The sequence below is a fragment of the Streptopelia decaocto genome, assembly GCF_964273445.1.
Source record: "Streptopelia decaocto genome assembly, chromosome: 5".
NCBI classification, from domain to species: Eukaryota; Metazoa; Chordata; class Aves; order Columbiformes; family Columbidae; genus Streptopelia; species Streptopelia decaocto.
The window spans coordinates 14,227,214-14,434,025 of NC_138659.1; the positions used below are offsets into that span (position 1 = coordinate 14,227,214).

Genomic DNA, 206,812 nt, shown 5'->3' on the forward strand with positions numbered 1-206,812 from the left:
TGATGTCTACACTAGAAAACATGTTTGAAGAGCTTAGATGTAGCTGCAGTACCTTACTGTAATTTCCTCGCAAATGAATTTAGTATGTTAAGGGGTTACAAAATTTAGAGAATTTTCTTTCCTTTCTCTTCAGTGCTGTTAGTCCTATGGGATTTTGGTTGGGGTTTTTTTGCTAGGAGACCTAAGATCTGAGGATGGTCATGGTGTCAGCTATGTTGGTGTGATGAAATGATCAGCTGATGGTGGGTGGTTGTATAGTAATAATTCTTAGGAGGCCTGTAAGGTTTGGGTAAAAGCAACTCCCAAACCTACAAGGAGACCTGCCCATTGCTTTCCTCAGGACAAAAGACACATAGTTTCCTTGTAACGTGGGCATTGCAAATGTTAGATGTGATAGCAGAAATTAGAACTTTATTGTTCCTTTTGCATTGAGGTGGCTTACAGCAAATGCCTTTCATTATATTTAAAGGTTAAGCACAAAGTCTTTTAAGTTTCCCCGGCTTAACTTCTACCAGAGGTTTGACTATTATGTCAAAGCCCCATGCCTGTCTGGCTTACTAAGTAACTTAATTTGGTTGTTTTCTGGTATTGCAATGTGCACCTGGAGTTAAAATGGTCCTTTAGCTGGTACCTTGGGTCTAACTGTCGGTGCAAATGCTTCAGCTGAAGTTCCAAATAATTTTTTCATGCATTTCAACAGGTGCAGAATATATATTTATTGCACTGGTATTTTCTGCAATGCTTCCACAACTATAAGCTGTAAGTTATAATAGTGTTATGGCTGTCAGCAGCAGGCATAAATGTACTTCTTTTTGATGCCAAAGTGCTTGAGGTCTGTCCTTGTGTTGCAGTGGAGATTTGCACGCGACATCTGCTCATGTGCCTGTGATTCACAGCATTCGCAGTGTATGACTGAAGACCTTTCAAAAGCTGATTGCTTTGTGATTTCTTTAAAAGCTCTAATTCTTTTTTAAACCTTTACTTAAAAATGCATCTTTAACAGTATCTCACACTTATGAATATAAGTGTACAAGAATATAAAGTGTACATTGGGTTCCTTCTGGAGATGCAGTAACTGGCTCACACAACTCAAACAGTGATAATATACTAGTTTGGGCTTTGGGAATAATTATATTCCTCTGGCAAACTGTGCTGGTGTTTCAAATCCTTTTATATACTTCTGTCTTAACATAAAAATAATCAGTCTGTGAAGCTTCTGTGAGGAATGGGAAGAGTCTCTCTCTTTCTTTTCTGCATTCTGGGTAGTAAGGAAAAAAATAAAGCCTTTTTACAGTTGGTTTCTATGTAACTGCAGTTCAATTGGATCCCTCAAGCCTGATAATATTTCTCATCTGTTTAATAATCTCAAAGCTGAGCTGTGTCTTGCTGGATTGCATAACAAATGCACAAGTGAAACCGATAGCATTTGGTTTGATGGCTGTTCTGGTAAACTCGTGAACTACCTGCCTCTCCCTCCAGGTTAGCTGTAGACAAGAGTATCTGAAATTATTTCCCCGGCAGCTGTGGAGAGAGTATGTAGTTGATTGTTCAGATATGTTTCCTGTTACAATGGAGTAATAAAATAGAGGCTTTAGCTCTTAAACAGCTCCTTATAAATCTGGAAAAAAGCCTGTCCTGCTATATGTTCTGCAATACAAATTTGGAAATTCAGACTGTAGGTGGACAAATGCAGTGGCCCTAGTCCTTGAAACGATTGTATGCTGCTGTCTCTGAGGGAGCTGGGCAGGACTTACTCACGCAACAGAAGCACTTTGCCTCTTTGGAGAATTGTCCCGATGCCAACTACAGCTCAGGGCCTGAATGCACCCTTGAAATGAAGTGGTTTCGATTCTGTTGCTGCTTGCTTTGAACAGAGGCTGTATTGTATGTGCTGTGCTCGGTGTCTTAAGGCCCTAAGCAGCCATCTTCCCACCTCCTGAGACACACGTGTGGCTCCGAGGACAAGGTGAGCACCCCTGTGGATCTGTCTGCCTGCAGCTATGGAAACATTGGTCCCTTCCTGATGAATTTGCTGTTTCCTGTTCACTTCCAGGCAAGTCATGCAGTCTGTGGGCTGTGTGCTCACCTGACCCCCTTCCAGCTGCTGGAACTGGCCATGAGCAGGATCTGCCTTGGGAGGGGAGAGGCGGGGGGGGTTGTGGTGTGTGTGAATCCCTATGAGGTAGCCCTAGGAGCACCCTCAGCTGTGGAGGTGCTTCTCGCCATGTACAGTGCTGTCCCCTTTCCACAGGGATGGATGGTGGCAGCTTGCGGGGCTTTGCATGTTCAGGCAGGTATTTGATAGCTGTGAGGCTTCACTGCTGAAGGCAGCCGTGCCCCCACCCCTCCCATCAGAACCCTGCCTCAAAGATGCAATAAGAAGATGAAGGTCTGGGTGGAATCATCACAGATGCTGCAAGTTAAGGACCCTCCATACTACTCACACACCATATTTCCCATCACTGGTACTGTGCTAACATATTTACTATGTGGATCAAATGCATTTGGGGGCTGGGGACATATCTGGAGTCTGGTTTGCCAAGCTCTTGAGTTGTAAGGGGATGTTCTTGCACCAGAATATTACTTCCCCTCGCTGCAGACTCATGGTAGAGATCTGCATGTGGCCTATCATCATTGGACAAACCTGTGGTACAAACAAACTGTACAGCTTTCTTGTGTCTGAGAAAACAGCCTGAGAGAGCAAAACCTACACTGTACTCTTGATTTCAGAAGACAAACAATAAACTACAGAGGATCTCACCTTTCTGCCCTTGCAAAAATGTTGATACTACAGTAGAGCTAGTCAGTCAGGAGATAAATGAACATGGTGTCTCTGGAGCCTGCTGTGAGATCAAAACCAAGTTCAGGGGGAGTAGTTCGCTGGGCGGCCTGATGGATATGCCAGATGATTCTTCTAATAGGTGGTGATGGCATAGGAGTTTCTCTTTTTTTTTTTTTTTTTTTTTTTTCCTTAATCCCTTTAAAGCGTCAGTTCCTGAAGTGGGAGGAATTTCAGAGAAATCTGTGGCCTAAGAAGCATGTGTACGTGCTCATGCAATCATCAAAGGAACCACGTGCTGAGCAAATAGTGAGCTCTTCTGCCTCCCCTGCCCAAAGCACATAAAAAATACAGACTTTGCCTTTTGCTTCTTGAATAACTCAACTTTTAAATCTGACTACTAAAACAACAATGCTGAGGAGGCTGTTGTATTTAACTGCATCTTGTCTGAAAAGGTACAGTGAGAGCCCTAGAGTGAATTTTGAGGGAATTGGGAGGGGGATTATATAGCTGCCTGTGAGTCAAGACTGATGAAGGTGATGTGTAAGCATCATTCTCCGCTCTCACTTAGCAAGTCCCAGTTGTGGGCTTAGTAATGTTAGGATGTTTCAGATCAAGAGACCGGTTGGGTGAATACCTTCAGGTCAAGCTTGAAGGAGCAGGTACATGGAGCACCAGTTTTGTAAACCGCTGGGTTCTCTGTGTGTTTACCAGCAGAGATCACTGTTCAAAGCAGGTTTGGGGAAGTGCCAGGCTCTGGACCTTCGGTGGTACAAAGTTCTGGGTTGAGCGCAGGGCCTGGGGAAGGATTTATCAGCTACCAGGAAGAGCGTTGTAGGAAGACAAAGCCCAGCCTCATTGTTAGTGCAAGCTGAACACTGCAGGGAGAAATGGTTTGTCCTTGCCTTTGTCACAGAGATCCTGTGCAGCACTTCAACTCTTCAGGGTGGCCACTCTTTGCAAAACTCCCAGTTTCCACATGCTCCGTTGGGGACGCCAAGGGTTGAATTCAACTCATGGAACTGGAAATGTGCTGTACCATATACAATGATGGGAAATGCTAAATAACCTAGAGCGAGGGGTGGGGGAAACAGTCAGTCTTTGTCACAAGCTTAGTACTCAAACTGAAGCTTTTGGCTTCTGGGCCTCTGTTGGTAAATGGGATTTAGTCTAACCTCATCCTCCTTCACCTCCAATGATGACGAGTAAATACTTGTTTGCAAATCAGTAGGCTGCTGCAGTGATGGACACCAAAGAAATGCCCTGGAGAAAATTAATAATTCTCTGTTCTGCACAGGGCTTGGCTGGTGTGCAGTAAATATAGTCAATGTGCGATCCAGACGCTCTGCCAATGAAGAGAGAAAAGTGACTGGCTGCTCATTCCACAATCCCTATCTTCAGTGCATTGAATATTTTGGTCCCCAGGCAAAACGACTGTGGGGCCGTGTTATGAAGCCAGTACTATAATTCATTTATAGCAGGCATGAACTGAGGTTTTACCAGTAATTCTAGTCCTGGCATGTCTCAATGCTGAGGACTGGATTTTACAAGCTGAACGTTCCTAACTTGTGCTGTCCTGGTTTTTTTGTTTGTTTGTTTATGACTTAAGTTTATTTTACTACCTGTGTTGTGTAGGCATGGAGTGAGAGATTAATCTATTTATAGATTTATGCAGAGAAACACTAGAGATGAATGAGGAAGCTAACTGCAGCTGTGAACAACCATGTCTGCAATGGAGGCTGGTCAAACCCTTCTTTACGGGTTTTTTTCCTCAAAGTCCTCTAGAATGATCTGCCAGGAACTGGGGAGGCAGGAAGGAGGGATATGTAGTGTTACAGTGGCTTTTGGAGATGCTGGTAATTTCTTGCAGTCTCTGTAAGACAAAGGTGGATTCAAGATTATGATTTTTCCCAAAATATGCTAGCTATTGAAGAGAGCCTTGTTTCTAAAAGATAAGTCACAGTGATCTCAGGAATTTCTTTTTTTCTAACTACAAGAGCTATAAACAAATCTGTAAGTTATGAGGCAATAGCTGAGTACATCGCTAGATAATGTGTGGTCAGTTTGACCCTGCTGTCTTCATTTAGGAGGTCACTTTAAAACCACTACAAAGAACGGTTTTGTGCTGCCTTAAAGGGATATGGGCAATCTCTAAGAAACGGGCATGCTTACAGAGACAACCCTTTTGGCTCAGTTTTTGTTTGGTTGTTTCTCTTTTACTATCTGTGGTGCAGTAAATTAAAACAAAAACAAGTATGGACTTGGCATGTCTTTGTAAATAAACTGCTGTGTGTGAATTGACAGCTCATTTACAACCAGGTTATTTATAACAAAGTTTGTTATTTCTCCCAACAGAGAGCTTGTTTTGCCCTATATTAACAGAATGCTTATGGTAACACCTCCCACCTCTGTCTACACTGCAGCAGTTACACAAAGGCCTCACAATTTCAATTGTGTCCTTTTGAAATTCAGTTTTGTTGCCTCCTGGATTAGAACCAGGGATTTCAGTACGTGAGCTAGAGATTAATACTTCAACTCTGCTTGTTTGCTCTGCGCAGCTCATGTTACCTGTATCTCTCCTGCTTTGTTCCTCTCCTCCCACAGAAGAACTGCTTGGGGAACTGGAGTTTTCAGCATCTGCAAGTTTCTCAAAGATCTGGTTTGTGATAAGCCATAGTGCCAAGGCTGGTTACAACCGTCTGCTCCTGACAAAGGTAAAGAGCACACTTCGAAGACTGATTATGATAAACTGGGGTCCCCTTCACATAATGTTCTTTTACCCCTCCTCTTTCCCTCACGTTTTACAGATGATCTCTCATTGTCGTCATATGTTCAGCTCTCAGGCAGCATCATCTCCAACTGAGACAGCTGTGCCTCTGCTTGTGCAGCTGTGGCCACAGGGGCTCATGCTGTCTGGAGCAAAGAGGCTGCAAGTCTCCAAAGCCACCTGTAGACCCTGAGAAAACCACTGTTGTGGCAATGACCTGATCTTGGCTGCTATCAGCGAGGAAAAAGCTCAAGTATCAAACATGTTTAAACTTTGTTTTTCTCCTCACTGCTCTGAGTAAGCTTTGAGTTGGGCCTGGTGTGATACAGCCTTGTGTGTGCTCAGGGCGTATTTACACTAAACTCTGCAGGGGTGGTGCAGGACTGCCTAGTTTCTGTGGCTAACATGGTCTGGGAGCTGGTGTTGGTGTCACAGCCTTGTCCTACCACCATCAATGCCCACAACCACAAAGGCAGGGAAGTTGTTGGTGTTTCAGTGCCGCCTGGCTACAAGGACACCAATCGGCACAACTAGCGCCATTGGTCCAGCAATTGTCTATGTCCTGGCTTTTTCTTAGTTGCTGTGAGGTACAATCTCACCCTAGCCTGAGCTAGCCTTAGACTGCTGTCTGTTTTCTCTTTCTTTGCTCACCAACTAGGAGTGAATGGGCAGATGGGCAAGTTTCTGGTTACTTATCACCGGTGTCCTATCTTGACTTAGGGAGAGGATATTAAGGCAAGCAGTTGGATTCCTCTGGACATTTTTTATCCAATATTGCAACCTCATGTTTCATACCTGACTTGAAATGAAGCCACTATCTTCAGGGACTGAAGACAGACTGTCTGCCTTAACTGGAAGGTCTGATTTGGTGATGCATGATGGCAACTTCATTAACAGAGGGAAGAGGCAACTGGGCTAGCTGTGGGTCATGCTATGACCCATGACCACAGCACTTGGCAACTAAGAAGGCTAATGTGGAGAAATCTCCTCCCTCCCTGTATCGGTGTCATGGGGGAAGAGGCCAATGACTGGTTTATGCAAGGACACAAGGAGAGGAGGCACCCATCTAACTCATGGATGTAGTGACAACATTGGGTGAATCAGTATTTGCTGTACAGCTTGTGCATACAGCGAAGTCATGGTGACCCAGGGCATAAAACAGTCTTAGCAGCTACGCTTGCACTTCCTTGGCCTTTGTTCCAGAACCAAAACATATGAAGCGTCTTCTGATTCAGCAGGGAGAGAAAGGGAACTACTTAACTCTTTCATTAGTATAATGATTCAAGGAGCACTTGTTCCTCCCAGCACTTGTTCCTCCCATGTCTGTGGACTTGCCAGAGGAGCCAAGTCGTTGCTTTGAAAGAGCTCTAGACATTAAGTCTCTCTTGGGCACAGCTGGGTCTGGAGGAGGATGTCTATCCACCACCTGCTTCCCTTGCTGAGGTCCAGGGATGGGCATCCCTAGCTGGATAGTCCCAGCAAAGACAGGGCAGCTGCCGAATGCCTCACTGGAAACTGGGGAAGTACTGTTGTGAGAGAAGGTTTGAGTCCATGTAGCCTCATTTCCTACTGGGCTGGAAGGAATGTGGGTAACTGCAACTTGAAGTATGCAGTCCATGAGAGATCATCTGCCACAGACATTTATCACGCTGTGAAGGCCTTAACCCTAGACGCTGGTTGATGCCTGGAGCTGGAATGTGCTTCAGTCCAAAACCTTATTGGCCAACCGTGTGTAAAAAGGCTTATTATTATTATTATTATATATTATTTTTTAAAAAATACTCTGAGGGTGCCCAGAGCACGGAGGAGGCTTCGTGCCCCCTCCTGCTGCAGAGCACAGAGCAGCCCAGCCCTGGACTATTGCTAAGCGAGTGGCGGCACCTGCCGGTATTTTGCTGAATATTTTGGATAACGGTGATGGTGAGGAAAAGAAATTGAATTAAAACAGCGGTTCAGAGCAGGACACGCATGGCCTGAGGTAGAGAATTCACAACGGTGTTGGTTAACGAGGTGAGAGCAGCCAAGTGTTGAAGTCTGTCCTTTTCTCGGCTTGCTGTGGGAAGATCCATAGCCATGAAAGAAAATCCCCCCAGGAAGTTATACAATGCAGCCACAACTACTTGTTTTCTAGGAAACTCCCTCTAGTTTAGATATTTAGACAGTGTGCATCAATGTAGGTGTAATAATTTGAACAAGCTGAGGCCATGTTCAGCATCCACCTAAACACTAGTTGTGCTGGAAGCAGAGGGATTACCCTGGTTATGCTATGCTCTGGGATAATATTTCCTCAGTAAATTTTACTGCCTCTTCACATCATGGGGGTTTAGATTGTTACCACAGTGTATTTGTGTCTTAAGTAATTGCTGTTTCTGGTGGCACTGCCAGGTGCTCTTAGCAATTCCAAATGGAAGAGAAGGAGCTGTTTGGTTCCGAGGGCCCTGCGGGCCAATGGGAGCAGGGCAGGGAGGTGGGTTCGCGGAGCACCGAGAGGGGATGTGGAGCTGCAGAGAACAGCCGTGCAGAGGGATAACTTACGCTGAGAATTTTTACTTTTCTTTTTATAAATCCCCAGGATATCACCTGTAAAATTAAGTGTTGATAATTAGGTTTGTTTCCTACAGAGGTATGGTGAGGATTTCTTCCTTTTCATAGCATCTTGCTTCCACTAGCATATTCTGAGGACGTTTAACCAGTTTTTTACCAAATTTGACAGAGAGCTATTAACTTCTAACAATTTAAGACATGGCCTTACACAAGAAAAAGACCCTATTACTGCCCTTGTTGAAGGGAAAGGCGTGCAGACTTCTTCTTTGGTAGACTTCAGGGCATCCATGCTGGGCAGGAAGAAGGAGAGGCACTGCAAATGGGACTTCATTAGTACTGCTGCTCCCAGAACTGCTTGTACCATCTCAAGATCTCATGTCTTTTATGGAGAGTCACCTCCCTCCCACCAAATCCACAACATTCATAGTATTTGCCAAGAAAAAGTCACATGCTCCTGTCTTGACCATTCCTTTATGTTATTAACGAGATGGATAAAACCGAGCAAGGCACTTTGTGCAGCATCTGTGCTCCAAGATCTCAGTAATCTAGCCGTGGGATGCTCCTTGGGAGGCGTGTAGCAAGACACCAGTTTGGTAGCTGTCCCTCCTCCTCGTTCTTAATTTCCCAAGCCTCTCCTTTAGGTTTGATGTGAACAGGCATTATTTTCAACCAGATGTCTGCCTGATTTACACCCATGTAAATCAGAGGTGACTCTGACTCACTCCTACCTTTGAACTGTCCTGGTGTAGTGACAGACCTGCCGCGCTGCACCTGTGCTGACAGCAGCAGGTGGTGCAGCAGGGTGCAGACATCTCCGAGCTGGCAAAGAGTGGGCTGGTAAATCTCGCTGGTGCAAAGCTGCACATCGTAACTCAGCCTGTGTTTGCCTGGAACCAGGCCCAAGCTACTAAACCCAGCTAGATTGCTTCCAGACTTGCACTGGCCCAGGAGGAGCCAGTGCAAATGTCACTGTTCTGTGCTGCTTGCACTGAGCTAGTTTAAGGTCACTACCAGAGTGGGCCAGCTCCAGGCACCTGTAGGAGAGGAAGAGAATGATGCGTGGCCACTGTATAAAGAGGAGCACTGAATGCATCTGAAGCTGTGTCATTGAGGAGATGTCTTGGCCAGGTTGTACCTGGTTCTAACACATCTCCTCCTTCCTGGGCCCAGGCTGTTGGCAGTGTGGCTGCTGGCAAGGTGCGGGCGCTCAGACGAGCTCAGGGCGCAGTGCGATGCCCGCGGAGCTCCCGGCTCCCTGCTCTCCTCCGGCGCGGCGAGGCTGCGGGAAGGGGGGCCGGACCCCACTGCCCGCCGCGCCGCTGTTAAAGCCCCGAGGGGCGGCCCCGGCGGCACAGCCCTCCCCCTGCCCGCCCCGACCGGCCCGAGCGAAGGGCTGGCCCCGCCGCCGCGCCAGGGTAATGGCCCGGGCCGCCTTCACTCAGGCAGCCGGCTGTGCGGCGGGGGAGCGGGGCTGAGCCCATGAGCCCGGCGCGGCGGCGGCGGGAGCCGGCGGGCAGCGCGTCTTCCCGGGCGGCCCCTCCCAGGTAGGAGCAGGGGGGCGCGGTTGTCACCGCCCCGCCGAGGTGCTGCCGTCCCTCCCGCACGGCCGGGGCCGGTGACCCAGGGGTCGCGGTGAGCCCGGCGTCAACGCCCGGCGTCGGCAAACACGCCCCGCGGCGCTGCGCGCGCTGCCGCCGCGTCTGCTGTTGCCTGGGTGTCCGCTGTTTGGATGCCTCAGCTGAAAGGCACCGGCCTCGAACACAACCCCGGCCGTGCCGTGCGCCGGGCTCCCCTCCCCTGCCGGCCGGTCTCGCCTTCCCCGCAGCGGTTACGAAAAGCCTGTCGGTGTTGCCTGGAGAGGGAGGAAAGCCGAGGCGCGGCGCCAGCCTCTCCGTGCTTTCCAGGCGGGACGCCGCCGAGGTCTGATCCCCCCCACCCCGTTTCTTCCCCGGGGTGCGTGCGAGCGCGAGCGGGGCTGCGGGTGCGTGGGGCTCCTCGCGGGCAGCCGTTAACGGCCGTTGGCGGCGCGCGCGGGGCTGAGGGGGCGGTCGGGCTGAGGAGGCGACCGGGCTGAAGCGGCCACGGGCGCTGACACCCCGTGTGCCCCTCGGTGCAGGAGAGCGGCGAGGGCCCTGGCAACCGCCGGACGCGGACATGCACTGTGAGCCCGTGGGGGGTCAGAAAGCCAACGCCGGTTCGGCTCGCTGCGAGGTGACCGATAAATGCCAGGGAGCGCCTGTGAAGGAAGTGTCGTGGGTGACTCGTCCCAGCGCTGGTAAAGCTCTTTTGAATCCTCAGATGTCCTTTAAAGTGACTGTCAGCAATAGCAGCGACCACACGGAGCCTCAGCAGAGCCCCCCTGAAATGTCAGCGCCTCTGCTAGATTTCGTCCCCAAAAGACCCAGCATATTCGAGAGGATCCCGATTCTGCCCAGGGCGCAGGAGCTGCGATGCGCTAGAGGCTCCAAAGAATATTTCCAGCAGCAGAAACATCAAAGCGTGAAGGGTGAGTTTAAAAATGCATGAACTGAACACTACTACCACAAAAAAAGTATATCCACAAACAAACAAACATGTGTATCAAGCTCCTTTTATGTTTGTTTGGGGCTTTTTTGCCTCCTTCTTTTGGTCTTAAGAATATTTTCTAACTTGTTTATTTATATGCAAGCTTTAAAACTTTTTTCTTTTCTTTTGATTTCTGTGCACCTAGGAGGTGCAGGATAAACTCGACTATTTTTTTGCCACGGGGCAGTAGAAATTTTTTCAATATTCTTTAAGAAATCGAGTGACCAGCATCTTCTTTAATTCTCCTGAGCGACTGCTGCTCGGTTTGGTCGCTTCTCAGCGGTGGTTGTTTTGAGGATGGTGCTGGACACAGGGTTCGTCTGTCCTGCGCCTCAGCCTGTGTGTGGGGTGTGTGTTTGTGAGTATGCCTGACTGACAAGAAGTGCCGGGTTCTTATTCAGCAGTTTCACTACGGTTGCTTGGATTTATAGTTTGTATTTCAAGGAGGTGCTACAAACGCTGGATTCAGGCAGTGAATCCTCAGAGTCAGGATTCCTGGTGCCTGAAAGGCATGGCGTGAGGTCAAATTCTGCTACTTAACAAATGCCCAATTTTCATCAATCCATCGTTAGGACATAGCATTGAAGTTAGGTTAGGAATTGCCCACTAAAATCTGCTAGTTACTCTTTTGAGCCAGAACTTGTTAACTGAGCTGGTATTTGTTAATCAAAACTTAGTTTTGAAATAATCCCTCTGAGGTATCACTGGGTGAATGCAGAGGGAGTTCAAACGTTCTTTTACAGTCCAAAGCAACTTACAGAGACACATGTGCACCTGAGGTTATTAATATGAAAGCAATGTTTTTTTTGTGAAGTTAAAAAGTTAATCCTGTTTTTCTCGGTCCTCTCCTGCTCTCTGCTTTAGAGATGTACGTGCTGTTTTCTTGTTGGTGTAAGACAGTTCCCACTAGGATTTTTCAGTGCATTTCTTTCTGTTCGTTCATCTGAAAAATAAAAGTAGACTGTGTGCCCTTGGACTACTAACATTTTTTTTTGTGAGCTCCTTACCTAGGGTGATGGCACCTTACATTGCCATTAAGTTATGTTAATGAGCACCTCAATCTGTGCTAGGTCTGTCCTGCAAACGGTAGGATGTATTTGTTCATCACTAGTGAATGCAGACAAGAGTGGAGCAACAGGTTATAAATTACCTTTTTTATTTTTCTGTTTGTTAATGCTGCAGTTCTCCTCTCCTGATTTAGAAAAAAAAAAAAAAAGAAGGTTGTTAATGTTTGGCAAGAATGAAATGAAGGTCTGTTACGCAGAATCAGGTTTGGAGGAGGGAGAAGGAGGGTTCACAAAGTATGAAGGGACAGCTGCGAGCTCTAGTACTGCTCTGCTGCTATGGCTACTGCTTGTAGAAGGGACTCGTGAGATGTTTAAGCTCGTATGAACCTGAGTCAAGTGGTATCAGCCTCACTCGTGGGACAACTAGGGTTCGTACCAGCTTAAAACATCTCATGAGTTGCCCTACTCAAGTGGACTGTCAAAGTGCTTTCCTTTTTTTTTTTTTCCTTTTCCTTTTTCCTTTACTTTGAGCTACTTACTCCTCTTGTCATGGTTATTTCTCTAGTGGATGCTGCAAATGTCAAGAATGTAGGGAAGGAAAGAACAAGTGTGAATTCCATTCACTTGGGACTTCTTATAGTAGGTGTAGATGGGCACTGGGAGAGGATGCTAATTTATCTTTCCTGATTGATAAATTTCCCCTTTTCACCACTGGGAAAAAAAAAAAAAACACATTTTAAGTTTTGTTCCTGTTTTTTGTTTAATGCATTTTCTGTCCAGGCTGTTACCTTGTGGTTGCTTCAGCATGTGGGTGACTTGAGTCATGGGAGTTAGTAGGAGGTATCCATGGTCAGGATAGGGTTCATTTACTGAGTGTGGTGATTTGATAGATAATGTTGGATTTTTCGACAGACAGCAGTACTGGGTTTTTTGGGGAACAGGGTTTTTTTTTTTCCCTTTTAAAAAATTATTTATTTTTTTTTTAACCTTGTGAAGGTATTTTTAGGAGAAGTTAGGGAAAGAAAAATTTTGGGCTAGAGCTGGATTTCAAATATGTGGGCTGTGATGCTTCTTCTGCTGTCATCAAGTGCCTTAGTGTCCGCTTGAGCATTTGGGAGTTCTCCCACCAAATACTGCGAGCTGCCAGTGCCTGCTCAGCACCCTATCCTTCTGCGTCAGTTTCACAGGAATAACAGAAGGCACTCAATTGCTCACTGGGATCTAATAGTAAAATCAGAGCTCTGTGTATCCAAAGGGAGCTATGCTGCAGATGGGAGAACTGCTGATCTTTCAAGGAGTGGTGTAAACTATCTTCCAACAACCCTGGTTCTCTCAAGAAGATAAGGGCTAAGGATGGCTGTATGTACAAATGATATAACAAGATACATCTAGAAAGTGTGAATGAGGGAAATATTAATATTTACCCAGTAAAAGGTTTTGAGAAGGAAACTGGTGACAGCTTGATTTCAGATCATCATGCTGTGTGTCTCCTGCTCTCCAGCCCCAGAGTACCATGTATCCAGTTAATTCCCTCTGCAATCTGGGTTAGATTACAAAATGTGCCTCCTGGTTTTGGTTTATCCACAGTTGAAAGCTGCATGTAGGGAGGGTAAAAGACCCTCTTTAACAAGAGCAAAATCAATTTTTATAGTTGCATGTAAAAAGACTTTTTTTTTTTTTCCTAAACATGCCTTTACTTTCTTTGTTTTTTGTTTTTTTTTTTTCAAAAAAGAAGAAATCAAAATGATACACTACCCTCCTAATAAAAAGGGCAGCTTTGAAGTAATCACAATGGGGAAAAAAGCATCCTGCTGTTATAATGTCTGTGTGGTGGTATTCTACTGCTTCACAGTACTTAAGTTATGATCCTGCAAAATGCTTCTGTCCCTGAGTAAGTCTTATTACATGAACAGCCAAAGAAAAACTTGAGGGGTGGTGGTGAGGATTACTTCTGGGAATCAGATCACTTGTGTCTAAACTTTCCAGGATGGAGCCGTTGTTTGTTCACTAAAAATATCAGTATTTTGGAACTGTGCTTCATGTTTTGTTCTGTTTGGGAGCTGTTTAAAATAAACACCCAGTTTTCACCCAGCCTCCCCCTTCTGGTATGATTGGCTGTGATACACACCACACTTTTCTTGATCATTGATTTTTCTGGCTGTCAGAAGGCAGAGTATTTGCACCCAGACGGTGCTTCCTACAGGCATTTGTAGTCTGCTCGGCATAGAATCAACTGTACCCTAAGGTATGATGTCCAGTTTACAGTGTTTTCCAGGGATTCTGTGGGTTTGGTTCTGTTTTATTGTATTTCATGCTACAGTATTACTATTATGAAAGTAACACAGGGCAAAATAATTGTTGTCACCTGGGAAGAAACTTTTGTCAAAGAAAGCTGTAGTGGTGGCAAAAAAAATAATCTATAAAGATGTCAGATATCTGAGTGTTTTTTAATTACATTGATTATGGTTGTTATCGGGAAACACTTATCCTTTTCATTCTTTTCCAGTTTTGTTTGGTGTACCTGATTCATGACTCAGTAGAAATGACAAGATTTATCCTGTTAGTTGTGCCACTGGGAAATCATCCAAATGGCACAGACCTTTGCAGTAACCACTTCAGATATTAACTTACAGTGGGCAAAACAATTAGCTGTTCTGGTTGCAGTGGCTGGATGTTTCTTTGTTGAGAGTATTTTTTATTCAGACAAGGAAAATGTTGATTGGGTTTCTTTTATTGTTGTTTGTGGGGTTTTTTGTTTTGTTTTGTTTTTTAGCTGTATCTCCTTTCAGCAGCATACGACTAACGTATTGAAATGTTTTAATTTTCTGCTGTTGAGAAGGAGAATTGAATCTTGCCATGTCAACCCCTTTGACTATTCCCTCAGTTAGCAGGACAGTCTTTGCATAAGAAACAGCTTAGACTGTTGGGATCTTAAGCAAAAGCATATGTTTTGGCTATATGACTTATTAGGTGTATTGACTGGTCTTGGACCTGATACTGCCGTTTCCTTTCATATACCTTGTCTGTATTCACCTGGATTATCCCACTGGAGCAAATGGGACTGCCTAGAACTGATAAATATTATATGGGTTGATAAGGAGACAGGGAATGGGCTCACTGGTACGGTGATCTCTAAACTCAATTTTATATAGACCTGTAGTTATATATATATATATATTTTTTTTTATTATTATTTTTTTTAATTTTCAGGACGTTTCTCTTGCTTGCTGTATTATGCATTGGAACTCTCCACCACAAAAAAGGAATTTAAAGCTTTATTGGAAACAAACTTGCAGTAACAGAACCCCTTTTTATTTCATGATCTCACAAACCCACTTTTTTTTGGTTGTTTTTTTGTAAGGGGAGAAAGGATAAGAAACTGCAGATTGAAAAATGTGTGCATAAAGTAATTTGGGATAAATTGTGACTGTCCCCTCCTCCCTTAAACTGGCTAAAATGCTCACTTGTCTTGAATAAGTAAATAACTTTCAGTTACTTGCTGCTGAAGGAAGTTCTAACGATTTATGTTGTAAAATCGAAGTCACTGAATTGAAGATGAACCTTTCATGGTTTTAATTTAAAAGAGGTTTAAGTGTATCTAATAATTAAAATATTTGTTATTTAGGGATCAGTGATAGAGAATATTTAGTAAATACAACCCAGAAGATCTAACAATCAACCTGTCATATAAAGGCATTTGGTACTTGTAAAATGAAAGCAAAATCCCCCTATTCTACTTCAGGAAAAACATTCAGCTGTTGGAACAAATTAAGAGAATAAATATTGTATCTGTCTTTATATTGTGTAGAAATATATGGAATAACAAGTAACGTCATATTACAGGAAATAAGTTTGATCTATGGAAGAGATTTTTTAACTTACTAAGATTTACTTGAGGGCAAAGAAGTGAAAAATAAGAAGTTACTTGTTCTGGCTTTAAAATGTTACATTAACACATGGAATGAAAATGGAGATTGTTATATACTCTGCTAAATGGAATGAGAAGGGAAGTATCTTTCCCTTTCTTATTTTACGTTAAGAAAAAGTTTAAAATATAAATCTTGCAAGTGCTAAAGTATGTGTATTACTGTGCTCCTGTCAGTTGTCTCAACTACTAATACTTTGGACCTGGAATTTTCTAAATTATGTAGTCAACTATATCTAAATGATTATTTGTATGTTAGACTTCAACTCTGTACACACATGAGCTGTCGAAGTGTACGCTGAGGATTTTTAGTAGATTTGAAATAATATTCTGGAAGTGCTTTAAGATTCTATTAAGTAAAACTACAACTTGTGAGTGTCTTCTTGGAGATAGTACTTCTTTATTGCAACAAAGCTGTGTTGTGGTTTTTTTTTTTTTTCTTTGCTTCCAGTGAGCAAAGATGCTCAGTATGTTGAATAGGAGGGACAAAATTTTACTCTAAATGATTAATATCAGCAGGAGTCTTGCCACTAAATTTAGCTGGGTCAGTATTTCAATCCTACTATTACGAAGTTCTTTATCCTGTGTACAGTGGAAAGCTTGTAGGACAAATAACAAGCTTGTATTAAGTCCATCTCTAAGCTGGGAAGAAGAATAATGTATGGACTAGGAAGGGAAATTTGTAGTACTTTGAATATAATTTCCATGTTCAGTACCATGATTATCATTATTCTAGAAATGTGAACCTCTGCTGTTTAGTGATGGTTGTTTTTTTTTTTTTTTTAGAATTGTTGAATATGTCGATGGCATTGTAATTGGAGAGGGAATATAGATGTAAACCACTCTATTCTGTACTGCAGGTTTCTGTCATTATATGTCAACAAGCTTGAACAAGGAATGTAATCTAGTAATCATTTTACAGTGCATGAAACTGCTTTTAATAGACTGTTGTTTTTGTTTGCTTCTTTTTTCTCAGCCATCAAATGTTGTTTCCCAGCACACTGGTGTAACTCAAAGAATATAGGGTTCCAAAGCAACGCCAGTGCTCACTAACTGTGGCACAGCATAATCTTGCCCTACAAATGTGCAAACAATAGCAAAAGTATGTGTTTCTGAATATGACACAGCTGTTACCTTCTCCCAAGAGCAGGGAGCGTTACAATGGCATAGACAGAACGACCAGTTAAAACCACTCATGCCATTTTATGGCATTTAAATGGGGCATGTAAAAAAAGCGAGGGCTGGTTCTTTCATTCAGATGGGTATCAGTTCAGACTGCTGCAGTGCTACCTTTCTCTGCAGGCTTTGAAGAACAGAGGCAAAGAATTCCCCCTTTTCTTTCCCCTCCTACTACATTTCTGGCACGTGAAATCTCAGTTGGAACCTGGAACTTTCTGTTCTCAGAATCCGTGCTTCACTAGTAACCTGGAACAAGGACTCTCTTTTTTTTTTTTTTTTTTAGATTTTATTACAGTCAATAGATTGCATATATTAAATTATTGTTAATGATTATTTGTAGAAAGGGAACTACTTGAAAAACAGATAAGACATTGCCAGAGCTGCAATAGTTTGAAACCAGTCTAATCATCGTAAAGTGCTTGAGTTATATCTCTAATTATGTCTGACTTTTCTGTCATTATGTCTGAATGTATATGTGATTATTTTGCGTGGTGCATTGGTAAGGAGCACTGTTATTGAATCTGCCCGATCAAATGTATTTGAACAGTTAAATGAATGCAAAACATCTTAAACTACATCTAATTCTGGCATTTAAGTGTGTGATAAGAAAAGGGCTTTATGAGAGCTATCAAGTTGTCAATTGTTTTAGAATGAGGGGAAAGCAAATGCATTCTTATGTGGTTTTATGCGTATTTAGCTAGAGGGGAAAATGACACTAAGGCGACATCATGAAATACTGTAAAACTAACTTTTTAATACAGATCTGCATTGTTGTTTTAAGTGCTTAAGGGGTTGGCGGTTTGGTTTGGTTTGGAACTCGCTGAACTATATGAAGTGTGTCTCTGGGGGCCTGGTATTTTAATACCTACTAGAAGGTTGTATAACAGTAGATGATGTATTTTGCCTGCCTTCCAATGCTGTAAATAAATTACACATGCTGCCTTGGGAAAACATATCCAAGGTGTAAATCAAAGGCTAATATAAGAGAAAAAAGCCCCAATTAGTGATATCTTGTAACTGATTAGAATTTGTTAATTTACCTACAATCAAGAGGTATGAGAGCAATAATATGTATAAAAATGTTAAGTTGAGGCACTTCCCAAGAAGAGGTAGAGGGTCTAGGATTATTTAAGGTAAGTTCTGTGATTCACTGCTTTTTCACAATTTGCTGTGGTTAAGTCACTTAAATACTGAAGTCAACATTCCCCTAGGCAAAGAAAGATAATATAATTTTAAGTGTACTGTAAAAATTGAAATTTGATAGCTTCCACTCTATAAACCTATCTAAGTCTTGGTTATATTAAAAGGAAGATAGATACATGTGTCAGTTTTGGAGCTTTTTCTTGTTTGTTTTGGTTTTTTGTTTTTAGATTAAAGAATTAAGAATGTGCTTCAAACAAGCAACAAAACAGTTTATTAATGTGAATGTTTTGCTAAATACTACATGCTTTATGCAACTCCCATTCCTTTATAATAAGTTTAAATATTAATTCTTTGGAATGCTAGATGCCTAAAGCTAGACAGAAATGCTGTGCAGTTTCAGATATCTAGGAGTGGGCTTGTGAAACAGGATATTTAACTAGGAGAGATGAGTAGCACATTTCAGAGTTATTAGGGCAGAACAAGAAGTCAAGAGGATGACTTTAAAAAAGTTACAAAATTGTTTTCTGGGCATGAGACTTAAATACCTTAGAGTTATTTGTTTGAAATACAAGAGTAGATTTCCCATGTATGTAGGTTCTAGAATGCATTGTTTTATTATTATTTTGTTTAACTTCTTTTTAGATGTCTGCCTCCCTCTGAAGCAGCTGGCTTTGATTTAGCCTGAATCCTTCACTGTGGGCAAATGATCAGTCACGATGACTGTATGTTGTGCTCTTTGATGGAACATCTCTGCAGTGGCAGATACTCGAGAGAGAAGACCAAATAGTAAAGGAAGGGTGCTCCAAGGAACCAGCATTTGGCATTCAGAAGGACTCATTTTATGCCAAGACAGCTTTCACTTATTGTTCCTTATATATTGTTCCTGCCTACCTCCCAGCCCCCATCTGTGCTGGACAGAAAAGAGTGTTAAAGTGAGAACAGATAAAAGAGGATATTTCTGTTTTATTTCTGAGTTTGTTTTTTTTTTTTTTTTAATCCCAGAAAGCATTTAACATGAGGTTTCATAACTTTTGCTCTGCCCTGCTGCTCCTGCTGAAATTGCAGGGAGTTGTAGCTTTGACTTCAGGAAGAGGCCAGTACTGAATGTTTCTTAAAATCCCATCCATGCTCTTTTGAGGCACAGAAGAGAAGGTCCAAGTGTTAAACTCTCTCCCAGAGAGAAAAGTGTGCAAGCAGAAGCAGCCCATTAGCTCAGATGCCATGGTCAGCACAGCATGTCCACCTTTGATTTTTCTTCCTGTTCAAGACCCTGCATAGGTCTAAAGCTGGTGTTATCTGCCATTGTACATGAAACAGGCAAAAATGGTGAAGAGTTGTGATAGCAGTTGACATGACCCAATATATAAATGTTTTGGATGAAAAGAGTTAGGGTGCTTGAACTCTGTTCTAGGCTGTACCACTTGTATCATTTTGGTGCAAGTATGTGTACTGTTTATGATATTTCTATTGCAAGAGTGTAATGGAGTATGGTGTGGTGAAAGAAACAGCAGTTGTTTCGGCACACCATCAGGGCCTGCTTAATTTTCTGTTCTGAGGAACAGAGTTGGTTAGTTCAGGTGCAGTGTTTGGGTAATGTGGCTGGCTGTGTTTGAGATCTGATGTAGTGGTGGTGTAGGATGCTACACTGTGATGTGTAGCTCTATCAGTCTGGGGTGGCACTTGCTTGAGCATGGCCATACCCCTCTATACAGTGTGCGAGTGGACCGGATTTCTCTCTTTGCTACATGAAGTACGTGGTGCTTGCCTTTGTTGGTAAGTCTCTTTAAGTGTTGGTGGTAAAAAAAATGCAAGATATGTATTTGTTACCTTTGGGGGAGCAAGGGTTTTAGTGGAACATTTTGGTTGGGCTTCCTTCTGCTTGGCATCTGCTTTAGGCTGCCAGTTGCAGAATTGTTGCTGAGGAACAAATATGTTTATTTTAGTGCTTGAGATGCTGAGGTGAGGGAAAGGAGGCTGCATTAAAGGAGCTGTGTTGGAAATAGCTAATGTAAGTACCTGTTGGGAAGAAAATCTTTCCACCCTGGTGTGCTGGAGGAAGCAACTTCAGGGTTGCCCTTGCCTTTCAGCAGATGGCTGTTGTTCTTGAGGCAGAAATCACCATATGGATTGTATGCCCTCTGGGATCGAAGTGCAGGTAGCTACTCCAAAGTTCCTGAGATCCTCGTTGCTCTGGCAGAACAGATTTTGCATGCAGCTGAGACTGTCTCCCAGGACTTGAAGAAGAAAAAGCAGCACTACATTCCTTCTTTCTGGATATCTGATTGTTGTAATGTTCAATTTCCTTGAAGTCATCAAAGCTGGTTTATGTTCAACTGAAACTGAGCTGGCCTGATTCCATTATTCCTAGCTCTAGTGCAAATCTGAAGTGATGCCATTTTTAAACCAAGAGTGAATAAAAAGGAGACAGACTTGGGCCCTGGAGGGCTAATGTGTGTAAGTTTGTTGTGTAAGTATGGACTCATTTCACTTGGCAAAAGAAAAAGATGTCTCACATTTTTAATCTGAACTGTTTTGTGTATTTTTTTCCTCTTGCCAACTTACCACAAATTGGCTTATATTCTTTTTCATGGAGTTTCTGAGCTATTCGATAAGGTTTGCTGACTTGTCATATTTTCATGTGGATAAGCTACAGCCTATGTGTGTGAATGGTTCTCTTTTCAAAACAAAGTTCCCCATGCATTTCAGCATTTCTCTGATTTGAATGGGTATGCGGGAAATTTAAGGGGATGTTTACCCCTAGAGCCCACTTGCTCTTTCCGTGCCCTTCAGTCTTAATAACTTATTCTTTCTACTCTGTTAGCCTCCTGGCCTCTGCCTTTTACTTTGTGCAACTTTGCTGTTGGCTTATTTTTAAATATGTATAAAGGGCTGCAACTTATTTGAATTGTGGGCTAAATATGTGGAAGTATGGCAACTGGTGTAAATAGCTTTTGGTCTGTTGAATGTGTAAATACTCAAAATCTGTCAGAGTGATTTAGCTAGCTTTTATTGGAAACATTATTCATATGAGATCCCCATTCTTTTACTGCATCCCGTCAGAAGCTGTTAGGCAGAGATTACTGGCATGAATACTTGGATTGCTTTGTCAAAATTTGCTTTTATGCCTATTTGGTTATAAGTTTACCACTTCCACAAATACTTTGACAAGTCTGTATATTTTGCACGATTAGTCACAGAAAGACAATGTAAAGGGAACCAAAATCTAGAAAGTCAGAGCAAACCATTGGAATTATTAATTATCAATAGTGTTTTGAGCCTGAATGCATGATGGCATTGGCTACAAGTACAGTTTATTTGGCCAATTTGTGTTAAGACACGGGTGTTTTGCAGAGGTTTGCTACGTCAGTGGTACCCAGGTTAAGTTTCTCAAAATGGGACTGACCTGCTTGGGGTTAGTGTTAATGCCAACAACAGTTTTTATTAGCTGCTGGAGAAGTTGTTGGGAGACTTAAAAATTAAGGACAGTAAACATTACCAGTGAGAAAGATGTTTTATGTGTGGGGTAGATGTTTCAGCAACAAGTGGTCACTCTGAAGTGACAGGGAGGCAGTTTCAGAACCTAGATAATAAGACTTCAGAAGAACCTTGGTGAAAAATAGCTTCTTAACCAACTAGCATTTAGGTAAAAATGAATTTTGATATTAGCTACCACTGGAGAAAACAACCTGGACGGTTGGATACAGCTTCCAGTGTGAAGGCTCCTGACTACAGCATTTACTAGTTAGATAAGTAACCCAGATGTAGAATATAAGCTGGATATGACAAGGACCTTCTAAACATGGAATCCACTGATTTATAGATCAGAGTTATAATTCATATGCATGGTGCCCACACATCCTTCAAAGGCACCAGTCTTGTTCTGCTTGTATGGAAGAAAATCTCCTATTGCATCCTTTCTGAACCTGTGTGTGGCTGTAGCATTTCCCTGTTGGTACTAAGTACTTTGTGAAATGCACCTGACATTGAGCACTTTCTGTCTCTTCTACATTGGTTTGTTCTTCCACAGAGAATATGTGGGCTTGACACTAGGAAAGATGTTAACTAGGAATATACTTAGGTTTTGATATATGGTTCCCAAGCAGGCTGTGAGTTGTTTGTCCCTGGAGTTTTTAAAGACAGGCTGGATGGAAATCCTATTGTGGGATGTACCTCTTGGGGCCCAACCGTCTTTCTGGTGCCATTTTTAATTCTCACACTCAACTGCTTACACATGATAAAGAGTTACAAGAGGTCCCTCAAACTGCAATACTCCAGGCTTCTATCCTCTCTGACTTAGTGAACAAAGTTCAAATCTCTCCATGTCAAATGTTGGTGTTTCTGGCCACTCGTTTGTCAAGAAAACACTGAGAAGGCATGCAATAGAAACCAGACTGAAGAAGGGCTCTAAGGGCAGCAGTTGGGAGAACCAGTGGTGGGACAACTGGGCATGGAAAATGATTGATTTTTATGTGCAAAGCAGTTGTGAAATGTTCTGTGGCATTCTGGGGACATGCCATTGCTAACAAACGATTGCCTGTTGGGGACAGAAAATGCCAGCCATTGTTCTGAAGAAGGAAATAGCCTTATTGATACTGAATTAGGCTCACATTGAATAATAATTATTATTCATTTGCAGTGCATCCTGTTTTCCAGATATATAAATTAAGTGGCTATACTGAAGTCCTTCAGCATTATTAGCCTTTAGTTGTCGGTCATTTCTACATCCTTATGGTCCAGGTGGAGTTTAGACTGTTTAGGACTAGGGATGTATTGTGGTGGAAAGGAAGCTGTTCTGCTGCTTAGAAGAGTTTGTCAAGCTTGTTCTTGTTTCATAACAAGCCTGGGAGCAAGGCTGGCAAAGGTAAATGTGTTGGTAGATTAGCCTGAAGCTTCTGGCATACATTTTGAATTGTTAGATGCAATACTGGTGGCATAAAAATAGTGGTATAGAAAACAATGTTGCCCTTTGAATTAAGTTAAAACTGATTTATCTATAGAAACTGAGATGTGTACCAGGCAACAATATTTTATACAGTGACAGTATTTTGTATACAACTCTGAAAGTTTGAGTTTTATTCCCTATGTTATCTAATAGTTACTACTGAAATCCTGACAGAAAATAGAAAACCACTGCCAGTAAAGTTTGTCTGTTATTTCAGATTAAGGGAATAATACATAAAAATGAGGATGGGACTGGCATGCAACGTGCATTTCTTAAACAATGATCAGGAACTGGACAATTAATATTTTCATACAGTCAAACACATGAGTCTGTATCTTGGCATGGAGGATATAAACTGTTTTTGTAGCTGTATGACCTGGAGACCAGTGACACTGAAAAGGATTGGGATGTCATATTCAATTGATATGAGAAGATACATTTCTAATGGAGTAAGAGGTGATGTGAAACATTATTAAAAAGCATACAGAAATGATGTTGTCTTTCTGTTAAGCATCACTCTAGTTTCAGGAAGATAGAGTAATGCTCAAACTTTCTTAAACGGCTTTGAAAAATCAAAGGATTTGGAGAAGAACTGGAAGATGCTAACACATATGTGGTATTGATGGACTAATGGAATATTAGAGGTGATCTGGTGTGTTCCAGAAATGCACCAAAGGAGAAAATATGTGATACTTGAGGGTTCTTTTGAGTGCAGGTAAATGCAGAAGGGCATCTCCTGGCTGGAAACTTGAGCTAAGGAATGTATCAAACGAGAAGGAAGACCCATGTTTTTGACTGCAAGAATGATTAACACAGCTTAGCAAAGGATGTGATAAATCCTCTGGTACGTGGAGTTGCCGAGCCAGTTTTAGATGTTCCTATGGAAGAAATGATTCATTTCAACCATGGATGATTGCATTAAGTGGTAGAATCACTAGACGAACAAACTGGACCATCCCAACAGCTTCCATCTGTAAAAGATCATGTCCCAGACCATCTCCTTCTGCCAGACCTGGTGCTGCTTTTCCTTCATGTGCCCTCTGCATTCCAGTCCTTGGGCCTAGCATCCATATTAGGTTCAAATTTAGGTACTCATTCTGGATTTTGACATAAAGAGTAGGGAGTGGGCTGGGGAAGCAGGAGCATTATGGCACCACAATCCCACAGTTTTAACAGAAATTACGGTAAGGCAATTGCTAACAACTAGTCTTTCCTCCAAACCACTTTTTCTTTCCTCTTGTTATGTCTCTCTCTCTCCAGCAAACAGCACCAGTCCTCTGTGACTAGACTAGTCTCTATTCAGAGATGTTGTGATGGAACCTGCTGTCTCTTAGGACCTGGGCTGAGACCAACTAAAACCAAGTGCTGGGTTTGAAACCTGGATGTGTAAGGAAAGGGTGACAGCTGTGTTCTCCCTCCTCTTACCAAGAACTAATGATTTCCAGCATTAATGTCTTCCCTTTCTTTGCTTTCTGAAATGAAAACAAAGGCTCTTAGCCTCCTTCCTAGCATAGCAATAGTGACATACTAACACAGTTATTACAGCAAATGTTGTGGTGCTCTCTGGTCGTGATGTTTTCTTTCTGTGGGGAGACTGAAATACTAACTCACAAATAATGTCTTTAGAAGTCATATTAGTCACACATTTTTAAGACATTCCAAAATCATACCAACCTCCTTCTGAGCTTGTCTGTTGCTACCAATGATTCAAAGTTTTGAAAACTCTCCTTTAGTTTTGATTTACATTTTGGTCTTGGGCACTTGTTATTTCTGGCAGATGCCAGCTCAGTTTCATTAAAGAAAAATCTGTTTTACAGCCACGCGGCTCAGATCTGCTGCGCTTCTAATAATTGATGGCTGGTTTCCTTATTTCCTGCATTGTAGAAAAATAAGGACCTTGTTAGACCCAAACAAGCCTGCATAAAGTCACAGTGTGAAACATCAGGTTGGGGGTGAGCAGAGCAGCTGTGGGCAGGTTTTACAACTTTGGGCCACGGTTGATTGAGGCAGCCAAGGGAAACTGAGAGATACCCACATGACTAAGACTCAGTTGAGTTCTTTGGCTCCCTGGCCTGAGATTTATATTTGTGACACCTTCCCCCTCTGTCAGTCCCTGGGCCAGACACAAGTCTGTGTCTGTGTCTGTACTTACGGCTCTGCACACCCTGCGGTGTGGCCGCTGTACCCATGGCTTGCCATGCCACTGTGGGACACATCTATTGCCAGTGTTGGCTGTCTTGCTCCAACAGCCCACAACAGTGCAAGTGTGTGCTTTGGAAGAAAGCAGCTGGCATGTGGTGGGGATGAAAAATCAAGAGCAAACACTTGCAGAATTTCGGCAAGTGGGCAAATTAATTTCAGTCTGAACTGTCATCACGAGGGCCTTTTTTTCCCTCTCCTTCCCTTTGGGTGGTATCTTTGATTTATATTTCTGAATGGTGCAAGCGATTGCCCTTTGGTGCCCACTAAGAGCATGTGCAGTTCATTTTTTTTTTTTTATAGATGATCAATCTTATCAGATACTTGGTTTATGTTTTTGTGAACAGTTTTATTTATTTATTTGTTGTTATTTTGTTTTAAGAGTCAGTGAAATCCATTGATGCCTACACTAATTGAAAACAAGTGTAAGTTTTAGCAAACAGCTAATGTCTGTCAGGTGTTCTTCCACAATGAAATAGCTGTCAGATGCCTCCTATCATATCGCCACTCTATAAGCCTGGCAGTAGAGAGAGAATTCTGTCTTAGAGATTCATGGAGTTAAATGGCTTCTAGGAAGCCAAGCAGTGACACCTGAACAATATCATAAAAGGCAGGGGTTTTTTGTTTGTGTAATGTTCCTATCAGTTCCAGTCTGTTTCCTTTAAGGACTGGATGGCTGTTTACAGGCAAGACAAATATGTGATGAGTCCCCTAGGCATTCCTTTGAAGGACTTGCTCTTCAAGGTGCTGAAGAGTTTGTAGGAACTGTAGAACCACTGAAAAATCAAGCCTTCAAGTTTCCTCTACTAAAGGTCTGATCCAGAGAGGTATTTCAGCACCTAACTCCCATTGACATCAGTGAAAATTCAGTGCCTAAATACCTCTCTGGATCTGGTCCTTAGTCTTCTGGCATTGAATATTCAGGTTTCTGTGACTCTCCTTTTATGGCATCTTCTGTGAGTGGTGCAGTTTAAATTCTTCCCATCATGAGTTTGAGCACATGGTGCAGACAGGTGCCTAGAAAGCTATGCCATCTGATAATCTACTGTTCTACCAAGGAGTTGAGGCCTCCTAGACAAGCAGTGGGGTGGGAGAACAACTCTGAGAAAATACACTGCTCTTTTGTTAATTTAGTGTTACTGAGTGAGGATGGGGATAACCTTCAGGCACTATATTGAGAGGGAAACTAAAATTCCGTATTCATTTGCTTGGATGAAAATCCAGGGAAAAGTGGGAGATTTTTATTGGCATTTCCTCCATTCAATGTTGATCTTATCATGCTGGTTTAGTGGCAGAGCTCCTTTGGCTCCTTGCCAGGTGGTACCATTGGAGTCCATCTGAGATGTGCAAGATAAAAGATCTCAGGGAATTATAAGTATTATGACTTCCCTGTCAAACTGTTCTGATGTATAGAGTGTTCTGACCCAGAAAATTAGCTTTCGTTTTAAAGTTTTGTTATTGAAAGAAAAGGAAACACAAAAGCTGGAAAGTGGAGCCTGATATTTATAGGCGTCCTGAGAGCAGCTGTAATTAGTGCAGGTTTTTGGAAGAGACTTGTTCCTCTGCCAGCAAAGGGCCCCGGTGTTCGGCCAGGTTAGATGTAGCCTGGGAGTAAGAACTTAAGCACTGCCTGCCGTACTCTGGTTCTGCGTCTGGCACTGAGAACATGAAGTGTCCTCTCACTTAACGTATAAAATAAAATACTTTGTCTGCTCCTGGTGTGTCCTGTGAGACACCCCAGAGGTGTTAGTCACTGCCCAGCCATTTGGGCCAGTTAGAGAACAAGTCTCAGACTTGTGAAGGGCTGCATGAGTGTGCTGTGAGGGTTACTCTGGTGGGTGCTGTGATGATGATCACCCTACTGGTGATATGGAGCTCCCATTTTCAAAGGTGAACATTTGAGAAAGGAGTGAAATCTAGAAGATGCTGTGTTCGGACTTACATAAAACTGACATTGATTTCAGCTGTTTCCCATAGAAGAAAGTGCTCCAACTGTAGAGTTGGACAGGGAGAGAAAATGTGTTGACCCATTTCCTTCTCAGAGGTGAATGATCGTCAGGGCACCCAGACCATCTGTGTCTCTGCACATCCTAGGCTGATCAGTTGGTGGCTGAAGGGTTGGGAGAAGTTGAAGTTGAGATTGGACATGGAAGGGGAGGAACACTGGGAAAAGATAGGAGGAAAAGGAAAAAACCAGAAACCAATGCAGATCAACTAATTTAGACATGAGTATGGGCCCATCTGCACAAAGTGGTCAAACCAGACCTGCAGGAAGAGTGTGTTTGATCAAAGTAGTCACTAAGGAAAAAAAAACAGATATTCTTTATTTTCTTTTTAAAGCTTCAAAATTGAACTACTGATTTGTGAGCTGCTTGTTCCTCAGATTTCACAATGCATGAGAGGAAAACATTTTTACTTCCTTTCTCAAGGACTATAGAGCTGTTGTAACTCCAATTTCCCTGGTTTTAGACAGGAATCAGAACTATTCCCCACTTCCAGATCCTACAGAAGTCAGTGGGACCTCAGAAAAAGAATATTGCTTCTGACAGAGCTAAATTGAGTGAGCCACATAGCAAGTTGGCCAGCTCTAGGACACAGTGGGCAGCATGCCACACAGAAAGGTGCTGGGGGATGAACAGGGACTCCAGTGAAAACCCTGGTCTTTCTCATCTGTCCTACTGTAGGGCGGAAGGCTGGGCAGGGAGGGTGTCTGATCCAAAGCCCACTGGCTTGGTAGGAGCAAAGGACTGGAAAGGACCACGCAGACAACTGAATCCAGTTTGTTGCTGTTGCAGGAAACCGATGCTCAGTCTGGGGAGCATCTGTCCCACACCACTCAGAAGCCACAAAGCACTGCCCAACAGCCTATAACAGAGATCATTAGTGGAAAATACCAAAAGCCACAGACTGCTGTGTACAGTAGAGAGCAGGAGAGGTTGAAAGCACTGACTGTGGCTTGCAATTCTGGAAAGGCTGGGAATTTCCTTAAATAAAAATCCCTACGTGATCCAAGCATCAAATTTGATCATTGGTTTAAGTACCAAAACCAAATACCTTGTGTTATTTGTGTACTTGGACAATCAGAGAACAGGTGACAAACTGGTGCCTACCAACCTATGAGTGGAGAGGCTGAGGAATGCTCACGGGGATCCTGTGCATGCTGTTTGAACTCAGAGGTGTTTACAGCAACCACATTTCCATACAGTGAACAAGAGAAGGTGCTTTTTTGTTTTGTTTTTCCCCTTCTTTTTCCTTTCTTTCCCTCTCTCTTTTAATCACTGAACCCAATGGCTCCTCTGAGTTATGAGGGATTTTTACAGCGGAGTTGCATGGTGGAGAGACCTGGTTTTCATTGTACAGTCCAGGATATCAGTTTTAACCCAGAGGCAGTGATGTTATTTAACAGGTGCCTTAAAGGCATAGTGCTTATTTAATCATCGTCTCCATATCAACATTATGTAAATTGAAATTGCTTAGGTACGCAATTAATTGTGAATGCTTTAGCCATTTTTAAAGGCATAAGACAATACCTGAAGTTCCATTTTAAGAATATCCAGGTCAAAGGACACACATGTTTTTATTTTCTTACTTGAGGTATAATGTGTTCAAGGCAGATTTATGGCACAACCTTTGTTTATTGACTTGTACTTTTCCACATGAAACTAATGGAACATGACAGATGATATTTATGAGGCATGTGTTCCTGATTAAATCATGTTAGACATTAAAACCTGATAAAAGAACGTATTTTAAAGGGTGGATTAATAGAAAAGGAGGCAGCATTGATTGGGGAGTTTACACGGAACAAGACACACTGGTCTTAGACTGAGTATTTATAGGTGAGATATGTAGTTATAAAACTCTAGAAACTGAACAGAAAAGATTAATAAGATTTTGCTTTTTGGAAAGTTTGAGTTTTGTTTTTCTCCCTTTGTGAGCCACTGCCCACCTCGTATTTCTGGTTTTTCAAGCGAATTTATTCAGTTCTACTTAAGAACTTGTGACCCTTAATGGCCTACTGCTTTTACTGTTGGTGGTACCTGCATTCTCTATGCTTCAGGATTCCCAGTCAGCAGATCTGTCCAAGCAGCTTTTGACACTGCTAAAAACTGCTCTATAAACATGCTCTAAGTTGTGCTTTATGCGGGTGCAAATTGGGTAAGTCGGTAAATCTGCAAGAGTGAGCTGGAGCTGCTTCTCCCCACCTTGATATCTGGGTCTTCGCATAGAGTTCTTAGCAATAGGTTAGTAGGGAATCACCCTATGTAATATTTTGCATGTCAGGTTAAGAGTGTCTTCTAAGTATTTCCTGTGGAGAGCAATTATAGGACTTTGATAAACACAAGAAGTCAGAAGAGTTAGAATTTGTTTTATTGTCTTACTTAATGTTAAGTCTAAAAGGAAATCAGATAACTGAAAGCAGAATTCAGGTACACAGGTGCAAACCTGCAATATTTCTGCTGATTTCAGTTACATGGGTGTAGCTAAGGGGTGCAGCATTTTTACTCCTGAATTTTAGCATTCTGTGGCTGAATTTGTGGTAGCCTGGATCTTCCTCAACTATGTATCTTCTCTAGAACAGACAAATTGTTGCATGAGAAGACGGCCTTGAGTTTGTAAGCTAGTTTATATTGCATTTTACCTCATATCAGCTCAGATTTTTAGAAGTACTTTTCACTGTAAGAAAATGTTAAGTGTACTTTTTATGACAACAAAGTAAAGTTGCGTATTGTTGTGCAATATTCACCTCCTTCCTATGACCTCTTCATCGTAACTGAAAGACTTGTGCCAAATTAGTAGTCATTTACTTTTAATCTAAAAACAATATATTTTCTGGATGAGATACAGTAAAAAAAAAAAAAAGTTAGAATTACAGGTTTCAAATATTTATCTGATAAAATGCTTCAATATCTTCTACAGGGATGGAATGCAAATTATAGGCACATTTATAATTTGCTTTTATTTGGACTTCTCAGGACAGATAACTGATATTTATAAAATAAGAAAGCTATATAAAAGAAATACAGCTTTCTGTGAATAGAATTGTTTCCATAAAGCGTTGTCTGATTCAATTTGAGGTAAAACAAGACTTTCCTCCCAGTGTCATCAGAATGAGTTGTATTTGAAAATCTGATAGCTAAAGTACATCTCTGCTTTCCAACAAATCCAGTGGAAATGATCTTTTTTTTTTTTTTTTTTTTTTCCTTTTTACAGATTGCTCACTGAAACATTCCTCTCTACCTGAGATTTTAGGATAAGCCATCTTTCACATTAGAAAGTGAAAATCTTCATGATGCAGATGTTTCCTTGTAGAGATTTCAGCCCTCCATCCCCAAGCATATGGCATATGCCAAACCAACAGATGTTAGAGAATAAAAAGAAGAGAATAAAAAAATAACACTGGAAGTAATTTAAGATTGTTATATTAACATTTTGCCTCCTAAAGGATTTAGCATAATTTTAAAAGGCTTCCAAGATGGATTGAATAATAGATCAGAGGCTTAAAAAAAAGTGTATTGAGATTGAAAAGAATTGGAATGATTTTGTTGTGAACTGATACAGATCAGAGATGCACAGTGTTTGTGCAAAAAAAAATGGGCAGGGCGGTAGAAAATGAATGGTATTGAAGAAGATGCATCTTAGGCCCTCAGTCATACAGAAAATGGAAAAAATTATCACTTTTAGTAAGATGGTATCTTCAAATGGGTAACTGGATGTTGAACGGGAAGGGCAGGTAGAAAACTATTTGTTGCATTTTGGTTTATACAAGTGATGGTACCCCTAAGCTTCATAAGGTCATTGCAACCCTATGCCCTCATAGCTGGGTTGTCAGGTTCTCCTGGAAAAATAGCACTTTTAATCACCAGTGAAAATGGCTGGTGATGATGGTCAGCACTCAATAGGTGACAGACAACCTCTTTCCCCAGCCAGGATCAAGTCTTCCTACACCGTTTCTGGTAGAACTTTGCCGAGTCTGTTCTTACATGCTGCCAAGAACAGAGATTCTCTGCTCCCCCATCATAATGCTTAGCTGTCTTTCACAACTCTCTCCTTGATGTTTAAACTCAGTGTCACTTGCTAAGCTTGACTTCTGTCAGCAAAATTCATTTGGAGCTTTATGTAGTAGTGCTAGCAATAGGACAGGAACTGGATCTAGAAATCTTCTTCCAGACTTAGATTTTTCTAAGTCTGTGTGAGCTGAAGGACACATGGATTCCTTTAGCTCCAACAGATACTGCTTCCCTTGGAAAATCAGTCATGCTATTAGTGATTTCCTGTCTCATAAAAGAATTGTCCTTGGAGTCAAAGTGTTGGTACCAGGCTGCCAGGGGGGAAGCCCTGCAGTTATAACATTCCTCACAATGTGGCTTTATACTGGAAAGGTTTTCATTGGCTCCAACAGTTTCTCTACTTCCTTTGCTCTGTCCTGCCATGCTTTCTGAGAATGGTTTTTCCTCCTCAGTGTGTTGCTTTTTCTTTGTGTGTTTTGGTTTGCTTTTTTTTCGCTTACTGCTGGTTTTTGTTTCTGCATCTCCTTGCTGTGAAGGATGCAGACTAATGGTGCCAGGACATTGCTGAAGGAAGCTAAACAGGCTGAGCAGGAGGACTTGGGGAGATGACTGTAACAGCTAAATTGCGCATCAGGATCTCCCTGGGTGCTGCTTGGGAAACAAGGATGACCTACTGGCCATGGTGTTGGGTCATTGTAAAAAGAAGACAACTCCAAGGAACCCCAGCTGGTATGCAGAGAGAGACAGTCTTGGGGAGCACTGTCTCCATGGGATAATTGAGTACTAGGTGTCACTGAGGTGAAGTCCATGTCTAACATGTGCCACTGTCTTTTGTGGTGCATTCTAGATGGTACCGAACAGCGATATTTAAGTCCTTATTGTCAAGCATGTTCAAAGCACTATGCTAGGTAACTATACATATAGCATGAGCATTATCCCAGCTCTCTGCGCTGCTGGGAGGCAGCAGTGCCCCATTTCCCGCCTTTAGAGCTTACTGGATCAAAGAGAAGAAGGGATGCAAATCAAATCCAAAGGTAGTAAGAAGTTTGTGTTTAATCTGCATTTCTAATATAAACAGAAAGAAAAATGCATATCAGCGAGTACTGATTAATTATATCCCTGTGCTGGTGGCCAAGAATGGAGAGCATAATGCCATATAGAGTATATACAACATGGTATTTTTATGAATCGGCCAGGGAAGGCATCCAGGCTCTTTCAGTAGGTTGGTAAAGGATTTGGCTAATTTTCAGATTTTTAAGCCATCTGGAAAAATTTAGCCAAAATTACCTGCCTCACAGACCCAAGATAAATAATTTTCCTACTTATACAATTGTCCCTCATTAAACTAGACAGGTTAGGGGTGATTAAACTGTGATATTATAATTCAGGCTTTTATAGAGCATTTTGTAGATACAGTTTTGATGGTGAAAGTGATAGCAGTATGAGCCCCAATTGAGAAGAATAGAAAAAATAGTTTAATGGAGTGGAATAAACACTCCATGAAACAGAAACAGTTAAGCAACTCTGTTCAGCTCTGTGCTGTTTAAGACATTGTCCTTTCTGACAAATGTTTTATCTAAATAGTTCAGTATGCACTGTAGTGCGTACGTTTATATACTTACATATTAATATGTACTAAATAGATATAATGTATAATATAAATAACCTCTTTTGTGAATCAAAGATACTAAAGTGTCCTATATGTTACTGCATCACTTACAATTTTGAAAAGCAGCAGTAAATAATTCTCTCTTAAAAACCAGCTTCATTTTGTTTATCTCTTCTCTGCATTCATAAACAAACTCTTGTAACTGAGAAGGGAAGGGTGAAAGAAGACGAAAAGTAAATATTGTTATTTTTTCAGTTTTAAGTGAAAAGAAGTTTATGAACCTGATGCTGTGTAAATGGAGACTTGGCTCATCATGACAATCTTGAACTAGCTGCGCAGCTTCTCTGTGCCTTGGGCTTGCTGCTTGCAGAATGAGGCTAGTGATACTTATCTGCTTTTGTAAAGTGCTTAGTGACTGAGGGGAGAATATGTGGTCCAAGAGCACTCTATGTAAGTAAATATTGTAACCCAGAAATCCTTAGAGCTCCACTTTTGAGAAGACTGGTAAAAAGTTGAGTTTCACTTAATGTGGAACTGATGAAGCTATTGAATGGAGCAGCTTGTCAGTGCAACCAAAACTATGTGCAGGGAGAAAGAAACTTCTGGTGCCCATTTCTGTTCATGCCAACCACTACCCCTCTTTTTTTTTCTCCTTTTTTTTTTTTTTTAAATAAACTTTGTTATTCTTCTCCTTTGGAATGAGGATTTTGAATGCTAAGAATTACTCAAGGCTCATAAAATGCAAGGCTTGGGACTACAAGAACTAGTATTTCCAGGACAAACATCATGATTGAAGATCGCAAGGGGGAGGGGCACATGTAATTGTAAAATACTAAGGACTTTTACCAGATGGAAGAGTTCTCTGAAGCAAAGCTAAGCTGGTTAACACAACACACACTCATTTCAGGCATATAGTGCCAACACTGAAAGATGACTTTTTTTTTTTTTTTTCTAAATTAAGTTGCTGTCTTAGGATCTGTATCCTAATGCAGTTCCTCTGAAATGGGAAGACAGACTCTCCTCAGTGCTGTTTATGCTGTCATAACTGTGATTTTTTCACACACTGAAGCAACGGTCATACGTTGGGTTAAAAAAAGAAACAGAACTGAGCCCTTTTTTCCCCATCTTATTTTAAATTGGAATGATGATCTTTTTTACAGTGTTGGGGAAATAACACTTATTTTGTTATAATTGATGTGTGATTTTTCTTTTTTTGAAAAATGGGTGATGCATCGAGCAGCTTCTGTGGATCTTCATGATGCAGGTTCTGTAACAACGTCAGGGTTACATTATGTAGGCGATCTGCAACCCAGGTGGCGTAAGAGGAACATTTCTCATTGAAATGTCTGTTCCTGGTGGGGACAGTAATTGAGATCAGGTATGCCTCCTGCCTAGGACAAATAGCTGCAGGTCCAAGGATGGACAGGCCACAGTGGCTGCTCGAAGAACTCTGAAGAAGCCCTGTGGTGAAAGCAGAATCCCCAGCTCTTCGGGTTCAACCTGGTGTCAGTTTATGAGCTAAGTCTCGAAGCTTAGAAAAGAAAAACAAACAACAGTAAAACCAAACCAACAAACACAAAACCCCCAACCAACAACAACAAAAACCAAACACAAAACAAAAGAAAAACACACCATAAACCCCAAACTTGTTTGAATTTGAGGGTTTCTCATCTGCTTTTAGTCCAGCAGACACTTTGATGCTTTCCCCCATGTTACCTTTTTAGTCCTACTTTGATTTCACTGCAAGGTATGGATTCCTTGTCTTGCTAGAGATCCCTGTGCAAGACTTCCTGTTGTGATGGTTGCATTTCCACTGCATGTTTTTGTGGTTTCCCTTTTGTTCTCTGTACATTGTCCAGTTCTTTCGCACAAGTACAATCTTGTAAATGCTTATAAATTACTTTGTAGACTTGAGAAGCTGCTACTTTACTCACAGAGCCATCTGATACCCATATGTAACTACCATCCAGACTGTAAAAAAACCAGTTAGAAGAAGGCTGCATCTGTTCATATAGCACCTAGCACTGAAAGACTGATCTTGACCAGACCATCTACAGCTTCCATAATAGTAGATCAAGTCGAGTCCCAGATTACATTGAAGCTGCAGTTTTGGGGTTGTTTCTTCAATTCTACATTGGTTATTTAGGGTCTGATTTGGAAATCAGACTCGGCTATTTTAATACTCGTCTAAATGCTTACTGAATCCTCCCTTGCTTCTAACATAATCCCTTTCTTGTCTGCTGTTAGTACTTCTTTGTTACAGTGAGCTGGGAAGTTATTTGCATTTGGAAGGGAATAAATAAAAATGAACTAACATTAAGGTCCGGTTGCAAAATGTTGTATGCCCTTTTAATGCTGGGTGTCTGCTTAATTTGGAGCTTTTGCTGGGCTAAACGTAACATGAATTTGTCTGTGGTGTGTCATAGACTTATCAAAGCCAAATTACTTGTTAAAACAATGCTGAATTGGAACCATAATGCAGTAAACTAACATATAAATGGAAAGTTAGCAGAAAGGTAACTTGATATATGAAACCATAAAAGAGATTTCAGAATTAATGAGGGAGACAATATTTCTCCTGTAGAGACTTTTAAGATTTGGTTGAAACAGTGTAACAGCAACACATTATTTATTTTTCATGTTGCCTTATTCTTAGGCCCATGGGACCAGACAGGAAGGAATTAGAGAGCCCTATATTACAATTTAATTGCTTGAAGGAAAAATATTATTTTTTATTGTTAACCATTAGCTGCTTCTAGTTTTATTAACGTCATAACAGCCATGCTGTAGCACCAATGTTTGCAGCATGCAGTCAGGGCTAAGAAAATAGTTCAATCACTATAAACTCAACTTCGTAGGGGAAAAAAGAAAAATACAAGATGGAGCATTGGGACTAGCCCAGTGGCTGTTCAGGTGTTATATGTCTAAGAGCTGCATTTTCTTCCATTGAGAGCAGAGCTGTGCAGAACTAGTCCTGATCTTTTACTGAAGAAGTGTTTACATATTACACCCTCTGTTTTCATTGAGGTGAGCCATTGAGAGCTGCTCATGCTCCTTGTATTTTTCTTTTCCTCTTCTTCCCTTTCTTGCTTTTTTTAATGACTTTTAATGCCCGAAGACATCTCTGTTTAATGGAGGGGTATATTTTTAGGCAGGTTTTGTTTTTTGTAATGGGGATAGGGGACAATTAAAGTCTCCTGCTTTTATAACTGTTGTCCATTTTTGTAAAATAAAAATTCTCATGTGCCAGCTACACTGTGATGACTGTCCCCTACTGTGCTCTTGGCCTGTGGCAAAGAGGAGAGAATGTGACTTAGTTTGTTTCACCATGGAAAAATATTTGAGATTTATGATCTCACACCTACTTCAGCCTAAAAATGTTTACTCCATGAACAGACAGAATGGCTCAGCTCTTAAGCTGTGGTGATTTGACCACACGGACAGACAAGCAAGGATGAGATGTCTAATGCACAAAGCAGTGTGGCAATGGCAGTACGGCAGTCCAGTCTTCCATGTGTCCACATGGAAGGTCTGACAGGTCGATACAGTAATCCACTGCCTTTTGATGTAGACTTGGAACTTTTGCTTTCCCTCATAGAAGCAGGAGAGCAGATTTCTTTGTATGAATCTTTCAATCCCTTGATCCCTTGCTTAGGCTCCCAACAGCAACATTGACTTTGCATGATGCAGAGAACTGGGTCCTTTCACAGACGTCACCAGCTAGGAAGGGACCATAGTATTTCACCAACTGATTCCTCTTAAAGGTCAGCTTTGTCTCCGAGATAGGTTTAGTTTTTCTGGTGACAGAAGTGTTCTGCCGTGTATAAATTCAGAAAATGGTTATCTTTCTTTTCTTTCACTGTTAAATTCACCCCCATTGAGAAGTATTTTTAGCATCTGTGGTTAAACCACAATGTGAATGGAGTTCCCTTGATTACTGAGATGATGGAGCTGTTGCAGCCCAGTGCTGGTGACTGTTGATATTACCTGCAGCTGGCTTGGGTTCCATTTTAACCCACGGAAATCTTCCAATCCAAGAGCATCTTGTATGCCCTCAAATACAAATCATTCCCTTGTTATTAACCATCAACAAGATGGAGACCATCTCAAGAGGTTTCAGTGCACTGTATATCTCCAGGTCAGTTGTGATAAGCCACTTCCTGCTGTTCCAGCAGAGAAACAGGGCTGTAGCATTTAGTGTCTCTTCAAGTTGGGTTTTGTGGGCTTTGGCTCGTGTTGGCAGCTCATTGCATGTATGCAGGTCTCCTGAAAGCCTTGAAAATGTATGCTAGGTATTTCTGTGTGTTATATACATGGATATCTATAAAACTCTCAGGGTTTCACTTCTCCTTAAAACAGCTTTTTGGAAGCCCTGTGAAGTTGTTTAGGAAACATGATCTGTCTGATCCTGTGAAGCATGGTTGAAATTTGAAATATATTGTGGACATTGTGACTGACTGTAGATTGTGGTTTTTTTCGAAGATAGAGTTAACCTATTGATACTAGGAGCAGCTCTGCTTTTCTGTGCTCTTGCACACATTCAGTGGGGAAGGTGTACTACTTCTGGTGAATACTTCCATTGTTTGCCATTGACTCTGGGCAGTAACTTTGGCCTTACTGGGAAAGATTCCCATTCTTTGATGCTCCGATTCTTCAGCCAACTTCATTCTGTTCAATATAATTTTTAATCAAGTTTTCCTTTTAACTTGTAATGTAACAAGTCCCTAAATGTGTTACTATCCACCAAAGAGGGTTTCTTGGCAGGATTTCCAAACAAAAACAAAACAAAAAAACCTCTATCCTGCCAAAATACTCTTTAATGGATGAAGCAACAATTACTTGTGGCTTTGTGAAAATATACTATATAGTGTACATATTGTGGAGCAAGAGACCACGATGTGTATAGTGATGAGTTGAGGTATCAGGAAATTAAGTGATCCATCAGTATTGATTCTTGGTGCCAAGTATTTGGTTCAGTGCTCCAGTTTGCTGTGCAATTGAAAGTGGGAGCAGGCTTTTAAGGAAGGAGGGTCTAGTGGTTAATGCACTTAGCTGGGCCTTGGGAATTCTGGCTTTAATTCCCAACTTTTTCCAGGCTTGCTGTACAACTGCAAACATGTTACTTGAGCTCTCTGTGCCTCAGTTTTCCCCTTTCCCTCCCTTGCCTGCTTATTTTTTAAATTCTGTGGGGTGTAACTGTCTATAAGCCTTGTGTATGCTATCTAGACAAAAGATACCTTGATCATAGAAATATTTGTGAGTGTTCTGGCAAATACAAAACTGTCATGTACATACGCATGTCAGGCAGGCTGAGTTATGTATGCAGTAACGGGAAAAATTAGCAAGCAGAAGTGGCAACCGATTACAACGGCATGTTTTCATTTGGACATCTTGATTATGTGAATATTTGGAGCAGTTGCTCCCATCCCTACCCTGGTGCCTAGCAGTACCATTCCGCTTTTGCACAAGTTTAGATGAAGATGGACTTCCTTAAGAACAAAATTATTTTACCCCTTCTCTACAGAAACTATTCTGGATAGTTCATAAGGCATTCTGAGGCATAACACAAGGACAAGCAGCTAAAGAGACTGTGAACTTGAGGGACAGCATTATTCTGAATACAGTCCTGCAACCTGTCCTGGACTTAGTAAATAAGTCTCCTTGCTTTCAGTCCCTCACCTGTAAAAGGCGGGAAGTCATAACTACCCTGATACTACCCTAGAGTCAGTGTGGATTCATTAATGTCTCTAGAGAATATTGAAGATGGTACTTGCCTTGAAGTCTGACTTAACATTAGCTGTTGTGTTCAGTGGAAGTTGGGGGTTTCAATAATAAAGGCCTCTGGTTGGGCCAGTACTGAAGTGCATTTGCAGAAGTTACTTCAGCCGAGTCACACCAGCCTAAGGACAGCAGGCCAGTCCCAGCATTCTTGAGCAAAGCTTGAAGCCTGGGACAGATTTCTCAGAGTCGCTGTCTGCTCTGCTGCTTTAAAGGTTTTGCTTTACTGTGAGCAGGGAGTAGTGACCTGACGGAAAGAGTGTCAATGCAAGTCACTGCCTTTCTTCCCATCTTACACGCACTTAAAAGTAGAAAACATTCTGTAATCTCGTAGTAGTTGTTTCTGAGGATGAACCCTGTAACATTTCCCAGTATGAGAACACCACTTCCGTGTCTTTGCTAGTTTTGGCCATTGGAATAGGTAAGGAAGCTGTTTCCTCTGAGTATCTGATTCAATATCACAGCCTAATAAAGACAAACATCCTGTCTGAACACAAGTGATGCAGCAGATGGATTAGCTAACTTCATTCAAGACAAGGATTAGCTTTTTGAATCAAGATACCATTTTGTCATCATTAAAATGGTGGGAATAGCTACCTCTTTGCAGTACAATATTTCACTCTTGGCCTATGGGAAGGCAGGTTTAAGTGTCATGTTTTGGTTTTATTAGGAGAATGTCTTGTCATTCGACCTAGGCCTGAACAAGGCAGTGATAGGAGAGTCCTTTATCTACAAGTAGGTTAGACGTGCATTGCTGGACATATGTAATTACTGAAGAATTTGGCAGTTGCTATAGATCTAGTTTTCACAGAATTGTTTGGCTGATGGAGTCTAGACCAAATTACATGTGCTTGGAAGACAGACCTTTAAGATCGCATTGGCAGACACCTGTGGAGCTGAGATTATACTGCCAACGTTTTCTTAAACTACAGAAGAGAGTTTCATTTTGTTTTTAATGGTGGGTAATAAGATCTCTTGTTGCGACTGCTGTTTCTGGAGATCTGAGTGAGTAGCACAAGAGTGACCTTTCATGAAGATTGTATGAAAGTATTAAAAAAAATAACCTGACAGTTTTAAACCAGACCTGCTATGTAAAAAGATTATGCAGTGCTGGAGTGAGCTTTATTGACCTATCAAGGAGGACCTTTCTGATCTACTGATAGATTTCTACTATAGATTATCAGCTCAGTCCTTGTCTCTGAAGCACAAAGAAATCTCCTCGTTAGACCCAATGAATGTTCTCCCTCCTATCTCTCTTGGTGGAGTTAAATGAAGTTTTGGCCCACAGGAAGGCACAGTAATATCACAAAGAAAGATAATGAAAGTGGTATTTCATTGGGCTTCTTGTAATTACAGGTGTTCCTAGTTAGCTATCACCTTTGTATTTTATTCAGATGTGTGAGAAAATTGGTACAAGCCCGAGAGTTTAAGGCGTACTAGGACTTCTTTCTAAAGGTAGAGTCCATGGAAGCCCTACTTTTCTACAAGGATATTGTATCAGTAGCCACAGTAATACATACGACCAGCTACCTGTATTTAAAAAAATAACAACTTGCAAATAAATACTTTAAATTACTGCTGACATACAGGAGATTTAAGGGTGGGAGTAGAGGAAATAGATACTTTGCAAATGAAACACTTGCAAGAGCTTTTTTTCAGATGCAAATGCAGAATCTGCTTTTTATGTATGTGTACTTTTTTGCCAACAAATGTCTGTAAGATTTTAGAATACTTTCCTTTATATTTTCTTTTTTCAAATCTCTTTGGGAGTTTTCTTGATTTCCAGCCAATAAGATCTGTCTGGTCCACAGACTCCTCCTGATGGGCAAGTGTGCTACTGTTTGCGTAGAGCTGCTGAAAGAATTGTGGAATTGGAAAAAATACTTAGTGATAGAACTTTCATCTGCTCTTGTTTGACACTTCTGTTAATGAATGTCTCATGTCTAGCTATCCAAAGGAGCGATATTCGAAAATCTAACCCAAATGCTGCGTAAGGTTTTTCACAATTAAGGCAAAAGCATTATCTCATGGAGGACTGAGTCTTCACATCTTGAAGGCCGAGTGTCAGGGCAGGACTGTAGCCAGTTTGCTTTTGTAAATACCCTAACTAGACTTTTACATCCGCAGGTATTCAGTTTTCACCTATATCAGATAAACACACAGACAGGTGTGTGAACATGTTGACACATTTTCTGTGTGGCCCCTGGTTTTGTCCTTTGAAAGCTTGGCTTTGAATCTGACCTTGTATGAGTGAGACTCAGACTGAAGCTTTTTGAATTTAAGATGCCTTTTAGTAGAGGAGTGGTGCCCCTATTGGAAAAGCCCTAGAGCGTTGGATATTACAAATTGGTCAGGTATCACAAACCAGGTGATATGAAATGTTTCCATTGTGCTGTAAAGCCAGCAGTATCGGCATGGCTACACTCAGTACAGACGTTTTTGGGTGGTTGAAAACACCTGATCTGTACCTTGGGTAATGCTGGATTTAAACACATTCCCAACTGCAGGTTATGGCACCAACTCAGTCTGTAGCTAGGGATGTATAGACTGGGTTTTTGGCAGGGACTGTCTAACTCTTGTCTGCAATATATAATAAGTCTTTATAGTCTTTAAGACGCATAAATCTTATCTCCCCCCAAGCTGTCTGTAGTTGATTTCCTTTGGGGTTGGGGGAAATCCAGGTAGATGGAAGGACAATTTGAAGAAGAGAGAGATCCTGTGAAATCATTTGAGCATGATATGTTGGATTTAAACAATGAAGTAGCTTCCTTTCCTATTCTATTTATCATTTTAATTGCTTAAAACATATTTCTTAGAATAGTCAAAATACAGACTCAGACATATTTATATTTTATGCATCCCTGCTGTTAACATTTTTTTGGATGTAAAATGGATCAGCAAAACCCATGGAGATGTTTATACAGAAAACATAATATAATGAAAGTCTTACTGTGAATTTTGTGTTGATAGCGTTTGTAATAAATCAGGAGAGTCAATTACTTTACTCTGCTATATGCATAGTAACTACTGTCACATTGCATGAAAACATTACTTATCTACTCACTGTAAAGATGCCAACTATCTCTGGATCAAACTGTGCTGAACTATGATGTCAGTCTTCTTATAAGGAAGGAAGACGTACAAATCATAGGAATATATGTGCTGCTGATAAAGGTTTCTGACAAACTGTTTTATGAGAATGTTTCTTATTTGTTGTTTTCTGTACTGAAATGGAGGAGGGAACGCAAATCAGTTCCTTAAGTTGTTGATGTTGAAGTAGTTCCTAGGGGAAGCAGAAGGATCAAGCATTATATATCTTAAGTATTTACTATTTGGCAAACGGAGTCAAGGCAGCAGTCTAGCAGGATGTCCTACAGGGAGAGAAATACTGAGTAGGTAATGGACACTCTTTGTTTCTAAAAGTCTAGCGTTTTCTCAAGGTTTCCTCTAGTGTCAGGCTGAGCAGGGAATGAGGGTCTCAAGACCAGTATTTTTAAACAAAAATACCTTGAAAGACATTCTGATTTCTACCTTTGAGTATTCACTGTGGCTTTAAGAAACAGTACTATATGGGCTATAGATCATGGTTTGCACCTCAATGCAAAATTTATGCTGTTAATAAGTGCAGCTTTTATGAGAATTGGGGAAATGTCCCTTTTGCAGTATGTGTGAACTTCAAATGCTTTAGCTCTAGGACCAGCATAGGCACGAATAATTTGAGGTTTTGGGACCTTTAATCCTTCCAAAAATAGGATTATAATTATAACCTAGGAAATGCTGACTTTGGAAGGAAAAACTGTCTTGTCTCTGTAAGTGGGAGACTAGCTCAAGCTAGGAGTTTGAGAGCCCATTAATTTAGTAAGGACACTTTTCCTCTCCCACTTATCGAGGGGCTAAATAGGGGTAGGTAAAGACAATACTTGGAGCCATTTTCTGGAAGAAGGGAAGGGGTAGGTAACCCACGTCCTCTTCCTGTAAGGTCTTGGGATGAGGCAAGGCTCCTGTCATACCCCTGAGAGGTGTTCAGAGGAAAGCCAACTTTTTCTCTGCTTTGGGCGATTGTTTTGAGTGCGTGAGGCTTTGGAGGAACAGGAGCCTTGTCTTACAGGTGCATGCTTGAAAAAGGTTATTTCTGAACAATGGAGGAAAAGATGAAGCAACTGCTCACAGGGCCACCTGAGCCTATGAGGAGGCACATCAGCATTGCTTTGTGAGAAGAGGACAAAAGATTGTTTTTTAAATGTGAATAAAATAAATTATATGCAGGTGCCCAGAAGTTCTAGTCACCCATATTTGCCCTCCATTTCATGGTATGAGTTCTTCCAAAACATCTGTAAGCTGTAAGTCATCAGTTCTGTTCTCATATTTAAAACCATATGAGACTGGAGAAATAACTGTCTCATCCTGGATTGAAGCTCTATTTTTAACGTGATAGAGAGTGTTGAAACTGTACTTGCTTATAGCACTGATGGCTGGTGACATCAAAATTATCTTTATCGACTGTGCTGTTCTGGAAGCCAGCCTTGGCTGAGCCAGCTAAGATACTTCTAAACTGACTACAAGGAACTTTGTGTGAGCTTACAGTTGGCTTACAACAGAAGAGGCTGAGTAATCAGGCAATTACAGCTGAAATCAGAATCAGCCACTTGAAGCACATGTTGTTTTTGCATTTCTGTTATGTTTGGAGTTGTTATGCGAGTTTAAAGATCCTGAATCATTTTCTAAGCCTGTGCATTCAAATTGATTGAATACTGGATGCTATCAAAACAATTACTTCAGCACAGATACACTTACACAACTCCCTTCTAATTTTTGGTAACTGCATTCAGGCACTCCAGTAATCTTTGGTGGAAAGCCATTGGATACAAACAAGTTGTAACTTTTATCTCTATTGGATGGTTGAAGGAAATGAATGTCTTTGTGTAAGAAAGTGGTCTTCTTTGTTAATACAGCCAGCTGCTGCAGGGCTGTGAAAAGATTGGTTGTTTACCATGTTTAGGATTCTCTTACTTGATTCAGTACCAAAGAGGATATTAATCTTTCGTGTCTGAGCTACTGTGCTATTAGTTCAGGATCTTTCACGGTATGCTTTACATGCTCCCAAGTTTCACATGTGCAAAGCAGTTCTCAGAACGTGAAGCTGTTCCTCTTGCTAGATTGACACACATGCTAAGTGGTATATGGAACACATCCTTGTTAATATGCTTCATCCCTTTTGAGTATTTTCAAAAAAGTTAAACATTTTCAGAAATGTCTGTGAGATAAAGGAAAATCTTTAGTAGTGAGTATTAATGGCTTGTAGTTCTTCCTTCTGTAGCCAGGCTGATGCAAAGCTTGCCATTTTAACAGCACTGTTGTAGCTTTATCTTTACCATTGGATGTCCCTTAGATCCACACACAACATTCTAATTATTGATATAACTTCACCACAAGTATAGAATGGATTGCAGAATCTGGCAAACTCTGTGTGAATGTTCATGTTGTCATCCACATACTGCAGACACAAAACCGCTAGCTGTCTTTTGGAGAAATCCATTGTTTCATCATTCATAATTGTAGAGCACTTTCCAGAAATTTTCTCAGAAGCATCCCTCATGAGTTTTAGAGCCATAATTTCCATTATCTCATGTTGAGTAACTGGATTTGTGAATTTGTCTTGAGTAATTTTCAGCTACTTTGAAATATGAGGATCAGATTCCGTTTGCAAACAAGACAGCTAAGATTGATTTCAACTTTAAACTTTGCTAAAGGGTATATTTTCAGTTTCTTTAGTTCAGTGGTCTTGCAGTGCAAGCCTTTGTCAGGCAAGATAATACCTCCTACTTAGTATTTTCATAAGGATCTTCCTGTTTTCTTTTTTTCTTTAGAGAACATTGAAAATTTAGCATTTCACCCACATTTTTGTGGGCTTTTGAACAGTATCAGCTGCTTTACAGTGATCTCAGATGGATTTTAAGATTGTTTTTTCTCCCAACTGGAAAACATGGATGGCATAACAGCTTCATCTGTGCAGTTAGTCAAAAGTTCAGGTTTTGGATGCAAGCTGCAACAGTAGAAACCATGTATGCTTTGACCACTTTGAGAATCTCAGAACTATTAAAAATCCTCAAGCTAGGGAGCTGAACACACAGTCAAATAAAGGAGTTACATTTTTCTTGATAAGCTGTAGTTGGATTTGACTGCAGACAACATCAGATACAGCTTTAGCCAGCAAAAGCTGAATTGCAGATTAGTGGAAGTTTGGTGGTTTTATATGTTTTTCTCCCTTTTTTCTTTTTTTTCCACAGCAATCAGAAAGCTTTAACTGATTTTCATTTTGACACCTTGAAGTTACACTAATTTTGTACTTTATTCACACACTACTGACACAGCGATATGGCACAATAGTAGGTTGTTTATCACTTAGGTAATCCTAAAAAGAGAAAGTTTTATGTAGCTACTGCAGTGTTTGTAGAAGGACACGAACAATCCTTATGATGTATCATTTACAAAAGAAAAACAAAACATAAGTGATGCACTGGTAGCTCTTTGGATTTTCCTCTGGCATAGAAAAACTGCATTTAAGAGGGGAGCAACCCTTTCACTTTATGGATGTGGGATTTCAAGCCGCAGAAAGTCCACTAAAAAGTCATGGTATCACTGCTGCCAAGCTGGCTGTTCCTGCTGCAAAGCTAATTGAAACTTGGAGACAAAAGAGAATAAAGTTAGCTGGACCTATACCATGCCTCCTTGTACAGTGAGTATCCTTGTGAACAGTGAAAGACAAGCCATTTTTGAGAGAAGCAGGACAATAGTGTAGAAGAAATGGGAGAAGTAGAGACAGGTAAACTGCAGCCAGGCTCAAATGGGAAGGCCATGGTAGGTCATTCTTCCAGTCAGGAAAAAGAGGAATCCAGACACTGTTGTAGAAAAGGCCCATCCATTCACAATGATTTTCCAAGAGCCACTTGACTCTGTGGGAGGAGCAGCAGCTGAGACCATTGAAGACCTGTGCATCTGAACTAAAGAGCAAACTGCATATCCAGGGGACTGATTCTGCTAACTGTAATTAATAGAAAAAATGGTTTGTCAGCTTTCCTATGCAAGCTGTCTCTCCCCTCTTCACTACCCCACTACTTCACATAGAAGCAAGTGTCTACACCCATGGCAAATGATACACCTTAAAAGAAACATGTCGGGGCCTCTTGCAGTGCTACTCATTCAAAGCAGAGAGATTCTGAGGGTCAGCTCTAAGAAAAATGCTTAGGCACCTAACATGCCTTTTTGTTAGAATTTAGGAGCTGATGCTAGAAGGCTTTGTTGGCTGACTGCTCAAGTGTTCAGAGCTTGGAATTAGAGAAAAGCCAGAAAGAAATGTGCTTTTGGAGTGCTTTCAGTGCACTTTGACTTTCTTGAGGTACATAGTATCAGTAGTGTAAGTTGCAGAGTTCTTACTCAGAACTGACTATTCTATTGTAGGAACTTTTTCATTCCTTGAAAGGGCACATGCTGATCCCAGATGTTAGAACTAATTGAAGCAATGCAACAGCTAGAAAACTCAGTATCAAAAGGCACAATCTAATCTGCATGTTAAGTACCTTTTGAAAAGGAAGAAAAGTTTTAAAAATACTGTGATGTCATTTCAAAAGGATAATTAAAACCAAGAAAAGTATAAAATTGTGAATAATAAAAAATAGAGATGGATTTGTTTTATGTAACATGCAAAAAATAGCGTAGTTTAGCTTGTATTAACTGTGTATTGGCTAAAACTGTTATCTTAAGATGACTCTGTCTGTACAGCTATGTGAGAAAAGTGTGTGGTCACTGAGGGGAAAATGACATAGGTGCCAGGCAATTTCAAGCAATATATAAGAAGGAAATGGGGAACGCGAGTTGCTGTCTACATTTTCAGTCAGACAATAATTACATGCTTGGTACTATATGGACATCGCGTTGTTCTGAGTTATCTCCCCTATTACAAATAGATGCAAGGGTGACAAGAGGAGTGTTGTCAGAGTGATATCCTTTTATGTATGCACATATGAGAGGATGAGAAGGTAGTTTCTCGCACCTGGTGTGCCACCCTTGTTGAGGGAGATCACAAGCAGAAAAAATGGAACAGTTGACAAAGAGGGAGAAGTCCTTCTCACCACTAACGCTAATGGCCACTGGTGTTCCTGAGGATGGAGTAATGGATCCAGCAGTGAGCATCATTTTAGAAACATGCAGCACATTCAACAACCCCATCTGGTAGTAAGCCTCAGAGTTATGGAAAAACACAAAATATCTGAGAACCAAAGGAAAAGAGCACATCCTTTGAGCAAAGGGCATGTTTGCTGCTAATATAACTTGCTGAAGTTGAGACACACAGCATGAGAGAATTTGTTCCATACACATTCAGTCCCCTGTAGGGGCACAGGTCTGCCACTGTCTGACATAAATAGCCCTGACTCCTTTTAAAGAAATATTCTTGGCTGTAGAGTAGAGGTCTGGGAGTCCGTGAGGAGCTGTGTCTAATGACCCTTTTACCAACAGAGAATCGCACGTGTCCTTACTAATTGTAATGTAATTTCATCAGCTGGGGATGATTATGTTTATGATGCAGGTAGTAAAAACTCAGTTTTAGCTAGTACATCTATCATGGCTTACAAAATTAATACCTTTGATCCTACGGCGATTGATCATATGGTGACATTGTTGAAGCTGAAAATAGAACTTGTTGATTGCAAACAAATAATACATATTTTTTTACCAGCTGTATTTCACAGGATTATTTTCCAGCAGAATATTTCAACTTGGTATTTTCTTTTTGCATTACATCATTCCTCAAATCTAGATTTATGGTATATCTAGGTAACACAGGGGTTTAGGTCTTTGTTTGAAAGAAGTCTGTAAAGACATTTGTATTGAAGCCCTGTTCTTTTTTTCTTGTAGATGTGTATCTCAAGAATACAGTTTTTAAAAAAACTCTGGAGTCTGGATTCAGAATTTTGTTTTTCTTGCTGTAATAAGCCTTACCTAAATTGTTGAGATGCTTTCAGGCTTCTGGAGAGTTGAGGTTTAGATCCCAGATTGATTTGAGGTTGATGCAAACCAAATCCTCTTGTTAGTCTTCCACAACACTGAGTGATTAGTAATGCTTTACTTCAAGATGAGGGCTTGAGATCACGTTAGTGTGGTTTAGAACTTACCACTTCCTTGGTGTGAGAGTTGGTACAGGACTGTGTGCCTCTGCCAGGTGTGTTACAGTGCAATATGAGGTGGGGTTTCAGAAACCCACAGCCTTGATATACAACCAACACAGCCATTTAATGCCAGTATGCTACAGTATTTCCCCTGAATTTGAAAGGTGAATACAAGGATGTTTCTGTCAGTAAACATGGCTTCTGCCCACAATTACTCTGAAGAATAAGAATTTTGAAATAATTTGGAGAGAGGGATTTTTCTTGATTTTTATGTAACAAGGCACAAGATTTGACCGCAGCTTTACCTGTTAAGATGTAGGAAGCAGTACCTAGATACTTAGTATGAGATGATAGGCATGGATTTACTTAAGGAGGGAAGACAGTAGAAAGTGTAGCTCTTAGCACTGTGACATGACATAGTTGTGCCTGATCCCACACATACACCTAGGTCAGCCCTTGTAGATCAAAATGAGACCTAGACCTGTTTAAGGGCAGAGAACTTGGGAAGTCATCACCTTTTCCATATTTAGGAACACATCTGTCAGGGAAGAGTTGGATATACAATTTATTCTGGTTTAAAAGAGAGTTGCATAGATAACATCTTGAGGAACCTTCTAATCTCCATTCCATGAGACTGATAATTTTCCTTGGTCCTGTTTGATGTATGACCACCCATATTGGATTAAAGCCCCAATATTCTGTATCTTGTTGGAGCTGGGAACAAATGCTGAAGGAAGAGCAGAAGAAGGGGTGCAGTCAAACTTCCTGAGTGTATTCTCCCAGCCACTAATAGTAGGTAGCCTAGGGACTTCTTTAATTAGTACTCATGCTGTTCTGTTTTATAGACGTTGACCAGTTTTACTATCCCAATTTTTTCTAATCACTTTTTGAACATATGCATTCACAACATCCTCTGATGTTAAGTTTTATGATGTAACTGTGTGTTAGTTAACCTCCCCATTAAAAGCTAACCCATTCTGATTACAAAGAAACTGCCATAGGATGTCTTCATTTGGCACCTTCCTGGCTTTGCACCTTACAGGAGAGTGAGTGGTGTGGTCCATAATCTATGTGCTGCTTAGTATTATTTTACTAGTTGGATTGCACAATGTTGAAAGATGTGTTAGGGAAGGAAACTTGTCACAGGATTGAACTCAGTTTGATCGGTGCAGACACACACTTGAGTTTTACAGCATGACCTTTAGGGTAAAATGAGATAATTTTAAAAGGCCGGCTTGCTTCAGGGGAGTCAAAATGAAGTGGTAAATGGGGGGAAATATTAAAAATATGAGTACTGAATTGTTTTTGCTTTGCATTAGGTTCAGATATTTGTTCTAACATCTGGTTTCTCCACCACTTTCATCTTAAATCTAAGCTGGATTTTCTTAGTAAACAAGCAGTAAATGTATCACTATGAGCTTTCTAAAAAGCATTATAAGTTATTTTAAATATTTTTTAGAGTTCTATTTTAGTTGTGCAGTAAGCTTCCATTCCTAACTAAAGGTGCCTGCTTCAGGCATCAACAACCATTTTTCTTTCCTGCATTTCAGCTGTATTCTGTGAAACTGGAAAAAAGAATCTATTAAATTAGATACGCCAATAGAAATTGATTTTGAAATGAAGAAAAACTAAATTATTATTCCTTCTGATATTCATACAGCTGTGAATACATCTTGATTCAATTTGTACCAAGTGGTGGGAAAGCTCCTTTTGACCAGTTTGAAAGTATTTAATAGTCCTGTGATGCACAGTTGATTTACAGCTGAGCTGTACTGGATTTCAGTGCCATGTGCCTGAAAGTTTGAAGGTATGATATGGAAAATTATTACCTTCCCTGTTATTCTGAGTAATTGTTCTCTAATGGACTCTTCCAGCTTTGAGACTGTTTTATTGCTTAAGGTAACCGTTAGCTGATGCCAGTTAATACAGCTATGATTACACCAGCTCCTGGAATGATATTGTCAGTTCCCTGGGTGACAGAAGCCCTGTACTTTCTACCCCTTTTAGCTTTGCAATTGTTTTCTGAAAACAATTATAAGACAACTTAGAAAATTAAAAAGAAAAGCCCTTTCCTTATAGGAGTGGTAACTTAGAACAGCAGGAACGAGGGGCTAGCCAAAGCAATTTGGACCATTGGTCCATGTAGTTCACAGTCTGTTTTTAGGGAGCAGTGAGTCCTGGATACTTCAGAGAAGGAGATCCTTCAGCAAGGTAGTTATGGGATGGCTTAGTGAAGTTTTGTTGAACATCCTATCCTTATGATATGAGGAGGTGAGAATTAACTATTCCATGGTTATTTTTATACTATTCATAATGTAGCTTAGTCACCTGCCATATATCTGTTTTTGAGATAAAGTTCTAGATCTCTGCAGGATCTCTTAATCTGAGGTGCATTTTCTGGTTTTGCTCATCATTACCACCTGTGTCTGACATTCCCACTCTTCCTACTGTCTCCTTTTTGCTTGAGTGTTAGCTATATTAATGATTAAAGGAAGCCATTGATACATTAAATAGACTATCTTGGCTTTTAGTTTGTTCACTACCCTCAAGTGCTCTTCCACTGAGTTTGTAGGATGGTGATGTGCCATCAGAGATTACTTGTATTTGCTAATAGGACTGTTTTAAGGTAGTTGTCAAAGCAAGGGGCTTGGGGGTCCCAGTTTTCTCCTGATTGGAATTGGAACCTGTTCACCAGCCACATATGTTAGAAAATCATGGGTGTGGCTTGTGGCACTGGCAGAGTTCATGGGAAGATTGTGGCTTGGATGAGCAAGTACTCATATGAGTAAGTACTATACTCAGTTAAGCATGCTGTTGTGTATGTATTCCATTCATACCTCATCTGCCCTGATCCTTATATTTTCTTTTAGTCTGAGCAAAGAACCAGATTGTTTCAGGTTGAAACTGCATGTGAAGAAAGAGGAAATATTTTAAATAACTGAGAAATAAGGTAGCTACAGCTAAGCTATGAATTACTGAATATGGTGTCAAGTGCTGAAAGAAAGTAGAATAAACTGAGACTTCTAAAATCACACAAGAGGAGGTTGATTTTTTTCATAAGATGTTGAGCAGCTGTGGAGGGCAGGTGGCATAGAAAATTTGTGGACATCAGCAACAAGATGAGTTCTGAAAATATTGTAATTTTCTGGATCTCTTGGAACTTAAATGGTTTTCAACTTGGCAAAAAGGAATCCAAAGTGGCTTAGCCATCAGCTCTAAAGACTGGTGACCACTGGTTTCTCGGCAAAGGAATTCAGTTCTGCTCTGTGCTCCCTAGCAGTCTTTCTTGAGCTGATGCAGAGGTTTCCAGACATTTGACGTATATCTTTCTCTTTTCTTATTTGTAAGCTGTTGTGGCAGGACATACTCCATCCTTACATAAATCACCTCAGCCCTTCTCTATGAAGCTGCTCTTTGGCAGCTCTTTGTAGTTCAGATGCAACTGGATTTTTCTTCAGGGAAGAGGTAAGTTTCTTACAAGATGGGGCCAAAGAAGAGAGAGGGTCTTTCAGTTATTAATGAACTACAAGCTTGATTTGCTTATGAGGTGATCACCTTCTCTCCAAAAATCTCTTCTGATTAATTTAAACAGACAGAATGGTTGTCTGAGAGTCTGGTCCTGGTACCACCTTCTTGTTTGCCTTTTTTTGTTCAGAACAGTTTAGTACAAAAGTAGTCCTGACCAAAACATCCCACGTAGAGCGTGCTGTGTGGGATGCAGTCAGACTGTGGATGTCTTCTCTGGTTTAGTAAGGATGCAGTTACTAGTAGGGCAGACCAGTTTGGGTTGGTGGTGCTGAGATGTGGCTGAGCAAGCTGCAGTGGAGGAAGATGCGGTCTCTCGGCTCTGCTACAGTCCTGCTGTGAAGGAGGGAACGTCATCTCTCAGCAGCAGTGAGCGAGGCCTCAGTTCTGCGTGTAACACATAGATTGAAAGCTAAGGAATGACAGTATTTGCATTGCTGGTTCACGGATGGGGATTTTTTAATTTGTTAATTTTTATTTATTTATTTTTAAGACTAATGGGCTGTTCTGTCTCAAACAATAGTTCTTGACCTGTGAGGCTGCTCTCAGTGCTGAGTGTGGAGATACAAATAAAGATCCAAGCACGCTTATTTAACTGTACTGGTGCTGTGATCAGGATGTAGCTTGCTGTAGACATTAAATAGGTAGAGATGTAACGTTCTAACATACATCAATGGCCAGTCATCAAAATGTTTCCTGTTGTGGTTGATGAGAAGAGAAGGAAAGGGGGCAGCTTTTTCTGCTTCAAAAGCAGTGCCTTTGGCAGTGGTGGTAGTGCATTCCCAGGTAGAAAGAAGGGAAGCTTGTCAGAGGATTTCTAGAATTCTGTTGGCTATTTAGGTGTCCTGGCCACCAGACATGCTCACAGAAGTACTACAGAGCAGAGGGTCACCTTGTCACACTCTGGACAAACTTACTGTGTGTGAGGGATTATGTGTGTGTATTCTCTAGCATGCAGGAGCAACATGGGGAGAATCAGAGGTACCCTTTTTCTGAACAAATGAAAGAGGAGCCAATGATTCTTCTATAGGGAAATATAAATATAAATGCCATGGGGCCTTTGTTCTGAGTTGTTAATGTCCTTTGCGTAAGACTTTGTCTCCTAGATAACTTCATCTGCCTCAAGGGAATTCAGTGTCTTTTCTGAGGGGAGATGCAAGTGGCATGCAGGTTGGGAAGCAAAGGAATTGGGCTGCAAGGAGGGAGCTGCATCATGCTAAAGGACAAAAAGAGAGAAAATAGCGATGTTTTGAACAGGGTGATACACATTTATAGGCTGATGCTGAGAACAGAGAAGAGTTGGGGGGGTGGGGGTGGCAGGGGCTGTCACTGAATGGTCCAAGCTACAGAAAACCTGTCTAGTCAAAAGAGCAGTAAATCTGAGCATTCCTGTGTGTGTTTATTTTTCACGTCACAATCTGTTTAAGCAAGAAAAGGACATTCTAATGGCACTCTAAACAAAGATTTCTCCTTCAGCATTTTACAGCTGTTTCTTGTATGCAGTGCCAAGCTGATCCTTGGTGAGATGTTCTAGTACAGCGTGGACATGAGTCCCGTGAGTGGATGTTTCCTTTGCTGCATTTTCATTCACTGTTTCAAGGGGCAGTTGGGAGACTGTTTTCCTCCTTCATAATGGTTTATAATTCATGAAGCCCATTACTGTATACAAAACTGTACATCTGGCTTAGAAGCACTCTGGTCACCCAAATAATGTGCTTAACAAGAAATAAGATGCTTTTGGAGTAGATGGCTGCAGTCTGACTGGAGTTATCTTCATTTAAGACTAAAGAGCAAAGATAATAGATAAGATAGTGGCTGCTGGAAAGGTGATACCTGGACCTGAGCTGAGTTACAATACCTGTGACATCTCAGAGCAAGGTGAAGTGCTTTTAGCTGTAAAGCTCTTGCATCTGGTTATAATATACATGTACAGTAGTAACCTCATGATTTTATTCTGCTTTTGTTGAAGCTGATAGGAGTTTGGCTAAGTAAAATGAGATTTTGGATAATAAGGACAATGTGAGCAGGAGAAGGGCTGTTACACACAGTAGAATTTTGTTAGGAAACTTGCCTTTCTGCACATTTTCTGTAGTTAGCTTTTGGGAGGTCTTTGTTTCTTAGATTCTGAATTCAGATGTTCAAAACAGAAGTCAAATCCAGTTTACTGAAGAGCTGACATTGTGTCCAAAAGAAACTTTCCCATCAGGCAGTGTTAAGTCTAGAAATAAGAAGAGACAGGAATTTGTCCTGTGAAAAGGAGCTGGATCCTGCAGTTGGATTACACAAGTTAAGAGCAATACCTGTGATGAGGATGCCACAGAGCCTGAGTATATGTGGCTGGAAAGCAGCTGTGCTGCACCCTTGGCAGCAATGCAGCCTGAGCAAGTCCAGCCTTGTGCTTGCTTTACAATTGCAATGTCACCCCACTAGAGGGATTTTTCACTTGCTGAGCTCAGTCCCACTGCTCTGCATTTGTGCACAGGCTGCTGGTAGCTACAGCTGAGGCACAGGAGGCTGCTTCTGTGGCATACAGTGAATCGCCTGCACTCGTCTAAAGCAACTTTTACCAGTGAGAAATCACTCTGGGGCTATCCGTTTCAAATTAAAATTCCATGAAGTTACATTCTTTGTCTTCATTCATGTACTTATATGAAAAGCCAGCTTCTTGGAAAGCAAAATTCTTTAGGTTCAGATGCTTGTAGGCGTCTGGTTGGAAAGTGTGCATTTGAAAACTGTAGTCTGTATTTATAAAGTAAAAGAATATGTATCGGTGATTCTGGAGATAAAAATATTCCTATTCCAGCTGAAGAATCAAATGTACCATAAGGTCCCTCTGGACTAAGGCATCTTACTAGTGGATCCCAGCTAAATTTAGGCTTTCGAATTAAAACAATCTCTGTTGAGAGGTCAAATCTGTAGACTTGTTCTGGGATTAATGAAAAGACAGAGATACTTCACAAAGGTTGATTCAGTCATCTAAGATCTGGAGTTGTGTGTGTGTCTCTTCTGACTCTCATGGAAGGGTCAGATGATTCCAAATGAAATCAGGTCTGGATTTAAGTGTGAAGTTTTGAGTAGGCTGTAGTGAATTGAGCCAACAGATTTTTATTAGCTTTCAAAAGAAAGTGGAGCCAGAGTGGTACTTTTTGACAATAAAAGGCCAGATATAGACTTGCGATGGACATGAAGAATCTCAATAAAGGCTGAGAGGAAGTCCACATTAATCAAAACTGGCTTCAAAAATTATTTTTCTAAAATGGAGTAGTACAAATCCCATGACTTTCAATGGAACTTATATTCAGCTTCCTTCTGTGATTTGTTGCCCATAGTATGGAGCAGTTTCTATACCTGTGTTTTCTGAAATGTCCTCTTGATCAGTATGATACTGCAGCCAGCATCATGGAGGCCCTTGCTGACTTAATAAGCAACTGTACAAAGCGGTGAATGAGAGCTCAGGGGGAGGGATGACAGACAAGAAGTCAGATGCTACATTTATCTTGGGAAGTGGCATCCCTGGAAGATTCACAGATTAGCTGCAGTGCTGACTACATTACAGTTTCCAGATCATAAAATATATGGAGTTCTGAAGTAAATAATATACGCATTATTAGGAAGAATAGGGATTCTTCTCAGAATAGTCTGACAGGAAATCCCTAATGGAAACTTTGGAGTATTCACTAAAGATAAATGAGAACAAAAATGAAACAATTACTTTAACAAGAAGTTTTCATCAAAACAGTGTCAGGTGCACTATCCTCTGCTAGTTCCATTGGAGGAGTTGTAAGAATCAGGCCCAAAGACAGGAAGGGAAAGAAAATACACTTCAGTAGAATCAATTATAATTCCACTTTATGGAAGCAAAACCCAGCCCATTTGCTAAACAATTATTCTCTTGCTTTGTCAATCTATTAGCTATACAAAATTTTAGGTGTGAAATTTCCTCCCATTCACTCTCATGGTATGCACTGTCTCTATTCTAGTTTCAGTTAGAATTAAAACAGAATGTGGCCACTTCATCGTGTAACAAATTAGTGTTGTCTGCTTCAGCCTACTAAGTACTTAGTTTGCTTTATTTAAATACTATAATTTTCTGGAGAAAGAAAGAAGTTCTTTTGAAATTTTGACTCACGCCCAAGGGCTTTGTAAAAATGGAATGTGCAATTAACATAAAACTAATTCTTCTTATCTGAAATTGTGGGGGAAAACACAGAATTGATTCTTGATGCCTCTCTTGTGCAACCCAGCATTCCCTCAGAGTAGGAAGATTCCAGTATTAGTGGAAAGCGTTTTTGCAAGACATTCTGGCTTGTGCCAGCACGGCATGTAATGCACACTAAACAGTCTAGCTCATCAAGAAAAACATGTTTACAGAAACTGAAATGACTTCTTTGTTGTTTACGCATGAAAAGGAGAACGGCGTCAGGAGTACTTCGAGAGAAAATCTAGCTTTTGAATTATGACTGAAACAGCGTTGCAGTGTGACTAGGCAGACATTTAATGATCTTGAGGCTGTTCCAGGAGCTGCTGAGCAAATGCCCCATCAAACAGTTGATCTGTTGGGCACAGAGAGAGGCATTGTCATCAAAACACAGGGCTGTACATACCACATTGCCCAGTCACCCCAGGGAAAGTGACTCACTGTTCATTAAAAGCAAATCCTGCTCCGTAACATCACCTACCTCGACAGCACTTCCAGAGTCTGCTGTCTTCTTTTGCTGATGATTCAGGCTCACTTGACTATTTCAGTGCTTCAGCATGTGCCCTAAATTGTGTGAAATTGTCAGGAATATGTGAGGGTTGACATGCAATGATGCTGCTTGTGCTGATGCACACTGGCCCTCTTACAGCACATTGTAGAATTCCTCTGGTAGAATTTCCTGTTCACTTTTATCTGCTCCTTTTCAGGGGTCTGTTATTGCTGTTGTTGTGTGTTTGTTGTTGTGTGTTTGTTGTTGTTGTTTTTCTTACTTCGGATAAATATGCATCATCAGTATTTAGTAAAGGATTCTAGATTCTAGGCTCTCTGTTTTGAGGTGTGTGGGTGTGGTTTGGTTTTTTTTTTGTTTTGTTTTGGTTTTGTCTTTTTTTTTTTTTTTTTAATTCTTTTCTCATTCTTTTGCTTTGTTTTGTTTTCCCTAAAGAGCAATTTGTAATTCATGCAATGGAAGTGTCTTTTGGCTCCAGGCTTTGCACGGTGTGCACAGGCACTGTTTCATCTCTGTTCACCAGGGTATGGAAGGTGTTTGAGTACTGCCCATGCAGTCAATCAACATATTTGTACCCTTCTTGTTCCAGTAATAGCTGAGTGTTTACCAGGATTATCAAGATCTTTGAGCATGCTGTGACAGTACCTGGGCAGGAAGCAGCTCAAGGCAAGAGAAGGAAAAAACCTTTCAAAATTAAAAATACTGACTGTAGAGGATGATTTTACCTTCACCTTTCCTGGTAGAATAGCTGCCCATCAGGGCTTCCAGCCATATGCCAAAGGAGAAGTTGTCACCATGAGCAACATGAGTAGAAAGTATTTGTGTTGTGAATGTCCAACCAGCACAGCTCTGAGTTAGTTATCTGAGCAAAGAACAGTACAGAAGCATGTGGGGTTTTTTTTTGTTTTGTTTTGTTTTGTTTTTTGTTTTTTTTTACAAAGAATAGGGAATGGGTATGGGGTGATTCACAGACCAGTTAGACATCACTTACTGTAAGTGTGTTTTTCTTAAAGAGCTTACTCAGACAATTCTGCAAAAACAGCAGTGCTGTTGTAGAGATTGTCACATGATTGTCCTCATCCTTTCATTTTCTCTCTTTCTCCTTGTCTTTGCTCCTCTAGATTTTCTCCCATTTTAACAAAAGCATTCTGTGCTTCTCACAGCATCTTCTATTACAGCTCTCCTGGTTCTTTTTAAAGTGTACATCACCCTTGTGGCATGAAGTTACCACTGTTTGCAAGTGGGGAAACAGAGGCATTGAGAATCAGTCTACAGACCTCTTGGCCTTTCTTGGTGTGCTTTATATACAAAGTTCTTGTATGATGTGCCCTATCCTAACTGCTGTTAAGTAGTGCATTTTCTGGAGAAAATTCTCTGTAGCTGAATAGATCTCCCTTATCAGGCTGTATTTTCTGCTTTCTGTCTTTAATTTCATTCCGTGCATTTGACTCTGCTTCCCTTACTAAACAACAAATACCAGCGTGTTGTGTAGGATCATTGCCGTCCACTTGCCTTTCTCCTTCAAATCTAGGATGCATCTCCGTTCTTTCTCCCCAGATTCAACTCTTCTTTTCCAAGTCAAATGTCAGCTTTTGCTTTCCAGGCCTTGCCTCCCCTTTCTTATTATTCCTCTGACTAGCTGGAGTGATCTCTTCCTGCTCCTGGCATCTGCTCTGAAAACAGGAGCTATCCTGGTGCTTTCCCTGCTTCAGCAGAGGGAGGTAGGTGACTGGATAACCATTGCCACATAACTGTCTTGTGCTGTCCTCAGCATGGCCAGGAGACAGAGAGACTGGGACAAAGAAATTGCAGGGCTAAGGTAGCTGGGTGCATGGGGAAACGTGAGGTTGAGTCACACGGAATCAGAAGTGTGACACAGAACGGTGTTGCAGCAGTGGCAACTGCTTCATCCTCAAAGGCTGATGGCTCTGTGGGAAGCAGATTGCATGTGACTCAGTTGGCTTTGCTGACTCCTGCACAAGTTTGAATGAAGCCCAGGCTGACCCCAGAGGTCTGCAGTGAGTTCATCCCATTGATGCACACAGCTGTGAGATGTCTGAATCCTGCATCCGGTTGTAGTACTGGCAGGAGTTTAGATTGCTACAGAATCAATGCTCAGAGCAGAGAAGAGCAGAGCATTGGAGAAAGAGTCTTTCAAGTCTCTGAAACAGAAATTAAAGGGTAATGGAGATCTCTCAGAGCTCTGCTTATCTTGTTAAAATAATTATACTAACAGCAACCACAGGACAGCTTTCCCAAGGTGTTTAATATCCATGATATATTCTGACAGCCCCAGCTGCTGCTGCAGTACATTCCCTGGATATAGAGCAGCTATTGACTGACTGTGGGCAAGGCACACCCTCCACTTGTTTTCCTTTCCTCCTCCTCACCCCATTTCACTTATCTTTCTGTTTGTTCGGTGTGTACAAAATCATTAGGTATTTGTCCCATTTCTGGCATAAAGAAGCCTTGACTTATGTGATTGCTGTTGGACACAGTTGCTAATACATTGCACCACTAGAGTCAGGTATTTGCCAGATGGCTTCACAGTGAGGTTACCAGACAGCACAGCAGCCTGGCTATTTTCCTTGTGCTTCAACCTTTTACTGACGACATTGCTGTGAAAGAGTAGCATGAAATGGGTGTTGAGCCAATATTAAAAAAAAACAAATAGGGTGACGGTGGGACAGTTAGTAGAACTTTGTATTTTGCAAAATCATGGTTTGAAGTATTGAAGAATAGGCATAAAGTGAGTTTGATGTGATTGTAAGGAAAGTGCATCTTGTCCAAGAAACTGACGTCAGATTTCCATGAGGTTATAAGGTTAATGGATTGAGGTTTTCTTAGAGAAAACCTCAAAAATCAAAACCCAAAAAACCCCTAATACACATTATGTGATATTGCTGAAACATCTATTAAACATTTTTAGGTACCATCTCAGAGTAGCTTCCAGGAGCAAGTAGAAATTAGGTAGATCCAGTAGGTTTGCATACTGAGTGGTTAGATTTTTTGATGCTTGAGGCTAGAACTTTAAAACCATTGCTGATAGAAATTCTGCATGATGTGAAGATTGGCCCAATACCAACTTGTGACAAGAGCAGAGTTGGGCAACAGGTAGCTGGTCAATCACTTGATAAGTTGGAGCCATCTGAGGAAAAAATGTTTTTATCACAGCTTGGTACTAGGTCCTGCAGCTGCTGGGGTAGCAAGGAGGACAGGCAGGCAGGATCTGCAGAAGGAGGAGCACCTTGTCCTAGGAAGCTTGGACTTAACAGGTGATTTTGCATTTGTGGGAGCAGTGGCGATATGTGCAGTGAGGTGTTGCATATTGTTATGCTGTGCCAGTAGAAATGATGACAAGTCAGAGGAAGTGCATTAAAGAGGAAGAAACCTTCCTGGACTTGAGGGCCTTAGCCTCTAGTGTATCAAAAAGGTTAAGTGACTTGATAACAAGAAAACTCTGTACATGAAAGGATTCTTAATGCAGGAGAGAAAAGCATAGCAAAAACAGGGGGCTGGAAACTGAGATCAGACAAATAAAATGAAAAAAGTCATAAATTCTTAATAAAAGATGTAAAGAATCTCTGGAACAAGTGAAGGCTCTTGGCCTCCTGAAATCAAGACTGGATGCTTTTTTGGCAGTTGTGTTCATCTATAACATGAGTTTATGGGATCGGAGGTAACTGAGAGAAATGTGGGGTCATGCAATGGGATTCAATGGGTCCAGCATTCTTATTAAAAAAAAAAAAGTATTGAAAATTTTTATCACCTAGAGCTTAGGGTCAGGCACAGAGCCAGTTCTCTCTCAGGGATGGTAAAGACAGATGTTAATCATATCACATTCCTGCTAACCTTCACCAGATTTTCTTTGTCATCCTTAAAAGGGTCTGATTTAGCTCAGCAGGAGGGCTTTCATTGGCTTCAGTGAAAATGAGTGAATCAAAATAGGATTATTTTTACTCCCAGATCAGCACTCTGATTTGGTAGTGTTCATGTCAGATATTAAATGCAAGAGATTCACTAATACATTCTCCTAGAGGCAGCCCTTTTGAGTGCAGTTTTAAAGCACTGGAATAAAGTTATTTGACTATCTTTCCAAGAGCTAACACAGAAATCAGAATTTGGATATTGCATTTTCCAATGTCATTTGGTAACAATTGCAGTAAATTTGATGTATTCCTACCCATACAAATTAACTGAAAGATCAGAATCAGACTTGTTTATATTTGCATGATTCAGTTGTAATTGCTTCCGTGTCTTCACTGTTCTTTCCATGGAGATCTCCTTGGACTTTTGAGTTTGAAGAATTATTTTGAAAAAGGATGAGCAGGGAGAAGGGCAAGGATAAAGGCAGAGAGAGAAAAAGCCTGTCTGCAAGGCAGATTTTTTCCAGGCTCTCACAGCTATATTAAAAGGTACCTGGAGACAAAAAAGAAAAAAGAGGTATTCCTAGGCCCAGCACAGAAGTTACTGTTGCTCATAAAATGGCATAGACAGTGGTGCCTAACAACATATTTGGGCAGCTCTTGTTTGAGCATTGCACCAGGTTATTGTATAATGGATTATCCATGCTGTGTATCTCTTTGTGCCTGGAGGAGACTGCCAATTCCTGACCATGGTCTAAACTGTTGCTTTTGCTACCTGTTTCCCAGTGACTGTGAGAAGATGGTATTTCATTTGAAAATAGGTTGTGTTTGTTTGTTTTGTATGCTATTAGACAAGTGTTCTTTGCAGGACTTAGCCAAGATCTCTGTTTTATGTTCGATGTGCATGCAAAATTCCCATGAAAGCTAATGGATACGCAGTGGAAGAGGCTGGGGGGGCTTTACGGGTCGGTGCAGCAAGCAAAAGGACTGCCAAGTTTCTGTGGGTTGCTGTGTGCACAACGCACGCTGCAGCCAGAGAACAGACATAGCGTGCTACAAAGGCCAGCGTGAAGTCTCTGCTGCCCTATCTTGTCCTAGCAGGGGGGATGTATTAGGAACTGAGGGGAGGGAGCTGTATGCCTCTAGCTGGGGAGAGAAAAGTTGTACTAGGGACAATGACAGGAGTGGTACCTAATGGGGACAATGCACCTGAGCCTCATGTGGTGCTGCTGCCAGGGAAGAGGAGCTGCAGGCCTGTGCTGGTGACCGTGAGATGCAGAAATTCTGTGCGGAGAGGGGATGCCGTGTAGTGCCCAGATGGCTTACTACAGCTCTGGGAGAGAGGGGAGCATTTACTGCTTGTTTCTCATTGTACTCCTTTTCCCCTAGAAGCCTCTACATTCAGACCAAACTTGAAGTTTGTCTGCCTCGATACTCTGAACTGAGAGGTGCCAGCAGACTGATGGAAAGGAAGGTGGGTTAGGTATGAGAACAGAGAAGGGAGAGAAGCTGTTTGTTTAAGAGAATACCAGGAAAGTTGTATTGGACTCCATGGGCTCAGGGAAGCACAATAGGCTTTGATGGATCATTGCAGGTGAATGTTTGTATTGGTTAGTTTAGCCCTTGGTGTGTGTTTGAACTACCTGGGACTAGAATTTATCCAGAAGTTCACATACATCACATGCAATCATATTTTAGTGTACAGGATCTACTCTGCACACTGTCTCTTCAGGGAGGTTTTCCCATATTTTCTAGTGTTGGTAAGCTGCTTGATAAGGTTTCTGTCTCTTGATTGCCTAACCAGAATCCTCATAACTGGAGGGCAAATAGTTCATATGAGTATTGACACAAATCATAATAATCCTGGAAATTTGGTAGAACAAAACAAAACCAGAAGGGGTAGCAGAAACATAATGTTATATGAATGCCACCCTTCAGAATTCCCTGGTCACCCGGACTTGAGGTAGAGTGAAAGGAAACAGGATGGCATTTCATCTCCTGTGATGCAGGTTGTTGGGATTTGTCTGATACCAGACTGTGCCTTTCTGTCCTCACATTGCAAGTTGAGTTTTACAGTAGACACAGAGCAAAGTATAAATTTGTCAAATTTCAGTGAATCAGGATTTAGCTTAGTCTAGCCAACATGTTGTTGGTCCCCTTAGCACAGAAGACTGCTTCAGCTTTATCCTCATCTGAGTCTGAGGCATCATGGTAGTTTGTCCAGGCTCCATTTCCATGTTGCCACCTTTTTTTCCTTGTTTTCTTTTTTTTTTTTTTTTTTTTTTTTCTGGAGGGCACATAAAGTTAGTTGATAAATCAGAAAAGACTGACATCCGTAGTTGAAAAAAATGAAAAGGAATTATAGGAGTAAAAATATTTCTCTGGTCTGGTTTTCTGATACAATGACAAAAATTTTGAGTCAGCCCTGTTAATTACCTTAAACAAATAAGTGCACAGTGGGGTCTAGTGCAAAATTAAACAAACTACAGTCTTATGGACAACCTAGAATTGCATTCCTCAGTGTCAGAGCCATCCACTGGTTCTTCCAACCTATTTTTCAACCACATAAGATTTAATTGTTGCAAATGGAATACTTGTTCTACAGAAGTCCAATAAATCTGCAGTCTGTCTTCCCAGTAATCAATCACAGATTGTGAATTGCATGAGGAAAAATCTATAAGATATGTTCTTCATGTCTAGTATGTTGGGTTATTTTCATGTCTTGTGGTTTGAATTTGGCCACTGTCATTTTAGAGGAATTTCCTGCCATCTGTGTTCAATTGAATTTTCTCACAGATTTGGGCTTGCTTGTAAATACTGGGATCTGGCAAAAAGAGTATCTTTGTTCTTCAGGGGCATATTCAAAAACCGTTAACATGGTGTTGGCAATGTGCTGGGTTAGGGAAGATGCAGGAGATGAAAAAGGTATAAATTCCCCCCTCCCCCTAACAGCTGATGATTTGTCTGGGAAGGAGAAAGAACGAGTGCATGAGTTTGTGGCAGAGTTTATCTTGAGCTATCGTGGTTTTTCGTATTTTGCTCATTAGTAGGGTGTTGGTCTTACAGTGTGCTTGTGACCACGTACACAGGCAACAGACTGAGCAGCCAAAATATGACAGCAAATTCCTGAGGGATTTCATTGCACGGTACCAAACAGATCAGGAATCGATTTGCCACCAGCTCTAATTTGTGTTTTGGCTGCTGGTTTTGCATTGCGAGTTAATATCCAAACAGTGAGCATTAGCATATGTAGATTCTTAGAAATCACACATTCCTCTGTTGTTGGGGCAAAGGGGCTACTCCATCCTCACTTTAAGGCATTGCTGCTGTGTTACAAAATTCAGGGTAATCTCATCATTCTAATTGAAAGCTGGAGAGAGCCCTCCGCATTCCTTTCTGACAAGAGTGCATATAATCAAATAAAAAAAATCTAAATGTTGAGGATCAAGTTTAAACCAACAAAATCAAAACAATTCAGAATGGAGTTTATTGCTGTCTTGAGCTTAACTTCACAATGAGGAATAGATAAAATGGATTTACATATGTACTCCACTGTGTTACTCACTCAAGATGGAAGAGGTGTCTCAACTTAGAAGGAACCTGCTTTAATTTATCTCCTTTTGCATATTTAATTTTGTAAGACTTTGTGTTGTTCAGACATAAATCAGGGTCACATCCAGCCTTGCTGTGAAAAGTAGGCCTATGAAAATAATGGCAAGGGCTTCTAGATTTATTATGTCTCTGATTGCTTAACAGTTTATTCTGTTTGTAGATAGAAAGATCTGTTTTTGACTGCCAGTTTCTCAAACTAACCTTGGTCTTTAAGAATGGGTTATTTCATCTTGCATGTCACTGAGCCAAGATTAGATCTTCCCCAGTTCCTTTAAACACGCATTGTGCACTTAAATATGTGCAACTGCCTGGAGTTCAATACAGTGGTCTGTTGATAATGTAGCAGAGGGAATCCTGCTTCTGCTCCCTTAGTTCTGTAGAAAGGGCAAAAACAAGCATTTTGGCAAGTGATGTCCTTACAATGTCTCCGTATTGTTTAGCTTTGGTTTCTGTAGCAAGCATTTTCCAAATTCTGTCAGTACCTGAAAGCAGTCCAGTCTAAGATGTTAAAACAACAGCTCTGCCCAGGGAGCCAGAGGGTGACATTTTTGCATAATTTATATTTTAGAGGAACTACAGGATGAAAACCAATGTGTTTGTTTTCAGTACTGCCTTTTCCGTGGTTTGGAAATAGTCAGTGCCTATGAGGAGGCTCCTTGCAATAGCTGCAGACCCACTTAAAACTAGCAGGCTTTCTTACTGCAACCTCTACTCTGCCTAGGGATGCTGAGATCTGGTGAGAACAAAGCAATTTGCTCTTACTGGCATGAGCAGCTGCACTTGCATTTAGATCTTTGGGAGCTTTCAGGACAGACAACTTTATTACCTAGGAATGGTGTACACCCTGGTTACACGGGAAGCTTACTGCATCAAATGAATCCTGGGGAATATTTGCACTTCTGCAATGAGCAGGCTTAGAGTGTGAGAAAATGGGCATAATTCAACTGAAGCAGGTTGATGTTGTGTGGTTCTGTCTTGTGTCTTTTGGGATGCCAACATGTAACCCTGGCTGGCGTGTTCATTGCCTGGGAGGAACCTCTCATGGAATATTCCCCCAGGATTCAGCATATGTCTTGCTCATCTTTCCTATGATTTCAAAAAACTTACTGAGGATTTGAAAGGATTATACAGTTCTTGCTGTGCATATTTTTCTTTCCTCTTGCCCTGTTTCCTTTTTTGTGTATCAGTCGTCCTACCATAACATTGGTGTCGATATTTGTCTTTTTTGAGGCTATTTCCAGTGATGTAACTGAATTTTAACTCATTTATAATACATTGGGCAGCACTGTTCTGGCCTGACCAAGAAGCTGAGCCACTGTTGCTTTATGAATAAATAGGAGTTTATTCACTACTTCTCTTTTTAATATGGCATGACTGTATTAGCAAAGGTTACCTATTTAATCTTGACAGCAAAGGAGGAAGGTGGAAACACACCTTCCAACGGGTTTTAAGCCATGACTCTCAGAGAGAGAGGCTCCTTTATTTAAGTGAAGTTTCCAAGATTCTCTGGATCACCAGTTTAATTTGCTTGTTTACCAAACAAAGGGTTGTGTTTTACACAAGCCAAATGAGCCTGGCACTGCAAATAAAAAACAGATTACATTCGTTGCCATTAGTCACTCAAACTAAAAGGGCAGCTCCTCCCTGAAAAGCAGCTCTAAAAACAGCATTGAAGATTTCCATGTTTTTTGTTCCTTAATATTTCCAAAGTATACGCACTAAAGCAATACTTCTATTTTCTTATGCCAGTCTTGTACGATTATAGTGCATGACTGCTGTGATGACACCTACCTTTATTTTCTCATTTTACCACCTACTAATATAGTGTTTTCACATCTGACAAGCCTGTCTCCTATTCACTTATGCAGTCCACTCTGCCTAGACTTTGATTATACTGAGGGAAATCTGTGTTCTGTTGTAGTCAAGAAGAGCTAAACCCTCTTTTTTTTTTAAGTGATTTTTTTTTTTTTAGTAGATAAGTGATGGATGGGATAAATTTTGAGCATTCCCTCCCGGTGATTAGATCACATCATGTCCCAAATGAATCCTTCTGTTTGATTCCAATGTTCCTCTGCTTTGGGTATAATACTTCTTGCTTTGTCTTCAGGAAAGTCAATAATTTGCTTTGTCCCTGATCATTTGTCTTAATCACTAATCCTATTATCCCCTTGTTCCCTCTATCATGCGTTCACACAGTAGATTATTTTCCTGTGTCTTGAGTAACTACCTCCCTCCCTTCTGAATGGATTTCCCAAACACATGCCAGGCCTTCACTGAGTTCATCTGCATGATGTTCTTCAGCTAAGTCTCTACTAGAGGCTGATGAAGCCAATAGGGAATTAGCTGACAAAGACAATTGTTATTGTTATTTCCTAAGAAAGCATGCTTGCATTTTCTTTTTCTTTCTGTGAATAGCTAAATGATCTTAACAATAGTTCTCTTGTTCTTTCTCCTCTATTCGCTTCTCTCTGCCATTTTTTTTTTCATGAAGTTAAGCTACTGATACATCTTGTGTGCTTAAGAGCATCTGTCCGGCTTGCCATAGTAACAAATATGTTATGGTGAGATTCTAGGTCATTTTGCATAAGTTTAACTCTGATCTGCAATCCATGTGGTTATTTCAGAAAAAAAGAGCATCACATTAATATTCTGTATGATTTTAGCTTTGATAACATGCTGACTCTATGGGTAGTGAAAGATTCCTAGATCTGGTCTGGCTTTCAGAAGCATGCTTGGGTTTGGCTATGTAATAATTGTGGCAAGTGTATCATTGTTGCTGGGAAGCTTCCCTGGATGTGCTAATTCAATTTTACTTGAATCCTGAGCTATATCTCAGTAAGAATATAGACAATCTCTGCTGAGGTGTTGTGTCTGAGTGTGTATATATATTTATATGACTCTTGGAGATTCTCTAGCCAGAAATTTCTGGTGTCAAGGGCAAGGTGCCTCAGCAACACAGAGCAAATAACCTGGAGCCTTAATGTCCCACTGTAAACCTTATAATTGCAGATGTTTATGTCCCCATGAAATACTTAGGAGCTACCTGATGAGCTCAGATAAGCTGAATACAATTTTATACTGTTACCCAAATGTTTTGTTTGTTCAAGTCAATCTGATGCATACCCTGCTTCTTTTAATGTAACTGTGTAGAGAGGTTGTTGCTTCATCATTAAAGATATCTATGTCACTGGAGATTGTTATACTAAAACCTCCTGTAGATAAGACTAAGAGTAAAAACTGACTTTCCTATTAGAGATATCCACAGATCCTCACCAAAGGGTTCTATCAGAGGGTGCATAAATCTGTGTGCTTGAACAGCATTTACTGAACTGCAGTTTTGACCCAAGTGGCACTGATCATTGGGAAGTACGTTTGCATTGCACTTACCTGTCATATCTTTTATAGAGGCCAAATGCCTAAAAGCAAGCGGATGAGTAATTTAAACCATTGCGAACTAACTATACACAATCCAGAGAATAAACAGATTGTTAGAGAGGGTAAATCGGCAGTGAAGCTGTAGAAAAAAAAACCATACTAGCTAAAAGATTTTATATATTATGTGCATGTCTTTCAAAACTATAAGGATTTCATCCTGATACAACCTTCTTAATTTAAGCCAGAATTTGTCTCTGAAGCTAATATGCAGCCCTAAGAGAGAGAGGAGACATGGGAAGCACCATTCAAGAGAGTGAAAAGCTCCACAGTAGGGCATCTGTGAGGGGTGCAGAGATCTCTGACTTTGGCCGTGTTATCATTGCTTTTTACGATGTGTGACTTGCGCTGTGACAGATTAGAAGTATGTTGTTGGAAACTCAATGAGGCATGGATGCATACAGGTTCTATGAAAGTGTTTAAAAACATCAGTGACATTTCCTAATTACATGCATAAATTTCTTCTTATTTTTGGTTATTACTTTGTTCTGTGGTTCTTGATAAACAATTGGTTTTATTTAAATGGAATATCTTTTCTCCCCAAAGCTTCAACATCCTTGTGAGTTGGATACACAGCCCATCATTTGTGGCCTCACACAGACAATATGAGGATGTTGTGGAATAATAATGCTATCACATATCCTGCTTGGTGTTAAATACAAAAACTAAAGAATCAGTTGAGAATAAAAAGAGAGAGCCTATTTTCACAGAAGAAAATGATAACTTCATAGCCAGCACCTTTGCTCTTGGAAAGCTGAGAGCCTCCCAGAAAAAGCAGTTAAAATGTTTAGTTAGGTTTGTATTGTAAGCTCACAACAGACTGTGGGAAGCATGGGGCTGTTATGTCTGTCTCTGCTCAGAACATGAGTCTAGATGCCCTGAACACAGTGAAGAGGAACTGAAGTCAAGGCAAACACCCAGCACAGACAAGTTCTCAGATGTCATGCTTTGGTCAAAAGGCTGTTCTGGGCTTATTCCCCACGTGATGCTGACAGTGATGCTGTTCCTCCTCAGCTATTAGTATTAATCCAGTGTGACTATGGGAGAGATGAAATTACGTCTGTTGGGAGAAAACCCTCTGAGCTTATCCTCCCTTTGTGCCTGCTGGAAGATGCTGTGTAGGGCTACAATACTTGGGTAGTGAAGGTTACCATGTGGTCTTGACTTGCAAGCCCTTCCCTGTCCCTTCCTTGGAAATGATGTGGTTAACAGTGTGTTTGTTTAAGAGGTAAAGGGGGAGGGAAATCAGTATCAGGTAAAAATGTATATGTGTGTATATATAAATTCCCAAAGCATTCACAGCCAGCTACTTAATAGTTTTCATTGAATTAATTTTAAAATGAGAACTTTGTTTCTTTTATTTAATTGAACAAAACGACTTCCATATTCTTGCCTGTAACTAGCAGGGTTTATATAACATTCTGCAAACAAAGTAAGCATTAAAGCCCCTTTTGCCCATCTGTGGAATGAATAATTTTGTGCAAAGTATTTATTATAAGCACACTGTACACTTAAACATTTTACTGTAGTGGTGACAGATCCAGCACAGAACTGGATTGTTAAGGAGCAAGCATACCACGCTTCTATACTGTGTAAAAATTTACCAACCTTTCTAAAGGCTCATGGGTTCAAAGGAAAATGTTAGCTCACTTAGCTAACTTTTGGGTGCTACTTAAATTGACTCTGGCTTTTAATATTGGAAGTAAAGCCTAAGAGATTCTGGTGAGATTCAGTTAAGAACTGCACAGCTTCATGAGGGTGAATGGAAAGGTTTGGGTCTGGTACACATGGAAGATTGGCCACCCACGTACTCCCAGGGAAACGGCACTAGGCAGCAGCTGGGTACCAGTGGGTTAGATACTCCAATGTTCTTGGGAGCCACCTTGGGAAAACTTTAAGATTTCACTGTTATTTGGCAGAATTGGGGACTAACCAAAGATGGCACGTCACAAGTACCTCTAGCCTAGGTGTTTTTAGGACTGCTATAATTTGTACACACATCAGTCATAAGATGCTGTAAGCTGAAGTAGTCCCTTCCATTCTTTGAGTTGCACTTTCGTTACGCTCCAGTTAGTTGCTCCCAGGGTTACACTCTTTCCCACTTTTAGGATCCTATACCTGCTTTCTTGTTGGATCCCATAGCTTGGGCTCCCCAAAACATCCTCACGTGCTTATAAATGCCAAGAGCCAACTTCAGAGGTGAAGTATGAGTAATAGGCTTTTTAAGTTAGGCACAGATAAGCATACACCATAAGCTGGAGGGAATCTGAGTGGAGGTGACATGTAGGCCAGTGGCTTTTGGAGATGATGTAAGTCACACCACCATAGGCCTTGCTTATACTCACCTCTGGATGTGGGCCACTGACTCTCTGATGTGATCTCTGCAGTGTCTTGGACATGGCAGTATAGGCAGCTGTTTTAGTTTGTCTCTCATTGTACTCGTATTACTGATTGGAGAAAAAAATAGCCAAGTTTAAGTTAAAGGTATTTAAAAATATATTTCTAATGTTTTCTGGCAGCCACAGTACCAGGCTCCTTTCTCTTTATCCCTTCCAGTCTGCTGCCCTCACCATTTGGAACAAGCTGCCTGCCATCCCTTTATATCCAGTCTCAGGACCAGTCTTGTCTCCAGCAAAACCTCTCCCTCATTTAATTGAGCATTCAGGGATCAGCATCTCAGTCAATTCCTAAATATTTGCATTTCACCATCTATCTGGTCCCATTTAAAAGTGCTCTTTTCTGTTTGGTTATTTGAATTGTATCTGCAGTCTGTGATCAAGAATTCATGCCACAAATGCAACATGTATCACATCCTTTATTGTCTTGATAGGGCTGCTGCAAGTTTGGTGTACATTCTGCTTTCCAAAGTGAAGTTGTGTCACTGACATTTCATCTGTGAGGAGAATTATTCTGACTTCTGTGCTGATGCGTTTTGACTTTTCTGCTAGAAAATGTCATCTGGTTTTGCTGTGGTTGGGTTACGTCTACTGTATAGCCCTGAGGTGGGCTTAGGGAAGAAGAATGTGTCCCTCCACTTGTCCAGCTGTAGCACCATTCTTAAGGCTGATGGTGGCCTGACCTTACAGCTATTTTGGAAAAACCTTCTGGACATACACCTTGTGAAACAACTCTCAGAATAAACATTTATATGCATATATGACAGAGGATAGACATTGTCCTTTATATGCAACTGCGTTTTCTCATAGGTTGTTTTTTTCCCTTCAGCTTATGGTTAGTAAACAAGATTCCTGGAGCCATCTCTCTCGCTGTTCAGCAGGAACACTTAGTTCACTTTCAAGCTTTGATTCAGGTAGTTCCTCTATAATCACTGTGTATATAATGCTGCTTTCAGAAGATATTTGCCTTTGTCCTTGCCCAGATCCCAGAGGGACCTGTAAGAAAGGCAGAAGGCCAGAGAAGTGTTGAGTTCTTGTATTCCCTTTTTGGATCAGAGGAGACGACATTCCTGAATGCAAGCCTCTGGATTAGGTTTCTGTTGCTCCTAATTCTTTGAGCTAATGGAGCAGAGGGCAACTACTTCCGCAGCACGTGTAGTTTGTCAGATCCTTGAAATCTCGTGATCGGTTCTGGAGAAAGGTTAGAAATAACAGCTCTTTTGCCATGCCATTTCCAAAGCGTCCTCAGAGGTACAGCCTGCAAGGTTAGAGGCACGGTCAAATACAGGGAGGGAGGAGCAGTGGGAATGTTTCATGTTGTTTTGAGTTTGGCAAAATGTCTTTGGTGTGTAGTTGGAGTTTATTGTTGTAACCAAGAACAATAAACATAATAACTGAGAATACACAGAAGTATTTCAGGATGTTACAAAGTGACAAAAAATAAAATGATTTGTCCTATAAAAGCCCATATTTTTTTTCTGTTGGATAGTGACCTAAGCCCTGTTTATTTCCAAGCACTCAATTTGCACATCTGTTCTGATGTTACTGTCCAGGTTTGTTTGCTATTATTCTTTGATGGGAACACCTAAATTATTTACAGTTCACAGCAAGAGCTATTTAATTGGGTCATTTGGTTCCTTCATGCATATAAGACATTCAGGTGTTCATGTGATATGCAGATGGGAGGAATCTGTAATACTGGGTAAGTGGTGAATATGATTTTACTTCTGTTGAGTCTTGCACCTGATCCAGTGCTAGCTAGAGTTTTAAATTTATAATGCTTGTGTCAAGGAGAAACTTGAAAATAAATCATGTTTTATAGTCTCGATAATGTGGTGTCTGTTCCAGCTGATACTTTATTTCTTCAGTCCTTTGATTCTTTCCATATGAAGGCAACAAATACTTCCATCAGGTTGATATGACTGTTTCTTTTCTTAGAAGTTGAATACCTTCAAAATGGTTTTAAGCAACTGCATCTCTAAAATTTGCATAAATAAATCAGCTATGTACTGTGGCTTTTGTGATGTTCAGTGTCTTTTTATTATTTGATGATTAAACGTATTGCAATTTACTAATGAAGAGATGTAGTTTGAAGAGCAAAGGTCAGGGCCAAATTTGAAGACTTCCATTGCCTGAAATGTCTAATGTAATTTTAATCAGGGAATTTACTTGCCATCATCAAAGCACTTTTCCTTTCATGATTTGAAAAAGTCTTACTGCTGATGTTTATAATTATGGAACACCACCATCAAACCCTTTGCTCATCAAACTTCATTACAATGATTTATTTGACATGCAGTAATACTTGTAATGCAGAACAGAAACAGAGCTATTGATTTACCAGCAAATTCATTAAAATTGTGTAAGTATTATTGCCAATAGATACACAAGGAGCATAAATCATTTTATTCTGGTTTTTGACTTATAGAGGGTCTGTCAAGGAGTTCCATATAAAGCAGTGCAGAAAGCTAATGTTTCTGTACATTAGCAGATGCTGCTGGAATAGCTTTTCCTATTTCAAGAGCTTGTACTGTTGTATTTTGCTTCAGGAAATATTTTGGTTGGTGCAGTCCTGTCTTGCAAATAGACATATTTTATGACCTGTAATGAAGTGAAGAATATGGTGAGTGACATACCAAATCTATTCTTTAGATACAAAATAGATACTACTTAATGAGAAGGAAGATTATTTTGCATGTTTTTGCATCACAACTTTCGGTTTGATCTAGAAGTTACTATGCATTTTGAACGTTTTACTGGTATAAAGAATTCCTTAAACTTGTTCTTATTTGTTTTAAAATGATTCCAGAAGTGCAGGACAGGACATTTGCTTGTGTTTTATCTCCAGATCATTCTTTGGTTTGTATATCTTAGAGTGCATACTATGTTATAGAGCACCTGCTCCAATGGAGCTGCAATATCAATATTCTTAAATGCTTCCAGGTTGTCATTAGCAAGTGCTGTGAGTTGTTGATACCGTGCAGAATGAAAAGCACCATCCTGTTACATTGGTGATCGAACTATCTGGAGAAATGTGAAGTTTGAGTTGTGTTCCAGAGTGAGTTGTTTGTCTCTGTGGGACTTCTCCAGTGAAGGCTGAATATTTGAAGAGACTCCTGGTGCATTTAAACTGTGCTGAGTTTGAGGGCACTTTTCGTTCATTGTGTGTTTTACTGTTTTCTCTGGATTTTTTTTTTTTTTTTTTGTTGCTTTGCCTTTTTCTGTAGGCAGCTCCATTTCGTGCTTATCATGGGTCTGCCAGATGCCATGTTAAACAGTATGCTCCTTTCCCTAGTACAGAGCATCTACTCCACTGTTGTTTGGTTTCCTTGCCTAGCCTCAGGCAGGATTTGTTTTTTTAATTACAAAGTTAATTTTCTTCTTTGGACACAATTCAAACAGCTAACAGTAATGCTCATATATCCCCCAATGCCTATGACAGGTTTTCCCTGTAAACAAAAATTGCATCTGTCCTCAGGGACTAACTTCTATGAGTATATATCATGAAATGTTGGCTATTTTTATAAGGTATGTAAATGAAAATGGAAAATACTGAGAGGCTGTCCTGGAATGTGAAGAGCTTATATTTCTGTCTGAACTTGGGTAAGCAAACCTGTCCTTGCCTTCAACAACAATTGATTTGTTTGACTCAGGGCTTCATTTTTGGCCAACTGATAGTATATGACCCTTCACCTCGGTCTGTATCTAACAAGACTCCAGTGAAATCACAGAACTTGAGCAATCAGGAGTCATGACTATCATAGAATTGTTCAGGTTGGAAAAAGACCTTCAGGATCATCAAGTCCAATTGTTAACCTAACACTAGCAAATCCACCTCTAAACCATGTCCCTAAGCACCACATCTACTCATCTTTTAAACCCCTCCAGGGATGGTGACTCCACCACTTCCCTGGGAAGCCTGTTCCAATGCCTGACAGCCCTTTCCAGGAAGAAATTGTGTTGACGTTTCAGGTCTTTTAAAGAGCCTATGGATAGGAGTAGAGGTGGTCAGTGGGAGGTACAGGGCCTAGCACTTGGGTGACAGGAAAATTTAGTACTAGAGAGTAATAAATCAATATGTGTGGGTTATTATTTGGTCGTGAATAACTCTGATCCTGTAGCACCTCCTTGTCAATGAGAGGTACTTTAGCTCTCTTGTCCTAAAGGAAAGCTACCTTAAATTATGATAGGTTACACTTAAGGAAAGTTAATATTAAGTGATTGATAAGTAACATTAATCTCTGTGGTTGAATTCTAGATCTCTGAGTTTTCTCAGTTTCCTTTTACTTTAAGTATAGCGTGGGCTTTTTTCCCAGTTCACAAAGAAATCAAAGACCATTTAATCATCTTCATCTGTTTCTGACTTCAGAACATGTATCTCCCTGCTACTTTCCTTGGAAATTCAAAAACGCTCTTGCTGTTCCATTGAAGAAATATCCTTCCTTTCTGGTAGAATGAAAATTTGGAAATTTAATTTCCACTCTCTCCCCAACCACAACATTCCCCTCAGAAAAACTGTCCTCCTTTTTCTCCCAAGTGCTGAAAAAAAAAAAAAGGAAAAAAATAGCAAGTCTCCCTTAGGTTTGGGGTTTATTAACATGATTGGCTGATTTCCTTATGGTCTTTCTTTAGAAGAATGTAGAGCCTTGAAACTCAGTGTTGATCCCAGAGTCACACAAGTCCTCTAAACTGAATGAAGTAGAAGGAACTGAGATGGGAAGAGGGATGTCCTCCTTTTAAAGCAAGTATTTTCTCTCAACTGTTTTTGTTCCAGGAGCACTACTGAATCAATCCAGCAGAGACATCTGGAGAAAGCTCTTTTCCCACCTACCCTAATACCACCAGTTTTAAAAATCTCTCTACTCAGTCCTCGTCAAAGACTGTGTTTGATTGAGACTGAGGTGCTTGGCTTTCTTCTTAGCTAGAAGCTAGAAAAGTAAATGATTGTTAGGAGGTTTGTGATTAGAAGCCCTGGCCTAGGTATATTCTTAGTCTCTGAACAGTCATGGAGCAGAACATATCCTGCAGCCATTCCTCCTTCCTATGAGGTTCTGCTAGCAGCAGATGGGCATGGAGACTACAAACATATTGTATTCCCAAGGCAGGCCGGAGGGAGGGATGTGCTAGTTTGCCTCTCTGGTGATGACAGGCCTCCAGGCCTTGCAAATAAGAGTGTGAGTGATGGGATGGGGGGCTGGGATGACCCAACAGGGAACAAGCTGGGGAAAGGGAGGGAGAAAGTGGTGACAGGGACTCCAGGGCTCTTCTTCTTTCCCTTCCTTTTGTCCCTTGCTATTGTTTTTTCCTGTGGATGCAAGCATGAAAATGTGACTAGGCCACAACTTAAGGTGAATGGGAAATGGCTGAAATTATTATGGTTAAATTATTGTCTTACACTTGGCTTTCACATAGGCCCAGATCGCAGATTTGATTGAGCCTTGGGGCTAACTGCACTGTACTCTATTTCTGGCTGCTCCTTGGCCTGCACTATTATTTTACCCCCATCAAAACTGTCATTCCCAGAAATTATTTCTCACTCTTTCTATCCTTTGAGCACTAAATCCATCTTCTTTGTCCCAGAAAACCTCACTGAAATGTGCTCTGGAAAGGCTGCCCTTACCTGCCCTTTCACTGGTTGGTAATCTGTTGGGGAGTGGTTCTTGCAGCACACAAGGCAGTGCAGTCTGAGCTTATTTGCCAAGAATGAAGACGAATTGTAAAAAATATAGATACCTACTCTAAAGAGCTTTTTCTTCCTTCTGCCTTTGCATCACTTTTATTTGTGATAGGAGGCATGTCTGTGGGGGACACTTGCATTCACAATTCCTTGAGATGCTTCTGAAGATCTTGCCATGTGCTTTAAAATTTACCATCAAGGTTTCTCCTGTCTGGCAATGACAGCTGAGGCACAGGAGGTTCAGAATTCAGGCTTAGCTCCAGTGAGTATCCATTTGTATGTGCAATTCTAGAGCCTGTTGGAATTATCGAGACTTCTTTCTGACAAAGATCATGCAATCCCCTGAGTGTTCTCTGGCTATAATTTAAGATACTTTTTGTGGAGGCTTTATATTAGGTCTTGCCAGCAAATACATAAAGCATTGAAATGGGGGCAGCCAGAAAGCAACGCTTTGACAGTAACTTCTATGTATAGGGTGATTATATGGTCCTACAGAACCTGGGTGTCTCTCAACCTTTAATATATATTTATTTTATTGGTATCCCTATGAGAGACAGAAGTGTTCTTACTCCCTTTTTACCAGAAAGGTATAAAATGCAGGCTGAACTCAATGACTCGCCTGAGTGCCATCCAAAATTTGAATTATCAGCTCCAACATTTGAGTCTTTGCTCCAATCCAAGGACCATTTTTCCCTCCAGACCTTCAAGTGGACATAGGCAACGTAGTCTTTGAAAATAAATCGTACACTGTTGGAGGAAAACCTAAACATGCCTTAACCTTGCCCTAATTAAGGTATCCTAAGAAAACAATAATAAAAACATCAGCTGTGATGGAAGTGTTAAGCTTGATAGGGACACCTGAAAGATTCAGACAGTAAAGGGTCATTTTTGAAAGAACAGTAAAATATATGGAAGATTAATTCTATTAATCCCTGAAAGCATATCACTTCTATCAGTCATTTTTGTTAGCAGGCCATCCTGGTGTTTTCTGCGTCTGTGTTATCTAGTAAAACTTCGAAGGATTTGTAAGGTTTATTTCATGTTACTGGAATCTGTCTAAGCTGGAGTTTGTACTGGGCAGTTACATTTACAGAATCTGCAATTTTGAAAATCTGTGTTGCTTCTTGGTTTGCCCGTTCTGTTGTATGTAATCCACCAATACAGAGGTTGTTTCTCACTGCTGTAATCTGTCATAATTTGAAGTGATCATAAGGTGTGTTGATGGTGGTGGGGGTTTGTTTGTGTGTATGTGTTTTTGTTGATTTGGGTTTTTAGTTTGTTTGGATTTTTTAATAGAGGATTGCAGTCTTTCTGAATTGCAGTTAGTAGCTGTTCTTAAAAAACTAACTTGGAAAACCAGTATGTAATTGTGTGTGTGTGTGCACTTACTTCATATAAACAGGGCCTCTGCTTGCTATTTAGATTAACAATTGGGATCCTTGCAGCTAGTAACATTAATATCATCTTGGCGCATCCAGAAGGCACTGATGCAGCTTGCGAGTGTCAAGAACACTTTCTGTAGTGCCCGAGGCTTTCATGGACATTTCCCACCAAACCTGACTGTGTTCAATGTTGATTTGCTTGCAAGACTTGTCAAGTTCAAAGCATGAGTTAATATGACAACAGTACTGATACATCTGTGGAAATTCTGGCTCCGTTGGCTTTGTCCAAGAATGATGAGTGTTTTTGAAGATTTTAAAAACATTTGGGGAATTAGCAGTCATTTTTCTCCACATAAAATATCTTTTCAAAAAAATCTTGACTATGTTAGAAAGATCTTGGTCTCTGCTAAGCTTCAACTAAATTAATAAAAAAAATAAAATCTTCAGGCTTATCCAAGCTACTAAAGTGTTGGCAAGATGAAAACATAAGGATAAGAAGTAGTTTCTGGCAGGGTGCAATCTTTTTGTTTTGCATTTTCTTACATTCATGTATGAGTCCATTGTTGCTGCTTGCTTTCAATAAAAGGCAATTGTCATACAGACCTTACTCTGGCCACCGAGCCAATCTGTAATCTTAATGAAAGGATTAGATTCAGGTAAATCAATTAGCCTTACTCAGAAGAGTAGCCTGATAATGTTTACGGTCAGTCAAGGCAATCCTTAAACTTTTCTTCCAGCATTCTTCAAGAATCAATAGAGCAATCTCAAGCACTTAACCAGTAGAGAGAGAGAAGTAAAAAAAAAAAAATCACATTGGTAGCAACTGTTTTTGCTGTGTAATTAATCCAGACTTTGTCTTGTAGAATTTTTTGCATAGTTCTATTTGAATAAACACTAACACTTTAATGGAGAATTGTTAACAAACTTTCAGCAATGAAATGCTCAGAAATGTCCACAGCACACTGTTCACTATGGAGAAGTTCGAGCCCCTCTGCTAAACCCTATAAGCTATATGTAAAAGTGTATTGTTTTGTTTAAACTGAGGTCCCATCGTTGATTTCGATGTACGTCATATTGCAATAAAACCTTGGCCTTCAGTATCTTCTGAAAGCATCACTGTTGCAGAATTACACAATAGATGTTAAAACTTGATGGCTGGAGAACAAGATGTAACATGCCATAGAGGGTCAGAGTGTCAAGGTTTAGACGTAATATTTTCCTGGCAAAACAGCAAGACTTGCCATCTCTTTGGACTAGGAGGAGAAGGGACATGTATAGGTAGAGCTGAGCTTATCCTTGCTAGAAAGGTGCATCCTTTATGGCCAGGAATGTTGTATTTCTACATGAGAACAACCTGCTGGCACAGAGATTACAGGGAGGTGAAGTAATGTTGCTGAGATGTGACCAAATTTCTGTGATGGTTGGAAGTACCTGAGAAAAAATAGTGGCAATTAAAATAGGTACAATCAAGGTGTAAAACTCATGAGTGAAATCTCAATATCCATACTATTTTCTGATTTGGTTGTTTCTTAGATAAAAAGTTCATAGACTTCAAAGAAGATTTTGGCTGCAAGGTCAGGATTTGGTTCAGTAAGTATTTCAAATTATTGTTCATCATTAGTTTCTAATAAAACCATGGATAGTTATGTCTGGGAGAGCTTGGAATTTAGTCTTTGATTCTGCCTCACTTTCTTGTCTTTCTGAGGGAACTTTGTCCAGTGTTCCTCATTTATAAAAATTAATTACCAACATGAATCTCACTCCCAGATGTTTGCATATATCTGAAAAAATACAGATGTCTCTGAGGAATCATGTTTGGTTTTATAAAAATCACTTTTCGCTTAGTACAAACCTAACTGCTTGAACTGAAACAACTCTTCTAGGCTCCTCTAAGTAAGAGAAAACTTTTTAACTTTAAACCTTTAACAGGCAAAGAAGCAATACAGCAGGATGGAGATAATGAAACACAATGAAGATACTAAGAGCAGATGTGACTGTGCTTCAGCAGCATCGTGTAAGCTGCCAGGTACCACTTAGTAGAGACAGTAGCTGCATCTGTGTGTTTTTCTTTTTTTTCTGAGAAGAAAGGCTGTATTTCAAGCAAATATACCATATTTATTCTAGCAAAAAACAATAACTGCACTTAATTTTTGTTGAAGTTTGTTATTTATCTTGTAATTTTTTTGTGTGTAAAATATGTTATTTTTCAAATGCATTGCCCTTTGTATCTTTTTTGGTGTCCTGTTTGCTACATTTAAGTTGCCTGGGAGCAAAGTTTGTCTATCTCATTTTATATTTGCACATCACTAGCAAAAGAAAACGCACTTTAGGACTGGAGATTTCAGGTGCTATGGCAATATGAATAATGAACAAGTCCTCAGCTTCCTGTCTACTTATCCCAGTTGCCCATGTCACTGTATTGCTATGAAGAACAACTCTGCGTATGGTACAGGGCAAATTGGGAAACTGGCCTCAAAATGCCTTAGTGTCTTGTGCAGAAATCCCGTACTGACAGGCCATGCTGAATTTAGAGTGCTAGGTTATTAAAAATACAGGGTTTCTAAGCAACAGTGTTTATAGAAGGAACACTTCTTGTTCCCAGTTTTGCCTTTAACTGCTGTATCTATAAAATAGCTTAAACCAATGGTATTGAGGAGATTTCAGTGTTGCAAAACAACTAATTTTGATACTAATGAAATGGGGCTCTGCTGCCTTTCTTGAGCCCCGGTGTACTTGCCTGCACTACTTCTAGGCAAAGTACAGGACCTTACAATGAGCGAGTTGTTTTGAGCGCTCTATTTTACAAAGCATGTTGTTTAGGGTTGTACTTGTGAACAGCAGTTCAGTGATCCATAAAATAACATAAATTATCTCATAAGAACTCACAAAGGAAAACCTTGCATTGACTAAAATCCCGGTTTTAACTCTAACATAATATTCCAAAGAACAGAAGAGAATGTGGTACCACCAACTATGGAAAATGCTGTTTTGCAAAGAAAACAAGTTCTGCTTGTATCTGTGTTGCGTATTTTCGCTCTTCCTCCACATGATTTATGTAGTGACTTTCACAAGCCTCTCAGCATTCTGTTGAATTCCAGAGGAATTTTACTTATATAGAGATGTGTGTGATAGGATTAACACTGAAGTATCTATGATTTGAATGCTAATATCCCTGAATTAGGAGAACTTGGTAGTAATTACCAGAGCCAGTGATGGTGCATACTGATTTGAGGTCATCGTTGGTGTTGAGTGCCCTGTGCTGGGAGTAGAACCAACAGTGTCTTACATTAGGGTCAAAGCAAAGAGTTATATTTAATAGAAATTGGCTATGGATGACTTTGCGTAGGATGTAAAGTCCATCTGCATAGGATGCCTGTTTCCTAGGCCCAGATGTTGGCGAAAGGCTCTTCACAGCTGTATGTGGAGAGCATCTGAGCCCGGGCAGGCTGTCAGGTCTCAACCTGCAGTCCTGTGAGCACTGCCCATCCCCTGGCATTCTGGACACTCCTTCAGCTGTGTGGTGGTGAAGTCAGACTCTTGCATACAAATGCATTTATAAACTCAGTATGTGATCATGTTCATAAAAATCAAGTAAGAGTGACTTATGTATGAGATCACTTAAGAGGGGTTCTGCAATCTTAAGCAGCTGAAAGAAAATGTTGCCTGTTTTAATTCAAAACTATGATTTCAAAAGACACAGTCTCTTGAGATTTAATGATTATTCCTGATTTTGTTTTACAGATTAAATAAAATTCACAATAGTGATTTGGGCAAATTGGCAGAACTGTTTTAATAAATCAGCATCAAATTTATCAGAAGACAATTTTATTTCTTCATATGTCTAGATCAAGGGTGTCAAACTAATTTTCACCAGAGGCCATGTCAGCCTCGTGGTTGCCTTCAAAGGGACATATCTAATTTTAAGGACTGTATAAATGCAACTACTCCTAGATTACTGTAATGCCATTAATCTCTACAGAGTGTCCTTCATTCATGCAGTAGTCTCAAATGCTAATGTTTGTATTGGCACTTACATGTTTATAGATGTATGTGCAAATCTAGTCTTGTCCTGAATTTGAATTTAGGAGGGTGATGTGACAGGTATTTCTCCTGCAACTTGTGAAGACTTCCTCATTTAATCCTTGCTGAGTTTACTGTCAGGTGCTAAATTTTAGCTAGACCTTGCTCTGTTCATTGGTGTCCAAGTAGAATATATGCCAGCAGATTGTGGAATGTAATTTGTAATACAAAAAAAAGCCAGGAGGTGAAAGTTGTGTTTTAGTGCACAAATTTCTTAGGCCTTTGTTTATTATATATTCTGTGGTAACTGTTTATATCTAGATTTGTTCAGCTTCAGTGGGAGCGTGTTGAGTGAGCATGGAAGCGAGTGCACAACACGCGAGATACAATCTAGTGATGGCATGTGTGCAAGCAAAGCTGCATTCGTGCATTGCCCCAGGGATTTCACTGGGGCTCTGCCTGGGCACCCAGTTCTGCCTCCATGGAATAAATGGCAAATAGGAGTCACATGGCTGAAAGAAGCACAGAGCTATCAGATGCTTGTTTTAGCCAGACGTTACTATTTGTATAAACACTGCAAGTACTCTGTTGCAAAGCTTGGAAAACATTTTGCTCTGCCTTCTTTGTTTTGGTTTGATTTTATTTGCATGTGTCATTTTACATGTGAAGAAATCAACCCAATATAACCACCCAGATTGCACAGAAGGTAGAATAAAGTTTGACAAGGAAAATTTGTCTCCTTATGTCCTTTCCTCTACTGGAACATAATTTTACCAAAAAAACCCCAATTTGAAGCAGACATTGATTTTCTCGTAACAAATGTTTAAAAAAATAATCCAGATATCCACTGGTTTGTGCATGCAGAGTCTAAGTTATTGAAAATGCACTAGGCTCAGATGTTTACTTTAGACAATGATCTGAACACTGGAAAGTTTTGTGTCTTACATACAAATATTAGTCTTTCATCTGTCTTCAGAACAAGCAAATATTGGGAGACGAACTTGCTCATATTTTCACTGCTGCTTGGGTGAAGTATTTTAGATGCTGAGGTACAAATTTGCTTTTGATACTGGCTTATTTTTCTGTGTATCTTTAGGATAATAGGGAGGAAAGATAGATTCATTATTAACTTCCTAGAGACTGGCCGTCTGATTTATGGCTTCAAAGTGTCTCCATTTAATCTGTCAAAACTGATTTTAAACTTCATTTGTCTTCTGTTTTTGGCAGCACTTTTTACCTTGGATTCAATTGTTTCAAATGTGACTCTGGTACAGTGCATGTCAAAAACATTTACAGTATGTTGCAAGAAAAGAAAAGTGTTCAATTTGGTACATCTGCTTTCCATGTTATGCACCTCTGTAAGTGAAAACAAGTTGAGAGCTGGCATTAGGAATGTTCTTGTAGCTGTGAACATTTAGGTAAGCTCTCTAAGAACAGAGTAATAATTACAGAAAATGAATTGTCACTGAATAAAATTCTCCCATGATTATCACCAATTACAGTTAACAGCTCTGGTGGCCTGCTGAATTAAATGAAGAACATGGTTTTCTCAAACTGAAAGACAGGGCGTTTCTCAAAAGTTTTTTTAAAAACGACTTTTGGAGACTGCATTCCTGACCATTAACAGCCCCTCAGGCTTTGCAGAGACACCTCACATTGTAGGTCCCTCTTCCAGGAGGAGAGCTGCATCCCTGGTGCTGATAAAACTCTTCTTGCTCTCCCTCTGCCGTAAAGGAGCAGAGTCTGAACTCCAGGCTCCTATGCAACCTGCCTCTTGGGCACTGGACACCTCTCCATTCCTGACTCTGAGCTGTGGAGTCGACAGATTGGAAATAGTACATTGCAAGTGGAGGGCTGGTACAGCAAGAAGGAGGCAGGTACCAGGCAGTGAGCCCTACAATAAACGGTGGTTTAGTTCTACCACTGTTGTAAGAGAGAAATCTTCTCTGAGTGCTTATACAACTCAAGGATCCCCTGTGATCCCCATGTTCTTTAATCATAGCTGATAGGCTTTTTTTTTTTTTTTGTCAGGAGAACAGCCTTTCCCTAGCTCTTTTTTTTTTTTTTTTTCTTTTTTTTTCCAGCCCTGCTGTCACTGTATATTATTTTTTTCCTGCACTACTCTGGATGATTATCAGCAGGGGAATATCACTTAAGTAAAGATCGGATAAGAGGATGTATTAGCTATAGAAACACAGAGTAATGAGGAGCTGGATAGACGTGCTGGTGGTGCGGGTAGATCAGAAAGGCATTGCCTTAGGAATATTCTGCAGAAAGACCTGGAAGTGAAGTGAGAGCTGAGAGATCCAAGGCAGAGATGAAGCCTGTGATATGAGGACCTTGTGACAGAGGCAGTTCAAAGTAAGACTGGAAGAAAGAAGCAAACTGAAGGTGCACCAGTACTTTTTTCAGCTGCATGGAGCTGCCTTTGATGACATCATCCAGGAAACAATGTCAGAAACTGAATTTTTAAGCGGTAGTAGGCAGACAATAAGCATCAGAGGCAGGATGGTTATGTTTGGTTTTGTAATTGAGGTTAGCAGTGTGAAGGTGAAGAGGGAGGAGAGAAGTAGAGAAAGGATTCATCTCTTTGAAATTAAGAGGAAATGTGAACAGGATCCATCCTCTGGACAGCTTACTGGAGTAACTGCTTCTCACTGTGCATCACAGAGGCTGGTCATGGTTCCCTCTAGTTATACAAAATAACCTGGTGTTGATGTGTGCAATCACTGTTTCAGAGAAGGCTGCTGGGGTTGGCACTTGTGGCTTGCATTTGCCTCAGGCCTGCCTGGCATGGCATTGAGGGATTATTGCCTGTGTTCTCATCAGTGTAAGGAAGGATTTAAGCAGGTTTTTTTTTTGTTCTTGTTGGTTGGTTTGTTGTTTTGGTTTTTTTTTTGGTTGTTGTGTTTGTTTTTTTTTTTTCCCCCCCTGTACGTGCTTGATGTGGAGCCTGGGGTTTTTATTCTTTCAATTATACTCTGTAGCACTTGGAATGCTTAACAGAGCCAGGCACAGGCAGTGCATAGGGATGAGCACTGGAATAGAAAAATAAACAGCGGAAACCCACAGCTGAACTACCAGATGCTGGGGTTTGTTGAGAGTTTTCTGTAAGAACACAAGGGCTCTGACTGGAGTCGTTATCCCCACCAGGCACTTGTCAGTGTAAGTCCCTCTTTTTCCTTTTTTTTTTCTTTCCTCTTTTTTCCTCTTCTGTCTCCACTCCTCCATATAAAATGTCCCTGTCCAGTGGTGACTGAAACAACCGATTAGCTGCTGCTTCTCTGTACAGGGGTGTGCAGGCCACCATATCACCTCTGAAGACATTGCTGTGGCACAGGGCTGGCCTTAGGCTATAGAAGAGCAGAGGGAGATGCAGGTCCCCAGGTGATAGGAGGTCTAGGAGGGACTGGTTTTCCTTTTTAACTCAAAGCACTGATATGAAAGTGCTAAGGGGTTCCCTTAGCTGTGAACATGGGTTGCAGGGGAAGAACGTGGCCTGTGTCTGTGTGAGCTCTCTCCCTGCCTCTTCTCGTGGTCTCGCCCTTCCCTGCTTTCTCTCCTGCCAACCATTAACTGCTGGTATTTACTACCACAACCTAAGCCCAGCAGTTGTCTCTAATGCATGTTGAGAGGTTTGAAATGCTGTGTTTGGCCCATGATGCAGACAAAAGATGTAGAAACCTTAAGCTACATTTGTGCCAAGGCCACTGCTGTTATGCTCAGTGGCACTGGCTCATCATTCCTTTGTGCTCTGCTGCTTGTGTCCCTCTGTCTCTTAGGCTGTGAACTTTCTGAGGCAGGAGTAATATTTTTGGTCATTCCTGTGCAGAATAAACTGCAATGGCATTATAATCCTTTGTACTTTGGCAATATTAACAAATAAGTAACAAGGCATGCTGCAGAATTGCACAGTTCTCACTGTATGTACAAAGAACAGTCCCCTTTCCAATGCAGAGGAGAAGGGCACACAGTTCCCCCACACCTCTGCCATGTCTCTGTGTTTAGACAAATACTACCTGTATCTCAGAAGTAAAAGCTGGGGATGGCTCCTCTGCTTCATCTCGGTCAGGTGGGTGTGAGGCCATGGGTGATCCAAGGCAGCCTACAGTAATTCTGATGCTCTGGCCTCTGCTGGATAATGTTCTGCAGCAAAGAAAGTTAATAAATATCAACGGGCATTCAAATGAAAGCAGAACTGGAGCAGGCAGTACATGTGCCTGACAGTGACTATAATGCATAGCAGTCTGAACATCAAGGGTCTGAGTCCAGAAGAAAGGTCAAGAGAGATTCCTACCAAAGCCAGTAATTGTTTTCTTTTTTAGCTTGTTTATTTTCTATGCAATTAGCAAAACGTGACTCTTCATTATGTGTGGTGTAACCAGTCATTAGCTGTATACACATGGCTGGGATTCAGTTACACAGAAACAAGATACTTTGCTTTTCCACATTCACGGAAAAGAGGAAAATGCAGTGACATGCAGGGGATGTAGACCTGAGCTTTGGGAAGCCACTCTTGTCTGTGTGAGACTATTCGCTGCAGCATGCATACTGGTGTTTCTGTAGAGCTTAGTGCTTTCTAAGGATATCCAGTGACTAAGTGCATGTGGCCAACAGCACAGTGCCTGACATCTGGGCTTGCCTTTGAACCAGACTCTGAGCAGCTTTGCCAGCCTAGTCCCGGACCTATGCTAAAGCGGCCTCTGGAGACAGACTTTCTTACTGGGGGGCAGGAAACCCCGCCCAGGTGTTACCCTGCAGCGTGAGGACTTGGTATGGTTGCTCAAGTCACACTGGCTTAGAGATCCCTGCAACATGCTCTGAGGTTGCCCAGCTTTGCTGCTGCTAGTCCCTTCTTTCCTTGCTTTACTTTACTTTTGGAAAACTAGTGCTAATGATTTACAGTGAAAATAGTGCATGATACTTGCTTCCATAATATTACAAATAGTGATTTTGGAACTGTGCTGTTCTCATCTTTTCCCTCTTGCTCACTGCTAGAATCCGTGCAAATGAAGAGCTATGACAATGAGAAGGAAAAATTCCTTGTTTTTCTGCTTTGGGGAACTTTGAGAGGTTGCATTCCTCACCCTTCATCTCAGCTAATTTCTTAGTCAGCATACTTGGGATTACATGGATTTCTGCCAGGTAAATAAGGATTTTTGTGAGCCATGCTCTGCTCTGTCGGCAATCATTTTAGCTCTAAAAGGCCACGGCTTCGCATGGAGCTTGGATAACATACACATTCAGCTTCTAGCTCCTTATTTTTTAAATGGCTTCAGTCTCTCTCTCTCTCTGTCTCTGCTGCCTTTTGCAAACCAGCCATAGGGTTTAGATGTGTTCTGCAGAACTTGTGCTAAACCAAACAAGGCAAACCTAAGAAAGGCTTAATTAAAACAACAGAAATCTCACACTCACTGACTCTGTTGCTGGAGTCCTTTTTGCCTGTAAACAAAAAATTTAAATGGATGATTCCCCCCCTCAGTTTCATAAGTGGTTACTGAGCTTCTGCAGTTGCTACATTCCTTAAAAAGTTGTTATTTCTTTTTTGGTCACACACTGGGAGACTTCATTGTTTTCAGTGGTGCCTATTGAGTTAGGCCCATCGACAGCAGAACTCATTCTAGGTCATTAAGTTTGGAGGCACAGTAGTATAATTTGGTGACTATTCTATTTCTTAGCAGAGACTTGTATTAAAGTGACACACACACACAAAACCAGAATAACCATCCTTCTCCCTTCCCCCAAACTCTGAGAGCTTGAAAGGACTCAGCCAGGCAGCCTCAGGTAAAACATTAAGAATTTGCTGGCTGAACAAGAGTTCCTATTCTGATGCTACAGCAGAATAATAATTTAAAAAAAAAATTGAGAGCTGTGCTTAGTTATATGTTAGGAAGAAGTAGCAAAACAACATTGCTGTCTTATGTTATTAATGATTCTAGTACTGTACTGCTCTAGTGTTGATGATTTAACAAGGTTCCCTGGAAGAACCAGCTGTGTTTAAGATTCATGCAAACGATTCATGATCTGGAGAATATACTGTACTGTAAGAAAACGAAGAAGAGGACACTTAGTCACCAAGGAAAAGGCAGGAACAAATGCTAAAGTTATCTACAGAAGGAGAAAGTACAGGGTACATCTTGTGTTTTAATCTAGCTCACAAAGGCATAATGAGACCTGGTGCCTGGGAACTGAAGTGAAACAAGTTCAAGTTATATAAAATGCATGCTGAGAACCATGGAACAAACTGCCACAGAATCAATCCTCCACCATTTAAAGATTCCACTTTAAGATTTGATGTCTTTCTAAAAGATGCGCTCTAGATCCAATAATGTGTGGTTAAACTAGACGCAGATATCCCATGGGAAATAAAATGCACCAAGCATGCTGGCATGCTTTCTGGGTTCAGCCTGTAAACTGCAGTCTTTAGAACTTGCTCTCTATTCCTGTGCTGTACCTGCTATTCACAAACTCGATCGCTTCACCATAGGGTCTCCATTTCCCACTTAGAAGTAGTTCTTATGGGGCACATTTCTGGATCTTTGGTCCTGACATTTAGGGAACGTTGCGCACTTTTTGACCACACTAGAACATTTCAATCTCCACAGCTCTTAACTTGGCCTTTTTTTTTTTTCCCCCCAACACTAAATTCACATAAAAATGCACATTCCAGGTATAAATCCTCATACCTCATTATCAAGGTCAGCAGTGTGCCAAGGCGATGGGAAAGAGGAAAGGAATGGAATGTCTGCCCAGGGTTGGAACAAGCTGGACTTTCTCAGTCTGAGGCCCTGAAATCTGGTTTGAGTTGAAAAAGATCATTTCGTCTGTGGTTCTCTGCTCATTTTGGTTAGTTAACAATATTTACTGCATTGCTGGCTGCAGTATTTGTATCTCTAATGGAGCACTGGAAGCTTTTATTAAAATGGAGATGTTAGAATTCACCTTTTGATACTCAGTTCTAGAAGACTTCATAGGTCTGATCTTGCACCTTCTCGTTTTGCAGTACTGTTATTTCACTGGTTATGGCAGTGACTCCTGATTGACAACCAGAAAAGAACAGATCTGGACACAGAGACAACATGATTAATAAGTTACTCTCAGTTTCATTGTATCAATTAGATCAGCATGTTAGAATGATTTCATGCCCTTCATGTATTCTTGATGGCAGGGATGGTCAGCAGAAAAAGTGCTGTAAATCCAAAGAGTCAGCCGTAATCAGAGTTTTGGAATGCGGTAACACCGGAATCTGGACAGTGTGCAAGTATGTGCACTTTCCTGAGAGTTTTTGTTTAGTGTTTTATGCTGTTAAGTTGAATTATGGAGTGATGGGGCCTTGGTGTAGCAACCATTACCTCTGTATGGATTCATTTGGTAAGTTCTATACTGAGATTTCTAGGCATTTTTCAGAGGGCAGTTTAATGCAGAAGAAAGAACCAACAGGAACACTGGGTCATACTAAAGCTTCATTAGCCTCATTATTCTGTCTCTTATCCATCCAAGAAAAAATATGAGATTGAGCTGCTGGGTCTGACTGCCATTGTTCTGCTTCTTTGCCGGCTGACAGTGAAGGAAGTGTGTACCTGCTTCCATCTGCAAAGAACAGGATGTGATAGTGTAAAATGCAGAGGAAAAACGGTAGCATAAAGGACAAAAAAAGGTCTGCTGGCAAGAGTTCAGAAGAGAGACAGAGGGAAGAGATCAGAGCTATGGGAAACATTATTTATGAGAAAAAAAAAAAAGAATGAGGGCTGTGTAACACTGGCAAGAGAGAAGACTGAGTGGAGACAACTTTCACAGACATAAAAGGTTGCTATGGAGGGCAAGAGAACAGACTCTTCTCCATGTCCAGTTTGGACAGGACAAAATGTAACAGGCTAAGTTGTGCTGAGGGATTTTATGTTAGGCATTACGAAAAAACGTCTAAGTCAAGTGAAACAGCTGAATAGGTTGCTGGGAATGCTGGGAATTGTTGGAGGCTATAAAGGGCAGATTGGCAAACACCACCTTAAATTTGTGAGATTGAATTACGCTATAGGGAGACAGGGTAGAGTAAATCACCTTCTGAAGACGCTTTCAGCCTGGTTTTCTGTGGGTGCATAATCTGTGTATCAGAGTAAAGGGCTTCTGATGATCACTATGACACTTATGTATCTCTTTCTTCACTGGAATATCCAGCTTCATGTAATCACTGAGATAGCTTATTCTCATGACTTGCGTGGAAAGTGCAGATCCTGTTCGTAGAAGGATGTAGAAGGTAGCAACGCCAAATAAAAGTAGAGAGTACTCCATGTACCTCCTAATCAATAGCAACTGCCCGCTATCATCACTGGAAGGTTCACAGAGGGCTTTTAGCAGAAGCTAAACTTCTAATTGTTGTTTATTCAGTGTTTATGTAAACCGGCACCATTCAGTGAGATCGTTTTCCCTTTTTGTAGTAGCCCTTATACCCTTTAATCTTTCTGCATCATCCTGTCTCTGGTTTTCTTCCTCCTTGTGCCTTTACATCTCAGCAGATTCTACAGTAGCCTTATTCTTACCCTGTCTCAGAGTCTGCTAAAAAAAATACACAGCACAACAGGTGATGGTGAATGTGGAATGGTTATCACCAGAATCTGACTTTCTGAAAAGACTGATACAGTCAAGATGTTCAGTTGTCCCAGTTGTTGTCTGAAGCTGCGCCATTTTGGATAGACACCTGAACTAGTTATATTTAAGTCATAGAGTTTTTCTTCTTCCTGGGTTGCAGGGCAGATAGGTATTTATTGCACCAATAACTCATATGTTTGGCACTGACTTTCCCTGGATCATTCTTGCTGGTGATAACATTAAGGTGCATGTTTAAGGGGCACTGCATATACCCACAATCCCAAGACTGCAGTTATAGATAACTGCTGTTCTCAGAGTTGCGTACAGTTAGGGAGAACTACACTCTGTTGTGGAAAGCCTGCAAGAGGCTCGTTCTCTGGCAGTGAGTAGAGAAGGGTAAATTCTACTTAAATAGAACTAGTCCCAAGCGTGGTTCTGGTAAAATAGAAAACAACATTGCAAATCACTTGGTGTTAAATATATTTCAAATCAATCTTTGAAATAATGCCAAAATCCTGGCAGAAAGAAATGTCAAACAATGAAAACAGCAAATGAAAAGTAGCAGGGACAGGCTGTTGCTCTTTTCAGCATATATTGGGGAAACTTTGTCTTGGATTTTCTTTCTGGCAGTGTTAATTCTAAGCTGCAAAGAAGCCATTACTGTATTAGGCATCAAGTGTTAAATGATCAAGGAGACTGTGTATGTGAAATGGTTGCCTGTTTGTCGTAGCAGTTTGAGTTTTCATTGTAACAAATAATTTCACACAAGAGCACAAAGTAGTGATATGGGATCTTGGTTACTTGGTAAGTGTGATAGACCTGCAGTGGGTCTAGCTGGAAGTTGTATATGTCAAGTTGTCTACTTTTTAATAATAGAATGGAGAAATCACTGTTGCGTTAGGAGAATGTGTAGTCTTCAGCAATCAAATGCATTTTTGCTCTAGTTTTTCATCACTCTAATACATAAATAACCAGGTTAAAAAAAAAGCCTGGAACAAGCTCCTTTAGCAAGTGAGCTTGGAGCGAAGATATCAGTAGAGAGGAGAGACTCATGAAACCTCTCACAGGAAAGGAGCTTAATTCACAGTTTTTGGAGGGCCAGCAAATGAAACACAACTCATAGCTGCATGCTGCTGTGCAGTGCAGGTTTACTGGCCTCCCTCCATTGTCTTCCCTTTACATATTGGAGCATTCCCATCACACAGCAATATAGCAAGTTCTTTCTAGACTCCCAGTGCATTTTTATTCCTATTATGAGTCATTTTCTGTCTCTTTTGACTGTGAATAGACTGGTTTTCAGAATTAGGTCCCTACGACTAGACATTGTGCATCTGCATCCCACCAGATCTTTTCCTCTGTCTAGCTTGTACTAAAAGGAGCAAAATCCTTTTTAGTTATGAGCTTGCCCCTTTGTTTAAAGTTTACCATTTCTGCATAACCCTGTGTGATCTACACTGATCCTGTCTGTGTAGCAGTTAGCTTCTGTGGCTTTTACTGACTTGGTGACACTTCCAGGCTTCTAAATACGTTGAGCCCAACATCTTAATGGAAATAGTTTTGGTTGTGCTCTGCTGGGTAGTGGATTTTTTCCTTTTTAAATATATATAGTGTACTGCTGAGCCAGGCAAACATAAAATTCCTTCTTGGGAAACAGAGACATTTATGTTTACACAAGACACATGCAAGGTGCCATATGGCAAAACCCCAGCTTTCAGTCCCTGCACATCCTTGTGTTTCAAATGTTTGGGAGAGCATATACCCCCATGGCGTCTTTACATGGTCCTCTGGCTAGAACTTCCATGGAAAAAAGAGACTGAATGGTCTAAGGAAAGTATAGAGGAGAGGAGATCTGGGAGTTTAAAAGTTCAGGATTTAATAAGTAGATGGTAAAGCAATACCTCACATGCAGTTCATAGTAGACATGCTTTGGATATTAGTGAACTAAATGACTTAGAGGAAAAAAATCAAAAGGAATAGATTTTCTCAAACTGTACATGTATAGAAAGATCCTGTCTTCTCAATGGAGTCATATAATAAATGATGAAAGCACATTTACAATAGGAACAATTCAGGTACCCTCATCGTAAAATGTGTGAACTTCTGTCTTGAGAAAGTCACTCTGGAGTTCTTTTAACATACAGACCCCATCTAACTACAGGGTGCTGTGAAAGCCCTGGTGGTGTCCATTTAGAGCAATAAAAAAGACAAACCAAAGGGGACAAGGGCAGGTGAGTGTGTATGTAACCACAAATGTCATAGAGTTGGCTTATGCCTTGCACCAATATGCACAATGGCATTTATTTAGTGGGTGTGGATTGATTCAGCTGGTCTCTGGGAGCACAGGTTGTTCATCAGTCTCATATGTGAGAGCAGGGATTTTATAGCAGGTAGATTGACAGCAGCTGTGTTATGTGTGTTGGTTGCATTGAAAAAATTCAGTCATCTGGTGCCTGGGCAGTGTGACCAGCTTCACCTGAGGTTAAAACTTGTGTGTCTAAACTGTACAATGGATTTGGTAGGGCCAAGTTTGTCCAGTGGGGCAGCGGTCCTGCATCTGTGGCATCCTGGAGTGTGTACCAGAGGGTGAGGCACAGGTAGGAGAGGGTTAAAGTTGTAATTGGAAGAGAGGGTTTCAAACTGAGCTTAGGAATGAAAGGGAAGTGGAGATGAGTGGAGAACTGGGAAAGGAAAATGGGGCCAATGACTGTATTTGCATCTCCTTTGAATATGTTTACTCATAAGGGGTCAGAGACACCCCTATTCTCTGGTGTTTGGTAGGGCAAGGAGAATCATAGTAATGTATCCTACCTATCAGAAATACTGAGAATGAAACATATTCCAAACACGGTCTTAAAAAAAAAGAAAAAGAAATACATCGAATTTCATTACATTGAGCTTATATTCTCCAAGTGCCCATTAGGAGGGTTTTAGGGTTTCCTTTTAATTAAAGTAATGTTTGTTGAGCTTTATATTTTCCTAAAACATTTATTTTAATGTCTTTTCCCCTGTTACTAAAATCCAAGCAGCAAGAAAGGGTAACTGACCACAAAAAAGGCCAGATGTGCTGAGAACAATATTTTTCAGATTGCCTGGCAACAGGCAAAAGGTGATTCCAAGCTGAGGAGACTCTCTAACAATAAATGTAAGGACAAGACCTGTGTTTCATCAGGCTGCAAAAGGTTTTGTCCTGATTGCCACAAAAGAGGGCAGTGGTCATTTTCAGTCTACTCTCAGCTCTGTTTGGGGGCATAATTTAGAGGTCTGAGATCCAAATAGGAAGCCAAAAATGTTGCGTTCCAAACCTGAGTGTAGTGAAAGACTCCTTGTGATCGTAGACAGCTATATTATTTCTCTGACAATCGATTCACTGCTGCCTAAAATGGTTATGTTCTTACACATCTAGAGCCTAACTCAGAACATAACTAAGTCTGTGAAGCCACTGGAACCTGAGCACATGGCATGTGTTTTCCTGAATCTTGGCCATACTTGCTAACGTCAAAAAGCGTTGTGAAGTTCTTTGCTGGAAATCTAAACTACCTAACATTGCAAGCCATTTTAGCAGTGAAAGACGTAATGTATTGTTACTGTGTTAAAATATCATGAAGAAGTCAAATATGGGAGCCATATCTACCCACATGCTCAAAGGTAAAGAGATTATAGATCTCCAAACCACTGAAATGTTTTCAAATAGTTTTAAGTTAGACTGATATGAAATTAACCATGCTTCTTTATTCGGTAATGCCAACCCAACTGATTCACTCTATTTTAAAATACTGTGTGTAGTCTGTGAAAACGAATTCCACAGAACAGAAATAAAATGCAATCCAAATAAATTGTTTTAAAAATAAATTGAACATTAAATAATAAATATAGATGTAGCCAACACTTAGGGTCCAGAATCTACTAGAAAGATACACATGGGTTATATTTCTCTTTCACAGGTTTTTAAGATTGATAATCCACAATTTATTTCACTAGCTGGGTTGTTTTAGTTTACAAGAATTTCCTTAGCCCTTCTGTCTTCACTCATACATCACCGTGGAAGTAAAGTAAGTTTTTCTGTTATAGGATTTTATAGGATGGTTCAAAACAGCTTGGAGGAAAGAGATCCTTCTTTTTCATTCTAACTGTGTTGAATGCTGCTGCTTTTAACCCTCATATTTTATAGATTCATATTACCTGTATCCATTTTCAAATAGGCAGAGTCTGTCAGCTCTGTTCTGATACACAAATGTAGTACAATTGGAGTCTTCACCAGACTCTGACTCTACAGTGTGGTCTGCTCTGTAATAAAGAACCTTCTGGCTCTCAGTGTGTTTTTGCTAAGATAGTTGTACAAGCATTACAGAAAGCGAAGCCAAGTCTCTATCAGCTGTATGAAACAGGCCTGAAAATGTGAACAGATTGTAACGGATACAGAGATCTAGGGTGAACCCGGAATGTGGTGTGACCTGCTTTGTTCATCTTTGAGATATGAACTCCTGAATGCAGTAGTGCTATTATTGTTAACCACTTCGGTCCTCAGGTAAGGACAAAGAACAATGAAAGAGACTTGGAGATCTCTTGTCTTGATGCCTTTGAGAAAGAATTGTTGCCTTCCTTTGTGAGTTTGAACAGTTTTGTTTGGTAGTCACTATCTATGTCGTTGTTTCCTCGGCACCACATTCAGATCCTGCATTTGCTACCTGTACATCAAGGTGACTCAGTTCATGGAACAAAGAAAGAATTCTGCACCTTAGTGCACTGCTCTGGGGCTATTCAGCTCTGAGGAGCTTCTTGCCACCATCTACTCCAGAAAAGAAACTTAGCTGTGCACAGTATTGATATCACACAGAAATTAAATGGAAACACAAGAGAGAACTTCCAAAATACACAGGGTAAAACTTACCTTGTGATAAAAAGCTAAGAGTTTTCAAAGCTTTGTGAGAGTATGCATTTACCTACATAAAGAGTCATGGTTGGACAATCTGGGACAACATCATATTTGTGTGATTTGAAGAAGATAATTTTTCATAGTCAAATGTTATTGGAAGTCTTGTGCTGAATTAGAAGTTATTGCAAAGGTCTCTTAGAGTACAGAACTTTCCTCTTTCAAGTGGTAAGAAGCCCAAATGTCTAGAGGTGTGTTGTGTACCAGATGGTGCAAATGACTGCAAAGATGTCAATAAAACATCTCGACATTCCCTCTTTTGGGCCTCCAGGCCAAGATCTAGAAGTCTGTGTTTAGGATATCTTGCTAGGAGCTTGAAGATCTGAGTGAAAATAACATTACATTTGGGTAAGGTCTGCTTAAGGCTGTAATGTCATACATGCCTAATCACACCAACTTACTTCTAGTGTGTTTTCCTTCTCTTAAGCTGTGTCCATAACAGAAAAATGTAGACCCAAACTCTTATCCCTTTTAATAATGGTTCCCTGAAACAGAAGGTAAAAGCATGTTTTTTCACAAGGTATAGGAAATGATCTCCACAATCACACAGTCAGACTTGCTTTGTAGGAGGTGTAAGAACAACTGTGGTATAGGTTTTCTGGCCTTTTATACTACTTTTATGTCCCTGAAGCTTGGCGTTGCAGGATTAAGACAACTCCTGCCATTCACAATAGAGAATGGCATAACAGGCATAAAATACTTTACGAAAGTGTTGATTTTGTTGTTGTTTTTGAAAATGTCAGAAATGCTGCATGTTCATAAATAATTGTGAAGATTCTGTGTTTTGAAGCACTCCATTCATTAGAGCCTTCAGGCAGGCAGCATAGTGCTATACGCTTATCTTGATGCTTTTCAATTGCTGACTCTGTAGGAGTTGTGGCAGTCGCTCCAGCCACACGGTAATGGAGATTATTCAGTGCTAGTTATGCAGAATGGGATGCTTAGCATGGGTACAGTACCTTCCCTATGATGCATGGCTTTGCTATGTTGGCACATTTTGAGTTAATAGTTTTCTCTCGGTGGAGGGCTTTAATGGCCTCTTCCAGCGTGGATCATTTTCACTTGTTTGAGAAAATCTGGTACTGTTTGGTCTTTCACTTGTCTCACGTGACTCATCCAGCTGCCAGTAACAGCGTTCCATTTCTCAGTGTTGTCGTGGTAAATGTTGGACATCACATCCAAACAAACCCAAGAATGGCTCTTTTTTTTTTTTTTTTTTTAGAGAAGTAATTAAAAAGAATGAAGCAGTTAGAAAAAAAAGCAAATGACCTAGTTTGGTCTTTGCCGCAAAACCCACAATGCTCTGGAGATATCTAAGTATGTTAGGCAAATACTTCAAATCTATCTCTATTTTGAATGTGAGTCATTTCAATTATACATCATTTCAGTTATTTGTTCATTGGCCTTAATTAGGTAAACTCCAAAGCACTGCAACATGTGTTTATTGTTGAATAATTACCCTTTTGTAAGTTCTTGTTCTTATCTTTGTAGTCTTAATAGCTAATTTTATCAGTAAGAGTGAGGTCTTCCTGAATGGTAAACAAGATGTTCCCCAGTGAAGAGAGCCATTGCCCTGTAGTAGGATTGTTTTAAATGTTGATCTCATTTTTACACAGGCAGGTTTCCCTTTATGTGAGGAGATGTTCTGTTTCCCTCGAGGAGAATTTACCCCTAGCAAGAAATGTAGGGCTGGCTCTGCAGGTCCTGACTGGTGTGAGCCCTTTCGAAGGTGTGGAGCCCCATCGCAATTAATGGGACCAATTCTCATGTTACTTAATCCAGCATAAATGAAGAAAAAAAACTCCCCCAAAGTCAGTTACCCCAGAATGAAAGAAGCAAGATATCCAGAACTGAACTAACTTGATTACTTATATGGAAGGAATTGCCTGATTGAAGCTTTTGCACATTGTATCTTCTTTTCCCTTCACGAGCATTTAAATGTGAAGATATAAATCAAAACTGCAAGACAGAAAAAGAGAAAGACAAAAGTTACCTTGATGGATTCCACTTCCATTAGTTCCTTCTGGAAAACATTCTGCTTTTATTTGATTTACTCTCTGTAAATTAGGATTAGCTTTTTATATGGATTTATGAAATAGCTATGGTTCCGCTGAAAGGAGCTGAACCCTCTGGTATAAGGCAGGGAGTATGTGCTCTTTTTGTCTGTTAGTGGTAAGTTACAGTATGGGGGTTAAAGGCCCCTCGATACCAGTGAAAAAAGAGATCTAGTTCCAGACATGGAAAATGCTTAAATCTTGAGTGTGCCAGTTGTCAAAGGGCCAGATTCTGTTCTCAGTTACACTGGTGTAAAACAGACTCTTTTTTTCCTTTTTTTTTCAGAGGCAATGAATCTGCTTTCACGTGTACTTGAGGAGTTGAATGTAGGTTCTAGTTGTCTGTGGTCAGAGACAATCTCTCGGTTCTTGTTTTAGTTGCGGGGTGGGGGAAGTGAGTTGCTGGTGTTGTTCCTTTTCCATCTTTGTTCCAACTCCCATGTGGTGGGCACATTTCAGAGGGCTTTGATGCAAGTGTGACTTCACTGAAAGCACTGTTGTGCAAGAAATTTTTAGCTCATGTTAATAAATCTGCAAGGTACTTTGTGAAAGCAAATGTAGGGTGGATTGGCCGAAATACACATAATTTCACAGTTTTAGCATAAGTGTTCTGTTCCTTTGCAAGGAGAAAATGTATTTTCTGATTTGACAGCTACAAGAGAAGATAATGGTTTTTGACAGCACAGGGATGATGTCCATGTTATTATAGGAAATCTCCATCTTCACACAAATAGGTATCAGTGTGTGCTGCAGTTGGTATTGCTGAACTTTGGTGGAAGCTTCAAGTTTCTGTGTTTTGATAGTATGATAAAACAGATAAAATGCTTATTTAGAAAGCCCTAATGAATTTCAGAATTGTATAATTTGGGGAATTAAAGAAAGGAAATGTTTTTATTACGGGTCCAGTATAAATCTTACATGTTTTAAGAGAATCGACAGTATTTTGGAGGGAAGATAAATCTTTAATCTATTTCAGGTAACATTGCTGATTGAAAAAGTGAGGAACCATGAGTTGGGTATTGTAGGTACAAGTGATTTACCAACTTCTTTTGATGGTGTGGCCTTTAAAAGTGCACAAAACTTCTTTCATCAGTGCTCGACAGTGTATTTAGATACCCTTTAAATGTGATTCATGTATCCTAATTAACAACCACAAGTTTTATTATGCCATCTTGCTAAGGCAGATATTTCCCCTGAAGTAGGATAAGTTATGATGGGATAAAGCTAAAATAGGAATGGAATAAAGCTTGATGGAGCTGTGGACTTGAGAGGATGTAACGATCATTTATGCTGTAATTACAAGCAGGGCAGAGCTAATGGTCACAAACACCCACTATAAGCTGAAAGGCATCCAGAGTCATCTTCTCAAATGCCTCGTTGCAAAACCACCGATTACAAATGACTGCCCTGTGCAGGGCAAAGGATGCTGCATTTCTGTACAGCTTCTTGGTCTCTTCAGAGTCATCCAGAACAATCACGGAGTATCAGTAAATTCAGTGAACTCTGAATATAAATCTGAAATAACTGGAATATATGTATTTACCATGAAGAAGGCTAGTAGTCCATTTCATATAGCTTAAATACAAATTGGTTTATATGTAAAATCTCGTGTCATGCCTAAAAATCTTAAAAGGGCTTTTTCTTTATATAAAATAATGCTGGCTTACACTTCCTAAGACTTGTCACACACCTTGGCATTGTGATGGAGCTGGGTAGGAAAAACATGGTATTGTTTTTCCAATTTTGAAGATTCTGACTTCTTAAAAAAATAAAAATCAAATAAATAAATGGTCAAGAAATGTAACGCATCAGCCAAACGCTGAGAACTTTTCTCTGGAAGCAGGGAATTCTATTCTGGAAATGTCACAATGATGCCTCATGGGACTTGTAATTTGGGTGTCACATGTATCCACTCTTTTCTCTGAGTCTGGATGTTTGCCTGGACTACGTCTTTACCTGCCATGGTCTTCCCTATTACAATGGTGCCAGGGAGCATGATGGGGAGGCCGTGGAACCCAGCCAGTGGAGGAGAATGGACTTTTGTGCTATGATCCTTTTCACAATTTCACCAGTTACCAGAGACTTTTTCTGCTTTACCCTGTCACCTGTTTCTTCTCATTTATACTCACCAAAAATGTAAATGTGATTCTCATTGCTTTCAAAGCATTCATTGACTGTCATTATGGAGTTCTACAACAGCTCAGGCTCTCCTGCTTGCCTTTCGTTAGCTAGAGGGGTAACAAATGTCTCTGAGAGGAAATGAGCGTCATGTCTGTCAAGGGTGCCTGTGCTCTGAGGAGCTGTGCTGAAGCAGTGACTGAGCAGAGTTGCTGATTGGAACTTCATAAACGATGTAACAAAACTGCAGGGATTGTAAAACTTCACAAGTAGGATTTTACTTACCCTTACATCATGAAAATATAATTAACTGTGATGTCTGCTTAATTATGTCATTATTTATATGATCTGGGTGTAACGTGCAACACTCTGTAGAGAATGGACCAACTACAGTGCGGTCCAACTCTATAGAACCTATCACTATGAGCATTGGGTACAAGGGTGAAGGAGTTCTTTTCTGGGCTCTGTACGAAAACTACAGAAATATGTTTGCCATTAGTGTCTGACACTGTTACATTTTATCTCCATGAAAAAAAACCAAAAACAAAACAGAGGGAGATGTATTTTAAAAGCATGATTTGTTTCTGGTAGTGAAAATAATGGTAAATGGCCATTTTGACTTTTTTAGCTAGCCTCTGAAGACTAAACTTCTTACAAGTACTTTTTATATGTGCTTATCTTTGAGTATTTGATTAGTCACTAGAGGTAAAAATCCCAGCTACTATGCTTTAAATTAAATGGAATTGCTAGCATTTGACCAATACAATCTAAATGCTCAATTCCCCCTTTGTCCTCCCTTTTTAGCTGGATTATCATTTGTAGTTATATATGTATTTCAGAGGAATATTGCTGTAGCTTTAGTTGCTTTTTCCAAGTCTGGTAAAATGTAATATTCACTACAGCAGAATATATTATTATTAGCATTTGTAATAATAGCTTACTTGGAAAATACAATTAAATGTATACATTGAAACAAAATTGGTTTCATTTTTTCACACTGTTGACCTGACAGTAAAGTAGAAACATGCCCATCTAAAGTCATAATCACAGCGATAATTGTCTGCAAAGAAAAACTTGACTTACGTCACTGTTTTCAGAGTTTCTCTCCCTGAAAATAAAATATCCCTCTCCAAAATCTAACACAGACAAGACTCTACCATAAAAATACACGGAAGGAAGGCAATCTATCAGACTAAGTTTTTTTTGAGTTAGATTGCAAAGTGTAAAATACTCACAAAACTTAAAATAAGAAATAAACAACCATAGTTCACAGATCCAGATTCCTTTGCAATTACTTTTTGCTTCCACGTGAAACCTTTCCTTTCTACTGCCACATCATTTAGAAGAATTTTGCAAGGAGATTGAGATGAGTATACAAAGCAGTAGTCACTGTAGAGGGTTCTTAGTCAAAGGCTCATGTTTGTGTGTTTTGTGGTTTTTTTTTTGTTACAGTGAATGGTGGCCACAATCATTGTAATTTGACCTCTGAGAAGAAGAACATGATGGACATGGAGATGACAAGTAGCTCAGTACCTGTCTGCAGACAAGGTCTGTTCATCCACACAGGAAACTCCCTGATGCGAGACCACCCACTGTCCTGTGAGAGACTTCTCCACGTTGGTCAGCTCAACTTGACACACTCAGATATAAGGTATCACTTCAAGTTTTATGGCTTGATTTACTTTGCTCTTGGAGTGCTTCTTTGCTGGAAATATTTCCCAGTAGCATCTGTGGGAGCTGCATTTAGAAGAGTATTTTTGGCTTTTTCTTCATTTTGGAAGTCCTTTGGATGCTCATTTAACTGCATTGCTCATTTGCAGGTTTGCACTGCGTGGGCATGCACGTGTGCACAGACAGCTCTGCCAAGCAGTGCCTGGAGGAGTCGCTGTTTGTGCAGCCACAGCCTCCCTGCATTGAGGTTTAAATACAGCTTCTCTGTGGGGACCCTTCCAGCATGCTCAGAAGTCAATGAGAGTTTTGCCAGGGGCTTAAGCAGGGTCAGGCTTGCCTCCACACTGCACCCCAATGCCATGTTGTTTCCAAACTGCAGCCTGGAAGGCAGGGATGATACTTGCTCCCAAACCAATGTCTCCCATATGGCAATTTGGCATGGCACCATCAAACCTACAGGAAGCCAGTGCCACTTTTATTTCTACAGCATTTCCTTTAATTGAAGTATTTTCAAGGTTCCCATACAGCCACATCATTGGTATTTGCTTTTAAGGCAGTAATGTGAAAATTTGGTCTCTGGTTTTGATATATACACTGTAGTTGGATATGCTATGAACAGAATCTCTATTTAAGCATTTGCTATAAATTAATTATATGAAAACACAGAACTCCATTATTTTTTTGTTGTTGTTACAAATTTAACATTACCAGATTTTAAACAAGTACCCTAAACAGGCATCCATTGTGAGTAGAAACCTGCTACAAATTAAAATCTGTCCATCTATTTTAATTATGCTGCTTTTTGGCAGGGGATATAATACGGAATAATCTTGACCTTTTTGAAGAGCTGTAGAAAGCAAAAACCTCAAAAAAGTTGCAGCCTTTATCTTAGATGCTTGGAATAATTGGCACTCTGTGCATGCAACTATCAAGCCCAAATTTCCATAGTCACAGCAAGTAGAAATATGGCCTATAGCTTGGTTGTGGAAATCTGACTGTTTCTGATTTTATTATAAATATTTATGTCTTGTTTCCCCTTTTCCATTTACTGGTGGGGTAAAAACATCTGTTTTTTCAGGAGGAGGAGACACATCAATATGGTAAGCAAGTGTTTGTTTGTTTGTAAATGACAAATAATATCCATGCCACATGACAAAATATTCTGCTATCACTACAAAGGTTTGTAGATGGTGTTGCAGCTGGGTGTAAGTCTGCTCCCTCCCGGCTTCTTTATGGCTCAATATGGGACTGGCAGTTATCAACCTTTTGTCATTCTGTCAGTGAGGACAATTATGAAACAAAGATAATTAGGGCAGGACCAAACAAAAGGAGGAAGAGAGTACTCTGCTTAGATCTTTTTGAACCTTTTTGTAAAATCTATAAAGAGAAAATGACAGATACTTGCATACTGGGAATCGCAGTACCCACCCTCAGAAATATGAACCCCTTTCAGCCCCCATTTGGAAGAGGATTCCCAGAACAGCATAAAGGATTATCTGCTGCAGAACATGAGAAAGGAGCAGGTGATAGGCCTGATTCCCTCCCCTTTGCTTTGTAGCATGGTCTAAAGCTTTGAGGCTCTTCTATTAATACTTCTAAGCAGCAGTTTGGAAATGTTTGGAGAATGTCTCAAAGGACTCTTCCATTCCTTTACGGGTTGCCGTATATCCTGCTGATCATGCTCTGCTTGTGTGTCCACCTGGCTAACACTATTTTTGTCTGCATGGGATTTACAAGGTAAAGCCAATGCCCAGCCCTGCTCTATGGACCTCATAGACACAGTGTCTAATTTTGTCACTGTACTACTCACGGTACACATGAGGTACAAAACCTTGGCATGTGAGAGAAGGTGGACAGCAGCTGGGATGACTTCTCTTCATGGTGTTTGTGATGCTGAAGTTTCTTGACAAGCAAGTAAGAAAAAACATACACTTTCCTTGAAGATCTGAAAACAGAACAGTGCCGATTTGGGGGTAGATGCCCATCAGGTTTCAGTGAAGTCAGTGGGAGCCAAGGGTGCTCCATGTCTCCTCAGATTTCAGCCTTCATTAGAAAATAGATGAGAGGAATAGGACGGGAATGGACAGATTTTGGAGCACATAGAGATCAGGGCAAACTCTATTTGGTTGGTCTGTCCAGCTCTAGTGGCCAGCACGAAAATAAAGGGAGATACAAACTCAAACAACCTCTCTGGGTTGAGCTTTGAACCACTCTGCATTTCTAGGATATGCAAAGTCCAAGGAAAACCCAAACAAACCAGAGAGCACCTCCCCTAGCAATCCAAAATCTCCCTCAGGATTTGGGGTTATGATCAGCTTTGTCTTTTCTTCCCTCAGTGTGCTGAAACTTGTTATCCCCTTCAGCTTCCCCCTGAATCACTTTCTCTCAGAAACTGTCTTCTAGAGATGACTGCCTCAATCCAAGAATCGCGATCCCTCTTCTTCCTGACCCCTTCTCCCCACTCAGTTAATAGGTTTTAAGTTGTGCAATATGATTGCTGCGACACGCTATCTGTGAATGCAATGTGTGTGGGATTGGAAAAGTCCTAATACCTTCTTTACCACAACTGCAGACAGCACACAACTAATGTTGGCCTTTCATCAAATAATCCATTATCAGAAACAGCAAACCCGCCCACACTGTGCTCAGTGCTCGGCGTATAAAACCCGGGGAAGACACCAGAAGAGTCAGATAGTGTTGCAAAGAATCCCTGGATGTGCAGCAGAACAATCCCCACCAGCTTCTTCAAACTGTCAGTTATCACTGATTACACATTTACAGTGGCAACTGAAGGCATGTATGTTTTGTAAATAGTCTGGAGATTTCAGATACAGTTGTCTTTTCCTCTGAGGGCAGTTGGGAACTGCAGTACTTCTGGCATGGTGCTACTGGCCTCGTGCTCTGGCTCCAATTACCATGTAAGGGAGTCTCTTTGGAAACACTGCCTTAGTATCCTCTGAGAGGCTGCTGTTACTTTTCAAAGCTGTTACTCAGCTTTCATGTGCTTAAGCAGCAGCTCTGTTGCCTCAGACTGTTTGTCCTTGGTACATGGATGCTCCCTGTGAAGAGAGGTTGTGGGGTATATTCTTCTGCTGACCCCACTCTCTCCATCTGGAAGCCCCCAGAGCTGCTCAGGCTGATCCACGTGTCCACACAGGGCTCTTTACCCTGTCCTGCTATCCTTTGTGCTTCTCGCTCTTCTCTTTGTTGTTTGTTTCATATACATTTATATTTCACTGCTGTCCAGCGATTATGAAACCCCTATGGCCAGCACTGCCTGTGTGTACCTGCCTGGAATCTGATCCTTTCCTGTAACAGCAAGATGCCAATACAGGAGCAAATGGGTATAAGAGGGTACAAGATGCCAGACACCTTGTCTCTCTCCCACATCAGTTTTGTCTCTGTGCCACTTCTCCCTCCACCCTTCACGACTGGGAGGAACAGCAGGGCTTTGCTGAGAACAGTGTTGGCAAAATTCTGCCAGGAATACAGAAAGTTTGCATTAATCCAGCCTTGACATTAAGTATGCCAACACTCAAACTTGGGAAATCGAAAGAATGCTGGATTTTCCCAGCAGAGTTCACTAACATAGGGTACAGAATGTATGTAAGTATACAGTGCTACAGAGGAAAGTGTAGCTTGCAGAAAAGACTTGCTTTGGATCTGCACAAGTAGCCTGTGCGTAGCATCATGTAGACAGAGCTTGGATAAGACAAGGCTGTGGCAATGAGAAGCATGAATTCAGTGCTTTCATATAATTTGCTTTTGAAAGAAGGTATTTCAGTTTGCCTTTTGGTTCAAAACTCCCCTCCTTTGTGTATCTCATGTTCCGCACTGCGGCATCACAGCAATAGAGTCCTGACTCTGAGTAAGATCTTGTGCTGGAAATACAGATCAATGTTGCTGGGAGTTTTGGGAATGAAATATTTCTCAGGACAGAAATGTTTGTATTCATCATGCAGGTACCACACTGACTCCAGCTTGAGCTCCTCACATGGATTTCTGGCAAGATGGGAGCTTATGTAAAGCTTAATAATATGACACCAATTATCACAGGCTGAAATGTGAGGCTTGGGTTAGCTTTGTATGATGTAACAAATGTGTTGTGTTTACTTTAGCCTGGGGCTTTGGGACCACTAAACTATGATATAAACTGAATTATTTAGAAGAGTTCTTCTACAGAAGAAACTACGTAATAGGAAATATTGTGCTTGGCATGGTATGCTGTAAGACCTTTCTCAGAATGAGTTTAGAACAGTACACCTTCTACTGAGCAGTGAAGCTACAAGCAAGCAGGGCAGTGTTTCCCAAATATGTACAGTAAATGTTTTTACGCTTTTGCCACATATTTTACAGACACATGATTCTGTAAACGTTAAAAAATAATGTATGAATACTGTTGGGTGTTGGTCGTGGGGGAGTTTGTGTTAGGTTTTTGTTGTGTTTGGATTTTGTTTGTTTTGTTTTGTTTTGTTTTGTTTTAAATTTACCAGCTGCAAAACCAGGTGTTTTTAAGTTTACCCTGAGACCAACTGGACAAACCTAAAGGGAGAAATTATAACTAATGGATTATGGAAACCTCTAAAATTTTAAAATGTAGTATTTTTTAAATTCTGGTGGTAAATGCAAGATCTGATTATTCTGTACCAATTAATGGGAATTTAACTTCCTTCTTGACCTTGAAGATTTTTTTTTTTATATCAGGCCCTACTGGCTGCACACTGTCACTAGTGAACGCAGTATTGCCAGTTCTGTGCCTCAGGCAGGTGTCATTTTCTGAAATCCTTAATTTCATGGGAAGGAAGTTGTTTGTGGTTTGTTTGTTTGTTTTTTTTTTCCCCCAATTGGTAGTTCTTTGGGAGCTGTTACCAAGGAAGTGTTAGAAGTTGTCTCAGCTTCCCATCTTAGTGGTGGATTAATGGAAATAATAGTGAAAAAACAATCTAAGTCATAAAACAAATGCGCTTTGTTCAGGAGCTTAACGGTTACATGTATGTATATGTCTAAAATACCTCATGTATATGTGTTAAAATGTGTCAGATTTGTCTTGGCTGTGGTGCCACACACAAGTTACCTATGGCCAGGTTTTCTTCAGCTTTTGTGATGCTAACATCAAAAAAGCATACCATTCATGTAAGTGGAACATATCAGCGTAAAAGCCATGGAGCACCTCTCTGGAGGGTTTATTAGTTCAGGTACAGCTGTCCCACACATAGATGTACTGTTTCCTCGGTCTGGTACATTGCTGCATGATGAAGCCATAGGTTAAACCCTACTGTGCTTTAGGGATACGTAAGGAGCACACACTGGTCCTAAGACAAATCACACAGTTCGATCATCTACAGTAAATGTTTATAGCTGGGATAAAGTGTTTTATTTTAAGGCATAAACCAATTGCTAACTGCTTCGAGGAAAATGTTAGGAAGAAAGGTTTCCTAAATGCAGTGTTTTTCTGAAATGTCTCTTTGGGGTTCCTCAAGGTTCTGCTTCCTGAGTGATTGGATTCAGTACACATCAAAAAAGATTAAAAGTAACTTCTGTAAAACAATCTTCCTTGGATTTGCAGACCCATGTAGACTTTAATATGAAAAATGGGAATACATAGTCTGACAGTTTAAATCTACCAGTTGTGAACTTTTCTTAGTTGTCTTTTGTAGAGCTCTTAGACATAAATACTCAGCTGATTTCTCATCAATTCTGGACCACTGGTTGAAAGCGAGTTGTTCTTTCTTTGTTTTTTCCCCACTGATCTTGCTCCTTTCTTAATTTAGCGAAAGGAAGGATCTCTCTGACATGTAAGCAAAGCTCAGCAAGCCTTTTTTTGATTTGTGTGGAAAAGGATGCCAAGGCATTTTCCCGGTGTGCTCTGAGGAAAATGCTGATGTTTGAATAATTCAAAAACGTCCAAAGCTCTCAAACTTAATTCTCAGCTATTGTTTTGCCTGGTCTATTATGCATTGAAAAACTAGATCGTGATTGATGAACTGCCCGTAGCAGATTGTCTGTTCTGTGCGTAACTCGCTGAGTAAAATTAATTCCATGTAAAACGATGCTGCCTTTACTAGTGTTGTAGAGGAAGCATTTCAGATTTGCTTAGTGTAATTGCTGCATTAGACAGGCAACATTCAGCAGAGAGCAAGTGCTCCCATGCTCCAGCGCCCAACAAATGCTGTGTCTTGTACAAAAATCGTAAATCCTGTGGTAGTTAGTGTTGCTTAATGAAAACTGTATTACAGGTCACCCAGGTTTCAAGACTCAGTGGATTCTGCTGCTCCATGCCTGAATGGAAGTCACCCGGCTCAGCACATTAAACAAGAATGCCCGAGTGATTATAAGGTTCTGTCTGAGGCTTCCACACATAGAAGGATTATGGAGGGGATGGAGCTGAGAGCCTCCGGTAGTCTGCATCCTGAAATAGACCTAATGAATAATGGCTTTACAAATTCGCTTTCATCCTACTTGTTTAATAATGAACATAGCTCCTCCCTGGGTCCTTTGTCACTTGGCACCCCTCAGCACTCAGCCAGGCTACAAACAAGCAACCTGAAGAAGAGATGCATCTCTGTTGTGCCGTCTTCAGCTGAAGGAATTGATATTACAGCTATCATCCGCACATCACAGACGTCACTGGTCACCTGTGTGAATGGACTGCGAACTAATTCAGCTGGCATTTCCTCTCATCCTGTAGAGATCAGTCATCACAGTGCTCAAAAATCCTCTCGGCCCCAGTCGTGCTCTCAGCCTGGAAACCCTTGCAGTATTCCCTCCCCTCCAGCATGTCTTGTACCTATTTCTGCTGAATGTGACAGAAGTGACTGTGAGCAGATACAAATGCAGCAAGTTGAGGAGAATGGAAGCCTCAGCCTTATGATGAATGGTACTAGCATTCCTCATCAAAACACCTCGCACAGCACTCAGAAGGTGAGTTTCTTAAAACAAGAACCAGCTGACGATTATTCCTCCACTGCTGATCTTTTTCGACATCACCAGGGGCTGCCTCCCCCTTACCACCTACACCAGCAGCTAAGCCAGACTCAAGGGACACTGTCTCATTTACACGCCTCTATGTCTCCGAAGTCCCTTCAGCCCAGTGATGGCGATGAACAGGACCTCAGCAATGGCAAACAGGTCTGTCGGTGGATTGACTGCAGTGCCACTTACGAGCAACAAGATGAACTGGTCAGACACATAGAAAAGACTCACATTGACCAGCGGAAAGGAGAGGACTTCACTTGCTTTTGGGCAGGCTGTGTCCGCCGATATAAACCTTTCAATGCCCGTTACAAACTGCTGATTCATATGAGGGTTCATTCTGGAGAAAAACCAAACAAGTGCATGGTAAGTCTGGAATATATTTGTTTGAATAGAAACATGCTACTCTGCTCTCTTTCTTGCTTTCTCTTCAGTCTTATCCCAATATAATTGTTGTGCTTTCCTGTAACTTAGTCTGCAGCAGGCTAAAGGGGTATTGGAGAAAACCTTAATCTAGAAGGAAATGTTTGAGTAAGGAATACTTTAGTTCTTGGAAAAGGGATTCAGTTTCCTCATATGAGAGCTTAACTTTTAGTACAGTGTTTTATTTTTTTTAATATTCATTAAAGCATTAATAAAGTGATGATCAAAGCACACTGCAGTCATTTAACATAAAACAAAGTCACTGAGCCTCGGGTGACATTTTTAATCAAGAAACATAAACCGCATCTAATGAAATTCTTTTCATTCCTTCAGTTGAACAATAACCCATAGAGTTGTGAGTGCAAAAGTTTCAAATGGTAGTTTAGAAAAGAAAAAGAAACTTGTTAAGGATTTGAAACAGTTAAAAGAATAAAAGGAATATCTTTAATTACATTTTCAAAGGTTGTTAGGGGCTTTTAAATTTGCCAAACAGAGCTTTAAAAATAAGTAAAAACCATTGTTCTCTTCTGATCAAGAAGATGTAAACAACATCAGTGTTCCAAAAAGAGGATCTTGGGAATAACACCATCTCTGCATCTGCCCACCATGATGACAATATGGCCAAACTAAAATAAAAGTTAATGACTTCCATTAAGCTTTCCACATGTTTGAAAAAACAATGATATAACACCCTAACTGAAACAGATGAAGCAAAACAAGTTTGACATAAGCTTCCAAATTGGGCCATGAAATTTGGAAAGCCTTATTTGTAACACTCACATGCGCATGCGTGTGCATGCATGCACATACACACTCAAATAAGTACAAAGGGAATGGTTATGATGGCAGGTTGCAGTTCTTGATAGGAAGAATTTTCAACTGTATGCCTGTTTTATTGTTTTGATCAGAGAATGATATAATGGAAAATACTTGTAAGGAAGTAACATCAAGACCAACTTATTCATGAGAAGCTATAGCTTTTTATGGAGGAACAGGAAGGAATATTTATATAAAAAAGCTTATTTTTTTCGTTTGTTCAAGAAAAAGCTTGCTGGCCTGCAGTGCTTATGAAAGGAAAAAGGAAGAAAACAACAATATTTGAAATGTTTTACAGAGAAAAATTTTCTCTGTAAGTGGTCATCCCGATTATCCTCTTTCTTCCATTGGATAAATTTAAAATGTTATCTTAATGTCTGCACTGTTCATTGGGTATTCCCTAAAATATTACGGGAAGCAATGCAGATATTTAGAGAACACCATCACGTTGTCCAAGGTAAACTGGAAATGCTCTAAGACTTACCTCTTTCTTTTTTCTTTGAGAGAAAGAACTGACTTTGTCATTTCCAGATGTAGCTCAATCACAATTTGTAAACCTACAAAGGAATTTAACTTCCTATGTGTATCTCCTATTTGGTCATAAATCATCAAAGGATAATGTTAGTTGCTTCTTTCCAAACAAAAGTGTAAGTAAGCAAGCAAGCTGTGAAAGCATACTTACAGATTTTATTTTAGCCTGCTTTTTGGTTTACTGTTTTTATCATCTGGAATGAGATCAGTCTTCTCCCCGCTTTTATCTCACACTTTTTAAAAGAAATACTTAAAATGTGAAACCCTGATGAGCTTTACTAAGATGCTGAAAGATTCCCTAGACTCCATGAGTGTGGGAGCTTTTGTCTTTTTCAGCAAAACGCATATTTGGCAGGTATTCTATAGCAGATTTCTAATGTTACATTGACGTTCCTACAGGAAACTGGATAAACCAAAGACATTAAAGCATGTAATATCTTAGCAAATGCTAAAAATGTCCTACTTTCAGTTATGTTCATCTGCATTAAAGAACGGGCTTTATGTAACATCTCAAAGTTTAACATTGTGAATAGGTGGAAAAACCTTTCATCTGATATGGCAGACAGCCTTCGTGGCACGTGTATGTAGACTTGGCATGTAAGTACATCAAGATCTGGTCTATTTGAGCAGTATTGTAGTAGTTCCCATACATGGAATGGCCCAATCAGAATTAGGAGCTTTACACTGCACAGCCTGCAATTAACTCTTCTACTCCCAGAGTAAGAGCCTTCCACTGTCAGCAGAGGTATCCATGTATCCGATGTTAACAACATAAAATTCTGCGTGGAGTAAAGTTGGATCCAAGTGAGCACATGAAAAATACGTCTTCCTTGCAAATTTAATTTTCTGCTCTGGAAATACCTTGATCTAGCAGGGGCAAGATCCAAAGCTGCAACACAGCTCCTTAAAGTTATTAATATCAAGTGGGGATTATTTGCCCAGCGAATTCCATTCCACTTTAAACAAGGGTTGCTGTGCAGTGTTTCATTGTGCAGTGATGTCATGTCATTTTAAATGATGGCTTTTCTTTTGATGTGGTAATAATTGTGCTGTTATTCCTGCAAATTAAGAAGGCAATTCATTCTCTGTCTATAGAGGTCTGAGATTTTGTTTCGTTTTTGCTGTAGCCCCGTTAAAGTAACTTTACATCTCTTGGTATTTGTAGTGGAGATTTTCTTTCGCTGTTCACAATTACCCATTGTGCTTTCTTTTTAAGCCCTTGATTTTGTTCCTCTCTGTAAAATTACTGGCTGACTAGGTATTGAACTGCTCAGGAGAAGCTAACAGTGAGCAGCACCCTGCCCTCATACATAAAAGTACTTTTCCATGTAAAATTATTAATTTCTTATGACAAGCTTTGCTACTATGTACTGTAATAGACAAAGGAATTTTGGAATTCAAGCTACTTAAGAACAGGAAATACATGAGACATTTTGATTGAAAAGTAAATGGTTCACTAAAACTGCAGTTAATCCTTTTATTATCTTTCCAACAGCAGTTTCCACAATACTTTCATGAGGTAAGCTTGCTTCAGTCCAACTGTAACACTCTCATCGTTACAGCTGGTTTAAATTTAGCTAGCCTGCTTCTTTCTTTACTAGAGACAGTCGACAGGCAAAACCGTATCTGGTGTAGAGAACTACTGATGTTTCAGGTCCATATTCTGCTCACTGTGTTTCATTGCCAAAACCGGTACTATGAGTATTCTGTTTTCATCTTCTGTTAAATATTCTAATTAAGTGGTGCCTTCTCGTCATCATGTCCCTCAGTTTGGTTTTTCCTTGGGCTCCGCAAGTAGTCTAAAGGAAACTACCTAATCTCTTCGCAATATCCTGTTATGTTTCATACTTAACTCATGTTATTTTAGTTTTATTAAATTTGGGGTTCATCTGCATTATAATCAAAAATATATCCAACAAAAATAATGATGCAATGCCTTTAAGACTTTAACTTCTGAAGATTAATTTCATGCTTTTTTAGATTTGATGTCCCAGACAATTGGAATTTTTATTATCTGAGACAGCAAAAATTAGCAAGCTTAAATTGTTTTTATTTAAAAAAACAAAACAAAACAAAAACACAACCAAAAGTTTCTCATAGTTGCATCTTTTGCTGTCTTTCAGTTCTTCCAATGCTTTGATGGGTAGAACCCTGCTGATTTCCAGATATTGCATCCTCAGTTTAAGCCTCTGCTTGCAAATGTAATTATAGAGCTGCTCACTCAGTTGTCTAAAATTGTTTGATTTGGACAAATGTATACTTGGCTTATCAGTTTATCCTCTTGCACTCTTGTGGCTTCATAAAGAATAGAAAATTAAGTTTCCATCACTGCATGCATATGTGCTGAGGGAATGTATGTTGCAGGCCTCCACAGACATGATCAAGGTGAATATAATATTTATCTTTATGTCATTTCTACATATGAAATTGGGTATCATAACATATGTGATATCCATGAAAGAAGCTGGACAGTGATAATAGCCATTTTTGATGTATCTAGTTCATGTATTTCAAGGAAACAAGTGCCTCCTGATTATGTTCTAGACCCGTCAGTCACATTGTGTTCTTGCCTACATAGTTAAGACTTTATAGCAGAATTTTTTTTCTTGTATATATGCAACATATTCGGTTTGGGAATAGTCTTGATGCAACAATTTAGGTGCTGCATTGTACACAGTGAAATTCAGCCCTTGTGCTCTTTGTAGTCAGTTCTTTTGAATCCCTAAGGGTGAGACACTATAGGTACTGCATTAAACATGGGGAAATTGAGACACAGGGAAGATAAGTAACTTACCTAAAGGCATCTTTAGGCAATTCCAGCATTCCAGCACCGATCTTGTGTGCAAATCACTACAGCACACAAGCTAACAATTTGCAATTTACCTGAGAAACAGATTTTTGTACAAATTACATAAAAAACAGTAGTCCTGCTGAGCTTCCTGTTCTTTTTACTGTATATCCCTGATACACATGGTTTGACATGTTACAAACCTGTAAAAAAATTCATCAGAAGGCTCAGCTGCATTTGTAACACTTCAATGGCAGCAACCTGGTTATTATGATTACAGGAGAAAGTGGCTTATTTACCAGATTAGTATTATTGCTTCTGCTGCTAAGGGAACCAACATGGAATCTCTGTTCTCAGTAGATAGCAAGCATTATGCTGTCTGCAGTCAGTGGGGAGCTTGTGCCTAGCAATGCCTGGTGAGTAATGAGATCTCTATAGGCTACAGCTGCAGATGAGTCTAAAGGACAACCCTGCATTGCAGGAAAGATAGGTCTGCATGCACCAGCTTATATTTTTTTTAGTAACTTCACCTAAACAATAAGTTTCCATGCCTGACTGGAGGGAACATTGTGGAAGTCTGGAAAGTATTTTCAGCTTTTGGAGTGGAGGGTGTCATGCGCTGATGCCAAAGAAGTGTTTTAAAAAACAATATTAGCCTCACTTTCTTTCCTTTGAAGTCAATAGTAAGAAACATCCATTCTAGCAAAGCTGCCTCACCAGAGATCTCTTTTTTAATTAGGTCTCTGATGGCATTTCCTGATACTGTCAAGGAACTGCGGCATTAAGAACACTCTGATTAGAGGAGTAGACAACAATAAAGTGGTTTTGTAAAAATACAGTATTTGTTTACAAAAACAGATTACATGACAGTACAAATGGGTTTAAGCATGCAGGCTTGGCACTGTGTCAGCTCATGCCCAGTGGCAGTTGGTGAATTAGAACTCTTCTGTCCACAGAACTCCACATCAGAAATGTTTGGGCCCAGATTCTGCTGCGGGTCGGATTGTCTCATGTTCTGGTGCAGTAGGACAGAAATGCAAACCTGCAGTTCTCGGTGCAGATGGGAAGTGCAGCACTGTGGTACACACGATGGTGCGGTGCCTTGAGGGGCTGCAGACCTGCCTTCTTGAGCTGAGCTGTGCAGAGGGGAGCTGCCACTGTTTTCCCTGAGGGATTATCAGCTTCCCAGTGTGGCCCCTGCATTTGCTGACCTTCAGGACATTCTGTGAGGTGCATCTGTCTTGTGAGGTTGATAGAAAAAGGTGTAGGATGCTGGGCCAGATGGACTTCGGCTCTGACCCAGCAGGACTGGCTGCCTTTTCAGTTCTTTTGCAGCAGTTTGATATGGGTTAGGTCTGGCTGGCATGCTCTCATAATTTTTGTTTGCGTAAACCTAATAAAACCAGAATGGGTTTCAAGTTCATTTGCCTGCTTTAAAAATGTTGTAGAGGACATTGAAGAGATCTGGTAAGTGGAATATGGTATTTAGAGGTACAGCATAGAACTTCCATTGGAGGGGGGCTTTCAAGTACATACTTTTTTTTGTCCTCCAAGAGCATTTAATTCCACACGGTTTGATTTCATTTGACTTGATAAATTATTCAGTAATTTAGGACCTGGATAAAACATAATCACCCTGAAGTTTTCCTAGCATGTTTATACAGAGCTGGTCACTGTGTGTAGATATTGCGGTTCATTCAGTCATTTAAGAAACAAAGTGGGATAGTAACAGTAGTATCACTACAACATAGTGGGTACTCACTCTACGCAACTCACTGCTGTAGGTTGTAATGTAATTCATTACCACTATTACGGTTCTTACAGTGTTGAGTAATTTCCACTAGTAATCCTTAGTGTCTACTCAAGGTAAGGTGATAGGACTAAGCTGATAAGGGTTTAGGGAACAGAGAGCTTCGTGGCACGAGGATGGATATTCATTTCCGTGTTCTGCATTTTACTAGGTATTCCATGCCTTTTTTTTTCCAAGACAGTAGTAGTATCATTGTAAACCAGAGCTTTGAGAAGAAAATCATTAGTGAATCTAAGTAACATTCAATTTGGAAGACAGTGATGGAAGGACAGGGAACAGGACAGAAGGATCTTGTTACTATCGATATTTTCTAAATAGTGTACTGTTTTGGAAATAGTGAAATGTTTCTGTATTTTAATCCATCTTTTTTGACTTTCAATTTCAGAATGAAAAAATGTTAAACAAAGAGGCTTTTTTGGTTGTTTAGAAGCTCTTCCTATTTGATTTATTCAGTATTTTCATTTTGTTAGTGCAGTCCCCCAAACAATTACATTTCAGCTCATCCTGGACTAATTTATCTTCATTCTTCAGTGTTTTGATTTGGCTACTGAAATACATATTTTTTTTACCACAATTCCAACTGTGACATGATTTCAGTAAAGGGAAAATAATGCACTTTCCTACAAAGCAGCAGATATTTGTTAGAATCCTAAATACTCTGAGCTTTTGAAAAATGCCTGACAATGGTCTGATTGACAGAGAATGTCTTAAAGGAAGGATACATTTTTGTATTAGAAATGGTTCTCCACAGTGACTGTGCTGCTTGGCATTGTTGTGGCACATAGAAGAGGTATTTGTGCCAAGCAGTGTCTTTCATGTTTTGTATCAAATATTATAGGCTAAAGTATGCCCAGCTTAGAAAAGTGAAATTTATTAGTTGAGACCTACAATGTCTGGCTGCTGGACAAATTTCTAGGCATGTCTCCCACATCTTTTTGGAAAATTTCTGCTACGTTCCTTTTCCTTCCCTTTACTGTTTGCACACAAAAATGACATCTTGATACCATGTTTTTATCTTTATCCTCTTGTTTCATAAAACTCAGTAAATAGTGATTCTTTCTTATTTTAAGCCACTCAGAATTATTTCCAGGTCTGCTGTGGCCTGGCTTTGGATGATACTCCACATGTAGATTTATTCAATCCCCAGTCTCAGCACAGACCTATAAACCTCTCATGGGGCATCAGCTTTTGAAGATATCTTGCAAGCAGCCTCTTCACTCCCAATTCATCCCAGCTCCGCCACCAGATCCCTTTCTTTGCCATGCACATCAATGAATTCTATCAAATAATCACATCTGAAGATGCAAAAAGGGAAAGGCTTTCCAGCCTTTAAGCACTAAGTTTACTATAACTCCTAAGGATTTCCCATGTAGCAAAAGCATGACAAGATTTCTTTCTCATTCTGCATCCTGTCTGGGAGTGAATCGTCCATCAGTTTCACTATGTGAATCTGCACAGTAGTAAAGATCAAGTGATAGACCCTCAGCTAGTCAGATGCATTCTCCGTTTTAGTCTTAAATTTACAGAGCAGTAAATATAATTGTGAACTACCTACTTCTTGTAGGAATGTCTTAATGCACCTCAAGAGGCCCTCAAAGATGTGTCCAGCAGTCAAGTCCTAAAACTGTAATTCTGCAGGGTCCAGCATCATTTTGGCAGCGTGAGTTGTCCAGAAGATCTGGGAAGGAGGGTTACGTTCAGTGACTTGGCACGCAGTCTGCAGTTATCAAACATTTGGGAGCAGTGAGAGAAGCTTTTTTTCCCTCCTAAATTTTCATTTAAAAAAAAAAATTGCATCTGAATGCTATTACTCTTATCATTTAGAAGGTGGAGAGCTTGAAAGCTCTAAAATTTTAAAGCCTTTGTGATTGCGTTCTTGAGGTTAAGTGCTCTGCTTTATTTTATTTCTGTATATTTGTTCTGTGGGAATTATTAAAAATGGCATCGAATTGTTCTGAAGTCTCAGTGATTTAGCCTTTCTGAACAGTGATTAACCTCAAGAAAGAAAAATAGCTTGAATCACCTGGCAGAAGGCTTGGTCAAATTAAAAAGCAGTAAAAGTAAATGTTGTTTAAAAACTGTGCCAATGATATACTCATTAATGTTTCTTATTAGGCCAATACGTTTTAGTATTCTGTGTTAGTGAAACATATGTCATTTAATAAAAATGTTAATCTGCATTTGCAGGCAGCACGGAGGCTGTATAGTACAGTCTCAGGGGAGAAAGAGGAATTTAGTGCACATTAAAAACTTTATACAGTCATTTATGCAGTTCGGTCTCAGTTCTAGATGTGACGCATTTGTTTGTTACTTCAGGGCAAACCAGCAACAGTTAACAGTCAGATGAGAAATAAACAGCCATCGTTCTGCAGCGCTGGGTGTTTATGTCAGCTTGGACTTCACAATGGGCCAGATTCTGAAACTTTTACTCACTTGTTTAGCAAGTAGTCCAGTAGGCCTAGTAAAAAACCAATATGTTATTTAAACTAAATATATCAAAACTTGACGTTCTGACATCTGACAACTCACCTTGAGCAAGATTTTCAAAAGCAGACCCTGGTTTTGGATAGCTTTATTTTGGAGCTGCACAGCTCAAATGGGGCACCTCTGATGTTGGAGTCTTCTTTCTCTTGAAACAGAAAAACTGTAACTGAGTTACTGAAATTTCATGATTACTTTTGGAAATTTTGACGTTAGATCTGCATTTCTTCTCAAGTACAATGAAATAATATTTGGAGCACAGTCAGGGTGAACAACCACAGTAAGGTGGTGAGGCCAAGAATGTTAACGCATCCATAATGCTATTTTGCATCTCTAATGGTTCCTTCTGCTGAGAATCTCAGAGCTTTTTCAAGCTTCTGCCTGCCTACAGTATTTCTGTGCAGTGGAAACTCTTGTGCCCAAGTTCCAGACACAGTTGAGTTAAGGCAAATTACTCTGCTGCTTTCTGTCCTTGTTTACACTGGTGTAATTGTAAAGAAATCCTGAATTTACACCAGGGTACATGAGCCCAGAATGGCTCAGCCAGAAAATGCCAAAAGTCACACATTGAGTGCCTGGCAGAAAAGCCAAGAAAAAGAACTCCTTTCAAAAGTGTTTTCTACCTATTTCTTAAAGTCGGTGTGAGACTATGCCCCTTCACTGCCCAGAAAGTCCCTTCTACTTCAGAGCATTATTCACGTGAGCAAGACAGCAATTTTATTCAGCTCTATGGTGGCTTTCAAAGAAAATGTTGCTGTTATGGAGTATTCAGTGCCCTGTATTCTATCTCAAGGACACCTGTATTTTCTGTGTTCTGTTAAGTCAAAAGGGGCTTCATTTCAAATAGCTGTGCATTTACATCACAAACATTTATCATTGCCTGACTTTTCTATTTACATCCCTGAGCTGATTGTGGCATCAAGGAACAATATGAGTTTTATTCCAAAGTCTGCTTTTGTTGTCTATAGCAGTGTCTTCTGTCAATCTCCTTTTATTGTTGTGTACAGATAGCATATGTGTGAAGAGATCCTACACTCAGGTACAGTGTAGCTGCAGTGTTAAATAATTGATCTTGAGCTTTCTTTTGAAACTGCATCCAAGGCATTTAAAAGTGGGAAATGGAAAAAGCATGTTCTCATAATCCAGCTCAGTAAAGTTTGCACAACTGCTCTTTGTTTCATCATCCCTACAATAAATCTTTCATTTTTGCCAATTGAGAATGCCTACTAAATCTGCAAATGATTACTTCCCTGAATTGTGTTGGGATTCTTGCAATACATTTTTCTTACATGGGTAATGATAAAATAAGAGTCCATCAAAAATATTTTATTGCCTGGCAGAGAGCCTTTTCTGAAATGGTTTTGATTCAAGGAGATTCCTCCAAGTGTTTTAGAACCATTGCTTACAACTTTCGCTTAACCCTTGCATGGAGGGCTGCCAGGCCCTGGGAATGTCACAAATAACGTTCGTCAGTCAGCAACTGGTAGAATGCAGGACCTGGGTATCAATTTAACCTGCAGCCCTTGGACACAGACTGAGAGCATGCTGCTTCAACATGTACTTGTAAAGGGTATTGTGTTACAATTAGATTAGAAAGCTGATGAATGTCAGACTGGTGGGAAACTTGTAAAACTAATCTGCTGTGTCCATGTTGATATGATTTCACTCTGTTGCAGTGAGAGAGTGAGAAAGATGGAGTATTACAAACAGGGAAACACACAGCAAAACTGGTAGAGCCATCTGGGTCACTGAGTCCAGGCTCTGCGATTACCTTACAGTAATCCCTTCAGTACACCCAGAGGCACAGAACACCTTTATGTCTGTGCCTTTGAGAAAGATGTTGCATCAACACTATGACTTGTAAGTCAGGATCTTTCAAAGTTATGTGAAACAAATCCTGCCCTTTTCCCCCTGCTTTTAAAATGGGTACAACTCTATTTGTCTGTCTTTGCACAGTAACTGGCCACCTGTAGGAGCTGCTTTGCTTTCCCTTATAAAGAGACACAGTCTCAACCCAGTTCCCCACAGACCTCAAGCATACTGTCTCCATGTAAAACAAGGCCCAGGGGTCTACTCCTGGAGTGGCACAAGTCGTGATGCCTGAAAACACATTCTAGTACTGCAGGGAGAAGGGATCTAATAAGAGATCTACCTTGTGATGCTTGCTTGCACTCACAGAAAACCAGCAGTAGACCTGACTCAGTTTGGGATGCTCTCAGCAAAGCCACATCTAATGCTTGACATGTTCCCCATTTGCCTCCATGCAATAAATTGTCTCCTCAGACAAGACATGGGTGAGCAGAAAAAAGCAGATTATGTGAAAATACTTAAAAGTCCACAAATAACTGTGATACTTTTTTTCTTCCTGCATACCCTCCAACATAATGACATTTTTTATTGCACGGTTGTGGTGATTTCAGAGTTCACTGTTTACAGTGCTTTGGTCTAACTAAACAGTTTTAGCTTGCGCTTTGTCTTCGAGGCCAATGAGTGAAAAGACAACAACAAATACAAAGAAGCCAGGCATATGCATTGGATGCACAGAGCTAAGTCTTTTAGCCAGGTAGATGCTAAATAGTGTGCTTTACACTTTAGACAGGCAAACTTCCTCTTGTATAGATCTTACTTTTGGGCTGAAATTATGCGTCCAAGTTATCTCAGATGATCACTGATCATTTTTGTTTATATTTTGAAAGGAGGGAGGCAATCAGAAATACTTCCAGGTGTGAAGAGACTGTACTGAATTTAGAGGGAGAGGTATTGAAGGTACACAACGAACATCACGGGAAGGGCCAGGTAAGGGACTCTGTGTCATCTGTTCTCACAGATGAATACTGAAAAGCAGCAAACAGAACTTTTAAAGGAAATACTTTATAACACTAAGCAAAGTTGAAGGGATCAGTGGAAGGAACCTTTGTGAAGCATGGATGTTTTTTACTGTGGACTGCGGTATCTCTAACCTTCCATCAGTACCTCTCAGGCAACTTATAGCTGGGCCGCTAGAATGACAGCACGCTTGAAACATGAATATTTGTAGCTGCATTACTTCATTTCTAGTGCTGTAAAAATACCATTCACATAATGGGGTAATGGCCTGCAAGTTCTCATGATTTAAACTGTTTTGGAGCTACAGGAGTTCTGTTCCTTTATGGCAAGCATCCATTTCTCATTTTAGCATCTTTGGCACTTGCCTAAAGGATGGGAAATTAAAAAATGATTAAGGGGATAGAGAAACAGTCTTTTAGGGAAAGATTAAAGGAAATAAAGGCTGGGGTGAGGAGATGAAGGAAAGGGAGGGATTGTTTAGAAGAGAAGAGAGAATAAGTAGGGGTGATCAGGCAAAATCAAGCAAAGGAAAATGTAAAACTAATCTTTCAGTGAAAGTTTCCTAAAAATCAGGTGTATTTTAGAGTGGAATATTTTTGTAGTGGAAATAGAAGATGGCCAACTGTGTGAATAATATAAGCTAGACTGTCTGAAAAACTGGAAATATATTGTAGAGAATCATTGTGAATGTAAACTGTCATATTCCTGATTTGTGCCATTCTGTGCAAATTGATTGCATCATTAGGCAGAAAAGAAAAAATTGCATTAGCAGGCCCAGGAGCACAGTTTAAGCCTTCAGGTGTCTTTATTCTCAATATACTGTTTGCATATTTTGTCCTTCCAATGTTGCTATGGGGTGGCTGGTGACAGTCACCATGCAGAGCAGTGGTGCTCAGCATCCCCTGATGTGTGGGCCCCACTGTCCTGCCAGGCAAGGCTCTCGGACCATTTCACAAACGAACACTTGCTTTGCAGGCTGGCAAGTATGAAATCAGGAATGATGGGCTGAAGCAGTTAGTTTGCCAAGAAAGATACCTTTTGTTTTGCTTTGCCCTTACCAGATTTGACCTTTATAGAACAAAAAGTTTCTCCTCACCAGGAATGAAAGCTTCGCTATTGATTCCAGTGAATGCTAATGTACCGCATAGACCATTGTGCCAGAAATGACTGTGCCATGACACACGGATATTTTATTTCTGCCGTGAAACTGGGCACAAAAAGACGGTTGAATGCAGCAGCTTCACCTGCAGGGTCCTGGTCCAACTTTCTCAAAATTCAGGCAGTGAAATTCAAGTTTTGGATCAAACTTGTTTGGTGTCCCGAAGCCCTGGGGACTGGTGTGTATTTGGCTGGGGAAAGGTGTGGGGTACAGCTGTGCTGAGGGTGTGGGAGCTGCGCATATATGGGATCACAGTCAGATGATGCTATGCAAAACCTGGGGAGAAGGAAAGAAGCCAGCTTTTTTTGAGACACCTCTGCTAAATCTGTACCTCTCTCTAGGTTTGCCCATTTTTTTGGTATCTCTGAGCATGACAGACATGGCTGAAAAGCAAGACAATGAAAAACATAGTAATCCTGCCTGCCTTTTTCACATCTGGAGTGGGTTAAGATTCCTTGCAAAGGTGTTTGCTGTGATCAGCAAGCACAGAGCACACCAGCTCTCTACTTGCTCTCAGTATTTTCACCAGGCATTTTAAAGGAGTTGTATTTTCAGCAGGTGAAAGCAACCCCATGAGAATTTGTCTAACAGTTGTGGGTGGACAACCGAGGACTATTGTTGTGTAACACCAGCGGTGCAAACTTAGAAGACAGATTATTCTTGTTTTGAATATTTCATAGGCTCTGATATGTGTAAATTGTTTTAGGAAAATCTGTGTTGGAACACATCTCTGAATGGCAAGAGAAAGAAATGGTTATTGTAGTCATCCCAAATACTTTCAATTTCAATTGTTTATAGCAACGCTGACAAAAACTAACACTATACACAAAACTGGTTTTGAAACTGCCCTTTTTTCAGAGTTAATGACCCGCAGGCCAATGGAAATTTGCCAGTTTTTACCAGCTGGGATCTGGCCTGATTTTGCTGGGAAAGAAAAGTGCAAGGCAAAGAAACTATTTGGATTTTTGAAAGTCTGTGATGGTTGTCTTCTCTCATTATATAGCCTTCGCTTTTTTCTGTGTTGTGTTTATAATTGACCTGTACTTAGCAGAAATGCTTGCTTTGTCCAAAGACAGCAGACTTTGATTGCTCAGGAATTCCCTTTGACAACTGCATTTAGATCCACTTCTGTGAAAACCGAAACCCATCCCAGTCGATGTGAAAGCACTTCTATTAAATCATGGCTTTGAGGATCCACTGGCACAGCTCAGCAGCTCTAGCTCCATCCAGGAGAGGGTAGACATATGAGTTTTAGGATACACTACTGCATGTATTGCACTTGGGTCTTTCCAAGGCATTACCTGAGGACTTCTCACGATAGGCATGCCTGATTTGGCTCACATAATTAACCTGGGAAAGGCAGACTCTGTACCTCTTTGTAAAATCAACAAAAGAGAGGGAGTGAGCCATTTATACCAATTATATATATAAAAAAATAATCCCTAAAGGCAAGACTATATAATGTGCATTATGTTCAGGCAAGTATGGGATCATTAGTGTCATTCATGATAATTTGATTTACCCCCATGGCTTCCAAACAATACATGGCTCATAGCCTTGTGAATTGGTGTGCATTAAGAATTGCATGGCAGCCCTACATTTTTAGAAGGAAAGCTCCTAGGTCTTACTATGATGGAGGCTCTTTTGTTGTAAAAGTTTCTTTATTAAGATAGATGTTACTTCAGTTCACACTAAACAAATTGACTCTGGAGTTTTCAGTCTCAGTTTGCCAGAGACAAATTGTGAAAGCATCTAATTGTAGCTTAAACAAAACCATATTTTCCTTAAAAACATGGCAGCATGTCATTCTAAATCTATGGTGCTTTGCCCAGGAACCATTTAAAGAAAAAAAAAAAACAGTGTGCAAAATAGCCACCTTAGACAAAACAAACTATCAAACCTGTATATTAAATCTAGTGCTTTTGATTGCCCTGTTGCACTGAAAATACTGTCATTGTTTCAGCTCTCCATCCCTACATGCAAAGACTCCAGTGTATACTTAAGGAAATGGTAAATATAGAATACTGGCAAATGTAGCTTAAATACAGTTACTAGTAAACAACTGTAGCTGGACTGCCTCATTTCCAGGACTGACTGCAGCCAAGTTTAATTTAGATTATGAAAGACAAAGAACAGAGAGCCTTTAAACAGTGATTCCCAGTTCTTTACAACATTTATCAGTGTACAGTGGCTTTATTCATGACCTGAGTCTGGTTCTGATAAATTTTGATAAATGTTTCATGATGTTATTAGAGAAATGATAGACACATCATTTAGCTATCAAGTTGCTGGGCTTATGGAGGGGGAAGAGAGGTTGGTGGGAAGGGCTGAGAGCGAAGAGGTTGTTACTCTGCTAAATATGTAGAAATGTTTGCTGATGAGAAGGCAACTCTGCTGTTGGATGTGCTGGAGCAGCTGTGAAGTGGCCATTGCAGCTCCCAGGTGGGATTGTCACTAACGCTGCATGGACTGGCAGAGGGTCCTGCTCTCCCACCTTCCCATCTACACTTTGCTTTGTGTCCGCTCTTGAGCAGCCAGTGACCATGCAAAGCTGTGAGGAAGAGACACCTCTGCTTCTCCATCGTGTCCGCCAGCTGTGGTCTCTCCAGGCAAAGCAGGGGCTCCATCCTTTGTGCACCTGCGTGGAGCCTTCCCAGCTGCAAACTTTAAGCCTCTGCCAATTCCTAAAGGCAAATTTCAGCTGCACTGAAAGCAGGGGCAAAATTCCCATTGACCGCAAACGAGCGGGAGCACAGCCAAGGCCAGAATGATACAAGCTTTATAATCAAGTCCCGGTTCACAAGATGTTGAGTGCTTCTGCTGCAGGGGTGGATGACTTTCCCTGGGCTTTGCTGTGCTGCACACAGCTCCCTTGTATAGTCCCTCCCAATGCTTCTCTCCATTAGTTGCTCCACGTGTTTGAAAACAGAATGATTCACTTTGGTGATTCAGTTTGGGAGGCTTTGAAGTTTTTAGCTCAGGTTTAGGGAAAATACACAACATGAATCATCCAGGAACTTTGTTTTCTCAGTGAATTCTATGGTAATTGCACATTACAACAAAGTTTAGGGGAAAACAATGTAAGACATTGGAGCCTTTTGTTACAGCCAGTCATATCCCACTGAAAGCCAAGTGTTCGTCAAATTAAGCAGACAACTCATGCCTGGCTGTCTTTCGGGGATTGGGGTGGGAGGGGGGAGGGGGCATGTCTTATTTGATTGTATCAATGTGCAGGGCTAAAAGGAGAAGAAAGGGAGACAACTCCTTTATTCTTTCTTCCTTTGTATATCTGGTCCTCTATGTTTCATAGTGAATGCATAATTTTAACTTCACCACATAGTGCTTGTTTTAATATTTGGTCTTGGGGTATCCAGGAAACAAAAAATTAAGATAGGAATTAGTGGGGAAAAAAAAAAAAAGACTGTTATTTATTAGCACAGTGTATCAGTTAATTCACAAATTAATAACATTGACAGCTGATAGTGGTGCTTAGGCCAATGTGTTAGCTGTATCCCCCTCAGTGTGCTCCTGATGGTATCAAAGTTAGGCCACCAAGGTGGGCACAGCACCATGAGCAAGTGAGCATCCATGGGGGACAGTCTCAACCCCATGCTGGTGTGGGGAGGCCTTGTCAACTGTCAGCATCAGCAGAAGGTTCACATACCCCATTTTCACTTGTCTTTTGTCACATTCAGTCCCTGGAGAGAGCTGGCTGGAAAGGACCTGTGAAGAGCAATTGTGTTTATAGAAGCTTGAAGGTTTCTCAAACCCTATGGTAGCCAGATGCAGACTCAGAAGTACTGTAGACGGGGCTGGTGTTTGGCACAGGAGAGGTGCTGAATGTGTTCGGGTTCAAGATGCAAAACCTGTTTCCCCCTCAGGAAGGCAAAAGGTAGCTGTGTGGGAGTCCTGTGGCTCAGCCACAGTCCCTGCATGTGCTTTGTTTGGATATTTCTGATCTCATTACCACTTCAATTGGCACTTTGGGTTTCAGCAGCAGTGTCCTATGCAGTAGTTATTCTGGAGCTTGGCTTCCTGTTGGGAGTCTATTCATTAATAATAACAGAGTGTCAAATCCTAGCTTTTTTTGAGTTATGAAAATAAATGCAGTCTTTGTGACCAGTTTTAGTCAGATGTGGGCTATATGATCTCTAGTGTTTAAATGTTTGCTCATCATGCTACCTTCCTGCTACCTTATTAAGCCTTCTAGAGCATTGGCTCCAATGAGGAATTAAGTTCACTGTTAAGAGAAAGATTTTCGCTTTTTCTTCCAAAGCTACTTATGATGTGTTTTGAAAGATAAATAGAAAGAGAATGCAGACAAATCGTGAAGAATGTGTATACAAGCTAACAGTCTCACAGCAGGCAAAATAAGAAAATCGGAGGTTACATCCTATTATTGTAAGAATACAATATTTTTGTTTTCAAAACTGTTATTCAACAGCAGGATGAATCCTTGAGTCATCCAGTGCTTGAACTTCCAAAATGGCTTGTGGTTGTTCCATCGTTCTTCTTGCACAATCTCCAAAGACACAAAGTTAGAGGCAGTGATTAATCTTTCTATATTAATGGTCTGATCCAGCATTTGCTGATGTCAAGAGAAAGCTCCTCATATACTTCAACAGACTTTGGAGCAGGCCACTGATTTTTAAATATTACGTGTAAGCAGAAAATGAGAAGCAAGCTAGGAAAATCCTTCTAAGTCCTGTAAGACCCAGTTTAAGAAACTGCTGTATTCTGTTGTAACGCTATCTAGAAATCTTAAAATACACTTACAAATACACAAACAGATGGCTTATAATTCATTGAGATCACTTCCTACCTTTGATCTTTTGTTTTACTTAATATCACTTGTGTGCATATGTGTGTATGTGAGAGTAAATAAGTTAATCCTAATTGTCTGAAGATATACATATGGACATATAACAAAATGTATTGCTTATATAATGCCATAAATGAGCATAGTGTTTGTGTGTAAATTATGCTTTTATATAAATTTCCTACAGTAGATATGGCCAATATAAATAAATTCTTGTCATGGTAGTGGTTTTTATCTATATATTTGCCTTATAAACTAGCAGGTAATAATTTAATTCAAAAGGTCCTTCCAAAAATGCAATTAATGTCTTTTGTTATAGTTTCCCTGGGTTTAATAATCCCCTCTTCCAGATTTATATTGGTTTCTGGAAAGTAATGCTTATTAGAGTGTTTTTCCAAATTGGCCACAATAATCTACTGAAATCTGCCAGCTGAATCATTGCTATGCTTGTGAAACTGCCAGGATCGCCTGACAGTTATTACTGGGCTGGAAGGGGAGGGGGAAAGGGAATTAAAGTTTCATAATATGTCACCGTTATTGATACCTTGGCTATGGGTCATAGATTTGGATTGATATGTTTACCAAATGCTATCTGTGCTTGATGGTAGATTGGCAGTGCTGCTATAATGGAGACAAAATTTACTAATTTTGTTAGGCAACTGTATTCCATTCTGGGCGTGTTTTAAAGCATTTATATATATATGTGTGTGTGTGTATGTATGTGCATTGATGCGTGTGTATATGTATATGTAAGTGGATACATGTACATAGGTATGTATGTGTGCATACTCCCTCTACCCCACTTCCCCAGCCTGGTTCTTGGAGAAAGGAAGAGTGTATGTGTATTATATGTGTGTGTGTGTGTGTGTGTATATTTTTTTCCCTGAACCAGGTTTATGCTTTACATACAAAATTCCACCACCTGTGCAAAACATGTTACCAAGTCGCAGTTAAATAATTCATTTGCTGCCAGGCACATTTAACATCTCAATGTGCTCTTTCTGTGTACTGCAGATGAAAGTAGGAGGCAGGGAGTGAATAGCCACAGGTCCAATATGTGTTGTTTTCTTCTGTACTTCTGAGATAACTGTAAGGAGCTGATTTTGCAGTGTCTGAATTAACGTTTCATGTGAACTGTTGCACAACAAGACCCTAACCCTCATTTTGAGAGGGATTTCCATCCCTAGCAGTTGCTGCCAATGGGATGCTGGATCCTACTGGCTGACTGAAAAGGTATATAAAGGAATCACAGGGCCCTGTCCTGCCAGGGCTTCCCCAGAGGCAGAAAGACAAAACACCTCCCTGCTTAGGAGCCATAGCACCAGTGTGGGACAGACGCCAGGCAGGGATGAGTGCTGCAGGCCCTGGGTATCTGGGATAAATGTGTCCATCAGCCACCACTGGTGAGACTGCGCGGGGTAGTGCCCACCTCCAGTGAGCACTTATGCACGGGATTTATATTGTGCTGGTGTAAATAGGCTTTTGTTTAAAGAATCCATCTGACTAATGGGCAGGGTGAGAGGTGTAAGAAAGAGCAGCGTGCTGCCCAGGCAGCGGGGTGGTGCTGCATAAATACACATGGACACACTTATGGGGAACACATGGCACACACTGGGGATGCAGTGCTGTCACTGCCCTGCTCACATGTAGCAGGTCCAAAGTCTTCCTGACACAAATCATAAACGCCATTCTGGTTTGGATTTTTCTATTTGTGTTGTTGCAGTTACAGCAGCTTTGTTATGAAAGCTTTGCCTTTTTTTTTTTTTTTTTTTTTTAGATTATGAGCTGAGAGAGTGGATGCCCCCTTCAGTACAACCAGAAAAATAAGATTCTGGAATTCTGGAACATTTTTTCATTCCAGAATATGTGGTTAAAGATTACTTCCATCTCAGCAGACATTAATGTGCAAAATGATGCTTTAAAGCAATAAGCTTCCCCTAAATTTTCCTTGTGATGAGGGTTTCTCTTCATTACTAGCCAGTGAAAAAGACACATTGCTTTGGAAGTGTCTTCCTGATCGTTTCTGTCCCCTGGCATTGCATGTGGCCTCAGCTCAAGTGCTTTATGGTTTCAGGGAACAGCCCCACGGAAATGCTTCCTCCTTACATACATTGTGATCTGTCTGTGGGAAGCCTGAGTGACAAGGCAACACGTGAAGAATCAGCAGTGCTGTTTACATTTGAACACCAAATACTGAAGTTAGTGCAAGCCAACTGGACTGCAGAAACAGTCATCTTCAATTTTTATAGCCTTCTAATTTGTAAGACCCTTTTTATTGCTCTGATTGGAACAGAGATGATGTTTGTAATGCCTGTTTATGCCATTTCAAACTTGAACATAAATCTCATTTTTAAGGGGATTTTGTGGTTTTCTTGGCTTCATGGATTTTTTTTATCCTTCTTTTATGCATTCTGCTAAATTAAACCAAAATAAACCCAAAGAAAAAAATGATTATTTAAAACAAATTTATTATTTTATGCCTTCTTTGGACAGGAATTTTCATTGGGAGACAAGGATAGAACATTCTATTCAGCCTTCGCCTGCTGATTTACACTGCTGTTGTTATAAAAGCCATAATGATGTCAAATAACTAGTAACAGGAACTGTAAGGAAAAGCTTTGTAATATAACGCCGCTCCTCTTTTTCCCCAACAGCTTTGTTGGTGGTCTAGACGTAATTCTAAAACGTGTTAGATGATTCTCGGAGAGAGGCATGCAGCTTCTTTTGTTTTCAGAGGAGTCCAAGCCTAAGATGGCATCATGTAGGCTCCTGCCATGGCTCTGAGGTGCAGTGGGCTTACTGTGGCAAGTTGCAGATTAAGAAATGATAGCTGTTATTTGTTCTACAAAGCAGACCTTGGATTCTGGTGGGGTAGCTTATAGGGGATGCTTCTGACTATGCAATGGGATTCTGCCTTAAGTGAAGATTAGAGAGTGTGTCCATAGCAGTATGTGCCTGCAAGGCTGATTAATTGCTAAAAGAAACAAAAGATATTTGATAAACCCATCAGTGTTTTGCTGTGAAGATGTGTTAATGCCAGCAGTTTTGTTCAACATGTAAGTACTTTTTAAAGGTAGCAGGTGTTATCCAGCTGCATATCTGATATCAAAATTGGAGTTTGTTATTTCAAGTCAGGCAAAATCAGTTGTCACTTGAAATTCAACTTGACAGTGTCATTCAGAAGGTCCCATTCTGAGTATTGATGTGGTAGTAGAGCACATTAGCATGAAAGAATAAGCCTTTGCCAGCAGCTACCACAGAGCAGCAGGTGAGATGTGACTGCTTTTTCCTATGTTTATACATAGAAAATGACTGTGGTGATTCTGTGGTATCTACTAGCAAACACTGACTGTTAACGTTTCCCAGTATAAGCAGTTGATGTTTTATCAGGATTACCAAAGCTGCTTTTAAATTTTTTTAAAGCCCCTTATTTTCAGCCATTCATTATTAGAGTAGTGTGTTGTTTATAGAGGTTATTTCCTTATGGGTACCCGAAATTGTGTGTTGCATGAGGGAGATGAAGGAGGTTGTTTCGCCTGTATAAGAGTGTGTGTATAGTACTTGGGTTTGGTGGTTTGTTTTTGTTTCTCCCCCCCCCCCCCCATGAAGATTCCTCCCACTGCAATAAAGGGATGTTGGTATACAGACTTGACTATAAGTGAATTGCATTGTTAAATGCTTAGATGAGCAAATGGCATTTGCAATCAAAAAATAAAATCTTACATTGAAAATTTAACCAAAATGTTTATGCAGAAGAAGTCTTTTTGTCCCTGGCTCCCTGTTCTAAGGACCTCTAGCAAAGGCTCTGACACTGCTGTGGTGCAAGTGAGATCAGAATCTAGCCCCTTGGTGACTGATATCCTTTGATTGACTAGGCAATGCAAAATACAAATACAGCATTGAGTTGTTTTAGCAACTAATATTTGACAATTTTTAAAAGTTTTCTTTTAGGCTGAGTTTTATGTAAAGCTGTTTACATTAAAGTGACATCCAATTAAAGTGTATCATGTAACCCACATCACAGTTCAGCACACATTTTCTGTTTTAACTGACATATGGCCCCATTTATGAAAATAAAAATCATCATGTTTTGATGATATGTTCACATAATTTATGTCAAAAGGCAGGGGGAGAGAAGGAGGGAGAGGGAATGTTTTTACTGTGTAAAGCTATTATTTTCTGTGATTCATTAAATGTCTTTTAACCCATGTGTACAGGCAGATCCCTCTTCCCTCAATTCCTGCCCAGCCCCCCGGCCCCCACCACATTGTCCATGCTGGACAGAGGGACTTACTGTTTTTTATGGGAAGAGACAGTAGATACACAGAAACACTTTGTACAGTATCATCCCATACCATAGACATTTTTACTATAAGGGACTCTTTAGTATTCTGTAAAGGAGAGAAATTAGTTAACCTGTAAACAAGTGTATGGACAGCAGAGCTAATTAAGCCCATTTTCCTTTTGTTGTCTCAAGGCTGAGTGCCTCTGAGGGCTCTGATGTCTAGGAAAAGTCTCCCATTGAGGTATTTTCTTCAGTCTCTCTCCTACTCAGCTGCCAATATTCATAAAAACTAGTAAGAACTTAATATATTTGCAAGCAGCGATCCTCTGTCAAATTCACCTGGAATTTTATCTCTACACAGAAAAGTCTTTCTCTCTTGCACACCTAAGTGTTTCTGGACAACTTAAAGTGGAAAGGCAGGTTGCTTTCATTAAGGTAACCTGCTGGTAAGGAAAAAGGTTCTTTTTATAAAGTGGCCATGAATAAGAGACATGTCAGCACAAATTTGGGTATCTCAAGCCATATACAGCCAAGGCTGGAGGTTTAGGTTCTAAGCTGATTTTAATCTACTTAAGGCAGGACAATGACAAAGGATTATTTAAAACTACATTTTTGCCTTTTTCCCTTTAAACAATTGCATGTAACGCCTCAGGCCTTACATTTTTTTATGTAGCAGCATATCAGTGGAAGAAAAGCTCTGCTAGCCGACAAAATCACCATCTGCAGAGGAATCAGCCAGTAAGTGTGAAGTGAAACCAAACTAATTCCTGTCTTTCCCTCATATATTGGAAGGTAGATTTGATTTAAAGTATAAACAACATAACTACAGTGAATCCTTTGTTTATCGGCTGTTTCAAGACCACACACACATTGGGGGTTATTGTTCTGATGGTAACTGTTGTTGCACATCTGAGTGCAAGACATGCTGATGGTAGTTAGATTGTGTACATCAGTATACCATCTTCTCCCTGCCAAGGTAAACTGGACTGTACACCTGGAAATCGGTTATTTATAGCACGAGACTGACAAGTGAAACCTTTAGCCTGTACAATTTTGATTGGTAGACGTTTGGCCACTGTCACAGATAGGAACATGTCCTCTGTGAGTGGACTCTAATGTATACTGCAAAAAGCTCCAAAGAGACATCACCCAGACGTTAAATTTTGACTATCTTGTTTCTTAGTGCATGTAACTGTGAAGCCTCACCAACATTTCTTATTGGTTGGAGCAGGAACAGAGCCTTGTCAGTTGTAAGGTATTATAATGTAATCACCCTCTATTTTCTGCTCTCTAATGACTTTTTTAGAATCATCGTTCTTGACATAAGTTCATGCAAAAAAAGGAAAAAAAAAAACACCACGCTTCCTCATTTGCCTCTAACAATGGAAAAATCTAATAAACTTACCATTTACCATCTAAGGTCCAGTGGGATCTCAACTGCTGATGATAATATTAAATCCTGAGAAATGTGAAAGTTCCAATCGAATATGGCAACCTCTGGCAGAACCTTCTTTTTCTAATGAAGTATGTGCATTATGTATAGTTGGATGGTGATCCTAATCGGGGTACTGAGATCTGTGCACTCTGATTTTGATGATTATTACCAAGATTAAATAGGCATAGAGCCAAGATGTTGCAGTGTAATAATCTAAGGGTTGAGGGGGAGGGAGGAGAGGGTGAGGGATTATTTATTGGTTGGATAAATGGGGTTAGCAGTTATTGAATGTAACAGAGACTTATTGTCCTGAAGTCAATGACCATTTAAACAATGGGGCTTATGAATGAACAAAGTCTGTCAATTTAAAAAGCAGAAACAGTGAAGGAGAGTGAAGGAAAAGGCCAAAATCAGGCCCTCTGACCCTTAAGTAGTTTTCAGTTTTCAGATTTCTGAAAAATGGTTGAGTAGAATTGCAGACTCCAGGATAGCAAATATATGTCCATTAGTAATCAGCTTTTTGTAATTATGTTTTATGGCAGTCTTGCAGATAGTTAACCTTAACACTTTGCAGACAACAGATGGAAACCCCCAGTCTTTTTCTTTCTTAGATGGCTGTAGGTTTGTACATAGGAGTCATTCAGCAGTAGGCAAAAGAATTAATTTCCAGCTTTTAAGAACACAGAAATCCATTACATATGCTCATAAGCTTCACTTTCACCAAGATCATTAAATACAAATAGAAATTCCCTCCTCATTGCAGAATTGTGCTGTTTCCCATCAACTCATCACCTCAGAGAACCATTCAGGTTCCCTGAGTAGGTAAAGCTGGAATTGTGACGTGTGCTTCTGCTCTGTAATTTGATTCCTGGAGTTTTGGCAGTTTCTTTAAGGAAAATAATTTTACAAGGTTGGGGGTTTTTGGCTTTTTTGTTTTGTATTGTTTTTTATTTAAAAAGTCTGAAGCTTTCATCATAGAAATTTCTGTATCCATCCAAAGGAGAAAAAAGCCCGCAAAAAATACCCTAAAAATTGTTCTAGTAAAGATTAAGGAACAGTTAGGAACAGAGGTTAATCTTCTTAAGATTCTGGCTTACTCTGATGTAGAATTTAACAAAAGCTAATGGGAATGTCATGTGTTACTTAGGGATAGTCTAAAACATGCACATACAACATGCACATGGTAATTCTAATCGTTGGCTTTAAAGCAATTTTAGCAGACTGTTTCACTTTATTTCAAAAGCAGAGTTAGTGGTCAGTGCTCTCAGGATATCCTGTGCAAAAGAGGGATTCTTCTCAGCTCCCGCTATTCTCTGCTTTTTGTTTGCAGGGTTGCTCACCAATTTCACCTGACCTGGTCTTGAGGCAATTCTTTTAATAATTTAATGGGAACATAGCCCCATAGCTGTGCTCAGGTGGTCAATAGGAAAAGGAATGTGTTTATCTTGACAGGGAAGACATTGTAATTTCTGTGCCCCCAAAAAGCTAATAACAACCAACCAGTGAATCAACTGTCAGAGAGCGCAAAGGATAGAGAGGATAGGTTTTTAGTTGTAAACAAAGTCAAGAGACGTGTCTAAAGGAAGAGCACTTTGATTTTTCTTCAGAGGTGTAAAGTGCTCAGCACCTTTAAAAACACACTACTTTTAAAGGTGTTTAAATAAGGATTTAGGTGAAGAATTTGGCCTAGTTTCAGTTGAAATTAGTTGTTCACTGCATGCAATGTTAAACAGAAACATCAGGATTTTCAGAACAGCAAAATAAAAATAAAAACATATAATGTTACTGGAAAGTTTAAAAAATGCATTGCAGGTGAAGTTTGGATGGTTCAGTCTGTGACTGTCTAAGCATGTTTTTTTAGCACAACAAATTCTGTTCTGTGTAGAAAGGTTATTTTCCAGGTATAGTAAATCTTTCCTCTGCTGCTGAGATGAGGGCTTCTTAGGGAGCGTTTCTGGCTGGCCATCTGATGTAAGGAGGCTACAGGTTCCCTTCCACAGAGGTTTGAACCATGTATGCTTGCCTCCCGTTTCTCTGTGCCGGGTTTGTCCTGGGTTTCTGGGGGCTATGAAGAGAACATGTTGTGCTCAGCTTCTTAAGAATGCGTTCTTGCTTGAAGTTGATGAATTCTCTAGTGGAGACTCTGATTAAGAACTAAAGTTATCCAGAAGGGGATGAATCTTGTCTTCCTGTCTAATCTACATGTCCACATCTGACTTTGTCCCCTTTTTATCTTCTTTTATAATCACACACTAATGATTTAGTTTAAGGCTTCTGCCATACCTACACTGTTAAAAGCTTCCAGTTGGCATTTTACTCCAGGTCTCAAAGGACTTGTTTCCTGTTCCAGAACAATTCCCAGTTCTTCTGGTCAATGGGGAACACCTGCGACATATTCCTCCACAAGGGAGCTTTTCCCACACTGTAGTACTTCAGCCAGTCATTCTGGGAGGGACATGGTGTTGTTGTGGTATCTTTGTTTATCAGGATGATTCTAAAAGGCTGATTTTGAATATTAAAAGCTTGAGCTGGAACAAGGTGGTCAGATCAACACAGAACAACTCATCATTAGTTTGCCTGCCTGCCAGGGCAGTTTGATTTTTGTCTGTTGTTGATATCTGACCATCCTAGATCCATAGGTTTTGGATTAAGCTGTGCTACTGTTCCTTGGGGGCGAGGGGGCTACAATCCAGTTTCTGTGGCCAGTGTACCTGGTGCACTATGTTTTTAATAATACATTTTGAGTCATCTACACTGCAAGACTGAACCTGGGTTAACCCTGTGGTGGATGGAGAAATTGTGGTTGAACTTGTGACAGAAAGAGTTTTCAGATCCTGCATTACCAAATAGGTACAAGCCAAGTGGAGCTTGCAGTGCTCTGCTCCCATGCAGACAAGTCTTGTTTGTCAGATTCATTTGCAGTTGTGATTTGAAGCTAGTGAATTTATGGGAAAGGAATTAAGGTGGTCATAAAACAGGACTTAACCATACTTACTCATCTGCAACAGCGCAAGCACGCTGCTTCTGGAATCAAGTTCAGTGAACTCATTTTAATAACCTGCCCAGGATGAAAGGTTAAACTTATACACCCCACAGAGCTGCTGAATTCCAAGACCCTGGGGACTTTTTCAGTCTAGATGGGATCCGTAGGCTATCTGAGGCTATTAAGAACTTCTTCTGCTCCAACAGGCTGTTAAGACACCAAAATTACTAGGTAACCTGGTGAAGTGTCCCACAACCATTCCCTGAACAAGAAGAGGTGAAGACATGCTGAACAGATTAGAAGACTTGTCTGACAGCGGGTCCTTGCTGAATGGTATATCAAAAAGTGAATACAGCTTTTAAATCTGCAACACATGGCCTCTGTCTTGATGCTATACAGTCTGACATTTGAACAGCATCAACATGGCTGAGTCTGCATTACAGTATTTTAATAAATACATATCATACATTGAAAATCAAAAGGAAAGATGAAAAAGATTTCCAGAGATTTGTAGTACATCATTGTCTTTGTAACAGACTTTAAAAATAGGCGTGAATTTTCTTTAAATGGGGAGAGAACGAGAGATTTCAGACTTGGCATTTTTTATCTTCCTGGGCCACGTTACGTGTTCCAAGAGGCCCATGTTTTTAAGTTGCTTCCTTTTTATGCCTTTTAATGCACAGGGCTTTTTACTCTGTTCCTCACTGATCTTTTAAGGCCATGGTAAACAACCAAACACTGAGTAGTGAACTGCCTTCCCTGTGCCTTGGCTACAGGGTTGGGGTGGAAGGCCTGGCCCCTGTGTGCTCAGGAGGCAAATCCCATGATGATCACAACTTCTGTTGAATGTTCTCCACTCCCACAGCCTCTGATAGGAAGTTGAGGCATATGGCACTTTCCACCAGCCCAGCAGATTCCACGAAGGATCATACCCAGTGAGCACATTGATTTCCGTTGGTGTTTGTTGCCCAGCTCCCTGCTCAGTGGTGAGTGCTGTCTCTGCTGCCACAGGTGTGGTAAGAGTGGATCAAGGCATGCAGAGGAAAAGCTATGTGGAAAAAGTAATTTTTAAAAGAGCCTTGCATAACAGCTCTGAATTCAGGACCTTAACAACTTCATAAAAGCTTGTTGCTGGTGCTGTAAAACTCTAATACACAAGTTCATTCCACATAAGAACACGGCTGTAAGTTTTTAGCTCCAGATGCCAAAGAGTGAATCCAGGCTGTTTAAATGTGTTAACCTGCAACATGCTAAATAAGTTAATACCAACTTTCTACTTTTTACCTTTTCTGCTTGGGGCTCTGCCAGTGCCAGTCACTTACATACCCCTTTACCTTGATTCGCTGGAGGAGATGAGGCTGCCAAGCCAGATATTTACCTTGGGAACACACATTCTTGTCCTGTAACATTTCATCAGCCACAGCTAAAGAAAAGATTTATGGACTTTGCAACACTAAGATTATTTAAGTCACCTGTTAGCCAAAAATAATGTAAAGACATACAGTGCTTGTTTCAAAAAAGTTTGTAATTAGGAGCCCATACTTTGCTCTGATTTACAATGTAAGCTTGGTATCCAATTAGTAATAATAGTGTTCTTTTAACTAAAACACATATCCTTCCAAAATTATGCAGACTTCCAATTACTGTGCTATGATGAAATTATAGCTGGAGACTCATAAAGTTGAGCATAGTTTATAAATGCAATATATTCTTAACTACCTTGCCGTACAGTATATACTAGCAGGGCTCATATGTTCTCTGTGTTATGGAGGCTTGTTAAAAAGCACATATAAGATTATAGAAAAAGTATGTCAAATAATATTTATGTACTTACTACCATTGTGATAAGCTCTTACTGTTTATTCTGATTAACACTTCTGGTCAGATACAGCATGATTGTGTGAATCAATCTCTAGCATTCAAGAAACAGTTTAGAAACTTCTCTTCAAAGCACCTGGAAATTTAAACTCTTGAGGGTTACTATTTGATATCTTTTTTACCTTGTCATTATGCATAGACATATACCCCTTTATTTTGCATAGAATGAGAAAAGCTTTTGCTTGTTTTTAAAAGCAAATTTGTATAATAACGTGTTGCAGTGCCTCACCAGCTCATATCCAGAATCTTTCTCGCTTTTCTTGTAGCCAAAGACAAGCGATCCAGCCCTTTTCACTGCTGTGGGACCAGACTGATAATCAGAAATGATCAAATGTTGTCATATAGTTAAAATCAACACTAAAAGAACAGGCTTCCAAAATGCAGAACAACCTTTGGTTGATGTTTGGCTGATGGGAGAGGTCAGAGGGGAGCTCCTTACTCTGCTTGTAGCAGTTTCTTTCCAGCCATGACATTCTGGCACTTTTGCAGAGGATTATTGATGAGAAAACCATGTCTTTTACAGGAATGGGTGAATGACTAAGGCCTGTTCAACACTGTGAAAGTGTTGGTAACACTTAATAAGATGACTAAGCAGACTGCTCCAGGGCTTTTGCAATTTATTTATTATTTATTACTCAGAGTTTGCTGAGGACTGTTAGTCCCAGAAGGAAACTCCTATTCAACTTGCAGAAGAATGTTGGGGAAAACGGCATGGATAAAGAGACTTAACAGTAGAGTGTGTGCATTGTGTTATCTGCGAGATGTATGACTTGCATTAGCTTGCATTATTAGACTAACTCGGGTTTGCTATTACTGTTCATTAAAAATTATTTCATTGTTGCCAAAACCTTGTGAACTCTTTGAGGTGAGAGTGGACAAGGAGAGGATTCAGTGAGGATGAACTGGGGCTGTTGTCATCCTCAGTCACCCTGTGAGCTGTTCTGTCTCACCCTCCTCTTCCCCAGCCTCTTAGCAGGGCCTGGTGTGGGACATGCCGTGTATCAGATTTTGGGCAAGAGACATTTAACCCTGAGGATGGAAAAGAAAAAACAGACTTTTAGGTGGTGACAATGCCTAGCCCTTTATGGTACCTTCCCTACCCTCAAAGAAAGGAGGAAGAACAGGCTACACCATAGTGAAAGCCACTTGACTTGGGGCAGCTGCAGTGCTTTACAGTATAATATGTAATAACAGATTAGAATGAAAAGAAAAACTGAGTAACCTATTAATCTCCTGAGAGCTCCCTCTTTCTTTGAGTCTGTCCTTATTTTTACAATTCTTCTAGCCTAATAAATGGGGCGTCTTCTTCAGTGTGAGTCATTTAGAGGTGGCAGTTTGGATTCTTCAAGTTTTGAGGCTATTTTAGTTTTTCAGACTATTCATTGTCTGCATTTGCTTTGTTTCATTTGGTTTGGTTTCCCTTCAAGCTCTCAATTCTATATAATATAAAAGTACTCAGAGCTGTATAAATTATGGCCCAGAATGCCACAGGGGACTTGTAGTGAATTACAGCACCGTGTCTGCATACGGTGTCTCAGCTGCTATGATTTACTGGCCCAAGTGGAAGGAGGCTGAGAATCATTACAGCTTCAGGAGAACTCAATGGCTGACAGCAATTGGTGCGTTCAGTCAATAAATCTGACCTGTGTAGAGAAGAATTCATGCTGCCACACTGCTCTGGCACACCCACTTGAGGTGTAAGGCTGATGGACATGGAAAACTTGATTGCAACATTGCAGGGTAACCTTAAGAATCTTCAATTTAAATGGTCGCCTTGGCCCTTGGGGCAGATGCCTCCAGAACCATCCTGTCAGCTTTCTGGAATTGGCAGCCAAAGTCCCAGTTGTTCCCAGTGCCACTCACTACTCAGCCCTCTCCCTGACCACCCTGGAATTCGTCTCTGGCTCTACCAAGAAAAGGGACTAAATAGAGAAGAACATGCTTGGGTCATGTCTGCTCTACCATCAGCTGGCCTCTGCCTCATCTTGCCAATATAAGTTCTCCAATATACTAGAATACGAACAGTGTAAGCAGGATCCATGAGGGGAAGAATATTAAGTACCAAGGGAGCAGTCAGGAAAGCGCAAAGGCAGATTTAGGGTAGGTGGGGTTCAGGCAGCACAATGATAGACGTCCAACAGCAGTGGAAAACAATAACAAATGGATAAAAGAAAGATTTATGGGAAGATGGTGTGTGCAAACTGGGGCATCAGAACTGCACTGCTTCTCATTCAACTCTCTGTTGAAAACCTCAATAAAACAAGGCAGCCCCTCACTTCAAAGGGCTTAAGTCAGCTGAGGAGCAATGCTCCATGGCCTGTGTCTGGAAGAACTGCAAAGGCTTCAAAAACATGCTAGCAGCTGGTAACATGTCTGTAGCTACAGTATGGAAGCACTTTTATATTCGTGTGTTGCAAATATTTACCCATTAAGTCATGGCAATTAGGAATAATTAGAGTGGAATGTACCTTGTATTCCTGGAGCCAGGCACTAGGCCCATGTCATAAATGCTGAGTTTATTTCTGTTCGGACTCAGCAGGGTAGGACGCAGAGTCTTCAGTGCCTTCCCGTGGCTGTGCCCAACGCCAGCATAAAAAAACTGTGGTATGGGTGATGGTGGGAATCTACGTTGGGGGTTTAAAGCATGAGTATAGGTTTGGGTCTTGAGCTATGCAGTGTGACCACTCTCTGAGGCGGTTTAATTTTCTTGTTTTATCAGATAATTTGTGGAGTAATATCAAGTATTCCCTACCAGCTACCCAGGAGCAAGATTTGTCTTTACAGGAATACATAGTAAAAAGCTTTTCAACCAATATTGTTACTTCTAGCCTTCCTAGAAGAAGAACTTACAAATAAAAGTCAATCTTTGTTAAGAATAAAAGTTTCTCATTGCAAAGTGGAGGGGATTTATCTACTGGCCAGCAAAGGGCCCAGAGAAATAGAGTGATTAGTTCTAGATCACCTTTGCTGGTGGCATTGTAAGTGACCATGAGTAAGGCACTTAAACTGTTCTGTTGTGGGAAATATATCCTCAATACCTATTTGGTATGTTTTGGAATTAGATTGCAATGTGAGAAGGAGATGCCACTTAAGACAAATCAAATTTATAGCAGCTGTTGACATCTCTAGCAGCCAGGAGTGATGACGGGCTGCTTTTGCTTTGCCTGTGCCACAGCAGTACTGTTAATTCATAGTGTTGTGAGGCATCATTATTCATAATTGTTCATAAATGTGGTGATTAAAAATGACCGAGCACATAAACTGCTTTTTAATACTTTGCATTTATCCCAAGCTATTTGTTAATTGTGTAACTTCCCAACCTATTATTGCTTCACCTTAATTAGTATCTGGCAGTGTGTTAATTTGTCCTCTGTCTGCCACTCCGCTTTAGTGCTCTCTTTAATTGCTACTGGCTTTCTACCATGTTTGCTGTTAGCACATACTTGGTGATCTTTTTGGTTTTAGGGCCCAGTGGGACAAGATGTTGCCAAGTAGGTTGACCTGGTGTGTTTTGTGGAGAGTCAGCATTTTTGGGAAGCTCTTTGCTGGTACCGTGATTGTGAAGATCACCAGACAGGGTCAAAAGTAGAGATGTATCAGATGCTCATCTGCAGCAGACTTGACTCAGCAGCAGTGCAAATACTGAACTAGAATGGCCTAACTTGTGCCCGTGGAACCTCTGAATTACTTGGCTCCGGGGAGGAATGATGGCTGTGCCTAAAGGGTGACATTAACAACAGGATGATCAAAACCAACTGTGCTTTAATACTGTAAAGTACTTTTCTGGCTCAAGGAACATATTGCTAACTCTTCTTAATATTAGGTATGTTTTGAAATTGGATGGTGATGTGAGTAGGCTGTGTAGTTTCAGAGTGAATCCGGTCTTTAGAGATAGTTGAAATCTCCAGCTACCATGAAATATGTTGTCACTTCAATTACAGTTGCAAGTACCTCTCTCTTATTTGTTTCCTGTAATACCAGACAGACTAGGTAAATATATATATTTTTTTAATGAAGCACAATATAGTTTTTAAATGGCTTATATCAAGTTGTTTCCAGTTTCTTATAAACTCCTGATTTCTAAATATCCCATTATTTGTTCCATATGTTTCACTGAAGTCATTGTTACCAGTACAGCAGAAAATACATAAATAATCTGGTAATTTAACATAAGTTTGTGATTTTTCTTAAGTTACTGTCAATCAAATATCATTAGTATAAACTAAAATCAAAGCAGAGCCAAAATCTGTAATTAAATCACAGATGATGTACTGAGACAATGAGAAAACAGGGAGTGCTCTCATAGGCTGGACTGTGTGTAACTGTCATTGTGTTTGTTAGCAGCGAGACCACAGAAGCCTTGAAGGAGGTAGTTGTTCATGACAGTGACTGTGCTTTGGTCAAACAGGTTTCAAAGTACAGTCATGACAGCTGGTATTAATCCATTAATTGAGTTTGGTTTTGTCTTAAGCTAAATATTGCATGCTATATGAGGGAATATGTGGAAGGTGCTCCCAACTTATGTTTGAGCCTGATGAGAACAGGGTGATACTGTAGAAAGTCTCTGGTCTGTGAAAAAGGAGGTCACTGAATGGAGCTAGCAAATGAGTCAAGTTGTGCCTCATTGAAAACTTCAGCATTTCCTGGCCAAAAAACGTCCTGATTGCCCGATGAAAAATACAGATTTTTGCATTTTGTCTTCCCTCAGTCCCTTTCCAGTAATGAAAGAAAAAGAAAAAAGAGAAGGAACAGATAGCAAGAAGAAAAATATGGAAGAGGAAAAGGGGAAGAAAAACAGCAAAGAAATACTTTAAAGTTTGTGGGAATGCTTTTAGAAACATTTAGAAAAATCTAAAATATATGAACATTTTCGGGTTTGGGGAAATGTAATTTTAAATTGGAGGTGAAAAAAAGAAATAGCAGATGACTCCAGGTCCTAAAAACTCAGTTCTCATAGTGAACACAATTGATCACTGGGGACAATTACTTATGTGATCACTGTTCCTTTTTTTTCCATTAGAATAGGGTTTTTTTCAGACTTTGAAGGTGTCTTGGTTAATAGTGCATAGCTTTGTCTGACATATTTTCTACCCACCTCTGTGTTAGTACATCAACAAATGCACCTCATGGTGCATCTGAATCAGATCAGCAGTTCCAACTACCTTTAAACCTGCACATTTTCTCTTCATCAACCTGTGTTGTTGCCCTTGTGTCCATCTTTGCTTTTGATTCATTTGGAAGTGTGTTTTTAGATGTGCTGTATAAGTAGAGATTATTCTGATGAAGTCAATTACGTTACTTTCAGTTTGTGGCTACGAACCCAAGTTTCCCTCTCCCAGTTTTCAGGGGCAATTTTTTATGACAGGGTTCTCCATTCAACTCAGGTGATAATCCTATTGAGCAAATTTACTGTATTCCCATTATAGCTTTTATATTGACAAGTTCATAAACCAGCCAATTTAGCTACATAATGAACACTCATCTGTTACTTGGTTATTCTCTGTTATGCTTTTCTTCTTTCTGGAATTCTCTTTTCTCTTCTGAAACTCCACTTCTGTTCATATGCCCTTGCTCTGAAAAATGCTATTCCAAAATTAGCCCTGTAGGCTGTCACTGATGTGTGAAGTTGAAGTACATTTCCTCTGCCAAGGTAGAAAGTGAGAGGCCAACAAGAGGCTTTAGGGTAAATCGCAAATCGGAGCAGGAGATGTTCCCTAAGGATAAGCCACAGAAATCAGAGTGTAGAGCAGGGTGCATGACATGCCAGGTAATGTGTTGTATTTTGGTGCTAAGAGCAGTGTTCAGCAATGGAGACAGGAGGTACAGCCCTTTCAGAGGCGACTACGGATTCACGGTCACTCTGGGGAGCCATATTGATCTTGAAGAGGAAGAGCAGATGAAGCTATAATAGACTTCACAGGGCAAGAATAAGCAGTATATGTTAGGGCTGCTGCAGTAATGTCTCTTCCAGTGTTTCTGTTGTAAGCTCCATTTTCAGGGGTTTATAACTTGCTCATAAAAAGTTACTGCAAGCTATAATTTGGCACACAGGGTTCCAGCCTGAGAGCATGCTGCTTTTCTTATTTAAACTACATTTGGTTTATTGACGGGCCTGTTTTCAGATTGCAAGAGAGTGATGAGTGAAATAGAAATCTAATTGTTTCAGAAAGTTTTTTTTTCCTTTTTTAGTGCTCTCTAGCCCCAAAACAGCTCTAAACATCTACTGGTGCCTCTGAGTATTACAAAGAATCAAAACTAGTTAAGAAATTCATGTTTAAATAGTGGCTACTGTGCCTGTTGAGCAATTATACTTAGAGCATATAGCGTCATTCAGCCTGAATAATCCCAATGCAGCTTTCCAGCTTTCTAGAGACACAGAAATTAATTTCCTCACAGCTGAAACAGAGACATCAATGAGGATAAAATGAAGCAGCTAGTGGTATATAAGATGTACAGAGCAGGAATTATTGTGATTTGGGCCAGGCCATTCAATTTAATGCATCTGGTTTTGCAAAGGACAGCACAGATGTTGTGGATAGGAATTTCAGGTACTGCTACTCTCTTCTGGAGAGTACAGGTAAAAATGAAAGTAATTTTGCAGTTAGAGTTTAAGCCATTGCTGTGTTAAAGCGTTTGCTTTGAAAGCTCAGTCATGGATAGATGTTTTACTGACTGTTCAGAGCTAGTGCTACAGGCAAGGAGTTCAGGCTTTGCAGAACATGATCATGGTGTTTGAGTATCTGTGAACGCAGGGAGGTTAATTCTGATCAGCTGGCCAGGCTGCTCGCCAGCACCTGCCGACCTGCCAAAATCCCTGTCACCCTTCTGCTCACAGGCTGACATCCCTTGCATGGTTCTTAACTCAGCCTTTCAAATACCAGGGAAGAATTGTTGAAATTGCAAAGTAAAGCACTTGGAAATTGAAGCTGGTCTCGGTGAAGGCTCTGTCCCATACTCCTGTGCATGTGTAATTCTGCAGGTTGGAATTACATGCATTGAGCATTGGATTCTAGTTTTATAGTGAAAGTATCACACAAAATGCCTGTATTTATTTTGTGCAAAGTAGTTCACATTTTTTAACCAGCTTTACTTAATCCTGTTAAGTAAAAATATGCTAAATATGTGTCCAGGTTTGCAGATGATCCTTGCTAACGTTTGAGAACTTGAGCCTGAGCAGGTTTGTGTTGCACATACAGAAGAGTACTTTCCTGCCATGTCTGAGTGCACCTTTTGGACCTAAGCAAGAGAAAGCGGGTTGGGTTGGTTAGTTTCTTTTTCAGTATCTAAGCCAATGTGAAGCAGTATCTTTCTTGACAGCTTTTTTAGTATCTTGCATCCATATTGTGCTGATGTGAAAGAGAAGATTGATGGTTTATGAATTCAACTGCTAGGACCTCCTAGGTGTTTCACTGGACATGTTGAAAAACTGGTTGTTGTCTTCACCTTTCAGAAGGGAAATACTGGGCTTAGGCTCACGAGATAATTCCTATTTCAGACTCAGATTCTTTGTGTAGAATGTCACAAAACTGAAGCACTGTAGCAAGGTGTTCAATATAACTCCTCCTTGCACTCAGAAAAATTAATTTGGTAATCACAAAAGGTGTTTTTACTATCACAGGGTATTTGTACTCTCCTGAAGCTTAAAATTGCTCTTCTTGTACCTCCCACCCTGACTGATGGCACCCTTTTGAGTTTTGTCTTGGCTAATTCAAGACTCCTATTGTGCCCTTGGGGATACAACTTTGAATACTTTTTTAAAAGAAAGTTTGGCTGTATAGGTACATACCAAAAAGACCAAGCAAACAAATTGTTAGACTGTGTGTGGTCACAGTACTTCAGCAAATCAAGTGGACAAATTGCTGCCATATCTATTTCTCTTGGCAGAACACTGACAGTCTTCTGGCACCCTCTTGCAACTGTCCTCTGCTGTTTGCGATCAGGCTTCATTCTGCAGAGAGGGTATGTGTGTGCCGGGATTTGCCATGCTAATTTGCATAGCTAACATTAGAGAGACTCTTCTTGAAAGGAAATAAATTACAGATGCTGTAGTCTCTATAGATGTGTTTGGGAATGACCACCATGTTGCCATTTCTTCCACATGGGGACAGCTACTGCAGAAATATTTATACAGATTGAACCCTTAGCACTGATGCGCTGGAGAGGAAAGGAAGGTTGGTTACAATAAAGTAATCTTGTCTCCTGAATGACATACATGCCTTCTCTACAGGGGGAGGCCTCTGGGATTTTGGGACTGTGGGATTTAGAGGGGCAGATTTAGGAAATAAGAACATCAGTAGCAGTCATGTGTGTGGAGAGGTGAAGGCAGAGCAGCACGGAGTGTGTGGGGCACAGCAGAGTTCAAGAAGGGGAAATGAGCTCAGCAGGGATGGAGAGAAAAGGACACAGTGAGGAGCAGCATGGAGGGAAAGAGGACGAGTGTGGGTCCTGATAGGGCTCTGCTCCTCCTTCCCCAGCCTCCTGTGTGAGCTGCCTCTCCGGAGAGGTCTCTGACATGCGGCTGACACCGCCAAGCAGCCATGGGCTGCTGCTCTCTGGACCCTTCCTGCCACAGCGGTCCCCCATGTCCCACAGCCTCATCACCTTCACACCTGGGGCTGACAGGAGGCAGGGGTCAAGAAACCATTTTCCTGGAGGGAGCAACTATGGAGAAGGGCAAAGGTGTGTGTTGTTGGTGCAAGAGGCCTGGAGAGCTCACTTGGATCAGTGCTGCTGTAAGAGGGCTTTTTGGGGCAGCACAGCCACTGGGATGAGGGAGACATGGCATAGAGGTCAATCAGCCCAGTTTACTTGGTTCTGCCTGACCTCCTGAGGAGTGATTGTTTCTGCTTTCATGAAAAATCATAAATGTTCTCACGGACCACTCTCTGTGGCATTTCCGTGCCCTCTCCCAGTTCCTCGGGTCTCTGGGAGGAAGCTGTGTGAGAAGGGGAGGTCAAGCAGCACTGGAGATGCAGAGAAAAGCAGAGAAGTAAGAATGGGCATTGTGTGGCTGGGACTGTCATTGCCAAGGGGATGAGGGAGTGTAGAGGGATAGTGAATGAGAATGATAAGAAATTATTGTTTTAAAAGCAAAGAAATTAAATGGCACACAATTCTGCTGACACACAGTTGAGATTGCCCAGTGGCTAAATTTACACCTTTGAGATTTAAGACATGAGGAATTCTGGGCCTAGTATCCCTAGTTCACTCTTCTAGGATAACACAGGAGAGAGTACAGGGATGTGTAGAAGTTATTTAGCAGTATTGATCTCTATCTAGCCACAGGAGAAACATAACTACAGATTTACATACTAGTCCCAGCTGTTTAATAGTGCATCTCCCCCTTCTTCCCAGCTCTTTTATTAACAAACAGAACTAAACTAGAAACTTGCCAGAAGTTCAGTTAACCTGGAGCTACAGTTACCTACTGACAACTTGTCTATCTTGTCTGGAATATCCAGCTGAGATAAGCACAAGCATCTGGAAGCCATGGAAGAATCAGTTAATGTAAACCAAAATGAGAAAATAGGTGCTTCACACAGACTCCAATGCAGCCTCAGCTGCCCTGCTGGAGCTGGCAAAAGCCACTGGGCATTGTCTGCCTGCCTTCTCACTGCCTTCGTCACCCTAAGAATAGCTGACAAGCTGAGAAGTTCCGTTCCCACAGTCAAGGGTGATATTTGAAGTCACCTTTGCCAACCCCTCATCTTCTCCCCACGCGGCACAGCCGTGGCAAGAAGGAGGCAGCTGCAGGTGTATGCAGGGCTGGTGTTATTTCAGTACTGAGCTGTGTGAGCAGAGATACCCTGGCCTCTTCTTATCCAGATGATCAGCAGGCAGGCAACATGTGGTGTTACTCTGCGTATAAAAAACAGCTGCTTAAAACAGTCCTGTGGGTATGGGAAAAGTGTTTGGGAATTTATGGTAAGGTGATAGGGTTTGTTTTCATGGGCAGACATCAACCTAGTTGAAGATGTCCCTTCTCATTGCAGGGGTGTTGGAGGATATGACCTTTACAGGTCCCTTCCAACTCAAACTATTCTGTGATTCTGTATGACAAACATAAGTGATTTTTGTTTGGTGCAGCTCATCTATGTTACATTTGCTCTAACAGAAAAGCACACATTCCGCATAGGTGCTGAGTGTGACTTGCAGTGTTATGGACCGTTGCATAGAGAGGACAGAGATAGGATGGCTTTGCTGAGTACTTTTTTTGTGGTTTTCAGAGTATGAATTATGATGTTCTGCTTTTTTTTTCCTCTTGGCTTTTAGGTGATGCTGAAGAGAGAGCACTTAAAGATTTTGTCACACAGTATGCTGTTTATCTGCAAAGATTTATGTCTGAGTAATCAGATGCTCTCTCTCCCTGTGTTACTGTATCGAATGCTAAACATTTTTAGGACTTTTTTTTTTAATTTAGCAGACTTTTCTGATCTGCACCTACTAGAGGATGCCTATATTATCTCATGTATTTTAAAATACATGCAGCTCTAAAGGCAAACAAACTTCTGGTTTCTGTCAACCCGCCCTTGGCTTCATATGAGTGCTTAGTGCCTTTTATAAATGGTTTGCTTGTTCATTTCTGTGCAGTTATGGAGGATTTAAGAAGGAAAATGTGTGCATGGGCTTTCAATACCAAATGGGTTTTAAGAAGTTATCTCCTGGCTGTTCATTCATGCACCAGGGTTTGAATGTTGCTCTCTATTTTTTCCATTATTTGTGTTTATGGGATCTGCAGTTTGAACTGAACAGATCCTGATTAAAATGAACATTCTGTGTTTTTGACTCTGATAAAATCACTGGTCTGGTTTACAGCATGGCTTTGCAAACGCTTGTCTTGGCTGAACTGAAGGCATGCAAAACAAAGTAGAAATGAGCAAAAAAAGGTAGAAAGCAGTAGCAGGAATTCCTTAAGTCAGTGCCTGCTCATCCAAGTTACATTTGCTCTAGCAGAAAGCTACACATTCAGAACAAGTGCAAAGCATTGTCCAGCGTTACGGGACATCACAGAGAGGGCGAAGATAGGATGGCTTTGCTGTGTGCTGAATATTGTGTACAATATTGTGTACGTAATGCTCCCTGCAGAGTTTCTTCCTCTAGAAGTGAAATGGAAAGAGGCCTTTATTTAGCACACCTTCTTTTTCCTTTAATTGTGATGATTAAAATAAATTATTGTATGTCACTAGTGATTCTAGAACATAGATCACAGAACAGTGTTGGGGTGCAGCTATGTATTTTGATGCTACAATATCTCAAGTAACCACCTTGATGTTCAATATTTAATTAAAAGCAGAAAACTTGATACAACTAAAAGACAAGAATCTGAAGCCCTAGGAATGGTGGCTAGCCTGATACTTCTAACATGCTGATTGATAAATCTTGCTTTACAGCTACATCTGGGACTAGTCTTTGTAAGTCCTTTATCTCTTTAATTTCTTTTGCACGGAACAAAACAAATTGGAAATGAAAAACACTGGCTTATTGTATTCACTTAAGGACATGCTAATTGAAAATGATTGCTCCATACTGGGCTGGATTCAGAAATATGTACATATCTATCTCTCTCTTCCACATAAATCCCTTAAATGCTTGCATCAAAATAGGAATTAGTAGGTCAGAGGAAAGTGAGATAAGTAAATGAGAGTCAGGCATTTAGGAGGTATCCACACCATGGGCCAAATTCCTGTGCCGCCTCCCAAGTCCTTTGACACAGGCGTGATTGCCTGATTGCCACAATCTTCATTTTCATTAAAAGCAAAACAAAACAAAGTTTTGAGCTTTTAGACCCACAAAGATACTTTAGAAATCATGAATAAGATTTTTTTTTTTTAATTATATGTTCTTAAGCACACTTAACACTACTAAAAAAGAAGTGTGGTGTGGTTTTAGGTTAATCTGGAAGAGGATTTGATGGAAGAGTTGCTTGTACTCTCTTCAACCAGTTCAGATTTTTTCTCAAATGAGCTCGTGGTAGAGAAAAAGAGGGCATAGTAGAAACCTTAATAAGGAAATTTTTAAAACAATTGATTATTTTTAATAATTATAAAATAATGATCCAAATTTTGGACTAAGATCTAAAGGCATTTTGTTCAGGTTCTATTACCTGAAAACCTTACTAGAAAGACCTTCGGATTACTTTAGGATTTAGGGGGGTTTTGGGGACAAGGGTTGATTCCAGATTAAATGTGTATCATGCATGTTGGATGCTGGTAGTGTCAATTTGCAGGATTAAAGTAAAATAAAAGACTAGCTAATATTATAAATGAAGCAGTGTACTACATTACAGACAGTGTATGCCCCTTGTGTTATAAGAGCACACACTTTTCCAGTTAGGAGTGCTGTGTGCACAGAGTATAAAGTCCTATACACACCAGCAGATCAAAGGACAGCAGTAACTGTACGTTTCAATAGAGAACTGTTTTTGACAGATCGCAGATGCACAGCAACAAGCTCCTTTGTGACTAAATTGCCAGTTATTGAACAATGGCCAACAGCAAAAATTGGGTCATAATGGCTTTTATTTACTATGCAGAATTACATATTTTTATCTTGTTTATCATTACCATTATTATATTGCCATTTACATCCTCGATCACCTACCCAGCACTAGAAGAGCATGAAATTTGGCTAGCATCATGTTGTGCCTAGGGCTTAGAATTTACCAGTTTTTTATGGCTTCCCAGCTGATATTAAAAGCAACAAAAAATAAAGTTTTAACTTACTATGGTCCCCACCTCCATATCTATCCTCCCATAAATGTTAGCATGTATTTGGTGCTGGACTGCTGTTTCTGGCAAAAAAACTTTTTTTGTTTGTTGTCACTTTATCAGATGAAGTGCCAGTGGGTGTGCATCTGGGACAGCTGTGTCAGCTTTTTACTAATATTCCAACCCTACAACTTTAGGGGAGAAAGGCAGAATATCCCAGGAGAAGTGGTGAGAGACTGGCTTTGTTGATATTGTGTGTGAACCAGAGGACTTCACATTTTTTACAGCCCCCTTCCTGTGCTGGGCTATTTGTCAATGGGTTTATACACAGGAGAGAAGTCCTGTGAGTTAACACCAATTGATTCTTGTCTGAGATGGGATTGCTGAGTAACTTGACTGCTTAAACAAGGAAGGATTCACAAAACTTGTTTTGCTTAAAAAAAAAAAAAAAAAAAAAAAAAAAGTAGTGACTTTTCAGAACAACCTGCAAATGGATACAACAATTACATGCAAAATCCTTTCTTCCTGCTATTAAACTTGGCAGCACACTCATGCTGAGCTGTTCCTTCCTCACTGTGAAACAAGTTATTTTGGTTAAATCAGACGAGCAGCTACAGCTGCCTGGTGCTGCCATTGAGCCCCATCTGCCTTTGGAGACGATGGGGTGAGCTGGCTTGCCTTGCAGCTGATTGTCAGTCCTTCTGAAACCAGGAGCTCAGGTGGTGGAAAGAGGAACATGGTGGTTGTGCACAAGGAGCAGATCTTTGGAGTAAGATGCTGCTGTTTTTCAGAGAAGACCTGTTGCTGATGGCTGTCCAGAAAGAGGTCAGTGTTCTGCCTGTCAGCTCTGAGGTAGCTGTGCTGTTGGAATTGCAGAATAGCTCTGAAATGATATTTGGGAGAACAGTTTCTGTTCTTGTTTGCCCCTGGACTGGTTGGTTTTGATTCTCTGGAGTAGTGAAGCTCTCTACCGAAGACTTATTCTTTGTACTCTAGTCAGTTTTTTATATGCAGTGGGACCATGCCATTGAATGCCTTGTAGGAAAGAAAGATGGGATCCAAATTGCAGGGATGGTTCAACTTCATACAGTGATCCTGAGAAGAGAGCACAGTGCCAGGTAATGCCATAGCAGGCTAGATGGATAGCCTGCAATGCCCAAATGCATTGCATTTTTGAGGTTTAGTTTCAGAGGTCACAGCTGAAATTGTGACTGGCCCATCAGGTTGGCACAGTGTCTCCATGGCAACTAGAGATAATACAAAATATTCCTCACAGATGCTGCTGTGGGAAACTACCCTACCCATGACTACATTAATATACTTTTTTACTTTCTTTCTTTCTTTGTTCTGCCCTATGCCAATAATGTCTTATATGCTGAGAAAACTGATTTTAGTGCAGGGGAAAAGGACACTAAGAAATGGTTGCAAGCTTAATTAAGTCTTGAACCAACTGATCTGATTAATTTGCCTCGCAGTGTGACGATACAGCTGATTTGCAGGGAAGGCCAGCCTCGAGGAGAAGATGGTTTTACCCAATGCTTGTAGAGGTTCTCCTCAGTTGACCAAATCTTTTCTGTGCCCTGATGAAGGGTCATTTCCTATTGTCATTGACGTTGTTTGACAAAGTTTGGTGCATGTGGCTTTTAAGGGTGAGTGCACAAATGTGTCTTGTGGTAATCTGCTGGCGTAATCCTTTGTGGCTGTGTCCTCCATGCTGTTGTTGTGCCAGGGCTTGCCTGCGGGCTGTACTCTTATGTTTAAGAGCTGTGACTTTTTCATGGTAAGTTTTGAGGGAAAATCATGTGTTAGTCATGGTAAAAAATTTCAATGGAGAACCAAACCAACAAAAAAAAATCGGGGTATGTTTTGTGCTGCCTGACATGGGGTATTTAGGTACATGGACTTGGTTGATCCTAAGCAGAACTAGGTTCACATGTCAGAATCAGTAACACGTTATTAATTGTAAACAAGACTCAGTCAGAAGGTGTATCCTGTACCCTTTGTATCATTTCTTTCATCCCCATCCTGGCCTTTAATTTTTAAATCTTTTCTGTTCAGTGGGCACAATCTGCCACACAGGTCGCTCAGCATTTTTTCTGCTTCCTCTGTCTTGCTTTTCTGTGCTGCTCTGGTTTTTTTTTGTGTGACCCCACAGTGAAAGCAAGATAGTGATTGCAGTTGACTGTTGAGACCTGACTGCTCCGTTATCTCCCCACGCCCTGTCTTTCCTTGCCCTCCAACCCAATCAGGCTTTGGTCTTGCTTTCCCAGAGGCCATCATTCTCTTCTTTGTCCTTCCAAATGTTATTTTCTCCATCAAATTGAGTTCAATTTTTGTTCTGCTACCAGCTGCTTAGCTGGGAGGTGCCACAGAATTTACAGTGGCATCTTGTTGGCCTGGTTGCCTGTTGGGCCCAATATTACTTTCTAAGCCTTACCTCCTCAGGAGCAATCCTAATTTTATTGTTCTCTAGGATCTCCTAATGGTCAGTAAGGAGGAAAGTGGTGGCAGCATATCCTAGCTGTCTTGGACAGCTGTCTGAGGATGAGGCGGCTCAGTCACCTTCTTTGCCTCTGTGTTCATCAGGAGGGTGTCAGTGACTGAGACAACTGGCTGCCTTGTGTCTAAATGTGGGTGAGGCATCCTTCTAGAACGGCTGGTTAACATGACTTTGAGGAGCCTGTGATCTTTAAAACATTAAAGCTGTCTCCCACAAACAATGGGGAAGAAAACCAGTAGTACAACAGGTACCAAGTGTTACAACAGGTGACAGTGGTCAGCAGCAAATGCTTCACGACAGGTATGAAAACTGGAACAAACAGGTATGACACCTTCCTGTCACATAGTACTCATTTGAACGTTAGAGAGTGGCAGTCAGCCCAGAAGCAGGAGGCTTAGTATCCTTTCCATACTGTTTGCTTGGACTTTGACAGCTCTCAGTAGTCTTGGTACACATGCATTGGTCCAAAATTTTTCTAAATTTCACTTTCCCTCCACACCAGTTCCCCACAGCAATGAACTCTGAAATCTGCCATGTTCTGTGAATAAGTGTTCACTTTTCCTCAGTTTTCAATTTGCCTTCTCTTAATTTCATTGCATGGCCTTTTGTTCTTCCTGTGCAAGACAGAAGATCCCAATATAGCTCAAGAATCAGCTTTTAAGGCAGCCTTCTATAAAGATTTTCTACTGAACGGGGCAATATAGTTTCCCCAGCAGTTCAAGAGAATTTTCAATGCATGCACACATCAGTAGTTGTGTGTGTGGTCATATGTACAAGGGCTCTGTAACCTGTTGTGCTACTCATTATTTGGAAGAAGCACAACTGCATGTGAAGTCTCTGTTTCAGGATATGCGAAAGGCTGCTTCTAGTGAGTGGTTTCAGAGAATGTTTTGAAGACATTCAGTGCAGAGAGAATGGTGCTGTTGATGTCATATCATGTAATTGGTGAGGTCATGTGTATATAAAAATCTGAAGAACAGTAAAGACTAGTAGGCCCACCACTCATGCCCCTTTAATTTTCCTTGCATACGTTTTCCAACTGCGTATTTGCCTGCTTACTCTTTAGCTTCTCTGTAATTAGGAGCTAATTAAAAAGGCACGAGTATCCAAGATTAAATTTAAAGAGTTCTTATTTCATATGCTCATGTTTGGCAGTGAGAAGAGAACACGGAAAGCTCACAAGGAGGAACGTGAGTTTATTTTTCTGCCACACAAAACATTGATCTAGGATTGTGTGGACAGAAAGAAGGGCTGCATCTCTCCATTCCCATGGGCCCTAATATTTACAGGATTGCAACCAGTGGGAGTTGGAGTAGGAAGAATCCACAAAATCTCCTCCCTGGTTCCAAGGTTAAAAAGTTAAAAAGAAAGTGGACCAGTGCTAGGCAGAGGCTGTCTTTTATTAATATATTTTATAATACGTGGCCTCCTCTGTTCAAGGCAAAGCATTCCACCCCAGAGGGTGGCTGTGTCAGCTGCCATCTCCTTGGGTGTGTGCCATTCCTGAGCACCATGAAGTGCCCACTCAGGGAGCCTGGCAATGCCCTGGCTCTGGCCTGTGCCACAGCTGTAAGCTCACTAGTCCAGCTGTGGTGGCCTGAGTCTGAATTAATGACATGTTCTCAAGGGCACAAGTGAACCCATGCCACTTGTTGTTCAGGCTAGTGTAGATATGCCACAAAGACCCCCTTGCTCATTACACTTCTTTTCTTCATAGAGCAGCATGGAAATTTGATGCACATTTCTTTAGTCTCTGGCTACAGTTCTTTGTGTTCAATCTGGAAAGAGTTTTACACCCAAAGAAGGGATTTTGTGCTGAGAGCCTGCCTGTCTTTTTCAACTGTATTAGGTGATCTGATAAAAGGTACTATTCCTCCCTGCAAAACTTTCCTCACTGTCATTAAAATATGTGTTTGTTTGTATATGGAAAGTTTAGATTGTTTTGGACTTTCTTCTGGGGAAGAAGAAAAGGACACGACACTTTAAAAAAATAGTGGTAGCTTTTGGAAAAGTTCTAATCATTCATTAAATGCCAAAGTTCATTCTGCATTTCAAAGAATGCATTGCGGTCACATAGATCACTGTGAAATCAAAGCAAGTTCACTCCAGAACTCATCTCTTTAACAGAAAAATAAATTGACCACCTTTTTTGTTTCTCAATTATGAGGTGACTGGAGAAGAAATGTAGGAGGAAAGGCAGCGATTTAAAAAGGCGTACTGTAGATTAATTCAGAGTTCTCACCCTTTATTCACATAAAGCGTCATTTGCAAAGGCATAATGAAAGTGTTTATCAGAAATCTGTGTGAGTAAATGATGGGCCAAACCAGGCCAAAATTTTGGAATAATAAATCATTTTTGAGGTCCTGATAGAGTTGGAATAAAAACAACAGAATTTCTTCGTTATTTAAAAATAGAAACATGGAAAGAAATTTCTCTCCAGAAGAATCACAAAGTGGTGTAGCCTAAGACCAGTAAAAATTTGCCTTTGCTGCCAGCTGTATGAAGAGCAAGACTGAGACTATTCTTGCCTGCAGAGTGCACACTCAGTGCAAAGATCTCAGGGTGCTTTAGAGAATTAAAACCCAATGAATTAACGCTCAGTACAATCCAGAGAGACACACAAATGTCTTTATATCCGCATTTTGTAGAAGATTAATGAGTCACAGAGAGGACAAGTGTTTAAAGTCTTGCTTTAAATTTGGAAATGCGGTATTGTATGTACTGTGACTGGGGGCTGTACATTGCCTATGCCCTTGAAATGACCTTATTCATCTGCACCTGGAAGTTGTTCTATATCCACAAAACCCAGTGGGGCTATTTAAAGCCAATTCACAGGTGTCTGAAATTTTACATATAGAGGTGTGAGACTATTTAAAACATATGTGCAGGTGTTTACATTGCAAAGTGCAGGAGCAAGTCTGTGCACATCCAATTTAGGTTTCATGTTGAAAGACGGGGCTACCTTAAAGGAAGCCCAGGAACAGGTGGCAAGGTTGGCGTGTTCCCAAATATATCAAAAAGGAGATAAAGCATGCTATAAAGAGCTTGGTTTTGTGCTGTGTGAAGTGAATGCTAGATGCTTGTTTGATGTTACCTTTTTCAAATACCAGAAGAATATTTGAAAGCATAAAGGTGAATTAGCAAACTAACTGAAGATGTTTATGTGTCTAGCATTCTCCAGTCTTATGGTTGTTGATCTTCTGCTGGAAGGCCTGATTGTGCAGAGCCCCACTCCTTGCTCAGGGGCTTCACACCGGTGCCTGCTGAGTTCAGGATGCTCCGAAAGCATCTCATGAAGCCCTTGATGTTGCACAGTCCCTGCTCATTAGGCATTTCAGTACAGTCAGAAACTACGAAGGTCTAAACTCTGGAGAGGAGATGATGATCCAGGAGTAAAGTTAGTTCTCCCCTGACATTTGTGGTCTTGTCAAATGCCGAGCCTGGTGCCCTGCAGAAGTAGAAGCACTCTTTTTTTTCCTGCTTTGGGACAAAAGTGGATGCACCAGGCATCCAGTTGTGGCAAGCCCAAGGCTGAAGACAGCTGCCTTTCCCCTTTAGTGACACAGAGGACTCAGTTGTGGAGGAGGGTGACTACAGTGAGCTACAGCCCATACACGTCCTTTATTCTGGTTAATGTCTCTAGGAAGTGAGAGGAAGAGCAGTACAAATGCTTGATTGTCTTAAGTGCCTGGAGTTTGCACTCTGAAGAGGCAGGAATGAGGACAGAAGCTTTCTTTGGGTTTGGAAACAGGGAACTGTGCAATGCCCTCCTGCATAGCCTGTGTCCCTGAAACGAATAGGACAGGTCGCACCAGAAGCAGCGTCTTCCCTTCTGTCCCTCAGCTCAGTAGGAACTGGGAGAGCTACTTGGTTGGCCATATCAGACCTCCTGTGAATTTTGTAGCTTCAGCAGCAGCAGCCAGAAGGAACTTGGCATATTTTAAGAGGAGCCCCACAAGGGCTTGAAGTCATCCATACCTTCAATACGTCAACCCTGGATACCCTCCAGAGCCAGAAAGTGCAGAGTCAGCATGCAAATGTAAAAATGAAATAAATTCAGGCCCTGGCAGGTTTGGCTTGGGTGTGGTCCAAGTTCTCCCTATCGTTTTGGGTCATTTCCTCTTGTTTTACCCAAGCTGCTTTGACCCTTGCTTGGCTTTGGACTCTTCATCCAAACCTCCAACGCAGGACTCGGCAGCAGATTTCGTGATACAACTGTTCTACCTGGTGCAGTTTGCATAGATAAATACCTGGGAGTCAGGGCTCCAAGAACAGTGACTGGAGGCATGAACAGCTTTAAAACCAAAATAAACTCTTGCTATCAGAGTCATAAGGCGAGCTGTCCAACATAACATTGGTCTCTGATTTTATATTTAATTTTAGAAGCTGAAACTAAATGTTTTAATTTTATATTATTCTCAACATAATGCTAATTTGATCCAGATGTTCACTGAGAGCTCAATGCTGCCATTTTGCATAGAAAGCATGTGCATCAGTGATTTATTCCAAATAGCTTCTATTTTACTGCGTTTCATTTTATTCTCAATGAAGTACTTAAAAACATGTTTCTCTTTAAGAATCTTACTTAATCATATGGATATAATTTCTTCAATTTACGTTTTCAGTTCTTTAGTGTGGTGGCCACAGGGTGTTTCTTAACCTAGGAAGATTGAATGCACATGTTGAAAGCTGCTTATATTTGATTTTGAGTCACTTTCATTTCAAAGTCCAAAGGTATAGAAGTGATTGTGGTTTCTTGCTAGGTTATGGGATGGAGGTATAGCTCTCAGGAAAACCTTGCAGGTACCTTCTAAATGTTGGATAATCATGCATGACAATAACATAATTTCATTTCTTTCAAAACTGTGGTGTGCCAAGAGTGTTTAAGACTTTTTTGTTGGGGTTCAGGAAAAAAAGAGACTTAATTTTCTTGTCATTTCTGGGCTACAGTTCAACATTTCAATTTAAAACCTTTTTCTGTTGAGTTCTATTTCCAGTTTTCCCTCAAAATATTATCTTAGAAAATATCTTTTATTCAGTTATTTATTTATTTAGCAGCATATTAAAAATCATGTGAGACAGCTCAATGTGAGACCTTTGTTATTTGAGCCTGGCTCATTCAGCCATTCCTGTGCATGGGCTGCTATTGGTCAAGTATGTCAGGAATGTCCTTTGGCAGCATCCTCCTCGGGAGCTACGTCATGTGTGTGAAGCAGCTCATATGAACGAGTCAGCATGGATATGAAGCTGATCTGAACCTAGGAAGCAAAGTCCAGGAAATATTCTTATTCATCTTTCATTTTAAAGCTGACCCTGCATATATAGTTAGTAGTAAGACAGGATGCTTCTGTGGTAGCTGTACAGTCTAATTGTAACACACCAGTTGCCTCAGATATCGAAACCTGCTCTTCTTCCCTTTTAAAAAATAATTTCATCCATATACCTCTTTTCCTCTTAGTCTTTTAAATGGCAGCCTGTAACCATGGAATCTAAATATTGTGAGGTCGCATCATTTGCAAGGCTGGTTATTCCCACCTGAAATGGTGTTCATCTGCATTCATTTACATTTTCTTGTTGCCTTTTTTTTTTTTTTTTAATCATGGCTTTTCATTTTTCAGAACTAACCTTGCTGTTATTCTACAGTTGTATTAGTTTATTACGCTGAATTGTTGACACAGCTGGTAGGGAGCTAAGTGCTGTGGTTTCACACAATAAAATTTCAGACAATATGTGTAGCACTTCTTTTTCATACATGTCATTTGAAAGCCATATGATTCACCAATATGTGTTATTGTTATCCACCCATGTGGGATACAATCTATTTTAAATTAGTGAAGTGACTTGCTAAACTCCCTGTAAACAATAAGACTGTGGGAAAACACTAAGTGCTATTCAGAAAAGAACATTGCTATACTGCCTTTTATCCAAAGGATCCCACAGTCTCTAGAGAATGAAGGGACCTGGCACTGCTGCCACGCCGTCAGCTCTTCAGGAGAGAGCTCATCTTCACAATAGGCTTTAGAAGGCAACTCCACTACATAAAACTGGAGCAGGGTTTGGTGAAGACTGTAACTACCCACACTAGTTCCATGTGCTAGGGTGTAGTAAGTCACCATGAGTTAGAAGTAACAATGGACTTTGGGCTGTTTGTTAGCAAAGCCCCTTTAGGGGCTTAGGCACAGTATCCAATCAAATAACTTCACAGGTTGGTGTGCATCAGCCACTGTAAGTATCAAATCACATGCACTTAGCACATGGAAATGTCAGGTGTAAGGAGTGAGCTCAGCCTCAAACAGAAGGCATGACATGGTCTTGGATTTACAGAGAGGAGCTTAGGTATGGACTATGGCTGTGGCTCAAAGTCCAAAGTTCAAGAACAGAACTGTGTTTCCAAAAACGTGGCTCTTCCAACAACACAGTGCCTGACCAAGCATAGGCACTGATTTGATTTTGGCAAAGACAGAAACCTGACTTCCATTAAAACAGGTGAGGTCTTGAAACCACTTTCCTAGGAATACATCTCTCAGATTTTCCTTCGCACAATGAACATGGCCAAGCAAGATGAAATGAAAACACTGCAAGACTAGAATTGACAGCTTTGGGTAAGTTGAGGAGAAGTTCCTCAGTTGTAGGAAAGAAAGCCGTTTCTCTCAAAAATAAATTATTCTTCTCCATGTTGTTACCCTCTAGCTCGCCCAGTGTGAAGTTACCCTGTGGGATTCTGTTGTAGTGTGACTGGAGTGGGTCAGTGTTGAAGGAGGGAGCCATGTCTCCTGAGGTTCTGCTCCACAACCAGGGCACGAGGGAAAGCAGAATAAAGTAACCAACCCTGAAATGAGAAAAAGCTCCCACCACATTCCACAATTTCTCTTTCCCTGGTGGTTCACCAGCAGCTGTTGTAGGAGTCTTGCCAGATCTCAACTCTACACTTGCAAGGAGGTGTTGGGCATAATCACATACGTCTTAGCAGATCCCTTGCCTTCCTTGAATTACAGGTTGAACTCCAGTCTTTATTTATGGACAATCAAATCGGCCCAGCATGATACAGAAAAGAGCAAGGGCCTATCTGAGCATGGATAATCCCACCAAGTTGTCTGCTCCCTTGCCAAGAAGAACCTTGGAGAAATTTGTATGTCTTTCTTACCACTTTGTGCAAAGATTAGTCCAGTGTTGAAAATTTCCTGCGGCTTGTCAATTTGCAGGGAGACTTTATTCTTTTTAGCTGATCTTTAGAAACAACAACTTGAGATAGAAGCTCCATTACATACGTGTGAAAATGAATACAGGTAGAGTGTGAGAAGGGCAGTACCTTTTGAGATAAAAAATCCACCCTATCTAAAATGGGAGAAAAACCCAGCAGTAAAGCTATCCATTTTGTGAAACAGATTTTGTGAGGAAAACTAATGATCTGTGTTGAACTACATACAAAAAGTTATATTTGCAACAAAAACCCCCACATAGGTGGGTGAAGAGTTACCTTGCTGCTAGTTTTCATCTTTTCTAAGAAAGAATTTGGTTGTGGTTGTCTAGTTTAGTTAGCTGTAGCCAGCGATTTCCAACTGTAGATCAGTTTTCACCCACAGGATCCTCCTCTGTTTGATCTGCCAAGGACAGGAGTCACTTTGTCAGCTGTGATGACATATGACAAGCTATGACTGTAAAACATATTGACAAAGATAAGAGCTGTATTTCCCAGGATTAAAAAAATCCCTAGTAGTCTGGGGGATGAGTGGGGAGTTAGGATGGACACTCACTGTTACCAGATGACACTGTATTTGTTACAGACAGGCTTTGGCACACGCTTGTCTCAAATCTTCCTGTGACTGAGGACAGACAGAGCACTGGGGTCCTTCCTGTTCATAGACACTGTTGGCATGTTCCAAAGGCAGACCGGACCGTGTACAGATTACTGGTTCATTAAAAAAAAGAGAAAATATGAAAAAAGAGGGAAGTTTTTCATTTCACTATTCCGTATAAATGTGTGTTAGTGAATACATTCAGAGTATTTCAATTACAGTTTATTCTAGTGTCTGATGCCAATACAACAGCTTAGGATTGTTTGCTTAATTCCTGAATGTGTGCATTGTTTTTAGCAAACATTTTTAATTTACATGTTTGTCCTGCCTCTATTCCAATCTCCCATTGGATTCAGAATGTAAACCAGGACAGGCAGTTTCTCTGCCATTCTCTTTGCAGATCTCTTTCAAAGCATCGGGAGTGAAAAGTGTCCCTACATCGGGTACAAAAGGGTTGATGAATTCCCCAGCATGCATGAATGTCCTATGCTGAAAGAGAGCGCTCAACACATTACAGGAATAGCTTACAGAAGCAGGGTGTGTAATTTTTAATAACTGGGATAAAAACCCTCAGTGACATCTTTAAAATATAAATGCCTTTTCTTGTTTCTTTTATTTATTCCCTTCCCCTCCTTATTTTGCCTTTTCATCTCTTCCCCTTTCAATTCCATTAAGCTTCATTGTACAATAATGTATTGCAGCGGACTTTTTTCAATTATGTTTTTGATTTTTTTCCTCCTTGTTACTATAAAACTCCAGATGTTTCGAGACTTCATGGTTCTCTGGATATTTTTTCCTTTATTTTAATCTTCTTTTGTAACATGCCACACATGTGGTATTTTGGCCTTTTAAGATGCTACACTACGCTAATCAGCCATAAGCTTTGGGCTTTTTTCTTTTTGCAATGACTTTCTTTTCCTTCTTGCTGTTGTCTTCTGTTTTGGCTTTTTTGTTGTTTGTTTTTTGTTGTTTCCTCCCCACCCCCCAACTGGTTAGTCCAAATAAATCATAACAGACTCTCCCTTTGTCCTGAAGTTGCATTCATTATCTTAAGCAAATTAACTCTTCACTCCAAAATTGTAAACTCCTGTACCTGTAAGTAAACTACAAGCGCCTGTTCCATCTTGCACGTCAGTGAAATGCACTCTGTACAGAACTCTTTGCAGTGTAACTGGCCTCCCAGACCAAAAGCACAGTCTGTTATTTAAAGATGGGACTAAAATGTCGACCAGAATACAAAGACGTAGTCAAAAGTGTAGGACAGAATGTCTGTAAAGTTTCAGCTGAAATAGCTGTAAATAGGTGATGTGTTAGATGCAAACTGGAATTGAAATGTTTCCTTGGAAAGTGAGGTAAGATAATGACTTACTGATCCAGAGGAACAAGCTTTCGAAGTACGTATAGTAAACTATAATTGTGTTAAAATTCTAAAAGAAGTGGAGGGAAGCATTTTAATTTTATTTGTGGTTCTTTGCTGGAACAGCTGGAAAGGGTTTTTAGTTGAGTTTGCTCAAGCTAAATTTTGTCCCCAGAACAAGCAGATCTGGCTTCAGATATTGGAGCAGCAAATCTTTGATTGTGTGTGTTGTTCCTTAATGTCAAATAATTTGCAAGCTATTCAAATAATCTCAAATAAATAATAGCTTCCCAATTACAGAAGAGATAATAAAGGCAACAACGTAGATTTTGGGAGGGGTGTCTTATTTGCTTATTACATCATCATATGAATTTTGCATTTTGTTTTTTAAAGTGTTGCTCCATGCAATGTTATTTTTGCCTGCAAGCCATAATAGTGCATTCAGTCCAACTGTAATGAGGTTTCAGAAAATTGTTTGGTTTCCAAATGACATACTTAGCAAAACCTTATGGCAAAATTTGTGGCTGTCATGCTGCTGATAATAAGATATCCCCAACTTTCCTGGTTCATTCTCATATGTTGCAGCAAATAAATGCAAGTATCCCCATTTTGACAAATGTTTATCTTTCTGCTTGATTAAAGAAGTTTTACTAAAAAGAATTTTAAGAGTATCAACAGGGTCTTGTGAAAATGTTAGGATGCTCCAATAGTTTCTCAGATATTCTGGGTTTTGGAAAATGTATGGAAAACTCTGCTCACTGAAATGCTCACTGAAGTGCCTGATCTACTAGTACTAGAAGAAAGAAATCTGTGAATATTTCAGTGCTTTGAACAACATTCACCCCTTTCTTGACAGATGATAATTTACAATTACATGAGCAAGACTTTTAAGAGCCAAAACATGCCAGAGCTACTTAGAGACAGGCTAAGATTCAGTGCTGGTCCTGCTGAGCTGCTCTTCTGCACTCGATGTGACAGCAGACCTTGGGACATGACTGGCAAAACTCACATTTAATGCCAGATACAGTCAGGCACACAGGTAAAACTATCTTTAAAAAACAAAACCTAGAAGCCTCTGTAGTCAGGGGAAAGAGACAGGAACCTATGGAGCAGGATGTATCCCACTGAGCTCTCTGTGTAGCCGACCTCGTGCTGGGCAAAACTGCCATTCCCGAGGTACTTGAGCGGCTCAAACGGCAAGGCTGTTCATTTTCAGACAGTACAGTGAGAGCAGAGGAATCATCTTGGGGGATGCTGGCAGGCAGGTGGTTGGACTTTGCAGTCAGAGAAGTCTGTGGAAATCGCCTCGCATGCAAAATCAGACCTGGTTGCTGTTGAAAGCCTCATGACTTAAATGAGTCTGTTGTTCCGCCTTGCATGGGCCAGGTCTCCATTCATGCACACCCAGACCTCCTGGTACTGCCACAGAGGAGGGTGGGAATGCAGACTTAAGGGCTTATAAAATTCATAAAGTTGAAAGAAAAGAGACAGCTTAAAGTCTTATTTAATTCAGTGACATATGCTGATCAAAGACCTCCTCCAGGATTTTCAGTGTATCAGTATTTCCCATTTTCATGTTAATTAGGAAGTATGCAACCTGTTTAACAGCATAAAGAAGAATGAACTGCTGGTGTACAATATGTTGATGTCAAATGCTTGGCTGTAATTACCCTAAAACCCAATAATGTGAATTATGTTTTGCATTTATACTGTGCCTTACTTTTCTACATTTTTTCTTTTTCCCATTCTGAACCTTTTTACCTTTTCGTCTCCTACACACCTACAATAGTCTGGCCAAAACTCCAAATGCATTTTTGTAATACAAATAATAAAACAAGTACAAGCAATTTTTCCCAGGACTCAAATGCAGTATCATGTAAAAGTGTCACTTTGCAAACAAAAATTGTTCAGACTTCAAAAAAAAAACCACCCCATAGGAATAGGCAAGTCCTTTTTCTATTACAGGTATCTTCCATTATTTTGTTACCACAAAGGGAAAAAAACAGCTTCTAACAATTTAAATCTGTGCATTTAAATCTGGCTATATGAACTGAGATTCTGTAAGAAGTTGAGAGCTCAGTCCTAGGGGTTGCTTTTTATGTACACAAATAGTTCTGTTTGGTTTAATAAAACTCCTTGCATGAGTCATGTTACTCATGCTCAAGTATTTGCAGGATCAGGGCTTTACATTGTAGCTACAATAGTGAATTAAAAATGAATACAGTCGGAAGTTAGCTAGGAAAAGCAAGGCACCAAATGAGATATTTTGATTCTTGTATTGTGTGAAACGACTCATGTGCTTAAGTTACTGACATTCAGAACAGTCTGGAGTCTTGTGTGCCTCCTGCCCTGTCCCCAACATTAGACTCACTGTGTTATAAAACATTGATGCTATTTAAAGAGTGGTGTGACTATTTCCTCCCCTCCAGAAGCGATACATATCCTCACAGGATCCTTTTTCTCATAACATGTTTTCCAATAAAATTCTTGCAATTTTGTAATCGGTTGGGAAGAAAGAACATTTCACAATGTTCATAAGGCTTGTAGATGTTTTGACCAGACATAAGATTTCCTATTGATAGTATTAAATGCTTTGGAATGAAATGTTTTGTGTTTTCCATCTGCAGGCTGTCTGAGATGTCAGCAGCCAATATGACCTGCTCTTTCCCTTTTAGGTCTATAAATAAAAGGCAGCTTGTTTAACTGATCTTGCAGCAGAGAGCAGAGGTGTATATTAATGAGCTTTCTCTAATGGCACACTGGACCTATTTAGCACTGCAACTGTGAAGGCTTCTCTTTTGCAGTCATAACTCATTTCCTAAGAAAATGTTGGTTATTACTTCACCTTATGGTCTGAGCTGTTTAGTTTATAGTTTATTTCTTCTGATCTGTACCACTGACAGATATCCTAGACATGACTGTGATTAAATACGCTTATGAAAATGGTAAACATTTGATAATATAAAACCTCTTTGGAATATGCTGTTATTTCTGCATGGCAACATTCTCAGGTGCATCCAAAGTATGATGTGGAAGCAAAGAAAAAAAACATTTTAAGCAATTACAGTTATTAGATTAAATTGTTTTGTTAGGAAAATTGTGATGTGTTTAGATCACTGTGAGATAATTTAGTGTTTTCATAAAATATGCTTTTGAAATGCATGATATTGCAAGCAGTTACATTCCAGTGAGATTTTAGTGTATTTCCATATGATAGTGAACTAATTTAGTCCTGTAAATTTCTGCAACGTATTTTTTCCTGGCAGAAGCCCTATTCTAAAAGCAGCAGTTAGTTATAAAATGCAATAATTGCATCATGCTATTTACTTAATCATGTGGCATTGTTTTGTGTCTGTGCTCAGATGTGTGTAGCATAGCAGGGTCTGAAGTGCATATTAACAATCTCACACGAAAGACAAAAGTAGTAATTGCATTATAATTATTATTTTTATTGATGAACTTGTTTAAGAGCTCTGTTGACATTTACAGACTTTGAGGATCATGCAGCATTTCTTACAGTTATCCCAGGCTTCAGACATCAACAAAATGTTTAAGATTGTAGGATTAAGCAGTGACAGATTGGGGCCAGATGTCTGGGAGATACTGTAAGTGGCCTTCTCAGTTGATGTTACAATCCTAAGGCCCTTTGGAAATTGAACATTTGTTCTTTGTAGTTGAAGCTGATACACTTCTGGGATTGATGGATCTTCCTGGAGGTTATTTGAAAAGAGAGAATGAGCACCCCATTTATCCAGGAGCAGTTTTATTTGGTGTATGTATATACAAATATAAGTACACTCCACGTACCAAGGGTAGATGGAAGGGTTAAAAGTGTTGGTGAGTAGCAATGAAGTCCAAGAATTACCTTACAAAGTCATCCTAACACAGTTTCCTCAGCAACCCAGTTGAAGTTATCTTGTCCTTGTACAACTGTCCAGGTGAGACACTTCCACTTTGAGGGAGCTGGTTCTCAGCAGTGCTGTATCCACATGTGGATTTGTAGGAGAAAACTGCAAGGGACGCAGTGAGCAGACCCAGTAAGAAATAGCAGAGTTGAAATGGGTTTTCCTGGAGTCCTTCAAAGTAGAGACGGTTCTGCAGCTCTGAGTGGGTTCTCTCAGCCCCATGCTTCTCACCTCTTTGCTTCAGCTCCTTTCCTCCTTCTGCCTCAGACCTTTCACCTTCATTCACCTTTGTACATCACCTTCCCCTCTTCTAATCACTTGCCAGCAAAGGTTTCACCCCCACTCCTTTTCCATTGATTTTCTCCCTATTTAGCCAACCTTCCCTATAGCAACCCTGCCTCCTTGAAAATGTGAGTGCTGGAGTCAGAGCATTCTCTTTGCTGGTCTGTTCTTCCACCTAATGCAATTAGACTGGATTTATCACAGCATTGTGATGCTCCCACTCTCTGTTATCCAGCTCTATTAAGCTGGATAACATAAATAATACATATTAGGGAGTAATAATGTAAATTAGGAAAGTCCTTAAAGTCCAGGCATATGTGATGGTGAAGGAACATGAAGCTGCTGAAGGCATTAGACTTGTGGATAATGTGTTAGTACCAAAAAAAGGATGTGGACCACAGTAAAAGTATACTAAACCCCTATTTGAGTATTGCTGTTCACATTGTAGCTCTGAGCATTCATGGTAGGGCCTGTTCCATCTCTTTCTGAAGTCCTGATCCAGCATCCAGCAAATTCTTAAACATATGTGTTTTCATATGTTTTAAATTAAGTTTGTGTTTACATGTTTTAGGATATTTGCCATTGGAATTTTTGCTACTGACATTAATGAGAAAGGATCTGGACCTTTAATTAGTTTGGATTATTCTGCATACTTTCCTAATTTGCATTAGGCCATAGATATGGAGCTGAAGACTGGTAATCCGTTAGAAAAACATTCTGGGGGTCAAGATCCTGCATTTGTGACTGAATAGCTGTGAAATTATTTCAGTGACCTAACAGATCTTCCAGGTCTGGTACACCATGGAGACAAAAGGGATCAGGTTGTGCAGAGTCGCTGTAGTGATCGTGGTGCCAACAGCAAATACAGTGTCCCAAGGCCACATTAACAAGGAACATTGTGATATAGGGTCCTTCTGGGCTGGGTTTTTGATGCTTTATTTTTCATAGACTTCAGCATATTTGCACATTTCAGACTGCTTTGTTCTGAATCCTTATCAGATTTCTAGTGATGATTAAGAAGAAAGTTTGTTTCCTTTTAATCCTTGGTGGCTTGGTCACTTCCAAAATTCCCCTGCCTCCCTATATCACCTCAATTGTTCAGGGTGGAGTTGTGGCCAAATTTCTGAAGATATAGACTGCATCTCTCCAGGTGACTCTATGGAGCTATCCTGATAGTTGTGGTGGGGAAAGGTGGAAATATATACAGATCAGATCGTGATCTGCACACATAGACCCAAATATGCCATTCAGACAGATTAAATATCTGTCCAGGGCAGTGAAATATTTAGGGCAGTAAAAGCTGTAGTGATCCTTTCATGTATGAGTGGTGGGGAAAGGCATAAATTTGCAGTCTGCCAGGAAACCTCTGTGTGGGTGTCTGTGAGCGCACTAATGGGCTTGATTTGTGTGCAGAGCTGATCTGCATGCAAAGACACAACACAGCAAATGAAATGGAGTGACAGCTTGAGAGTCCAGATCACTTGTTCACTGGTCTGAGCATGATGTGATGGACCTTTTGTCCATGAGTAGTTTAAATTGGCTTTGTTAAGGCACCAGGAGATCAGGTGCCTCCAGTTTACAGCAGCATCCAGACTCTGCATCTGCTCTCCCTTTGCATCCCTCTGCCTGCAACGTTGGATGCAACTGCTGAGTGAGAAGTTTGTACACACCAACGTATATGAGAGGTATCTGCGTAATGTGACAGGTATTGGCAAGACTCTAATTTCCATGATGCCATCTGAGGAGCCGCAGGTAGTGCATGGAAAGCTGCTGAATAAAATCTTGACTCAGCAGAAGAAAGTGGTAAAGCACTAATTTTGTGAGGATCAAGATTTCACTGTTTTTATGAGCAGGAATTGTACAAAAAAAAATCTGGCTTCCAGAAACAGTGGCTTTAAGATACACATGGTATGAAGGTGAATTGGGCTGTGTTTCTCAAATACATTCTTTGAGATCTTGAATCTTAGAGGAGCCAGGGCTCTAACTGTATAGAGATACTAGATCTGCAGTGCCATGAAGCTGCAATGCAGAGTGGACAAAGTATATGCATATCATCGCATGTGAGTATGTGTTTGTATAAGTGCGTGTACACATTCATTAAGTATCTGAGTGCATTATATGGGTCTGTTGATGCATGAATGTGCATATGCATGTATTTGTGCTCACCTGAGTGAGTTCCCAGAGCACATCGCAGAGACGGAGCCTCCACTGCAGTTACCTGTTGTCTGTAACACTCAAACTTAGCACTGAGCAATGCAAAAACACCCTTCTCATGGCCTAGTAGCTGGAAATTTTAATTATTTATTTATTCAGATTTGACTTGAAACAGTGAGTTTTGTTATGAATGCTATGCAGTGTTTTATGACTAAGTTATCTAATGAAAAGAGTGCTTAAGAAGTCAGAATTGCTCAGGTTACTGGTTGTATAAATGCTAAGAACAGATCTGAATGATACGGCTAGTAAAGAAAAGGGTGCAGAATAACAGCAGAGTTTCTTTGGATTGATCTTCAAATGGATCAGGTCTTCTCATAATAGTCCATGCTCCTCTGCTCTAGTGTATAGTATTTCAGACATCTGAAACCAGGTTCTTCCATGCCACAAATAGCTTCTCTTTCTCTCTGTCTGTAGCAGCTAATTGTTATTGCCCACAGTGGTTCCTGTGCCAATTAACATCTAAGAGAACTCATCAGAACACTTGTTCTTTCTTTAAATTTTACTGTTCTGACACAGTCCTTAAACATTCAGTACTTCAGACAGAACATGTGAGATATTTATTACCCTTGTATTATTATAGAGCTACACACCATGTCTTTAGTGACAGATGAAATGAACAGCGCAAAATGTTGTGTTTCATCCATAAATTTCAACAGATGTTTGAATGTTGGTTGATTTATTGCATGTCCAATTTAGATCTTACACTGTTCTCATTGTGGCTGCACATGGTTTATTTAATAGTACTTTACAATGATTTTTTTACGACTTTTTCAGTTTGAAGGGTGCAACAAGGCATTTTCTAGGCTCGAGAACCTTAAGATTCACCTCCGGAGTCATACTGGGGAGAAGCCATACCTCTGTCAGCATCCTGGCTGCCAGAAAGCTTTCAGCAACTCCAGCGACCGGGCGAAGCATCAGCGAACACACCTGGATACCGTAAGCACATTTTCATACTGGGGGTTGCACTGAGTTTTCCAATGGTCCTTCTACACAATCTGTTCTGCAACTGGAGGGTGACTTTTCCTTCTCATGAGGAGTGTTACAGAAAACTCAGCTATAAAGATCTGTACTTTTGTTTTGAATTGTATGTGCTCTGAGAAATGAAAAAATCTTTATTACAGAAAGGCAAATTCAGCTCTTACTCATGCTGAGGAGTAAATTACTCAGGAATAGGTTACTCAGAAATAAGTTACTTAGCAAACTCTCCCATTGTTCTCATTCCAGTAAGAGGAGGCAGCAGTAGAATAAGGTACAGTGTGAATGAAAGCTGAGTCATTGCTGCTGACCTAAATGTGTGTCCTTGTCTTCTTCGTGTCCTGTGTTGCTTCAATAAAGTCTGTTCTGGAGGAATGCGAGAGCAGTTCAGACATCTCAGTGGAAGGTAAATGCATCTGAGTTCTGACATAGTTTTGTAAAGATAAAAATACATCTGTCTGGTAAATGTATGAAATTTGTTAAGTACCCACCATCAGAATTAACTTAAAAACCAAATTATTTTCATATGTACAGTTGGTAGATTCTGGCTCAACTCTACAAGGCTTCTCACTTGTCTTGCAGAGAAAATGGAAGCCTGTCTACTGTCTTAGGTTCTGATAAAATTAAATCACCATATTTTTGGGAAAAAAAGTAAGTAGACAACTTTGCAGACCAGTTAAGTCCTCAGCATAAGGCTTGTAAAGAATCACAGAGAGAGTTGTTCCTTTGTCTTTTTCAAATAAGTGAATATATGGTTTAATGTTTAGCCAAGTGTTTATGGGGCAGAACTTTTGAGTTTAATTGATATTTACTTTTTAAGCAGTTACACATTTCAGACAGTGCAGCATTAAAGAATGTCTAATGTACATTATGCCTTGCAAAAACAAACAAGTAAGAGAAGCGAGTCAGTCACATTTTCCAAACCAAAGCACACTTACAATAACAATGTTTTATTTATTTGAAAGTCAACCTCAGATATTTGAATTTGTAATTAGTTCTAAAATGCATCTCTCTTGAAAGTGGATATATTAACCTGAGTGCACAGTTTTGAAATTTAACTGCTTGAATCTAATAGATACATTTTTTATTAGCCAAAGTCACAAATGGAATGCCATTCTTTAGTTTTGAAAGAGAATTCAAATATTTACTAAAATAAGCAAAAATTCTTATATCTGTTGATCTGTGCATTACTGAAGACAAATCTCTTAACTTTCTATTTTCTTTTCTTCTCCCTTTATCTCTGTCTTTATTGTCTGAAATGCTCATAAATCAGGAAAAAGGTACAGTAATCATTTTCTACTAACTTTCTTAAATGTCTAAAAACATCCTCCGTGCTATTCTGTTACAGATTATTTAAAACTCTTCCTGTAGTCCACAGTAACTAACTTCCACTCACCTGGTTTTATTGAAGTTGTGTGGTTTAGCTTAGCGTATTGTGTGCTTATGTGAATGTGAAAATTAACAGAGCTGCAGGATGGTGCTACTGTAAAGCCTGCACATTGTGTTAGCTCCGTGGAGAAAATAACTGCCTGGAATGTCAAAAGAAAGAGCCATGAACCCTTTCAAGGGTAGTCAGATTTTCATCTAGTTTCCCTAAGTTGAACAATTCTATCACTAATTTGGATGATGTGAATTTGAATGGTTTGAAAAATACTCTGCTAGTTTTTCTGCAAAGGGATTTGTTGACGTTTTCCATAGTTTTTCCTCAGGTGTCAGTTCTCTGTGTTCCAGACACTCTCAATAAATCTACTTTGCCCTGTAACTTTCTGGGTAGGTGCTGTGTTAGCCTGTAAGGTCATGAGTTGGTGAATGATTCTATTATTCCTTCAGAAATTTCCTGCTGGCTGGACAGAGCAGCAATACTTATCCTCTGGAGGTACTTACAAAGAAAAGGGGTTTATACAGACTGCTCATTCCTTATTGAGTGCATTTGGAACTGGCTTTAAAGCTTCTCAATGTAGGTCACTCCATCATTTATCTTCTCCAAAAGGAGAATCTGTAAATAATTTCAGAGATTTACTGGTGTATGCTAGTTTGATTGAATCTCTACTAAATCATCTGGAAGTAGATCCTTCTCCTAGGTAGAAACAGAACAAAGGGAATGTATCTGTCCTTGTGGTAAAAAGGGCATGTCATCACTCCTCCAGGAGCAGAGCAACTTGTTTAAAGGACCTCACAGTCACTTCTCTGAGAACTGGTGTGGTTTGTTTTTGTTTTTCCTTTTTGTGCATCCTCTTTCTGAAACCAAGGAGATTAAAGAATGTGAGACTGAGGTTACGACAAACCACTTTCCTACCTTTGGGAAGACACCAAAAGGACTTAGAGTCCAAGTGAGAAGGCTAAGGTAATAGTAACAGATGAGGCAAGAGAACAGAAAAAAATAATGTCCTGCCTAATTTTAAAACTTTGTGAGCTTTGGCATGCAGCTCTATTTTGCTCTCACTTAAGTCAATGGTTACTTAATAACAAGTGCCAGAGTCCCTTTGTTCGACTTGGTAATTGCACATTCATTTGGAGGTTGTAGTGTAACAGATAGTGTTTCATTTGCTGGGAGTAGGCATAGCTAAGAAGAGAACTTGGTGAGGCTTTCAGTCATCAGGACTTCAGAATGAGCAGTTAAATTGGAGCATCCTCATTTATTTATGCTTTTATTTTCCTATGAGAAGAGGGGACTGGACCTGCGTGCCCAGACTCAGATGGCTTTCCCAGGAGACAGGGCTCATGCTGTGCCACATAAAGTGGTAAGCTCTGACATGTGCCAAAATCAGCTGGAAAGATCTTCCCAACAAAATCAACAGTGGGTTTTTCCTTCTGTATTGATTTGCTCCAATGTTAATGTTTGATGGAGGTTGTTTGGTTAGGGGTTACAAAAAGAAAATACTGCTGTTGTTATTCAAAACAGGAATGAGGTATGAAGCAAACCAAATGTGTGCTATGCCACAAGTTTTGCTCTGCTGCATATGGAACAGTTGTTGTAAAAACTATGTAAATCAGAACTCAAAACCACATTTTCTATATTTATAATTGTACTAGGTGATCTCAGGATCATTTTGTCTAGTGTAAAGGCTAGGAAAAGAATAATGCTCTCAAAACCCATTCAGTTACATCTCATTAGCATTTAATTCAGCCCAGTATCCAACATGCCAGAGTACAGTTTTGTCAAGTGCTGTCGGTACTTGCTTGGAGTGCAAAACCAGAGCGATCAATGTGATTATTCTGTGTGCATCATGTCTTGCTTGTGTACATGGAGGAGACAAAGCAAATCTCAAAACAGCAAACAGAGGAAATAGCTCAGGCTTAACAGAAATGGCTGTCCTTCAGCTCTCTGTATGAGATTGTAGAGATGCAGAGGAATATGAAGTCTTTTCCCTTTCCTCACATTTACAGAAACCCTATGCCTGTCAGATTCCTGGCTGCTCCAAACGCTACACTGACCCCAGCTCTCTGCGCAAACATGTGAAAGCTCATTCAGCCAAAGAACAACAGGTGCGTAAGAAGGTAAGACCCACTAGGCAAAAAGTGACACATCTCCAGGTCTCCTCAATATAGTCATTTATAATTTCACTTTAGTTTGTATATTTTCAAATCAGTATTCTGCAATATTGGTAGCATAAAACTTAAGAGGAGCTAATTTTCCTGTTGGTTTTTAATCACTATTGTTAACCAGTGCACTTTAGAGCTTTATACTTTCAAGGCTACCACCCTATAATTTGTTTGCCCCGCACCTTCTCTCCAAGCATTTCTTTCCCGTTCATCTATCATATGCAAGCCCAAATGCTGCTGTCATTCACATATGATGTCCATGTATTGAGTCTCTGCAATCAGCTAGTAAATACATGTTGCAGATCATCTAAAACACAAATGAGATTAAGCCAGGATACTATGGAAACGTCAGGAAAGGAGCACTTGTAATAGATGAGAATGAAAACCCCCCACTTTTCCCACCACATCTGTATTTTAAATGCATTTATAAATCATTTCAAACCCAGACTGCTAGTTATGTTTTCACTACTCTTAGATTAAAATAAGTATTTTGGTTTCTGTGGGCTAAATCCTGAATTCATTATTAATGGCGTGTGCTTATGGGCACCAACCCAGGATCAGAGACTTGTTTATTACACGTTTGTACACACAGTTTGTAAAAAGATGATTGGGACCCCACAGAGCTGATCTGTGACAGAACAGACCATGAGTATACTTCAGGCCCAGGAGTGGAAGGGAATGCAAGTCTTTGCAAGCAATTACAATTAGTTCAATAAGCAGCAATGACGTCTTCCCTCAGCTGCCTCGCCACTGCCAAGAGCATCATGGATAAGACAGCAAAGCGTGTTTAAAGGATGGAGCACAGAGCAGAAATGACAGCCTGATGAGATAGACCCAGGGAGCAGCTAGTTTGGAAAAATGTCAAAAGAACTAGAAGTACTGGAGAGCAAGGAGAGGAACATATGGAGGGAAGAGACAATAGCAGAACCCGGGTGATTGTAGTTGCAGAATTTGGGATGAGCTGTGGAGGAGATGGATGTCAGAAAGGTCTTATTTTTGTTCTTGAATACAACTGTGATGAGTTCATACTGATTTGTCCTTTTGTCAGCCATGCCCCTGTCTTATGCCACTTCTCTCCTGCATGAATGATGTCCCATACAGTTTGCACTTTTCTAGATTCACCGACCTGAACTTATGGTCCCCTTCCCTAGAACATTTGTCTATCCCCCAATTCTTAATCAGGTGTATGGTGCCCAAGTAACAGTTCCTAGAATATCAGTGTCCAGAGTTGTGCATGCTATTTTAAATAGTCAAGAAACACTCACTACATGAGGATCTTTGTGCCTGGCAGTAACACTGTTCACAGAATCAAGTTGTTGTCTCTGCGAATATCACATTCAGTCAGAACTCTCAGCCTGTCAGGACTGGAAAGGAACACCAAATTTTCAAGCCCAGTTTTATATTATCAGGCCATGTGGTTTCACTACAGCACTTGACAAGGTTCCACAGGGTGTGCTGTGCACATGCCTCCCACGCCACAGGTCACGAAGTTCCCAATGCTTCCCTAGAGTGACCTTTAGATCTCAATGAGAGTAAGAGTCAGAAGGGCACCAAAGTATTTTGCAATGGCAAGATCATTGTGACAGGAAGATTTTGTTATATTATATTCTTGTCTGATTGTGGAAAGCAACCAGGCTCTCTAATCCAAAGGAAAGAACCCCCATCTTACCTTCCTGTGGTTGTTGACATATTTCTTGGGGGAAGGAAGGAGGGTATTATTTCCTAAGACCAAACATGGGTATCATTTGTTCAGCTCTGTGTACTGGGCTGACTGCATTAACGTGTTAACATCCTTTACATCTGGGACAAAGGAACAGGCCCCACTGTTACACTCTATCACCTGCTGAGGCCTGTTTCCAGTTCTACAGCGGAAGGTGGGAAAAAAACCCTAAATCCCTACTTTGCATTAAGGGGCACAAAGTACATCCTCTGTAAGCAACAGGAGGCCTTAAGCCTAGAATCAACACAGGACCAATGCGTTATACACAGGTTGCAAACTCAAGCTGCCTGGATGTACCAAGACATCAAATATCCAGGGTTTCATATCTCTCAAGCTTGAGGAATTTTCCTGAATGCATATACATACCCTCCCATAGACTTCTTAAGTCTATCTTAAAATAACATTAGTTCCTTGCCTCCCACACTGTATTTGGTAGACCAGTCTACATCTGCGCTCCTCCAGTGGTTTGAAATCATCTTCAGATTTCCTGTCTCATTTATCTATGATAACTTTATGAATACTTGATCCTGTGTCTTTTTTCCTTGAACTTAAAGGGCATCTGAAAAAGCAGCAGATTTAAAGTACATTTTGATCAGGCTCTCTTAAAAGGGACCAAAGCAAATCTGACTCATAAAGAAATAATAAAACGCCCCAAATATTTCACTTAAACATATTATAGGAGAAAATCCCTTTCACGACTAAGTAAATCTCAGTGCTATTGAAACGGTGACAGTCTACTTTGGGAAAAAGGGCAAAAGACTATTTGTACTCGCTCATTTTTGGTTATAACTCGGCAAAGGCAGTTGTCTGTACCAGCTTCTCCAGAGTTCTGAGTGGAAATGACTTCACCAAGAAAGAAAAATTAAGAACCTGCTCTGCCCACATGTCTCCAGCTATGCCACCAGAATGTGCCATCTCTGATATAAAATAAAATGCCCTGAGTTTAGACTTACATCAAAGGAATCCTGAATATTTAGTTCATAGCATAGAAGGTGAGTGCAGTAGTAATATTTGGTTGTTCTGAAAGGCTTTACAAGCACAAAATAGGAGAAAGTTAGCTGTTAATGTAGTAGTAGTTTAAGTTTAATTGGCTGCAGATGCACTTTGTGATCCAAATGTTAGATGTTTATCTTGAACCAACAAATGGCTGCATAGCTGAATTCTAAATAGGTCTGCCTGGACCTTTTATTTAGAATAACCTGACCCAGGGGAGATCGGTATGCAAAACTGTAAACGTAAAGACAATAACTATTTATTAATGGCTATAGAATATGATGGCTGTTTGTGTAATGTGAGCACTGTATTATGACAAAAGCTTGGCAACATCAGCATGTTTGAAAGAGAATTAGAAATGCTTTTCTTTCTTAATTCTCCTCTCCTGCTGTTTTTAATATGATCGACATTGTGGTTTCAAGAGTTTGCTTCAGACACTTTTGCCAGAGCTTTAATTTACATGGAGAACAGCTGACATATCGGTGATACCTATTACACATTACTGACAGCATATTATTCCGCCAGTTCTAATCTGATAAGCACAAACACTTTTCTTTCTCTATCAAATGTCTTTCCAAGTGTCACAGCTACAGAGTGATGCAATCCTTTTGTCACAGAACCCCAGAATCTACAGAAAGCCTGAAAATATGCAGTTAAATTACTCAAGAAGTTTTGAAGAAACACAGGGTACATTATTTTCTGAAGCAAACTGATGTTGATTTAAGGTTAGCACAACTACCTTGTGCACTTAAGAAAACCAGAATTATCTCTAGTTAAAAATACCAAGTAATAGGTACATCCTCAATTACACAAAGTTACTAGGAATGACGTTTTGTTCCTTCCTTTATACATAATAATTAAGCAAAGATAGATGAATTTAATTAGAAGTCATTTGTTTTACTTTGAAATAAAATGTTTCTTTATCCTCCTCTTGTAGCTAAATTCATGTACCGATATCGAACAAGATGTACTAAGTGAATGCTTAGCTATACAACAACTCCACACATCTTCACAACACATTTTGGATGGGAAATGTGGTAGATCTGTAGGTCATCATGATTTAATTACAGGTAAGAAAACTTCTAGTAAGTATGGTGCTAAGTATGTCATACAATACAGGACTAGAAAGAGAAAAGCTTATGGGGCTGATTTGCTGGTATGGAAGATGAAAAAAAATATATAAAAATTAAATAATTTTGCGAGTTGTTTGCTAAGGCCTGACTTTTTTTTTTTTCCAGAGTTAGTCAGCCAAAAAACCCGTAATAATGTCACCTGAAGCGGGTGGCAGCCCTGCTGAAAGTCAGCCTCCATCCATTTTGTTCTCTTTTAAAAAGTTTGCTTTGGCTTCAGCAAAATGCAGGTCCATGAACTTTGCTAAAGCCAAACGAGTGCTCTGGCAAAGACAGATGCATGCAGCAATAAGGTTTTCCAGTTCTTCAGGAGCTTCGGAAAAGCTGATGAGGCTGTGTGTTATCATGCATTGTGTGATTACAACAAATACTATGGTGATGTATGAGTGGGGCGAAAGCTTGCATTTGAAATGTCAAACATGTTGTTTTAATTCTATTTTCTGGTATTTAATCTTTCTTTCATTCCTTCTTGTCTGTCTTTCTTGTGGTTTGAACAAGAGCTGGCCCCTTTCAGCAACCTTAGACTGTTCTATACATTTTAAAGGAACAGGAAAAGGCAGTTCCATCCCCTTCTGCTGAAAATAAGATCTAGATTCACAACTTTGGAACCACAGCAGAGGATCCTGAATCAGGGATGTAACAATCCCAGGTTCTGTGTTTAGCCAGTAGAGACAAAGAAGAACTCTCCAAGGCCACCAGTTTAACTGCAATCTGCCTCACCCTGTGAAGGTATCCTTCCGCTGATTCTAGAGATTACAGTGCCAAACATTTAACTTAGCTGTTTCCCCTCTCAAATCTCTTTCTGCCTGTGTAACTATTTAGCCCCTTTTCAAATTTTCTTATTTATTTTATTCTTGGTTTCAGCAACATGACATGTATCAGTGAGTTGCAAAGCCCACACTTTGGCAGAGGACAGTTTGAATCATGGAATCATAGAATAGTTTGAGTTGGACAGGCTCTTCCATGCTCCCCCAGTGCCACCCCTGCCATGAGCAGGGACATCTCCGCCCAGCTCAGGTTGCTCAGAGCCCCGTCCAGCCTGGCCTGGGATGTCTCTAGGGATGGGGCATCCACCGCCTCTGTGGGCAACTTGGGCCAGAGTCTCACCACCCTCATTGCAAAAAATGTCTTCCTTATCTTTAGCCTGAATCTACTCTCTTTTAGTTTAAAACCATTACCCCTTGTCCTATTGCAATGGGCCCTATTAAAAATCTGTCCCCATCTTTCTTATAAGTCCCCTTTAATTATTGAAAGGCCACAATAAGGTTTCCCTGGAGCCTTCTCTTTGCCAGGTTAAACAAACCCAGCTCTCTCAGCCTTTCCCTATAGGAGCAAGTCTTCGGATTGCAGAGCAGAGCAAAGGTGAGACAAAAAAAGGTGGAGATGCCACTTTTCTAAACTTTACTTTGAAACTTGGTCAATACAAGAAAATGTTCAGTGCTATTAAAATCCAACATTATTCATAAAACAATTTAGCTTAGTGCTAAATTTATCTATCTTGATATAAGATGTAGTTTATTCTCTTTCAGTTCCACTGTGGAGGATAGGCTTTACTTGATATTGCTAAATAAATTTTTAAATTGATTTAGTAACTGAGTATAAGCTTTCCAGACAAACCCTAGCTTATTTCTGTTGAGGTTTAGAGAAATACAATGGTAAACTGGGATTAGAAAACAGAAATGCCTGTGCTAGTTCCCCTACACCAAGGGAAGAGCTGATACACTTTATTAATATATTTTGGTTTCTAAGACCAAAATAATGAATTACTACAAATTACTTAGGCAAGAATCTCCTGCTTTTCTTCTCATTCAAAATCTTAAAAACTAAAAACTCATCCTGCTTGACAACTCTTACTCTCTAGTTCAAGACGCACTGAAATGTTGGAGTGTAACTGGTGAACAGAATGGAGTAGAAAGGGAAATAACCCATCATTCTAGTATTGTTCCCCTGGGAGTCTGCACTTATGGTTTATATGTGGCTCCTTGAAAAGTGGCAGGAAGCTGCAGGGACTTGGAGGGATGATTTCTATTCTCTGCCTTTGTCATTGGCACTCTTAAGATCTGCGAGGGCAGCACGTGGCCTCTGCTCTCCACCTTTACAGCCCAGCATAGTTGCAGCGTGGCTTGGCCTCTCACTTCCAGGCAGCACAGGAAAGACCAGTGAAATGTCCCTCAGAACAGGCTGCACTTAAGAGCCTCAGAAATAGCCTCAGATTTCAAGTGATAACAATAAAACAGGAAAAAAGTTATTAGCTCACAGATAAACAGATCATCCCTAAGCCTCTCAGTGTCATTTCTGAGAACCTCTTGTGAAATTAAGGATTTTATCTATCAATAATACTGGCTTTTTTCTTATATGATTTCTTTGTTGATTGTATCAATCCCTCACCAGGATGTTGTAAAAAACCTAGTAAATCTTCCCTGATATTCCCATCAGGTCACCCCATTATGAGACCCCATCACATGCACAGTATGAAAACATGCCAGGGAAAATAAATCAAGAGTCAAAAGATTGTCTTACAGTTAAAATGAAGTTGCTTCATGCTATGTGTAGTACAATTCCTTAAGCAGAACTGTTCCTCTGTCATTGTTTAGAGCATATAAACTAAAGTGCTGATCCTTACAGAACTAAAGCATAAGGACACTCCTGCTACAACCTACAGTTTGCAATGATTACACATTCGCTCTTTCAAATAAGCAGAGGTAATATTTCTGGAGAAATCCACTATAATACTCTATTTAGGTTATATATGGATAAGTACAGTATATTATGGCCTCTTCAGTCCACTTGAAAATCTGAAAATGTTCATGGTTTGGGATTTTGTTTTGAGGGCTTCCCAACCCTCCCCCCCTCCTTTTTTTTTTTTCAAAGAAACCACATTATTATTGTGCAGAGCTCTGGGCTTTAGGGATCACTTGGATTCCTGAAGAGTTTCAGTTTTTTCTTTCTCCAAGTTAAAGCACATTTTAAATATGTCAGGGATGAAAGCCAATCACAGAAAAAAAAAAAAAAAAAAGAAATATTTAAAAAGCTCCCATCCCTTGTGTCCAACTTCAAAGAAGGTTTGTGCTTGGGACTGGGTAAGACAGTGAGCAAAAGAATGTTTTGCAGTCAGAGGAACCCATTGTTGCTTAGATGTCCCTCCTTTTTTCCTGCTTTTAACTAAGATGCTTCATGGCTGCACAGGTTCAACTCTAGCTGTGCCCAAGGGCTCTTATCACTCTCCCCACTCTCTCCACTCAGGTACTTCCACTCAGACATTTTCTCTGGGCCTTTATTATTATTGTTGTTCTGGTCTCAGTTGGTATAAAGCTGGGGAAAAGAAAAGCTGCGAGTCACAGATGCTCAGAGTACTGTTTTGGCAACAGATGTTAAGGTGAAAGGCCAAGCTATTTAAAATATTGATTGATTACATATATTTACAATCCAAGATGGTCAACGCCTGAGGAGGCCCAGGGTGCACAGTCCTGAAATGGGTTGCACTTGCAGGAGAGGCCATTCAGAACACTCCAAAGGCTTCTGTGTGACTTCAGGTACTCAGGATAACTCACTGCTGAAAAAAGGGAAGAAAAACTTTAAATGAAGAGACATTTTAGAAGCATTGAAAATTATATTGAGGCTGGTACAGCAACTGCTCCTCCCTGACTTCTTCCATTGTAGAGACACTTGGTTCCCTGGGCAAAAGGATCCATGCAGCAAAGACAGCATTTCTCTCCCCTCAAGCTGCTCTTCCCTACTGTCAGGACTTGGCAGTGGGAAGGACCTTATACACCCTTGTATCGGCGGGTACGTCCTGCTTCCCTGAACAAAGCAGTTCATTCTCTTTCTTCGCTGATACTCCGCCACTGCCAATATTTCCTTCTAAAAGCACCATCTGCAGGCTTAACACCAATGAACATGCCGTCAGGTAGTCATGCAGAGCGACAATAGCCCCAAACTTTGAGTGTCTTAATTCTGGAATAAAAATATGCATATCAATCAAAGCTTTTTACAGTCAAAATGAATTCCAGTAGCAGCATAAATGGCTGACAGCATGCATAGTGTGTAGTACAGTACACCCTGCACATTGCCCATGACCAGAGACGGGTCTGTCCCTCCGAAGGAAGTAGAGTTAACATTCTGTTAGAGTGCCCTTGTTTTTTACTGTGTAAGATAAACAACTTTTAAGTAAGTACTGATTTGGTTCTCAGTGACTCAACAGAAATGACTAATGTCTTATTGCAGATTCACATGGAATCTCATAGTAAATCTCATCTTCCATTGTGTGTGCCACATGGCCCTCAAAGCACTCTTAATTACAGGCAGCCATCCTATGCAAGCGTAGCAAGTGAACAATAGAGTCGAGTATTTTTCTGTGTTGGCTCCTGTTTCAGTTTCCTCACTCTCCAGCAGCTTCAGGTGCGATGGAGCCTCATCCAGCTGGTAGGCTGTGCCCCCTCAGATGCTCACCAGCGAGCCCAGACACCAGAGCAGCCTTGCAATCCCCCCATGCCTCGCACTGGCCCCATGTCTGAGGGGTACACCATGTTGAAACCAGCACTCAGAGTTTGGTCTCATTTCCTTAGGAAGCAAAGCTTTTGCAGTCATTTCTCTGTCCACATGTATCTCAGCCCTCTTCCTCACATTATTTTTTTCAATCCAATAGCCAAGCTCAACCACATTTGACAAACACTTCAGAGATAATTGAATTCTGACAAGTTCCATGAACACTGGCAGCTGGATACCAGAGTTTGGCACCCAGAATGAGTGTTCCCAGTGTGGGAGAGGCAGGCAGGGCTCGGCTGTGACACACGCTGCGTGGCTGCAGGCAGCACACGTGTAGCACCGTATTTGTCAAAGTGTCACAGAGGATCTGGGGACAGCTGGGTTTACCCTGACATGCTTCAGCTGATGTTGTGGTGGCTGTCGATCGAGCAATGCTGTGCAGAGGGGGTGTCAGTGGGTTCTGGGCTGAGGCAGCACAAGCTGCGGTGTGGAAAGGGGGTTGGGGAAATGTGAGGACAAGAGACACCACGTATCAAACCCAGCGTGACTGGGGGCGTTGCGGTAAATAAAGATGTAGGAAGAGGAAAACTCATGGATGAACAAACACTACAAGCCTCAGCACACACATGCTTCAAGCAGGGTCCTTTTCCAGAGAAGGTGTAATCAGTAAGTCAAATGATGGATAAACTAAGGGTAGATGGAAGAAGCCCTACTCCAAGTAGGAGAGGAGGTTCACAGCTAGACATCTATGCAAGCCCAAGAGTGGGCAATGGGTGTCCACCCAAGTAGTTCTACGGATGGTTAAACTCCTTTGCATAGTGGTTGGATATGACAGAAACTCGCAGTGACACAGATTCTGGTTTTATTTGGTTTTCCAATGGGGTGTGTTTGAGTTCATATGATCATGCAGGACTTGGCTCCTGGACATATGGATGTGTGGAGTGGTTTATTTAACATTTTTTTTCTTCTTTAGAGGGGTACGCTGCTTGTAGGTACTCTGCTCCTCTGTCCTTCTCATCCACCACAAACAAAGAATTGAAACTATCATCAGTAGCTGAGATAGTAAGGAATGGGCCAGGAGAGACCTCTTAAACATTCGCGAACTGTTCATGGGTAGGATTGTAAGATAAAACATTTGAGTATGTTTACTGGCCATCACACTGCTAAAACTGCCTTTTGACAGGTTTTGAACTTCCTGGACAAGTTACTGACAGAGGCCAGTAATAGTCGGCTAGCCTTAGAGAGCACAAATGTCTCTTTTTAGATTCAGGAGTTTCCTCCAGGCTGTGCTGCCAAAATACCTGAACTGCATGTGTAGGAAAGAGAGCTGAAGTGTGAAATGACACTGTACAGTCAAGGTCAAATTGGTATTTGGTTCATCTGTCCAAGCCTGATAATGAACATATGAACGGTAAGGATTTGGGGGGAAGTGGAAACTATTGTATTATTAAATGGACTGAAGCCACCAGTGGAAAACATTTTCACAGTGTAGCATCCTAGCTACTGACCTACTGGTATCAGAAGAAGCTTTGACAAATAAATCCTAGCATCACCTGGGAACATCTGACTTCTTAAAGCCTCTTCTGTCTGGCTTTCAGTGCAGAAAGCAAGTTGGTTTCACTGGCTGGCTGACAAATGGTCTGTCTAGCAGGAGACAGAGATGATGCGGTTCATTTTTGTTGCTTTAGATCTGTCAACAGCTGAGGACTTATTGTTCATGAGAGGTTTTTGACTCATCTGAAGTCCCTGACAAAGGTGGCTGGAATCTTGCCTTAGTCGTTCTCTTCAATCGCACAGAAACAGATGCTGATGTTCAGCCGTTGCTTATCTGCCCAGAGGGCTGTCACACACTCCCCACGGCTCCAGATTTTCATGTTGCCTTGTTCCATGTCACTGTGAGGGTTTGTGAGAAGTGCCATCGTGAATCCTATCAGTGACACGGGACACAGCCAAGCATAGCTGGCACACAGCTGTCTTCTGAATGTGTAGCTCTGCACACAATGAGTGGGAAAGGAAAGGCGAATGCTATGGGAGGAGAGAAGGCAAAGAAACTAGGCCTCAGAGGGAGTGTGGGGTCTGTGTGCTGTGTGGCTGGACACTGTGGGAGGTGGCAAACTTAACTTCTCCCCACAGCCTTCCGAATGCAACGTGAGCAGCTGCTCTAGTCCCCATCTGCGTGCAGATTCCCTGGGAGGCATGCCCTGGGGGTCGCAAAAATCCAGGCGATGTCTTGTAGGCAAATTTTAGGAAGAGAAACTGAGTAAAGAAGGAGTAGACTTTTCCAATAATTGAATTTACTAGCAGCTGGCCCTTTTTTCTTCCTGCTATAGGGTGGCATTTGCAAACGGCATTTGGAACTCTGGGCAGCGAGCACTCCTGCGATCTCCCCTCATTACAGAGACTGGCCCTCAGTGCAGCCTTCACCCAAAAGTCAGTGTCAAGGCCCTGACCCCCAGGGAGCCTAGAGTGTCTGAGTGCATGAACAACGATAAAACCCAGGCCCTGGTCCCCCTTACACAAACAGTGCTCTGAGTTAAATCTCTAATGTGATGGTGGTAAGTATGATGTGCTGCTCTGCTGTCAATATGAGCTCCATCGTGCTGCAAACAACTGAGCACTGTGGGTTCTCACTTAGAAGCAGGTGAATGCAGGGTGAGAGTCCTGCCAAGTCCTGCCAGTTGTTAGGAGCAGTGCTTACAGGTCTGCACTCACAGCAAGGAAGAAATGGATTGCCTGACCAGGAGACACACATATCAAAGCACCTTACTAGAGCTTTGAGTGCTGTTCCAAGCACAGCAGTATTCACTGAGGCACTGCATATCTGAGTAGGTGACTCCCCCTGCACTATAACTTCCCCAACAGAAGTGAGCTGCTGTGTGTTAGTGTCTCAGGGTTGGGTGCAGAATAGGGAAGAACTTGGGGACTTTCAAGGACTTGCTTGGATGCTTCTTTCCTTGCTCATTTTATTTTGCAAAACGCTGTGTGTTCACAGGCATGTACAGTGGTTCCAGCGCTAACCATAACGGTCCCTCACCAGGTATATTGCCTCCTCCTCATGACATCCCTTCAAGACACCATCCACTCGACTCGACCCTTTCCAGTCCACATCACCATCAGTCGCCGTTGGAGAGTGCCAGGGAAGGGTATGTGTGTGAAACATGCTTGGCCTGTCTGGCATAATAATGAATGATTGTTTATTTTACTTTGCATGGATGCTGTTCAAATGAAAAACATTGTCCCAAACTAAGCAATTTGTTTTGGTTTAGAATAATAGAATAATTTCGTTTTGAAGGGACCTCAGAAGGTCATGTCATCCACCCCTGTGCACATCAGGGCAAACTTTGACATTACTATCCGGTTGCTCAGGGCTTTGTCCTTGCCTTCAACAAAACACAGAGAGGTTTCTTTCTTTCTTCATAGCATGTAATTCCATATAGTATGAAATTCCATTCAGGGTGGGGATTTTGTTTGGTGTTTGGTTTTTTTGGTTGGTTTTGGTGGGGTGTATTTTTGGTTTGTTTTTGTTTTTTTTTTTGGTTGGCTGGTGTTCGGTTGGGTTTCGTTTGGTTGGTTTTGGTTTGGTAGGGTTGGTTGGTTGGTTTAATTCTTCCTTGATGACTTCCTTGATGACTTTTCTCAGCTGAAATGTGAATTCTCTCAACAGGTAAAAACCCAAACTATGACTCACTCAGCAACAAGGCAGTGTTTGCCTTAGTAAGACTGATTTTGTATCAGAGCAGCAGGCTTTCTCACTTCCTTTCGCTCTGAGATTTTCTTAATACTTCTCTCAGCAGCAGGCATTAGCCAGTAAGCTCCCAATCAGGGAGGGGTATGCTCACATTGATTGTATAGATTTCATTGTTACAGTATCTGATATTTCTAAAGCACTGTTTGCTCAAGAACCTCATAACATCTTCTCAATAGTAAAGGTTTGTTGTAGGCCACCAAATTCTGCTCTAATCTTTTTGCTCAGATTTTTTTTGACTTATGCAAGTTAAATATCAAGTTAAATATCGAAGTTTTTCTTGCCAGTACTTTGGACAGGGAATGGACTCTGATTTGAGAGTTTTTTTCCTAAAAATACATTGGTGTTCTTTAGAAAATACAGCAATTGAGCGTAGAGTCTTTCCATCCTAGTCTAGTAACTGACCCATCCCTTCTTTTCTATGGGGAAAGGGAAGCCCAGAAAGTTTCTAATTGTATGCTTCAAGCAGAAGGCAGAGGGTATGTGGTATGAAAAGGGCATGGTAAGGAAAATTACACCTGGAGTAGTGAAGAACAATCTAATTGAGGAAATTCAGTTAGGAACAAATTACTCCATTCTTTTTCTTAGTTGGGTAATGAATGCTGTACCAAGCTTAACTTCTACACCCTGTTCCTCCTTCAGCCATCTCTTCTGACTTATGCCAGCAACCCAGTGCCCTCTCCCAATGTATGATTCATATCTGCCCATTGTAGACTTACTCTGTCCCTCAGGTATTGAAAAGGTCACGTAAGATGGCTGTGCCCAACCCTGCTCCTTCCCTGCCCAACCACCCACATTCCTGACAGTTCCTCTCTGCCCGTGGCAGAGTCATGGCCATGGGAGGCACTGGACATGCTGATTTAGGTGGAAGTTATACCAGATAAATAAGACATTTGCAGAGAAGGCAGTGAGTGCAAACAGGAGGAATGGAGACAGACAGTTCAAAAGGAAAGTATCCCAGGAGCTATTCTTTCCCTGCAGTATGGGACTACCTGAGCCTGGGGCAGTAGGATCCCTTCCTCTCACTGCTGCCCAGGATGCTGCTCAGCTGTTTCCTCCCTCAGTTGGTTCCTAGGGAAGTTAAGGCAAAAAATGCCAACTAAGAATGAAATAAATTAAGGATGGGAAGCATTTAATAGGCTGTCAGTAAGGTGGATTTGTTTCTAAGGCACTTCACATTCTAGTACTGTTAATAAGCAATGAAAGCAAAGAGTTGACCAGAATGAGGGCAACAGCCGGTTTTCCAGTTCGAGGGGTCTGAAGCTCCCAGGTGAATTCTCTGTGCTGCCCTCATGTCTCCATGCCAGAGTATGGCACAGAAACACTGTGCTGAGTGAACTGAGTTTCTCACTGAGCTCCTTCTATGGATATTTTGATCATTTTCTTAGGACAAAGTTTACATCAGATTGCCTCTGCTGTTTTCTGTTCTAGTGGAATAAGTATTCTTTCTCAGAGGGGACAACAGTGCTGATTAATTATCTCAGTGCTTATATGCTTAAGTAATGTAAATTCTTTGCAGAAACACTACCTATGACAAAAAATCAAAGTGATAGGATAACAGATTTCTAACCATGAACCAAACATCAGGAAAGAGAGAGTGGAATGTATTTTTGAATAGTTATTTTAAAACAGGGTGTCTAGTTTCATGACATAATTATTTGGAATATTTCAGCATCTCAAATGCCATTTTCTAAACTCAAAATAATCTGCATTCAGCGCTGTCATACCCAGTCCAAGATACTTTTGCTGTATTTTAATTGTTTATGCTTACATTATTAATGACTGCTGAAATAAAACCCACAACTGACATTTTAAGTGCAAATACAGAAAGCTTAGTGTGAACTAATAGCCCTTGAATTTCATTTAGTGCAGTTTTGTTTAAACCATTCATCCATCTAACTGGGCAAAATCACTTCATAATCTAATGCATGGAGCCACTGAATTACAGAACTGTGAAACCTTTGCCAGTTCATAGCAGTACACCATTACTCATATAAAATATATATGGTTTACAATACGAAAGAAACACCTAATACTGTCTTTCTTCATATTAACTGCCCCAGCTTCCTGCCACACATATAATGTTTTGCCTCATTTGTCAGCTGTCTCAGCATTCGGGTTTAAGTAAATGCAAAGAATTTCTATACGGTGAATCAGTACGATGACAAGACTGGATTGCATAGTTTAAGTCCGTGGAATGAACCAAATGATTACTATCAAGAAATCTAATTATGAGTCATCAAATATGCAAGATGCCAAAATCTACATGAGGCGGAGTACAAATAGTCTACTCAAATTTGACATAAGATTCAGGATTTGATTTAAAGGCTTTTTCTTAAAAAATGCGCCCTGTTATACCATCCTTTGCCAAAGTCAATACTAAGTGCAGCAGTCAATTTTCCCAAATGGTTTGCTAAGACTTCTAAATAGTTTGACAAAATTATCTAATTCACTTGAAAATGTTCTAACAAAATCTGACTTCATTACCAAATGTATTTATACTGGCTTTATGCAATCTGGAGAGTAGTTTTTGAAATTCTGGTATGAAATGCATGCTAGACCAAACAAAATTTTACTTAAATTGATATTAATTAAACTAAAAGTGTGTGACTGAGAAATAATTTGGCATCCAGAAAGTGGGCTTGTCATGATCCAGGTTTAAATATATGTTTATTTTTTATTTCAGGTAACAAAGTGTTATTTTAGCATTTCTTGGAGCATATGCCATGTATAATGTCTTACTTGGTTTCATTTTGCCCTTTGCAAAAATAGCCTGTTTTGATTTGTAGCAGTACGAAGATGGAAAAACAGGTTTTAGTATTAAACCTTATGCGGATGTTTCACTTGGCATTCTTTCTACTATTTTTTTGGCTGTTATTATCTGAGTAATCTAAAAAGGTACTTAGTACTTAGTTTCATTTGTAAACTATCTCTGTAAATTCCAATTTAAATTATTTAGTGTGATAAATTATCAGCCTAAATGAAACTGATACGATTACAGTTAAGTGAGTTTGAGTGGTGGCACCAAGTTAGGGATTTGCTGCAATTTAGTTTAATGACCTAACAAGGTCACTTTGTAGGATCTGAACACGGTCCCTCTATGCGTGACTGTGAGGCCCTCTGTCACTTGTGTCACCCATAACAAACAGCACTTCTGTTCTCCAAAGAAGCTGGGAGTACTGACAAATAATAACTTTACTGGGAAGGTGATGTGTCTCCAAGGGAAAGTGAAACTTTTCTTATATTCCTGTGGTAATTTAGGTCTTGCTACTCTACAAACACATCAGTAAATGAAGAACTAGTGGGATTAAGACGTGGCCATTGGTGATGATTAATAAGAACTCTGAATCCAATCTTGTGAGCCTTTAATATAAAGGATTAAGTAATCAAAGGTAGAGGGCAGAGCTTACACAACTCACTTTTGCCTGGGCTTCTCAGCAGCTAACTGCAACCAGTTCAAACCATGTTCCAGACTCCCCTGAAGAGCCACTTACCTGTACAAAATCACAAGAAACAGGACTTAAAAACCATCAAGTGAAAAGAGACATTTTAATCAGGTTGCTTAAACATCAGAATTTTTGTTTGCTTGCTCCTTAGCACCTGTTAATTTAAATACCACAGAAATACTTAAAGGTAAAGAGTTCTCTGTTAAAAATTTAGTCCTTAATTTCTCTTTACGTAAAGTAACACAAGGTACACAGAGCTTCCCTTCTTGCTCAGTCAGGGAACACCACATTTTAAATTCCTGATATTTTTAAGGTTGAAAACAAATATGCAGGATAAAAATCTTGTGTGTTAGATTTTCATTTGTACTACTACCATGTTAAACTGTGGCAATAAGAGAGTGTAAGCTGGCTACCCCCCCCACCTTTCAGCCCTGTTACAAACACGGCCAGGACCGCATCAAGTGCTGCCATTTCAAAGAGGAACCTGGCCCTGTGTTCCTGCCTGTCCCAGGGAGTGATGAGCTGGGAAGAAGCACCCTCCACCAACCCCACAGCTCTGCTCCTTGAGTTGCTTTTGGCCTCAGCTTGGCTGGTAGGTGATGGTGGTGTACGAAGGGTTTGGTGGGTGCTTGCTCATCAGATGGAACCAGACGCAAATTGTGGCCGTAGGAGTTTCACTGTTTGCAAGCAGCTACTTTTCTGGAGCATGAATGTTTCTGGGATAAGACTGAAGAAATCTCCCCCAAACCAGTAAAAGAAATGGGGGAGATTCTTTTCAGTAGGTTGTGCTAACTCCTTTAAATGCCAGAATCCATGGCCAGATAGGAAAATACATTTCTGTACCTAATTCTCGTTACTTTCAGTGACAATTAGGTGTCTAAGTACTTATGTCTAAATTTCATTCATCTTTAGGTTTGTGAACTCATATAAATAAATTGAGTAGTAACTGGCATGTTTCTAAAATCTTTGTAGGAAACAAACTTTTACTGTCTAGAAGTACTCTGGAGAACTAAATACCTACACAGTTTTTATAACACTTCCTAGGACCAAGGAGATACATCATTCGTTCATTGTGGATTCCACTGGAGAATACTCTTCATTTATAATAGAATACACAAGTCAGTGTTTTAGTCTTTCTTTCAAAAGCACTAAAACCAATAACAAGAAACAGATATCTCTGACAGCTGAAAACATTTTCAATGGAGGAAGCCAAGAACCCATCATAATTTATCTCAGTGTTATGGATCTGAGCACGCAAAAGAGGCATCAGTACATCTGTCCAAAGAAAGAACAATGTACAGGTGTGGAGCTGAGGTTCATGTAACAAAGAAAATCAGTAATTAAAAGCATCTGGTTTCAAATCCCAAGTCATTTATCTCATTGTAGAAAATGTGATCAGAATTCATTTGTAATCATGTCCAGATAGTCTTATACAGTTTTCCCCCACTTAAAGCAAAATTAGCATTAGCATAGGCTTACTTCAACAATATGTGGTTAAGAATAACTTAGTGCTTGATCATGGGGTAAAATATTGTTTGGTCATCAGCAGAAATAGGTGGGCATGTATTTAATTTGTGTTTCTGAAAGGGCTGAATTGACATTCACTGGAGAGCCTTCAGCAGTGGGTCTCACCGTAAGCGCTGTGTTGCCTGCCTAGAGGGGACACTGTAAACAAAACTATCTTAGAGCAAACAACAACAGAATTACAGGAGAAGGTGGGAGAATAAAGGAGTTGGTCAGAGGAACTCAGGAAACATTTAAGACGGATTCAACCACAGCTCTTCTGCATTATATTAATGATTTTAGCCATTACTGGTTTTATCTGTATTTAAATTTACACTTACCTGTAAAGCCTTTTTTTTTCTTTCTTTCTTTCTTTTTTTTCAAATTTTGTTTTTCCTTTTAAGTGAAACTTCTGAAGTTAGATGTAAACCATATACCCCAAACACAATAATTTATCATGGTATAACAAATGATAATTTAATATCTCCCATTATTTGGTAGAGTGCCTTTTAGACTATAAACTTGAAGAAAGCGGGCATCGGCTACCTATACGGGATCTACCTGCACCTAGAAGCATCTTGCTGCATATTTGCCAGAGAATAATGATCTTAAATTACTAAAAATAAGATAGGTCAGTCAAGCATGCAGTTCATGCCAGAAAATATTGAGTAGACAATATCTGTGTTTGATTGCATGTCTTTGTAATTGACTTCCTGGCAATCATGTGAACCTAAGGCAGCGCTCTTTATTTAAATATTTTTTGTATTTCTTTGACCACATTGATAAGGACTTTTTTTTTACTTTTGAAATACATTTTCCTGCTAGATGGTTAGCAAGAATAAGTTTTCAAATTTCCCTTACGTGTAGCAGCTTCCACTGTAGTGAGTCATCAGTTTCATTTCAAAGAACATTATTGAACAAACCCTTATAAATAAAAATGTCTTTTAGATTGGCACAGTCCCCATAATGGTCACTGTGATTAACTACTTGGCAGAAATTGCACATATCAGGTCAGAACAATTGTAGAGGTACTCATTTAACATAGAAAAACTGTGCTTGCGTATTTGCGTGAGTCTTTGTGTAAATAGTGAAATTCATTACAATACACTGAGTTATGTTTTAAGCCCAACTGAGACTTTTATGTGTCTCTGTTAGAAAAGATTGTGAGTATTTCAGTAAGTAATTTTGAACCCAAAGCTGTTTTCATATCACAGTTGATTAGTATTACTAAAAATATTCTGAAGCAATGGGATGACCTAAGACTCTCCAGTCATGTTAAAGGTCCCATGGTATCGTTCTCCATGTTGCTCCTCAGACCTTCTGCCCTCATTGCACAGGTGTCTGTTGACACTGCTCAGAGCGTGGGTGAGTGAAGGTGCAGAACTGGTTTCATGTAATTCAAGGAAGTATTTGGAATGAAAAAGAGTATCTTGTATGCACTAGAAGCTGGGAAAAGGCTGACATGGCCTCCGTCCTACTTTAAAGATGTTACATGCGGAGGTGTCATATGCTGCCTTAGTAGCAGAGCGAGGAATAAAGCCCGAGTCTCTGGACAGCAGCTACTTGAGCTGCTGGAAGCACAGCGAGAAAGGAGGAAAACAGAAACACAGTGTCGTGTCTTGCAGTCGCAGAGCAGAGATGGAGGCTTGTAAGAAGGGCAGGGTGTCACAGCCCAGGGACTTGTTTGCTCATTGTTTATAGAAAAGTGTGATAAAATGCAATGATGCCCAGCAAGGTGATCCGCAGTGAAGGATTTATTATTTATCATGGAGGTGGGGGGAAGAGGAGAAAGGAAGAAACAGAGAGAGAAGGAAAAGATTCCTTGCATTCCAGAAATGCAGCCAGAGGCACCTGGCAATGATTAGTGCAAAGGTTCACCAAACTTCAGATAGAGTCCATCTTAAAAAAAAAATCTTAGAAAAGTGAACGGTATAACTGTTTCCTGAGCATGTGCTGACAGAAATTCCCGTAGGGCAAGACCCAGAACAGAAACACGTGGCAAGAGATTGGGCGCTATCCAGAGACCAGATTAGCAGAGCTTTACACATCATTTTTAATATTATGGGAAGAGATGAAAATCAGTGTTAACTTTTTTTTTCCATTAAAAAAAAAAAAAATCTCCTGGTCCTGGAACTGAATTGGACTTTCTCACAATATAAGTAACTATAATGCTTAGGGGAGAGATTTTGTGAATGAAATGGTTGGCGTGCTGAATTTATTGGTAGAACCTGGTTTCATGGAAAATTTCAGGTTTCTGTAACTAGCTGCAATACTGTACAAGTCACTTAAGATAAAACATGGAGCTTCTTTGCTTTGTACTTCTCACTCTGGTGCTTTATCATATACTTTCCTTCATTTTGAGTTACGCGTAATTCTCGAAGTCAAGATTGTTTGGTATGGTGATATGCTATGCATGAGAACTGTATTACAGAATGGTTTTATAACCCAAAATATACAAAAATTTATTTGAGATAAAGGACAGATGTTTTTCAGTCTGGATTCGGTCCTGTTTCCACTGAACTCGATGGGATATGGGTCGAGGGTTTTTTGTCTAGCTGAGGAATCTGCCAATCAGACCATCACATCATAAAAAGGAAAAAACAGACAGTTTTCATATTGGAAACATTCCTATTTTAGATATGTCTATTCTGCGGTTATACTTCATTCCCACTCATTCAAGAAACTTAGTTTGAATTTATTTTCATTATTTTTCAATTTTCAGTTCCATTTAGTATTTACCAATTAAATATTCTGCGTCATTGGCAGTCAAGAGATGATCAACTAGATCATGAAAAAGCTCATCTTAACACAGCTTAAAATCTGGCTTTATAATTTCTTATTCTATGTTAATTTGTCCAGAAACTGCTATTGAACAAAGACTGGCTGAAGCAAAGTGTAAAAATAATTCTTACTCAGACTAACTACTGTGAATGAATATAGAAAACATACATCTTGACAGAAAGCTCAAAAAAATCAGTGTTGATATGTATGTATTTTTTGGTTCTTTACGTTGCAATAGTATTGGAAGAAGACATTTGGTGTGCATGGTGAAAATACACAAATTCTTATACACCACTGCCTACTTGGGGAGGCTGAAACTGGAGGCAGGATAACGACTTCTAAAACAAGATAATGGTACTTTTAACCCATTAGGTGTCTTTTCTATAGATCACTGCTAACTCATGGCTTAACTAGATAGTTCCTTCATATATGCCTTGCAATTTAATATGAACATTCACAATCCAAAATACATTATTAAAACAGGATCAACAAGAAGATTTACGTAGAAGTCTTTCTAGGATTTCTGTTTGAGATTCTTAAAGGTATGCACTTTATAAAATGATAGAGAAGACTAACATAATCTATGTTTTGACTGTTATTTTTTTTTTTATTTTAAAAATCTTTTTATTAAGATCCAGACTGCTGTGAGTTTCCATTGATGTGAGTGACAAATGCTTTGCAGTAGAATTGAGGAATTGGCTCATTGTCCATATCTAACACTTGATTTAATGACCCTTCATGGGTAGTTTCCCCTCTGAGTTCAAGAGCTTCCTTTAGGGAGAGCTGTGAAGCTGAATATTTTAAGGCAGTGTTTTAACAGAGTGTTTAGCATGGTACAGAAATGTGTGCAGTATCATAGACAACATATGTTATCGAGTTAGGATGAGTTCTGCTGATAGTTTTCTGTCGGTTGTGTGAATGAAGGTATTAGATAAACAAGATTTTTCTGATTAGTCCTTTTACTTGTCTGCTGATGCATCCTCAGGTGAGGAACGCATTAGCTTTGCAGTTCCACCTGAAATCATAGGTCCCTCAAGACTAGTATTATGTCTTCGGCGCCATCCTACACATGGTGCTTCAAAGGCAGTTTGAAAAAGCCCACAATACCTGGTCAATCGTATGAAGTTGTATGATGAGTGAAGAGAGAGAATTTCTTTCTGACTCCTTGGGCGATCAGTTTACATCCTGAAGCACAAGATTTTATTACCCCTTGCTTAGCATGGAAGTGTTGGTTTTGGCCATTAAATTATTCAGTCCCTTTTAAAAAAAACTAGGTATTCTGTTTGATTCCGTGACTTGCTGTGGCTGTGAATGCCACGGGCCGGGGCATGCTGTGTGAGCAAAATGCTCCTTTTGTTTTAAGCCAACCTGCTTCTCTCTGTGGTGCATGCCCTGTTGCTCCCAGGCCTTGGACAGCATGGAGAGGAGGCTGGCTCCTCCACTGCACCTCTGTAATCTAAAAAACTGCATTTTAATTTTTCATCTTCCAGTGGCATGTTTCTAGTTTTGGCAGGTTTACTTTGTAAGAAAACCCTGTCTTACTCTTGTAGTGTATCTTCAGCAGTTTTAACTCCTGTGATAACTTGGTGTATGATAACTGAATACAGCTCTTCTGGTTTCACCACTATGTAATACATGGTTAAGTAAGTAGATTCTCACTGCATACAACTGTATAGTTCCCTTTCTGTTACTATCACTGCTATTATCACTGTTATTATCACGTAGACTCTTTTGGTGCACACCTGTCTGTGTGAGAGGTATTGAGAAGCCCCTACTGTTCTTAGATCTGAAGTCACCAAAATGAATCTTCAACTGAAAAAGCTTTCCTGTTTGCATCATATATTACACACAGCGAGGGTTTTAACAATAGCAGTCTCATTGTTTGGCAACTAGAAATCTGCTGGATTCAGAGAGGGCTTGCAAGTAACTTTGTTAGTGTCCATTGCAGATAATGGCTAAGGATAAGGTCAATGCATGGTTAACAGGTTACCTTCCACGTAAGGGACAGACAGTTTCCAATAATGGAGTAGTGAAAGCATTGCAGTGGGTTAATTTATTGTTCAAGTTACTAAGTGTTTTACCATCAAGAATCCTTGTAAGACAGGGTAGACTATATTGACAGTCAAACCACATCAGCAGTGCAAGCGACCTGTGAGAACCATTGATTCTTCTTAGCTCTCTCAGCAGGCTGGGGAGATGGAAAAAAAGGTGTATCCTTCTGAACAGAAATATTCCATATAGCCAGGAGCCCTCAACTTTAATGAATTAAGGAAGGCTAAGGATTTTTTTTACATATGTGTGAGAGTATTTATTTGTATTTCTTCTATATAGCTATACATAGGTGCAGATATATATTAAAAGGCCCACAAAGGACCTGCAAGTTTACTGAATTTTACCAGTTACAATTAAAGTAAAATATATGGTATTTATTATTAATATCCAAATCAAAGCAAACTGTGGGTGTAGTACAGTATTAACAGGAAATGTCCAGGCTATTAGTTATTGAAACATATGCCTGAGCTACTGCCTGGGAATTTTTAATAGACCCAGCTGAGTTCCTGGTGTAAATATGTTCGTGTTTCTTCTTTCACACAGAAGGCATCTCCTTTCTGTTGCTAATGCATTATCTGATTTGTATCAGGAATGATTTCTTCTCTCTTTTAACAACCTGGGTTGTTAAAAGCAACCTAATTAGTAGGCAAACATTCAGGAGAGAATTTAAAGCACGGCACTGGGAACTGGACAGTTAGCTGATGAAAAATCTCTTGAGCATGCCAGAGCACATTCACACATGCACACAAAATAATATTTTAGAGACCAGCTTGAGCTGTAGGCATTGTGATTAATATTTTAAGGCAACAAATACCCACGTTGGCCACTTGTGCTAATACAGCCAGATTTTTTTGCTGAGCAAAGCTCCTTCCTAGCTAAAAACTGTGCCTTAGCTTCCTGTTTAGGGGAGACTGAGCAGAACATGGTCAGTTTTACGGTGACCCGCTCAACTGTATTAAACTCTTAACACAGAGGCAGCAATGGTCAAGCATTACATGGAGCTGTCAGGGTTTCAGCTCCAGCTCCTGTACTTCAGCAGGTTTCCAGGATACCTGCCGCCCGCAGACAGGGATGTTTGCTGCGGCCCAGCACTGTGACAGCTGTGCCGAGTGCAAGCAGTGAGCCAGCAGCTCGGCTCACCTGCTGGAGCAGGGCCCCACACACCTCTGCACCCCTCGGCCCCACCTGTGGAACCTCACCTGCTCTTCACCAGCCATTGCAAAGGCATTGAGGTACAAACGCTGTCACAACTGCTGAGCTCACACAGAGGAAAAACAGGAATGAAAGAGAGTGTGAATGGGAGAAGCGCTGCTTTTAAAATAACAATAAAAACTGTTAAATACTTCTCGCATGGTTAAGATTTAAATAGCCTCTGGGAGTAGATAAACTGTGTCGGGAAGCTGTGATTTTCAGTATTCCCACAGCTGGACACCTTAAATGTACCATTTTTGTTTGACATGTAACGTATTTGCAAAGAATTTAAAAATGCAATTACTCGACCATTCTGACAAAGCACTCGACAGCGAGCAGCCCCGCAGGCCTCGCTGTGGTGCCACATTTCGCAGCAGGAGCCAGGACAAGACATTTCAAGAGATGGCAGAGGGAACCCAGCACAGGCAGATCCAGAGTACTCGCTTACCAGAAGTATTTTCCTCCCTCATTCAGAGTGGTTTCTGGCTCATCCAGGCCTTGGAGTTTTTAGTACATCTTTTGTTTCTCTTTTAAATGTGTGTGTGGTCATTATCCATATAAATGTCACTATCATGAACTCTTTTAGCAATTATCTTTCCAATGAAAACAACTGCAATCTTTTAAATCTCCTTTCAGATAGAAGCATTTCCAGGCTTCTAACAGCACTTCTGGCATGTCGAGGACAATGTCTCTGTCTGTGCCATTTGAGGGGGTTGGTGACCATTTTGTAATTTGTGGTTGTGCTTTGCTGGTACCCACTTGCAGCCTCAGAAGAGACCATAGCGAAGTCTTTTCTGCATGTCCCAGCAGATAACGTCAGCCCCATCTTCATGCAATAGTTGACCACAGACACACATTTGAGAGCATTTGCAGAAGACAGAACTTGCAGCTGGGCTGCATGACAGCTCATTTGTGTTGAAGTATTTCTCTACTGAGACCTTTGAGGAAAAACTATAGCCACATGGGAGCTGACCTTAGCATTTAGCTGCTTTTAGCAAATGAACTTGGTGTTTTCTCCTGAGCATCTGCTCTTCAGCAGTTCAGATCCTAGAGAACATTTTCTGTGTCTGACCTGAAGAGGGCACAGGTGGCCCCTGCATCCCCTGCATCCCTTTTCAGCACCTCTGCAGCCTCAGGCCCTTACCCTTGGGTAGGGCAAGAGCCATCCCAGCTTTGTTGCAGAGCTCTTTTTAATATGCACCTAAAACAAAAAAAAACAGGTAAGATTTTTTTTTTTTTCTTGCATGTTTGCTCTTAAAATTCGACTTTAGTCTTCTTCAGTTTACACATCATCATAATTGGAGGGAGTGTTATCTTTCTTACAAAAAAACAATTTTCCAGTTCTTACATATTTGGCTTGAAAATATCCTCGCCTTCACCCATTAAACAATACTGGTTTAATTCTTCTGTTTAGTTTGGGGATATTGAGAGTGTCTGTGGTTTGTATTATAGGCCTTGTTTTCCTGCTCTGGGAGATGGAATTATTTCAGCATAGGATGGGCTGTGACTGGTTGATTTATTTCAGCCCCTTTTAATAAAGTGTCACTCTGACAGCATTTGGCAGTGTTCCGCTGCCTCTCATGTTAAATGTGATTAAGCTGTTGTCACCATTAATTCACAGATCATCTATATTTACCTCTTGAACACTGCCATGTAGTGCTTAGCCCTAAGTCAAGCATAGCCTTGCTCCTCAAGTTTAATTCTAACTGCTCCAAGAAGCAGTCATGTAAACTGGTGAGGAACTGCTATTGCAAATCATGGTTTATGGTGTCCGAACGGCTTGTACAGTGGTAGAGCAAGATACCAGTGAATGATTTAATTTGTTTTTAGTTGATTCTTCATACGCATGCAATGGTTTGCAGTCAATATATTTTCCAGCTAGTTGTTGTATTATAACTTGCAGGAGTAATTTTATTTCCATGTTTCAGGACCTGCAGCTGGAAGGTTTCAGCAGGGTGCCTCTCAAACAGACAGGTGGTTTTTCTAGCATCTGAAAGTTCTAGTGCTGTTCAAAGAGCTGCTTCTTATGTTTAGCAAAAGCTCCAGAGGCAACAGAGTATATACAGTTAACACAGGGACCACGTGGCCAGCACATCTGACAGTGTGACACTGGGCTATGGAGCAAAAGGCCATTTGTCACAGCTACCATAGCAGGGTTAGAGAACCAGCTTCTTCCTACCCTGTTTCCCTGAAAATAAGACAGGGTCTTATATTAATTTTTGTTCCAAAAGATGCTTACCTTTTTTTTTACATGTATAGCTGCCTGGACACTATTTAAATTGACTTTTAAAATTAACTGTAACTAGGGCTTATTTTTGGAGTAGGGTTTATATTTTGAGCATCCTCAAAAATCCTGAAAAATCATGCTAGGGCTTATTTTCAGGGGAACAGGGTATTTACCTCTTTATAGAGTTAGTTTAGTGCAGCTGTAAAAGGCGCTTGTATGTGAATGTCCAGATTTTTTGGTCCCATCTTCTGCACTGTGCCTTCTTTCTGTCTGTAAATGGCCAAATGACAGTTGTCTGACAAACGGTTCATCCCTTCTGGGCCAGATGCTGAACCTCCTGTTGGTGGAGCAGTCACGTTGGGACAGGGAAGAAGCATTGAAGCTTCTTTGCCCCACGGGTGGCAGATGCCTGGGGACTTGATGGGAGTGGGTTAGTGAGGTTCTTCCTGAGCTGCTCCAGCTCCTCGTGGGAGCATTGGGTCAGGCTCTGTTCCCCAAGCAGAACTGCCCCCGCGCTCCTCTGCTGTCCCCAGTCCCAGACGTCTGGAGGGAATTTTCCATCTCTCAGGTACAATCACTTCTCAGTCTCCCGCTGAGCAGTGCTGCCACAAGCAAAGACTTACTCAGGATTTTATTTGCAGGGACAGTACTATCTGCTACAGTTAAAGCTGTATTTCTAAGTCTAAAAAATTCTACATGAGGAATAACTGGAACAAATGCTTTTCTTTTTCTTGGCTGAAATTTGGGTGTCAAGCTTTACCCCATTACAGCTATGAAGGCATTACTTGGATTTACTCACTTTAACTACATTTTCCACTTCTGTTTTCTGGATGTGTCTCTCAGCTCACAAAATTTTAAATTAAAACTGAGCTGTGTCTAAGTTGCTTACTGAGGAGTGGTGTCATTCTAATCCTGTCATTATGACTATTACAGGAAGTCAGTGCAAAGCAAGAGAAATCCTTTTCTAATGCTGTTTCCCCCCTAATGAATACCTGAAAGCTGCACTGCATTATCATTTGGGTTTTTTGCAATATAATTTCTACCCACAAAATAAATGTTTTTATAGTTTGGCCATCACAGAAACATGGCCATTCAAGTATTTCAGTTTCCCATATTGTGATGTGATATGTGAAGTTTTTCCGTATGTTTTTTTTCTAGGCTTGCTCCCAACATAGTCTCTCCACTTGTCAGCCCCCTGAAAGCATTAGTTCCACCTTCCCTATTGCAGAAGCACGGCTCTCCATCATCACACAGCCAGTCACCAAACGGGCAGCAATTTTCTGGAATACCAAATAAACCATACGCTCAGTTTCAAAACCAGTCCGTACAGCAGGGATCTCAAGGTAACTCTTCCCTTTTTGTTTGTTTGTTTTGGTTTTGTTTTTTGCCCCCCCCCCCTTTTTTTTTATCCCCAACTGGGGATAAATAATTTGGTTTTGCATTTTCAGCGAATACTTAGTAGGAGACTGACAGCATTTCAATGGGAACTCTGATTTTTGAAGTGGCTTGCTATACACACAGAGCAAAATTTTCAGACCAGTTCATGGTGTGATATGTTACCATAATGTGGAAAGCTATTACAACAGCAGGTTTATTGCATTTGTTCAGGTTTTTCAGTAGCCAGCTACTAGCTGTGCTAGTATGCTGTCATCCAGGCTTCTGTCAGCTTGGAGGGAGGGACACTGCCAAAGCAAGAGCCATCTAGTCCCAAAATACGTGGACTGAAGAGCACCCTGGCAATGGCCTGCTCTGTCCACTCACAGAGATACACTAGACATGAGCTTAGACAAAGAAAAAATATTTTGCTATTTATTATTTGGAAATTGGGCATCTGTATTATTTTATATAATAATATGCAAAGGGACTCCGTACAGCTACTGAGTGCCAGTGCGATTTGAGGACAGGTATGGGAGCAGCTAAGAAGCTGTCCCACTGCTTAATTTAAAACATTTTTTGTCCTGAATTACTCGGCCTTTTTAATCGGGAGCTCATTTACCTAGTCCAGAGTTCTGCTGTGGGAACTAATTGATGTGTCTAATTTTTGAGGTATAAATTAGCAAGAGATATCATTATCATCACAGATTCTTCCAGTAACAGGAGCTTGCATATTTAAGGAATGTGTTATATAATCCAGATGGCATGCTGCTTAGTGTGGTAATTATTCACAAAAAGAGAAGCATGCAGGGCATCTGTCTAGTTTGCAAGTATAACCAAGCGTATAAGTTTATACAGGCAGATAACCAGTTTTTGAAACTCATTTCACAGCTGTACTGTCAGTTGCATAAGGTCATTTTTGGCTGGCAAAGTCTCACGTGATCAATTTAACAGTGGGCAGACCAGGAGGTTTGCTTTCCCTCAGTGTACACTGAGACTCGGAGGACATACAGGAGGTGAACACAAACCCAGTGAGCAACTCACAGCTGTAATGGGGTTCAGTATCCCCACAGTTCCCTCAGCCTTTCATTCTCTGAGGTGTATTTTTACTCTTTGGTTGGACTGACTTAGTCTGAAAAGTTAAAGTGTACTACATTAAGTGATTTGTGCTGAAGGCAAAACTAACTTGACCTGATGCTCAACAGATTATTCAATTTAAAAAGATTAACTCTGTAAGGGAAAAGTGGCAGATTTATGATAGCATATAATGATATATGATTATGTTACTATAATGAGCTAAATAACTACAAACCACAAGAGGAAAGTTTAGCAGCTCATTACTATGGCAGAAACAAATGCATAGACAGAACAAGTTTTGAACCACTTAAATAAATTGACTTTATTCCTTAAGAAAACCACATTTCCTTTTGAATGAATTGTTGCTTTCTAAGTGTTATGTCGTGTGGTTTCGAAAAAGCAATAATTTTCTACTTTAGCCAAATGTTGAAGTAGTATTTTAAATTCATTATGGAAATGGTCATTCAAAAATCAATTTTGATTAGCAGCCTTTGAAATCAATTGATCTGTAACCTCTACTTAGCTATACTTGCTTTACATCTTTTTTGCTTCTCAGTTCATTAATAGCACATTTTTATAATGGAATCTGTAGTAATTTGGGAGTTTTGAATTTTTGCCAAAAAAGGAACACTATGTAAGTCTAGCTGTAGAGCTGTATAGAAGCATAGAAACATTGTGGATCTGACATTTTTAGAAGACAGCAAGCTTTGTCAAGCTGGTAGAAATATTGATAATGAAAGAATAAGCGGACATTATTTATATGTTTAAACCTAGTTGTAGTAAGATCAGATGGAAATTATTACATGCTGAAAGAATTTGGCAGGCAATGGAATCCTGTAGTTATTTATACCTGACATGATTTCTTGTCAAAATTTTATGGAATTTGAAAAGCTGAGATTTATTTGCACATACATGTGAATGACATGACTTAACAAGATGGTATTTAATAGGTATATTCCAATTATTTGCTCATTACATCATTCATTTTAAAGTGGCTTGAAGTTTTCTAGGCTGCGCCTTAGAGAAACAGAGGCAGCCAGTGCACTGTGTGAAGTGGCTAACTGCAGCTTTTCTGTCACAAATTATGTCAAAGCAAAATTTTAGCTAAATGTTATGTTTGGAACTCAGTTTATTCCTTTATTAACTGTGATATTTCTACATCTACTGTACATAAAACATTTAATAGTGATCATTTAAACTGACAGGACATTTAGTAAATTCTTCACTTGAAAATTAACCTCAGAAAATGTTTTATTTCAATCAAAAGTGAAGGAAAACTTGCAATTCATGTGGAAAAAAAACATTGGTGAAACACTTGTTGCCAAATTGGTGCTACACTTTTGCTTTCCTAGAAGGAACAGGGATGTTTGCACCAGGCACGCCTCTTGTTTACTTCATATTTTAACCTCTGAAGAGAGTCTATTTAAGAACTTGTAAAAAGTGCTCCATGTTTAATTTACTCTAAACAACCATATATGGTTGTTAATTGAACTATTAGTTATGGGATTTTAATCGTATCTTAATTCCTAATACTTTCTGTGTAAAGCATTTCAAAAAATCTAAACGAAACACAAGTAAATGGCATGAACTGAAAGCACCTTTATTTCATACCGTGCATTTTTAAAATGTATAAATGCAGTAAAACTCTGTCCTGTACTGCATATGAAAATCAAACTTTGTATTGCCTGCAGGCAACAAGTTTTATTTCCTGTGGTTGTGTAAAATGAACAAAACCTTATATGGTAAGAGCACCCATTGTTATAATAGTCCTTGTGGCTGCTTTAACTCACATGGCCTTTGCATCGCTTGTGTAAAGACTATGGCTTTTGGGAACAGCATTTAAACAAGCTGCAATTTCCCTTTCAAATAGTGTAAAAAATCGTGAGGCTCAGATCCTCTGGAGTGACTGGCCTCTTGAGCTGTGCCAGGTTACTGAAGGCCATCAGCAAGAGCCAACCAACCTGGTACCAAAAGAAACTCTCCAATTGTGCCTCTGAAGCGGTGGGTGGGAGTATGGAAAGTGTATTAAAAAGCCATGTAAAAAATCTTAAGTGACACAGCAACTCCCTGGTCCTGCAGTCCTTCAAGCTGGAGGCATGCAATTGCAGTCAATCCAAGACTCATTTCAAATACACCTTTGAATACTGCAAGCACAATTCTTCCCACCTAGATGGTGTTTCATGCCCAGTTTAAGGGCAGGGAACAGCAACAAATTCTTCCTATGCATCCTAGAATGCCTTGTAAAGTCTCTGTCTCATTCTTATAGGGTCCCACTACCTCATTGTTTCTATGAAATTAATGAAAAAGGAAGTAAGCTTGCATTACCCTGCTCGGGTCAGAAGGGTTAAAGGTCCCATTTTAGTGTCATGATTTGTTTTACATGACCAATGTTCTTGCTGCAATCTTTCCCTTCCTCCATCTTTTATCTTTAGTTTGCTACCTGCATTTATCACATCTGCAAGAATATTAGAACAAGAATGGTGGCTTTCTCTGTATTTTCTTTGTGAAGCGCTCACAGAAATTTGGTCCTGGTGAATACAACAGTGCAGTAACACTAGTATTTTCCTACATTGTGTCTCTTTGTTGGATAGTTCCAGTAAAACCTTTTGTGCTGCCTTTTCAGATTATCACACAGTGAAACTGAGGGGCAGCTACTGCAACCCAAAGGAGAATTTGATTGCTTATGGCAGTTCTTTTGCAGACTTTTGACTCTGAGGCAGTTCTTTACCTCATGTATTTTTTCCTGAGCAGCTAGACAGTGTAACTTAAAACACTTCAAAAGAAAGCCTTACCCATAGGCCTTGAGAAAACCCTGGATCCAACTAGTTTCAATCCAGTTCTGTCATGGTTGGCTGTTCTCTGATTTTCTAAGCCACTGTTCCAGCCCTGTAGATCATAAAGATATTTAATTGATTTAACAAAGGCAAACCTGGGACCATGACGACAGGGCAGCAATTACAGAGACAGAAAAAAATACACATCATGCCTTCCCTAGAAGTGATGTCTATAGCAGACTTTCTGGAAAAAATTCATTTTTTTCTCTAGGAATGCATATAAGTGCTCTCTGCAACCAGTTACACCTCATCTGAAGACAAGTGTCTCATTTTTTTTCACTGCTCATCTCAAAAGGATATATTTTTAGAAGGTTTACAGGAGTGTTTTATAAACAGAAAAGTCAGGATAATAATCAAAAGCTAGTCAATACAGCACTGTACCTAAAACCACATCAAAAGATGGCTTTGCAACCTCTAGCAAGAGCTGTTTGGGTTTTTTGAGACAGACTTTCCAGGCAGTAAATAGAGGTGGCTGTCTACTCTGAGGAAGGACATGCATAATTTAATACTTAGCTTTCCAAATTTCTGGGCCTTCTACATAGCAGCACATATGAACAGCTTTGGTATAGTGTGCAGTGCCGTTATCTGATATCATCATCCGTTAGTATTTCAACAGTCATGGATATCAACAATTTAGGTATTTTGTGGTGGAGGATCACAGGTTCTCAAGAAATGACTCATCTAATCCTTGCAGATTCTGCCAAAACACATATTAAACTGTGACACTTCAGAGCAGATTTTTCACCACTCGATGAGTTCATTGCATATCTACTAAAGAATTGCCTCAGCATTATTTATTACCACCTTAGAAAAACATGGCCAGAAGGAACAGACAGACCCTGAGCTTTGCCTGATATTATCTATTTGGTCAAACTTTGGTTATAAAGGGAAAAGGTGGAAAAAGACAGGAGATCTTAACAGGAAAAAGCTTATACCCTGCATGATTTGTAAGGGGAAAATTCCACCCTGTACAGCACTGGGTGCTCTGGTGGTAGGCACGGGTGTTTAATTTCTGAACAAACTGTCTGAATAGCTGCACAAGTTGCCCAGCAAGCCAAGTCTTCCACCAGTGAGTGGAGCTGTGCTGATGTCTCTCATCAGCTGAAGATCTGGTTGTGGCTGTGTTAGACTGAACTACCAGGGATTTTTGCAGTAGTTCCTTAGGAGCGGTTTCAGTCTGAGTAAGTCCAAGGGAAGAAAAACAACAATTAGAGGAAAATCCACATTCTACTAAACTTTAAGCCTGACTTGATTGACTTCAGCTGCATATAAGGGAAGGAGCATCATTTCAGAAGGCACTTTCAGAGAAGGTAGGAGAAGAGACAGTTAATATGAATATGTAAATAGCATGTGATGAACTTGGAATCAGGAAGAAGTTATTGAGTCAGGAGGAAGGAAGACAACTAAATCAGCCAGTGGTTGGTATAAATCTTGTGGCATGCTTTGAGGTCACCCTTATTGGAGCAAGTAACATTTTCTTTTAGGATGTTGGCACAAACTTGTAAGTTGTAAAATTCCTCAGCAATTCATTTATACTTAATTATTAAATATCTTCTTTTGTTGTATACAGCTCATTCATACCTTTTGTTGGCAAAAAAACAAACTGCTGGTCCCCTGGTAGTATGATACTTTAAAAAAATAGCAGGACATAATAAATGTAGGGTATGTACATGAGGGACAAAAGCCAACATGCCCCAAAAGCAGAATGACTGAGGCAGTCAGAGACCATACATAGTTACCTCGGCACTTTTCAGAAGCACGAATAGCCTCTAGCTGGGCTAGAAGTCTTCACCTGACATCCATGTGGAGTCAGTCCTGCACCTCTAGTTCAATTTTACTTGCAGACTATGGCCCCTATGTTCAGTGAAAGGGGTTTCATTTGAAATAAGAGCAGTCTGAGAAAGGAGAGGTTTAAGGTACTCTTAGAGGTATTTCTAATAAATAATGCTGTCTCCAGCAGTGCATAACGCACACTAGATGGGAAAAGACTTAACTGAAAACAAAGCAGTGCTATTCATTTAAATAGTGCATTATTGTATTTAAATTAAAAGTAATTCATTATAGACACATTCCCTAAGGAGTTCAGCATCCTGGACCTGATCCAGTGAGTACTTAGACTTAGCTTTGAACACAAGTGGGCTGTTGACTGTGTTCAGCTGATCTATTGCTTGAAATCAAGCACATCCTTGAGATTTTTGCTTGATGGGGATCACAGTCCACAGCACCTTGTGGGACTGAGTCTGATGCAGCCTTTATATTATTACGCCTTACAGAATAGCATGATCATTTTTCCATAGTTAAAACGGAGGAACTAAAAACCCCCACAATAGTAATGAAATACTGTGACAGAAATGGAGCTAATACCACTGCAGTAGTATTAAAATGTGTGTGCAATATCTGTTTTCAGGTTACCAAGGCAGCTTTCACTCAATACAGAACTGTTTCCACTACGGAGACTGCTACAGAACAATGGACCAATCTGTCACCAGTGATGTGCTCACAGGGGAATCCCATTGCTTTAATCCTCTGAGACAGAATGGCTATCACATACTCAGCACACCTCTAGCTTCAACAGGTAATTTATTCTGTCTATAAAGAATTATCCCTATGATATTTTTAGCAGGAGGAGAAAAGAACACACTCTATAGTCAATGATGTTATTACAAAAATGTTTGCATAAAAAAACACAGTCACTGAAATTCATTGGCATCTAGAAGAATCCCAAAAGGAAAGCAAATTTGTTTTCTTTAATCCTCCTGTATTTGATGGACAAATTCTCCTTCTGTTCTACTGGATGTCTCAGGCAACACACACCTTCAGAAGCGCTGACAAAAAAGACACCTCTCACATTTATTGTGTTGGCTGTTCACTGCATATGTCTTCAGGTAGGCTCTGGCAGGCTTTTTAAAATCAGATCAAAGTTAAGAAGATCATTAGCACAACTCTGAAGAAAATAGCAGCAGCAAGAACTTCCTGTCCATGTAAGAATTAAAGGATGGCTTTGTTTTGCAAGGCTGACATTTACAAAATGGAAAGGCACTGCTTTGATAGGTTCAGCTAAAAATATTTGTTAGTTACATTTTGTTCAGAAGTTCCTTTGTGTTTGTGCTGTTGCACATTCATGGCAATTGTATTTTCCTGTTCATTTGCATAATGTAAAATTTGCAACAAGTTATTATAGCTAGATTACTATAATACTTTAAGTATTCGTTTTTATGAAGCTTTTTTCCTACTTTTAAAACCACAATTAAGAATTGGCAGAATTACTGAAATCAAACAAAATGTGAGTATTGTCAGAGCCACAAAACACCAACATTTACTGCAATCTTCACTTACGTATCTCCAAGAAATTTTTCGTTATGTCTGAATTCAGGAGGGCATCTTGGTTAAGGATGATACTGAAAACAGACGGTTAAATGCTTTTTGAAATGGGGCCTAAGGCAGACTACAAAAATGAGAGTTGACTTTCCTGTTTGTTTCATATTAAAGGAGACTCTGCTCAGAGAAAGCGTGCATGCATTTGTCTGTTGTTCCATGCTAGAAGGTGTATGCATCAGTAACGAACACAAGAGAAAAGTTTAAGATGAAGTTTCAACTTCAACTTTGAATTCTTTTGTTTTATTCATAAGTTTGATGTTACTAAAACATAGTTTTTTCATGCTAACATCAAATTTCAAGTTCAGATTGACAGCCTGCAGTATTTAAAGAACAGACTAAATAAACTTTCCAAAAGAAATTGTAGGAGCAAAGAATAATACTATGGCAAGACACCAACTTCAACAACAGCTGATTTTTCTGTCTGGGGCTAAACTATTATGAAATGTTTCTGTGTAATATTTTTGTTTTTAGAGTGGTTATTGAGGTATGCAAATACTTAAAAGGCTGAAATATAAATATTTATGAAATATATAAATCTTATCTTTTTGTGCGTAAAAATAGAACCGTTCAGGTTTGCAAGATTCATCAAGGCTATGCATTAATTTTTTCAGGCTTTTATAGCACCATTAATATTAAATGAGATCTCATCTCACAGGAATGCCAAATGTGACTGGCAAACAGCTGTTCCATGAATCACATTAACAGTCAATAAATTTTTATTTTCTGTTCAGGACTTTGGATAGTTTACTCTATGTGGAATCTAATAATGATTTCTGGGGTGTATGCTTATCTTGGGTTTTGTCCATCTGTGGTTGTGTATCTACCCAGTATACAGGCTCATCAAATAGAAATTAGCATAACATAAACACTCGCAAAAGTTATCAAAATATTGGTCACTCCACTTGGACTGACACAGCACAGGGCAAATAAACAGGCCAAGTTCGTCTTCCAGAGACTTGGGACGTACACCGCATGCCAGATTTCTGCAGACAGCAGAATTTGACCTGTAAACTAACAGTAAATTAATACGTCATAGGAAAATGCAGAAATGTAAATAAGTAGAGAATTTGGTCTTGAATAATAAAAAACATACCTAATAGTAAAATACCTATAATTAAGTTCTAAGGAGTGAGCCAATGGTTCCTTCTGAAAGCAGGACTGGCCCCGCAAGACTACAGGATCTGTCATTACTGCTGGTGGTGCAGTACTGCACAGCCTGCAGGCTTTTAGTTGAGCCTGGTCCAGCGTCTGATTCAGCCACATCTAGACACTTGCTGCAGATCTAAAGATCTTAAGATCTTCTGGCTCTCCAGAACAGCTGGGAGACACATGGAACGTTTTTCCTAAGTGCCATTAAAAGGAAAAACACGTAAAATAAGGACTGCATCACTTAATGCACACTCACTAGGATCCTTGCCCACTCATTGTTTTGACATCCTATTCAGATGAGTGTAAAGTCCCAAGAGAGTAATGCTCTGATACTTGCACTTCACTTGCAAATGCGTAGCTTTCCGCAGAAATGAATGGGAGCTTCATCTACTATGACACAAATGCCCATGGAGATTAGTTTGTGTATCTCCTGGGTAAGACTTTGATGGTAAACACTATTGTCTTTTCATTAACGCTGGGCTGTACTGTATAATCCCAGGCCTCAAAACTATGCTTCCTTCCTTATATGTACTGTGTTACTAAATCATATCCATACAACTTGTCGCGCTTTCAGGCTATGATGCAATCACTGAAGCACAGTGTGTATCTGAAGACATGGTCTCAAACGGAACCGATGACAATGGATTCTTCCAAAACGGCGCCTTTGATCACTGCTTGAATCACATTCCTTCCATATATACAGACACCTAAGAGCAGTGCTGACCTTGTTTCCTTTATTATTCCTATAACTGTGTATGTAATAACCAAGGTGTTGTTCAAGTACTTTTATTTAGTCTGTATCCCTATATGTGCTCATTTAAATAAACACCTCACATTTACCAAAACATTTTATACATGAATAGTCTGTATAAGATAATATTGGAACCAGTTCCTTTGCTATGGCACTTTGAAATTAATGCTTTAAGGGAATGAGGAGCATTTCAAGCAGCTTGTTTTGTAAGTTCTCTCAGTAAAATGTAAATGTAAGTTATATAATAAACTTGTAAAGAAGGGGCTTTTTTCCTGAGAAACATGTTTCAATTTGAGAATGTTGTTTCCTTTAATCAGTTTTCATTTAACTTGTTTGTCAATTCTTCTTTTTTTTTTTTTTTTTTTGTTAACTATAAGGATTTTTTTAATCACAGACCTCATGTATATAAAGATCTTCATTTGCTCAGCTGGTTTTATATTTTCAGTTTTACAAAGAAAGCATTAAAAACTGGAAACAAGTGTCCTGTCATTTCTTAACATCATTGGTCTGCCTGATAAATCTTAATATTATGTTCTTAAAATGCCTGAGAGTGATTTAAACAAAACAGTGACATTTCAGTAACTGTGAAATTAAAGCAGCCCAAGTGTACATGAAGAAAACCAAGGGGCATGCAGACTTTCAGTGAAAGGGCCAGAAGCCTTGTAGTGTGGGGCAGCATGGTGGGCTGGCTTCCCGGTGCTACGTGCCCGCAGCTCTGCACCATCTCCCAGCCTTCTTGCTGCCCTTGCCGTTGTGGGTACATCAGCACATGCAGCTGTCCCAGCAGCGTAGGGAAAAATAAAATGCAGCTGCGGTTGGCTTTTTGCGTCCAAAAGTAAATGCACGGCCTCATCCCATCTGAGATCCGTGGCACATTCACACTGCACAAACATTGAGTATGGG

The 206,812-nt window shown here is 40.3% G+C and overlaps 1 protein-coding gene across 1 annotated transcript; it reads left to right on the forward strand.

Annotated features, from left to right (window-relative positions):
• Positions 1-9,939: 9,939 nt before the first annotated feature.
• GLIS1 (GLIS family zinc finger 1) lies at positions 9,940-206,424 on the forward strand. The gene is made up of 11 exons (XM_082053857.1): positions 9,940-10,010; positions 10,207-10,596; positions 99,369-99,567; positions 105,824-106,925; positions 166,330-166,491; positions 169,918-170,028; positions 173,724-173,856; positions 181,394-181,544; positions 196,505-196,689; positions 203,039-203,206; positions 205,733-206,424. Exons 2-11 carry the CDS (start codon positions 10,245-10,247, stop codon positions 205,867-205,869), a joined length of 2,700 nt encoding a protein of 899 aa, XP_081909983.1. The 5' UTR covers positions 9,940-10,010; positions 10,207-10,244; the 3' UTR covers positions 205,870-206,424.
• Positions 206,425-206,812: the final 388 nt, after the last annotated feature.

Excerpts from the sequence above, each read along its gene's own strand:
- GLIS1 (XM_082053857.1), top strand. The coding sequence starts at position 10,245 with ATGCACTGTGAGCCCGTGGGGGGTCAGAAAGCCAACGCCGGTTCGGCT. Across the intron at positions 166,492-169,917 it reads AGCGAACACACCTGGATACC|AAACCCTATGCCTGTCAGAT; the intron begins GTAAGCACATTT and ends TCACATTTACAG. Across the intron at positions 170,029-173,723 it reads AACAACAGGTGCGTAAGAAG|CTAAATTCATGTACCGATAT; the intron begins GTAAGACCCACT and ends CTCCTCTTGTAG.